The sequence below is a fragment of the Sceloporus occidentalis genome, unplaced genomic scaffold (assembly GCF_023333645.1).
Source record: "Sceloporus occidentalis isolate IW3139 unplaced genomic scaffold, rSceOcc1.0.p SCAF_40, whole genome shotgun sequence".
Taxonomy (NCBI): domain Eukaryota; kingdom Metazoa; phylum Chordata; class Lepidosauria; order Squamata; family Phrynosomatidae; genus Sceloporus; species Sceloporus occidentalis.
This window is the reverse complement of record NW_028317020.1, coordinates 8,831,408-9,119,765: the sequence shown is the minus strand read 5'-3', so window position 1 is coordinate 9,119,765 and position 288,358 is coordinate 8,831,408. Positions and strand designations below refer to the sequence as shown.

The window sequence follows — 288,358 nt, the reverse complement described above, 5'->3', positions numbered from 1 at the left end:
TACTGTGTGTTATACAATATGGATTTTTATGTTTATATTGTTGCATTCACAAAGAAAATGGATATAATGGACCCATCAACTAGGGTTTCCAAATGGTAGATCCCAGCAACTTCTTGGGGAGAAATCAGATAAATCAAAAATAGTACATATGTTTATTAAAATGTAGTAAAGTTAATTTGTTTACTGAATATGGAATCAATATACAACAAATGGAATAAACATATGTACTATTTTTGATTTCTCTGAAAATTAGTTTTCTCCTATTCCTGAGGTCAAAGTTTATGAGATCTGCCTTTTGGAGACACTATTTGATGGGTCCATTATATCAATTTTCCTTGTGAATGGAACAATGTAAACAAAAAAAAACATACTCTATAATACAGTGTACACTTGATATGTTTCTCTTTTTTCTTATATGTCTTTGGATATAAAAAAAAGACAAAGTGGGTTTTTTAAATATAATCAGGTTACTATTTATTTTTTAATTGCATTTGTTGGACTTGTTGGAATCATTGTCTTAATGGAACCAAAATAAATATTTGACCAGTCTGTTTTGCAATCAAGATTTCTCCATTAATTATATGAAAGCAATCATAGCAAGTTTGTACATCATTGGTCCAGGGAAAATCTTATGGATCCTCGTGGTAGTAGTGCAGCAGCTTGCATGGAGATAGGCTCCACACATGGTAATAGAATAAGTTCATTTTAGCATATGGTGTTAGAGGGTAGGTGCTACCATATGGAATATGGTGTTAGAGAGTGTTGGTGTATAGTGTGTGAGGAAATGATTAATAATTCTTGTTTGAGTAACAGATGTATATGTATATATTGTGCGTTTTCTATTGCAGTTTAACTCCGGGAGCCATGTTAAAAGGCCTAATCTGAACAAAAGGTGTTTAATATGTTTTAAGGAGTTAAATAGCCTGGACAGTTGCACACTTATTTTGCTAGTTATCCTTGAAATTATATTTGGAAATATAGACTACAGTTCAAAGGTTTTGGGTCACTTATCTGTTTTCAAAAGAAACATGGACATTTCTAGCTGTGCTTACATAGTAGCAAAAGGGTTTTATAATGATCAATTAGCCTTTTCAACTTAAGCCTGCTGATAAAAGGCCTCTGTACGCCTACAAAGATATTCCATTAAACCATTTTCAACTACAATAGTCATTTACAACGTTAACAACGTCTGTACTGTATTTCTGATCTATTTGATGCCATTTTAATGGACAAAATTTGCTTTCCTTTTCAAAAACAATGAAATTCCTAAGTGACCCCAAACTTTTGAACAGTAGTATATACCATAGTTATATTCTTTTTTGGATTGTAAAAGCTTTTAAGCGCAAAACTGTTATGTGTAATAATTGTTTGTTGAAGGTGATTATGAAGTTTAAGAGTGTTTGAAATGTACGATGTGAGAGAGAATGAGTGCACCCTAGCTCCCTAGGCTCCCCTGTGCCATTGACACATAATGAAATAACTTTGAGAACAATGTTTTGGAAAAAATATACCAATTATATACTGGCTTATAAAAGTCTATTTTTAACAATCTTCTGAAAAGATATTGGCTATGATAAATAGAGTGTGAGTTTCCACTTTTAGTTCCCTTCTTAAGAAAAGACAGCAGAACAGTGGTTTACCTAAGTTTATTAAGTAACTTCTGTTAAGCGGAATGTCATTAAACTAAAGATTAAATTGGTAGCTATAAGTGAAATATTCTCCTTGTCAAGTGACACTGGCAGCCTACATTTTACTGCTGGTGTCCAAGATTTGAAAGCGTTTAACTAGATCTCTGGATCAATCTCAATTCTTATAGTTCAGGTACGTCATGTAGGAACAGCTTACCGACTACTGATTTCTGTATAGTTGTGTCCTTTTTGGAGCACTTCACACTAACCTATAGATCTCCACCTTCCATGTCATTTTAAAAGTCCTATATTTACAGGCTTCTATCTTGCATAGTTTTTTTTTACCTTGTCTGTAACGGAAAATCAAATAATGAGAGGCTTGTTCAGCTGTCTTAAGTGTCAGGATGTTCACAAAGACGCTTCTTTTCAGCCTTGTTACGGTTGTCTGCTTTATTTCATATTTACAAGCGAGAACCCTAACCTTATATCATCGTTCTGTAACACTCCATTTCTTCTCTACGTATGAATGTTTCTACAGGGCTCCTGTTAAAAAAGCAATAATTATTACTCTTATTTTTTTATATATATATATATATACCCTGGCATGGTACTCGAGGCTACAGACAACCTGGGTAGTCAGAGCCATGCCGGAGAGGGGTGATTTGTATGTGTTTTACGAGGTTGGAAAGTTGATCTTAACGACATGCAGGTAAACTGACAGTTGATTTATTCTTCACAATAGGTTCCTACTATAAAATTATTTTGCAGTTGGGGGGATAAATCTCTTATGTGCCACAGCTTGAGTATGTGAAGCATAGCCTGTGTCAGCCGTGTGTTTTTTATATCAGGAAAACAGACTGTTATTCCTGACCTTGTATTGATCTGAGGACTGGAAAAACAGCACAACATTGGTTCTCTTTTTTGTTATTTTCTGTTAGGGTATTTCATCAAAAACGTTGAAAAAAAAATCACTTAGTAGTCTATGCTTTCTTACATAAGTATAGGAGATGTCAATGTAGTGTCTTTTATGATCCGTTCTACTTCTAAGGTACTATGTTTTAAGCACATGGTTTTAAATGTATTGCTATTTACACTATTTTGCAATTTAGGAGATGTGACTGTACGAACATATCTCCTACCACTTTTTTACTTACCACCAGTTAGCGCCAGAGCTGGCTCAGCAAATATTGCAGGGTAGCCCCTCTCTAAGGTAAGCATTTTTTTTAACCTTTTTATAGAATTCATATTAAAGTACTCATAAAGTACTTTAATGTGTATTATTCTTTGGTGAGGCTGCCAGGGTCATTAAACTGTCCCTTTAAATGATATTTAATTTAAAATGTTACTCTTGGTGTGAGTCTGAACTATAAACTAAGCATTTCGCTCTGTAGCATTGCTTCTGTTTCCCAGGCTTTTTTTGCATGTTTTTGCCTTTATATGCCATTAAACCTGCCGTAATTAGATTAGTTATTCGAACAAGGTGCACCCTGGTGAATTTGCACATCTGCTTCTTAGCTGTGACCTAGGCACTGCCTGGATTCAGTAACTAATATCTTGTGCTTGTGTCATTCCCTAACGACTCGTGACATTTAAAGACTCCAATGCATTTTTAGATATGACATTTGAAAAAGCCATAGTGTGTTCTTCTCGAGGTGTCAGATAGACCGATGCATGTTTTCCCCCCACTCCTTATGGAATATTTATATACACATTTATAACTGCCTTTCCTTTCAAGAGCTTATTTTCATAGCAAAGAGTACCAAATGGTTGGCAAAGGCTTCTATAAGAAGTGGTGGCCTTTACAAATAATTACAACCACTTACAGTGAAGCAACTGAACATTAAACTTGGTCTGCATTAGCCAATAAATACATGGTTCAGCCTAATATATAAACAAATGAAATGGAGCAGATCGGTGATATAATGCTTAAGAACTACTGGAAGAACAGTGCATCAAATTCCCCCTGTATACATTAGGCTGTCACTCTCCCATAGTAAAGGATGTTTATTTCTAAGATGATTGACATACATAATCATATGTTTGTAAATGGTTATCACATAAGAAATGTCTGCTTATCTTGACATTATGCTAAAACTGACACCTTAGAGATGCATAGAGGGAATCATCAAAATCCATGCATTTGTTTCCCCAAACTAGACACTTTCCCATTAGTGATCAGCTGTTCTAGGCAGCAAAAACAGTGGATGGAGGTGGTAAGTTTAACCAAGGATCATGGGAAATAATAATATTAATGAAAATAACACAACTTAGATGTTTTTCAGTGCTCCAAGATACCTCGTTTCTGAAGCTGGTTACAGATGACTATAATTAGACTGAGCTACTATAATGTTATCCTACTTCTGGTACTTCACCCAGTCAGCAAGTAGACTTAACCAAACAGGACAGGAGGATTGTGCTTCCAGGGAACTCGATAATTACAATCCTCTGTGGAGCACTATGATCCAGTGACATGGATAATTATAACTTTTCTACATACCATGATGTATAAGCTCCATACAGGCCATAACACACCAATTGTACAACCTAGAATTGTGAATCACACTACTAATACACTAGGTTTTAAAAAATAACATCTTTGCAGGCCTAAGATATTTACACAACAGCTCCGATTAAACGGTTAATAATTTCACGCTCATTCCCCTTAGTTAATACGCCCAGGGCTTTAGAAGAATCTGTGCCAGCTAATCAGTGGTAACCTGTGAAATGGAATGTGGCATTTGCCCTTCAGACAGATCACATCAGTATACTAGCTGGATTAAACAATAAGAAGCCTTAACTATTTCATACATCCGCCAATACAACCAGAGAGTGGCCGAAGCCACATTCTTTACTGAAACAAAATCAGGATGCTAACCCTAATCCCATGAAAAAAGTATTTTTAATAACAGATGTTTCTGTAGGGACCTAATGCAGAGCAATTGTGGACTGGCTGGCCACTTCCTATGGTAGAAGTCGCATTGGATTCCATGCAGAATGTGGTTTGTGACCTCTAGTCACTGTCACTCCTGGTGTCCCTACCGAGGCAGTATGGCTGGCGCTCTTCTATGCTATTATAAAGTCCTTTCTAGGTGTTATAATGTCATACAGTTGACAGGGCATCCATATCTGCATATTTAACTGAGCCGCTAAAGTGATTCTTGAAATAAGAATGTATCTTTCCATTCACTGGAACCAAAGTCTAAAAATCCATAACTTGACAGAAAATATGATATTTGAAATTGCCATGTACTGGAAGAGCTGATTTTTCTGTGTACTGACTGTCTTGGGTACATCTGACTTTCTGAGCAGACGGCTGCTGTGAGACTCAGCAGGAAGTTTTGAGACCAAAGAAAATTGCTTCCCCTAGTCTGTGGCAAGACAACAAATGTGTCATTTCTTTGAGTATAGGAATGGCTGGCTATACATGAAGACTGAAAAAAAAACTGCTGTTTGTTGCGGCATAAACTGATGTGTTTTAATTTGGCCTTTCAGTTATTGCTCAAAAAGAATTCGTTATTCAAGCAGCTACATAATGACTGAGAATGCAGAAAACTGTAGTCAGTGTTGCCCAAGTAAATCTATGGTTTGCAGACGCCAAGTGGTTCATCGATTCATATTTTCAACGCAAACGTTCTCATTTCTTAACAAGATGCCCATATTCTTTGGAAAACTCAGACTAAAGAAGAATTTAAATTATTACACTCTATACTAAAAAATGCTAATCAGATCTTGCTGTAGCTCACTTTTCGGCTGTTGCCTGGTATAAACCAGAGTCCAGTGGCGGCCTGCTTTACACCACTCGATACAACGCTTGGCATTGTACTTGGGGATGTGAGGCTTGCATGCAGCTGCTTAGCCATGAAAACCCATTCCATGAAGTTCCTGCTGCACAGTTTTTTATTAACACCTTCAACCCTTCACTGTGACTTTACGTGGTCTTCCACTTTGTGGCTGCTGTTCCTGAATCCTTCCGCTGAATACCACCTACAGTTGACTGTAAAATATCTAGCAGGGATGAAATTTCACGAACTGACTTATTGCAAAGATGGTATCTTATCGCAGTACCATGCTCAAATTCAACGGGCTCTTCAGAACAACCTATTTTGTTCACTAATGTTTGTAAATGCAGACTACATGGCTATTTGCTTGATTTTATACACCTATGGCAATGGATCTTATTGAAACCCCTGAATTCAATAATTAAGAGGTGTATCCCAATACTTTTGTCCATATAGTGTACATTTGGTACGGTGCTGACTAGCACATGTAAACTAATACCATGCTGTATGTGGCCTTTCCTTTAAAGTGAACTTATGCCTCACCCTCATTTTGCTGTATATCAAAAGCAGCATTTTTAGAGGCTGATTCCTTTAAATATGCTCGTATGTCATTGAACTGATGTTCCTGTAAATCCTGAGCAGTAAGATATTTTTGGTACTGGGAATGCGGTACTTCGTAAAGAGTTGTGGCATAGCTAGCAATGATTAATAAGTGCCTAATGTGTTTACCCAGCATCGTTTTATTTATATACACATCTAAGGGACAAGAAAAATAGTTCATAAACAGAAATATATTTGTGATGATTACTGGGCACTGGACTAGTTAAATACTTGCTGTGCAACTAATTGCTTCACATAGTCATTTGAGTTAAGAGAACATTAGAAGGATTTCACTTGTGCGAGAAATTGATTGTGGTAATTAGCTACGAGTGAGAAAGATCAGGCAATTAGATCGGCCATTTCAGATATGTATTTTGATTATTTGTGCTTTGTAAACCTCATGCTGCACTTCATTTGATTAAATTCTGCTAACACAAGCAATAGTCTTTTCAATGGTAATTTCATTTTATTTTTTGAGGGGCAGGGGGTTGTTTTAACCTATGGCTTATCCTCAAGTTTTACTTATTTTAGAGAAATTCTAGTCAGGGGTTTTAGTCATGACTCACTGTGTGATATCTCTCTACTATGGGGTGCAGGTCACTAAACTTCCCTTGTTTTACCTTACTCTACTTTGGGGGTTAGTTATAAACAGTGATGCAAACACCACAGTAACCAGTGGAATGGTGCTGCTGATTAAAACTTTTAAAACGTTGCACTAACATTGCTCCTTATCCTTTTGTTTCCTAAAACTGGCTTATCACCTTATCTGGGATTTCGAAGGGTGAGACTATAAATCTGTGACTTGTGGCAAATGGACAAATTCTCACAGTCTGGAGCTTACTCTTCCTTATTCTTCCTTGACTTAATATATGAGCATCCTACTAATATGAATGCAAGAAACTCAATTCAAATATCTGTTTTCTTGCAAGTTACAATGGTCATGAGGACCGTTATTAGACCAATTTGGTTGTCACCATTTGTAGTTACAATATCATCTATTTTATTGCAGTATTCAACAATTATTAGAAGAGTCTTGGAGTTATGTAGATAATCAAAAAAGCAACAAACCCACAACTACAGGCACTCATGAAGATTCAACATTGACATTAAGTCTTCATGTGTGCCTGTTAAAGTGGGTATCTTGGATCTGGGACCAAGCACTGCCTGTGTGGATAGTGGTAGACAATGTTTTGTTTTGGTGCATTACTGTGGTTTTGACACTGAGTTCTGTGTACTTCTGTTATATATATATATATATTGTTTATAATACAATGGTATACTTTAGTATACATGTGCTAATGGGGATGGGGAAGGTCACATGACCCATATATCCCATTTACTCCTTGGTACAATTTATTAGACCTTATGGGTAGAATTTCTATTTACGTGCTGCTTCTCCAGGTCACTTTCTCTTTTCTCTGGGCAAGAGAGTGATGCCCACTTAAGACTGTCTTAAGGCTAGCCTTGACCCACACATGGCTAGCTCTGCCTCCACAAAGCCACTAGCTCAGAAGAGGGAGAAGTTCTGGTAGCTTACCTTGGCAAGTTCCCAGGTATAGTTATCACTTCCAAGATTATTATTATTTGTTTTATATAGCTCCATCATATTCTGTAGCTCTGTACAACAGGTACAATTTGACTTGCAGAAATAACAGGTGAGAAGGGCCCTGCTCGAATGAACTTATTATAGATGCTCAGGCTCAGACAGCCACTGGTTGCCTATACTCACCTGGCAGATTTATTCTAGTGACCCAGACACTTTAGCAGCCTCTGCTGACATTTTTTTCAATTTATTTAAGACTTTGTTTACTCTTTGTTTTATTTTGTTGACTTTGTTAGAGTGACTACACCAGATATAGATATAAATTCCAGAAAGCGGTTGGAAACGGGGTTTTGTACGCTGGATGTTGTATATGGATGTAGTGATGCAGGAGTTTCCCACATATTTAATTTTATGTACCATAAAAGCTTCTCCTACACTGACCTATGCCAAGAGACATTTCGCTAGAGACATTCCTCTTTAGTTATACTTTTTATATATTTTTTATTGGAATTCATTCAGCTGGTAGAGGAATAATGTCATTGACTAGACTGGGTAATGTAAAAAATGACTTTTGAATCGTAATGTGAATTTTAGATACTTGTGTTCCAATTCTTACGGTATCGTTTTACCCCCTCCTTGCGAAGTTATAGGTGGATATTTTTACAATAGCACACAAATATTATAGTATGTGAGACTGATATAGAAGAAATTATCTCAATATTTTCAATGGTTTTGTCAAAGTATATGGATTTCTCTTCAAAATCTGTCCCAGTCACTGAAGCTGACTTCTGGCCACGATAACTTGATATCGCGTTGCCCTGTGGTAAAAGTAAGTCTGCTTGCTTGTGAATGTGCAAGCAGCTATTTAAAAGAAGGGAGTGAGGGATGCAATAAGGGAGTAAGAGTTAGAGAGTGAGTATGTTAAAATGAGTTTATGTGTGTAAGTGTTTATGTTAGCATAAGTGTGTAAGTGTTTGTATATACCTGGGTATACCTCTTGTTATGGCGTGTAGCGTTTCACTCCCTCTACTTCAGGGGTTTCCTCTCTCTCTCTTTTTTCAGTGGATTTCTGCTTCACATATGTTATATTGACTAAAGGATGGATCAATAAGTAATCTCTGCAGACGTTACTGTTCTCAGCGTATAAGGAGCCTAACTCACCTCTTTGTGTTTTTGTTTTTTGTGTACGTGAATAGAAAGTAGTGGGAAAGTTAGCCTTAAGTGGTTTATTCCAGGGCGCTTCCTGTCTGGATTATCTGTGGGATGCCCCTTTTGTATGTGCAAATCCATGTGCGTACATCAGGGCTATTTACTAGGCTTACATTTGGAATTGTTAATATTGATAATACCTATCCTGTTTGTGATGGTCACAGTACAAAGCAAGTAAAAGTGTTTAATTATTTCAATTTGTAAATAACAACAATCTATCTAAATATAAAGCTTTAATTTCTATGGGGAAAGAGGGGCAGCTGTAGCATGGGGTAAGAGGGATGCAGATCCCTTTGTCTACTAGGGGGACCATGTGTCTCAGATAGCTCGGGACTGTCCCAGGCATCTTCATTCCGGGACAATGTAGTACCCCGGAATGAGCTCTGTCAGTATGCTGATCTACAGATCTCCGTACATGGCAAGGTCTGATGGGGACAATACAGGGGCTGAAAGGGACATGGCAGGGACTGTTGGGGACATGACAGATACAGAAGGAAAAGAGGAGTCGTGTCAGTGCAAATCTATATATTGTTCATATGTTCCAAAGAGGTGTTGTGGTGTTTTATTGTTCTCTATTTAATATTACCCTCGTTACAACATTTCTCTTTAAATCAAGACTATTCAAAAACATTTCTTTAGTATAAAATTGCTTTTCATTACTAATTAACAACATTAAGACTGCATGATGCATGTCTGTAAACAACAAAACAAAGCACTCTTTTGGTGGATGGATGAGTAAGCGGATGTCTTTGTGACATCATCGGATGTATGTTGCATCAGCGTATAATGGAGAATGAATTACACTGCACAGGAAGTGACACTCATAATTCCTAGTCAAGTGATACTATCTATGGTAGTTCAGCCTCTAGTTGGCTGGATGTCAGTTAGCAGCTCAGCCTCTGGTTGGCTGGATGGCAGGTAGCAGCTTAGCCTCTGGTTGGCTGGATGGCACCTAGCAGTTCAGCCTCTAGTTAGCTGGATGTCAGGTAGCAGGTTAGACTCTGGTTGGCTGGTAGTAGCTCAGCCTCTGGTTGGCTGGATGGCAGGTAGCAGCTTAGCCTCTGGTTGGCTGGTTGGCACCTAGCAGCTCAGCCTCTGGCTGGCTGGATTGCATGTAGCAGCTCAGCCTCTGGTTGGCTTTACATCTTTGTTGACTGCTGCACTGAACCACCCAAACTGAGTCAGCCCTTTTGTATTGGAGCCAAAGTGTTATTCCAGTAAGTGTCCCAGTATACCAGTAAGCGTCTAACAATACAAATATTGACAAGCTTGTCTTTGGAATCAAATTTTGCTTTTAGTATACCTGCCAAATTACCTGTTTTTGTCCAATAATAAGGCACTGTAAGCCAAATAAATGTCCACAACATGTCATTTAGTGGACTTTAATAATTACTACTGTCATAATAATAATAAAAATAAAATGTTTATTAAATCAAAAAAGTGTATTTGCTAAAATATAAGTTTAATACCTTTTTTCTCAACCAATATGGACAAGCCAGTTGTTTAACATGTATAGAGGTATTAACTTTTTAAGTAGCCAGTGATTATTATGAAAAATACACTTGCAGATAAGTTGTCACCGGTCTCTAGCATCCATTTGTGAATGCCCTTGTAAAAGCAAGTAAAAAAGTAAGTGTCCAAGAATGGCAGCTAGGAAATGTGGTCACCCTACTGTTTACCAATTTTGCTGGAAAGCTGTTCCACTTTTTAATAAAGTCTACAGAGGCTGTGCTGAGCTTGCACAACCTCCATAGTGTAAATAGCCCATTGTGCAGCCGAAAGGGTGATCTGCAGGGGCGGACTGGGCCGGGGGGCAGGAGGGCAATTGCCCCCCAGGCCGCCGTAAATGTTAATAAAATGGCTAGCCGAGTGGCCAATGCGGCCGCACGACCGCCATGGCAAAAGCCTGCATTAATCGTGATTGTGATCACTTCCACAGAGGCCCTGCCACTTACCTGTGCGTTGCCCGCTCTGCGAGCAGCGTCTCTTGTTCCACCCAGGACAAGCAGGAAATCACACGACTTTACATCATGTCACATGACTCCGCTCCGTTCCTGCTTTCCCAGGTGGTACAAGAGAAGAACACAGAGGGATGCAGCAGCTCCTGCAGAAGTCTGCAAGTAGCACAGAGTGGTCTGCAGTTAAGGTAAGGGGGTGGGGGAGTTGGTATGAATGAGTATGTGTGATTGAGGAAATGAATGAGTATATGTAAGTGATTAGTATCTGTAAATGAGGAAATGAATATATGAATGAGTGAATTAATGTTTGTGAATCATGAATGAATGAATATGTGTCTGATTGCATGGATGTGTAAGTGGGGGGAAAGCATTGCACAAGGAGGCTGTTTGAGGATACCACAGACAGGTTGTTTGGAGGCAAAGGTGGGAAGTCCTACGCTTCCATTCTGGGTGTTGGGCAGATCCTGTGAGTGAAATCTGGGTGCCAAGGGTGGGGGCATTAATTCACAAGAGGGCGCTGGCTGGGGGCATCACATAAATCAATACTAAAGGGCGGCTGGTCGGTGGGTAGCTGGGGGCAATACACAAGTGTGTGGGTGCATTAGGGTGACTGCATTGGCCATGTTTTCCAGGACACATATAGCTTTTACATTCTGCTGACCAGCCCAGATAAAATGCTGCCCTGCAGTATGGGGATTTATAGACTCATGGAAGAAACAGACTAGTCAGATATACATCCCCCATACTGCAGGGCAGTGTTTTATCTATGCTGGCGGCATCAATACACAAGGGTAGCAACTGGGGCCATTACACAAAAGGGGGCAAAAACACTAAAAGGGGGGTCAACGACAAAGCAGTGTGGAAAATACTTTTTTTTATTATTGTTGTGGCTTAGCCCCTCTGGTGAGGGTCAGAGCCTGTCCTGGTGTGTGTGTCTGTGTCAGTGTGACAGGGCATGTCCTGGTGTGCATGTGTTTGGGTGTTGGTGTGGCAGAGCTTGTACTGGTGTGTGTGTTTGGGTGTCAATGTGGCAGAGCCTGTCCTGGTGTGTGTGTTTGGCTGTTGGTGTGGCAGAGCCTGTCCTGGTGTGTGGGTTTGGGTGTCGGTGTGGCAGAGCCTATCCTAGTGTGTGTGTGTTTGGGTGTTGGTGGGACAGAGCGTGTCCTGGTGTGTATTTGATCATCTGTTTCCTGGCACTTTACTTTCTGTAGGAATAAATTGAACTATAGTCACTTTAAAGGACAACATTTTCTTGGCCCAGAAATCAGTGAGCAGAAAAGAGAAGGTTTTGCATTATTTAATGTATTTCAATCTGCATATTTTATTAAAAAGGATTAGTTGTGTTCAATTGTGGCTTCAGGTGTCCCATGTAAGATGACCTTTTTTTAGTGTACTGACTTACTCCCAGTCCCATCACATTACATCAACATGTGTTAGAAAATCAGGAAAAGATGGGCATGGATGGTGGGCTGATTTGGTGGCACAATGGGCCACTTGACTAGACTTGCCCCCCCCCCAGGCCGTAGGCAGCCAGCCCTCCCCTGGTGATCTGTACCCCTGTTTTGTACCAGATGAACTGCCACCCCCCCCCCAGTTGGCCTAGGCCAAGATACGTCACTGCCTCGAGTAGTCTTATACATTTATTACGTTTCGTAAAACAGCCTTCTTTGTAAAGCCTTTAGATTGTTTTCATTATGATGAGATCCCCTCTTCCTTTTGGTTTTATCCTTCAATGGATATTGATTTGGTGATCCATGTGGGTGATCAAACACTTCCTGCAACAGAGGGTATGTTCAGCGTATACGAACCCAATCAACTCCTGCCAAAATAGAAGTAATTCTTACCAATCCGGGAAGCAACCATAACATAATATAAAAATGATAATAATGCAACTAGATAAAATACAAACATAACATTTCTAATGCGAACATGCAAACATGAAATAATCCATATTAATATTAGATACATGATTGGGTTTCTTACATACTGTTACAATCTCATAAATACATGCGAGACAGCATTGGTGTCAGGACTCGGGTGATCAGGTCGGGTAGGAGCCCATGCGCAGGGGATACTTGGGGTTCAGTATGTAACCCACGGTGCATGATTATGCAAACAAAGACACCACAAACAGAAATCCAGGTAATGCAGTGTATTTCATGTATATAACAGGACCAGCAAATAAGGGTAATATAGTCTAAGCAAGTAACCGGACGTATGGCAAAATAAAATACAGGTAATAAGTCTTTTGGCAGGGAGCCCGCTTGGAAGGGCGCGACAGACAGAGAGCCCGCTTGGAAGGGCACGACAGACAGAGAGCCCGCTTGGAAGGGTACGACAGACAGAGAGCCCGCTTGGAAGGGCACGACAGACAGAGAGCCCGCTTGGAAGGGCACGACAGACAGAGAGCCCGCTTGGAAGGGCACGACAGACAGAGAGCCCGCTTGGAAGGGCACGACAGACAGAGAGCCCGCTTGGAAGGGTACGAAAGGCACACAGCCCGCTTGGAAGGGTACGAAAGGCACACAGCCCGCTTGGAAGGGTACAAAAGGCACACAGCCCGCTTGGAAGGGTACAAAAGGCACACAGCCCGCTTGGAAGGGTACAAAAGGCACACAGCCCGCTTGGAAGGACACAAAGCAGGGAGTCCACTTGGAAGGACACAAAGCAGGGAGTCCACTTGGAAGGACACAAAGCAGGGAGTCCACTTGGAAGGACACAAAGCAGGGAGTCCACTTGGAAGGACACAAAGCAGGGAGTCCACTTGGAAGGACACAAAGCAGGGAGTCCACTTGGAAGGACACAAAGCAGGGAGTCCACTTGGAAGGACACAAAGCAGGGAGTCCACTTGGAAGGACACAAAGCAGGGAACCAGGAACAGTACAGGTGCAGAGCCACAGCAGGAAAGTCCATAGACTTCAATACAAAGGCCCTGACTGAAGGGCAGGGCAGGTTCATAAAGGCAGGGTAATCCAGGTAACAAGGCCCAGCTGGATGTAGACTAGGGCTCAACCCAGGTAACAAGGCACACCTGAGTTCTGAGTGCTCCAGAGGGCGGAGGGTGGCCACTAGTGGTCGCAGATGTAAACGCCACAGGTATAAAAAAGCCATGGTTCAGGTAGCGAAAAATTGGTTCCTGACAATTGGCAAGTACTTATCTCAGATGTAGGTTGTCATGGAGATAAATAAAGTAATCTACAGACATGGGAGCGAGCTGAACATTACAAAAATAATAAAATATGAATACACAAATAAAGGCATGCAATATAACAGGGGTGTCCAAGTTTTTTCTGCAGTGGGCCACTTCATCAGAATTGTATACGTGCGTGGGCCGCACTCATTTTTCACTGTGACAAAAAATATGGCCTTTAATAAAATATGCAGATTAAAATAAAGTAAAATGACACAAAACCTTTACTCTTCCTCTCACTGATTTCTGGGCCTTGAAAGTTTTGCAACTACAAATTCAGGATTCCCTAGATTTATTCTAGGGATGAACTAAAATGAAAATTCTGGACCAAAACATTCAGGGTTCACTTAGCCAAAACCGAAAATGACCCCCACCTTTAAAAATAATAATAAAAACTCACGTTTAATACAAGTAGGTAACACACAATTGGACAACATTAGCAATATGACTTGGCATGATAGGAGTGTGATTGCTAACAGCAATCACACTCCTATCATACCCAGGCAACCAGTAAATACTGGAACCTAGGCATGATGGGACTGTGATTGCTGTTATCAATCACACTCCTATCATGCCAAGTCAGCCAATACACGCTGGTACAGGGTGGCTGTAAGTGATGTGCAGACCCCATACTGCTGGCAGCATCAATACACAAGGGGGGCAGCTAGCCAGGTTTCAGCATGTACTGGCTGACTTGGCATGATAGGAGTGTGATTGCTAACAGCAATCACAGTCCCATCATGCCTAGGTTCCAGCACTTACACATCCATCCAGTAAATGCTGGAACCTAGGCATTATGGGACTGTGATTGCTGTTAGCAATCACACTCCTATCATGCCAAGTCAGCCAGTACATGCTGGTACAGGGTGGCTGTAAGTGCAGACCCCATACTGCTGGCAGCATCACTACACAAGGGGGGCAGCTGGCCAGGTTTCAGCATGTACTGGCTGACTTGGCATGATAGGAGTGTGATTGCTAACAGCAATCACAGTCCCATCATGCCTAGGTTCCAGCACTTACACATCCATGCTATCACACACACACACACTCATTTATTCATATAATCATTCATTCACAGATTCATTCCCTCAATCACACACACTCATTCAAACACCCTCCCCACCCCCTTACCTGCACTGCAGCTCCTCGATGCCGCTCACAGACTTCAGCAGGGGGCGTGGCCTCCCTCTGCCTTCTCTGCTAAAGCACAGAGGAAGTAGGATGTCACGTGAACTCCGCTTCCTCTGTGCAGTCCAGAAGACCCTCCCACAAGTAAGTAGCAGGGCTTGAGGTGCGGCTCGCGTAAGATCGGTTGCCCTGGCTGCCGATCTTACGCGGGAAGCACCTCGAGGTCTCGCGGGCCGCATTTGGCCCGCGGGCCGCATGTTGGACGCCCCTGCAATATAACATTCTGAAAAGAGGCAAATGGGGTCTAGCAGTGGCCAAGGTAATGCTACCCAGCAACATTAAATTGATATTGTTAAGCTGTTTGGTGGCTCAGCTTACGCAGTTTTAGCATTTGCAGGTCCCTCACAAGAAAGTTAATAATTATGACACATTTCTGTGAGCCAGCTTTTGGAGCGACAGGTCCTTTTACGAAAATATCTAGGTATAGGTCATTACAACTTAAAGGGACATTCCAGCCATTATATATATATATATATATATATATATATGTATATATAGATATATATATTAATTCATATGATAGCAGTGTTATCCCTGCATTCTGCAGAATCCCCCGAATGCATTTTCCAGTAACCTCCAAAGCTAGCTTGGGAAACACTGCATACCAGGCTCTGTGCAGACTTCTTTGTGTAAGTATGGAGAGCACTCCAATTGATTTTAAACTCACAGTTACATTCCTACATACTTACTTACATATATTAACATAATTACATATCCCTGCACATACTTAGACATACAAACACAGTAACATACATACACACACTAACATACCCTCACATATTTACACACAGTAACATACATACTTTCACGATTACTAACATTCTATTATACTTACACACAGTACTGTAGTTTGGGGTAGCCGTATTAGTCCAGTGTATAAGAATGCAAAAAAACAGAATGTTGCAGAATCTTGTAATACCTTTTTTATTGGACTAACAGTATTAAAATAATAGACGAGCTTTCGGGAGTCCTCCCTTTATCAAGTCAAAAGCATTTCTGACCAAGCAAGTGAAAAACACAGTTTAAAACTGACCAGTACATGTTCTGATACAGGGTTAAAACAGGGGTTAAAACAACACGGTAGAGAATTTGCAGACAAAAAACTAAGAGGGTCGTAAATAGTAAATAGTGGCATATACTGCACAGATAAGGCTAGGGGGGGAGCAGGGGTAAGCGTGTAGGAGAGAGAGAGAAGAAGAGAAAAAAAAAAAACACAGGTTATAGGAAGTTTTGATAGTATGCTAAGAAGTTCAAATCCACATTAAGTCCTCTGTTTTTACAATCATAAAAATGTATCATTTTGGCTTCAAATGTCTTTCTTTCTTGGGTGTTTTTGAAATTACCTCTCAGTGTTTTGATTTTAAGGTCATATATGGAGTGACCTGTTTGGGTGAAGTGGTGCCCAACTGGAGTGCAAAGGTTTTCTTCATCATGATGGTTGATGGAGTATCTGTGCAGATTCATCCTTTTATTGAGTTGCTGGCAGGTTTCACCGATGTAACACCCTATAGTACATTTGGTGCATTGAATCATGTATACAACATTTTGTGAAGTGCATGAGTATGATCCTTTAATATTGTATGTCTTGTTGTGGGTGGCTGTGTTGCTGGTACAGATGTGTTGGCAAAGTTTGCATCTGGCTTTGTTGCATGGTTTGCTTCCATTATCTGTGTGTGTTGTTTCAGTATGTAGTTTGCTACTCACCAGCTTTTGTTTGAGATTAGCTGGTTGTCTGAAGGCCATGATGGGGGGTTCAGGGAAAATTTCTTTTAACACCACATCCTCTGCTAGCATTGGCTGCAGATCCTTGATGATTTTTCGGATTTCTTCTAGGGCAGGATTGTATGTGGCTACTAGAGGTATGCGTGAGGATGTTTGTTTGTCTGTGTATTGCAACAGGTGTTCACGTGGTGTTTGTAGAGCAGAGTTAATTTTCTTATTGATGATCCTAGGTTTGTATCCCTTTTGTTTGAGTGTCTCAGACAGTGTTTTTAGATGCATGTCTCTGTCATTAGTGTTGGAGCAGATGCGGTGGTACCTGGTGGCTTGGTTATGGATGATGCCTTGCTTTGTGTTGGATGGATGGAAGCTGGATTTGTGCAGGTAGTTGGATCGGTCTGTGGGTTTTCTGTATAGGGATGTATGTAGTGTGTCCTTGTTTATTGTGACAGTTGTATCCAAGAAGTTTACACTTTCTGTGGAGAAGTCCATTTTGAGTTTAATAGATGGGTGAAATGTATTAAATGCGTTATGGAACTCTCTGAGGTTTTCTTTAGCGATAATATTTGTAGGGTTTGTGAAGTTGTGTTTCCAAGAATCGTTGTTCCAGGTCAGCCATAAATAGATTGGCATATTGTGGTGCCATTCTCGTCCCCATGGCAGTGCCCATGGTTTGCAGATATATATTGTTGTTGAAACTGAAGTAGTTGTGTGTGAGGATGAATTCTATGAGTTTAGTAATGGTTTGAGGACTGTATTTCTGGTGATGAGTATGTTCTGAGAGGAACAGAGAGCAGGCCTCCATTCCATCTACGTGTGGGATGTTGGTGTATAGAGATTCCACATCCATGGTTACAAGTATAGAATTGGCAGGCAAGTTTGTAATTTTACTGAGTTTGTTAAGGAAGTCAGTGGTGTCTTGTATGAAGCTCTTGGTGTTTTTAACAAAGGGTTTTAAAATATTTTCCACTAAGCCTGAAATTGGTTCGGTTAGTGTGTCCATACCTGTTATTATAGGTCTGCCTGGGTTCCCTGGTTTGTGGATTTTCGGAAGCATGTAGAATGTCCCTATGTTAGGATTGGTAGGTATGCATGTTTCCAATCCTTTTTGCTGTTCCTCTGGGACAGATCTGATCAGCTTCCTCAGTTTACTTACACACACTATGCCAAGCTGCCTATGTCTTAATCTAAAACAAGATTAAGGATTTATTTAATATATAAGACATACATCGTTAAAAATGGGCAGACTAGATGTGCTGAATGGTTCTTATCTGCTGTCAAATTTTATGTTTCTCAGTTTCTATACAATACAAACCTGTTACTTTACCCACTGGGGCTATATTTTGGAAGGGTAATCGATGCACTTGCTGTCAGCATATAGATTTGCTGTGAGCATAAGGTCAGCGTTTAGTATACAGTAAAGCAATAAGGGGGGGTACAATTTAAACATATTTCATAGGTGGTGCTCATAGTAAAAACCAGATCTTACAGTTTGTCAAGAAAACAGGTGCTCTGAGGAAAGTAAAGCGTTATACAGACAGGATAATTCTAACACTAAGAAAACAGTCAGGAAAACAGGTTATAAAAAAAGGGCAGTGGATCAGGGAGAAAACAAAGAAGTAAGAAAAAAAACAAGAATATTTCAGCTTGTCCATTAGTCTCCTATTCCCACAAAGCTATTCGTATGCAAGAGTACAAACATGTAATGTAGTCTTACATGTTTGAGAAAAGGTTGCCAACCACAAACACTATATTTTGTAGGGGTCTTTGTCGGAATGTCATAAATGTCTTCTTCGTTTTAATAATGAACCATTCTCTTATATCTATTGGGTTGATAGTGAGGGGACTATTGCCTTAAGTTATTTTTTGAGGCAGCTTTATATCAAACATCACATACAAACTGAACAAAAAAAAATACTGAACCATTTCCAGCCTTCAACAATCAGCCATGTCGCTCTATCTCATCCTGGTTTCAGATATAGCGAGAAAACTTTAATAGACAAAGTAGTCTATTTAAAACTTCTGTGTTAGTCTGCAGAGTGTTGCAGGAATGTGTATATATACATATAACTCATTTCTTTTTTTGCAGGAAAAAGGGAATTACAATTATTTGATCCACATAATATGTGTAATAAACATTCTTGCAAAGGGAACACAGTATAAATACCATACTAGAAAAAGTAAATGGAGTTCATTCATTAAAATAAGGGTTGTCAGGAGGGTTTGCATGAAAACTGTTTTTCAGCTCCTTGACTCACTTTACATTATAAAGGGCCAACCTGAGTGAGCTTCTGCTACAGAAAGAGTTTGGCTAGCCCTGTATAATGTATACTCAAATCAGTCAAGGGTCCAAGAAGTCTTTTAACACATTAAATTATGCTGGACAGACATGTTGATGATGGCCTTTCATAATGAACAGTGAAGCGTTCATTAGTGGCTATACCCCCATGACTTATGATGTACCAAGTTCTCTAGAGGCAACTAGGAGCCAGCAGCCACTAACTGAGTGGGACACAAGATAAGACATGTACCATCAATGCCCTGAGATGCCTCATCACCCATGCGCAGGTCACATGACCTTATGCAATGCTGCGTGGACCTATGCACAGCGCAAACGTAAATAGGTCCTCAGCCACCAGCATAAGTTAAGCACATTGCTGGGATAAAATCAGAGGACATTTTCTGTTTTTTTACATTGGTTATCATTTATCTACTTTATTTTGTTTTTCTGTTCTATTCCGTACTTATGTCTTACACTAATCTAATAGGGCTTTCTGGAACAGCAATATGCCTCAGCTATAATACCTAACTCTTTTGGAAGCAGAATTTCAGTTTGCCTACACATTGTATTGACATGTTTACGATTGTTCGCATTTTAGTGTATATGATGTCTATTGCAAATACATTCCTCTGACACAATAAAAAAATTAAATAGACTACCATTTATGTTTTAAAGGTTGTTTAGAAAAATGAAACTGAATAGTAAACACATTAACAACATTTCCTCAGATAAAATGTATCCAAGGACAGAGCCCTAAATCAAGGGACATTTGTAGAGAAAAAAAGTGTCCAGCAACACAGTAATAAGTAACTGAAGGGGCATTTTCAGAGATAAAATATGTCCAGGGATAAATCAGATGAGTAAATGAGACTGTTCCTTGAAATCGGGGGTACCTGGTCATCATAGACTAACGCCCTCCTCCTTTAAGTGAATTTCCACCACCATTGTGGTGCATGTATGGTAAGAAGAATTAACAGTAATCGGTTGCTTTTAACGCTTTAGGTTGCAAAAATAAACACCATAAATCTTCTGTGTCTTAGATCTGCACCTGTTATGATTCATACAGCATTCTATTGACATTGTAATTTGTTAAATATATACAGTATATGTATATAAACCGAAACTGCATTTATTATGAAAAATATAGTTAAAATTCCAATTAATCTAATACTACAAAATCTGAAACCGTTTAGCATAAAAGGGCATAGAACGCACTACAAAAAGACCCTAATTAGATAAATCCTACCTGATTAATAAAGTAAAAAATGGTGAAAGGCATCTGTTAGATCATGTAGAACCTGGCAAAATTGCGAAAATTACTTAAAGTACTAAAAGTGGTAAACAAATTATTCTCAATAATTATTCCTATTAAAGTAGCTAAACCAGAAAAGTACTAAGTGGGTTTATGACATACTCTATCTTTTGTTAATATGAAGAAAACCTTAGCAATACATTAATTTGTGGAATATAAGCAAAGTAAATTATTTAAAAGATTCATTATCATTACACGTTCGATTCTATAAAATATTAACCTTTAGATTAAATGCAGTAATTAATTTATTTAACATTCAACTTCCTCAGTATTTGCTATAAGTAGTATATAGCTTGCTTGCCCATCCAATTGCACTACAACTCCTAGGATCCAGATGCTTGCAATGCCACTACCGGTAATTCTATCACCATAGCAACCAGTGCAATGTCCTTGCTGATTGGACTGTTACTGCCGTTGCTATGATGATAAGACCTCTTTTTAACACTTTTCATGAAAATCACTTTTTATATGTAACTGCAGGAGGGGTACAACAACCTTACTTATCTTTTTTTAAATGGAACATGCAAGTATTAAAATTGTAGGTTTTGTCTGTAGAAGGATCTCTCTAAAGGTTACCTGTAAAAGCAGCAAAGCATGCCACAAAATACTTTCAATAACATTAATATAAATCACATTATAGATTTTCCATGCCTTTTCATCATTATATAGTCAATCTGTATACAAAGCAAACAAGTTGGAAAAACTGCAAAATTGTTATTTTGTTATTTGATTTTTTTTTTTATGAGAGGGTGCACAGTGCTTTGGTGCACGAAAAATTAATTAGCTAAACTCATTGGATAAATACTTATCACAAAGATATTCATTCCTGCCTTCCTTCATAACTTCTTGGCAATATTTATAAATTTAATTTATTTTTTGTTCCCTTAATAATAATTGCTGCTCAGTTTCAGATTAAAATGTATTGAATTCACAAAAATCACCAAGCTAATGGCTTCTTAAAAACACGAAGGAAATTAATACTGGAGCAATAAATGTATTAAAGGATAGGTCCGGATATGAACCGTCACTCCCAAAAAATGCTGCATAGTCCTTTGTTACCCTAATAATTTATGACTTCACTGACAGAAATTGGGGACCTTAAAGAACCATGAGAACTAGGAACCGTTAATATGAAAAGCTGAATATATAAATTATATATCATCTATCAAATTCTAATATATATGTAGGATATGGAGCATATATACTCAACTGCACATTAATTTAACCCTTCTTTAAACTAGTGTGATGCATTTCTCTATACATCTATGTCACTTAAAAAGGTTAAGCAGTTTTGACAGAGGATGGTAATTAAATACCAGATTTATTCAAGACACAGAGGAAGGTACAGGACACAAACAGGATTGGTATCTACTTACTTTAAATTACCGGTAATGTGTGCTATCAAATCCTGTGTGCAGGTAGCTATATACCTATATACAGGCCCGGACTGGGACAAAAAATAGGCCCAGGCATTTCAGACTGAGCAGCCCATTTTTATGAAAAAACATATATCTACATACATATACATAATACTTGGTCATTCAACATGGGAAGCCTGAAGCCACAATTTAGTGCGACTAATCCTTGAAATAAATATTATAGAGTAAATAACACAATACCTTATCTTTTCCACTATTTCAGGGTGATTTCAGGGCCTTGAATGTTTTGTCCCCTGAAGTCACTACAAATTCAGGAGGGCATTTTATCTCTGGATAAGTTAAAATGAAAAAGTTCCCACTGTAAATTAAGGAAACAGATAACCAAACACACACACCAGGACAGGCTTTTCCCACACCGATGCCCAGACACACACACCAGGACAGGCTCTGCCACACCGACACCCAAACACACACCAGAACAGGCTCTGCCACAGCGACATCCAAACACACACACCAGGACAGGCTCTGCCACACCGACATCCAAACACACACACACACCAGGACAGTTAAAGAAAGAAGAAATGTTTCAGCACTCAACTCCCAGGAAGCTGGGAGCTAGCAGGAAAAAGGGCAAAACAAAAACAGAAAGCATAACAAAAATAGCAACGTTTCGGCCAAACAGGGCCGTTTGAGCTTGACAAACACCCTGTTTGGCCGGAATGTTGCTTTTTTGTTTTGCTTTCTTTGACCCAAACACACGCACACACACTAGGACAGGCTCTGCCACACTGACACCCGAACACACACACATCAGGACAGGCTCTGCCACACTGACACCCAGACACACACTTCAGGACAGGCTCTGCCACACTGACACCCAGACACACACACCAGGACAGGCTCTGGACAGGCACACCGACACCCAAACACACACACACCAGGACAGGCTCTGTCACACCGACACCCATACACAAACACACACCAGGACAGGCTCTGCCACACCGACACCCACACACACACCAGGACAGGCTCTGCCACACCGACACACACACATACACACACACACACACCAGGACAGGCTCTGCCACACCGACACCCAAACACACACACAACAGGACAGGCTCTGCCACACTGACACCCAATCACAAACACCAGGACAGGCTTTGCCACACTGACACCCGCATCCGGAGGGTTTCCACAGACAGTTTCACTCAGCCTGCCTGTGGCAACTTTGCCACCAAAACAGCCTGTCTGTGGCAACTTTGCCACCAAAACAGCCTGCCTGTGGCAACTTTGCCACCAAAACAGCCTGCCTGTGGCAACTTTGCCACCAAAACAGCCTGCCTGTGGCAACTTTGCCACCATAACAGCCTGCCTGTGGCAACTTTGCCACCAAAACAGCCTGCCTGTGGCAACTTTGCCACCAAAACAACCTGCCTATGGCAACTTTGTCACCAAAACAGCCTGCCTGTGGCAACTTTGTCACCAAAACAGCCTGCCTGTGGCAACTTTGCCACCAAAACAGCCTGCCTGTGGCATCTTTGCCCCCCCCCTTACACATCCATGCTATCACACACACATATTCATTCACTTGTTCACAAATATTTATTCACTAATTCACAGATAATTATTCACTCATTCAGATATTCATTCATACATTGATACTCATTAATTCCCTCATTCAGATACTCATTAATTCCCTCATTCAGATACTGATTTACATATACTCATTCACAAACATTCATTCACTCACTCCTTCACAGATATTTATTAATTCACTCTTTCATTCAATCTCACATACACCATACAGCCTTCCTCACCCCCCTTACCTGAACCGATGATGCACGCGCCGCTCGCAGACTTCCGCGGATCTGCACAGGGGAAGCAGACGCACAGCAGGGTCATGTGACGTACGTCACATACGTCACATGGCTCTGTTGGATTCCTGCGTCCCCCTGGCCGTGGAAGGGATGCTGCTTGCGCGCGTCTGCCGGTAAGTAGCGGGCCCGGTCGTAGTTTCTGCAGGCTTAAGGGACTGCGTTAAGGACGACCGCATAGGCCCAGTCAGTCCGGTCCTGACTGGGCCTATTTTAAGGTAGGGGCCTGGAGCTGCAGCTCCATTAGCCCCTAAGTCAATTCGGCCCTGGCTGGCCCGGCCGCGGCCTTGCTCCGGCCCGGCCCACCGGGCAAATGCCCCGTGTGCCCGATGGCCAGTCCGGGTCTGCCTATATATCCAAATTCCTGGTCTCCCACCCACTTTTATACCAATTTATATCACTATTTCTAAGGTGATTGTCTACCAACCAGCACGTCCCACCTACCACAAATCTACCTACCTGTAGAATCAGTTGCTCAATCTCTACATACAAATACGATAACCTCTCTCAGGCTTATGGAGTGTGATTTGACCCACAGAGTGCCTATGCTTCCCAATATCATTGCAAGTGTTACTGTGCCACATTGCTGAAACTTGCAAATAATGATATCTGATATGTCCCTACTATCAATGAGAGATTCCCTAGACAGCACAGTTCCCTCAGCTACTTATTGGAAACTCGAGTATAGGAGGAAGTATAAACAAGTACTCACTGGAACTACTTGTGGTTACCGGTATACCTTATCAGATATTCTTTAGAATTAATTGATTGTACAGACATTAAACAAATAAGCATTTTTAAATTAATCGAAACAGTCATGATGGAATAATCCTTTTGTGAAAATCCATTCTGTGTGGAGAGAATACTGGAAATATCATATATTGGATGATGTGAGATAACGTTTTTATGCAGTAACTAGGGCTGCAACAACTAATCGATAAAATCGATAATAATCGATAATAAAAATCGTTGCCAACGAATTTCATTATCGATTAGTTGAATCGATTTTTATCGATTATAAAATGAGGGTTTTTTCAGAGCAAACGCTCTGAAAAATACCCCTCATTATATAAACCGTTTCAGTGACTCACAGCAGCAGCTCCTACTTACCAGTCCCTCCCTGTAATCACTGTGACAACTGGCCCCGCCCCCTTCCTTCTCCCAGAAGGCCAGAACCACATGGCTGTGACACTCATCTAACTGTAAGTATAAAATATATTTGGGCTGCTGAAAGTTAGGGGAGGTGGGGGTTAATTTAGGGGCAGTTATGGTTAATGGGTGTTTAGGGTTAATTTAGGGGCAGCTATGGTTAATGGGGTGTTTAGGGTTAATTTAGGGGCAGTTATGGTTAATGGGGTGTTTAGGGTTAATATAGGAGCAGCTGTGGTTAATGGGGTGTTTGGGGTTAATTTGAGGCATTTGTGGTTAATGGGGTCTTTAGGGTTAATTTAGGGGATGCTGTGGTTAATGGGGTGTTTAGGGTTAATTTAGGGTAGTTGTGTTTGATGAGGTATTTAGAGTTAATTTAGGGGTAGTTATGGTTAATGGGGTGTTTAGTGTTAATTTAATGATGAGGACTGAGGGTTAATTTAATAAAGTTAACTTAAGGTGCAGTTAGAGATAAAGGGGGGCAGACTAAGGGGAATCTAAATCCTGGGGGAAGTGAAGATTAACCCAGTACTTATTTATAAAAGTATGGTGTCAGTGTGATGCGAACAGGTCTGTGACTCTGAGGGGACTATGAGATATCTGGGGGTATAAGGCATATCTGGGGAGGATGGAGTGACATATCTGGGGTATAAGGCATATACGATATATAAGGCATATGTGGGGAGGCAGTGTGGCATGTCTGGGGAGGATGGAGTGGTGTATCAGGGGGTATAAGGCGTATCAGGCACAGTGGCATATGTGGGGGTAGAGTGGAATGGAATATGTGAGAGGCAGCGTGGAGTGGAATATGTAGGAGGCAGCGTGGAGTGGCACATGTGGGAGGCAGCGTGGCATATGTGGGAGGCAGCATGGAGTGGAATATGTAGGAGGCAGCATGGAGTGGCACATGTGGGAGGCAGCGTGGCATATGTGGGAGGCAGCGTGGCAAGCCTGGGCTCAAATGTGCATGTGGGAGGCAGCGTGGCATATGTGGGAGGCAGCGTGGAGTGGTATATGTGGGAGGCAGCATGGAGTGGTATATGTGGGAGGCAGCGTGGAGTGGCATATGTGGGAGGCAGCGTGGAGTGGCATGTCTGGGAGGCAGCGTGGCAAGCCTGTGCTCAAACGTGCATAAATTGGGGGGGCTGGTTGGGAAATAAAGACAAGAAATGCATTTTATCAGTTTTTTTTTTTATTCTGCGTTTGTATTTAACATCATTTGTTTATTAAATTATTTTAAATAAATGAAAAATGTACATTCATTTTTTTATCCGATTAATCGATTAATCGAAAAAATAATCGGCCAACTAATCGATTATGAAAATAATCGTTAGTTGCAGCCCTAGCAGTAACTAATGTCTTTCTACACAATTAGGAATGTCGCCTCATCAATTTTATATTGATGCTTAAAGAGATGAAAGTCTAGGATGGCTGTCACAGCTCATGTTTGTATTTTGACGTACCAGAGGCCTCAAGAATAATAGAATTTATGATAACTCAAAAGCCAACATACCAGTATGAACCAAGCTGGGAGATTGCATGTGTAAAGCCATACATTAGCACTGGGCTCATGTAGCCTCTACCGACTCCTAGCAGTATCTTACCCTGATTAGTGCTCTATTTATTTGTGGCTAGTTCATCTTTTCGGATTCTCATTTCTCATTCTAAAAGGATCAAGGGGATAAGCTGTTCTTCCTATAAAAAAAAAGCCCACTGAGATTTGTGTCTTCTCATTTGCGATTCACCCAGATGCTCTTCGACCGTTCACTTCTTTCCCTCAAAGGTAACATCAGCACAGAGACGAAACTGCTTACAGAAAATTCGCCTTTTTCAAGTTAATTAAACAAGAGAAGGACAATAAGCGAGTTTTAGCTAAGTTGTTACCAAGTCAAAGTCAATCTGTGCTGGAACAGGAAACCTTGAAGTGCTAAGATTAAGTCCCTAGTGCTGACACGAAAGAAAAGAAATGGTCCTAAGATACTAACATTATGCATCCCGAATCCTTATTACTTTGCCGAAGTGTAAAGCAAAAAAGACACAAGATGAGAAGGGCAAACTTATGTATCTTGTTTGAGAACCTCATGAGACATACATTTACCTACCTCTTGAAAATGTAGAAAAATAGTATTTTTGTGGGAAAAACCCTAGAAAAACATTAACTAAAAAAATGTGCACAGAACAGGCTTAATGATGGTTTTAAAATGTTGGTGCTGGATATTTTTGAAAGAACAACTGGGTAAATTATTTTGTTCAATACATTTTTGTAATTAAATCCCAGATAATAACACACAGATGGATATTGCTTTATTGGTTCTGGAAAAGAGTTCCGTATTTAGAAGTTATGCTTATAGCGATGTCTTTTTTAGTGAGCCAACATATTCATAGCCAAAACGTGGAGTATTTAATGTAAATAATATCCACATGAAGTGGAACTGTGGATGATAATTGCAATATGCAAGACGTGTATAACATTTAATGGAATCTGATAGGATTCACCAGGAAGAGATTTACATTTTTTTATGTTTTGTTTTTGCTTAAAGTAGGTAAAATGGATAAATGACCACTGTTTGTTAACAACTTTTACTTAGGTTGACTTTAATAAAAAATGTAATGGGATATGTCACAGAAATGTTGTGGTCCTATTAGTAAGAGTCTTGTGTGGCTGCTTTACTGTCTGTTCCCACTAAGTACCATAACTACTTCTGATAGGGGCCAATAACACAGAATAACATTTGAGTAAATGCATAGCATATTTGAATATAAGGTAATACTATGCCAAATGTTACCGGATATTCTAGCTGCTGTGATCAAGGGATCAAATGCTGTATTTAAAGTCCATATGTTCTGGGTTTTTTCACTTATAAAAAAGTAACAATTCTACTGTATTTATCATCCATTCTTAGCTTAGATGATACTAACTCTAACTTTTGTGCGAGGTGGAAAATTAATCAATCGTTACTGCCTTTCCACTAGTTTACTGCTAATGGTGATGTAAAAATAAATGCATCCTTTAATATGTGTATTTCTACATAATAAAGTTGGCGGGTGACTTGAGTTAAACTGATTTTTTTGAGGGGGCGGGGGATACATTGGAATGGAGAGACATTCATCCTCTTCCGCGCTGAATGGCACCGTTGCATTATATACTTTGTGTTTATATTCATTATATGAATCTAATTAGCCCAGCATAGTAATTTGTGTCTTGGCACTGTTTCACATTCCTTGCAGAACAATAAACAATAAAGTTTTTGTGTCACGCAGGGAAAGGTGAGAATTCTCTTTACCGCAGGCTGTTCACCAGGCACTGCTGGCTCCATAGAGAGCTGTCTTGCCAATAACAACTAATAAGCATTCCTCACTTTCCAGATTAGCAAGTGCTCCCTTGATTGTAGTGAATTCAATCTAAAAAAAGTGACTTTAAACAACACAGTGAATGTATATAGTGTATATATATATCATCTGCTAGGCGGTTATTAACTTTTTCATGCCATAGAAACCAGCGCTGTAACTTCCGTGGGGAAAGACGGCCATCTTCCCCAGGCACCACAAGGAAAGGGGCATATTTGAGTCGCTAGACGGGAATGCCCCTGCACCCAACTCCAATTCCTTTAACTTCTGGGACCTTTGGCTGTGCCCCAGGTGCCAAGAAGCCCTGGTTACAGCTGTGATAAGGGCAGAATTTTTTTTTTTCATTCTTTCGCAGTCTACTTTTGAAACATGCATAGTTTAGAAAACAACTAGGGCAGGAAAAGGAATATATCAAAACTAGAATTTCCTGTAGACACACGACATGTCTATTTTCCTTACCTATGCCATTCACATTGTGTTCATTTCTTGGGGGTCTCTTGTTGTATTTATGGCTAAATGTGCCTGGAAAAAAAGTCTTGTAATATATTTCTATCTGATTTTAGCCTTGAGTTAGAAAATGATCCATTATACATTATATCACATCACATTTCTGCTCATGATGTGTACAACTAACATATGTTTACTTTACTGATAACAGCTATTACAAGCTCTGTGTGGAAATGATACATTTTGAAATCAATCTATCATAGCTTAACAGAAAGCATATGTTTTTCTTTCTTTTGCATCAGCAACTCAATCCAATGTCTACTTTGTAAATGCTTGAAGACGTGAAAATAAAAAATGTTGAAACACTAACATATTCTATCATATTTTACCTATATTGTGCAATCAGATTCTGTAGGGTTGTTACAATAGTGGAGAGTGAAAATTAACAATGAGATTAAAAGTGCCATTTTACAAAATAGTAGATGGTACATGGAGTTTTAGCTGTATAGTGGTCAAAATAATGGAAGGAAACTAATGATTTCTACTTACTGTGTTTTTCCACCTTTGGTAATCACACCTCTGACACCCTATATTTTTGATAGTTGTACCCCCTTATATAATTGGAGTTTTAGTATTGCCTTGAGGAGCGGCTATTGAACATTAGTTTAGTGGCGGCAGATGTAGCTTTCTCCTGATCTCGTTCTTGTCTGGCAAAGAACTACGTGGTATAGTATCATATCTTAGAAAATGTATTGATGCTTGGGGACATGGCAAGGTACATTGGCTAGTGGACTGTATCGTCCTTAAATATCCAGGACCACAAATGGGTTACCAATTAAATAAATACAATTAACTTGATGAAACCATTTGAAAGAATAAAATTATATACAATGGAAAACCAGCATAACTTGGGACTAAAATTTGCAGTGATAGTGCTTGGCCAAAGTATTATGCCATAACAAATTTTGTTTGTGTGATATTTACAATTAACATTTTTTTCTTAATGTTGCTGCTCTCAAAATAATAATTGCAATGCTGGTTAAAAAATGAATTTGAAGCTTGCTGCAGTAAGAGTTTCAGATTCACAGCCCATATTTACTTGCCGCAGGAAAGGTTTATTATAGTGTAAGCCCATTATAGCAGAAGGTTTAATTTCGAGTATTTACATTTATGATGTTTCATAATGTGCATATATTTCATATTGTGATGCAATATCTGTTCTCTTGCTTGATAGGTATCGGTGCCTGTGAGATGGAAAGCTAAGAACTTGGACAACATAAAAATAAAATAAGGTACGCTATAAGATCTACAAGTGCACTTACTTGCTCAGGTCAAGTTGTACCTCATTTCTTAAAGGATGTACTAAATAGTATTATTATCTTAATATTTGGAATGGATGTCTACGGCATCGGTATCCTGAGTTCACTGTTGTCAGGAGTGCTGTTGTGAGTTCGGTCTTGTTTCACTCCGTTAAAACTTTTCATGGTAAATTTTATATTAAATCACCCCCCCCCATACAAGGAAAAGTCCATACATGCACACTAAACAAATCTGCAAACCGGTTGCTTGGCTCTATTCCTCCTTGTACATTGCGGAAGCTTCTGCGCTGGTAGTATACTAAGCACCTAACATCCAGATACATTAAATCCTGATTACCCATTAAAGCAGTGGGAGCCCCCATCGCAAAGGGTCCCTTAGGTACTTGAGCAGAGCATTCCAGTTGGTTATCACAGCTTAAATCCTTGTTTGAAGGCAGGTGACTTAATTAAGAATATATTTGTACCTTTACTAGAACTGTGATTAGAACCATTTAGTTGCCATCAACAAATGGCAACAATAGAATCTTTGTGATGTCCTATGAATAATAATAATAATAAATAATAATAATATCTGAAGAATCTTAGAGTCGGCTCATATGTGGTAGAAAGCTTCCAGGCATAAGAGATTACTTTAATTGTTGGAGCAGAAAGTTATTTTCGTAGACCCGCATACACAACTCAGCTGTTGTGTTTTAGATTCTAGAACATAATTTTCTGTATAAGGCATGTTTCATAAAGACAGATTTCCAGAGCCTGGTGCAGCTTGAATGAACAGACCCAGCTGGGTTTCTTGCAGATATATGAATTGGGTCTGATTTAGTGCATTTAGCTGTATTAATTATGCTGTTACTGATATTTTTGTGATTTGCTAATGAGTGCTGATTTATAAAATTGTAAGCTAGTTATAAGTTTCTTTGTAAGTTCTAAGCTTCTTGGTCAGGAGCAGTTAGAAGTGTAGTATCACTACATTAAAGTGCACTAATCACATAGCTTTTACTCTCCATTCTCCAATGAACTATGCTTTCTAACATGACATAAGGTGATGCCATCTTCCACAATGTTATGCATTTGAGAAACAAGTATACAGAGTATCAGAACACAGACACTCCCTGTATCATAAATGTGGAATCACATGGGCATCATATTGGAAATGGACCATACATATTTGCAGCCATTTGTCCTCCTCTGCCTTAGAGTTACGTGTCAAACGTGGCTTTTGAGGGAAGGGGCAAACAGGCTACATGACCCATGTTCCCTCCAGGCTTAAAGTATATGCAAGGACAACTGTTTCCCCATACTTTCAATCATGATGCCATTCACAACTGAGAACTAGCATGTACTTTTACTGGTGACGCATATCTATCTAGTGTGCTTCAATGCAGCCCAACTTTGGGCCTTTACATCATATGCTATAGTTTGCCTCTTTAAACTGAGACTAGGACCATTGGGATTCATCCTGTACGGATCTGTGTTTGATGGGGCACAGATGAATGCCCAGGCTACACTACCAGAGAACCCTACCACCATCACACATATGGTCAAATTAGCAAAATAGACAGAGCTGGGCTTGCAGATATTATGAAAAAGGTTTAGAAACAAATATATAGAGGAAGAGGTAATTATTTAAGTGCTAGATAAAGCCAGATAAAAGAGTTTGAGGAAATGGGGAGTGCTGTTGTAAGGGTAAGGGGGATACGAGAGAAAGTGGATTAACTTGGCAGACAGAAATAACATTAATGCAGCCAGACAAAGCTGGTTTTACAAAAAAATCTCCCAGGTCATTTTTTGAATTTTTTTACGAATGACACCAAAGCTACATACTTTTATTTGGCTTATTGTAACCTATGTATCTTTATTATATGAGATCACATTTTAACAGTTCTTGAGGTTGCATTGAATCATTCAGCTCTCTACAGTCTGCCAGCCAGTGCAGAAATGGCTTCTAATTTATTGTCTCATTAACAAACGCTGTTGAGCACGGGATACGAGCCAACAAGTCGAGATACGTCTCTGCCTTCATTGCCACTATTTTTGGTACACAGTGATCCAGCGCTGCCAGAGAACAGCAACATTATTGCTAAATTTAAATTAGGAAAAACACAACCAAAGCTTCCTATGAAATGTGAGCCAGATGAGAAATGTATACTGCAAATTAGTTATTTGGTTATTTATATTAAAGGACAATTGATTTAATTCATCTTGAGTAGTTGAGAGTGATAGTAACAAGATGCTCTCTTTGGGAGTTTCACCTCCAGACAGAGTTTGCGGCACTGGAACATAACACTGTTACACATATGTCTTCAGTTATAAAGTGTTCCAATACACCTTGTTATCAGCATATTGAAGCAATACACCTGACAATTTTGAATTATCTTCCCTTAAGGTATATGTTCACAAGGGCCAGTTAAGAGGGCAGTGATCTAGGGGTGTATAGGGTATTTTGTCAAGGGCAGATGGGCAAGGTATGATTATCCCTTAAGTTAACTAGGCAACTGACTAGAATACATTAATAGCACTGGTAAAGCAGTGGGCAGGTGTAGACACAAAGGTGGCATAGGGCTTTTCACAGGACATGTGATACAAATATGTGAATTATTAGACTGAATGAGGCATTCAGAAGACAAATAGTGTATTTTATTTGTGTGATTTGCATTGTCCTGTAGAACAATGTGAAGCACACGAGTAAGTCCACCTCTGAATGGCTCAAAAGAAACAAAATGAAGGCTTTAGAGTGACTTAGTCAAAGCCCTGACTTGAACCTCTGGCATGACCTTAAAATGAAGGTTCAGGCTGAAAAACCCTCCAGTGTGGCTTAATTAAAACCATGCTGCCAAGAAGAGTGGGCCAAAATGCCTCATTGCCAGCTATTGCAAATGTTTGACTGCATTTGTTGGCGCCAATGGTGGCACAACCAGTTATTGTTTTGGGGCAATTGCTTTTTCACGTGTCTGACATAGGTTTTGATTAGCTCTTCACTATCAATAAATGAAATGATGATTTAAAACCTACATATTGTGTTTACTCAAATTGTATTGTCTTCTCTTAAAATTAGTTGGATGACCTGAAATATATAAATGTGACATTAGAAAGGGGCAAATACGTTTCACAGCACTGTAAATACAAAAAAACAACATAATCTAAAAACAGAAGAAAACAAGGTGACATAATATTATTGTAGCCCCCAGTAGGCGTTAGAAGTGTCTTCTGTTCTTAGAGTATGTTGTGCAATTCATTTCCCTACCTTTGTGTTTCTTTGCTTATATAGGTTGTATGTATGTATGTATGTATGTATGTATGTCTTTTAGAGAGGCAATTTTTATCTTCTCCAGTTAATATAAAGCAGGATTATCATATTAACTCAAACTTTAATTAAATATATGCATTGAACCTGGTGAAATCTATAAATCAATTAATTAGTTCTATCCTTATCCTCAGTGTACAGTAAGTGCTTGGGTTTCTATTCTAAGGGACTAAAAGACATTTACTATTACAAAGGTCTAAAGGTCAGCGACAGCTTTCAACCACAGCAATGTGCTGTGTTGCTAGAAAGCATTAAGTTAATAGAAAGAGCTTAACTCCTCACCACGGCACCCAGCAGACCTACGTGCAAAACATGTACACTGCACATTCAATCCCAGTTGCTTAGTGTCTCAGAATGTATTTCTGAAAATCAATATCCATTTACAATATATAAATCCAGTAATGTAACTATCAAGTTCTTACCTAGTCTGAGCACCATTAGTCAAATTAGTTGGGATTTGTGTGTGCTGTCTCTTGAAATCAGGCTGAAACATGTTTTCTTTAAGGCATCCTAAATCATTTGGGAGAACAAGAAACAGGACAAAAAACATAACTAATCATACAATGGGTCTGGGGCGGAATAACATCAGTGGGAGGAATAATCATCAAAACAGGAAGATGGCTCCCTCTAAGGGTGTACACCTCAAGTAAAGTTTTAATACACACATAATGTTGGAGTCCTGTTTAAATCAAACCCACTTTCAAGAGTCCAGCTTGTTTCCCAATTTGAGCACTGAATGTTCAACCTAAGTCTAAGAAAAGAATTCCACGTTTCTCATTAAGCATGCTTTGTAGATGTGTAGGTAATAGTCCTTTCTTGACAGAGGCAGATACTCTTTTGTCTGTCGGAGCATCTTAGAAAAGTAGGTAACAATTGTAAACTGTAGTGCCTTGCATCCAATGGGAAAATGGATTTCTTGTAAGGCAATGATTTAATGTCACCAGGCCAGCTGGTGACCCATGAGACCAGCGCTGCTCTAAATAGGCCTTGTCGTAATGGATTTTAGTCATTAGGTAACCCATAGTTTAGTATGCGCTTGTTTGCTTACAGAGAAAATGGCATCATGGTGGCGCCACTTACCAGTTCATTGCCATAGGCAGGTGCTTAGTATGCCTATAGTAGGGAGGCCCTGTCTTTAGGCACTTTGATTGGATTCATTCTGCCTATCATAGTTGGCAACATTTGAAAACATTTCAGGGACACTTTGCTGCACAGCTATCACATACGTTAAGTTCTCATTTAACTTCTTTCCAGTTCAATGTTTCGTTATACGATTGATATCCATTCACTTACTGACAATGTCAGTGTCTCCCAACCTTCTATGCTGACCACTTTCCTGCCACTCTCTCCTTTTCTATCAACTTTCGTCTGCCTTCGTCCGCTTTTCATAGTGTTTTCTTTCTTGGTCCATGTGTCCGTGAATCAGGCCTCCCTGTGCACTTCCACAAAAAACACACAGATTTTTGGAAGGGACCAGCCTCAAGCGTATGTGTTGACATCCACCCACTACCAGTTCTACTATAAATTGATATACTGTTTGACTTCCTTATCAAGCATGTTATTTTACCAAAGTGACTTTAAAACCTTAGTAAGGGTTACAAATGTTGGCTCAGATAATATCACATAAAGTTTAATATGCTGCTTCTTTACCCAGTGATAAGTAGTAACCCAATGGCCGTCGTCCTAGTGACAAATGCTTGCCTGAGGGAGCTGAAGCATGTCTTGAATTTTGAACAATAGTGAACTTCTCCCAAACCATTGTGTTTAGATGGGTGGCATTAAAGTGATTGGGGCAAATGGGCAATATTCTTTCTAGAATCTACCCGTGCTCAATGTGGCCATGATGACTAGGTGCTGGTTTGTATTGTATCTGATTTTTAAGCAGTTCTACCCAAATCAGAATGTTTATATTATTTAATGGCACCTACCTATACCCTGATGGCAATTCACTTACCTTTCGTTGCCACCCAATAATTTATTTCCATGTATCTTTGCTTTGGTGTTCGTGAATGCTTTCTCAACATTACACTTTGTCTCCTTTTGCAGTACAAAATGCGTGAATCAAATGTTGTGCATTCCCAGAATAATAGAATGTGCATGTTTGTACAATGCATTCACTAATTACCCAGGAAGGTTATACAAAAAGTGAAAAAATAGATTTTCTACAATCACAAAGCATCTGTCAAATTAATTTGGGTTTCCCTAAGGATTTTTTAAGATAAAGATGTAAAGGCAGATCGGCTGTGTGCATCTACACATTTCAATCTCACGTATTCCTAGCCAAGAAGTGTGTCACTCAGGATAATTATAGAATTTTTTTTATTTTTTTTCAGCTGTCAAATGTGTTTTGATTAAACACTCATGGTATACATTCCTAATTATCTTAACTGTTGATGACTCTACTTTTGGATCCAAACTGAAACGTAGATCTTACAGCTGTACTGCCCTAAATAACAAGGTTGTAATGCCTTTTAATCAAATGCTTCATGCATAGGCAAAAAAAGTATGCACCACTACAGTGTTGTAGGACAACTTCAAATAGACTTTTATAGTTCTGATCAACCTCAAGGAACAAGGGTCTGCCAAATTTACTCTTCTTGCTTTTCTGTTTATCTTTTGTAGACTGGTACTTTTAGAAACAAAAAACAAATTGTATTTTGATTATTACTATATTGTACTTAGTATTATTATTACAATAAGTAGAATATTTTTCTCAAGCACTGCTGTTGTGTTTTTTTTTTTTGCTTTGTGAACCCTAGAATGGAGCTCTCTCTTTCCTGTACTATTGTGATCTCGCCAGATTTCTGAGATAAACAGAATGCTGGAGTATGACATCATATGTGGACAGGGTAGGGTTGACAACATTCAACCTGGGTAATAACAGCACAGTAATAAGAGGTGCACAACTTGGTATTAGAATAGGACCACTATTTGGATGTTTTTTTTCATCAGCAAGATAGTTATCAGCATACTGTGTTAGGTGGGGTAGTCAGTTAAAATGCCTTTTAAAATCATTTTCTTGTTGTTTTTTTTTCTTAATACATGTGAAATATGTACTTTAAATAGCAGTAGCTGTGTGAAAAAATGTGCAGTTGTTTCATAATATATTCAATGGCAAAACCATAAGCTACCTGCTTAGCTTCTGTCTGGGGACATTGCAGGCGCTCTATAAATAAAAATTCAACACTATACATACAAAGTGCAGTGAATCACTATATAAAGGGAATGTTTCATAAGTACATGGCATAGCATTAAACATATCCTAATTAGTGCTCTGTAGTATTCTGTTTCAGTTCTCCGTTTTCATAAAATATTACATTTTTAGATTTTTTTAGGCTAGGCGCAGAAATATTTCCAGGGGAAGGAACGTAAAGCCCAAATCACTCCAATAACTATTTCCTTCTCCCCACTTCAATTCACTCCATCATGCATGATTACTTGTTAGTAATTCCATAACACTGTATACCACTCCGTAACCTCATAAATAGAAATAGTATTTGTATGTGTATCTCCAGAATAGACATCTCAGTGTGACTGTGCTTGGAATCTATATTTTCTCAAGATTTTTCAATATACCGGTATCAATTATTTAGCAGTTCTTTAGGCACATAGGAAGATCTGATATAAGTTTGATATTACTGTTTAATGTTTTAGTGTGAGAATTTCAAGGTGCCAGAAACATTGGCCACTGACACATTGGACACTCAACTGAAAGTAAAGAGCTAACCAAGCAGGTTGTTACATAGCATGATCTCTCTAAAATGTAACTCTTTGGTGGTTTAGAGGCTATAGCAGACAAAAAGGTATAATACAGTTTTATAACAATTTCTAGGACCTGAAGGATTGATAACATTTTGTCCGGAAGTATAAACAGTAGAGTCAGAAAAATGTAAGCCCATATTGTGTCCCAGGCCAACTAGGCTTAGGATGGGAGGTACTGGGTGCAGCAGCATCTAGACCACTTTACTAGAAGCCAATCAACGTGTTGGGTGATCGGTGTGTATAGGGCACAGCAACTTTCTATGGTCCATTGGGGAGGTTCAAAATCTCCCCATGAATTCAGCTCTGTTATACTGCGGAGGTCTGTGTGTACCACCATAATAGCTCTGCAGTGTTAACTAGCGTGATGCATCAAGATATATCCTGGCACTCTCCACCAACCCCCAAGAAGGTGGACAGAAAACACTATGCAGACCTTTTGGCATGGTAGGTCTAGGGGCACTTCCTCAAGCCAGGCATAGGTCAGTGACCCCCATAAATACATCAGTTGTCTTGAGCTTCCTTTATAGAAATGCAACCTAAACAGATTTTGACTGTAGTGTTTTCCAAGGGTTAACTTAAAACAATGCACTGCATCACTGTTGCAAAGAAGAAGCCCCCTTGATTTTAGGTGACATAATTATGGAAAGCTAGGATTATGGATATTTAAAAGTTAAAATTTCTATGAGGAGGAAGCTAAGTTTTTGTGGTGATAAAATTTATAATTGCCTCATTTATATCTGATTAGAAGCAATAAAAAAACACTTCTGCATAAATGTGGAACACAATATTTCTAATACATTTTCAAGAAAATACAGTTATTTGTATGAATAATCGGTGTCACATTTGCATATGTCTTTACTTCTACCTTCTAAGTGACCTGAAACCACCTAATTAATTTTTTATATGGTAGAACCAACCACCGCTGTCTATGAGGTACCATTTGGGTATTGCAGCTGATAAATTGTGATCTTGATATTGGGCTGTTTGAAGGATTAATACATGAAAGGGTCTTTGTAACAGCTCAATACAAAGTTTGCAGGAACGCATAAAAAAATTCCATCACAACTAACTGGGGTTAGGAATTGGTCCGGAGATGTCCGAAGGACAGAAGCTAGGTAATGTCCTTTTCTGTTAATGGAATTCCAGTAGTTTGGAGTAGTTAAGTGGATTGTTAATACATGTTATTATGGCGCTGTTTCTGCTTAGCTTTTACAGATACTAAAAGTGTTTCTTCCGAGATACTCTTGATTAAATCCATGTTTTGTTTCCTTAATGTAGTGTAATCCATCTTTTTCACCCCCTAACAATGCTAGGACCTTAATGGAATTCTATTCCTTAGGAACACATGACAAATTTGACACATCGTGTTTCTGCTGGTACACAAAATTCCTAAACTGACAGATTAAATATAACAAACACTGAAAGTTACCACTGTTAGAAATGCCTGAAATTATGTCAGCAGTGGTTGCCTGGCTTTGTTAGCAGTGAGGGAAACCAGCAGGGTCTGTGAAGCCGCAAGGTGCATCACCTGTGGGTCTCCCTGCAATCTGAGCACATTGGAGCGTGAACAGGAGTGCAAGGACACACACCTCTGCACCCTCATCAGACTGCTCTGGGTTGCTGAAAGAAAAGAACAGCGAGAGAAAATGTTTGAAATACAAAAATAAGTGCGCAGAGCTGACATAGGAAGCCTGATCCAAGTTTTTCTGTTGGAATCTCTCATCATAATATACACCTCTATGGAGACTCTGTCCTTCACCCAAAACAAACATTTGAAGATGAAAATCAATGTAGTTAATAATGGCTTTATTTAGAAGACAGAGAGACCAAGATTTAGATTAGTAGTAGTCTGTAAAGCAAGTAACATTGAATATGTTACAGACATCTATTATTGGTAAGCTATCATTGTATGTAAATAGGATAATTGAAAAACACATGGTTATGTCTAGTGGTTTTGTAAGAGATCCACTGAGGTACACTGCGGTCATGAAAGTAGGTCTGTAGATGGACAGCCTGACCTTACATAGTCAGCAGAGGACACTTTGACTGTGTATGGCAGCTCTGAATGACAGGACTTGTTATGGAGTTATTTCAAGGGTGAAGTAAATGTATTCCCTATATACTTTCTGCTTTAAAATTGGATTCATATAAATGTATTTATCCTTAATTATATTTCTAGGTAGTTTGGTTTTATGTTTCCCAATAATACCAGATTCTGACCTGCTGTATTAGGAGCATGCTTTGTAAAACAATCTGTATTATTCATGGCATGCTAACGAATGAGGAGCATTTCAGAATTATGTATGTGAGCAGTTTTATATAATGCCAGGAAATAATTTGGTTTGTTACTTTGTTTTTGTTTGTCAGGGCTTTGATCCATGCAGAACTTTCCTGGAGTGTTTCAAATACTGACATATATAAGCATGTGTTGTTCACAGAGGAAAGCATTGGGAGTTGGCATCCTGAGGCTGCAGTCAGGGTTTTGCACCAAGCTGTTTGCTCACAATACACTGGACCAAACTGCCACTAGATGGCAGACTACATTGCAGGACAGTTAGGGAAATCAGACATCTCTTTCTGACCAGCCACAAATGGAAGAGCATGATGGAGTGAAGTATGTACCTCCATTGGCTCAAACCTCTACAGTATACTTTGTTAACGGTGCGTGCTGCTCATGGATAAAAAGGTCCGGGAGAAGTTGAAAATTGTCATTACCTACAACCCTTTCCAACTTTTTCATAAACTTTCTATTTCTTTGACCAGCTGATGTGACTTTCCATAAGTCCTTATCTTAAAGACCACTGAGCAGTGCACAGTATGACTGGCCCCTACAGATGCCTAGGGTCTGTACCTCAAGTACGTCACTGCCTACAATAAATGGTATCGTAGCAGAGAAAATGATTACCTCTTAAAAGACAAGTTGTTTGGACGGGTAAATTATTCATTCATAGCCTGGTTTCCAAAATCCCTCAAAACCCTAAAATTCAAGTAAAAATAAAATTGTGCCTAGTAGTCAGTGTATGAAAAACATTTTATATTAGTTACAGTACATTTTTGCTTCATACGTTCATCTGTGATCCTTCCCCTTTTTGTGGTTTATCCACAGCAAGAAAAATCACTTATCATCTGACCACTGCATGATGCCACAACTCGCTAAGGCTTGGGTTGCTGTAAATAAAATATGTTGAATTTGTTTTTTGCAGCTTTGAAGGACTGGTTCTAGAATGTATTTATATCTGGGGAGCTCTGTATTTTTGAAATTTGCTGACAAACATTTTGGTGCAGGATATAATCTGAGTAATAATTTATATGACATTTGCTAAGAGTGCCTCGAGACGGAAAATTGTGTTTGTGTTATTTATGGCAGTGATAAGGTCTTCATTGCTGTGTTGTGGCAAATATGTGATAAATATTTGATTAAATTAACTAGGTCCCCAAAGTACATAATATCCCCATTATATAATACAGAAAGTATTTTTGCAGGAAAGTTTTCGTCTAAATCCATTTCTGTTATTATACGGTGAAAAAGCTGCTATTTCTGCACTTTAAAAAGTGAGAATTGTTAACAAATAACTAGGTTATTATATACATAACATTATATATTATTGATTAGATTATATTTTGGTTTCAACTGCAACTGTACACCTATATTACAAATAGTAGTTTATAGCTTAGTATAGAAAACTAAATTGTAATTGCTTGATACTCACAAATTACTTGTTTTTAGATCTCGTTCCTTACAAAGTTCTTTCAAACGTATCTACTATATTACTGTAACATGGTTTTACTACGGAGCTACAATTTCACCAGTAGACTGATAAGATTTGAGTTACAATATTATAATAAAAACACATTTTGCAACTATATTTCTTATGTGCAACACAAAAATTATTTTGGGTGATTTGGGGATTGTTCATAAACAGATGAAGCAATGGAGTTCTGTGACTTAAAGGGAATTGGCCATGGGAAAAATTTGCTAGTGTGAGATGTTTGTTTGGGATTTGTAGAAAAAATAGGCATGAGGGTATTTTCTTATTTTAAGAACTGGATATGTGCATGATATATGCTATCACCACAAAATGATCAAATCTAGAAACTACTACATGAGATCCAGTTCCAGTACAGTCAGAGAAAACTTTATAAGGTTTATAACCTGGGATCTTATTTAAGGGATGCAGCTGCATACATTTTTAGGCATAATGATTTTAAATTGATTTTAGGTGTAATTTCACATAAAATATAATTTGTAGGAGACAAGTTTAGACAGAGAGCTTTGCTATGACACTAACAACGTAATATTAGAACTGGGTGGGCCAGTGTGAGTAAGAACCAGATACCTGGCCTTCTCATAGAAGGATGAGTAAGAGCAGATCTGAAGGCAGTAAAGATTCCTTTCGCTTCAAGAGACAAACCTCCTATGTGGAGTTGGGGGATCTCTGGAAGGCACTTCTCTCATTTGCCAGGTTCTGGATGGTCTCCATATGGAATTTTCTGCATGCAAATCGGTACATGTATTCTTTTGCTCTTGGAATTAATAAATGAGACGTGTCTCTGTTACATCTCCTTGTGCCTGTCTCTACTGAAAGCAGTCTTTTTTTTGCACATGCTTAATAGCACTGACATTCAACACGATGTGAGTAGCATTCATTTAGCATACATGATAACTTTCTAACACTAATACCAAGACAATATGTGTGTCGGTTTTAATGCATTAGTATATGTGCAAAATACTCCATGATGAAGCATCATGGTGGCATTTAGTTCTAACCAGGGCATGATAGCATCAGCTGCTAAATAATATACTTTAATCAGCCATAACATTATGGCCACTGACAGGTTAGTGAATAACACTGATAATCTTGTCAAAGTTGATGTGTTAGAAGTAGGAAAAGGGGCAAACATAAGGATCTTTGACAAGGGCCAAATTGTGAGGGCTGGACGACCGGTTCAGAGCATCTCCAAAACGGCAGCTCTTGTGGGGTGTTCCCCGTCTGCAGTGGTCAGTACCTATCAAAAGTAGTACAAGGAAGGAAAAGTGGTGAACGGGCAGCCAAGGCTCATTGATGCACATAGGGGGCAAGACACCATGTGGTCAAATCCAGCAGACGAGCTACTGTAGCGCAAATTGCCGAAAAAGCTAATGCTGTTTCTGATAGAAGCGTGTCAGAACACACAGTGCATCGCAGTTTGTCGTGTATGGGGCTGTGTAGCCGCAGGCCAGTCAGGGTGCCCAAAAGTGCCTACAATGGGCACATGACCAAGACCACGGAGCAATGGAAGAAGGTGGCCTGGTCCAATGAATCATGTTTTCTTTCACATTACATGGATGGGAAGAAGCGAAGCCGGAGGAGGCAGTTTGATGCTTTGGGCAATATTCTCCTGGAAAACCTTGGATTTGCCATTTCATGTGGATGTTACTTTGACACGTACCATGTACATTCTTTCATGGACATTGTATTCCCTGATGGCATTGCCCTCTTTCAGCAGGATAATGCACCCTGCCACAAACCAAAAATTGTCCAGGAATGGTTTGAGCAACACAACAAAAGTTAAACGTGTTGACTTGGCCTCCAAATTCCCCAGATCTCAAACCAAATCGAGCATCTGTGGGATGTGCTGGACAAACAAGGGCGATCCATGGTGGCCTGACCTCGCAATTTACAGGACTTAAACGATCTGGTGCTAACAACTTGGTGCCAGATACCACAGCACACATGCAGAGGTCTAGTGGAGCCTATGCTTTGACTGGTCAGGGCTGTTTTAGCGGCAAAAGGGGGACCTACACAATATTAGGCTGATCGGTCTATGTGCGCATGGTGCAGTACCCAATCTGCCACCGCTGAAACAATAAAGGTAATTATAGGGTGCTATTGGCCAGTGTCCACTGGGCATTTGCCCGATGAGCTAGATAGCCAGTTCGGGCCTGGTCCTGATGCTGTTCCACACATAATTGATTTATTACACTACTAGGATATATATATATATATTGTAGGGGACAGCTCACCCATGGGGCGGCAATGACAGTTTCACACAGGTTTCCAACGTAAAAGCGTGTTTATTTAGATGTTGTAATCACAGAGCACCTTGTAATTAAACAAACTATAAGCCTGTCCGGCTCTAACTAAACAGCAGGATACCTCTCTAGCAGCCTAAGGTCTGACGCAAAGCAAAGTAACCAGTTTTGTATGGGGTAAAGCTTCATACCTGGTGGGCTGCAGTGCTGGCTGTAGCTGCTCCTTCATTCAGTGTCTCCCTCCCTCTGAAAACCTAACAGCCCTTTCTTTTAAGGCCTCCTCCCCAGTAACGAGCTTAGGAAGCCTCACCTGAGAGCACCTGGGTTTGCTACCAGGCCTGGCTGAGGTAACCAGGTGAGACATATATCCCATCAACCACTCTCCCATACACTTTACCACAATATATATATATACATATATATATATATATATATATATAACTGCATAGCTGATGAAAATAACCTATTAAAATGTATAGTAAACCACAAAAAAACACATATACTATAAATATTGCCACCAAGATCATTAGTTCCCCTGACAAAGAAAGGCAATGTCCAAAATAAAGAATTCATATTTTATCAAAGTTTACATGTGCAAGCCCAAATTATATACCTAACGTTTTGACTCTTAGGCAAATATGGGTCTTCATCAGAGCAGCATATAAGCTGTGTTAAATAAAAACTTTAATAAATATTTTGGAGTGTGCTGGACATTATCTTTGTACATTCATGGGCTACTGTGGGTTACTCCACTTCCCCTGTGCATCTCTAGCTACAATTTTTGAAATTATTATTATCTGTGCATATCTTATTGGTTTTTTTTCATCAAATCCACTGGGCTGCTAGCCTGCCAGCCTACTTAAAAGTCTTACATGCCATTACAGTAAACTGAGTGGTCAGGGTGTTCTGTTGACCATTTCATGCAGAAACACTTCAAAGGAAGGGGAAGGCTGAGTAGCTTCTACGTTGACTGAATGGAACAATCATGACGAAGTATCTTTTTCTCATAATAAGTTTGTTTTCTTTCCTAATGCCCATTGTAGAAGTGGTAAAGAAGGTTGTATTAAAAAATGCTGTATAACTGTTGTGTATAAGAATAGGAAAAATTCAGAGTGCTTAGTTTTGTATATAATAAAGATGGATGAGAGATTGTAACAACAGATGTCTTTAAATGGGACATGGTTCTCAGTCTTGTACTTTGGATCAACATTAAATTTTTACTTTGTTGTAGCTTAATTTCAAATGGCAATAGTTAAAATAAACAGGCCAGAAGAGATTGGAAAGCCTCAAGTCTGAAGTAGATTTGGAGAATGAGACTAAGTCAGGCTGGCATTCGCCTGCTGTACATAAACCTGCATGGACACATTAATGGATCTGCCACTACATATTACATGCATAGGAATGGAAAATTAAGATATCATAAGGAGTATGGACAGAGATGTTTTCAGAAAGAGTAACTTTTGAAAGTTAGGGAAGTGGCTGATCCACAGCAATAGAGAACTCTGCTAATACATGGTTCTCAGAGCTGGCACAGTCCCTCCTAGACAGATTTACTGTTTTTCTTGTGCAGGATTTATTGTGTGCCAGTCTTGCACTGTGCTTAGCATGGTTAGCTTTGACTGAGTCCCAGCTAAACACTGGATCCAATGATAATTTGGCTGTCCATCGTGCACATCATTCTTCTTTACTTTAAACGTTCTCTCTGACTTGATTGTCCTGCCTTTCCCTCTCTTGACTGTATAAATCAACAGTGCTCTTCTGTACGTGAGCCAAATCATTTTGAAGTTCTTCACCTCATTTGAGTTCACCAAGTCAGCCCCATACATCTGCCAACCAGTCTGTTGTATTTTTCTTTATTCACATTGTTTATACATGCAATTCATGTAGGAAAAAATAGACTTTTAGACATGTCAAAGAAAATACAGATAATCTATGCTGTGTGGGTTTATTTTGCCTAGTAAGTGCCTAGTAACCCATGTCAATACAGCTTGTAGCACTTGTTTTAGCCTCTTGGCTAGTGCTAGGCTCCTAGCAAGGCACAGGATACTTAAAATATCTCATTCTGTTTGGCTAATTTGTAAAATTATTGGCCATGGCAGTGATGGAGATATAATGGTCATACAGTATTCAAAGAAGAAATCTGGTGGCATTATTGATTGTTAACAGCTAATTGCTTCTCTACTGGCTTATTAAAACTCTTAATTCTAAATAAAATGCCCCTCTTGTATTCCCTGGTTTCTCTAGAATACAGGTAAAAAGCAATTAAAGTTGGAAATGCCACTCTTTTGAAGGGCACTCTTAAAGACTTGCATAGGTCTTATTCAAGTGGCGCAGGGATTAGCAACACAGGACACTCACAAACAGAAATCTCTATATTTTATCCTAAAATAACGCATTTGGAGCTGTTAACATTCTACTGATTGTACCTTTGGTACATCCCAATCATCTTCTCCCCAGGGAATCCTGCTCAAGCATCCTCTGCGGATCAAAAACAGAAATAATGGCACAGCAAGGGATGGTTTGAAGAAATATATTTAACACATTACACTTTTTTGATATTACAAACCAAACCATAAATGCCAGTTTAGATGACATTAACATATTAACACACTTATCAAAAGAACAGTAAGTAAGCCTGAAACAAATATTAACAATATGAATAAAATACTTTTTGTTTGTTCAGTGGGGTAAACATCAAAGATTAACAGACAAGAAACAACCCAAAACACTTAGGGCATAGCCATCATATTCACATTAATCCATATGATGACTGGTGCCAATAGCAGATAACAGAGGTTGTGCACTGTAGCTCTGGAGCTGCAGTTACTTCTAAAGGTAGGTATGGTTCCTTAATTTTATTTCTTACAGCTAACCAATGCATATCAAAGTTGAGTGAATGCTATTTCATTAGTCATAAACTCATCGAGGTCTCTTGATCCAAGGCTAGTGAGAAGCTACCATGGCATTGGTTCCTTTTTATGCTATTGATAGCGTACTTTGGTGTGCATCTATGCTATATGCTTTTCCATATTAAAAAAGGAATTTAAAACCCCAACATATATCTCCAGTTCTTAGCATGGTCCCTTGCATAGGTCCCTTGCCACACAAACAATAGTGTCCTCTTTCCCATTGAATCCACATAGCCTGACTCCCCTATGTTTGATTCCACTATCTTTTGTGAAGGGATATAGAGACGAACAAACATACATAACTATAACTTATATGAAACTGGTAGCTTTAAAGGTGCACCATGGCATTAAGTTCCAAACATTGATGTCCTATAAGTCTACTTATGCGTTGCAGGTTTTTTCTATTAAAGGCACTCTGCCGGATTGACTGGCACCATTCCTTCATTGTTTTCAATGGGTTTAGGGACCGCCCATTGTCCTTAAGGGGTTAAGAGATATCATTATTATTATCTTTTATTTATATAGCGCAAAGAATTTAAGCAGCACTTCAGACAATACATATATTCAAGGGGTATGTGACAAGACTAGAATTGACAGACTAAGACAAACCGATACATTAGGTGGAGAGAGCTTGCATGTTAGTATCCCAATTGTTAGTTCTGATCCAAGCTGCTTGGTGAGAATGTATGAAATATATGTAAGCAAAAGTAAAAAAGCAGCATCTCTGCAAAAAACTGGCCATGGCCCAAGTATCTTCAGGGGTCGAAACACAGCTGCCCATTTCCTTATTAGTTGTCTTTCAGTGACCAGGATTAAAACTTTAGAGGTTTAGAGAAACTGCAAAGAATTAATCATCCCCTTCATTGCTTCAAGTGGTTTGTTTCGTGGTCGCTTCTTACGGAGCTTGTGGTTAGTGCTTCTTCTGCCAGGGTCTGTGTCAAGCATGACATCGATTACCTAGTTTGTGGAATGTCCCTTTTGCAGTATACATTTTATTAATGTGGTATTCCTGGGTTGTCATTGTTAGTGATGAAAATATTGTTTTTGGGATGGTCGCAATAATTGTTGAAGTGTATTAATTTCTTAATAACTAAAATACCTCTTAATATATTTAAAGTTATATAACAACTGTTTTCTGTGGTTGAGAAAGCATTAGTCTGAGTATGGTAAGTTTTGTGTCTTGTATATTTTAGAACCAAAAAACACTTTGCATATGGACACACAAATATACTGTATACATATAATTATACATTCATGTGAGTATTCCATGTATACGCAATATATGTATTGGGCCCATCAACAGATGATTGGCAAGGGCTTCATTAAAATTAAAGATGACTTGATTATTCATTATTCCTTACAAAGTCTACAGTGGAACATTGGGGGGAAAGGAAATCTTGGAACAAATTCTACAAATTCTGAACAGATTGAACACATGGTTAATATTCTGATTGAAACTTACATTCGGAGCTACCTGAAGCGCCCATAGCTTTGTATCATTTCAAAGCTATTCCTGTAGACCATGAGTGGCATGAGAAATTCATGAAGCAAATTACACACAATCAGGTGCTGAAGAAATAGTTTTCAAAGATGGCTGAGGAATGTTTCTAAAGTAATCACTGATTTCATGTGTGCATTTTCGTACCCTCTCTGTCAACTTCGGCAAAACTTTAGAAAGGTCCTTGTGCCATGCAACAGCAAGTTTAAAAAAAAAGTAGAAGGAAATATGACAAAGCGAAGGAAAAGACAGGCTGTTTCTTTTGACACCTGCATCTTTCAGCCAGGGCCTTTGGAACAATATTGAAATTTCCGTCTTGTGAAATGCATATTTCCCATCACTGGCCATTGGTAGGATTGTTGCTGTAGGGTCGGATTAGAGCTTGTTCAAGCAGAGCTGTGACAGGCAGTCCACTGCCCTCCAGGCCTGTGATTTATAAAAATCTTTTGCTTTATTCTCAATTTTTTTTTCTTCAGTGAGTTTGGCAGAAAATGTGGAGAACGGGTCTTTATTGAACAGTCAATCAAAACTAGGTAATTCTTATTTCTTTGGTTTTCATACATAAGGCTTAGACAGTGGAATATGTCCACCCTGATTACCACAAGTCTACTGGAGACATGCAAGCAAGCAGACATGGAAGATGTTACGGACTTCTGCGTTTCCACAAGTAAAACTAAAGAATTCAAAGCAAGTGGGCCCATAATAACATTCTGATGCTGCTGGTGGGTGTTTAGAAAGCTTCCTTAAGTTCTGTTAATAGGATAAATCTGTTCTTATAATCAGTCATTTCTTGGAAGGTCTTTGTAGTTTTTCCTGCCAGATCCCTGCACCTTTTGTCAGGTCTCGATTTGTTGGTCTGTACAGTGACAATGTTACATATCAGATTGTAAGATTCCTCAGGAGTCAGTGGTCGGCATTAATGGGAGTAATGGTATTATGAGCGTATACAACAGACAGAAACCACCAGTCCTGGGGGTGTAATCTATAACCAAGAGCAAATCCATTGCAATAAAAAGTCTATAATGCAGCAGATGGAGCACCCAGTAAGAACAAAAGGTTTTATTTTCATTTCGGACAGGAAAAAAGAGGCACAGGCCTGGACCTGGCATCTAGCACATTAACAGTGGCCGATAGGGGCAAAACACTTGCTGATACTACTGATCCAATGGCAGATTGGATCCAGTAGTGTGTGACTACTGGCTGGATACCTGTGACTGCACTGTGTGTGACTGCACTGTGTATACTGCAGATGACCGCACATATGTCTTTTGGTGACCACTGGTTTCAAAACACGCCAGGGCTGTTTACACTTCCCCAGTCAGTCTCTGAATGCAATACATACTTGAGTAGCCATTCTCTTAATATGTAAGTGGTGAGCATTGGCAGCATCCTCAGAACATTTTTCAGCAGTGTTACAAAAGAGATTTCAGATGAGAAGTGTTACATGTCACTAATGTAGCCTAAAGAATTATGACTTCACATAACATTTTCTTGATCTGTGTTTTCTTCAGAAAATGGTTTCTGGTTCTCTGTCTACAAAACAAACCTCACATCAGAAATGAGGTTAAAGCATTATACTCTCGACTCTGTCGCTTTACATCTGCAGTGGGAGACATTGAACTCATCACATGCTTTGTAGTTCTGATTTTTCCTGGCTTTGGGTGTAAGCTGGGATTTTTCTGTTCAAGGCCTTTACTGAATGTCAGTATGATGTTTTTGATTGTTTCATTTTTTCCCCAGTCTTTTGGCATCCTATTAATGAAATCATTTAGACAATCAGTCTTTTTGTTAGATGTTTGAGTATGAGAATTCATTACATGGGTCATGCAGTATATGAATTTCTTCCAGGTTGGTAATGTTTTCGGCTTTGAAACAGTATGGGGGTTATGTAAAAATAATGGATTTTGTTGCAAACTTTTGAAAACAGTCTTATTACCATAGCAACCAATAGAATGTTCCTGCTGACTGGACTAGTCCAATGGTTGATTTGGTGATAACACAGCTTTTCAGTCTTAGCTCTAGACTCATTTGTGATACATAACCACCTATATGTGTAAAGTTTCTAAACAATGTCACCTTAACAAAAAGGATTCTTTTTTAAATAATAATGATGTTCATGCATTAAGCATTGACTTTCCTCTGGTGCATTAGTAAGCAGGGATATACATCTACCTCCCTTATACCAGTGATTCCCTTACTACCATATGCTCATTTAGCGTAATGTGTTAACCCTTCTAATGTCATTTATTTTTCTTCAGTGAACCAAAAAATGTATGGTATTGTTTTTTGTTGAAGGGAACACATTTATTATGAAACGCGGTTTATGGGCCTTTTTCTAAAGGCAGGATGATGTGCATTGCATGGTGACGATGTTTGGGGGTAACCACAGACCATTCACGATTAAAATTAGTAGTACTCCAGGAGAACATATATTTTTAAGTTTCACAATTTTTTCCCCTAGACATACAATTGCTTTCTTCAAACAATAAATGTAAACTATAAATATTTTTGATAATAAATATACTGTGTATATGTATATATATATATATATATATCTGTATATATATATATATATATATATATATATATCGTAATAGCAAGCTTTTTATTAAAAAAAAAACAAAATCACAGGTAACATTTGAAATATAAGAGGTGAATACCCAGGCATCAGAAAGAAGGCTGTAATTTTACTGACTAACCTTTCTTGTCCTTCCTCTCTCCGTTGTAGCTGATTCTGCTTCAGGCGGCCGGTGTTCTTTCTGTAAACCTTACTAGTCCTAGTGGGTGATGTCCGCGCATCTCTAAAAGACCCTAGTATTTCGCTAGGTGTGTATTGCTTTTTTCTTCTTCTGCATGCGTTTACTATATCACTTGTCAGAATCTGTCTACTTTCTGTACTTCTGATTCTATGTTCTCTTCGGCTGTATCCATGTCCCTACAAGATATAACTGTCAATTGTTTCATTAGCTATTGAGATTTGCTGTCCTCACTAATGCTTTAATGTGTTTAAAGCATTGGGCATGTGATATTGCTTAATTTTGTATCCTACGGAGATGTTCTGTAGCACGCACTGGAAATTGTTATTCATATTTTGAAATACAGAACTTGTTTTTTGTGTTTTTGTGTTGTCTGTATCATGTTGACATCTCCCCATTCATATCATGGTAGGCTTGTTACTGCAAGCTCCAGCCTGAAAATCTTTCAAATACTTACAATGCTTGTGGAAAATCCAGCAAATCCACTATTACATGTTCTGGAGAAAAGGTCTTGGGTGTCTTTTGTTAATTCATACGGAGGCCATTCATTTGTATGACTACTGGGTGTGTATGTGCGTGTCAGCTTCCACATAACCCCCCCTCCAAATACCACGCATGCAAATACCAAGATGCTATCTTGTTCTCAGTTATTTTATTGCACCTTTTGCATCTTCATCTTAATGTTTTACTCCTTATTAGTTCTTTGATAGAAAAGTGCCAGCATATACGTGCTCATTTCGTGCTAGTGGATCACAATCTCTCAAGCGTTTCAGCTACATTGCAGAGATTGAGAGATCACCCTGATGATGTCAAACAAATAGAAAGTGCTTAAAAACCCCTATTATTTTTATGTTCTTTAACTTTACATTGTTATTTGCACAATGAAAATGATTTTGGAATTATGCATGAAAATGTAATGTTCAATATAAGCTTATTTGCTCCTTATGGGCATATTTCCCCAAGAGATATCCCTTTAGCGTGTCTGTGGTTTTTTAATGCAAACATGTACGCGTGCTTTTTTTGTATTGATAGCTGCCGTTTTATCATTTCTATATAACCTAGGGAAAGAAAATAAAGACAATTTATTTAAAAAAGCTAACAGGTTAAATTGGTCATTGTTATGCAAATGTGTACTTGCATATTTAAAAAGAACTTGAAGAAAGTGTTTATAATGTTGCTCCAAAGAATTTTGAATGGTTCTCCCCCCTTCTGTTGCCGCCCACCAATACTGAGGCACAGAAACGCTCATTTTGTATTTTCTTACCAATTCGTTCGTGCTTCATAATGTACTAATTGTGTGTCTAACATTTGTTGTTAAAATAAATTGTGTTGTCATGTATTGGTAACAGGCATTTGGTACCCAAACAAATCACAATTTAAAGTCCTCCATTCTCACAGTTTCTTTCTTATGTGGTGTCCTGGTTTTAACCCCTAACCTTTCAAACTTAACCTCCGTGTTTACCTGTCAGTTACCAGGAAGACGTCTTTCACAGCAGCTATGGATGACTATGACATAAGGTCTGCTGCCAGTATTTTGGCCTCTGTAAAAGAGCAAGAAGCTCGGTTTGAGAGGCTTACCCGTGCTTTAGAAGAGGAACGCCGCAATGTTTCACTCCAACTTGAGCGAGCCAACGTGCCCTCTGATCGAATGAGCATGTGCAACATTGGCAATGGCCAGCCTCTAGCCACTGCGTGGCAGCAACTAGTCCTGCAGGTAACGGCCTGCTTTATATGATCTTGTCCATCATATCACTCACATCCCTTAAAGTCTCATTCTACACATTACACCGAGGGGTTTTTTCACTAAAGTGAGAGTTTGCTGGGGAGTTGCAGTTTCATCTCACTGACTTTACTATGCACCATGAAAGCACATACCCTGTTGGCTTTACTTTCAAGAGAAGCCTTTCTGGCCTTGTATATTCAGAGACTTATCTTGGCTAGTCACTGCTCACAACTTGACCAACACCTACCACTTACCTCTGAGGCTGCCATCCTGTTTGCTGAGCATTAAGATATGATGTTATATCATGGCGTGCTGCATGTGTGTCACAGAGTGTGTTCACTATGGAGCCTGTGACAGCTTTGCACATTGCTCCATAGTCTGTATGGGGTGGTTACAAGGGAGATCTCTGCTCTTCCCAATTGGCCCATAGAGCAGTGCTGCACTGGGAAGCCTGATCACCCAATAAGGCATAGTCAACCTAGGCCACAACCCACCACTGTGTATAATGCATAATAAAATTAGTGTGAGAGCTCAAAACTAAAACCCATTCGTAGAAGGTTGTCAGAGTTGGTCCTGTATAATCCATAATGAAGTGAAACTCTGACTTGCCAGCAAACTCCCACTTTATGCCTGACTTTAGACAAGCAGGTATATAACAGGGCAGTGGGCATTTGTAGATTGAAGAACATAGTATCTGTTCTCATCTAGTTTGGAACATCATATCCATGTAGACCCCCCTTGCTTGTTCAATCTCCACCATATGGAACATACCACAAATTGTGTTTTGCATTGTCAAATTAAAACTAAAAAGACCAAATGCACAGTAATTTAGCTGTGATTTTACATATTATGTCATTTTACATATTAAAATCCACTGGGAAAGATGGTCTTAAAAGCATTGTAGGGGTATGCAAGGGGATGTATATTTTAACATAACTGTTATTATTTCTGTTTTTTGTGGCACTGGCAATGTTTTGTGAATGCTCTAATACAAATGTAAAAAATATAGGTTTCATATAGCAATAAAAAAAATCTATATGTAGCTCTGTAAGGGAATACATGCAATTAGCATATGACAAATGGTGAAGAAAAACAACATTTTTTACTAACAAATTTCTGCTGACCCTGGATTGAAGAAGGTGCTGCTCGGGGGCAGCTGGGTGATTTCAAATAGGCCCTAAGCAACTACTTGCCTTTATAGTTGTTACAAGTCTGGCAATTTAGATTTTTTTAAATCACCCATTATTACTGAAAAGATAGTCATACCCACTAACACCCCAAACTCTAATATAATTGTTAATAATGAGAATGTAATAAGTGGGGAAGCATTACATTGACTTTCTAAAGAGAGTTAGGACCCTAACAGGTGTTTTGTAGAAACTCAAAATACTCAACTTGTATGCAAAGATGCACCTTTAGACTCCTTTCTACTGTTGAAGCTGGAAATGTTTCTTCTTATCTTAAATAGTGGCCTCCTGTAATTTTCTATGTCTGTGCCTGGTTTACTAGAGAATTTATGTCTGACCTTGTATGTAGCAATGAGATGTCCTTATGGCACCACCTTAAAATAAAAATAAATAAACCTTGTATGGCTTATTGACACTTTTCAAAATCAAATTCTTTAATTCTTTGTATTCATTTTAAATCTAACATTTGTGTTTTATTAATTCCATAATATACTCGCTTTACACTATTTACAACCCAAACTGTACTGTATATTTATATTTACATAATATCTTTGGTAGAAACCATTCACAGCACAAACTGTACTGCATATTAATACTTTGTATGTTAGCAATATAACACCTTGCTCTAGTATCTAGTAATTAATACACTAATTCCTTGGCTACTAATGTGAAAGAGAATCTATCACTTTCCAACTTTGTAAGTGAACTCTGAGGCAGGTGCTGCATGTGCACAGCACGAGGAGTGCAGCAGGGTCATGTTGTGATCCCACTGTAGTAGATTGTAAGAAAACAGGTTAGAAAGAGAGGGGTACGAAGGGACAAGGAGGGAGATGTTTTTGAGCTGCATGAGGGAGTGAGTGTCTGTGTGTAGGTGTAGTGTTAGCGCGAGTGTGTAAGTATGTGCAAGTATATATTTTGGGAGAGAGTTTGTCTTATTATATGGTGTTAGCATGTGTGTTAGTATATAGTGTTAGTGTGTGTGCATGTTACTATATGATGTTAAAGTATGTGTATGTAAGTGCATGCTGTTAACATTAGTGTGTGTACTAGGGCCTACAATAAAGCAACAAACATGGTAAAAATTTAGATTTACAAAAAAAGTGATGGAGAGAAATGGTGGGCAGAAAAAACACTATTTTCAAAAATTGACAGAGAGGGGCAGAAACTATAAGAGTTTACAAAGAATCAGTGTATGTAAGAAAAAAATCTAATGTGAATCTCCATAAGCTACTCCAAAATTAAACCCTGACCTCCAAAACGATGTATAGCACTGATGAATAGCACTGCAGAATGTGGTGGCACTTTATAAATCAATACATATCGATAAACAATAATAATTAGGTTAAGGATTCCTCAAAGCCATAAGTTGGATCTTGGCGCCTGGGGCAAGTTCAGAGGTTGCTACCTGTGATGATGTCACTGGTGCTGACAGAAGCTTAAGCATAAAAGAGGCCCGGGGCATTGCCTTTGGAGAGCTCAAGAGTGCCATTCACGTTGTCGCTCCTTGGGCAGCTGCCCACCTTGCCCCAAGCTATTATACTGGACAAAAGAATACCTTTAAAATAGGACAGCTTAGGACATGAAAAAAGTATAAAAATAAAATGTGTTTTTGTTATGGAAAATGCCTTGTGCAATACCTGTTTTAAATCAGTGTATTGCCACTGCCTAAAATTATGGACCATCAAAGAGACCATCATAAAGTGAAAAGGTTCATATAGATTTACATATTTTAGCCTGGATCTCTAACATCCCTAAAATATGTCAAAAATGTATATTGTCTGGAAACGTGTTGCCAGTGATGCTTGACCGTTTGATCTTTTTCGTTATCCAAGTTTATAATGAGAGTTAAGAATAATATATGCAATCATTGTGGTGAACTGGCAATCAGGAGATAAATGCCTCTGAAAATTAAAACAAGGCTCTGTCAAAGCAGTTAACTACCTTTTTTCTTTGCCTTGTTTTAACCAATGCCAACCTAAGTAATGCTCTCTGGATTTTTTGAGGGTTTCTATACTAACCCTCTCCTCTTCGTGTACCGGAACCTTAGCCTGTCTAGGAGACCATTGTACGAATTCCATGTACGGGTCGCAGTAGGGTTAATCCCGAATCCAACTGCTAGGGTGCAGATTGAACCCTCCTAAAACTAAGGGCTTAATGACTGCTGTTGGGAGGCAGCCACTGCGAGAGTAAACATTTTACGGATAGCTGGCTGTACATATAACTGACTAAAAGCTTTTTGTTTTCTGCCCTTTAATTCAGTAGGATTCACGCAATATAAACTGGGGTATTATGCTGCTTGTCTGGGGCATTAGTTACTTTGCTTGGGTTATTAGATTTATTACATTAGTGCAAATAGTCTCTGTCTGCTCCAGTGACAACGTTTCTATGTGTATTATGTTCTTTTCCATGTAGTCAGTTTTCAGTGATCTGAACTAATGGCAAGTAACAGTGAATACAAATTAGAGTAGTATTTTTGAAAGATTGACAATCTGTGCCCCTTGATTAGATTTTAATCAACAGGAAAGCATTAAGAGCCTATTGTGCTGAGCTCTTTAACAGCCTCACTAATGATATCAGGTTATCATATTGATAAGTTCATTGTTCGCCGAGTGTGTGTAGAATAGATTTTGTGTTGCTGTGCAGATGCCTCTGGTCTTGGCAGTGTTCTATGGCAAGTGTCCAAGCTGACAGTTCTGGGGCTTTCTGTGATGAGCTCAGAGTTTGAGTCTCTGTGGCCTCTCTGTACCCATATCCATTCTAAAGAATGAAATACTCGTCATTCTAAATTTGTGGATTGATTCTAGTTAGCAGGTGCTCACTTGAAATAAAATTGGGAGTATATCTGCCATTATGTTATTCTGAACACTATTCTGTGGTAACATAGTAATTTAAGTTGAAAACAATCCATCAAATTCAACCCCAATGTTGATCCAAAAGGTAACAAACCCACTTTGAAACAATTTCCCATTGTGTCTTAAAAATGGGGAAATTTCTTCTTGACTCCAAAATGGCAAACAGATTTCTCCCTGCATCAAAAAGCTATAAATAAGCATGATTATTCCAGAAATTACAAATGAACTTCATCGAATTACCTGGCGCTATTATTCTGAAGAGGGCATTACAGTTTTGTTAGAATGTTTTTTTAATGGTCATACATCGATGACCGTATGTGGGAGCTTCCAAGTTGTCCTGATCTAAAGCTTTGTGAACATAGGAGTCAGAAGGGGTAACATATGGATCAGGCTATTCAGAACAAGAGGTGTGGCCATGGGGCAATTGTCCCCTGGACCGGCCCAGAGACAGGAACTCAGTCCCACAACACAATGTTATGTGATTCTAGAAAAAGTGCTCTGGTGAAGGTAAGGGTGTTATTTGTGTGATAGAGTGAGTGTTTGAATGTAAGTGTATGCTAACAAGTGTGTTAGTGTGAGTGCATATGTTGGCATGAGTTTGTATGTGTCAGTGTGTGTAAGCATTTGTGTATGTCTAAATGTGTGTGTTGGTGTGTCTGTTAGTGAGTGAATGTGTGTGTGTAAGCTTGAGTGTGTATGTTTAAGTGTGTGAATATGTATGTGTGAGAGTGTATAAAGCTATATGCTAGAGTTACCAGGGTGTGTTTCAAGGGGCTGGGGGGCACTCTGTTTTATTGCCTTCTCGGCCAGAATGTGGCAGCCCTCCCCTGCGTGTAGCTGACCCCTATTATATTAAATAAGGTGTAGAGAGTAGGTAGATAAAGAAAGGAAACGGGCAGAGCCAAATGCGCCCCTAACACACAGTAAAGGCTCTAGTTATCACATTTGATTACCAGGCTTTGGCCTAAAACCAGGGAGTTCCTCAATATTTTGATGACCTAAATAAAGAACCTGCTCTATTTTTAAACAATAAAAGATCTATCACATGGTGTGACACAAAATATCTAAATATATAAAATGTATACCTGTTATAGGAAATTAAAAAAACACTAGCCTTATATTCTGGAAAGTATATACATATATATTTTAGTGGGGCTGATTTTATGATGTGGCTTACAATAGGAATACATAGAGCCATTAACAAAAAATGTCTAAGAACAACAATGTTACATAAGATGTTTTTAGTTCTTTAGAAAAAAAGGCATTTTCAGAAATATTTTGCTACAGAAACATTTTCTGTTGACAGTCATCGTAATTTTAGAATTTTACTGAGCTAGTAGAGAATGTATCTTTAACGCCTTCATTGCTATTGCTGCCATCCATTGCCCTTAAAGTCAACCTCCCTTGTCTCCAGAGGTGACAGTTTTTCACAGACATGGCAGATTATTACGTTCTGGACACAGGCGCGGTATAATGAGCCTGTCTGAAATCAGACCTTTATTTTAAGCGCCTGGCACAGGCTCTCTATGGGTCTGGCAGGGAACAGCCAGGGCTTGTAAATGAGATTCAGAGCTGCGTACTTTTGCCGTAGTCTGATTAAATAATGGCACTTTTACGATGGCCACAGTTCAGGATGACTTCTGTGCAGACAGAATTTACCACCAGACGCACGTTAGCATGCGTTTTTTGGATTGCCAACATAAAGGTTTAGTGGTCTTCGCTACAAATGCACAAATCCTTCCTCCTCTCTCATAAAGCTGTGGCCATCAAAATACTACTCTGAAGGTGACATACAACCAGTTTTATAACCCAGTGAAAACTTTCAATGCAGGATAATCCAAACGTAGAGTTTGGTTATCAAAACGTTGTTTTCCGTATGTACCGGATAGCATACATCATACAATTACAGAGAGAAATAGCGTAAGATTCCTCGGTAATACAGCATTGGCTATTACTATACACCATTGATTATGTCTGTGGTTTTATTTTTCACTCGTTTAGCTTCCTAGAACATCACGTTATCCACCTGTCGTGTTTCTGCTATCTCTTATTTTTAACACAAATCTTAGGCCTGCTTAACAATGTTTTTTAAGTAAAAAAAAAATACATACATCAAAGACACATCCTGCATCTTTGTCACTTCTTTGTTGCAGTTGATTCATCGCGCTTACCTGTTTACAATATGGATCCTCTGTGTGTTACGTTGTAGATAACGACATCCATAATGTTTTCCCTTTCATCCTTTAACATCAGTGACATCCGCTCACAGTTCTGCGTTTCTTTCTTTGAAATGATAAGTACTGCTGCAAATCTAGTACAGAGAAAAAGTGGTCACTGGGTAACAATGGTGACCTAAACAGTCACTAGAACCTGAATATTTTCATATTTTCTAACTGCAGAAATATAAAATGCATAATATTACAAACACGTATTAACATTTTATTCTATTATATCATGCTGGTAGCATGGTCATATCATACTCATGTTTTAAATGAAGAGACTGCAGTTTTCCCAGTTTACAAAGGGGAATAGACCTTTAAAGAATGAGCCAAGAGACAGAGATGCATTTTAATTTAATTCCCTTCTAGATAGAGGACCTCTAGAGCCCACTGAATATTTATTGCACCCATAAAGAAACCCCATATTAAACGTGATTGTGCAAACTCATTTCAGTTATGTAACACTGCAGTCGTTTTCAGCATTTTACAGCTGGTAGAAACATGGGAAGACTGGATTAGCCAAATAGTACTTATCTGCCATTAAGTTCTGGGTTTCTATGTCCATGCATCACTAGAGAAATAGTATAAATGTAATGCATTATTTTGGAACACCCAATGGTAAATCCAGTCCTTTATCTCTGATTGTGTTCATAAAATGCAACTGGGAAATTCTTTTTTACCTCCTAATATGCCCAGTGGATGTTGCAGGAAACTTTTGGGTATGGTCTTTGAATAGAGGGTGTTAGACAGCTATGCAAATGCACTTCAGCTAACATGAGATGTTTCAGCATCTGGTTAATTAACTATAAAGTATATGCCATGAACGTGCGGTTTCCCTTTTTTCTTCAAGTGTCCAGATTTGACAAAGGCAACGCAACATGCTACTCAGTTTGAAATCAGGCCATACATATTCTATGTAAAATATTCAATATTGTACTTATTCCATTTGTTATATATCTTACAGTAGACTTGTGCAAATGGACCAAGCCTTTGAGGGCTTATTACATTCTGAAACGAAATTCATTGTCACTCACCGTCATTCACTCTCTCATGCTCATTCACACACTTATTCACATTCTGTTAGGACTATCATTCACTCTCTTACGCTCTTTCTGAATCTATCCCTACCTTCTCTTTAGTGTCTTTTCTTGCATTTTTTGTTCTTTTGTCCTCTTTCTTTGTCCGCAAAAGGGCACCACCTCTTACACCAATCGGAGGAGAGGGTGTGCCCAGAGGCTTCCCTTTTTCGGGAGTCTTTCGGGACAGATTTGCGGAGAAAAGGAGGTGCAGAAACGCTTTTCTTTCTCAGCGAATCTGTCTTCGTTATTCTATCCTCCTGTTGAACCCCGGACAAATTTGTTTGCCATAACTAGTTTATTTGGAAGATGGTTTATTTTTATATTTTTTAGTATAAGACAAAGGATGTATAGATTTTGCGGTTAGCACTAGCATCTGTGATGATTTTGTAAAGGAAAAAGGTCTTATTTATGGGCAGTCACTCATTGTTGATCTCTTATGCACACCGTGGTCATTTTATAAAGGGAATATAACTAATATAACTGACAATTTGCAAAAGGGCAGATGCCCTGGGCCCACCCCCTTCCCGTTCCTCTAATCAGTGGACAGGGGGTTCCTGGAGGCTCTGGCCTTCTCAGATGCAGAATTGGCAATGTAACATGCCGCATAGAAATGGTTAAAAATAAAAGAATTCATTGGTTTATATGCTCTCTACAAGCAAACGCCAGAAAAACTGGAATCTGCAAAAGGGCGAGGCTTTGCCGAATAATGAAGACAGATTCGCTGTGAAAGAGAAATGTTCCTGTACCCCTCCTTCTCAGCGGATCTATTTATATAATTCTGGTCTCTGTATGGACTTCTGCAAAATGGTGAAGACATTGGGACAGCATCTTCGCTTTTCTTCCAATCAGGGGAGAAAGTGTACCTGAGGCCACACCTTTTTGCGTAGTTCACCGGGAATCCATGTCCAGTTTTCGTTAGAGGAAGCATAACATTTTGAGCTCTTTGCTTAGTTTTCGTTTGTTTCGTTAGGGGGCCCTCCTAATTTTTGGAGAATCTGACAAATTTTGTTGTGTTCTAATGCAAGACAGCATATTTCAAGTGGTCCAAAAGGAGTAGGTAACAGCAGAGATTTATTTATGGTGGCCTTTATTGCCCTTCGCCTAATAACACCTACCTCTGCGTCAGGTGTCCCTATACTGGCACCTCACTTCAAAAGAATGCATGGAGCTGGGCGCAGCTAGGCATGGTCCCCCAAAGTGTAAATGAGCTTTCCCTTGAATCAAGCTTCCCAGAGCAGTTGCGTACCAGGAAGCTTGATCGTGGATTAGGGTGATCTGCCCCCTGTTTTGCGGCAGAGAGGTTGCCCTGCCCAAGGAGCTGCCACCCTAAGACTAGTTACCACAGTTTATGCATTGCTGAATATACGTGTCACATGAGTTAGAAACCATAAATAAAGGTATGCTTTTAAAGGAGAGTTCTCGATTTACAGAATTCACTCACTCCCAGAGCAAAACGCTGCCTGTTCAAGATGAGAACAGAAACAATAGTGTAATTATTTTCTTTTTGGAGATAAGAATCAATTCTCTACATCCCTGTAGAGAAACAGTTTCTCAGCACTGGGCTTGTTAGGTCTTGTCACGTTTTCTTTTGTCTCTTCCTCAAAGTAAATGCCTGCCTTTGCTTTGGCTGCGCCTGATTTCCGCCCTGACAAGTAACCTGCCGTTTAGAATAGGCATGGGGTGGAGGCTCTACCATAGTAATTATAATATATATACGAAAGAGACACACAGAAGACAACATTCCTATCCATCCGCTAGGCAATGTCTTTTCAATCATGGCAAGAATTCTATTTCAGATTTCACCTGCCAACCCTTTCTGTGCCAGAGTGCCTATTGTTACAGTGGAAGGCATTGCTCATCCCTCGACTCACGGGGAGTTACCTTACAAGGGCACCTGTTATTTTAACAGGTTGTCTCATCAGCAGAATAGGGCACAACACATGTAGTGGATAATTTAATGATGTTCTTTGGACCGTCACAATCCTTGCCATGGACACTGGGTTCCTTGTACGGACACTTTACCTATCCTTGCTCACTGGTACCCATATGATTAAGCCTGACTTTCTTCATCCGAGAGCTGGGTATTTGTAAAAGCTGAGTAAGCTTCTCCTGTAGCATTAATCATATATCAATGTTACATAATGAATGGTATATGATTATTAATAATACATTGTAATGCTTTGAGGTATCACAGCGGATGTTTTTTAACTCTATAATGTGGCCTAAATATGAAGTCATACTTTTGTATTAACCTTTATGCCTTTCCCTTACATACCATTATTTGAGTGGTTGAGCACTGTGATACATTGACTACAAGGTGTAAGCTGTTTAAAACGAATACATATCATTTATTAACGTAAGGCCATCAAAGGTCCACAAGTTTAATGTGTCCATCAAGGGTGTCAACTCCTTTGTGTTGGATCATTAATAGTGTCCTCGATGACCAGCTTTTGAACAGCATTTGAACCTCTACTTCCTCTAGGACCCTGCCAGCAGAAGATACACAATACTCTAAAGTTTCTCTAAAAATATATTACAATTGGAAGTATTGAAAAGACAATGCCCTTAATAACAACCTAAACATCCTACTAGGTAGGATAGTAACTTTATATAATACAGTATTTTTCATAAGCAGTACTGAAGAAAACTCCAAAACTTGGGATCGCCAAGACTTGTCCTTTGTCAGCCATCAAACAGTGACTGTTAGGCTACTAGATGTTTGTATATTTTTTTTAAGTGCAGGGGAATGGGGGGTGTAGGGTTCAATTTAGTTATTGTATTTATAACAATTATGTATTTGAAAGAACTTTCTAAACACATATTAAGATGGATCTCTCACCTGGACATTAATGTTAATGACAGTATTTTGTGCATCTGTCTATAACATGTTAAAATTACAAATGCATTCAAGTGGTAGTAATGTAACTACCTCTGACGTGATTAAAGAAAACATGACATGTGTTATACATCTGCAGTGTGGTACTAAGCAATCCGTTGCAGACCCACCGGCAGTGAAGGGGGCAAGTCATCTGTGGTCAAAGCCCTCTTAGTTATCAGTAGCACTAAAGCTACTTCCTCTGGTAGCCTTATAAGGGAAACTTTGGAATTCCTGAGCTTTGTGTAATGTAGCCGAGGGTCCACAGTCCACCTTCCTTACTGTACAGTCTTAACAGGAAACATACCATGAAAGACTCTCGGGAATGCAGCAACCTGTCTGCTTTACTCCTACAGGCTGTTTATTTAACTCAACCTTATGTGGGCACAGAGTACACAACGACCAGCGTTGGAACAGCAGTGGAATAAGCAAATGGTATTCACTCAAGCTACCATGTGGATAAAAATAACCCTCTATGTATTCACATTTCCTCAGGCGCTACTTTGCCTTATCTCAGTAAATAGTTACTAACTGCAGAAAAGTTGGAGGCATTCAGCAGGTAGACTATAGCTCCCATCACCGTTAGCAAACTGTTGGGGGACACACCGATTGACAATCCTTGATATGGTCTATATGTAACGTGAACTGGTGACAGGCAGTGAAATAAGTGTTCTGTTCCTTAGATTTGGCCCCAAGTTTTAAACGCACCTCATATTAGAGGAAATGGATAAAAACTCTCCAGTGAGAGAAGTAAGCCAATTCTTGCAACATTAGCATCTGCATATAAGTAACAACTGCGTAATGCTAAAAATAAAGGAAAAAAACACTGCCCCAACCCCTAATGAGTAAAGGATTAATTTACAGTGTCTCACTTTGTAGCGAAAGAATTCTAACGCTGACATCACGGACTGTGTGTGAAAAAATGTCAGTTTCAGAATGAAACGACTTAGTTGTGTATATTCTGAAGCTCAGTGGCAAAATAAATGGGTCTCGTAGGATTTTTTTTTATTCCTTTGCCCCTTGTATGCTGAAAGGGATTTGTCATGTAAAGAAATGAGATTTTTATCTGTGCATAATGTGTCAGTACAATATTTTAGCAAACCTAGAAGCTATTTACATTGGAACCATTTTAAAATTAAGTAGTTGTGGATTAATGGGGAGTAAATTAAGTAATTGTGGATAAATGTGGAGACTAATTTTAGAAAGGTTATGTTGCGTGTTGTGTTCCCGGTCCACCAGAAGCCAGAATTGAGGCTGAAGAAGCCATTGAATATTTACTGGTCCTCCCCACAGACATGTAGTCTCCAAAAGCACCAGTACTATGGCCATGAGCACTGGTGTTCTGCCCCCTAAAAAACCGTGTGAGTAGTGTTAGGAGTGGCGGATAGTTCTGTCTGCTACGCACACAGTTATGTCTGGACTGGGTTTTCAGATTCCTATGGTGCTGGGAGGCAAAATGGGGGGACCTTGTTGGTAGTTCCACCCATGTAATTTACACTCTACTTACTAGTGCTTATTGTAATCCTATTATCAAGCATTTCATACCAGTTTCTGCTCAGCTTTCTATTTGCCCACAAGGCTTTTGAAAATTTTATTATTTTTTAAGATTACAAGCAGTACCTTGGGACCCACCCTAATCCTAAATAAAATGACCAGGAGCCTACATTACCCACATACACTTTCTGTACATTTTCCAAAAATGCCTGTCGATTAAAGGGGAAATCTGGTCACCCTACCATTGCTCTCTACAAATAGGAAGATGAAGGGGTGGGCCTCTGGGCCACTGATTACTTTGAAATGCTAAGGGTGCTGGCACGTTCTGGTCTAGGCTGACTAGGCCTCAGTCAGCAGATCTGTTGGAGTTGAGGCAAGAGACAGCTGACGTGCGACATTAGTGATGTCATTTTATCAGAGGCCTCCCTGATGGATTTATACCAGAAGATCTGTGCCTAGCCAGCACAGCCTCTGTAGTATTCCTCCCCTTCCCCATGTGCCCCTCTGAGTTTTAGTGAAAAGATCCTTCTAGAGGTAGGGCCTTGTGGGTGCTGGCCTGAGCCAAGCGTTAGGCAGCTCTTCGCTTAATTGCACCACTACTCAGGGATGGAAAGAATGTAGCATTTTGGTGTGATAATATTTACAGTGGTAGCTCTTTATTAGACTTCATGGTAGTCATGTTGCCTTGTAAGGCTTTGGCATCCATAGATTATGATGAAGAACATATTTTTTTTTATTATGGTAGATTTATGCCATCTGAAATGGGCATTTTATAATTATGAGTAAAATGCACTCAGTTTTAAAGGACGGTTCAGAAGAGCTCCTTCAGAATTCTTAAATTCATGTGACACATACTTGCCTTCCCTCAGCAGCGTATGGAATGTTTCACATCTCCTTCATCTGCTTCTAAGGCATGCATTCACCCTGTGAAGCTGAGGTCTCAGGGACCTTGTAAATGTAAGAGTTTTTGTTTGAATTTCTTTGCATTCCAACTGAATCAAATAACATGCATGTTTATAACCTGCTTAAATGTTTTATATTCTCAGGACATGGCATGATCGTGAAGCTATAGCCCTTGTTATGCTTAACTTTCTAGACTATTTGGAAGTTTCTTCTTTCCAGAAGGCCACACCATACATTTTAAGTTTATCATATAATGTACAGGATTGCATATTGCCCAGATATATGCAGTATAAAGAATACATAATAATTCAAGAACTGTGGGTCTTATTACTGGTGCAGAAGATCCCTCCAAACCAGTACAAAGGTCATTAGTCCCCCAGGTGAAGGAGTGATTTCTTGCACCATCAACCTAACTGTAAGGAGCATGGGACAATGCCAATTGTGATTAGCTTTTGCGGACAGTTGGGATCCTCTGATCTTCCGAGACCAGCCCACTGATCTGTGAAATCTGTGAGACAGCTCCCGTGTGGCCTCTTCACTATGCGACGGAGCTGCGCTCAGGGACATGATATCATATCCTGGTGTTTGGCTTCCCTACCTCATGAGCAGTGGCGTCGCTACAGGGGGGCAATTGCCCCCCCTAGGATATTCCTTGCCCCCCCTGTTGCCCCCCCGCCGATTTTGGAGCCACCCAGGACAGTCCCCTTGACAGCTAACGACGGCATGGTGCCGTCGCTAGCAGTATCTTACCTTGATGGAGGTCTGTGGACCCCCATTACCACAAGCCCCGGCGATCTGCCCCTCACACTGAAGGGCATCACCGGGGCCACCCGATCCGGCCGGTGACGGCACGCGCAACTTTATTAATAACTGACAATTGTCAGTTAATGCGGTATGGGGGCATGCTGCTTAGATGCCTGTATCTCAGGCATCTAAGCAGCTACAGACCCCCAACATATACCGTTGGAAAGGTAATTACCTCACCTTTACATTGGTATATAGCTTGTAAAAGAATAAAAAAATCTTAAGTTAAAAAAATAAAAATGTAAAAAAAAATGATTTGGGGGTCTCTAAAGGCAGATAAAAAAAGATCAAAATTGCCTAGAGACCCCCAAATGAAATTATTTAAGCATAAAGTAGTTTAATTTAAAAAAAAATAAATAAAGTTTAAGTATTCTAGCTAAATGATCACTGTGGTAGCCAATGTTACCACAGTGATCATATAGCTATAAAAAGTCACATTCCCTTTCTAAAAATGGCCGATACAAATTTTTAATCCCATGATCCCTTTGATCATGGGGTTAAATTTAGTCAACGGTAGAGGGAGGCAATTTTTGAAATCCTGATGAACTGCAAATATTATTAAAATCAGCCATTTAGCCTGTGCGGTACGTGAGTAACCAATTCATCCCTGGAGCGCCTTGCATTTTTACTGCAAAACTTATTTTTGCTGTAAAAGTGATTTTTTTTCTCCCTTTACCATCGTTTCTTTGGGATTGTAAGGGGAAAGAATGGTGTGTGCTTCTGTGAGTGAATGTATGTAAAGTATGGTATGTGCTTCTGCGAGTGAATGGAGATATGAAAGGCGTGTGAATGATCAGTAATTAGGGTTGAAGCCTTGATGTGGCATTACTGCTCACGTAGGAAGTTAAATTATGGCACAAAAAGTACACATTTACAAGAACTACACCCCTTGGCGCATCAAATGAGGGGCTGTATGTGTTTCTAGTACAAACCTGGTGTGCGCAAGACACAAATGAACATGTCGCTATGGTTAGAAAAAACATATTTTCTAGCCAAAGCGACATATTCCATCATTATTTGTGCACTCAACTTTTGTCCTAGAAATACATGTAGCCCCTCATTTGAAGCTCCAAGGGGTGTAGTTTCTCAAAATGGATGAATTGTCCGAATGAGGGAGAGCATGAGTTAATATGTGGATGAATTGTCTGAATGAGGGAGAGCATGAGTTAATGTGTGGATGAATTGTCTGAATGAGGGAGAGCATGAGTTAATGTGTGGATGAATTGTCTGAATGAGGGAGAGCATGAGTTAATGTGTTTGTGTGTATCATAGATGTATAATTGTGGAAGGGAAAAGATGGCACTAGCAGGATGTTTGAGATGGCACAGGCCGGGTGTATATGGGACAAAGATGCCAAATCTTATGTGTGTTATCTGGGTGCTGGTCAGGTTCTATGTGGGCAGTGTGGACGCCAGGGCTGACTTTGGGGTGTGCAACCTGTGATCTATCCCTGTAAATTAGGTAGTTTTAAATATACCTTTAATGCCATGTTTTTATGTTAATTCCAATTGATCTGCACCTACAAAGCTGGGTTTCTGTGTTTCTGTGTTGTAGATCCATATCTGCTATGCTATGTTTCCATACATTATTTATGTATACCTGCAAATACAGGGTTTGTATGTCTTGTTCGGTTGATTAATACCTGCAATGCTGTTTCCATGTATTTATTTAATCTATACCTGCAATGCTACGTTTCATATATTATTATTGTATACCTGCAAATACAGGATTTGTATGTCTGATTCTGTTTATTTGATATATACCTTCAGTGCTGAGATCACAAGTGAATTTCAGTTGATCTATACATGCAAAGCTGGGTTTGTGTGTTAATGTGTTGATCTATACCTGCTATCGGCAGCAGGGACTAATATTAATATATATATCGGCAACTGGAGCTAATATTAATATATATGGGCAGCAGGGGCTAATATATATATATATATCAGCAGCAGGATCTAATATTTATATATATATCGGCAGCGGGGTCTAATATTAGGCCCTGAAATAATTTAGTGCAAAAGTTAAGGTATTGTGTTGTTTAAAGGATTTCAAGGATTAGTCGTACTAAATTGTGGCTTCAGGCTTCCCATGTTGAATGATCAAGTATTGTATTGTCCAGTAACAAAAGTATCATTCCATAGCACATTACTTTTGGCAATATATATATATATATGTTTTTTCAGTGGTATGATTTAATGGTGGAAATTATTAATGCCCCCCCAGTTTGACTGTGGTATCTTGTGTGCCCCCCCTATATATTGTTTCTAGAGTCGCCACTGCTCATGAGGGTTAAGGTATCTCTGCTCCCAATGAAAGTGCACCGACTTGGACACCTGAAATATTGGAGGGGTATGACACACCTTAAATATAAGTTCTTGCCCTTTATCTTTAAAAGAAAGTAAATATGTGAATATTAAGGAGGTTTAACATACCCTATCCCCCTACTAGCCCATTTTTGTGTTACACCATGCTTTGCTTCCCTTTCCGCTAACCTGTCAGCCACATATGCTTTATGTGATAAGTCTGTATTGCGTTTGGGTCAATACAATAATTTGTGTATTCTTATGCTATGTTTTATTTATGTGAAATCTGTATCTTGCTTGCTGTTCAATGGCTTTTTACTTTGACTGTTATCGCCACCAGATTCAAAAAAGAAAAAAAAAAAGCCTTTATTCATTAAATGCTAGAAGACTTCAGGCTATGTTTATGGTGATCGGTACACAATAGGTTGGAAGCTTATACTTGCCTATAATTAATGGTCAATAAAATACGTTTTAGTTCTACATTCCTTTTGAACAAATATATTATAATTTATTCAGGATGCAAAACAAGTGAAGGTGGTTTGCAAAGTGATGAAAACCAGTCTTTCTACAAATCACATGAATAATAACACATCATAACTTACATCTCACAGACCAGTGCAACTACTGTGCTACAAAAGCACTACTGCGATCCTCCCGTGATTTATATACATGCAAGCAATTGTTCTTCTACATTAAATATAAGCAAATTATACTGTACTGTGAGCGTGAACATTTGCATGTCAGTAGCCAGAAGCCCTTACCACAGCCCAGACATTACACACTATACAAATATATAGTACAGTAGTAGGAACGACTTAAGACATATTAATATGTACACTTTAGAAGAGCGAAGGCGCAATAGAAACATTTAAGGATTTCAGAGGATTAAATAATGCTGAAAAGGGAAGATTTTTAATAAAATGTGAAGTATAAGAACCAAAAAATTATTATTTAAAGTAAGGGACTGACTGAGGAGTAATGCACAAATATTCTACTTAGCACAAAGGGTAGTAGATACCTGAAATAAACATCCAGTGGAAGCAGTACAGGCAGACACAGTAAGGAAGTCACAAAAAGCGTGGGTTGTGCATAAAGGTACTCAAATAAAAGAGTAAAAAAATGGGTCGTCACTCTGTATCTGTGTAGAGAAGGCCATGGACTTTGGACATGACAGAAATACTGGTTTGAGCTTGTGTACTTGTATACCTACCAGTAGCCAAAATGTGACGTGTTTTAGGATGGGGGGGGGTCATTAGACTGAAACCTAACCTATTTCTAGAAATGTGGCATGTAGTTTGGATATATTGCTGTGTATATCTGTAACAGTGCTAATGTGTTACAAAAATGATGCGTTATGATGGAACACAAAATACTTGAAATATACATTACATTTTAGTGATATTGAAATAGTAGGGCACATACGGTATAAAAGAGAACAAAATATGCAGTTTCTTGAGAGCAACATAAAAAACACTATACATTGGCAAGTAATTATTTCAAGTCAAGAGACTCTCTTCCACCTTGTAATGTGTAGCAGAGGACATCAGAATGTCTCCACTGCTTTGACTGTCTAATTGAACCTTTGGACGCTGATCTGGACCAAACTGGGAGGACTTTGTTCTGTTGCTGCAGTGGGGCATCGTGTTTTAGGATATGCGTGGAGCTTTTGCACTACTGCCATTTATTCAATAGTGTGGGGACTGGTATGTGTTTATTAAAGAGCCTCTTCCAGTCACTCCCTGTGTGCATAGCATGGGCGTCCTTTATGTTGTTATCAAGACTATTACACTATAGTATATGCACTCTACCAAGTGGATCTCATTGTTGGTTACATACTGAATTAGTGTGTTGAAGTGGCTGTATTCACTAACGTATGTTTTATCATGTTGCATTGCACACTTGAGTGTTCTGGTGTACTGTTGTTTTAACTCTTTTGTAGAATATAGGGTAAAGAATTGAGACAAGTAGTCTAAAGATCGGTATGCATGGATACCAATACACAACATATAGATTGTTTTTCTTTACTAAAATTAAGATAAAAGCACATTTACAGCTGCTTTTCTCATTCATTTGGGAGGCTGAATCGTGTATAAGTCTCCCTGGAAATAGAATCCTGCCGTGTGTTTTTTTTAATAAGTGACTTTTGTTTGGCACACCTACTAGTTTCTGTAATTTTTTTAGTGCAAGTTATTCACAACTTATTCCACAAATCTTGTAAATGAATCAAAATCTTGTTTTCTTGCTGACGGCCAACATTCTTTACTTACCTTCCCTTTCAAACTCTATTACAGTCTGGTGTACATGTTTTTTTTTAAATATTGTTCAGCGTTACGTGATTGTTCGCTTGGTGAAAGACTGGCCTTGTGGGGTATTGGTGGGCTTGGCTTCCTCTGCATGCCTTTAGCCTGACATCACTGTATATTTAGGAGCAGCGACATCCAACCTAGAGGACTATATTCTGTTTGGAATCTTAGGTCAGGACTGGATGACATTAATAATGATGAGATACAATAGAGGTTTTGAAGGTGGCAATTCAAAAAACTTTTCAGTGTAACGTTTGGCCTTCATCTGGACAATAGCATTTAAGGGCACCCTGTATTATCACCCATCACCTCTCTATTCTTTTTTCCTTTTGATGTAAGATTACTATTACAACAGAGTCCACTGATTTGTTGATACTGTCACCAAATAAATTGGAAGGCAAAGTCGCCTGTTAACGTTGTTAGGTTAGCTCGAGGCTGGCAAGTTTCTGTGCTGCAACATTTACAAACCTGTGTGATCTGTAAACCGTGCCAGCACTCACGTCACCAGTTTGGGAAACAAGTGTAACATTAGATGGTGCACCAGTCTCCATAACCTGTTCTTTCAATTTCCTGCAGAAATGTTGTAACAGGTGATAGAAACTGTTCTCCAGCATCGGAAACTAGGTTCTATCCTAAAACGCATTCAACACAGGCTGTTTTGAGAGGAGAGTTTCCCATTTATAACGCATCTCATTTAAGGTGCCCACAGGACATGCTTAGCAAATAAAGAGTTAAACAATTGCACTATTCAGTTTATAGCATGTTAGCAGCTGCTTACTGCATTGGATTAACTGTAGCTCAGTTCTGCTATTGGGAATTCAGTCTTCTGAATTTTGTCAGTTTTGTAGAGACTGTGGGTGGACTGACTACACAGTCAGCCCCAACTCTCAGCCATAGAACAGTGGTAGTCGTAGCTCGCTAACATCTGAAGATCCTCAGTTGACCTGATGGATGAACCTTGTATTCTTTCCAAGCCTTTATCCATCCCCTGCTCCCTCTCCATCCCCTGCTCCCTCTCCATTCCTTTCTACTTTCTCCACTCTTCTCTTTATTCCCTGCTCCTTTCTCCACTCTTCTCTCCATTCCCAGCTCCTTTCTCCACTCTTCTCTCCATTCCCAGCTCAGTTCTCCCCTCTCCATTCCCAGCTCAGTTCTCCCCTCTCCATTCCCTGCTCCTTTCTCCCCTCTCCATTCCCTGCTCCTTTCTCCCCTCTCCATTCCCTGCTCCTTTCTCCCCTCCCCATTGCCTGCTTCTTTCTCCATTCTTCTCTACAATCCCTGCACCTTTCTCCACTCTTCTCTCCATTCTGTGCTCCTTTCCCCACTTTCCCCGCTGCCCTCTCCATTCCCTGCTCCTTTCCCCACTATTCTCTCCATGCCTGCTCCCTCTCCTGTCCCCCTCTTGCAGTGGATGCTCGTGGCTGTGCAGTGTTGGGACCGAGCTGCTGCCTGTCTGCTGGGTGTGGCCTGAGAGTGCTTTATTTGAGCTCCCAGCTGTGACCGTCTATCTACTCCCACCCTCAGAGGAGGGGGATAGACTTCTTTGCTCGTTGTAGGGAGGCAGTCTGGCTGGGAGAAGCAGAGGGAGAGAGGTGATGTGAATACGCGCAAAGGATCCCTGCTTTCCTGGAGCTTTTCAATCGGGATCCCCTTGCACTGGGTCTGGAGATCGCAGGGCTTCTCCATTTGCTCCCTCCTTTAGTGAAAGAAGGAAAAAGAGAACAGGATTCGATTACAAAAATCACATTGGTGGAAGGATAAAAAGAGATCAGAAGCTGGATCTGAGCTCTGTCAGGCTGTGAGCTTGTGCCCATACAGAGAGCTTGGACCGAAGTGCTCTGTACTGGACTTGAGACCTGCATAAATGCCCGCAGAACTCCAACAGGTCAGTGCAATTCTGCATAGGGTATTGGACTGCAGAATGGGGGGGTGGAGGGGGGTATTTATTCCAGAGCTGGAAGTTCAGCCATGAGCAGACACTGAGTTCATAGAAAGGAGGATGCATGTTAAGTTGTCTTCTGCAGTAATGCATGCTGTCTTCTGCCCTTAACATGTACCTGGAACTCTAAGCACTGCAAGCACTTTGCTGCCTGGATGTGGAACTGCTGCATCTGGCTTTACCTTCTCTGCATTCACACTACTTTAGTAAGGTTACCATCCACACTCCTGGCTCCAATGAAAGGGGTTCATTTACGTCAAGATCCATCCTATCCCCCTGCATATCACATAGCATGCAGATACACTAGTATATGGAGAGAAAAAAAATCACCTTTAACTGGCAAGTGATCAACAAAGTGTACAACATATTATCCTTGTGTTTTAACCCTTATAGAACATGTCATCTCACTGGATACATTATCAATATATTTAGTATGAAAATATTGTCACCATCAAGCTGATACTTCTACAAATATTGACATTAGCTTTGGCAATCTGTAGTGGTGCCACCATGTTATGTTACCTGATTAGCACATGCCAGGGAGAAGTGGGAGTGAATTTGACATTGTGCTTTATTTTTCAGATTTGCTTAATGTTTCTTATTGTTTCCGTATTCATTAACCATTTGCAGTTTAAACGTCTTGTCCCGGTGCATTTCGGCTGTTGTATGGGTGGCACTATCCCTTGGGGTTTTGTTGGAGACCCCATGGAACAGATAAAAGCATTCCTGCATGGCTGATAGTTTCTTAGGAATCTCAATAGAAGGCGGACTGAATTTGCCTGCATTTTTTTTTAGATATTCTTGAGGGGGGGAATTAAAAGCAGATAGTCTGATCTGCCTCAGGTTTCGAACCGCTGTTCAATTCTTTTGAAAATTATGTGATTTATAATCTGAAGGACAATACGTTTTTGTTTGTGTATGGATGAATGTTCTTTATAAATGTATCAGTATATGGTTTTTTTTCCCCTGTATTTTTTCGTATCACTTTTGATCACTTCTTCAGTTTTGTTTCCAAGGGCTTCCTAGCTTTTCAATTTCTCCAGTGATATTTATGATGAGCACACTTAGTTGCCAAGTAAAAAAAATAAAATAAAGGTTTCCCCCCCCCCCCAAAAATCCATTCATGTGGACGCATCTCCTGATAAAAGACTAGGCTTGTGGGCTTATCCCTTGTAATTTAATATTTTGAAAGCAAGGAAGGATACTATGATGTTAGTCCAAGAATCAATACCTACTTCCTTGAGATTGTATTTCATGATTAGCTGGTATTTTAAAACAGGCAGCACTGTTAAACCCCATTCTCTCGCACTTCACCCTCATCCCCATGTTTTTGGCCAGCATGTTGGTGCCTTGTTGCTTTGGGAGTTGCCATTGATGCATCATTTTCAGAGACCACAGGGCTTTTCGTTCAGTTGTGAATGACAAAGTATTGCATATGTTAGCGGCACTATCTTTACCAAGGTTGAGAGTGCTTCAGATGCACTTACCCTAAATCAGTAAACTTGACAGCCATGTTTCTTTTCCTGAGTGTCTGGGAACTTTGTCACTGTACAAAAGCTACACCTGGTGAAGACACCTCAGTTCAAGGAACACCCACTAAACCTCATGGTATATGAAGGTAGCTTGCAGTCACATGTTTAATTTCTGCTTGGGTGTTGCCACTGTCTTAAATGTATATCTAGTCTTCAAGCTACGTTATTGCTGGAGCATTCTAATATTTAAAGTAGCATTCTGCTGGTACACTGACAAATGGTTCATGATTGTTTTGGTACATTAAAAGAAAACTTCAGGTGCCCAATACCTATTTAATACCTATGTATTTCATGTTTGTTTTATAAAGTGTGTGTCTTGCAGATGGGGCTGGGATATTAAAGCAACAGCATCATCATCTGTATAACTGGCACACAATGTACTTGCTGTAAGTTTAAGTTGGCAGTGGCATCGCTAATAAGCCCGGCGGTGGCTAGAACTTTACAAGTTTGCAAAGATCTTTCAAGAGAAAACAAATGTATTATTTTTACGTAACATTATTGTAATCAACATGTTGTGTTTTTTTGTAGATGCATGTTGTACTACAACATCATATGCCCAGTGCCTCAAAAATGGCTTATTACACATTTAGCTGATTGGGCAGTTCTCTTGTTTGTTTATGGCTATAGGACCGCTTTTTGAAACTTTTTCACAAAATCTCTATATTTTATTTTTTTTACATAAACTCTTTGCTTTTGTTCATTTCCATATCAATACACATTTATTTTTTTTCCAGCGCTATGTATTCTTCCAGTACCACCTTTGGTATTTTAGGCAGTGTGACAAATTTACGACTGAAAGCATACATTTTGTGAACTCATATGCTCGAACAAAGTAAAAATGTTGTACTCCAAGAGAGTGACGTCTATAATTAAAACTGTTCCCAGCCACCTTTTAAAACGTACAATCCTATTCTGTTTCTTACAGTAAAGGTTGTTTTCTACTCTTTATATTTTTTAGAATAACATTTTGCATGTTGTGTCTGTCGTTCTTGGTCATCAGTTAATCTATCTGAAGATTCTTTGTGCTTCTTTATGTCACTGGTAGATGGATAGTGTTGAGAGAGGCCTATTTCATTGATCTTTGTATGTCGTAAAATGACCTATAAGTGCATAAGAGCAAAGTATACTTTTGGGCAGATTGTGTGTGTGATATGATGCCCTCCTGAGAGAAGAGCAGAGAGATGACTATTGAAAGAGACAAAATGAATCCATACAAGCAAGATTTCCAGATCCATAAAACATGTAAAAGTAATAAACTTGTCAGTTTGTGGATTACATGCCTCTTCTATACATTTAATAGTATTTATCCAAATCTCTGGAGCCAGGAAGCTCTGGAGGCTTTTGGTGCTGCTGTCTAATGTTTAGGAGTATTATATATCACTGTGGAGTTAAGGATATTTTATCATGAGACTGTGATCATGAAATGGTAAAACATTTTTGTTGCCCAAAGTTTTATATATATAAATTGTGGGTTGAACAATTAAACTTTCTGATATCACTGTGCATTATGAAGGGCCAGCTCTAGTGTACTTCTCCTGCAAGGAGGGCCACATAGGCCCTGCAAGCTTCAAGGGTAGTTATCCTACTGATTTAACTGATGTTGGGCCAGCTTAGCCCATCTTGCCTGCGGACCCGTAGCTGAGACCCTTAGAGCCAGAGCTTGACCAGCAGCTTTATCCTTGTGGGAGCTGTCATAATAAGCTCCCGTTGTCCGAATGTGCTGGTTACTTGTATCCTGTGTCAAACCAAAGTTTGTGTTTTCCTTTATTGTTTATTGTGTGCCTCGTTTTAATTTTTTTTTATACACAAAGGGACATATATCATGGACAGGGCATATTTTTGCACAGGGTTTTTGCAGTTGCCCTGGATGGACACAAAAGGAAATATTTACTAACTGGTGAGGTGTAACATACCATATTGCCGATTTTTTTTTTCCTATGCATTAATCCTTTCCGCTCCCGACTCTCCATAATGTTAGGATGGCAAGATACATTTTTCAAAGTACTACAACTCAATGTTTATTGAATAAACTTCTTAAGTAGTTACAATATCACACCTGCCGCCATCTCTCTTTAGCGTTTGACATGTTGGGCAGAACTCCCTGACTTCAACACACAGCATAAAAGCAAGTTAGCGAAGAAAAAAAGGCAGCTCACTATATTTGTTTGACGAGTATAAAAGATTTATTAATATTGTTCTTCCTGCCTTTTCCTTTTGTATTGTCTATTGTCCAGCTGAGATGTAATGTCTTCCAGTCTCTTGAATTGAGGAAAGTAATTGTCAGTTCCAATCAAAGTCTGCAAGCTGTGTGATGTCTGGGAGTGTCTCCGATCTGCGTGCTGTCCGCGTCTATGGCGTGCACAGTATTAGTCACACATAAGCCTTAATTGAAACTCTTCATCACATTACTGTTCTTGCACTTTTCACGGTGTGCTCTTAGAATCTTTAGGCCATGCGAACACATGATCCCATTACACTGCAGTACTGTTTGTTACCTGTGTGCTTTAATAACATAGGCAGTTTCTGTGTGTGTGTTTTTTTTTTTCTTCAATCAACAGGGTGTGTCGGCTGAACGATCCTCTATTGTATGTATTTCCATTCAGCTCTATTTGTAAGGACCTAGCAGTAAAAAAAAAAATCAAAAAAAAAAATCTTATTGATGATGGCATAATACGCTAGACTCATATTTCTGTCTTCCATCCCAGATGAAAATTATTGATCTGTTTAAATGTAGTTTATGTCCCTGATGTATTCCTGTGAAGAATTGGTACTTTATCTAGGCAGACGAGATGTGTTTCTCAGCAATTTGCTTTTGGTGTCTCATTCTCCCACTGTCTTGTTATGATCCCGTAAGTATATATCATAGAGATCAGGTCTGGTCGTATAGCCCCTTTGCCTAAGCGGGGTATGCTTTCGTCTAGTAATATTGTTTTTTTCTAGTATTTTTAAAAGTGGTCAGGATTTGGTTTGATCTTAAAGTTATTATTTGGTGTCAGTATATCTCCATTGTAGAGGAAAATCCATTCTCTCTAAATTCTGTATTAAGTGTGCTTACCTTTAGCTATAAATGTGTTAATACATTGATTTTGACCACGAAGGTGTGTCTCGACTACTTTTTAAAATAATTTAAACTGAAATGCTTGAACTCATATATAACAACATACTACATGGTGGCCGGTATGTAAGTTGATATAGCTGCTGGATGGAAGATTAAACCCGGGGTAGTAGTTTTTTGCTGCCCCCTTCTCTCCATCCCTGTTCTGTATACATGGACACTCCATACTCAATGTGGCGTGCTTCTGGCTAGCAGATGCGTTTTTGGAGTATTGATTTTGGATGTCTAGTGGCCTCTCTATTCTTAATGTTCTTCATGTTTCCAATCTGTTCTGTCTTAATAAACCCCAGAATTTTACATGACGGTAGAGTTTGCAAAGAAGGTCTTTATGTTATTTACAGTCAGTGATAAGTAGTTTCATATTTTTAATGGAAAAAAATATTGTCTATGAATGATTTGCAACTTTGGACCTGTCAGTTGAAATCCAATAGTAGGTAAATTGTCTATCCAAGTAGTTAGTATCCAGTGTATTTTTTTTTTTTAAGAGCCAGAGACGACATTAAGATTTGAGCTCCCCTGGCCAAGTGTAGCAGAATCTCAACTATTTGTCTAGAGAGTGCATAGAACCAGAGCAAAAAAGTATAAAAAGAGGAAGCAGGGAAATCCTAAATGTGCCAAAATATAGATTTCTTTTTAAAATGTATTTATTATTTCTTTAGGCTATTAAGTAATCAGAATTTGTAATGTGTTTCAGACTTAGATAACTAAAACATGAAATATACCAAAAATTATTTTTATTCAAATATTAAATTCCAGTTTTGGGTATAACTAAAATCAATGTCAGCCAGAGCAGAAAAGTGCAGACAATCCACATGTGACGGGTACGCAAATTAATACATTTAAATCCACAATAACTACAACATCTAAGGAGATATCATTTTCCTCAAACCCCATGTTTTACCATTCTAGACACTAAACCTAGACAATGTTTAAATTACAAAAATATATATATTTTTTAAAAACATCCTATATATCTATATGACAAGAACAGTTATCTTATTGTTCTGTTCTCAGGATTTTGCAAGATTATCCCCCCCCCCATTGAGTTATCTCTCCCCTGGTGAGGCATCTTTGTAATGGCGGGGTGAAGAAAACTTTAGGTCAGCAGATCGATGGCATAATGCTGGCCCTGCCACCACGAGACACAGATCTTGGCTTCCATGAGGTTAATGTTTATATTAAATATTTCTAACTGATTGACAAAAAACACAAGGTATTGCTGTCAGTGAATTAACTTAGTTGTGCTCTAAGCTGTGACTTTAAGAAAGTGGGAAAAGGAACAATCATCAGGCAACTTCCGATCTAATACTGCCATGGAATTGACTGGATTTAGTTTCGATATTTGTGAAAAAAAATAGCTATATCTGAGAAGATGGGACAAGCGAATTTCATCATATTTATATATTTTAAAATGAGACATTAAGTTGTTGGGCAGTATGACCCTTGCATACTTCCCAACAAATAATACCATTTGGCTCCATTGATGACATCTTTTTGTCATTCTTGTTAGAGTGCCTGAAACTTTCCTGCACAGATAGGCTTACACAGTTTGTTCATTTATGTGAATACACTTTGCTATCTGTCTGAACATATTTGATTCTAGGTAGGTTTACTTTTGTTGGAGAATTGCAATTCCGAGGATGTTCACTTAGAATCTACAAAGACCCCACAAATGCATCATGGGAATTGTAGTTTTCACAAAACCTGCTTTCTGCCCCTGGTTTAGGGCATTATTCTCATGGCTAGTGATTTAGCACCGAATAAAGGGAGTTTTTGTAGTTTATCAAGAAATAAAAATGAAATAGTCAAAATGTGTTTTTAAAAACACATTAAGGAGGAAAGGCAGAACAGTCACATTTAAGCAGAGGAAAATATGCATTTATTCAGATCGCTACCAAATGTGCAAACCTATTGTGACATTTTTTCCTTTCATTGTAAGATTAGGCAGTTTTTGCTGTCATTCTGATTTTTGTTCGGCCGTGGATTGCTTGCTTTTTATTTATTTATTTTTGAAACGCTTTATTTATTTTCTATATATTTATATAGCGGGCTTCATCAACAGAATTTTAAAATTCTTTTATTTTTTTATTATTGGTATTTTAATACAGATTGTAGCAATTTCTTTCTTTTATTGGAACATTCCGGTATGGAGAAATCGCAATGACAACTTCTTTTAGTTTGGATACTACACTTTATTTATAGAGTTCTGCATTGTATGTGGAAGTCATTATGTCATAAAACGCCTGATTTTATTAGACTGCTGCAGAATAGTATATACAGAACAAATAAAAGTCTCCGTGAATAGAAAAGTGGCTTTTATCACTTTAATGCCACTCATTAGAATTTTTGCATTGGCTGGGAGTGTCACATATTTACGTGAATTTCTTGCCTTTCATTTTTATGTGCTGGGGTTATTGTGCATGGCTAAGGGAAGTAATCCCTCTTAATTGCTTGCCTGGCACTGTGTAACATATACGGGTTGCTTTATGTTGAAGCAAACGTTTTAGACATTTTGAATGCAGAGAATTTCATTTAACTGGTTCCTTGTTTATTGCCTTTCATAAATGCAATTACTGTACTCTTGAGTCCTATAATGAGGTGTCTTAAAGTTGTCTCAGATGTGCCTGGAAGATTGTCATTCCAGGACGTTTTGATTAAAGAGGAATTTCCAACAAATGTTGTTAATAATAGTATCAAAATAAAATTTCTTAGATGTTTCCAGGCAGCTACATACTAGTCACTTGTGTGTTGTGTTAGTCATCTTAGTCCAATCTACTAGACAAACATCAAGACTCCTTATCATACTGCCTATGGTAAACCATACAATGGCGCAGTCATACTCTGACTAATGACGGTCTATGGAGGAAGTCTGTAAGCACAGAAAGTTACCCCAAATATGACATGACTGACAACAACGGCAGCCTCCGGGTCTGCGGATAAAGGATATTTATTGGAATAATAAAATAAAATCTAGATTGTATCGGTACCAACATACATTATTGTATACAGCACTCTCCTTTATAATCAAGGAGAAAATCATTTTCCATGGAACTTTAATGATGTTGACAGTATTGTTATCTAAAGTAGCCCGCCACAGTGTCAATGACTTTTCAGAGTTCTGAAGGTGTTTGTGGTGGGCTGACCATTCTGACATACCTGGTCAAAGAAGCCTAATGAAGCTACTTAACTCCAGCCAAATGGAAAGTGGTGGTATATTAAAATTCTACACCACTGGGAATGAACTACACAGAATCAGGTATGTCCCCTGAACTTGAAATGGTGAAAAAAATTTGAATAGACATGTGCATATTTTTTTATTTTATTTTTTTTTTAATAAATGAGTTTATATTCTCACCGTTGCTTGCAATATGAGCAGCTAATGCAGTGGCACCTGAGGCACAAAGCCATGGACATTTCTGATAGATTGTGATTACAATGTACTATAACAGTAACAAGTGACAAGTTTTTGTAATGCACTTTTAGCAAGTTGAGTTGTCTGTAACATAAGCTGACCGAGCTAATTCTGCTATTCATTCAAATTACAATGTCTTATGATGAGAGTTTAGAAATCAGCTGCTGGGGTAGCAATGTTTTCACAGTGTATAGAGAGATGACATCACTACTGCTCAGGTTTTGTTTCGTTGCCCTGGGTTTGTCATTAGCGCTGATAACTAAAGGTGGTTCCAAAAAAATGCTGCTGTTGTAGCAATTGACATAAAAAAATCAGTTTGTAGATATGGAATTTGGACCCTCTCTTTGCTTGCCCTGTTGTGTGTCTACAGCACTGAAGGAAGGTGTAAACAGATCTGTCCTTTCATGCAGGAATGTGCTCACATCGTGATGGCTTTATCAAGCTTTGTTATGTGCTAAGCGTTGCGGACATAATTTGCCCTCTGACTTTCGGCATTTGACCAAGTATTGGAAGACAATAACTTTGTTTTACTGCATGCGGCAATAAAGAATAAGAGTTACCTTTTTTGTTATAACAATTGCAGCATTCGCCAAGCCAGCGCTGGAGCTGACTGGGGTAAACCTGTCACAGGCATCGAGACGTGTTCAGCCGAACACATCTCCTGCATGGCATATAGCTGAGCCGTGTGCAAAGTGGCAAATGCTTATGGCGGGGTTCTGTGGGATCCCCCATTCATTTGCAAGGGTGACGTCACAAAAAAATTAAAAGAACCATACAGCTATAATATGCATTAAAGTGAATATGATTGCAGGAGCGTCTGCTGTGTTACGTAAATAAACCTTTGGCAACATACAATGCTTTGTGTGACACTTAACAGATAACCTAAAAGTTAGGTTGGTATTGCTTAAAGAATGCACCCTCCGCTCTTATTCCTTACTACACTACGTGATATCATTGTACATTTAAAGGCTCTGTTAGCACAATGGTATAAATAGTGCCTGGAATGTGTATGAAGAGCTTAATAGCGGATTTGGCTCACCCCAAGACTGCGTTGAAAGGTAGATAAGATTATAAAAAGATATGTCTTTCCCCGTAAGTGGATAGAAATGCTTTTGATACACAGAAATAGCTCAGCTAAAATGAAAGTGTTGCTTTAATACACTACCAAGGTTATTTGTGCGGATTTTATGGTTGCAGCATTGCTTTGATTAAAATAAAATATCAAAGAGGAGTTCCTTCTGTCCCCCCCCCCCTTTGTAGCATATTAGTATTGTCAGTAGGGTGCTTGGCATTATGTGTCCAATAGGTTTTTGTTTCTGATTTCCAGTTGTGATATACGGTTTGTCCAGTGTGCATTTCCCAACTGGACTTAAGACACTAAGAGGTGGTAACAACCTGAACTGGCCGAAGAAGCGGCGTATGCGAAGTCTTGTTTGCGACAAAAATACTTCCACAATCATGTTACACACTGCTTCATGTGTGATCCACTTGGTGCCATGGTCTGATCCCCTTAGGATTGCAGGTCGTGAGACCTAGTTTCATACATAGCAGAAATGAGAGTGTGTGTGTGTGTGTGTATATATATATCTAGATCTAGATATAGATATATATATATATATATATATATATTCCTTACGATTGGACATAAAAAAGCATGGAAATATATTCTTGAGAAAGCGTCTTTATATGTGAACCTCTATATATCGGGCAGCCTAGATACTGTGGAGACCGCAGCATATCCTGGTCTTTGTCATTATGAGATTCTTTTCAGGCCTTGCTTAGTAAGCTTAAAAGTAATGGATTTCTGTCTCGGCAGCATCTTCGCTTTTATGGAGCACATCAGAATTAATTCTCACGATGGTTAGTTGAGATGCCAGGGCTAGTTAGCAGCTGCCTTGTGGTTTGTAAAACATGCTAATGGATAGACAGAGAGATACAAAATCACATTTCTGTAATTGCAAAGCCACAGCAGGCTGGGTTTAAAACCCTTTTTAAAATAATGAGATGGAGTCGTAAAGTGATAAAGGTCTCAAAGACCACGGCGATACAAGGTACGAGATGTAAAATGCCATAATTATTGTAACTTTTTGGCTGTCACAGTATTCCTTATGCTTTCGCTGTATGAGAAATTATAGAACAATTCTGCCGCTTTTCTTGTACGAACACTTCTTCAAACATTTTTCCTTTATTTTGTAACTTTTCGTTACCTCAAGCTTAGCCTTACCTGAACCATGTATTTCTGCTTGACCCTTCAGATTTAAAGAAACATCTTAGTGCTTCAGACGTCATAAATAGTCACTAGATATGTTATTCCTTGTCTGGGAAGTTCTGCTCTATAACACCAGCCGGAAGAAAGAACTCGTACCTTGAGATGCAGAATTTTCAATAATTATATCAAAGAAAATATTTTTTTCTTTGACATCATTTTGCTTATATATTTTTTTTTTTTGACATGTTGTTCAACTTTTACATTGGACTTCTTGAGTCTTCTTTCTCTTTCTGTCGTAGCTGATCTGCCATCCATGTAGAATATCTCTTCTCACCTTGTCATGCCTATTTTTTTTCCCACTTATTAACGGTATTTGGTAATTTGATTTCTCAGAAGAGCAGAAATGTTAAGTTCATAAAAGTGCAGTCCAATTGTTGGATTATTCCTCTAGAATGATGGCTTTTATTGTCGTCTAATGTAAAGAACACTTCTTCTGGTCCTGTTAGTTGAAATCAGTAAGATCCATTTGCTGTAAGACCTGGTAAGTTAACTGGAAATCTGTTGCATATAACTGGCACATGAAGCTTCTGGGTTGGCCTCCAAGTTCTTAACAAGTCTCCAAAAGAAATGTCATTTAAAATCTTATGGCATCTCTGTATAAATTGAGTGTTCATACTTGACCCGGGCTGCCCAGAGTTTCAATTAATTAATATTAAACCATTTTTTTTCTTCCCACTAGTTATGTTATATAACAAATCATTATATGAGTTGCATGTTCTAAGCACATAATACTTCTTTGACTTTGCAGATGGCTCTCTGTTTTAGAAATGCCAACGTTTAATATAAATTTGTCACAATCGGTAGACTTCTGTTTGCATTTTTTAACGGTCCAAAGAAGGAAATTGTGTTTCATAATGACTTTGCCGTGTTGAACACTCACAAACTCTAATTTTATTTAAATTGTATCCTTTTTAGTCCAGAACAAAATGTCATTTTGGCAAGTGACTTTCTGCATGTTCCAGTGGACCTGCAGTCCCTCTCCTCCTTTGTAGCTAATCTGGCAGTAAACTGATTTTCAGTTATAGCAAGGAGTGCTTTTTACTTTTGGTAAATGGAGCGGCTGCTGTTTGTGTAGAGCTTAAAAAACACACAAAGAGCTCCCTAAATTCTTTATTTCATTTTGTGTACTGCCAGGCACAAGTCTCTGTGATGTTATCCTACATGTTAACTTTCGAGATGGGTAGATCGGGTATAATTATTAATATAAACAACCGCTAAAAGTTGCCGTCAATATATTTGTTACACCAGGGGTAACCGTATTTAAAAGTATTCTATACCCTAGACCAGGGGTGGGCAATTAATTTTCCCATGGGGCCACATGAGAAATTGGAATGGTTTTAGAGGGCCAGACCTCTACAAACTACAAACTCCGAAGCCTTGTCCATTTTGTTAACTTATGTGCTGTTTAATAAAGTTATTCAAGCCTACGTCATTGGTAGAGGTGCTTGAATAAGTAAGGCCTGAATAACTATTAGCACAGCACAGAAGTGAACAAAATGAACAAGGCTTCGGAGTGCATACCGTATTTTTCGCTCTATAAGACGCACCTGCTGATAAGACGCACCTAGATTTTAGAGGAGAAAAAAAAGGAAAAAATATTTTGAGCTAAAAAATGGGCTAAAATATTTATTACAATAACTGAATAAGCTATGAACACAGTAAGACACACGCAGTAAGACACACACAGACACAGTAAGACACACACAGACACAGTGAGACACACACAGACACAGTGAGACACACACAGACACAGTAAGACACACACAGACACAGTGAGACACACACAGACACAGTGAGACACACACAGACACAGTAAGATACACACAGACACAGTGAGACACACACAGACACAGTGAGACACACACAGACACAGTAAGACACACACAGACACAGTGAGACACACACAGACACAGTAAGACACACACAGACACAGTAAGACACACACAGACACAGTAAGACACACACAGACACAGTGAGACACACACAGACACAGTAAGACACACACAGACACAGTGAGACACACACAGACACAGTGAGACACACACAGACACAGTAAGACACACACAGACACAGTAAGACACACACAGACACAGTGAGACACACACAGACACAGTAAGACACACAGACACAGTGAGACACACACAGACACAGTAAGATACACACACACACAGTAAGACACACAAACACAGTAAGACACACACACACAGTAAGACCTCCCTCCCTAACCCCCCTTCTCAGTATCTCCCCTCTAACTCCCTAACCCCCCCTTCTCAGTATCTCCCCTCTAACTCCCTAACCCCCCCTTCTCAGGATCTCCCCCCCCGCCCCGGTCACTTACCTTAAACTCCTGTGTTGGAAGCGTGAGGCGTTTGTCTCGGGTGCCGGCGCTTCACTGCTGATCGCCGGCGTCTGACGTCATATGCCGGCGCCCAGCGTAAAGCGCCGGCACCCGAGACAAACGCTTCCAACACAGGAGTTTAAGGTAAGTGACCGGGGCGGGGGGGGACACCGGACTCATTGGTGAGTCACCAGGACACTCTTTGCGGGCCGGTCCGAGCTATTCAGCGGGCCGGATGTGGCCCGCGGGCCGTGCTTTGCCCAGGTCTGCCCTAGACACATAGGAGCCAATAGTCTGAGTTTAAAGGCCTTAAATACCAGTCTCTGCAGATATTTTTAGGACCATTTGCTGATGATGTTGCATACATGTCATATGACTTTAGGAGGAGGTGTTTTAATTAACCTATAGGTGGCTTCATATATGGTATTTTCAGGGTTCTCTGCCTTCCATTAGATATCTTAACAAGATGTCTTAAGTAAGTTAGATTCTGTTTCTACTGCAACTCCTTGAAATCCTTGATAAGGAGAGGTCAACTGAGCGTTTGAAGCCATGTGCTTCTTTTCCATGGGACTGTTGTGTAGTAGGCCTTTTTGTCATACTTCTAATCCTACGCAATTTCTGGTGGCAAAATGATTGCCTTTAATATCTTTCATAAAATGCTTCTAGTTTTATCCAATAAATTCAGCAGGCTTCTATCTCACGTGCGCAGCAGCCAGGTGTTATATATATATATCCAAATTCTGGAAATTACTGTAAGAGTTATCATCCCTATCGCTCAAATGAAGTATCTTGATATGTTACAGTTTGTTGAAGAAAGCAGATAAACATGAGATCTTACACTTTTTTCTACCCACTCTGAAATTTCAGGGTGTACATTGTGGTTTTGAGAGCCCAGAACTTAATCATAGAGTGGATAGTAAATTCCACACAGTGCTTTTGTCTTCCTTTCGAGTATTCTGGATTTATAATGTGGAAAAGGAAATAAACCATGTGATACCTCGGTAATTACATTCACTGGCCCTTTTTGGTGTCATTTAACCATGGGACAACAAGGAGCCGAGTCAAGCCATTACCTGTCCTGTCCACATTCCACCTCTTTGAGGAGTATAGTACAATATGATTGAGGAGAATTACCTGCAGAATCACAGAGCAGGTGCTGGTCTTCAAGGCCCTTTGACCTCAGTTGGACAGATGTTTGATTTCACACAGTAAGCCAAAACATGCTTTACCTAGGCTTTATTAAGTGTATGTTTTACTCCTGCATAGAGCCAGTGTTTTTTTATGCCCTTCCCATTTCAGTTTGGTTTTATACAAGTTATCAGATGCTAATCTTTATGAAAATGTGTTTACTTCAGGAACTCCAGCATCTCTGGGGTTTGAAACCATTCTGTATGGGTAAAGTGTATGGATATCTGCCACAGAATCTTTGGGGTCTTTTTCTTTTGTATGAATACAAATGAACATTTCTGTGTCAGACCCCCTTTTTGCTCTCTTCTGCCCTCCACACCAAGCGCTTCTTTTAACAATGTGTACGCTTGAATAGCTAGTCTTCATCACCAAAAGGAGCCGTAACTGGGTTTTTTTTTTTTTTGGGATGGGTGAATGACAGATTTATGGGGGAAGGGCTGGCCTTGATGTTTTGCTGTAACAAAAGACAAAAACATAATGAAGCTTTGTTAAAACTTGGAGAGAAGCTGGTTGAAGTTGTGTACTGGAAAAAAAAATCACATTAACGCTTCTCAACTTTTGCGCTGCTATGTCTGCAAAGTGTAAAGAATGTTTCCAAAAGCATCAAGGTTTGAATGGGGACACTTGCATCGGCCATGTAATAGGTTGGGGCTGTGTATGGTTATTTATACCGCGTGCTGGCTCGCTTTGCTATGAGAATTTTTATGCGGCTGTTGACAGAAATATTTTTCTCCTTTTACTGGAAGGATGTTTTTCCAGTCTGTACAATGACAGAGCCGCTGAATCTGTTGTGAGAATTTTACTGTTACCATTTATTTGCAAAGCACCAACATAATGACCTGCTTTTCAACATTGTGAAGGAGAAAAGGGGAAATAAAACAGTAAAAGGAGCGGGAGAGCTGGAGACAGACATTTTACCGATGTCTCAAAACGTCTCTGGCTGTCTAATGCAGACATGGATACGTAGATATAGAGAAGCTCACAAGAGCAGGACCTTCTTCTCCTTCGGCAACAGTATGTTTAACATCTTTTAATGATATTTGAGTTGTGCTTTCATTGTACCCTATTGTAACATTGCTATGGAATCTGCTGGCGCTATATAAATAAATGTAGTGCAGTGGCGTCGCTACAGGGGGGCAAGGGGGGGCAATTGCCCCCCCTAGGTTATTACTTGCCCCCCCTGTGGCCCCCCCGCCGAATTTGTAATCACCCAGGACAGTCCTTGACTGCTAACGACGGCATGGTGCCGTCGCTAGCAGTCCCAGTCAGGTGCTAACGACGGCACCATGCCGTCACTAGCACTATCTTACCTTGATGGAGGTCTGTGGACCTCCATCACCACCTACCACGGCGATCTGCCCCTCACACAGAAGGGCATCACCAGGGCCACCCGATCTGCCCGGTGACGTCTCGCGCAATGACGCGATGACATCACTGCGCAACTTTATTAACAACTGACAATTGTCAGTTAAAGAGGTATGGGGGCATGCTGCTTAGATGCCTGTATCTCAGGCATCTAAGCAGCTACATACCCCCAACGGTATACTTTCCAACGGTATATAGATTGTAAAAAAAGAATACAAAATATTAAGTTAAAAAAAAAAAAAAATTTTAAAAAATGATTTGGGGGTCTCTAAAGGCAGATAAAAAAAGATCAAAATTGCCTAGAGACCCCCAAATTAAATTATTTAAACATAAACTACTTTAACTTTAAAAAAAAAAAAAAAAAGTTTAAGTATTCTAGCTAAATGATCACTGTGGTAGCCAATGTTACCACAGCGATCATATAGCTATAAAAAGTCACATTCCCTTTTTAAAAATGGCCGATACTAATTTTTAATCCTATGATCCCTTTGATCATGGGGTTAAATTTAGCCAACGGTAGAGGGAGGCAATTTTTGAAATCCTGATGAACTGCAAATATTATTAAAATCAGCCATTTAGCCTGTGCGGTACGTGAGTAACCATCTCATCCCTGGAGCGCCTTGCATTTTTACTGCAAAACTTATTTTTGCTGTAAAAGTGATTTTTTTTTTCTCCCTTTACCATCATTTCTTTGGGATTGTAAGGGAAAAGAATGGTGTGTGCTACTGTGAGTAAATGTATGGAAAGAATGGCGTGTGCTTCTGTGAGTGAATGGAGATATGAAAGGCGTGTGAATGATCAGTAATTAGGGTTGAAGCCTTGACGTGGCATTACTGCTCACGTAGGAAGTTAAATTATGGCACAAAAAGTACGCATTTGCAAAAACGACATCCCTTGGCGCATCAAATGAGGGGCTGCATGTGTTTCTAGTACAAACCCGGAGTGCGCAAGACAAAAATGAACATGTCGCTATGGTTAGAAAAAACATATTTTCTAGCCAAAGCGACTTATTCCATCATTATTTGTGCACTCAACTTTTGTCCTAGAAATACATGTAGCCCCTCATTTGAAGCTCCAAGGGGTGGTTTCTTAAAATGGATGAATTGCCTGAATGAGGGAGAGCATGAGTTAATGTGTGGATGAATTGTCTGAATGAGGGAGAGCATGAGTTAATGTGATTGTGTGTATCATAGATGTATAATTGTGGAAGGGCAAAGATGGCACTAGCAGGATGTTTGAGCCTTGGGGAACAAGATGGCACAGGCAGTGTGTATATGGGACAAAGATGGCAAATCTTATGCGTGTTATCTGGGTGCTGGCCAGGTTCTATGTGGGCAGCGTGGTTGGGGTGTGCAACCTGTGATCTATCCCTGTAATTTAGGGGGTTTTAAATATACCTTTAATGCCATGTTTTTATGTGAATTCCAATTAATCTGTACCTGCAAAGTAGGGCTGCAACAACTAATCGATAAAATCGATAATAATCGATAATGAAAATCGTTGCCAACGAATTTCATTATCGATTAGTTGAATCGATTTTTATCGATTATAAAATGAGGGTTTTTTCAGAGCAAACGCTCTGAAAAATACCCCTCATTATATAAACCGTTTCAGTGACTCACAGCAGCAGCTCCTACTTACCAGTCCCTCCCTGTAATCACTGTGACAACTGGCCCCGCCCCCTTCCTTCTCCCAGAAGGCCAGAACCACATGGCTGTGACACTCATCTAACTGTAAGTATAAAATTAATATTTGGGCTCCTGAAAGTTAGGGGAGGTGGGGTTTAATTTAGGGGCAGTTATGGTTAATGGGGTGTTTAGGGTTAATTTAGGGGAAGTTATGGTTAATGAGGTGTTTAGGGGCAGCTATGGTTAATGGGGTGTTTAGGGGCAGCTATGGTTAATGGGGTGTTTAGGGGCAGCTATGGTTAATGGGGTGTTTAGGGTTAATTTAGGGGCAGCTATGGTTAATGGGGTGTTTAGGGTTAATTTAGGGGCAGTTATGGTTAATGGGGTGTTTAGGGTTAATATAGGAGCAGCTGTGGTTAATGGGGTGTTTGGGGTTAATTTGAGGCAGTTGTGGTTAATGGGGTGTTTAGGGTTAATTTAGGGGCTGTTGTGGTTGATTGGGGGTCTTTAGGGTTAATTTAGGGGATGCTGTGGTTAATGGGGTGTTTAGGGTTAATTTAGGGTAGTTGTGTTTGATGGGGTATTTAGAGTTAATTTAGGGGTAGTTATGGTTAATGGGGTGTTTAGTGTTAATTTAATGATGAGGACTGAGGGTTAATTTAATAAAGTTAACTTAAGGCGCAGTTAGAGGTAAAGGGGGGGCACACTAAGGGGAATCTAAATCCTGGGGGCAGTGAAGATTAACCCAGTACTTATTTATAAAAGTATGGTGTCAGTGTGATGCGAACAGGTCTGTGACTCTGAGGGGACTATGAGATATCTGGGGGTATAAGGCATATCTGGGGAGGATGGAGTGACATATCTGGGGGTATAAGGCATATACGATATATAAGGCATATGTGGGGAGGGCAGTGTGGCATGTCTGGGAGACAGTGTGGCATGTCTGGGGAGGATGGAGTGGTGTATCAGGGGGTATAAGGCGTATCAGGCACAGTGGCATATGGGGGTAGAGTGGAGTGGAATATGTGGGAGGCAGCGTGGCATATGTGGGAGGCAGCGTGGTATATGTGGGAGGCAGCGTGGAGTGGTATATGTGGGAGGCAGCGTGGCATGTCTGGGAGGCAGCGTGGCATGTCTGGGAGGCAGCGTGGCATGTCTGGGAGGCAGCGTGGCAAGCCTGGGCTCAAATGTGCATGTGGGAGGCAGCGTGGCATATGTGGGAGGCAGCGTGGAGTGGAATATGTGGGAGGCAGCGTGGCATATGTGGGAGGCAGCGTGGAGTGGTATATGTGGGAGGCAGCGTGGAGTGGTATATGTGGGAGGCAGCGTGGAGTGGTATATGTGGGAGGCAGCGTGGAGTGGCATATGTGGGAGGCAGCGTGGAGTGGCATATGTGGGAGGCAGCGTGGAGTGGCATATGTGGGAGGCAGCGTGGCAAGCCTGTGCTCAAATGTGCATAAATTGGGGGGCTGGTTGGGAAATAAAGACAAGAAATGCATTTTATCAGTTTTTTTTTTATTCTGCGTTTGTATTTAACATCATTTGTTTATTAAATTATTTTAAATAAATGAAAAATGTACATTCATTTTTTTATCCGATTAATCGATTAATCGAAAAAATAATCGGCCAACTAATCGATTATGAAAATAATCGTTAGTTGCAGCCCTACTGCAAAGCTTGGTTTGTGTTTCCATACATTATTTATGTATACCTGCAAATACAGGGTTTGTCTTGTCTTGTTCAGTTGATTAATACCTGCAATGCTGTTTCCATGTATTGATTTGATCTATACCTGCAATGCTACATTTCATATATTATTATTGTATACCTGCAAATACAGGATGTGTATGTCTGATTCAGTTTATTTGATATATACCTTCAGTGCTGAGATCACAAGTGAATTTCAATTGATCTATACATGCAAAGCTGGGTTTGTGTGTTAATGTGTTGATCTATACCTGCTATCGGCAGCAGGGTCTAATATTTATATATATATTTATATATATATCGGCAGCAGGGACTAATATTAGGCCCTGAAATCATTTAGTGGAAAAGGTAAGGTATTGTGTTGTTTAAAGGATTTGAAGGATTAGTCGTACTAAGCTTCAGGCTTCCCATGTTGAATGATCAAGTATTGTATTGTCCAATAACAAAAGTATCATTCCATAGCACATTACTTTTGGCAATATATATATAGTAATGTGCTATGGAATGATATATATATATATATATATATATGGAATGATATATATATATATATATATATGTGTGTTTTTTCAGTGGTATGATTTAATGGTGGAAATTATTAATGCCCCCCCCAGTTTGACTGTGGTATCTTGTGTGCCCCCCTATATATTGTTTCTAGAGTCGCCACTGATGTAGTGTAATGTAGATGTTGCACAAACTATATGGCTTGGAATAGTGGTAGTCAATCAACTACAGTACACCAGACTGGATTGTCCAAAAAACCCCTTGCACCATCGGCTGTATTTGTTGCAGGCAAAGAGATATAGAAGTTGTAGTTCTATAGCAGCTGCAGGTCTACCTTTTGGCTACCACAATGTTTTTTGCCGGATTTCATTGGTAGTTCTTCTTTAAGCAGCTCACTCATTGACATGTTTCATGGGCAAGCCAGAGAAGCAACTGCACGGGCTTTCAGCAATTGTGTTGTCTTGGGAAAACGTCTTAGTGGTGGCATTCACCATTAATCAGTGCTTACCGTGAATCCCTTCCATTCTCTTTGCATATTGCCCCTTTTGTATGTTCCTTAGTGATGCTCGAAGAAAGCCCGTACCCCGCCTCCTTTTGATTTATGTTTACATTAGCTTAGCATTACTTGGGTGATCTCCAGCTCTGTCTGTTGCCTTAGGAAGGTTCATACAATGGGGCTGGCATATTTTGACTGAGAACGCTGCAGATGGGCATCAAGTGATCAAAATGACCAGGTCAGCAAGACCTAGATTTCTCTGAAGCTTATTTTTCTACAGGCAGGCATGGCTCTTCAGCGACACATTAAGTTGGAAATGGTTTAGAATTTCTCAGTCATTACCACCAGCCCTCACGAAAAAAACGAATACGGAGCAAGACAAAGACTTGGCGAGAAGAAAAAAACTTAGAGCTTGAATGATTTTATCTGCTGAGGTGGCGAGAAAATCATGCCACATTTATTTAAATAGCAGACAAGTCATTTATTAATAAGCCTCTGTAAAGTTTCATGGTGACTGCAGATTTTGTTATTTTTTTTTTACTTACTATAATAAATGATTACTTGGTATAAAATTTTCGAAATCACATATTTCTTCCTTTCCTACCCAGCCCTTGCACAAACTTCTAGGCAGAAGGTGTTTGTAATCTCAAACATACTGGCTTCCCTATGAATTATAAAGGGCCAACGCTGGAAAATTTACCCTGAGTTTGGTCGGTCCTTTATAATGAATATAGCTGCATAGGCCTAAGAGATAATTGAGCCTTTAGTTTATATGCAGTGTTGGCGGTTTTGAGGCCTGCAACTTGGTTTCATGCAGACAATTAACAGAAATACAGAAATTGTACAACTATGGCATAAACCGCAAGCTTCCATTTTATTTGTATACGTTCAGGGATTTTGTTATTATTTGAGTTAATCGCACACTAAACCACTTCACTGACTCTTCCATGTTACTGAACAAGTTAACCCATTGAGTGCTGAGAGGCAAAGGAGCGCTCTTCTGAACATACAGTACATTTTTTGTCCTGTTGCTGTGTGCTGTAGAATATGCCTTTCAATTATTTATTTAGTTACATTCAGTTAAAGCAGCACATACTCGGTTGTTTAATGACTTTTTGTTTTTTTTACTTTTAGTCAGTAGCCGGAGGGATGCTGATTTCTCCTCCAGCCTTTGTTCAACCAGAGCGTGTGAAGCTATAAACTCAAACAGGCCTTGAAATTTGTCAGCTTTGCGAGATATTAAGTTCCCAACAAACACAGGGCTATGAATGTAACTCTTTGTACCCATGAAATTTCTGGAAGTTTGACGTACTGTGAGAATATTTTCCCTTCGTGACCGCTGACGAGTTCATGGTTGCTGTTAACCGAAGGCTGGTATTTTTATATGTAGGTTAGTGTTTGAATGTTTCGCAGCACAGGTGTTAATATATGTGCCTCCCTTAAAGATCCAAAATATCAATAGGACCATCAACCATAGAGCATTGTTTTATAGTCTATACGTATTATGTGTCAGTCATAATTTATGTATATTGTAAGATGTATACTGTAAGTTAGCCCAACTTACTTGTTTGTAATCTATTTGTTAACTGTTTGTCATAACCATTTTAAAAGACTTAATAAAGAATAATAAAAAAAATAAAAATATATATATATATATATATATATATGTGCTTTCCTTACATAGGCTGTAATAATTTTCTTCTTTTCAGTGCTATAAGGCACTACCCCTAAGAACCCCCTAAAATCGCATAGGGGTATCACTCATTGTAAGCAGTATTAAATAAGTTGCATATAAAATAATCATTTGACTAAGATGCGTTCAATTTGGAAGTGGCAAATGGCACCGCTTTAAAATCCAAAGCTTGCCAGATAGTAGGATTTGGGGAATATGTGTGTGTTTGTATGATGTGTAGGTATAGTAAGAGTTGTTGAAGTTGCTGATTAAACCCCAGGGTTGGTATAAATCCAGCTAGGCACCTGTTTTTGGCTTACAATATCTAATATCGTTTACAAAGTATCCTTTTTCAGTGTTGGCGTACAATATATTTATAGATTGAGTTTATGCTTTATGCGATGCTGCCTTTGCAATGGAATGCATATGCGAGCTGAATGACCCTATAAGTTGTCATGTCCCTTTTACAAATGCATGGGGGGGTTCTGCAGAACCCCTCCCCAAATGTATCCTGCCTCCCAATTAGTTGTCATAGCGGAGGTCTCTTTGGCAGAACACTTCTCACTGCATTCCATATACTGACCTCGAGTCAGCTCCAGCACTGACCTTGAGAACACTGTGGGCGGGGCTCTGTTCAGACTCCCGTGTGTGTGTGTGTGTGTGTGAACCATGGAGGCGGAGGGTAGCTGCAGGGCTAGAGTTTCTACTCCAGGTAAGTACGTTTTTTGGGGGTTTTTTTCTTTTGTTTTTTTGAGAGAGAAAATTAGCTAAAATTATGCATTCTTCTTTAGCAGTCATTAGTCAGGGACAGTAAAGTGTCACCTTAAGTTGAATCAGTTCCTGACAAACAAATTTGATCTAAAATCATGTGATTTCCCTCCTTTGTATGCTCTGCGGTTTTGTGTATACTGCGTTGTATTGAATCTGTTGTCTCTACAGATTCTATTTATATTTATTTTCAATGGGCTGGGAGAAGCCTATTCTTTGCCATTCAAACCGGAAATGAGAGATGTAAGGGAAATGCTATCCCCAGCTACAAGACTGAAACACCAATAGTATGAATGTATTTACTGTGCATATATAAAATGCCTTGGTGCAATCCAACTGGCTGATAATATAATCCAAATTGCAAAAAAAATCCATTAACATTTATTGTGCCAAATTATCAGGGCTTTGGTCACATATGAAAACATTTTATCAAACATTATATATATATATACATAATATAATGTGCACAGAGAAATCAGCTCTCTAAGAAGACAATATTTATGTTGTTGTGTTGCGAGAAGTCATTTCTTTATATCAAATTGTCAGGTTTCATAAAGGGACTAGAAGTATCTCCATTCCATAGTGGAGAGAAATGCAGCTTTAAATCAAGTTGCATCTCTGTCGTTATTGCCCTTCAATTAGGCTTGACGTCATCTGTGTGCTCAGCAGTTTTATTATTTTGCGCACACAGGGACGGTTTTTCGCACTCCGCAGTAAATGAGAGAAGTCCCCCTACTAAACATTTTTTAATTAGCATTCCACCCTGGTGGAGATCGTCTCACGGATAGCATCCCTGGGTTCATGAAATGATGTTTAAAAACCGAGGTCCGTGCGCATAAAAAAAACAAACAACTCAGATGTTTCTCTGCCTTGAATGTATCCGACATACCAGACATAGTAATTGCACAACAGGCAGCCCCACTCGGCGCAGCCCACATTATTTGGCGTCCCGTTGCATAATTGCTGCATCCAACTCTTTAAACTTGGCTGCTCTACTCTGCCGAGAGAATCCCACATTGGCAAGGTTGTATGGTTTTATGTAGGCATTTTTAAAACTCTTGAACGTACTTCTGTTGTCCTGGGCCTCTAATGCTAATGTTTCACTCAGCTTGGCCAGATCGGTAATAGACAGCAAATTTATATCAGGTGCATGTTTTTGGTCTTCAGATTTGTTGGTTAAATACAATCGGTAACATTGAGAAAATTCTGTTCTGTAAAGTCCGTTTTTTTCCCCCCCCTCTTAATTATTACTTTTCAGTCCATCAGCAAAATTGATCTTTCTCCTAACATGCCACAATATTCATGCAAGCAGTGAACAGAGAGTATATACCTCAAGTCATAAAGTGTCTGGAAAACCCACAAGGTTAATGACTGTGGAGAAGGCATTTTTGTATTATTTATATGTGGATATTCCAGCAAAACTGTGGGGGCAATTTAACAGACCTTGCAACAGAACGAACGTTACTGTCATTTGTCAGAGAAATAATTGTTTTGGCTTAAGTAGCTGTCTACAGCTGACATATTTTAAGACTCTAGAACTGAGAGAATTGGATCCATTGTCTCTGCTTTGTTGTATATTACTGGTTTATTTCAGGTTGAGATTAGCTATATATGATAAGTAAAACCTGTGTGGGCATGTTTAAAGATTACATATCAAAAACCCACCCAATCTTCATATCCTGGATGAAGAAGAACAACTTTTTCTCGGGATCTGTACTTTATCTCTCTATTGCTAAATTGCTGATTGTTGTTGATTGCTTCAAGCAACCTTAGAGAGAACCTTAGGACAGGTAATTGATTACATAATGCTGGCTGTGCCGCAGACTGCCACCAATCTCAGCTTCCATTAGATGAACTTTTAAATCTCATACTTCCAAAAAAGTTACACTGACAAACAAAAAGCACACGGTAATAGGTCATTTTAGCTATGAATACCTTACACCGCAGAATACTGATATCGTACATAATTTAACGTATATGTGAACTCTTTTCATTTGCATTCATTTAACAGAAATGTCTGAGTTTTACCTTTCTCTTAATGTTAGGCGTGAAGATTATTTTCTCACCATACTACTTATTATTTTTCATTTTTTTTTACAACAAAGTGCCAACATCTAAGGAAAAAAATTTAGCTTATCCTTTTTTTATTATGTAAAATGAGGCTTGTAGTGTGTGGGTTTTTTTAATTATTGCTAGGAACGTTTTGATTTTTTAGTTTTTATACCTAATTTCTTACCATCACTGTCCATAGAATAACTCCACTCTCAATGAGACCATTTGTCTCTAATCTATATGTTTATATACATATATTTCCATAGGTATATAAGTAGGTAGATATATGGGTGTAATTTGATTTCCACATCTGGAGTAACAAAGCTTCATTTGTGTTTACTGTATGAATACAGTTCTAAGGTTCTTTCAAGTTAAAGAGCAGTCTCTAAATTGTCAAGTCCTTTCAGTGGCTCAGATATTGTGAACTTCTAAAAATTACAGTTCTTTATTTGAAGTTCATGTCACTCTTTGACTGTAGATGAAACATACAATCCCTTCTAGTAAATAGTTCTCAAGGTTGACAGGTAACAAAGTAACATGCTAGCATTGTCCATATAAATATTGTTTTGCTGTCACATTTCAGCAACCTGGGACCACTTGCACGAGCAAAAGGTCACATTAATCTTTCCTTGGAATATTCTCACTTGTTAACATTTTCTTTTTTTTATGCTTTAAAAAGGTGACAAATTGAGGGGTAGAGTAACATTTATACGTTGAACAAAATGGTAATCTGTGCTTTGGTTTGTACAATTTGAACAGGTTTCCAGATTTTCATTCATAGTTAGACAAAAGCCTAGTTGCACCAATATCTCAAAATGTCATCGGTGCTAAAAGCCTCATGTGATCTTCTACGAACTTGGTCTATTAAAGGGTTTTAAATAGATTATCAAATTTCTTCACTTTTTTTTCTCGAGCCTGTTTTCTATATATATATATATATATATATATATATATATTATATAAGGAGGCTGAAATACTGATAACACTGCTTATATTTACAATACTACCGATAAATGTCACTAAAACCACCTAAGAACAAAACAGAAACTAATTCAGTAAGAAAATGTCAGTTTTGATGGTCCCTGTTTGTAGTTGTAGATACAAAGGAGTGTTTTAAGATTGCTGTGTGGTCTACATCCAAGCTAAGCATGACGAGTCGGTCTTCACAGAGAGGGAAATACTCTTCAGTAACAAATGTTCAGCATCAAACTGTACCAGCATTAGGTATCTTTGGCATCTTTGGCATCATTAGGCATGTTTGATACAACCCTGGAGTTTTTAGTCAAAATGAATTCATTTTATTGGAATGTAACATGAATCAGATAAAAGAACAGACCTCTGAGGTCCTGAAATTCTATGCAACTTTACATGTTTTTTTTTCTGTTTGCCCAATAAAAGGCATCACCTTTGACTAAAGACCAAAGGTCTTGGCCAAGATGCACTGTACCAACCGTCTTTAGGGAGAGAAACCATTTCAGCTAATGTTAGGGACTGAGGTCTCTACGTCGGTTCAGAAGTTTACGGAGTAAAACATTCAAATAGTAGAGAGGATGGGCAAGTATGACGCTCAGAATTAAGGTGCAAGATGAAGAGACATTAGTGTAGAGGACTGCATTGGGTCCCACAAGGCTGCCTTACCATTGCTCCTCTTGTTCTGCCCAGGAACCCAGCGGAGTCACGTGATTTGACGTCAGCGGGCGGTAATGGTCACAAAATCAGCGGGAGCGGGATTCAAAAAAACAGTCCCGCGCAGGGCTGTTCATTAGTGCTTTAAATTTGTGTCAAACAGCACAAGAAGCGAACGTTTCCTCTTGGAGCCTTCACTCACTTTTGTGACGCATGACTCACAAAGTCACTTTATAATAAAAAGTTAAAGGGTATAAATAAATGCAGGTTCAGAGTTCTTGGTCACAACATAGGCACTTTTGAAAGCTGCTGTTTGTGTTTATATTTCTGCATTCCTTGCACTTTTGTCTAATTGTGGAATGTAAAGTTGCCTTTTTGTGTTCACCCATGCAAAAGCACTTATATGTTATCGGTGCATTCATCTGTCACAGACTTTGCTTCACTGTACTTCCCCTTATATTTTTCTTATTTCCTGAGCCTGCACACTTGTGTTGTCCAACACTTAAGTTTTATGGGCTGTTTATCACTTGGAAGTGCAGCCTTTAAAGCAGATCCTGTTAAGTCAGCAATAAAATAATATAGAATCTATGGATTTTTCTATTAGACTGTGAGCTGTCTGTTAACCCCTGTTGGGGTATCACATATATGAATCATCTGTAGTGTTGCAAATACATGGAGCACAGAAACATTTTTTGTGTACTTCAGAATGCCTGGGAAGTCTTGATTACTTTGTGTTTTTTCATCTGAGTCCCCGGTGCTTAGTCCGGGCAAAGTGTAGAGCTCTATTTGAATCGTGTAGATAAGTGAGCGGAAGTTGTCTATGCGAATCGCGTAGAGCTCTACACGCTGCCCGTACTAAGCACCGGGGACTCAGAAGCACCGGTAAGTCGGGGGGGGGGCATAACACAGGAGGATCCAGGTCCCCTGCATCTGAGTCCCCGGTGCTTAGTCCGGGCAGCGTGTAGAACTCTACGCGATTCGCGTAGATAACTGAGCGGAAGTTGTCTACGCGAATCGTGTAGAGATCTACACGCTGCCCGGACTAAGCACCGGGGACTCAGAAGCACCGGTAAGTTGCTTACCGCATAACACAGGAGGATCCAGGTCCCCTGCATCTGAGTCCCCGGTGCTTAGTCCGGGCAGCGTGTAGAGCTCTATGCGAATCGCGTAGAGCTCTACACGCTGTCTGGACTAAGCACCGGGGACTCAGAAGCACCGGTAAGTTGGGGGGGGGCATAACACAGGAGGATCCAGGTCCCCTGCATCGCTGTGGGGGATCTGGATCTTAGTCTCATACTCAGACCTATTTGAGGTCTGATTATAAGACGACCCCGATTATAAGACGAGGGGTATTTTTCAGAGCATTTGCTCTGGAAAAAACCTTGTCTTATAATCGAGCAAATACGATAATTAACCCTTTTCATTTATGAAAGTATGGACAATTTTTCTCCCGCTGTGAAGCTGAACTTGTGTTTTATGTGTTCAGTACATCCCCAGGAATACCCAGACTGGGGTGATTTTTAGGTACTTTCTAAAGTATGAAGATATTTGTGGCATATGACCTCTACATATCTCATATTGTTGCGGTGATAAAGTGCTATTACCTCATACCTGGCAGATGGCCCTCAGGATACAACTCCACCCAAGTGATGCAAGAATCAGTCGTTCTCTTGAGTCTAGATATAAGATGTGTACCTGTGCCTCCTAGTTCCCAGAGAGAAACATGTTTGGCATCAGGCACATGTGAGCCTGCACACTGGTTGTTCTGTCTATGAGTCTTCCTGACCTGAGGCTGTTTCTATAGTAGAGAAACTGGGTTTGTAGCTATGCACAAGTTTCATTCAATGGCATCCTTGTGTCTACTTTAATAACTCTTTGTGAAAGTTTAGCCAAGAAGCGCTCTTTGATATTGTAAGTTTGATATTGAATGTCCCTTACCCACTCTCTCTTGCCAAGGACATAGAATTACAAGTTAATGCAGATCTTTTCCAAGTAGATTAGTAGTTATTGGCAAATCACACATGTATTCTCCAAGAACGGGCTAGCAAGATGGGCAGATGGCAATTTCTTTATTTTTTCCTTTCTGTGAATATGTCTTAGACAGGACAGCATTGTGCCGTTTCAAGTCTTGGACTGTTTTATTATTTATTGGGTAACTTAGATGGATTTTTGCCCTGAGCCAAATTTTACTAGTCCTCCCTTGGTTTTACACAAGAATCACCTGGCCTACTTTTTTCCAGTACACTGAATACTGTCTCATGACCCACTACAGCCTTGAAACTACACTAACTAAATGCTCCTCTCTCCTCCCCTGATAGCTCTCTTTTCTGGAAGTCCAGTATGTTTTCTGGGAATTAATGTGTCACGTGTTCTACAGCCCTTGAAGTCACATTTATAAAAACAGCAAAAAAATATGTTTTAAAATTTTAATAGTTAAACAGGGTACTCAGTTCCATACATGGATTAAAAAGCCCTAAAAACAACCCTTCTGTATATGCCCTTACAACAAAATTGACCCTCGCTGTGACACTTAGATGAGTAGTGATGATTGAAGTGGTTCATTTTACGATCCGATCACACTCCATGTTGTACCAGAATTGTTTTAAGAACCCATGAACTGATTCAGTAAGCAAAACACAGGCAATTTGTCAATCCACATTTTCCCCACTAACATTCTAGTTGCTTTTATGGAAAGGGAGCAGTCACATTGCAGCGGCTGACCTAACTATGGATGGTTCCAGACCGTGTTGGAATGGCAGGGAGCTGTTCAGCCATGCGTGGGGAGAGCATTGTTTTTAAAAGTGAATATTCCAGACACTAAACAAATATATACTGTACTTGCTGTAATCCGATTAATGGCTTCTCTAACAGTGAGGTATTTCTGCTTGCTAATGGCTCCAGTCAAAAAGCAGTTCTCGTGTGGGAGACATCCTTGAGAAAACTGTAAGTGACAAGGAAACTAGGACTATTTTCTTGGAGCGTGTTTCTCAGAATACGTCACATAAATGGCAGAATTTCCAGCTGGCGTTTCTCCATGGGCTCTTCACCGTTCAGTGTCTTTCCATTAGATTTGCTTTATCTATAGCAATAAACAAATCGTTGTTATTCAGTTCCTAAAAAATTACTGATTTACTCCAACACAACATAAACAGTTGAGAAAAACAACCATTTTAGCTAGAATGGTTTTCACAGCCATATGGCACTTGAGTCGAGGGTTATTTATTTTTTTGAGGAATGTATTTGCGTAGATGTTGACCAACTAGCAGAAGGGACAGGATAAAATTTGAAGTGATGACGGGATACTGTTTGGGGCTCTGGTGTTTGCCATTTATCTGCTGTGTTTCCCACGGAGTGATCTGCTATGAGTAAATGGAGTCTTTACTAAAGAGGGAGTTTGCAGAGAGTCAAACATTTCAACCTGTTATCACTATACATTATAAAGGGCAAACTGATGAGAATGATTGAGCCAACCCTGTTTGATGCATGTATAATTTTGGAGATTTCATAACAGCTCTTTTCTCTTATTTGGCCATGAATTATACAGGGCCAGCTTATCCCTTCTTACAGACAAAGCTCACCTGGGTTTTCCTTTTATAATATATAAGGTGTAGTAGTATCAGGGAGTTGAAATGTTAAACTCTCCCCTCTGGGTAGACCCCTTTGACAAACACCCGACCACCAAAGTTTTGGGCTTGAAATAAGCATTGTGTGTTACATATAGAAATATTGTAGTCTGAAGCTTGATTAAAACAAACTTTTTTTTTTTTTTGAAACAAAGTGGCGATAGGTAGTTACGTGAAGTCGGCTTTAGTGTCAGCTGCATTCTATTAAAAAAACAAGTATGAATGTAAAATTGGAATAAAATTGCATTGAATTAGAGAGGGTAATTAAAAAATTAAGTCCCTTTCCTTCCCATTGCCCAGTGCATCTGTCGTGATCAGTAGACCTTAAAGAGTTAACTATGCTAAAGTGACATTTCCCATTTTGTTTGTACCTACTCATCCTAGAGGTAATGCAAACATTACAAAAATGACACAGTCAACAAAAAAGAAGTGAATAATTCAGACATTGCCTGAGGACATCGTAAAGGGACGATGGACGGATAAATAAAGTGGGCCAGGCCTCAGGCAGACACATCTATGTTTTTTAGCTGATTTGCTTTGCTCAACAATCATCTCCTTGTTCCAGAACAGCCCAGACTTTTGCAGCAGTGACATTACATTGGTAGATACAAGATAATATAACAGGTACGAAACCTAAATGAATATGCGCATATTAAAAAATTGGGTCTCTGGTTTCTAGCTGCATGTAGACCGTCTCTCCCAGCCCAGCTGACGGAGGCAAGCAAATCAAGTTACTTTTCATTGAATCATTGGATTAATGCGAGGACATGATGATTTGTGCAGGCTAGAGACGTCTAAGGGCAGCAGGCGGTGAAAAAACGCAGATCCAGAATTTTGAAACGTCTGAGAATAAATGTACAGGAAGCATGGCAGGTGGAAAATGAGGGACATGGTAAAAACCAGTATGTGTCAGCAGTACTGGTGAAAAATCGGCTGCACTGCTTCATTATCAGACACATCTCCTCAGACTGAGCCTTCTTTTCTGACCTAATGGCTTTCCTGTCACTGTGCTACAGGATTCTGTCATTTACACAGATACACAAGTAGACAGTGTCATAAATACTATGAAAAATACATCTCTCTGCAGATTTCCATTCACATGGTCCTCGGGCTTCCGCAGATTTTGGAAAAAAATGAATTAACAAGTACTGGAGTGATAAAAAGTGAGCTTTACTTGTCATGTCTTTGTCTTTTAACTAGGGGGTCTACTATTTGATGACACCACTCCTTTCTCTTTAGGGCTGGGCCTTGTTGATCTCTGATTTAGTTTAATATGTGTCACATTTTGTTAATGGCCTTAACCTGGGGCTTCAGTTTCAGTCCCAAGTGACAACGAGGCACCTGAATTCAGGTTAATAAATGACATGTTGAATGATAGGAAAGTCTAAAATGCCTTGAAGAATTATGACTGTTGACTGCTTTAAGAGGAACCCCTACTACAGAATAACCTCTTTAATATAAGTATTACTTGAAAATATTGCTTTTTATTTGTATTTACTTTGCAATGCATTTCAACATCTTGTATTGCGTTTATTAAATAGATCACAGTAATTGTGTTGGGAAAAGCCACAGGCTCAATTTTCTGTGCTCCATAACAAATTATTTGCTCCACTTGGTGCTAGAGCTTCCCACTCACCTTGAAATTAGTATTTGTCTTCCACATTGTATAAGTGTGAAGTTGTGACAGTTACATCGCTGTGTTTGTCCGATCCCACACTCCCTGGTATTCTGGTTCCTTGGGATTATTGATGCCATGGGCTTCCAACAAACTAGCTTGTGTCAAACAAGATTGGAATTCAAGGGACATAGAAATGACTTATTTTCTACTATGCCTTTCTGGATCATGTTCTTTCTGTGGGTCACATTCAGGTTGTCATGGGCTTACGCCATGCTAGACATTCAGCAGCCTATGTCTTATCAAATTCTGACAGCAGAAGTATTATGTAAAGGATCAGTATGTAAAATTAATAATTTGTGGCGGCCTTTCATGTCTTTCGGGCTTTTGTAAAGCACCACTGATAATATTTTGAAATCATTGTCAAGGTTTAATGTCTGGCATTGAAGGGTTTATTGTCTCTTCCATTCATTTTGACCTAAAATGTCTGGTCCTCTTTTGGTGAATTGATTTATGTAGTTTTGAAAGCTTTATTATAGAAGTAAAATGCTTCTGTTGCGAAAAGACCCACCCACCGCCTTTGGTAAGCGGTAATAACATCTTTCCCGGGGCAGGGTCGACCGGGAGAGACATAACAACATTAATTCAGAGAAATGGGATAGGTTTTCATAGCCCGTACAGAGTAGTTGCGGTGTGTCAGGTGCATGTAGTTACACTGGGATAAGGAACTGGAAATAAAAGTGAAAGTCATACTGTATTTACCCATTTGGTGGATGGAGAATGTCGTACATCAGGAGGGTCACCTTTATGATTTTGAGGTCTGGCTCTATACTTGCTTACTTCCAGCAGTTTGTCAAATGTAATCTGTTGTAGGACATCTGCTGTGTCGCACCTCTTGTTCCTCCACTGACGGTGCTGTCATGGAACGTTCAGGTGACGTTATGTTAGTTCATAGAAGTTTGCATGTCTTCATGTGTTTATGATATGTACTTTCATGTTGTAATGGGGTTATTTCTATCAAGCTTACTTGGGGCTTTACAAAAACACTACAGTGAAAAACTGAGAGATAGGGTGAGTGCAGCAAGACATATGGATGGGGTCTAAAGGAAGTGCACAGGGGGGCGCATACAGCTAGAATGAAAACAAGATATGAAGAGCTTACAGCCTACATAGTAGCTGTCTACAAGGGTGACCTGAGTCTTCCCCATTGTCTCCCCATTCTGAGTTGGCTTTAGTCCAGCTTTAGATAGTGAACCGGTCCACCTCTGAAGACTGGATTTGCAGTCTGCTGGGTGCTATTGAGAAGTCTTTACCTTCATGTATATTTATGTTTTTTCCCTTTAATACGTAGCCACACAGAAACCGTGTTTAGAGGCCAGTAGGTTCATAATGTAATGCAACTTCCAAGGGCAAAACCATAAAAGGTTTATAAATGTTTAGCAGCATTTACATGGATGAACAGCACTTCATTAGTACTTTCAGCGTAGATAGGAAGTTTATTTACTGTGTGAGAATGTCCAGACTAAAAATAAGCTAAAATAACTGTTCTTTGCCAAGAATCCTGCTTGGACACGAAGAGGATTAAACATTTTTAAGTGTCAGCCTCATGCTCAACATCTAACAAAAACTCTTATCTCAATAACTAGTATTATAATCTAATGATTTTTTTAAGACAATGGTGTAGAATTCCTCAGACACCCTAGGCTTTGAGGAAAGTATTTTTGTCTGCAGTGAGTTTAGGTATTTAATTATTTGCTCGTGTCTCGTTTAAGTAGCTTGGAGGGAAGAAGAGACGTTATAGAAACATTTAAATACTTAAAGGTAAAGAGAAGAAATCTTCGAGAGGTCATAGTCTGAAGCTGGCAGGTCAGAGGTTGAGATGGAATGTAAGGAAGATTTACCTAACCAAGAGGGCGATGGTTAAGCCTCCTATCAGATGTGAGGCTAATAGAGTAGAGTTTAAACATACATAGGATAGGCATGACTGATAAAGGTCGGAGTCTCTACAACGGCAAAAATGGGCATTCCACATGGGCTGGAAGGTTCTTGTTTCTATGTATAAAAGTTAAAGCAGTATTCCCTTTTCAAATAAGGTGTCAAAACATGTGTAATTACCTACTGTGTCTGTCTCCCAGAATGTTTAGCTTTCCTGTAGGACATGTATAGATTTTAATGCTGCAACTCCCCTTTTTTTTCCATCACGCAACAAGCATAATTGAAGAACTAGTTTAGGGAACGTTTGGGACATTCTACGATACTAGGAATAATATTTGTAGTGTTACATTCTCCAAAGAATGGTCTAGTATATTTCAACTTGTCCCAGCAGAGTCCTGCAAATTCTTTGTAGAATCGGATGTTACAGTATATTTATGTGCTAGTGGAACTGTGATGACTCTTTTCCCATGTCATCGGACTCTCCCGCCCTTCAATACCTTAGACACAACTGAGTTTCTGTTAAAATTGCTAAATAAATAATTACAACAATCCTATAATCTTATGTTAATCTGTTTAATGTGGGATGCCTTGATTTTACCGCATTATTACACCAATAAAACTACTGGATTAGACCCTTCGACTAAAAAAGGTTTGTTGTAAAGGAGCTCCAAATAACCAGATATCAGGACAGTGTAAAATTATTTAGCATATTGCACTGAAAGTATTATATTTCTGAATATAGTGCAATTATAACAATCTTCAGCGTTTTTCCCCATTTGTTCCTAAAGGTTTGCATCTTTAGCAGACAACGCTTAAATAGCTTGTGATGTTGAGTTTAAAACACCAGAAGAAAATAATCCTCGGCTTCTAAGATTAGGGTTTGAATGAAGCCACATTCTTACCTTGAGGTTTTTATAGAGCAATGCAGGTTAATTTTAAGTTTCACAAACATTTAAAGAGATAGGAAATCCAATTTAGAGAACAGATGCGTCTTTCTCTTTTGCTCTCCAACATGCTCCGGGGCACAGAGTAATGCCAGTTAACACCCATCCTTTCACAACCTATTAGTCGATGGGTAGTACACCCAATAGAGGTCTGGTGTGCCTGCTCTTCAAGTTTAGTATTCACCTGTGAAATATGATATAATTCGTAGGAAAACAGACATGTTTGTGACTGATATTTAAATATTTTGGCATTCTACACCTAGAGTAAGAACAGTACTTTTCACAATGAGTTTAGCCTTGTCATTGAAGATCAGGAATCCCACCACATATTGAGTAACTTGAGAAAATGAGACTTTGTGGTAAGGTAGCGCACTGAGTTTCTCTATTTGGTATTTTTCGAATTAAATAGGTTTCTTGGTTCTAATTTCAGTGGAATGACACTGAACAGAACTTGAATTAAGAGCAGCCACCAACTTGACACATGTGGCCTGTATGTAAATCATTTTATCTACTGCTGGTCCCAGGGATCGCCAGTCCAGCCCTGACTGTAGTCGGTAAAACATCATTTTTGAATTATATGATAATGTAAATTTGGACAGCATGAAGCTGGTTGGCCACAAATCATTGCTTGAGTGATACCCTATGGATAAAAATGTCTTGCCCAGCTGAATTTGAATAATGATCTGTGAAAATGTGATGTTTTGTTAGTGAGGTTCTGTGAAAATGTGATGTTTTGTTAGTGAGGTAAATATCTCAAATCCCTCTGTCATATTCTGGCTCCAAATATTCCCAAGAATAGTCTGGATATTAATTATTCAGGACAGTTCTTTCAATTCCAAAGCTCGTTTGAACCAAGCAGTAAGAACAGTGTACTTCTATGTAGAAAGAAAGCAAAAACACACAACTGATAGTTGTTATCATTCATCTTACTCAGAGTAACTTGTCAGGTCTAAAATGCTATGGAAACTTTTTCAAGGCATTAAGTGGACACATTTGCAGCCACATCCGTTAAGTGCACATGCTTTATTCCTAATTCTGCATTACAGAGACCAGATCCTTGATGCCTGGATGTTAATGTACTCTGGCAGACCGCTGGTGTTAGTGAAGGTTGCAAATGAAACTGATGGTGGTTTTCTATGTGGAATAGTGCTGCTTATCTCCATTTTCGACATGCGTATAACACAAGTTTAATGTATTCAAATAGCACGAGCCTCTTGTAGGCGCAGCAAAGCTCTCGGTCGGCAGCTTCCTAAACAGATAAGCAATGTAGGGGTTGTTGCCTCATGGTTTTCCTATTGTTTCCTTTTTCTGTGGTTGAGCCCATATATCTCCCTGGTTATATGTGTGGCCTGAAGGACAATTGTTTGGTTTTGGAAGGAGATGAGACTTTTTCTTCCACAGTATGAGCGTTGGAATCATGCCTTGAAAGTGTCTCCGGAAAGAACACTTAGTTGATTTAGCTGGTGTGTCAGAACGATCTTTTTGCTTTGCAATCTGACAATTTTTTATTTTTTTTTATAGATTATAAATATACATTTAGATCATTATTTTAACATGGTTTATTATGATTTTGTGCCTAAATTTTGCAATCTTGACATTCACTACATTTTGCTTTCAATCACAGGAAACAAATACAGTCCTTAGGAACATCCTTAGGGCATCCTTGTTTGACAGCAAATACCATCTACAAAATGTGAGATGTTTATTTTGGTGTCAGGAAATGTTGGAGCCAGAGGTTTGGGAATTATAAAATCTAACTGAAGCTGCATTCCTGATAGATTCGCAACAAAGATCCTATATGATATTCTCTTAGCATTCTTCCTTTTCAAACTCAGTTGATAAGGGAGGTCAGATAGTCTCAGGGGTCACAGACTACTTGACCTTGTGGAGATTGCTTTTGTGACCCAAAAGAGCTCTGTCTGGTAAAAAGAAATGGCTAGAAATATGACACTTATAGTGAGATTGATATGTTTGTTTCAAGCAAGTAAGCAGTAATGATAATATGTGGAAAGGACCCCTCTTTGAATTATAATAATTATTGTAATCATATATAATTATTATTTATTTTATTTATATGGCACAAACAATTTACACAAAACTTCTTACAATACACAAATTCAAGGGGAATAACGAGACTAGATTTAACAGGCTAAGATACATTAGGTAAAGAGGAGACTGCTACAATCGACTGCAGGAAAGCAATGACTTTGATCCTTTACAATACAATATTGGTATATTACTACCTTTTGATTTGGAAGTAAATTGGTGCTGCACCAATATTGTTTAGTAATGCAGCAGATTATAAATTAATGATGGGTACATTGTCTGCGATGATAGATTGTATGTATGGTTTCCCTTCATGAATATTAATATCTGTCTTCAGTTGGGGAAGCCTGGTGCCTAACATAGACTTTGGACTCGGATGACTGTAGACTTATTGCTTTGTTCATTAAAGTGAAAGTGTGCAGGTAAAACTTTCAACTGGACAACTTCGCTATGTTTTATGACAGGTCATCCCCAGTGAGTGCTGCAAGAAAGACATCGGTGACCTGTATAATTGAAGACAAGTAGTATGGTTGACTTCATAATCCAGACAGTGTATGTTTATATGTATATATACATATGTTTATACAGTATATTGTCTGGATTATAAAGTATGTGACTATATATGTTTGTTTGAAATTATATGGGAGTGGGCCACTTGTAGTCTTGCCCTAGGGCCCCACTTGAGCTCTACCGAAAAACCATATCTCTGAGCATCACCAAGCTAATTCTTCACCTACCCACCATCACGAACCATCATGTAGTGTTTCCGAAACAAAAAATGTTAATCCTTATGCATTCATGTAAATTATGTTTAATGCAACACAAACATACGACACACAGCGATACTCTTATAAAGACATATTCGGCAGGGATATACAGGTGAGGTTAAATCTACAAGAACTCTGGCTTCATTCCTTTTTATTAGTAGATTTAATAAGAACACAAATAATTGTTGCTACCTGCAAGGTAAATTAAAATCACTTTTAGTCACGGCTGACGTTGACCATTTGTGCATTGACCTTTGTCCATAGGAAGCCGGATCCTATATGACTCCTTACTGGTTGCAGTTGGGTAACCCTTGCTGATTTAGTATGTAATTGTACTGGTAATGTACCTATTAAAGCAGGGAATGGAAGCATTTCATTGAAGGCTTTGGTCTCCGTGTAATTACACCTATTCTTAATATCCCCGTACCTTCTGTTTCTTTTGGAGTTTGGCAGGAAACCCAGTTCTAGGTAAATAATCTGCACGTGAATGTGTGTTTCCATATTTCTGTAACCAGGCCAAATTCCAGCTTCAGACATATTTTGTTAATGATGTGTTAAAAATAGAATAGGTTCAGCACTTTTTTGTGAGAACAAAGAGTAGCACAAATGTTTGCCATTTCGTATGCCAATTAACCCATCTAATCACATGATGTGATAAAATATATAAACACTTTCATTCAGGAAACATTCCTGCCACTTGTCTAGACTGCAGCAAAACAGCACTTTACACTTACATACACTAGCTTTGTGTGTTATGAAGCAGAAACAATATCTGATACCCTGTATCTATTGATTCTCACCTCTGTCTCTATTCATCATTGGTAGTTGAAACCGGGACTGTTGAGGGCACCAAATACCCACAATTAGAGGAACAAGTAGCTGCGTTACAACCATCTGCTGTACATAGTTTTGAGACCAGGGGCAAACCTGCCCTCTTGCTCCATGTTTTGATTCCTTCATGTTGCTAATGCCTTTCATCTGTCACTCTGTATGAACCTTCACTTTCAAGGAACCAAAGATGTATGGGGCGCAGGTATATATGCAGGGAAGAAAAAATAACACAATATAGTGTAGATTGTATGTTCAAAATAAATGAAAAGTGATGTGTTGCACTCACAAATGAAAAAGGTGATTCTGACCCATCAGCATGGAATAAGGTAAATTCTTTAATTCTCTTCGTATAAAATCTAAAAAGACAAACTAAAATAGTGCAGTATCTTCAAGTAAAATGCAAATTTTGCCGGTAAAAATGCACTCACAATTTTTCATATACAGGCGGATTGACTTACCGTTTGATCTCCTGAGGAAGCCCAAGGGGCGAAACGCGTCGAGAAGGATCAAAATTGGACTTCATTGTATTCTACCTTTGGTGGACTTTTATACAAAACACCTGCATATGCACTTTCGTGCATGAAAAATTGTGAGTGCATTTTTACCGGCAAAATTTGCATTTTACTTGAAGATACTGCACTATTTTAGTTTGTCTTTTTAGATTTTATACGAAGAGAATTAAAGAATTTACCTTATTCCATGCTGATGGGTCAGAATCACCTTTTTCATTTGTGAGTGCAACACATCACTTTTCATTTATTTTGAACATACAATCTACACTATATTGTGTTATTTTTTTCTTCCCTGCATATATACCTGCGCCCCATACATCTTTGGTTCGTTTATATTTCTACACTTTGAGGAAGAGTGTTGTTTGGGCAGCTGCGATCTGTTTAGGAAGTATTACTATTTTACCTATTTCATTATTTATTTCACTTCTCCACAGTAGCACGTATTTTTAGGTTTATTCATGGTGGTATACATTGTAAATCTTCACTTTACCCTTGTCTCTCGTGCCCTCATCCATCCGAATTATCAGTTCGCCTTATAAGCAGACTTGTCGTAAGCTTGATGAAGTGAGAGGAGCCTCGTCTGGCCAGGGACCTCTGACTGCATACTGATGTTTAGATACTCTTTAAAGCCACAGTGGACATTACATGGGTTGATAAAACAGCAGGACACTAGTATGATAAGGATTCAAAGGTATTCTAGATTGTGAGCTCCCAGGCAGGATTGTCTTGACCTCATGGAAAGATTTTTTCAAAAACAAAGGGGGCGCTATAGCCTCTTAAAAGTCAATCCCGGTTAAGTTTACATCACTTAATTATAGGTAAATAAATTAATAAAAATAAGTTCCATAAATATGATACGAACACATGATGTATGTATTTATGTGTTGGTACAATCATGGAGATACATTTATTAATGTATTTACTTATAAATAAGTTTATGTGAGTGCTTGAGTGTGATCTACTTTAAAGAGGCTATAGTGCCCCTTTATTTTTTGTACCAAGGGTTTTTTTGGGGGGGGGGTTTTTAGCTCCCAGCACTCAATCAGTTTGGTTGATGATAGAAACTATAGGGCTTAATACTGCAGTGGTTAATTATATGGACTGGATGTTTAAATTATTTCACATAAGGATTTCGCCTTTGTCTTTAAATTTGCCTCATCCCCGTTATCCTGCGGAAATGAATTGTGTCAAATAAATAACTGTCGATCCACTTGATATCAGGCAAAAGCTCACTAGGACTTGAGCGCTGATTAGAATGAACATGAAACAAAATGTATAGATTTTCTCTGAATTAGGTGATACTTCCCCTTTAATCGTAGTATCAGATCAGACCCATTATGTCAACACTGATGTACTTTTCTGCAAAAAATGAGTAAACATTTTGTGTGCATATATCATAAGCTCATTTCTAAACCTGTCCCCAACTTCCTTTTGACAAGTAATTGGTTCTGATATGAATTGCTCTCTTGTAATAACCGGATGCAAACAATTTACAAAAGCTATTTGTGGTCGGACAGCCTTATTTGCCCGCCGTCTACAACTGCAGCAGAAACTGTGCAGATCCAGCCACAGGAAGAAATAAAGCAAACGCTGGTAAGAATCCATTATTCCTGCCATTGGAGCGGTCAATATATCATATTCCTCTCTGCCTCCAGCTCTCTTGTTTAGGTATTCATTTCAATTATGTAGGTGGTTTACTAAAAAAAAAAAAAAGTTTGATTAGGTAACCTAATATTTTAACATTTTGTGAGTTGCGGCAAAATAAATCCTATATTAATATTCATGTAAACTGGTAGACAGCAATAAACACAAAACGCAGACAAGCCACCGCGAATGTGAGACACATAAGACAACTCTATATATCGCTCAGATACTTAGCCTGTTGTACATGTAGATAATTTGCCAAAGGTGAAACAGAATAACATGTTATTTGAAACAGGAATTATAGCCAGCAAATAAGTGGATCTTAATTACATTAAAAAAACGTAACCTTTTCTACTTTCTCACTTTGCGGTAGCTTAGTGATTCGTGTTAATGAAGCTACAGAAGCAGCCATTTTTCTTTTAGCGTAAGCATCGGCGGAGAAAGTTATAAGCAGCGTTTGTAGATGGATGCAGAATTATGTATAGCAGATGGCCTCAAATTTACAACACACAGAAATTATTCTTGGGTAAACTTTGAAAAGTGTGCATATCTCTATGGACCCATTCGAATGTCTCTGCAGAACAGACCTGTCTACGGGCTGCTATGCTGATTAGTTTACATTCATAGAAAATGCTCGTCGGCAGGTAACTATTTGGCCCATCTACTCTGCCTCCATTATATATTTTAGATAAATGAATACAAATATAGATCACTACAAGACCACCCCCTGCCACCCAGTCCTAGCATCTAATTATGTTCCAAATCATGTTATGAACAGTCACGTGTCTCTAAAACATACATTAAAAAAAAACAACATTGTAATTTGCCAATAAAATAGCCGGTAAGTGATATGGATTCCGAATTTCACCTAAACCAGCGCCGCAACCACCACCACCTCTCTGACACCATTTCCATCTTTCATGTGTTTTCCTTTAAAACGTCTCTAGTTTTACCATTCAATGACCGTCGTCTTGCTTTCATTTCTCTCATTTAATATTAAGACCAAGAAAAATACAAACAAGCCAATCATGGCAATGGTTTCATAGCTGAATACTTGTGCCTTTCTATATTTCACTGGGTGATATATTAAAACTAATAAATGTGCCAGTCTTGGACCTTTCTCTGAAAAGGAAATTGTAAAAGTGTAGTTGGGATGTAGGCACATAATAACTAAATGGAAAGACTTATTTGTATTCTTAGTAGGTTTTCCCAGCAAGTTACACATGTATGTGATGCAACCTGAGAACAGAATAAATGTGTGTGTGATCTCATGCATGATGTGGGGGCCTTTTCAGTAGAACATTATAGCCAGTTTTCTCTAGACAGGTGCTGTTGGCCCATCTGTTTGTCTAATTAGGTATCTATATAGCTCTATAACAATAGTCAAACACAACGTTGCAAGTTGGCCTGCCTTTTGCATGTTCTTAGCGCGTTTCCTCAAGGTGCCTTTTCTGGTATAATTATAGGTAAAAAAATGTATGTCCTTTTCTGAGGTTTTTTTGGCATTATGTTAAATGTAACTTTATATTTTGGTACTGATGTGTAGTAGATTGGAATTTTTCTGTTGCTCATGCATGTAGGCTTTTTTTATATACAATGTATTTACGGTAAGCTATTCAGCTACGTTCTAATGTCGGCTGCCCCCGGCACCCATTTTAAAATATGGGCATCGCCTTTTCCCAATGATGAGGAGCCTCTCAACAGGTTCACGATGAGGTTTTTAGGGAAAACATGTCAAGGGCCCTGTTGTGGCAATTGTGACTTTCCCTGCAGCCCTCTTAGAGATTCATGCTTGCATAAAACGTTGTGTTAGCTGCTTGATCGCTGGTGAACCGAAGCTATGTACATTGTGCGATGGCTCAAAAGTAGGTGACTTGTCACCTTCCACTTCCACAAATCTAAAAACTCCATCCCTGTCTGGTCCTTTCTGTGGTTTTCACTTTAGAAGTAATAAGCTATAAGAATAGGGATATTCAGTCCTTAAAAGTTGATTTTACAAAAGTTAATGTTGAATAATAAAACTTTTGTGAATGCAGTGTTCAGTTAATCAACTTTGATCCTCAAAGGGTTAAACCGCCAGTCTATACCTTATTTTAGAGTTCCCTTTAGCCAGACACTGTTCCTCAAATGAATTTGCCTTATACGAGAAATAAAATGACTGTAGTAACATCGTTTATAAGTTCCCTACAGACAGAGCGGAGCTTATTACTGTGCACTAATGATCCCAGTGCTTTTCTCCCCCTTCTTCTGGGTGTGCGATAATCTCTTCCTCCTAAGGGACTGGCCTGGGCTGTCTGCTCTGGAATGTCCGCACACACAGTAGCCTTTTCAAGCACGTCTAACACCACATTGTTTTGATGGTCCGAGGAATAATGGACCTCTGGCTGAACAATATGCTTCGGCTCATTGTCGAAAAAAAACAAAACCGGGTGTTTGTGTCGCATTCCTGTTCCTAACTGAACTTCCACTAGATCGATTACCCGAGGGGAAAAGGCTGGATTTGACTCTGACCCAACAAATCTGTAAGTGAGTTATCATTGCCTTTAAAAAATATTTTTTAAATGTATCTGATATGTAGGTTTTTGGATGATAGGAACTTTTTTTTATGTTTGTGTTACTAATTTAGTTGATTTTTTCCATTTTTGACTTGGCTTATAGCAGGGACAGGACTCTAGAAAAACAGAAAATGGACTAATTTAGTCACTTGCTTCCTATACCGCAGGAAGGGTAGGTAGAGTGACTTTATTTTTGGGCAGTTTTCAAACATACATATGCCTACATTATCACACTCTAGTGGTTAATTAACATTTGCCTTTAATAAAGTTACCTTTAATAAATTCAGAGTCGTGATGATGTGTTTTTCCAACTTAATAAGGAGTAGTTGGGAGAGATACATTTCACAAAATAAAATAGAATTTGTGATGTGCAGTGATTCCTAAGGAAACAAGAAACCAAAGATTCCAGAGCTTTGTTTTCTTGAATAATATAAGTCTGTAAATGTAAAGTGGAACTGAAACGAGAGACGAAAGAATGATAAAAATGTTCTAGAAAACCCCAAGTTCCAGAAGACGTGCCAAAGGAAGCCTGTCTGAATTCTAATGCTGAAGCATTCTCGCAGTGGCTCGGAGGCTGCATTAGCAACAGGCTAGGACAATATGATTTTAAAACAGCATGTCAATCCTTGACTTTTCTTGAAGGTGTTTTGGGGGATGATGTGCTTAGGGAAGTCCCTGGCAGTTGATTTTTTTTTTTCCACGCTGTAGTTTGAAGCTCTCTAGGGCAGCATAATATTGGCAGCCAGGGTTACTTAAAACAGTAGTTTAAATGTTCACTTTCCAGTCTGTTTGGAATCTCACTTGGGTTGCTGGAAGCAAAACTCTCTATAGCTCTCTCATCTCTTATTGAGTGAACTGGATTTACACTGGGATCTAAATGCTCGTTCGTTGTGCTTGTATCTCTTATATACACAGAGTCATATGCATGCTGGATGAGAGGTCCCTTTAAAACCCTGTGGTGCCTCCCTTGCAAATGCATGGGGAGATTCTGCAGCTAAATTGTGTTTATTTATTCACTTTCTTTTCAAGAATGCATATTAAATTACTCACAAGGCGCTTTAATATGCATTCTTCTTTAGCGGGGCTGCCAATGTGCACTGCTCTACAAGAAACAGAAACCGAATCATACGTTGTAACCCATTTTTACCCCTCGCGTTTACTTTATTCTCCTATATTTGTACTGTTTTTTCATATTTCATACATTTTCAGAAATTAAAACAGACCTGTCACAAAAATATAAATGAGACTGCAAAAATGTTGTTTTAAGATTCTTTAAAAAAATTTAAGAAATCTTTTTAGCCAGGAGTATGCAAGTTAATATTTTCTAAGCACCTGAGCTTAAGCTTAAATGTGCTATTACAATTTTTGTTCTGTAACCTGTTTGTATTTAAATTGGTTTTATACATGTGTATCCTACTTGCTTCTTTATTGTGTAGGAAATATGTTATAACTACCTGTCACCCCCTGTATCTAAAACCCATCCCTAATTATACTTGGAGGGTCATTTGTCCACCCTCGTTCATCACAGTAGCAAGGCATCACCTTTTAATGCTCCCATTTAACATATTCCTGTGACATTTTTCTCTTTGTAACTGTCACATGCCTCTTCTTGTCCGGCCAAGTGTAAAGGTTAGACATCGAGAAGGGGGGGGGGATACAAAGGTCTGGTACAATTCTTCTGAGTTTGTTAACCTTGAGAGGTGGTGGAAGCAACCTTGCACTTTAATTCATATGTAGCTGAAAGGTTTGCAGATTCTAATTAAAATAGATGACATGCTTCACAAATAGTAAAAAAAGTCAACTTGCCCACGCATTGCTGCAGTGTCTACCCCCATACACCTACAATTCAATCCTGGTCGTTAATGCCACTTTAATATACCGTATTTGCTCGATTATAAGACAAGGTTTTTTTCAGATGCTCTGAAAAATACCCCTCGTCTTATAATCGGGGTCGTCTTATAATCAGACCTCAAATAGGTCTGACTATGAGACGACTAAGATCCAGATCCCCGCAGCTGCAGGGGACCTGGATCCTCCTGTCTCCCCCCCCCCCCCCACTTACCGGTACTTCTGAGTCCCCGGTGTGAAGCTGGGGCAGCGTGTAGATGTCTACGCGATTCGCGTAGACAACTTCCGCTGCAGCAGGAAGGAGGCGTGGCTAGCAGCGGGGGTTGTCTGCGTCCATCGCGCAGACCTTCCCCGGCTGTACGAGATCAGAGTTCCCCGCACCGGTGCCGGCTGCAGCGTAAGTGCGTGGGATCTACACACAGCACCGGCTACATGACAGGGAAGTCAGAAGCACCGGTAAGTTGGGGGGGGGCGGGGGAGTGTTAAATGGGGGGCATAAGGCATTTCTGGAGGCAGAGTGCTCTGTGAAATGCCTTTTTACCCCCTTAATGCCACTCTGCTTCCAGAAATGCCTTTTTAACCCTCTATACGCCACTCTGCCTCCTGAATGCCTTAAACCTCCCTATATGCCACTCTTCCCCATAATATGCCTTTTAACCCTCTAAATGCCAGAGTGGCATATAGGGGTATAAGGCATTTCTGGAGGCAGAGTGGCACATAGGGGGTCAAAAGGCATATCATGGGGCACAGTGGCATATAGGGTTAAAAGGCATATCATGGGGCACAGTGGTATATAGGGGGTATAAGGCATTTCTGGGGCAGATGTGCATAACTGGGGGGCAGGTTGGAAAATAGAAGGAAATAAAACCAAAATATTTTTCTCAATCATAGCTTTTATTAAAAAAAAATAGTTTAGATGAATTAACATTTACTGGTAAAACTCTTTTCCTATAGAGTCGTCTTATATTCAGGCTTTTTCTTTTTTTCCTAAATTAATATTCAGGTTTGGGGGGTCGTCTTATAATCAGAGTCGTCTTATAATCGAGCAAATACGGTGTGTGTGTGTGTGTATATATATATATATATATATATATATATTAGTTTTTGTTGTTTCCTCGTTGTTGTTTCCTTTCTGCAATAAAGTGGCATTAGGGTTTAATCATTAACATGGACATTGGCGGGTAAGTTGTTTCTACTGTCCTTCATTACTGTGTGTTATGAAGGTCCACCCCATTGACCTTCTTCCACGATGATGGGAACCTGTCTAGTGCACGATTAAAAGAAATAACTTTTGCCTCACTCAGATTATAATGAGTATAATGTGGGCCAATGTAGACGTTAGAATATACGTTATAATGGATTCCCCCTCCGTAATGCAGTTGATATGATGAAACTACTTTAGTTCATGAACCCCTTGTTTCATAACATAAATTATATATAGCGAGTAAATGACTTTCACAAATATGAGATCCATTTAAAATACTTTAACATATAAACATATCTTAACCTCCCCATTATCTTTATTAATCCATTGGCAATGTTAAGGATAGATAACCATGCGGGACAAGACAGCACGCCCAATGCTTTTCATGCCTAGTGGCAGTATTTGGATCAAACTGTGTTTGCTGTCTTGTCCCTTGTGATATTTTGAGACTTGATGCTGACTGCCACTTGCTCATAACCGAGTGACGGGCCTGAGGAGAGCACTGCGCAAGTCTCATGTTCCAAACTGAGAGGTGTTTGGATATTTACATGAGAAAAATTACAGTAAAAGTAAAACATGGCTGAAACATTGGTTTCCATGTCAAAGTGCCAGATTTTACCGTATTTTTGCAAATTTACTGTAAGTAGAATATGTAGGGTCTCTTCAGATGGCCTGGAGCTCCAGCGCTGGCTGGAAGAGAGTACCTTGAGCATGTCTGTTGCTGACCAGGAGATGTGTTGGCAAAATTCATTTTCTGCAAGGCAAAGAAGCTAGGGGTTGGGGGTTTGTCCAAAATGTAACGGTAGAAATTTGATGAACCCCTCGATGCATGTTAATGGAAAAAAAAAGTTAATTATAAGGTAATAGCAACAATTCCAATGCGTATTTCAACGTTCTCTGCAAAGATGGTATTAAGCGTGGAGGTAGTTTGTGTGTTTTTTTCCATGCTGTTTAACTGCAAAACACATATCTCCAAAGTTACATCCGCATAGACTTCTGTTACTATGGCAATAAGCAAACCATAAAAGCTTCTGACTGCATATCGATGGCATTACATCTTCACACTTATAATGCAACAGCTCCGTAGAGGAATCACGAGTCTGTTTATAGTTATCCAAATTATTCCCCTGATTACACCAGGTAAGTTTAATGTATTGTTTAATTTTGTTTTATCTATTTATTTTGCTTTCCTGAAATCGTATATCAGCAAATGATAACTTCATCAAAATGTGCCAGCGTTACGCTATTGTGTTTCATCAGCCGTATGGGAAGCTAAAGGTGTCGGTGTCTTGATAAGGTGTTACCATCACTTCCGTACAAACGTGTTCTTTCAGGGCCAGATATAGCTGTACTCCAGAGCGTGGGATGTAGGTGTTTGTTTTTAATTTACTCGGTTTGGAAATATGGAATTTATGAAGATATTAGGAAAAAGGGCATTGATAATGACTTTGTGAATGCAGAGAAAACACAGGACTTTCCTTGGTTTGTATGGGTAGGGTGTTTGATGTGCACTGAGCAGTTTGCAGTAATAACATTGAAGGGTTTGGGCAAAAGCGTACATGTCTTTCACAGCCCCCCTTGTCTGTAGAACTGCTTCACAGATCCAAGATAAACTTCACATTTTTTGCTAAGCTTCCACTATTGTAACATGTTTTTGTTTGCTGCTGACTTGAGCTTCAGATGTGTGGTATTTAGTAGTCACTTAGAAGCCACCAAAGGCAGGTGACACCTTTGAGACTGTACTGTAAAGTCTTAATCACAAACGCAGATGATAACCCTGTTTGGACACTAACCTGGCTGTCTTATAGCTGGCCAGCTTATTTATAGAGTAAAATATAGTTACAAGAATGTGAGATTTCAGACATCACTTCAGAGGTTTTCAAGTTGGCTAGCCCTCTAAGGCATCACAGACAACTAAAAACCCTATCATTTCTCCGATATTTGACCGCAGTATCCATTTTAGTGTCTTTTGTATGAAATATATTGGTACGGTTTGCAAAACCCCAACTGTGACCAGCCATTTCCAAACCAGCTCAGAAACTTTAGTAGCTAATGCCGGTCTTGCCTTGCTAGAGATAATACGCTAAAAGGAAATGTAAGATCTCACATAACTTCCCACCCATACATTTCGTAGTCTATTGGCAAACACAATGACCCTAAAAACATATGAAAGTGTGGAACAATAAAAAATTTGCTTTTCTTTACCAAGTTGAAAAGTGCTTTTACCTCTGGAATAATTAGATGTTCACCAGCATATCCTTCTGCTGCTTTGTTTATGCAGGGATGGCAAACCCATAATTTTGGCACTGGCGGCAGAAGCTTAACAAGTAACAAGTTCTCCCTTTTTTGTTTAAGGTCAAAAAATAACTGCGTATCTGTTTGAAGAAAAAAAATGCATAATTTACAATAATGCCTGTTGTTAAACCTCGCACACCAAAAATAGATTGTAACCTCATGATTCCTGCCACTTACTTAAAAAAAAACCAAAAAAAACGCAGTTCATCAGTGCTGTTGCAGGAGCCGAGGATGATGTATTGACCGAGGAGAGGCAGACACTTTTCATTCTTTTGTGCAAAATAGCTCTCATTCGGAATTTATGGGTCAATGTTGGCAAACAAAATTTTTCATTCAAAAAGCGCAGGGAAAATGTCATGCCACGTTGGAGAGAGGGATAAAATCAAAGTTTGTGTGCACTGAAAGTGAGCACGATGGGGGTTTGAGTTCCCTTACATGTAGAAGAAGTTTGAGTTCCCTTACACCACTCTGTTTATCAAAGCCAAGCTCAATTTTGTTTTCACTAGTGTTGTGTTATTTGGCAAATTGATCTGTCAGGTTTGAAAAAAATAGTTTCATATAAAATTAGTGTTTACCTAGGATAATGTGGATGAATGTAATGCCTGCATGTGATGTCTGATACATAATATAACCCCTGTGCTCTTATATATTTCAAATATGACACAAAGTATCACTTTACTAGCGAGCACAATTTATTTGCTGGGAGGGCAGAAAACGAATAATTTGAATGGAGCCTGGCTATTGGGTTACTCAGTAAAAATGTGCATGACTGTGGTGGTCTCGCATCATTACATGAACTGCATGTTGGGAAGCAGAACTATGTTTGGGGAAATGTGTGAGTTGGCAGTCTTTGTTTTGAGAAGTGAAAATGTCAATGCTTGATGTTCTGCAAGATGTGGACCTAACAAAGGGACCAAAAACAGAACTGCTCCAGACATCATGGTTCTTGGAGACTTTAACACGTTGTTAGTTACTGATGGATCCTTGGCAGAACTTTGGATTTCCCCTTCTTTAACATCAACATTTTTTTGGAACATGTCACTAAAGCAGAGCACGAAGTAACTAGTCTAACTACTGTATGAATGAACAGAAGCTCTGTCTGGAACTTAAAATGGAATTGTTGCCATGACGTCATTTAGAATATATATAAATTCATTTATTAAAAATACCTACAGCTTGTGCTTTTTTGTTTGACAAACAGGATAGTTGCTTTAGAGATGGTTCGTTTCTGTGTCTCAGAGTGCTATGGCCAGCATTCTCTAACCAATTTTCTGTTCTGAAGCTCTCTCCATTCTTCTCACCCACCCCTGCAAAGGCTACTTGACCAATGAACAACTTAATAATAAGGCAGAGATAAGATGATGGCAGGAAGAATCACGCAGACCCTGAAAACAGAATGTTATACTTTTTCCCACTGTACACACATAAGGTGGATTTTTTAACACACACACGCTTTATATTATATATTATACAGACGAACCTACTTCATCCAGCTGTTTGGTTCATCCAACCCAGTAACGAAACTGGCAATGAGGACATTAGATGGTTACAAAGCCTGTTTTATTGGGTTATCCTAATTGTATTTGATTAAATGCCCTTAAAGATGTCATTAAAGCTGAAATTTCCATTAGGATTTAATTTCCCTAAAATGGAATTCCAAGCAGGAGCAATACGGTTGTTTTTTTCCATTGGCCTCCGACCAAATCTGGCATCAGGCGGTTGAATTTAGCCAAATGTCCTTCTGTTTTTAAAGTATAATTTACCAGGTATTCTCACATGTATTACCTACCTAGAGCTGACTTTCTACTTCATCTAACATCACCTATTTAATATTATATGTATAAATGGAAATTCAGATACCACGTGATATAGTGGTACAACCACAATGGTATCCACCCTTTGTAGATCGTAGATAGATTTGCACTTTATAAGTAACTTCCATTGCACTGATCTACATATGCGACCAGGTAGATAGGAAATGGATGATTTGAAGGGTTACATGTATAAAATGTGTTACCCTCTTCATAGTTACTCCAGTGTGTCGGGACTCTTTCTGGTGCCGTAGGGTCAAAAGGAGGGCAGCTAGTTACTGGTTGACTGCATTGCTGGTATCCATGTTGAGGGCTTCAGACATCCCTACACACATCTACAGTGATCTATTCAATCTTCTACGCTATGAAGATTTGGGGCTGTGAATCACGTGCTCCTGAAATAATGTGCATATAATTAAGGAGACTCCTATAAAGCCCAGGACAAGGTCTAGTACAAACTGAAAGCCCTTGGCACTGTCCCACTGTCAGCAGTTCAGACGGCTTCCAAACGGTTTCTTTAGCTGAGTGGACTGTAGTATAGATTATAAAAGAAAAAAAACTTTTTTTTTTATCTCCTGATCTGATTCTGGCAAATAAAGGTGGGAATTTTCAGTATTAATCAGTAAAAGCAGCTTGGCCCGAAGCCTTTAAATCAGCCCTGCCATGTCTGAACAAATGACTGTTGAATATAGAGTGCAATGAATTTTAAGTGTATGGATATTTCAATCAGTGAATACAGAGAAAAGTACTCATCCGATTTTTAAATTCAAGAAATATTCTCTTCTCCGGAACCTGACAATAAATGCTAATTCCACACAATGAGTGTAAGCGATGTTCACTGGTAAAGCTACTTAACTAGACCCAGAAGCTTTCTGGGGTTAAGACAGGTCAGTATGCTCTTCAGTGTAAATCTTACAGCCTGAAGTCATATATATTTAGAACACTGTATAAGTAGTTATGGTTTGGACAGTTAGGGTTATAGCCAAGTAGTCTAGCACAAGGCATTACTATCATTATTAAATGCATATAAACCCGTGTTGAACCATACTTTCCATATATTGTCAACAATTAATTAAGACATGAATTGAATATTGACTAATTTGCAGGGTCTAAAATCCCAGTTCTTCTTCCTTAGTGTGTCATAGGAGGAAACTAGCAAATTATGCAGATTATATCTTGGGTTTGATGGCTATACAAATAAGTATTCACCTGCTGGACACATGAAGCTGCTCTGTACAGTGCTGGCTTTTTGTTTGTACGATCTGTTGGCAGGCAGAAGCTCTGCTATGGCTTCATATGACCTCACCTGACCCTTCACTTGTGGCACAGGGGAAGGCATCAACATAGCGGACATTTACTGGGGTCTGTGGTGGACAATTCGGGCTGGCTCCTGCATGTAAATCGAATTTATCGAGTCATGTTGTAAAGTCTCCAGCGCACATGATCCCAAGATACATTTGGCACACTAACACCGTTCAGTCATTTCAGTACACTTTAGCACTTTACAAATAAAAATGGATGTAGTCCTGTAAGGATTGTGTGAGACAGAAAGGCCACCTCTGATATAACAATGTAGTAACAAGGTTGCATATAATATGGATGGAGTTTCTTTTTAAGGAATAGATGATATTCTCCAACTTTGGCACCCAGAATGTAGATTGCTTTCCATGCTGAGGGGAGACAGAGAGCCACTTGGGTGCTCTGATTTGGAGACTACTAGTTTCTTTGTATGTGTGTCTAGAGTAACAAGGAGTTAAGGTTTCTTTCGTTACTATACTGTAATTTTTAAGCATTCCTTTTTGGCGAATGAGTGTTGTACAGAACTGGAAAATCCACTCTTGAAGATTGTGCCTTCTAATATGTTTTTAGGGACAAAATTATTGATCCATGTAGACGAGTTAGCTCACTGGGCTCAAAGTTAACAGTGTTTCCCTAGTTTTCTGCTTGAAACCAGCTGGCAGGCAGAATAAGCTTGGACAGGGGTGTACACAGTCATAATTTGTTGATTTTATATGGCACCATCATATTCCATAACAATGCTTAACAGACACATCAATGCTATGCATAAACACAGAAGCTGTTTTACTGAGTGATCTATTTAATTCAATATACCCATAGGATTAGGAGGAAAGCATGACTTGCTTCACGTAGGTACATTAGTTAAAAGTATTGCATTTTATGTCAGTGGGCCTAACACAAAGTTGTGATTAATTTTATATATATATTATATAGATTTTCCGTGACACCACGTCACTTTCTCTTTTTTGTATCTGTCACTTTACAGCAAGTTCCTGTGCATGTATTTTTGCTACATCTGCTGTTCCTTCCATGAATCCTAAAACCACATCCATTTACAAAAAAAAAACATGTGTTTTGAATTTTCTTCTTTTAGGGTGTGTTCCTACTATAAAATTATATTTATGATATTGTAAATAAGAAGACAACTGTTTATAGTAATCGTAAAAGGGCAGTCAAACCTAGAAATAAAGAGATATTTTTAATTTCAGCTTCTTTCTCAAGGAGGCGCTCGGCTAAAAAGCATTTATAGCCCTATATACGCTATAGTTCCTTATAGTGTCCTTTAAAACAGAGATACTGATAATAAAATTGCTTATACATAATATACTGTAATTTCCAATATGTAACCATTATTTTATACTTAAAATATATCACTTTTGGAAGTAAAATGGACTTGGTACAATCTCTATTTTAAGGAATGTCTTTGTTGTGTTTGCCTACTTGATATCAAAATTGTGTCTGATTCTGCATTATGAAGTTGAATGTCTGTCTATAGATATCAGAGTTGGGTTTTTTTTGTTTGATGAGCACATAGCGGAAGGAGAAGACCTTTTGATTCTCATTTCAAGAATAAACAACTAAGCAACCTTTAGTTCTCCTTTACACATGAAAGACTCAAGTGTTTGCGTTATCAGTAGAAAGGGTTTATTTCATTTTATGGTTCTTTTTTATTTAATTCATTTTTTCCCTCTTTTTTCAGGAGCAAAGTCCCAGTAACCAAACCTCCATCGCTATGATGCAGGAACCTCCTGAGATGCTGGAAGAAACTGTTACTGTGGAGGAAGACCCTGGAACTCCCACTTCCCATGTGTCCATAGTGACATCAGAGGATGGAACCACAAGACGAACAGAAACAAAGGTACCACAATGCCCTATAAGCAAATAAAGCTCATTATTACATGTTCCATTTCAAGGGCTATCACCATCAAATATGTTTTTTAAAAGAAAACTATTGAACAAGTACAAATGTTTGGAATTTTAAAATGTCTAAAAACTATACAATAAAGTAACACATAGAATTACAAATATTTGCATTTTCTTAAAAACTCTATGTGAAAATGAAGTACTCACCAACATCTACTTAGACCCTTGGTGTCTGGGTACATCAAACTGAAGGCTGAGGACAAGAAAGCCAACATCAGTGATGAACTCTTTCCCCTACATGTGCAGGCACAGAAACATCTGGTTACTAGTTACTGTGGGGTTATAAGAGATTTCTTAGACTCCCTTTATTCATTTCTGAGCCATCTTACATATAGAACAAATAAAGAGGTGTAGGAACTTAGCAGGAGCCTTGATGGCCATTTTTTAAAGTCTTAAGAAAAAGTACTTCACTTTACTTGTAGCAATGTGTGAAAAAACACACTTTTATAGTTTCCTGTTTTTTTCTACAAAATTCTACTGTTCTTTCAAGTATAAAATTTAGGTTTATCCTCCTATTACTTTGACCATTTATTGTATTTGAGACTTACTCTCCTGAGGGGTGCATAATTATTCAGCCAAGTGATTGGTCTTGACAAATCTCCTTTGCTCTTCTATGTTGGAAATAAGGCTCTTCTGAACAGCTTTTCAGAGCTTTGTCTTCAACCTGGTAATTTTAAATCTGCAGACAGAGCAGGAACGATCCCCTTATGTATTCCAAACACAAAAGGGAGTTTAGCCTTCCCCTCTATCCTCACGCAGTATCACTGATAGGAATCAAACACTTTGCATGTTAAACCAGTGAAGGTCACCTTGCAGATACTTCAGACAACATGAAAATTTGAGTTCATCTGATAGAAATGTTTCAGAATAACTTACAGAAGTGTACAACAAATGCTTTTGTATTTATTTTTTTTCTTTGCTTTTTGTGTCTTTATGTTGGATTTTTTATTTAAGTCATTTTGGACAGATTGTACTCACAATGATTAATCATCATGATTAATATATAGACTCAGGTCTGTAGTGGAGAAATTTAATCAACAACTTTTCACATTGTGCGCTTTGGACCAAGTAAAGGTTGAGTTGATTTTAGCGCATCCAACATGATTATCTAGTTATTCTTGTTATACATGTAGCAGGTTGTGGCCTCGTACATCCTTGCAGGAATATTTTATTTTCTGAAAACCTAATAAGATGTATTGCATTATTTAACTAAATAGTGTCTGGTGTTACTCCTAATAGTAACAGGCCACCAACAAAATAAAACATAAACCACAATACATACCTTACAAAACCTCACATGGCCAAAGTAGTGCTTAGTGTGGTTAAATATACCCTCAACCCTGATGATAAACGTTTGTTTTCAATAAATAAAATTATTCAAATTGGAAACATCTTCCAAAGTTACGTACTGGATATAAAGTAAGAATAGACAGCAAGTGGAAATAATAAACACAGCTTAAGGAAATCAGATCATGGTCTGCAGGTCAGTATAGAATACACGATGCTGGATTCTTCATTAAGAGGCTGCATTGGTTGTCTGTGAAAAAGACAGATTTGCCTTCATTTAAAAATTAACAAATCTGGCATTAGTAATTTGTGACTGGATTGCAGAACAGAGTACATTAAATGGCACCAATATTTTTACGTAGCTAAGGGAATATCATGTTTACCTATTTGTTTTCACAGGTGACAAAGATGGTGAAAACAGTCACCACTAGAACTGTGCGCCAGGTTCCACTTGGTCCAGATGGAATGCCAGTGCTTGATGCCTCCTCTCCACTCAGTGGTTACACAGATTCTATTGATAGAAGATACATGAAAAATGGGGAGCGTTTTATCACACCACAAGCATCCTCCACCTTGACTAGATCCTACAACAACAGCTACAATGACTCCTATGGTGACCCCCATGACACCCAATACAGACCATTTATGGGGCATGAAGGCTATGGAGATATAACTGACAATTATGGCAGTTTATCCCGTGGAGTTAACTACCGCCCCCGATATGCCTACACTCCAGGAAACAGCTACCGGCCTGAGGATGGCAGTTATACTTTACCTACCCGCCGGGAAAACTATGTTCCTATTGCTCAGCCACAGGTGCCCATTGGTAGCAATGTTGATCTTAACCGATCCCAGCCTGAGCGTTTTCAGCCTGAGCCATATGGTCTGGAGGATGATAACCGCAGTCTTGGGGCAGATGATGAAGGCTACGAACTAGATCCTGATTATTCCACAATCAACAGAAGAGTACTTCCTGGCATGCCTCTCACTGCTAGACCTCATAAGGGAAGGTATGCTATTATAAACCTTAAAGTTAACATTTAACAGTACCATTGCAAAGTAGCACATGTTCATCTTTGGATGTTATAGGGCATTTGTGTTGCATTCTGTTTCTCAAAGCACTAAATGTGAACTATACTGTAATGTATTTACTAAAGCATAAGTTACAGTAATATAAAAAAGTCTCACTGCATTAACTATGTATTATGAAGAGCCTTTTCTGCCACACTTCATAATTATTGAGGTTAGAGTTTTCACTACAACTCACCTTTGAATTAGATAATCTAATTTATTCAGCATCCACATGTTCCTTAGAGCTGTGCATTCTGTATAATGAGTGCTCGCATACATGTTTCAAACTGAGTGAAAAGGATGCAGCCTTGGCTGCAGTGAGATTTTCTGTTTTTTGGTGTTCTTATTTTTTGTTCAAAGCATCTGTTGTCTATATTATCTTCACAGCTGGTAATGTTCTTAATCAATGGAGTTCTGATTCTTTTATTATTAAGTTGCTTCACTGGCCTTATTAAGAACAGCATAAAGACATGTCTAATTGTGAAAGAACATCTTTCAACTTAGAAGAAATTAACTGGAAACTTTTACATCTGTTCGCACACCACAACAGGAGAGCCTAATTCCTGCCTCTCCCTTTGTCCTTTCCCTGAAATGTTTGGTCCCACACTACACTCCTTGTTCTACACTGCAAAAACATGAGGGAAAAGTGTGCAGGCCTTTTTGTTTTGTTTTTCTTCTGAGTTACACCACAATCCATGCCCCTTAGCAGTGGATAAAGGGATGTTATTCACAAAACCATGACTTTATTTAACACCCTGTACAGTCAACACCAATCCTCACCATAACACAAGATGACTAGACTTTAATAGCAGGACCTGCTCTGAATATTCAAAGTAATTATTTTGGAGGCTTTCGGCTTTCGAGGCTTAGAGCCCTACATGCTCATGTTAAAATTTACACATACTTATGCATGCACGTTCATTCTCACACATACTTACGCATGCACGTTCATGCTCGCACACCAACATTTACACATACACATCCATACTGACACATTTACGCATACACATTCATGCCCATATGCACACCTATGCATACACATTCATGCCCATACACACACTTATGTATACGCATTTATGCTCACACACGCATACAAACCCATGGTCATACACACATACAGATCCATGCTTACGCACAAGCATTTACACATATACGTCCATGCTGACACATTTACCATACACATTCATGCTCATACGCAAACACTATGCTTGCACACACTTTCATGCTCACATACACAGCCATGCACACAAAAATGTACACATACACATCCATGCCCACACACACAAACTTACACATACACATTCATGCTCACACACTTGCACATACACATGCATGTTGACAGAATTACATATACACATACATGCCTTCACTTCCGCACACATACACACACATACACATACGTGCATACTCCTTCACTCCCTTACCTCAACCACTCTGTAAACAGCATTGTGGTTAACCACTGGGTCACCTAAGCTCACATTACATGACCCAACTACATTCCTGCCTCCCTATTCTCACCCCCCCCCCCGTACGATGCCACTGCTCCCGATGCACTTCTGCAAGAGGGTAGAGCTTTCAGGGACATCCTAATCCCCAATTGTAGGTAAAGGCTGTACCTGTGGCTCCCCCTTTTTTGTGAACCTGCATGAAAGGCCAGATAGATTCACAGAGAAAGAGAAGTGCAGAAATGCTTCTTCTCCGCAACTCTATCTACCGGGACCCATGTAAGTGCCAGTTCTGCCTTGGGTTCATGCATACCCCAAGTGGATTGCTTTGAAGTTTATGGAAAAGTCAACAATGGGCAAAGCCTCCCCTTGAATGCCATCAATGTAAGTTATGTGATGGTTGGTTGTTTTAGTGTTTTGGTTTACCTTTTATTGTATGGTTTTTTTTCTCAAAAAGTATTTCCCCTGCCAGATCTTTCTGTAAGCTGGACTCTGTTTGCAACCTGGCTTTGTTTTGCTGAGAACAGCAGCTTCTCTTTTGTGTGTTCAGTGACACGAGAGAGGGAGATGCTTTGCCACACTATATCACTCCCCAGTCCAGTTCCTCTGAAGAAAAAACTAATTTTACAGTTGCCATATACTAGAATTAATTGTAAAGAAATCTGAAGATGAAGTAAAACAGCAGTGGCTGTTATATGATTCATCTTCATGTTTAGCACAAAGAGAATTTGCTGTATTGATGTTTTTAAAATAATTATCATACCCCTGTATGTCTAATTTCTTGTTTGCCAAATGTGAAGTATTTTTGAAGTTGTTGTGAAACCACCACTTCCATGATATTTATTAGTTTGTTTTAACTGTCCTAAGACTCATTTAAAAATCCAAATAGTTTTGTTTATTGACATCTGAGTAACATATGATAAAGCCAAACCTCACAGCGGTACTTTGGTTTACCCCCTCAGACCCTATGATGATCCCTTGGAGGCGGAACTGATTGAGGAGAGAATACCTTATCTACATGGTGGATATGCAGCTCCATTGGCCCAACCAGAAAGAGGAAGTCTGGCCAGCATAGACAGGTTGGGCAAACGTTCTCCATCTATTGACAGTATCCGTAAGGACCCAAGGTGGAGGGATCCCGACCTTCCAGAAGTGATTGCCATGCTGAACCATCCGATTGACCCAGTCAAATCCAATGCTGCAGCTTACCTGCAACACCTTTGCTATGAAAATGATAAAATAAAAAAGGAGGTGAGGCAGCTGAAGGGTATCCCCATATTAGTTGGCTTGTTGGATCATGTCAAACCCGAGGTCCATCGCAAGGCTTGTGGAGCCCTCAGAAACATCTCATATGGGAAAGATAATGAGAATAAGGTGGCTATAAAGAATTGCGATGGCATTCCGGCACTGATCAGATTGCTACGGAAGACAGATGACATGGAAGTCAGGGAGCTTATAACAGGTAAGGCTTATGATTCTCTTAATGGCTAGGTTTCCTGCTGTGTTATTGAATTTGAATGGGACTCCATTATGAAGCCTGAAAAGTATGAGTAATTTCTGGTAAAGTAAACCCAGTATTCTATGGCTCAAACATGATGACTGACCTGGAATGTTTGGTGCTTTTAGAGTCTGAATTCTGGAATTTTGCTTCAAGCTATTTTAATACAGACACTAAGCTATGTGATTATAAGTCTGTGGTTCTTTTTTAAATTCAGGTTCCTTGATTCAGGCAAATTCAAGATGCATGAATGTTCTGCTCATCTCTTTTTTTTATGTTTTCTGGACTTTTGTGGAGCCTGTCATTGTTTAGAGCCTGTTACAGCAGCAGCGCTAAATGCCTCCCAATCCACTTATGTGTCTCACGCCTGAAAGCTCCCTTTCTGACTGGTTGTATCATTTGCTGGCATGGTTTTAGCAAGCTGCTATCGTTGAATAGCAGTCCCAGAGCACGTTAAGAAATTTGGCACTCACTTTATTTTTTTTTTCTTTTCATGAGCTGGAGAAAAAAAACTCTCTAATTTTGTAAGGAGGGCCAAAGAGTCTGGGTGAAAATGACAGACATCCCTCCCAGACACTTAAGAAAACAAACACCGCTCTGCCTTTTCTTCTTTAACATAGTCTAGTATGGGACTAGAAAAGTTAGTCCCGTACTTCGGGTCCTAGGGGTTAGAAGATTGCAGAAACATGTATGAAACAGGTATTTCGTGTTTACTGCTTTCTTCCCAATCCAAACCACATAGTGTCTTTCTTTAGTACTGTGAGGCAAAATGGTTTTTGAATTGGTGATAATCAAAGCTCGATTAAGATGACATAGACATTATCTAGGTTGCCATGTGGCTATCGTAATAGTGTGATATGCTATTATGCTTTTAAGCCTCATCTTGATGGTACTGCAGTCTTGGGAACACTATGCCCTTAAATTTATTTTCTTGGAAATTCTTCCTTTCCGGGGCATTTGCTGAACACTCCAAGATATGGCAAAGTTTTCCCTCCTGAGCAGTTTTTAAAAAAATACACAGTACCACTGGCCAACAGAAAACCACTTCAGCCAAATTTTAACCCATTTTTATAAAGTCTAATGTTTGTGCAGACAGATCAATTATCTGTGAGTAATATTAGAAAGCCTTTCGTCCACACAGATCTTTATAGGTTATGAAGAAACCCTGAAGACTAATGGTGCATGAGTTGTCAGAGGTAGGATTTCAGGGATATTTATATTAACGATTATACATAAGAGACAGTCAGTCTAACTAAATTCCACCTGTAATCTGCTTCCTTTGTTTTTTGTTTTTTTTTGGCTGGTATACATAAATAGAGTTTAATAGACATAGCAATCGTCATCCTGTTGAGATTGACCATCCTACCAAGGAACTTCCCAGAGTAGGCTACTCAGTCTTGAATGGGAGAGAAGTAGGTAGAGGTGGTGAGTGGACTTCGGCAAACTCCCTGTCCAGAGAAAGAAGAAACTGACCCAGGGAAGCAGGGCTGAGTACCAGATCTTTAGGGACACCGTCTTGGACATTTCTTCCTTGGTTATTTTGAGCTTAAATGTAAACTAATTAAAAAAAATAAGCAAACTGTATTTTCCTTTAAATGTTATCATTTGTAAGTACCCCCATCTATTTTATTATAAACATCCTCACTAAGTTCATTTAATTGAATATCACATTAACTGACAGGCTGGAATGTAAGAAAACTAATATTTACACATAGCTGCTATTTTTGTTTTGTTTACTTAATCTGTACTCACTTCATCCAAATTAGACCAATACGTTTTTTTTGATCACGAGTAAATGAAAATATTCTGAACCTGTTTGTACCTGATACTGAGAATACGTATTAGGTATAGTAGAATATGTTCCCACTAAGGCATCGACGTGTCCTACATGAGAGCTAGTTGTCTTGAGTACTTGTGATTGCTGGTTTTCCAAGGAGCCCTTTTTAATATTTACGTAGAACTATTTTGTAGTAAGGAGTGATAGTAAGCATTTCTTGAACTAGCTGTATCCTGACAGAAATATGCTAACCCAGGTATTAGTAAGGGACTATGTTCTGCACTTTGCATCACTTTGGTTGTCTTTCTTCCAAATAATTATGTTCTTGTATTAACAACAATCAGGCCTTGAAATTCCATAACACTCAGGACGCGTGCATAGAAGCATTGAGATTCCTGCACATTTCTGTACTTTTCCATTGCCCTGTTAGCTCTGTAGACACTAAGTCAATAAGAAATTAGGCAAATGTAATTTCTGCTGTTTCGCTGTTGTGTTGGTCAGTGTGGTACTGAAATTTCATTTGTGTAATGATGATCATTGTAACCCTTTTTTGCTTTTTTCCTTGTCACTTGCACCTTTAGAAATCGGAGTCTGGTTAACTGCAAATACTGTATATATGGTGCTTTAGACTCATCCTATATACGCTATGTTAATGTACGATTTTATTAGCCTTATGCTCTGTGGAAGAGCCAAACATTGTATTCATAACTTGCACTTTAAATTTTTTATAGACAGTGCAAGATTATTATATGCCCCGGATCTCATTGCCTTTAAAACCAATATTGCAGTTATGGAAGTTCCTTTCGCATTGGAATCTATTTATCCTAAGAAATCTACCATATATCTACATTATAACAGGGTTAGGGTGACCGGATATCATTGTTTCCAGGGGACAATTCCCTACTTTCATTGAATACTACTCTAAAACGTAATATCGATGATATGAAAGTTAATTATGGATACATCAAATATAATTATAGTTTTTATACTACCAAATACAATGTCTGCTTCCTGCTCTTTTGCCTGTAACTTATTGGAATTGAAATAAAACTTTAAAAAAAAAATGTCCCTGGATATCATTTTACAGATCAAGTCAGATTCCCCTTGGCAACGTAGCAGTTTAGGCCTTTTAAAACGGATCTGTCAGTTCCCTATGCTAAAGAGACCTGGGCAACGGCGCCTTTTTAAAATAAGAAGTGTGTATGAAAGAGATCCTCCTATCTGTATTCCATGAACACAACTGGCTGTTCTCAGGGTTGGCATCATTATTGATTACAATTTTTTTCCGATTGCTGTCGGTCAGATGGCTTTTGCAATGGTAAGGGAGAAGGGAAATTGATTAGGGAATGCTAGCTTGAGCCATAGATCCTAGCTTTCCTGTGTAAATTTGATGGGCTATGGTCTTCTTTTTGCAACTTTAACTATGTTACTATGTGGTTACCATGTAATTATTTACATTTACATTTACACTGATTGACATACAACAAGTTATAGTTAGTTTTTAGAAATTAGCTGTAAGGGAGGGGCACCCGTTTAACTGTCTCCGGATCTGCGTGATCGTTCCTCTCCACTGAGGAATTCCTCATCTGTAAATCTGACTGCTTTAGAAATCTGGATTGAGAAAGAGGAACGTTATTAGGTAGGCAGGTTATGCCATCAACTACTTTTCTGGGTGAAAATCCAGTGTACTGGAGGGGGCACTGGTTCTTTTAATGAATTATTTTTATAATTCTAAAAGCTTTGCAGTGACGTGTGCTTGGGGTATTGATGTCTGCTGCAATGGTGCTTAAGGATCCTGGGTTGTAAGGTCCCATCTTAAGCCATGCACTGCTGTTTCACACTAATGTCCAGGCACTGTTTACTGGTCCCAGTAGCCACTGTGTGTACAAGTTTGCTTAGCTTATTGCTAACAAAGAAAAAGAATACCTTGTAGCGCAAGTCAGTTAAGTGAATTGGTTATTAATTAAATTCAAACTGGTAGATTTATGGGAATTTCAGGCTGGGGACTTCTTTGTAAGCTTCAGAATTGAATTTTCTTTTTAATTCTCCCTCCTTTCTCAATCCCTAGGCACCCTGTGGAATCTGAGTTCCTATGAACCTTTAAAGATGGTGATCATCAACCATGGTCTCCAGACGCTTACCAATGAAGTTATCATCCCTCACTCTGGGTGGGAGAATGAGCCCAATGAAGACTCCAAGCCCCGTGATGCAGAGTGGACAACTGTTTTCAAGAACACTTCTGGTTGCCTAAGGTATTTGATGTTGGTTATCAGGTGATCCCATTATGTTGTAATGTTTGAGAACAACATCCGCTGTCCTGTCTTTATGTTTTCAAGGGAGGATAGTATTTTAAAGCAGTCGTTTAAGAGAACTGCCAGGGAAAACCCATTGCAGAAGCACAGAAATAATCCATTGCGATTCTTTTGCCCAGTACCCAACGTCAACTTATTTCCTTAGAAAAGAGTTCTCTGAGGGATTGTTTCTAAGACTCAGAGAAACCCTATTTCCGCTTTATAAAATTGCAATTATTGACTTACTGGTCAGTTTGGGTCTGTTAACTCCCAAAAAAACTTTTCAGAAGAATGTGCACCCTTTGTTATGTGTGAACAAGTAATATGGATAGTTGCGTAGGATTGTAATACTTCAGATTAGGGCTGCAACTAACGATTATTTTCATAATCGATTAGTTGGCCGATTATTTTTTCGATTAATCGATTAATCGGATAAAAAAATGAATGTACATTTTTCATTTATTTAAAATAATTTAATAAACAAATGATGTTAAATAAAAACAGCAGAATAAAAAAAAAAAACTGATAAAATGCATTTCTTGTCTTTATTTCCCAACCAGCCCCCCCAATTTATGCACATTTGAGCACAGGCTTGCCACGCTGCCTCCCAGACATGCCACTCCACGCTGCCTCCCACATATGCCACGCTGCCCCCCACATATACCACTCCACGCTGCCTCCCACATATACCACTCCACGCTGCCTCCCACATATACCGCTCCACGCTGCCTCCCACATATACCGCTCCACGCTGCCTCCCACATATGCCACTCCACGCTGCCTCCCACGTATGCCACTCCACGCTGCCTCCCACGTATGCCACTCCACGCTGCCTTCCACGTATGCCACTCCACGCTGCCTTCCACGTATGCCACTCCACGCTGCCTCCCACATATGCCACTCCACGCTGCCTCCCACATATGCCACTCCACGCTGCCTCCCACATATGCCGCTCCACGCTGCCTCCCACATATACCGCTCCACGCTGCCTCCCACATATGCCACTCCACGCTGCCTCCCACGTATGCCACTCCACGCTGCCTTCCACGTATGCCACTCCACGCTGCCTCCCACATATGCCACTCCACGCTGCCTCCCACATATACCGCTCCACGCTGCCTCCCACATATGCCGCTCCACGCTGCCTCCCACATATGCCACTCCACGCTGCCTCCCACATATGCCACGCTGCCTCCCACATATGCCACACTGCCTCCCACATGTGCCACTCCACGCTGCCTCCCACATATGCCACGCTGCCTCCCACATGTGCCACTCCACGCTGCCTCCCACATATTCCACTCCACTCTACCCCAACATATGCCACTGTGCCTGATACGCCTTATACCCCCTGATACACCACTCCATCCTCCCCAGACATGCCACACTGCCTCCCAGACATGCCACGCTGCCCTCCCCACATATGCCTTATATATCGTATATGCCTTATACCCCCAGATATGTCACTCCATCCTCCCCAGATATGCCTTATACCCCCAGATATCTCATAGTCCCCTCAGAGTCACAGACCTGTTCACAGCACACTGACACCATACTTTTATAAATAAGTACTGGGTTAATCTTCACTGCCCCCAGGATTTAGATTCCCCTTAGTCTGCCCCCCTTTACCTCTAACTGCACCTTAAGTTAACTTTATTAAATTAACCCTCAGTCCTCATCATTAAATTAACACTAAACACCCCATTAACCATAACTACCCCTAAATTAACTCTAAATACCCCATCAAACACAACTACCCTAAATTAACCCTAAACACCCCATTAACCACAGCATCCCCTAAATTAACCCTAAAGACCCCCATCAACCACAACAGCCCCTAAATTAACCCTAAACACCCCATTAACCACAACTGCCTCAAATTAACCCCAAACACCCCATTAACCACAGCTGCTCCTATATTAACCCTAAACACCCCGTTAACCATAACTGCCCCTAAATTAACCCTAAACACCCCATTAACCATAGCTGCCCCTAAATTAACCCTAAACACCCCATTAACCATAGCTGCCCCTAAACACCCCATTAACCATAACTTACCATAACTTCCCCTAAATTAACCCTAAACACCCCATTAACCATAACTGCCCCTAAATTAAACCCCACCTCCCCTAACTTTCAGCAGCCCAAATATTAATATTACTTAATTATTAATAGTAATATTACTTACATAGGACATATAACAAAATAACATGGATGAAGAAACCGTTAAGAATTATATATGGGAAAGAGATTGTGGGCATTTTTATATATAGTAATGAGATATTGGTAAAATTGTGATTTGGTGTCAGAGTAACTGAATTTGCCAGTAGGTTTTCACATATAAAGCGTGTGTAGTTCTGTTTACAGAGTGGGGGAACTAATATTATTTGACGCGCCTGCACTAAATGCCTCAATAGCCAGCCTTGGTTAGATGGTATTTAAAGTTACTGTTCCACTTAGACAAACCAGTTAATCAAATAAACCTTAGCTGATCTACCATTGTATTCTTTGCACTTAAGATTTAGTTAGACAAAAACAACACAGATGCTTTGAAGAAGCCTTTTCAGTTTCTGGTAAGTTAGTTTCAACCTATGAGTGTCTGTTTTAATTAAATGATTATAGGATTGTTTATTGGAAGGTCTTGGCAATTCAGCAGTACTTGGAATGATGTTTCTACTGCTGTGTTTAGTAGAGCAGGTGGAACAGCACCCCCTTGAACCAGTGCTGGGCTAGGGATAATGAGGCAGCCCTGGCACTTGGTGACCCCAAAGCTGGTGCAGCCAATGGTTTTATATGACAGGCTGCGTATTACAATTTATGCTCACGTAGAATGCAGTTGGGTATGTCCAGCCGGTGGCTGCAGCACAGGTAACAGCTGTGCACCATGGATTTGTTTTTTGTGCCAAATGGCTAGTCCATGCCTGCCTAGACCAATGAATCCATGTCTGTAATTTTTACTGAACTACTACTAATCCAAGGGTCTTACTTGTGTTTCTCATTTCTGTTCTTGATTTTGTGTGCCATCTGTTTAGTCTATTATTTTGATTATTGATCTATTTTCTAAGAGACTTAACTTGTTTCTACTTCCCCTATGGAAATAAGATTATTCACAGATCGATGTGTTTTCTAAGTTATTTAACATGTTTTTCGGCAGGAGAAAAATACAGTACTTATTACCAATTTGGTACATTATGCTTTGGCAAGCAAGTCACTGCTTGCCACATAGTAAATGAGACAGAAAACTGTGGAAGAGGACCATCATTCATACTCTCTGCATCATGGGATAGGATCACTACTTCACAATAGAGGGTCCCAATATTGGGACAGTCATCTGTTATAAGTTCAAACTCATACTTTGCCTTTGCAAGGGTGGGGCGAGAAGAAGGGCCCACGAAATTAAGTAGACAATGCTGACTTGTGGATTACAAGCACTAAAATAGTCCTTTTTAATGGAAGATTCATGCTTTTTTGTGGAACCCGTGGAGTTTGATGACGCGGTAACCTGTTTAGCAAGGTTACCATTGGCATAAATGGGTGTATGTAGTATGTTCGGTAACACTCGATACTAAACAAATTATGTTTCTTAGGAAAAACCCACTCGTTTACAAGAAAAAAAAAAAAAAACAAGCCATAGCCAGTAAAAAAAACAACAAAAAAAACTACATAGCCCCTGTAAACATTTGTTTATAATAATGAACCATTCAATGGTGATCTTGTCTATGATCTTATGACAAATTAAACAGGGAAGGTACAATGCAACAGTTTATGGTTTTGCTTTCCAAATCTTCTATCTATTAAATTATAGAAAATCATGTGAACTTCAAAGTACATTTCATTTTTACCGTTAAAAGTACTTCATACTGCTCAACATTATCCATCTTTCATCAACAAGAAGGTTATATTGGTAACGCTGTATCTCTGTACTCCCTGTAGAGCTTCTTACTTTCATGGCAAATTTAAATAGCCTAAACAATTTTATTTTTCCTTTTTAGAACGATTGAGTTGCCGGGTTCCATTCCAGACCCCCTGGAATGTTCACATCAAACACTATTTCACATGCCCCGTGCATTTATAAGGAATTGGTTTGCATAGAACATGAGAAGAGAAAGTTATGTTCATTTCCTGTTAAAGTGATTTAAATCCCCTGCTGGTATCTGGCCATAATATTTCTTTAGCTTTACTGAGACCACAACTTAACTTATCAGAAGATTAAGCACAGAGTAACATATCAAAGCAAACATAGTCAAGGTTTCTCCATCGTGGAATCTCAGTTATCAGGTTACAGGTATTGATAACTAGTTGTGTACATGTTTGAAGTTTTTGTTTACAACATTTCAGAAAGCCTTCTTTACACAAAAAAACATATTCAGAGAGATGGGTTATCCTATCCCCAATATCACATTAACATATGATCAGCCAGCATATCTTTTTTACTGAAATATTAAATTAGTCAGTATATTAATGCCTGGCAAGCTTTTAACCAAAATTACTGAATCCTGTTGCTTTCTGATGATTAATAGGAACGGAGAACATGATTTACTGATGAGCCATCCATAGCAGCAGCTATTCCATTAAAAAAACTACTACATAGTGTCTAGATTGGAAAGATAACAATTACCAAATTTATTACTAATCCATGATTTGATGCTGCATTTTTGTGTATTTCTCGAAACCAACAAGCAAATAATGATTCAAGGATGACACAAGGGACATGCCGGAAGTAATTTCATTATCTAAGTAGTCATTAGAGTTATTCCGCATGCTGGCACACATTGGAACAAGTCTAAGACCCTTGTTCACTGAGCACAAAGGATTTTTTAAAAACATTTTGGAGATGTGCTCATGGAATGGCATTCAATTGAACCAAAAATTATCTACAAATAAATATTTTATAGAAGATACATACCTACCAACATTTTAGGTGTCCAAATCATGACACTTTTTTGGGGCTTGCAGCTGAAGCCAGGAATGGGTATGAACAGAAGTGGTGGGCCAGGGCAGAACTGCCAACCTACTTTATTCAAATTGCCACCTCATGGCTTACGGCTTCAGAGAAGGCCACATGGGGGGTGCAGTGGAGGTCTATGCAACATCAACACATATATTCATCGATTTTACAGGTGAAATCAGGGTAAACAATAGAATGGCTTGGTCTCAGTCTCCCAGCCTGACAGTCTGCTATATGTACCAAAGCATTTCATTGAATCAGGACTTAATTACCATTGCCGTAAAGAATCGTCTCAATATGGTGTTTGAGCAGTGATAGTCATCCAAAATATCATATGACTGATGAACAATGGCAGTCTCTAGACCTTCAGCAAAAGGATGTTTATTGGAGCAAAATAAAATGAAACAAAGTTTTTCTTAAAGTTCACCTACATTTCTGCATGGAGACCTGCATTTCATGCTCCAGGAGAAGACTTTTTTTCCCATGCAGAATGATCATGTTACCATAATGTGGCACATTAGTAATTAGAGAAGTCCTGAAATGATGGCAGGATAGTAACCCTAAGGTATAGTTGCTTGTCAGCACTCATAAAGCACTAGCTAAAGGGAGTTTCAACAAATGAAATTACTGAAAACCGCGGCAACAACTGCCCTTTAAAGCTATTTATTTGGTAGCGTCTCGCATGGCGGTCCTCAAGAATTCGTTTGGCTAAAGCCTTGCTTTTTTATAATCACGTGATGGACTTGAATGGAATTGGGGAATGCTATTACTGTTATAAACTGAGTGTCAAGTTTTTTTTTATCATACTATGAAAAAATGCTATAATATTTCACAAATGTATTTTTATAATACATTTTAGCCATGACTTTGTTTTTAAAAGTTCTACAACACAGAATATGCAGATCGCTGTATATATTATGTCACATTTGTGTTGTATTACTGGAAATCAGCCGCAGCAAGTTTACTGACATCAGGTCAATGGCTGTTTTGTGTGTGTATGTGGGGTTTTTTGTGTTTTTTTTTTTGAAGGATAGATCATTTCAGCTATCGGTGTTGCGACAGATAACTGTTAAGTGTACAATGCTATAGTGTGAGAGCAATCAGGCTTTTATGAGCCGCAGATACACAGAGCGAAGAAATTCTGTGTGGGAATGTTTCAGTGACCCACCTCCCGCTATTAATAGTGATTAATGCAGAGCTTGTCTCTCAAGGAAAGTGGCTGGGAATTAGAGCTTTCACAATGAATTACACTCAAGTCTTATCTGCCCTGAGATCTGGATAACAATGCATCTCCCAGGAATTTGGATGAGTTTTCTCCTCTCCACCTATGTGGCCTTGGAACAATTATGGTGACCCAAATAAAGCTTGCCGTAAATAGTAGTTTAACAGCCTCAAGGTCAAAGGTTATACTTGCACAGTGACTTCCAGACACAATACAGTGACAGTTTGATAAACTAGGGGCTATTGTTCACTCATTTAACACATGCCTGGTAATAGCAGTGATGGTGGCTGTGTGTTTTGTTGCCATGTAACTGCATGTCGGCAGTGTAGTGGGTGTATGTACGCACGCATGTGGAGCTTAATTACAGTTCTTGCTTACAATTCTTATACCATTGATGTATATTTGGATCACTGCTGTGAAAACTCAGATCATGGGCTGTACTGGTCCTGGGGGATACATCCGTCAAATAAGCATATGGTTAAAAGGGACACTCCAGCCGTCATATGTGCTTTAATGCATATGAGAGCTGCCCATGTGGTCCCTCTTGCAAATGCATTTTCCTCTTTCCGCCTGAGCTAGGCTTGTAGGAGATGTAGCCTTTGCATCGGAAGAAAGAGAATGAAGAAGAGTGAATGACCATTTGTCCTAATACGGTATATGCTACGATGTATGGTGGTGATTGTTCAACAGGTTTTTCTGAAGTCAAATAGACCCATTCGTTTAAACCAAATAGTGAAAACAGAAGGACGACATGTTAGTTTTCGCAGGATGTTAGTGTGTTGTTGACCGAGTATTTCTTGAAGTTAATATGGGCTTCATGGGCCTCTGTAGGGCAGGTAGCTGATTAACAAAGGTGGAGACATAGTATAGAGTGGGGGTGCTTGGTTGCTCCGTTTATGTTTTGGTTTTTTTTTTTTAATTTTAGCACAATTTTTTTTTTTTTTTCTTTCTTTGTATGTTATATGCAGTTTATAGGTATAGATCATTGATTAATATAAGCACCAATTGGAGGTGAAAATCTGGATCTAAAATATTTGTAAACAAGGCATTCCATTGAGAATGTATGTATTTTCATTGAAGTTGGGTAGGGTAAAATATAAGTGGAATCAAATGGACTGCCTTATAACTTGTGTGGACCTGGAACATGATTGCAATTTTAAATTATTCCATACTTATAAGCTATGATCCAATAAAAATAATGGTACCAAAAAACCAGTAGTTTTGATAAACTCATTTAATAACGATAAAAGCTTTGGGGTTCACCTTTATGCAGGTCATGGTGTATTTGCTAAAATCCAGACACATTATTTCTGTGCTGCTTCTTTGGGCTAATATGCAGTCCTGTTTCGTGATGTATTAGGTAGGACTGCTAAGTATGCAAGTTAGATCCTGCATGTCAGAAGTGTTAATGGGAAACCACCAGGTTGGCCTGGGCTGAAAGTAACAGATGACCCAATCCTCCCCACCATTTTACATATCCATTGAAGCAAAAAGGTCCCCTAGCTTACTCTGGATGAAAGTTTAATTTCTACTCTTCATTGATGTTTCTTGGTTCTTAGGAATGTGAGTTCAGATGGTGCAGAAGCCCGTCGGAGGCTGCGGGAGTGTGACGGCTTGGTGGACGCTTTGCTTCATGCACTTCAGTCTGCCGTCAGCAAAAAGGACACAGACAACAAGGTCAGGTTTCTCTGCTTTGTTATGATTTCGGTTCCTGTTATATCAGGTGCTATAAGGAATCAAATTCCACATGCAAAGTGCCTTCTACAGAGAAAATAATTATCACTTACTTACGTGAATACAAAGCTAGGCTAGAGGAAATCTTATGTGAAAAGTAAGAAGCCGCCGTATAATGCCAAGTATTCTGATGAATTTTATTACCCTCTATACAAGGTCTTTTAGTCTCTGTTTCCACACTGTTATATTGTTTCCATCAAATATTGTATACTTTAAAGTGTCTTTGAACTGTCCTCACCCCATTCTCTCAAGATTGTAAGCTTGCAAGCAGGGCCCTCTCTACCTAATGTATCGGTATATGTATATTGTAAGAAGCACTGTGTAAATTGTTGGCGGTATAGTCTGCCTTTTTATTTCTGTCGTGTGGTAAAATGGACACACGGGTGTGATTTGAAAATATGACTATTTGGAGAGGAGGAGGATAATTAGAGTTTCCCTTAGGAAGGAGCTTTTATCCATAGCCACTGCTAACAAAATCCTACTTTACTTTCTGCCATCTAGTCAGTGGAAAACTGTGTGTGTATCATGCGCAACCTTTCCTACCATGTACACAAGGAGGTGCCAGGAGCAGACAGGTTCCAAGACATCGACGCAAACCACCACAGTGGCATTGGGGGGCAACACAAGAAGAAGAAGGATGATGCAGGCTGCTTTGGAGGTAAAAAAGCTAAAGGTAGGAAACCGAGATCATGTTTCCAGTTGGCATGCCCGTCTGGACACACGCGTCCAAAGCCTGTATGCAGATTTATCCCATACTAATATATCGTCTGGTGCGTGTTTTTGTTATGAAGGACACAATGTGCTTTGCGAAGTAACATTACTGTCCCCGGTGTAGCAAATGTAATGAAGACCTGTAGGCACACTTTTCTCGTTACATTGCAAAGCATTTTAGCAGCAAAGGAGTTAGTCATAGAGGTTTATTGACTTGATAATGGTCTATTAACTCCCTGGGTAAACAACCCTGCTAAACTGCCTCATTGTCTGCCACCATTCCTTCACTCATTATCACCTCCACTCAGGCACAGTCTGGCTTGCACAGACCTGCGAGGCTATATTTATAAAGGCAGGATTCCAGGCCAATTAGCTGCCATACCCTGCCACATGTAAAAGCGGGGCTTCCATAAACGCATATCATTTACCTTCTGTGACACCAGTACAATTTTGAGGGAGTCGTCTGGAACGAAACCATTTTATTTTTTTTAAATAAAAAAATATATAATGTATGAATTTTATAAGTGATACATTATTCGGCTTCTTAACTCCTTCAGGGCTAGGTTGAACACCCCTCTAAAAGTAGCATGGGTTATCAGTGTTAGGTGTTCCACAACAATTTTTCAATTTCCCTTACTGTTCTAACGGTCATCGTATTAACCCTTTTAGTGTCATTCAGAGAGGGTTATAGTACATTGTAATGACTTAGTCTCCTTACCAGTGACATCATTTGATATCTAGTGCTTTCTCTTAGATAAAAGGGGAATTATATTTCTAAATCACTGTTGTGGTCTGGTGTTTGGTAGGTCACATAAACATCTTGGGTCTCACGTTGCATTAGCAGGATAATATCACCATTTGTTCCCTTCAAGGTGAATTCTGCACCCTATGGGGACTGGATAGTTGATCCCTTATGCATGGTGCTGTATTATATTGTCTGAGGATCAGAGGTGTGGATTAGTAAATGTTTCATACCTACAAAGCTTCAGGAGAACATCCATAAACACCTTGGTGTAAAGCCTTGGATCTTAGGAGTGCCACCAGCCATACCACCCAAAGCAAATGTTTCTGGGGCTATTAGAAATATTAGGAGGTGTATCTTGTTATTATTAGTTTTACTTTACATTAATTAGATACTTGCATACCCCCTAAACACTGTGCACACTGCAATTCTTCTGCTTTCTCCCTTTTCTATGTGACCAGTTGAGGTACAGCAATATGTAGATGTAAACCTGCAGTCACAGTCAATGCAGTAAATTGCCGAGCTATTACTGAGAAATGTACTGAAATGTTTACAACCACACACGACCATTTCACTGGAAACTATATCATTACTACATATATGAGCACAAATTATGCTGTTTCCCCATCCCTCCTGGATGATATGTAACATATATTCTTGCCATTGCAGCAGTACAGTTCCTACAGCAGGGAAGTAGTTTAATGCTGAGCATTGTTTAGGGACTGGGGCTGGGCGTTGGAAACAATTGAAGTTGTTTAAGCTCTGTTGTTACTGGAAGTGACCCAATATGTGTTTCAGTTTAAAAATGTTAACGATTATAACACCTGGCAGTGCAATAACAGTGCTGGATGTTAGCACACCTCATTCACTTCCTATCCCACTATAGTACCAAGCAGAACACCAGTACTATAAGCCCGATGCAGAAACACTTCCAGTCTAAGATACATTGGATCCAGGACTTCTCACAATCTCTGCAACTTCAGTCCAATCACTCAAGAGAATCCATTATTGTATTCTCCACTTTCCATGTTCCCTCCGCCTTCTGCTGATCTATAAAGTCATTTAATATACGCATTTAGACAAACCGCTGTCAACTACTGCATATATTTTAGACATTCTGTGCTAAAAGACGGTGATCCTACTATCCAGTCTGCTGCTGAAATGTAAAAAACATTTTCTTTTGGTCCATCCAACCAGTGAATAATAAAAACTACTTACTATGGCCACTTATCAACAATGTCAGTCCCAACAAATAGAGAATGCTCTGTAGGTTTGCTCTGGAAACTCGTCCCGCTTACTCACATTACTCTACTCACTGTCCCTTGATCTAACTGTTGCCTTTTCTCTTTCTCTAACTCGCCTTTTTTCCTTACCTTTCTGCTTATTAGAGGAGTGGTTTAACCAAGGTGAGTGATTAGATACTGCGGCTTGTCTTTTTTCTGTCTTTTTTAGAGCAGACACACATGGTGCTGTTGTTAAATACACAAAGTGACTCTGAACAGGTATTAGTTTTGTTTTATAGGGGGAAAGTACACAACATTGCATTAACGGGGGGGGGTACATGAATTCTTGTAGCGACACTGACTGTAAAGAAACTGCTTTTAAATATGAAACACACAATTACAGTAAGTAGTACAAGAGTATATGGTAACATAGGGAACTCTGTTCAAATTTGCCACTACTTGCTGACTTGGTAGACATGGAACTTAAATTAATAGGACATACATGACCATCTTGATCAGAATAGAGGAAACCGTATTTAAAAAGCAAATCTTAGTTGAACTCTGTCACGTAATATTATTGACCAGAACAAAATGTACTTATGTGCTTTTATTTGTTTTACTAAATCTGAGAACCGTGCAAAAAATGTTAGTCTTTTTTTTTATATCCAATTAGTAGATGACTAATGAAAATTAATGGACTATGGCGTGTATTGGCTAATACATAAACACACAATCAATGGTGCACAATTGTTAAGAATCTGTTTTATTATAAACATTTTCTTTCCTGCTATTAGTGTCAATTATAGGGCCTTGAATAGGGCTTGAAAACTCAGCTAAAATCTGTATTCAGATCTAGTTATTAAATACACTATCAGTAGCCTTAATAGGTTTTGCATTGCCTGGGATTATAATAGCTTTCTCCAGAGCACTAGTTATGAAATCCTCCTATCTTGCTCCCTGCAACAGCCTTTACATCACCTTTAATTACTTGCCTGGCTAATATTGCACTGCGGAGTATTCAACTCAAAATCCCTTACTCTGCTATAACCCACTGATTTAATAACGGCCTCCTAGTTCCTCCTCTCCCCACAGTGTTCAATTAATTCCCATTTATAGCTCGTTGCACTTAAAACAGCAAATACAACAGAGCAAATGCATGTAAATTGGGGTCTATTCACTAAACTATGAGTGCATGCAGGTTGGCTAAAAACATGCAACAGTAAACTTGCACAAATGTAATTTAAGACTATTGGATGAGGTTTGAATTGATTCATTAACGTTGGAGTTGCTTGCGTGTTGCAAATGTGAATAAGAAATTTAGTTCCAGATTAAGATTTCACCTCTTTTTCCCCAGAGGATCAACTCCTTAACTAGACCTAGCTGTTTCAGTGAATACATCCATGTGCAGGTACTCTGGGCACTTGTCTAAAGACCTCTGTTTTCTTTTAGGGAAAAAGAATGGGGACCCTGACAAGAACTTTGATACTCTTGACTTGCCCAAACGATTGGAATCTGCCAAAGGTACAGTGCATTTAATCCACAAGTGTAACAGAATGGTACTTTTCTTGCTCAGATTGATTTGTAAAGGACTAAAAAAAGGAAAGTCAAAAACATTTAAAATATTTCATAGAAAAATGGTCTTTGGTTGAAACCCATAGGGGGGGCAACATAGAAAAGGATGTGAAGTTATATTCTTCCATCTTTATGTATTTTCTATGTTGGTCTAATAAAAAGTATCAATTTCTTCAACTAAAGCTACTATATTAAAAAAAAAAAACACTCCTTCATTCTGGCGTAATCACTGAAGAGTAGTCTAGAGATTCTGCCAAAGAAGAAAACAATGCAGTTACAGTGACATAATTTTAGTGTTTTAGGTTTCATTATTTTAGGATATTTAGATATACATCTTAATTTTTGGATGTTGCAATATCATTAAAAAGAGATGCATACTTTACAGCTGGTTGTAAAATGATCCCTTTTTTTTGCAGTTACCCTAATAAGTATGAAGTTAACCCATTAACTTGTATTAGTGGACATTATTTTAACTGGTATTCTGGAAAGCTAAAGCTTCTGTAGTCCTTGACGACAATCTTTTTTTCCAGATCTGACCCAACAGACCAAATATAAACATGACTTGAACACCATTCTTATAAATGGCTTGACCCATTCGTTGTCATCAAGTTAGGACAGCCCAAAATGTTTGGGGTAATCTATTAAAAAGTGATTTCTGGTGCTAAGTTTGAAATGTGTTATTACCATAGCAGCAAATGAACCGTTCTTCTGATTGAACCATACCATATCGATTGCTATAGCAGTAAAACCACTTTTCCAACTTTGTACTAGAATCACCTTTTATACATAATCATCAATGTGTCTAAATCCAAATCCTAAAAAAGAGGGCCTTCCTTGCATATTAGATGACCCATTTTATATTCTTGGCTCAAATGAACATATACATTAAGTAAAATTACATGTTATGTGGTGTTTGCTGTTTTTATTTGTTTATTTTTGCATATTCTGGCAAACGTCTTGTGGCCTGTATTCTGCTAGACTCCTTGTGGTCTGCTAAGAAGACTGGAAACTTGGTCACAAGTTGATTCCAGGAATCAGCAGGCAAAACAGATTACTTGGCTTTTTTCTATGGAGGAAGTTACATTATTCACTGAAGACTATGTATAATATCAATATGATACGCAGGTCTTTGGCTTATAGACGCCTTTAAAATTCTTATCTTTATATAAGAATGGCTTCCGCTATGTATCTCCGCGTATGGTGATTGCGATCACTTGTTAATACGTCAATATCAATACCCCGTCAGTGAGTACAATGTAGAAAGAGTGTGGAGATGGAGGCATTCAATGTGATTGGGACCTGTGCAGCTGTTTGAACTCAATTCAGTAGTTGGTGTATGCCTGATACCCAGTAACCAAACATATTCTCTTAGACCTCCTGTTAAAGCATCATTGCCTCAGGTATTCACCATCTCTGTAATTAGATAGCTGAAATGATCTAATGTTGCTGTGCTCACCCCACAACCTGAATTCTGTCTGGGGTTGTTTTCGCTATGATTTTTGTGTTCTGTCTGCGTGCCTCCTCTCTGATATGTACCAGCTTTCTGTGTATTGTACCCATTCTGCAATCGATCAACCTCCATGCAAACGGTGAGTGCAAGATGACCTTTGAATCCTCAATATTGATTATATCTGAGGCTAAGGAGAAAAGATCGCCTGCAGCAGATGCCACACAGAGAGATCTCTTGTATCACAACAGAGTTTTATGGATTAGTGCAGCCCCTGAGATGTTTTGGGTGCATCTTTAACAGGAAGAGTCCTGTACACCACACGTTCCAGCTTGGAGCACCAGATATTACCGAATAGTCTCAATTACCTGCATAACCTCTCTTATTTACTCATATCCACAGTAGCTCTCAATATAGAGTGCATAGGAGCTAAATGTTCTGTTATATATTCTTTGTAAAAAAAAAATGAAACAGTTGCACTGAATCATCCATTCAGATATATAGTTAAACACACACAGCTTTAAATAATGTTTTTGTGATCTCAGTCTGTAAAAAATCTCTTTTTGTCTGGTGTGTTAAAATAACCAGATTTTCCCTGTGATAAAAGCTCTAGATTTACTAGGAACCAATAATGACAAATAGGGTTATTTGGGTAAAATAACTAATTCTCAGTCAGCACCCCATTTAGCTGCTTGTCTCACTTGTAGGTGTCAATAGAGGTTGTCCTCTTTAACTAAATACCAGATAAGGCATTTGCATTCCAATCGGCCAACCTGAAGCTTTTTTTTTTACAGTTAACATGATCCTCAGACCACTTATGGGCATACTGTGGAACTTTCTAAAAGAGCTGACCCTGAAGCTCGTCAAAAAGTCCCACCTAAATGAATATATTGCAGTCATTATTTATGATGTAGATGCCCTAATATTATGAAATGAGGGCTCAATATTAAATAGCCCTGTATTGTGTGACCCTGATAATATGCCCTTGAGCCCTGAGACTCTATGATTGGGGTCCAAACCCTACACACTTGGTGAAGCTCTGAGAGGTCTCATCTCTACTTTTGGATGCTGTTGTTCATCCATAGCTTAGAAACACAGAGTTCATGCTTCTGGAAATCTATTTGTATCATCTGTAGAATCATGCAAGAATATGCTTTACTACTTTTTAATACAATGCATTTTAAGGGGAAAATGTATGTTTGGTGTGCATTTCAGTAATGAATAAAAGAAAACGTAATATTATATTTGTGGTTTTAGAAAAAAAATGGATGTTTGTTGATAAACCAAAATGCTAAGCATGCACAGCCTTGGATCGGAAATGATATTAAACCCTTATTTACTTGTGGAGAGTAAATATTCTTTTCACTTGCAAGACTGCTCACGGTTAATTCCTTCCGCTTAATAGTGTTTGTGAAGGTGTGTTGCCATCAATAAGATCGTGCATTGTTACAGGATATGGAGGCTGTGACAGCAGTGCTGTCTGCGGCAGGGAGGCTGCACCTCTGGCAGTTAGTATGCAGGGGTGAATGATTGGGAGGAATCTAATGCGCAAAGACATAGAGACTAAGTTCCCATCTAATAAGCTCTTTCAGACTGAGGTGACTCAGGGCATCATTACCGCTTCTGACTTTCCTGCGAGAATGACAGTGCTGCCTCCTCTCTGCCATCCTGATGAGATCTGAGAGCCCATTCTCTCACACCTCATTCCCATCATTAAGACAAAGTGGAGGCTTTAATAACCAAAGACATTTCATAGGTCCGATCATCATTGCAGACAGTTTAAAACTAATATGCCGGGGCCCAGCTGTTAAGATTTTTTTCTGAAATGTTTTCCCCTTTCTCTTTTTATCACAAATATTTTTCAAAGCTTTATTGTGAAAGTACCCTTAAGAATGATTTTGCCCTTTTGAAAGTCAAATAGTTTCTCTTTCCCTTATAGGGGTAGTTTCCATAAACATAAATGCACTTATTTATAAGAGGTGGCACCTGATGTGAGCTGTTGGGAGGACGCAAGAGAAATTTGGAAAACTGGCACTTTTTTTGTCCCTTCCCCTTGTAAACTGTAACCTTATTGGTGCAATCAAAGCAACATGGGCATATACATCTTTGTGTATGAGTAACTACTGTTTAGCACATTTTCTCCCTGAAGTAGAAAGATTCCTCCCTGCTTGTTCTGGAACCGTTGTCCTCCAGTGGCTATTTATATATGACCTCTGTTAAAAAGGAAGTTGCTAATTGTCATCCTTCCAGACCTGCAACTTTTTTTTTTTTTTTTAAAGAGCAAACATATATTTATTGTTATAGCTTAATGGAATAATGTCCCATACAACTATGAATTGGGTATTCTTTATGCTCTGGTCAAAAAGGTGATTTCCTTTACGGTCCTTAAAACAACTTTTCATGCATAACACCACTTAATTTGACGGTTTGTGCCCAGTCCTCCTTATTGCCAAATGCATTTAGAGGACAGAGATGCTTTCCGTTAATGTTCAGAACGGTCTGCTTGCTGACTGTTATTGCTCATTCCTTTCTGAATGATTTCAGCCACAAGAATTTCCTTCTAAAAATAATCCCTAAATCACAGAGGGGCTACTTTAGGGACAGCAAAAATCCTGCAATCCGCAGTTGCTATTAATCTTGACTGTTGGGATTCATGAAGTTTAGAACAGATTTGAAACATTTTAATGTTACTAAGCTGGCATCTCCTTACTTAGCTTATTAAGATGCTCGAACACTTTATGACTTTAGAAATCGGCTATTATTCCTGGTGCAGCGTGAACATAAAGTTCTATAGAATATCTTAATTAGTAGAGATTCATCAAGTGAACAGCTGTACATTTTTGAGCCACTTCAGACGTGATAAATATGTAAGCTTGTAAATACAGTGCTAAATGAGAGAAGACCGATATTCCTTTTTATGATGTTTAATTGTTAACTTTTAACAATTTCAAGTGCAATACACACTTGCATGTCAGTCTGTCGGTTATTTATCCATGGAAAATGATAAGCACTAATTATAATGAACAGATAGGGAAACTAGGAAGCTGCATATTATTGAATTAATTTTACAAGGATGTATATGTATTTCCTTTTGCTTACATTTAAACGGTTAGATGTTATATGGATGCCAAAGTGTTTTTTTTTTGGTTTTTTTTTAATTATTTGCTGTGTGGGTGGTCAGTCCACATGGCAAAGTAAATACAATAGGCAGTTTATGAAAGAAAGAAAAAAAAAAGATTTAATGTAACACAAGACAAGTTGTTTGTAGATTTTACAGGCTGGGGGTTTCCTAGTTAGTGTGGTTTCTCTTTAGGCTACTGAAGGTTCCGTTGATAAATAAATACCTCTGACATGTTAAAAACGTGCAAATTCTTAGCTTTCCTAAACTAAATCTTCTCTTGATGTATGCAACTTTCAGGCATGCTTTTTCAATACTGCAAATTGTCTGATGCAACCCGACACTGGTGGAGGTACCTGTAATTGTGAGGCACTCTCCATAAAAACATCCATTTTAACCCCTTAACTACAAATGACAGACATTTCACAGTAAAACGCACAAAAATGACTACCACAAACTTTAACAAAGGCTGGTGGTAGTATTAGTGCATGGAAAGTGTTAGTTTTCAAAAATATATGGTTTGATCAGAGTGACTTGAATTGGCTGGCTTCAAAGATGCCCCAAATAGGATATAGAGGCAGGATGACCAGATGTCAAAATTCTGAGTTGAAAAGCTGAATTGCACATGCCCCAAATATGGCCTTTTAGCTCCCAAATAACCTGACAAACCCATGTATGGGTGGTACTCAGGATATGTTGCTGGGGTGTTGTTTTAAAGTGACTTGTACCAGAAGCTGTAAATTTATAACTGAAGTACAATTTGTGTGGAAGAAAAAAAATTGCTACCACAAAGCATGACAAAGGCTGGTAAGTAAAACTAGTGTATGGAAAGTGTGAAATACCAGCATTTGAAATACCTTGGGGTGTCTAGTTCTCAGAAATATATGGTTTGATTGGTAAATTGAATGGACTGGCTTCAAAGATAGGCTCACAAATAGGATTATTTCAAAACCATTTTTTTTTTATCTAAAGAAAGCCCAACAAAAGAGAAGAAAATTACAGCTAAACACAAGCACCGGAAAAAAATGTTAAAATGGACACAAAGGGTACAAAAAGAAAAAACAGCCTGGTCCTAAGAGGTTAAAAGACACAATGAGATACTGAGGCGTGTAGTCACCTTTGTCATATGCATTGCCAGAACGATCTCCCCTTTTGGCTCCTCACATACCTTTAATGGAATAATCTCTCATTTATATAATTTTGGCTTCAGGGATTGTCCCATCAGAGTGACTGTAATGTATTATGATATTAGAATTCAAAGTGCAGAGGTAACCTGACCCATTCAGGATTGGGTGAAGAAGGAATCCCTGAAGTAGTTTTAGGCCCCAGAAACGAAATGAATTTGAACGTAAAGCCTCATGATTGGTGTGTAAGCTTAGAAAAAGCTTTTTTAAGCATTGCCTAGATTAACATGCCAAAGTTATATTGAAATCTGTGAGGCATTTTGCTCTCTCCAAACTGGGCACAGCTATTCACTAGGTATATTTGGCTTCACTGTTTGAAAAGTTATTTTGCGTGTGTCGCATCTCAAAATGCCAAGTTGCCTGTGGCCACCACAAAGCAGCTGATTTATTCTATAAAATATTTTTTTCTGAATACTCTCTACAAAACACAAATTAAATTACAGATAGATTTGTAAACTCTCCGAATCTCAAGGCAACACCTTGTTTTTCTACCGTATGCTTGGAGCCTGTTCTACCAAGTTACTGAGGATATAAACATGCACATATTATATCATGATGGCGAATTCCCCTGAGAACCCTTAAGAGCAGTATATCAAGAATACAAAGTTCATCTCCCTTTCAGTTATTTATAATTTAGAACAGCACGGCAACCACATCTAATCTGCTTTTAAGCATTTTGAATTTTAGATGAGCAGTTACCCGAGTTCAGATATTCCCAGTGGACCTTGCCTCCCTAAACTATGATTTTAAATGTTGACTATCATACTCTACTTGGCTGGTTTGTGGTTTTCCTAGATATTGATGTTTCCCTAGGCCTGCTGTTTGCGATTTATGTTTATTGTATGGTAATGGTATATTCTGTCTCGCTTTGCATTGTGCATTAGGGGACAACAGCTAACCCAAGTGAACTTTTGTGTATAGTATTAATGTTAGTTGTGCTAAACACCTACACACCTGTCTATTTGGTCCATTTTGAACATCTGTGCCCAACTAATTTTCTGATCACATTGCTCCTTATCTTCACACCTGGTACAGGTTTAAACATGTTTCATTTGTTAAAACTACCTATAATTTGTGCTTTTTGGGGCTTAAGTACAGGTGTTTTGGATTTGTTTACTCTATTTCTGAGATCCACAGCCAGCATTATATATTTGATTTCCTCTCATAAAGTTCTTTTCCCCATTCCACCCATACAAAAGCTACCTGAACCAATCAACGACAATCAGCAACTTAACCTTAGGGCATAGATAACATAATGGAAGGAGTAATCATGCAAATGATACACTGATAACGGCACATTCATAATAAGTGAGGCTATAGATATATACATATATCTATGTGTGTACATGGTACATTGGTACAATACACTTAAATTAATCATCTCTTCTCACTGTAAGGCATCTATTCACTGTTCTAGTTATTCTCGTTACTTCTGACTTTGGGTGATGTACATACCTCATTGCCTCGCCTGCGTCTTGCAGAGTCTTGTAATAGTTTCCGGGGTGAGAAATGGGGCTCTCGCTTGATCTCTATTGGTCTTTTGAGCGGGCAGTAAAGTAAGAATGGCATGTTGGCGGTGGTAACTCACATCCTGGTCAGGCCATTAAAATGCAATGCTGTACAGATGTTCAATCAAGCTGGCATTAGCATGATTTAACAACCACCTAGGGGAACCAGAGCATTAAACTTTTGCATATATTAAGCGCAGAAAATGTCGCCTTTGAAGTCGCTTGCTGGAAGCCTATTGACGCAGGCGGCCGTATACAAATTTCATCACCATCTTCATGGCAATACGACATTGTTATAATTACCATATTTTCCATTATTTAGTTTTTTCCCTGTGTTGTGTATTTCATTGGGACAGTGTTGTATATTATGTATATGGGCAATGTGTGCTGTATATGTCCTTGTTAAATCCCTTAACATTTTTCTATAGGGGTTTATATAAAGTGCAGGGGGGTATTTTAAAGAAGTGTAATGTTAGAACAAGAGGTCGTTCAGAAACATAAATGTGATGTAAGAAAGCTTTACTTCGTTGAGAGCTTGGTAAATAAGCAGAACATCCTCCAAGCAGAGGTGGTTGAGGGAATACATTGAGGAAATGTAAACATGTGTGGGATAACATATTGTTATTCTACATTGACAGACCAAGGACTCATTAAGGTCCAAGTCTTAAATACAGGAAGCAATGGATAGTCTAGATGAGCTGATATATATACGGATTACGTATCTTCATTACCAGACAGACAAATAATTATGTGTGAAATCCTGTAAAATAAACTAGCGGAACATTGCAACATCTAATGAAGGGGCGAATGAAATAACCATGACAACAGTGTGTTTGGGCCGGTGCTGACAGGTGTTGGCAGAGTCCTGCTCGTCATAAGGATCTTTTTCTGTTCAAAATTTTCCGAGTTCTCTGATGGTTCTAATGAAAGGCTTACGTTTGTGTCCACATTACCCTTCCCTCACTGTGCTTTCCTATGTCAGCGTTCCAGACTTATTTATCTTTTCTCAGGTTATTTAAAAAAAAAAACAACCTAAGCACATTAATAACATTCTCCAAGTCACATTCCTGCAGCTATACAGTAGATTGTATTGTGTACAGTGCAGCTGTGAAGTACAGACTGCGTGGATGTATATGTACGTATGTAGGTTATACCGAGCTTGCTACGGGCAATTTCAATTTGATCAAATCTCCTACGATGTTTATCATTTAGAATTTAAAAGTTGGGCTCACTGTGCAGTTATAATAACCCAAGTGCTTGTGCTGCTGCTCCACGGCAATGGCACAATCAGACACTCAGACCGCCTCCTCTTCAGCTCAAAGGAGTTTGCCCTCCTGCCCATCTGCTCTATTTATTTTCATTAAAGTAGGTCTTCTAATGATGGCAAAATCTAGTGATTAAATTGATACTTTTTAATAAAAATAGCTTTGCTAAGCCAGCCGACTGAGAAGGGATTAACTGTAGAAGTGCTTCTGCGGACTGAAGGTTTGTTCCTAAAATGCAATGCTCGGTGTAAAAGCTTACATTCGCTTTGGTGGTCATGTTACTAGACCGGCTTTTCACCATTTTTTTACTTTTTCCAATGTGGTAAATCAAACATTCTACTGCCTGGGCATGAATTCTGAACAGCGTCTTCTCATTATGAAATAATGTATACAATGTAGAAGGTAGACTAGGTAGATCCATCCTAAATCCTAGTTCTTAGTTGCTCCCAACTGCTTGTCTCTTTGGTCCTTAATTGTATTGTTGTACGGTTGTCTTCGTTTGGCACGCTCTGGATAGACTACACCCCCCACAGGCTCATACTCGATTGTCTGGGTCATTGAGACCTGAGCTGTATTCTCTATGACATACAAAGAAGTTCAAACCATTCCTCTGTGTCTACAGACCATTCTGCAGTTACAGAAACCCATATGTGGAAGTAGTTGGATAGCACATAAAGCTGCGTTCTCATGGTCCCTCAAACTGTCCTTAATACCTCTTCTGTATGAAGGTCCCAATTGGCGTTTACTATTTGTTCAATGCAATCATAGTAAAAATCCCTTGAGGATTGGACCACCGATGAAGATTAATGTCCTGATTTGGCAAGGTTTCAGCTGTTACCTTATTTGGATATTTAGTTACTTTTCAAATAAAAAAAAATTTGTTTCTCTTTTTTTTTTTTTTTTTTTTTTTTTATAGATCGTATACAGTGCTATGTTGAAATGTGGATTAGTGTTTTGACACAATATATGCAAATGACAGAAATACAAAAAAAACCCCTGAACGGCAATCTCAATGATCACATTAAGTTAGGTATTAAATAAGTATCATAGACTTATCAGGCATCATATTTCGTCATACTTTAGTTTGGATTGTTCTGGGTAATGACCTGAAATGGTGATTTGGTTTTCAAACATTTTTCACCATTTCTACTATATTTTGGAAATTGGCATATATATATATATATATATATATCCATTTTAGTTTTTCATTTTCCTTTCTGTATGCTGTACCTTTATACTCAAACTGGCAAGCCTACATATTACATGCTGCTTTTTATTTTGGTTTTATAGCATATGTTTAGAATTGCTCATACTTAGATGCACCTGCCTGTAGAATAATACATTAAGCAGATAAGGAAAATTTAGATTATAGTAATTTTGTTTGCCGTGTAATTTCCTTAATTCGGGGTTTCAATATTGGATTATGGACCTCGTGGCTACAGAGCAAATTCAGATCACTACATTATCTCTGTGTTATGAAAGACCAAGTTTGGCACATTTCTCCTGAAAGATATAACATAGTTTAGTGACCTAACTCAAAAACCACTACACAAATGATGTTGTCTGTAAGATTGCTACTAGGTGATTGCTGTACACAGATAAATCCATGCAAGGAGTCCAGTAATGTGTCTAATGGGTGATTAGCACGAGTGTTGATTATGATGACCACATGTTCTCATATTATACATGGATTTCAGAAAACAGAGGATGAAAGACCACCTAGAACACTTATTTGAATAAAGAGAATATGAGAATTGAGTAATGACCCATCTTTCATGCAGTGGATTAATCTGGGGCCCTGTTTGAGGAACTGGTATTTCTGTTTCTCTGTGATATATTAATTAATGTTACTGTGGATAAGTTTGCAAATCAAATGCCTAACATATATTGGATTACCCATTAATAATTAAATGCAATATTACATGCCTAACACATTTAAAATGTGGTTCTGTTTTAACCTTTTGAATACGTGGTCATCTGTTTGTAAATCAAGAGACATTCGAAAATTCTGTGTCATCAAGGCCGATTGTTTACTCATAGGCATAGGTGATGCAGAAATACAAGATCATTCTTAAATTGGCCCATGGTTTCCTAATGGTTTACATGTAGGTGCAACCGCCCCTTTTTTCTGGACTGACACATTTTATTGGTAGACCGGGGCTTCTTGGGGTTGAATCAAGGGCAGGCAATCTCCTGTACTCCTCGAGCTCCTCACTTGTCTCGAAGCCTAGATAAATGACTCCCATTAGTGTCTGAATGCTGTTGCTTTTAGCTTTAGCAAACCTTTCTCCACTCGCTCAGAGGTCTTTGCTTTTTTCTATTAACCTGTTCAGATCATGGTGTCTGGATGCAAAAAGGAACAGTTGAGGTTCTTCTACAGTGTTGTCGAGTTCCACGTGAAGGATGAGAGCAATAAAACATTTTGATCCTTCATCTGGCTTTATGTGATGCTGATAGAGATATTGTAATGCTTTATTCAAGTGTTCGAGGTGACTGGCTACATGCATTTCCTTGGCTTTGACCTTCAGGCAAGTTATAAGAGTGTTTCTACTGCCATCATGTGGTGGAAGAGCTGTGGTTCTCCATTTGTTGCTTAATACATAGACAGGGCAGGTCTTTTTGTTCTGTATACTGTCCACCATGATGAGTTATAGTCAAATGTACTTTTCACATAAACTTCTAATCATCAAGAATACTGCTTTACTTGTCTAAGCGAAGACAGTGTCTTAAGATGTTTATAATACCCATTAGTTTGCCAGTATTAATATTATCAATTATATATATTAATTATATGTTACAAAGAAAAAAATTGCACAGTTAGAATAACATCAATGGGTTTAATTAAGCTTCCAGATCTGAAATCTGAATGAACCGCTTAGGTCTTGAAAGCTTATGCGACTAACTTAGAACTATGGTATTTGATGGTTCTTTATAAAGTAAGCTTTGAATGACATTCTACCTTATTTAAAAAGTACCAACAAATTCCATCGCTCTTAGTCGCACACACTTTCAAAACCTCAGAGGTCCATTCAGATTTTAGATCTTAAGCTTAATTAAATCTATTGATGTTATTCTGACTATGCAATTTCTTTAACATCTTGTTATAAATGTGCATAATTATCGGACGGGTGATTTTTTTTTTGCGATCTAATTTCTGAGAAAATTGTCCAGTTATATAGGGGTTACTGTTACATTTGCTATATTAGACTATAGCATTAATAAGACAGTACTGATCTTCAGATCCACTACATATGTAATGCACGCAGCTTTGTTAATATAGGAAAGTTTTGAACTGGTATGTACAGAAAAACTGTAGTCGTCTCTGTGAAGCGTTTGCGTTCCCCACCCTCTGATTGTCCTGCTCCTTCTTAATAGAATAATTGCACAGTTTTATGGTGTCAATGGAGAAATGCGTCGGGTGTTTGTCTCAGGTTTAGAGCTGTTGAGACTATAAATTGTGCAGCTTAAAACATAATGTTAGAGGGAACACTGAAATTTCACAGTCGCCCTGCTAAGGAGATCTCAAATAATTACAATGAAGCAACTTCTACTTCAGATGCATGGAGAAGAGCACAGGACAATGAGTGATAAACTGGCGCTAAAGAGTCAATTAGTTCAATAGTAATTTATCAACCTGTTCTGTTTGTATCTATAGGTTTTGAACTCCTGTATCAACCAGAAGTTGTCCGGCTCTATTTATCCATTCTGACGGAGAGTCAAAACTTCAACACATTAGAGGCAGCCGCGGGGGCCCTGCAGAACCTGAGTGCCGGGAATTGGACTGTGAGTGAGATGATGTTTGGCTTTGTGCTGATAGTATGAGGGGATCTCTGCAGTTTGTATGCCTATTAAAAACAATTAATTTTCTAACACAAATCAGATGTCTATTTTATGTACTCCACCAAATGATTCCAGCACATTTATGTCATCACTATTCTGTGTCAGATAGGCCCCTCAACTCCCCGTATGGTGAATAAAACATTATGGTTGTGTTCCATTTATTTAAAGACCACCAGCATATTCTTTATTGGCAGTGACTTTAAAAAATGTTGACATAGTGGCATAACGGAGAAGAAGGCTCTTGCAAGTCAGTCTGCTAGGGGGTTTAGGGGGTATGAGACTGAAGGTGGGAACTGCTTGGGTGAGGAGCAAGAGGTGATGTAGCTAAACCGGTGGCTTTATATCTCGCTGGCAGCAGGAACAGATTTTATTTCGTTTAAATAGGTGCCAGAGATTCTGACAGAACCAGGTAAAGAATCGGATAGTAGAAGCTACATGGATGGAATCTTGGGGGCACAAATTAAAATTATTAATAATGGTTGTTGCAAGTGAAGGGGGGGATTTGGAGAGTATTTGGAGATAAGTGTAGAGATGGGGGAGGACACAGAGTTGTTAAGGGCTTTCTAGGTGAGATTGCAGTGTGTCTGACAAACAACTTTTCATATTCTAAACCAATATGGTGAATGTTTTGCATTTAAATATATGTATTTTAACATATGGATGGTGTGAGAGAAGAGAATGGAAGTTTGTGAAATGTGTCTTTGTTTAACCTTTAGTGGTCAACCTATATACGTGCGACAGTGCGTAAAGAGAGAGGGCTACCAGTGCTTGTGGAACTACTGCAGTCCGACTCAGACAAAGTGGTAAGAGCCGTGGCCATCGCTCTGAGGAACCTCTCCATGGATCGGCGCAACAAGGACCTCATAGGTATCTCACGCTTTATATGATGAACAATTACTGAAAAAGCTGCTACACGCATTGGTCCTGGAAACCCGCACCCCCTCTTTGAGTGTACAATAGTCATCTTTTTTGTCACGTCAACAGTGTCAGCTTGGCAGTGAATTTAAAATGAAAGAACTTCGGCATGTGTTAACAAGAGTTAATAATGAAATCAAACTTCATATAAAATTGAGCTGCAGTCTTAAACATTAATATGACAAAGCTTATTGAGATACGTTTTATCCAGCTTACAAAGCCTTCAAAAGGGAAACTGAGGTTGTGCTTTATTGTGTTCATTCATTGGATACTTATTGCAGCATAACATCACTAGGTAACAAGCTGAATACATTCAAGTAAACTAAGTGCCGCGCTTTAACAACGGTTACCAGGCAACAGTATGCAATCCAATATCGAACAGGGTACTTTATATATATATATATATATATATATATATATATATATATATATATATATATATATATATATATATAAATGTATTGTCCATTTGCAGCAGCATGCCTTTTTCTGGTGCTTCTTTTGAATGCTACATCAGACTACCACAATATGTATGTTTATTGTGTGTTTTTTTGAGTGTCACTGGGATTCACACGTTCTTAAAGGTAATGTTTAAGTTACTCTCCTCCAGGGAACTATGCTATGGGGCAGTTGGTGCGAAACTTGCCTGGAGGGCAGCAACGTCCGGCTAAAAACCTGGAAGAAGACACAGTGGTTGCCGTGCTGAATACAATTCACGAAATTATCACGGACAGCTTAGAGAATGCCCGCTCCCTGATACAGACACAGGGAATTGAAAAACTCATCACCATAAACAAATCCAGGTAACCAGGCACATATCACAGCAGCTATTAAACCGAATTAGCTGGGGTTGGTGAGACAAGCTAATATTACAGCTAATGTTGACCTGGGCTCTACAAGTGCCTCACGACTGCATTAATTTTATATCACATGATATCAGAATTGTACTTTAAAAACTCTAATTTATGTTTCGGGTGATTGTGGATCTGCCGTGTGATTTATGATAGATATGCTGATAACAGGAGTAAATCTTTCTCCATTCCTACTGATATCAAAGAGACAAGGAAGCCTAATAGTTTTATTAGATGTGATGATGCACTTCTGAACGTGAGTGGTCATGAAAAGGTAACATGCATCTCTTCCGCTTCTCCAGCCAGTCTCCCCGAGAGGTGAAAGCCGCATCTCATGTTCTGCAGATGATATGGAGCTACAAAGAGCTGCGGAGCTCACTCCAGAAAGAAGGATGGAATAAAGCTAATTTCCAGGTAATGTGGGCATAGGCCAAGCTGGTGTATTTCTGTAAATGGTTAAGCAAGAAAAAATAATTAAGTAGCCATTAAAGTCATTCATACTTTTTATGTGTTTTTCTGTTAAATTTGACATTTGTCAGTGAATATAGAACCCTTTTAGCTATATGTAATTATTGTAATTCTTATCCAACTGTAGCTGTCGTTTATAGTGATTTAATACTGATATTCATTCATGAAAATGGCTGTCACCGCTTTGCATGATCACAAGAACTATGGGACGGGAATGATGAACCAATTTCATAAAGGGAAATGTTACTGAAACAAACTGTTAGGTCACGTTAATTTCATGCAAAGTTAATTTATTGTTAAGCTGGAATGGACAGATTTTGCAAACCACTGTCCCTACAGATCTGTTACCTTCCCACAGCAGGTGGCTGAATATTCTTAATATCTTGTTTCAAATATTAGTCAGCTGTGTCTACATTGCCAAAAGGATCCAAAGGCAATGGGAAGTCAGGCTTTGATGACAGCACACTTCCACTGGTGGATAAAAGCCAAGGTAAGATGCTTGACCTAGTGTCAGCTTCTTAGTACATCAGCAGTAAATATAATACATGCTATATTTAATTCTATATATAAAAACATATTGTTTTCTCTTGCTTTAACATTCATGAGGAAACCAAGCGTGGTTCAACATTTGTAATGAAAGATCTGTTAATTTTGTTCTTTACATACATTATCAGCCCATATGTGCCTTGAGTGATACCAACCGTTCCCCACTGACGAGGTCAGTGAAGGCCAAAACGTACATTTGGGGTTGTTGGCTCTCTCGTGCAGGAGAAATTTGCCTGACATTTCAGTTGTGGACCGGACTGTATTCTTTTTAATGGCACAGATGAGCTAAAAGTTGAGATACTCCCAATTGGGGACAGGCTATGAAGTAGCTGTCTGTTCTTGGTTGAATGTCTGAAATTTATACATTGTAGGCCAACTTTTGGACATGGATGTGACAAACCACATGGCTATTTTTAGAATACTATGTAGACACTTGCTCTCCAGAGTCATTCCAGAACAAGAATTGAGCAAACGCATACCTAGTTGTGGTGATATCAGATAATGTGTGTTATACATTTCATTTTGACTCAAGTAGATGATAAAGCTAAGGCATTGTATTATCAAGGTGTTATTATTATGGTTCACATTAATCAAATGATGATATAGTACCGATTATTATTTTGAAGTATTTTGTGTGTGTATATATATATATATATATATATATATATATATATATATATATACACACACACACATAAACCCCTGACCTGCCCTAAGGTTAAAGAAGCTCGCCCAGAACGTTCCTGGTCAAACCTGGCAAGTTCCCAGGTATGCAGACAAAACTGGACAACTCTGAGTAAAGTTGCAAAACAGAACTTAGTTAATATTTATTCACTTCATGTCTGTGTATTCAACGGTTATTACAAAGGAAATGTCTGGGGTTTAATATGTGAGCCCCAAGCCATTTAAATACAATCATGATCAACACTATTATCTCACACTTTTATACCTCGTAGTCTCTCATTTCGAGGAGGAACAATTTGCATGTGAAGTAGTGACTGAAATGTCTCTCTTTTGTTTAGTAAACAAGAAATCTGCAAGCCGTGACATGATACCCATGGGGGAGCTTGGCCCTGGTAAGCAAAAGGCTAAATTAATTATAAAAATTGAGCCACGCTTTTGTTGTAAAGGCTCTGGTGGAATTCCTACCTCCTCATCTTCAGGATAAGTCGCTGTTAAGCAAATCCCCTGCCATCTCTTTCGAAATAAAGGTCAGAAACCAAACCTCTATCAATTTTATCAGGACGTCTGTACTGTAACACGGTTATACAAATATTTGCACAATTAAGCCAAGTCAGCGCAAGCGGTTTTTGTGAATCTAATTAATGCCTCAATTTATATTTAACTAATTGAAGTTCCTAACCATTCAAGTGCTTTTTAGGGACAACACTTGGCTAAGCAGCGAGTTCCTTATATAGGTGGTCCTCAAGTCCAAATATTTCTTCCTCCTTGGGTTTTACCTCATTTTTGTATTAATTGTATATGAAATACCATATTGGCCTGCGCTAGCATGTGCTTCAGCAGAGCCATTAGATGAAAAAACTGCGATACTGCACTTTTACTGCAGTATTACTGCACTTTTTTTTTATATTGCAAACCTACCGTTGTACTTCAATGCACTGCAGCTTTATTGCATTTGTACTTCCTTACAAAAATAACTGCAGTAAAACTGCAGTACAGTGAAGTGCAAATGCAGTAAAACTGCAGTAAATGTGCAGTAAAAGTGCATTATTGCAGTTTTTTCATGTCCAAAAAACTGCAGTATTACTTCAGAAAAACTGCAGTAATTTTTCGTAAGGGAGTGACCAGAGTTGCTTTTACATCAGAAGTCTGAATTATGCAAATAATGATCATAAACATTATATTTAATGGTGGATACGGAACATTTACCTTTCACTGTATTAATATAGGAAAAACAATAATTTGCCTTAGCATACAAAAAATAAAACTAATCACAGATGTGAAGGTCCACGGCCGTTATTTATTAGATAGTACAAAATTTGGTTTTGTAGTAAAATATTAATTTCTAGATATTGATCTTCATATTTGCCTGAATTATCTACATCAGTGTAGTATTTGTTAATCTGGATGGCTTCTTTAACTGGGAAGATGTATGATGATCTGTGCAGGGTAGCATGGAGTACTGTATTGTGTATTTATGGCCTTTTATGTCCCCAGTTATTGGGAAACTCTGGGCAAGTGGCCCTTGTTGTCATATTGTTAGTACCACAAATTGTTGCTAAGGGCCCGTGCGTGAGGGAATGTAGAATATAATGGGTATGTTTCAATGCGTACCTGTAAGCTACTGTATCTGTCTTACCTGCTAAAATACACCTTTTTTTCCTTGTAGCAGTGGAAGATTTCCATGTTTTCACAATATAATGAATGTTCAGCTGAATCTGCCGAATTTGAACGTTTAATAAATGTTTGCATTGGTTATATTCAACAACTCCTTTTCCTTTGCTAATCAGATGGGTATTCAACCATTGATCACCGGGATAAGGAACGTAAATATAGATCCAATGAGAACATGGGAGATCTGTCCGAGAAGGAACCGTTGAAGGTAAACTTCTGTACATGTCTGGCTAATGCGGTAGGTTTGTATATGAGCGAAGGGCTCGAAGTGCAGGCAAACAGTCAAAGTATCAAATAAAGCAGATAGCACTGCTTGTTTTTGTTCCACACATTATGTTTGAAGATATGCTGCACAAAACATGATTTTGGAAGTTGGTATTTTGTAATAAGAGAAAGCAACCACATGTTATTTTTAGCTTAAATGGGATGATGATCAACAAACCTTACCCACCCGCAAGCTGAAGCACAGGGTACCGTGTGTGGGTCCAGAGAGCGAGTCCTGTGTTTATTGCTACTGCGTGTAACCTCAAGATTCCACAAATCTCTCTGTCTCTGTTCCAGTGGAAGGCCTCTGCTGGGTTACAGATCCCTTCTGGTTGTGTTAGGGGGAACATCTGGAAATACTTAGAGCTGGTTGTTTATGTTAAATTATTTAGCAATTTCTATTTTTCTGCCGTTTGTTGCTTTATGTGCTTGGGTGACGACACTCCTCTAACCCCCTCACCGTATGAACTAATTTCTCTCAGTGTGGTTCTGAGCCGATCTATCACCTCTCCTTGCATTAATCTCTATTTTGCTCTCTCTCCTTTCCTTTTCTGCTGCCGCTGCAGAATGACTCAAATAAGAAACACATTACCCGGAGTAACAGGCCTACTGTGAATCTGGTGGACGCACGAGACACTAAACCGCAGCCTGTTGACTCCTGGGTCTAATTTTGCATGCATGGTAGGTCCTTCTAATAATTCTGTGGGATTTTGGCAGTTTAACCCCTTGGCACTGGGTGGGTAGTTTAGGGGTGATGCCACAGTCACACCTAGGTGCATGAACGGTCTGCCTTTAGTCAATAAGAAGGAAACTTACTTAATATGGAATTGTTCTGTATACAACCCCCACTATCTCCTAATGCACTGTAGAAAGTTGTATGCCTTCATTAGATACTACTAACTGCTTTGTCTACCAGTGATATTCTGTTCTGCATGGGGCCATGGATATGACTAATTTATTATTACGTATAATAATAATATGTAATAATAATTACATATGATTAATGTTATGTACAAATCACTGCTGCTACAGAAGCAGATTTATATCCAACATCAGTTTCAAGATATTCAAGATAAAAAAAGTATTGTTTACTCACAATATCCTTCAAATAAGAAAAAAAGATTATACCCACACAATCCAGATAGATTAAGGTGATGTCTACAGAAATATATTTAAAAGTAAGCTCCTTGTGTGGGTGGGAGGGGGGTTCAGGGAAACCATTGTCCTGAAATCTCTGTTTAATATCCTTTCAAGTCTTACGCGTGTTGTAGTTGTCTTCTCTCTTTTTCATTGTCTAGCTTTTTTTATGGTTTTTGTTATACCATGTACAGAATTTTCACCCATCCTGCCAGCTACTCTCTATCTTTAATGCCACTCTCCTCCTCTTTTCTTTTTCAGGGTTAAACGTGTAATAAATATTACTGGGAAGACATTTTTTTTATTTTATCTTAAACCAAGAATTACATATTTGACAGAATATAAGGGGTGTCATTACCTACCACTGCCATGTTGTTTTACACGGAAGGACCATTGAACCTTTTGGGGAAAAAGGAACGAGGGTTAAAACTGCCATCTGCTGTGTCTGAGAACCAAACTACATGAATCATCGCCAAAAACCGCTGTTACTTAATTTTTCTTCAGAACTGATACTTTTTTAAAACATAATGTATAGTATATATTCATAAACAACATTCCCTTTGAAGTTCCCTGCACCTTTCTCCAGTGGAAAGAAACTTTTATTGATTGATTCCAGGAATGGTGCTAGTCTTGAGGCTGAGAGGTAACAAGAAGGGAAATGTTTTTATTGGACAGCTTTCCGGCAAGAAATACAAAGCCGCAAAACTTTAAAAACAGACATCGAGGAAAATATGAGCACTTTTTTTTTTCTTGTTTGCTTTATAGGATTTTTTTTTCTTTATTTCATCTTGAATTGTGAAAATGGTAATGAAGTTTTATAGACTGAGATTAATTTACTTTGGTTCTTTCGCTGCCAAAAGTAGAGAAAACTTTTGTTGTGTTTGTGGTTTTTAGGAACAAGAAGAGTAGTGAAAGTTGACTTGTGGAAAGGAAAAGTTGGAAAACAAATTGTTACCAAATTTTTGTAGGGGAAACAGCTACATCGTGCTGGTCTCTTCGTAGCAGAAAGGGTTGGAATGTGATTCATGAGGCCTCTGACGCTCGGCAACTATGAAACATGTTGAGAAGAACTAAAATATTTCTGGTTTTGTTCTCAAATTTAATAGAACTTCTGTCTGAATTTAATAGAACTTCTGTCTGAGTGTGCATGCCATATTGAATGCTATTTGAGATCATATATGTACAGATTTCATATTGTGAAACCCCAAGGTGTGTGTGTAAGTACATATGTATGTAACGCACATGCACAAGACCTTTATAAGATTGAGACCTAGAACTGGAATATCAGGTCTACAACATCAGAGAGATACAGTGGGTTTTTAACTGGTTGCAACATGTGTACAGACACTTCTGCTGTATGATAATTTTGCCTTTTAACATCTGCTTACATTGTAAACATTTCCAAGGAATAACCACAATCTGATGCTTCAACTTTGCTTGTTAGGAATTTCTCTGATCATCACATACTGTTATAGTCGCGTAGACAAGACCTTACGCCATAAAGCCATTGCATTCAATCTAACCTTTTGATTAAAATAACAAATCACAGTTACTGTTTAATGTACTTTCAGTAGGTGCTCTAAAAACTCTTTATTATAAAGGGGTTGGTTTGAGTTGTGTCCTTGGAATTTGTGATGGGCAGGGTTTTGTATAAATTCAAATGTTTTCTGTTATAACACGCTAAACTTTGTGTGCTAAGATCTGTTCTTGGATGTACAAACCTTGTTCGCGTAAAAGGATCACTTATGAACCATCTACTGCTGATTGAGATTGGAGTCTGTTTTTTGGTGCCCATTAATCTCCTCTTTATGGTAAGGATACAACAGATATCAAATCCTTCTTTCTGACATTTTACAGTGTAAAAGGCACAAACTATTGTGTTCTCAACACCGAAGTGTGGGAATGACCTATTAAGGGGCATATTAAACGTATGTGTGCATAGCCACTGTATTAAAGACACAAACAATAGAGTTTAAACCTTACAATGCACAAGAATGTTTGATATAAGTATCAAGTGCTAACTATCGTGTCTGCTATTTTAAATTACTGGTGGGCTTCTGGTGATAATATCCAATATATCCTGCTTGTGGAGTATTAAATATACTTTTTGGTGCCCTTGGACTGAAATTGTTTTGGTAATGGGTTTAAGGCTGTGGAATATGAAAATGTGGTCCCGCTGAAGTTGATATATTGAGAGCATGGTGATAAAACAATATTGTGTGTTTTTCAAGCATTGCCACTTCTGAAAACTAGTGTTGGAACTTTGTTTTAGTGGCTTTCCAAGAAGTACTGTGAAATAGGTAGTAAGAAGAAAAAAATGTCTGTCCTGCAACCAAAAGCTGCCTATGACCAATCCAACAAGAGGTTAAACATTAACATTGTCTACCGTGACCTGTAATTTCACCAAACCATTCACTAGGGTCATTATTTCTGTGTCTGATAAAATAATCTTTTCCTTTAATCACAGAACCTGTATTTTATTGGTAAAGTCAAACCTACTACTGTGAAAACAGTATTCAGAATTCAGGGGACGAGTCATTTCCTGATCGATAAATGGAATGCCTTTTATTCTCATAATGGCCAAACCAGCTCTGAATGTAAAACCAAATCTAAGACATTGCTGTTTTTGCTGACAATGGAAATCAAGTTATTAAATGCAGATTTTTATGGGCTGGTTTGAGGATGAAATCCTGCTCTCCCACTACCAAGCCAGGCCCACCAAAACTGCACCGGCATCCATTATGCTATATGATTATTAATAAAATCACTCTTGCATGCTCTCTCACACTCTCTATCACCCTCTCTCTCAGTGTATTCTTTCTTTGTGCGCTTATCCGTAAACCTGACCTCCCAGTGCAGTTCCGCAAAAGGGTGGAAGTGCACCGAGAGACCAGATTAATGCAGATTAATGCAGGCTTTTCTTCCTCCACGAATCAATCCCAAAAGATTGCCACCCGGACCGACCTGGACCCATGTAAGGGCCAGCTCTGGCTGGTCGTTGCACTTAGAGAACAATGCTGGATACAAAGGGTGCCAACATGCAACATATATAAGGGAGCCAATTAATTTGATTTCAATCACTTATAATGCTGGCAGGCAATACTTGCTCCTCACCTACCCCACCCATTTCACTCCCCACACAATAAAGGCTGTCTATCCCTATACCATGTGAGGCTAGCCCCAACCCCATAATAATGCCCCTGGCAAATGAGTAGATATTGCTGGGAAGTTCCACAATATTGTGAGTGGCTGCCGCTAAACCCAGTGATTTTAATGGGAGCTCCATTGAGCATGTGCAAGAAGAATATACAGGGTGCGCTCACTGCTTTCAGTAGAGGCAGCTGGAGTAGGAGTTACATGAGACAGAAGTCTAATTTTCTCACTCCAATGACTAAAGAATACCTGCACCAATTTGTATGCAGTAAAAAGCAGTGGAGTCCACTGAATGCTCCAAATTGTAGAAACCCAAAATGACCTTACAGGTCTGTTGGGACACTGGTATCTGGCCAACAGTTTGCTGCTCGCCTATTGAGTCCCCAAAGAGATAGACCTTGCATTGTCACAATCAAATTCCTTTCACTTATTTCTGGAATATATATTTTAGGTTTTGTTTACCTGGTGTTTATATAAGTATTCTTATAAGTATAATGCAAGGTTTTGGGAAGCCATGGGTCAAGTCTAAGACCTATCTATTAAATCTGTATAAATATGCTATCCTGCTTCCTATCATTCCATTCTTTTTCTTTCATTGTGGATATCTATTTAATTTAAAAAAAAAATCCCATCCTGGAAATCTAGAATTTGAAAATACATATTTGGGCAGAATTCTTTCAGTGTCAAAATTACCAAAAATGATTGAGGACTATCTTCAGTACTTTAACGAGAGATGGTTTTGCTGATCCAGTGATATCACAGAAAGGGTGTGCTGCCCAGTGACAAACTTTGGGCAGCACATTTGCCACCACTTAGAACCTATATGCCATCTTCCTTGCGCCTTGCATCTTTTGTGCTGAGCACTAGGACATGATTTCCCAAGATTGTGAGCTTGTAACAAGGGCATTGGTACAGTGCAACTGTCTTAAAAAAGAACAAAAAACACAACACCTGGCACAAACTACTGTGGAAGCTATGCCGGCTAGGTAAATAGTTACAAGTGAGACTTCATTTATTTCCCATTACTCACTGAGTAACCTGCTGTATATGTTCTTGGGTCTGTTCACAATTGTCTTAACTAAGACAAGTGATCTATACTCCTGAGTTGAGCCATATTAGAATCATGGCAATTTGGAGATAAACTGCAAATGGTGAATTTACATAGCATTCCGACTTGTGGCATCTCCAAGTTGTGGCCTTTGCAACCCACCTTTCAGAATATGCCACCCTGAGTTTAGCATAAAGTGCTTTGACTCCTGTGGAGCATGGAACTGTTATAAGATGTAGTTAGTGAAGACGACAATCAAAAATGACTCCCCCGCCTGCACAAAGACTGTACACGCGTGTGACATACATACCCGTATATCTGACAATGTTTAAAGGCTGCCATGCATTGTGGCATCTTGCATTTTTGCTAGATCTGCTACAGGGGTTTGTACTAGTTGAGTAGGGCAATAGGTTACCAAATCTATTTGTAGTAAAAGATCATACTGCCCAGCAGTTAAAATATAAAATCATTTATATGTAACCAAACAAAAAAACTAAAGTAGACATTTTACAGATACTTACAAAAACGCATGAAGTATAAATACACAATAAAACTCTTTCACAGACCTCCCCTTAACCCATTGAATACAAGAAAATGTGGTACTCAGACTTATCATGTTCTTGGTACTACTTTACAAGCATCTTACATTTTCACGGGTTTATTTTTAAGACATTTTGCTGCATTTATTGAAATGTTGGTATATTGAAAATTGACGTTTTTATACATATTCCATTTTTATACTCTAGATTTTGTACATGTTGTTTATCTTTGCTGTGAATCTTCCCTTTGTGGTGCAGAATAATTTTTAGCAGAGGGTGTACATCATTCCAATTCTGACATTTATGACCAACGCCGGGAGTCCAATCTGTAACAGCACGATAGGCAAGCTTGAGATTTTACAGTAGATGACACATAAATATTCCTCTGCTAACAGCACGATAGGCAAGCTTGAGATTTTACAGTAGATGACACATAAATAAATATTCCTCTGCTCTGTCATTATTTCCAGAGGTACACCCAACTGCATTATCAGTGGAATAGAAGTAATTAGGGTTTTAATTTTCTTACATCTAATGCGCTCTTACGCCAAAAAATAAACTTACCCTGCACCAATGGCTTTACCATTCCTATAAATCTGTGTGTGCAGAAAAAGAACAAGTCTACTCTCACTCATCACTCAACTGTAAATATTTTATTTTTCCATTTATAGAGTTCAAATGTATAATGAAGTATAACCCATTCTTTGTCAAACAGGTCATTTAAACTATTTTTTCCCATATTTCTGTGGTTCTTGGTTGCAGCTTAGCTTCTGGTATTCACAGTGTTCTAGGACAACAGCAACTTTTTAAATGAACTATAAAAGCAGTAACTAGTTGTAAGTCTTATTTGTTACTATCATGTGCCTTAAGAATTTTCATGATAGATCAAAGCAAAATAGAAAAAAATCAAACGGAAATATTGGTTTCCTTCCCTTTACATTCTGCTACATCCTGTACTTAGATTAGGTCAATGGGATATTTGCATTGTATGTAGACTGTAATATAGCAATTCTTTAAAAAAGGAAAAATAAAGTGATGGATGTTGATGTGAACATTAGGAGAAAATATTGAGTGTTTTGTTTTATCCCTAAGTGATATGTTAACATTGTATTATATGCTAATGTTTTACTAATCTCAATAGGTTGAATGGCTGTTAAGTACCAGGTGTGAAAATTACAAATTTGACATGTTTTCAATAAACCATGCCTGGAACAAACACTATGCATTCACCTTGGTCTTACCGCTTTTGCATTATATCCTTTAGAAAAGTAAAGGTAAAAGAAGGTTGCAGAACATTTGCATTCGCCATGGCTTGGGTATTTGTCAAGTGATTTAGGTATGTAGTAGACAACCAGGATAATAGGTATATCCAAAGTTTCATGAGCAGTGCTGGATCTGAAACAAAAGGCTCCTTGGATGGTAGTTGAATTCCAAGCCATCACAATCATGCCAGACATCGGTCTTGATATGCATTAAGGGTCTGACGTTTATTTGGAAGAAGAAATGGGTAAAGAAGGTGGGACAAATGGTCCTTTTCTGTTATAAAGTGGTATGTTTCCCACCCAGACTGGTGACTGTCTCTTATTAGCTCCTTGAGTCCTCCTGCTTGGGTTCACACCAGTAATATAACACACAGAGAACCCCCCCCCAAAAAAAAACCTGCCAATTGCTCAGACACATGAATGCATTATATCCCTATCCCCATATCCTAACTACTGCACTTCTTATAAATTCCAAAGAAAACTTCAACTTTTTAGGATGATATTAGGAAGCATCGTTGCCACAGCCAATGTGGTAAAGCCACTAATCAATATAACTATAGTATACACTATCACTATATTGCTTTTTGTGCATTGTTATAGTCACATTTGTGTTTCAGGTATTGAGAAGAAAGCGCAAATATGATTGAATAACAAACCATGCCTATTAAAGTGGCAGTGAATGTGGTATATTACTAAATAAAAGTCTATGTAACTGATTTTGCAGTTCCACATAAATTAGCATAGTGGTTTTCTTTGTATGCTACACATGTGTATTGTTTTTCAACTTGTGTCTATTTTAGCTTTCTACAACTTGTAGGTGGTCTGTTTATGTGTCTTGTGGATTCTAGATGGAGTTTTTTTAGGATCTGAAATATAATTATAAAACTATCCAATTAAGGAACACAGATACCTTTCAGCAGGTGCCTTTTATGTTGCAAAGAGTTAACACGTATACAACAAGCAGCAGGGGTAATACAATATGCTACCAGTTTATAGCAAGTAATTCATGCGGTTTACAGATGTTGTGAAGTCTGTTCGCACCTTGTCTGTGACAGTGGGGATTAATGAATGCTGCAATACTCTCATATAGGAGGTTAATTACACACAGTGTGTTAGTCAAAGCGTATTTGACTAACCATAACAATGGATATGTTGCAGGATGCTGATGCTATTATTGTCATGTTATCCCTTTTTCTTATGTGACTCCAGTATGTACACCTCCTAATTCTTCCCAGAATGTATAGCTGTGTGTAACAACTAAATGAGGCCTCAATTACTGTGTCCTGGAACATAAGTGCTAAAGTTAGTGTTTTTCAGTAAAGCATAGAATACTTGTTAACCGCTTAACCTTTGGACATACTGTTACGTCCTAAAAGACTCAAAGACCCATAGAATGCAATAGTAATTTTTTTAGCACATTTGGGGAACTTTTCCCACCCATGCACAAGAGATCATGCTGTATAATGATAGCCATCTGGCTCTGAGTAATCATGTATAACCAGTCCTGATGAACCGCTCTTTGAAAGTTCAAACTCCTGTTCAGGCATTCTTTTCCAGCATTAAGAGATTGTGTAGAAATCTCTGATGGGTCCCCCGCTGGCTGTTTGCATCCAGAGAAGAGACAGTGTTTTTCCATTTTTAACAACACGAAGAAAAAACCTACACTATATGACCAAACATATGTGGACACCAGACCTTCACACATGCACTGATGTTGGATTACCACCAGTAAACTAAAACGTCCTTAATTTAGATCTAAACCTGTAATTGCTACAGCGGACAGCCAATGTTTACATGCTGCTTGCTTCAACCATGTCTTTATGGACACCTCACCTTTTTTTGAGGCCGCAGTCGTTGAAGGGACTACTCGAGGACACTTCTGACAGCAGAAACGGTGCTCCAAGACTCCATTTCCTCTATGTTCTGCCACATCTAAGATGATTGCCCAATACAGTCAGCCCCTTACTGTACATGTGTGTGCCACTTCCAAGATGGCTGCCTGGCTTAATCAACTTTTTCAACAAATTAATGGAATATACTCCATTTTCTTTCTTCGCCCCTTAATTGTAGTTAATTGTAGGACAAGGTTTCTTTAGCTATTTAAAGACTCGGTAGCTGTTCATTCTTTGCCTGTGAAAGAGTTGCTTCGCTGTTCTCTGGGCTTATAGTAATTGTTCTGGTGTATCTACGTGTATGGATCCCTGACTTAACCTTGACTATTCTGCTTGCTCCTGACCTTGACCTAGGCTTTAATTTTGACCACGCTTCTGTGTATTTGAGGCTGGCTAGTCTACCCACCCTGTTGTGTCATATTCTACTTGGAGCTGCTATCTGGTCCTGCAGTCATACCCGAGTTCTGCACTGTGGATTCGCCTCCCAGTTACTACCAACCCTACAAACGGTTTTTGAACAAGGGCATGGTCATGCTGGAGCCGAAAAGGGCCTTTCCCAAAGTGATGCCACAAAGTTCCAAGCATACAATTTTCTAAAATGACGTTATCCCTCCTCCACTAAACCTTGGTACTATTCATTTATGTAGGTAGAGTTCTCCTGGAACCTGCCAAACCCAGATTCATCAATCAAACTTCCAGAGAATGTGTTTCTACTGTTCCGGAGTGCAGTGGCAGTGTGCTTTACACAACTCCAGCCAACATTTGGCATTGTGCATAGCGATCTTCAGTTTGTGTGCAGCTGCTCGGCCATGGAAACCCATTTCATGAAGCTCCCGACGCACAGTGTTTTTGCTTCCAGAAGCAGTTTAGAACTCTAGTGAGTGATTCTTACATTCTACACGCTTTAGCTCTTGGTGTCCCCACTCTGTAAATATACATGGTTTACTGCTTTGTGGCTGAGCTGTTCTAAAAGGCCAGAAATTTCATGGACTTACTTGTGGCAATCTATGACAGTGCCTGAGTTACTGAGCTCTTCAGTACAGCCCATTCTACTACCAATGTCCCTGTAGGTAATAGAAAATATCCCTAGGGTGGTTTACTTCAATCTTATCAAAATGTAACCTTATGTAGATTGAGTAGTAAGCACTACTACCCAACTGGCTTGCAGCCCAAACCAAAAGCTCTTTGATTTTGCAGTAACCCAAAACATATATAGCAAATATTTTTTATTTGCTTTGCAGCACTATAAGAAAAATATATATTTTTAATCGATGAGACTGTAATAGTAACAAAAAAACAATATTTATAACAAAGAGTAAATGATTCAAATTTTAATTAACAGACTACTTGAATTTTTGTTTTCCAGCATGGTGAAATTTGTAGTAAAAAGCTGTACTAGTGCATGTTTTTGACATTGATTTTCTTATTACATACACATGTAAAACATGTTTTTTTGTTGTTAAACATTAAAAACCTGTTTTAATGTTCTAAACATTTACACTATCCTCTGAACACAGCCTTCTCCATTGCATCAGGCTTGTCTGTGTATTCCACATGGGCAGGATAATTGGTGCAATCATAGCGATAACTCGTCCTGATGTACTCAACAAAATCCTTGGAGCTAGGAAACAAAGCATTGTCTGCCAAAAGCACAGAACCCTTTCTCAACAATCCACAGTCCTGTGGAGAACAGAGAGAGAAGGACATAAGTTAGACCTTCCTATATGAACATGTACATCTCCAGCATGCAATACATAACAGGATGCATGAAAACAAGTTTAGTCTGCATATTTGCATTTAAAATAGAAGTATGAAACACAGGACCCAATACTAATAAAATCTGTATTCCTTGTAAGTATGTTTTTTCTGGCATGGGGGTTGCAGTTGCAACCTGGCTTCAGAAGCCAGATGTGTTACAATAGTAGGCCCTCCACACATTACTTCCATTATTGTTAATGGAGTTGATTAATTATTTCACAAGTTGGGAAGAGAAAGTACTTGATAAAACCCATACTGATCTTTCTGCATAGTACCTGTATTCAGTAAATGCAAAACTAGAACTTACATTATATTACGGTCAAGCTGTCTCTTCTGAAAGATGATATGGTTTTTTCACTACAGCATATTTGCCTTTCAACCACCCCATACCATACATCTTGATAATACCTCTTCCGGTCAATTGTAAGCAGCACGTACACCTACAAGCAGCTTGCCATCTTTAATTAACATGATTGGGTGGTTGTGCCTCAGTCATAATATAAATCTGACTCTGCAAAAAATATTACATTTTGGGACATCATAAACACATGGTTGGATGATGTTGGTGTGGAAGAACTTGACTGGCCCACACGTAGCCCTGACCTTAACCCCATCAAACACCTTTGGGATGAACTGGAACAGAGATTGCGAGCCAGGCCTTGTTGTCCAACATCAGTGCCTAACCTCACAAATGCTCTACTGGATGAATGGGCTAAATTTCCCACAGAAACACTCCAAAATCTTGTGGAAAGCTTTTCCAGAAGAGTGGAAGCTGTCAGCTGCAAAGGGGAGACCAACTTCATATTAATGTCTATGGATTTAGAATGCAATGTTATAAAAACCCCTGTTGGTGTAATGGTCAGGTGTCCCCATACTTTTGTCCATATAGTGTATCACACTACTTAATTGGGAGGTGAAAGGGACTGCCACCTTTTATGGAAAAAAAAATATTGACCGTGCTATTGCTTCTGTTATTATTAAAGGCTTCAAGATAATTTTAATGCTGGCACAGAAGTAAAACACAAGCTAGGTGGCAATCCTGTGGGGATGAATGATGCTGCAGGTAGGGTAAATCAATATAATGGGGTTAGACAGAATAAGATCATTATATATACATTTTAACATTAGCAGAATGCTATAATAGTTACCATAGAAACAGTCTGGGAATTTTCCCAAGAGTTTTTCGTTCATCATACCTGTATATAAATTGTACATTAGACAATGTTTAATAGGCTCCCACCAAAGGAACACCTCAATACATTTGTAGCTTTCGGCATTATTAGTGGAAAATTGTCAAGTTTTAGAAACCGCTACCATGGCTGAAATGGAAAATATGCTACTTTTATGAATACATTAATCTTACACTCCAGCACTTTAATGCTCACAATATTTCTCATGCAAATCAGGACTTCATCAGAATCTCTTCCCCTTCTATGCATTTGCCTTAAGGGTGAGTTATTTTTTAAAAGCTCGATAACAGAAAACACAAGGACAGCTGTATCCTTTGGTTTCCGTTATTATGAAAGAAACTTATTACAGAAAATTATTATGTAGAATTTAATTTTGAATTAAAATATACTCATTGCATATATTTTTTGGCACTTACATTAGGATTTTTTGTGTTCGAGACAAAATGTGGTAGTATAATCAGAAAAGTTAAGTCCAGTGTTCTACTTACCTCCAGTAACTTTGTGTCAGGTTTATATCTTTGGCCAAAATGATCGATAAACACGAAGTCAAAGTGCTGTAAACCATGCTCAGTCTTCAGTTTCGGAAGGATATCTTCTGTTGAACCCTCTAGTATCTGTACCTGCAGATGCACAAAATATTATCATCTTGTCGATCATCATCTTTTTACAGCTCCAAACAATGGGAAATACTAGATGTACGCTGACCAGGGAGGGTGGTACACTGTGAAAATAAATACATAATTGTATTAGCTATATTCTTATCTCACAAGCTCAACACAAATTGAGTTTCATTGTGTAGCAACACTACCACTAACACAAAATGTACTATCGTTGCTGTAAATCCTTGTGCTCCTGATGCATGTTAGGGTCCTTTCTTCAAAGTGGCCCTACACAATTAATATGTACCAAGATACTTCTATTGCTAGGATGTACCTTGTCCTGCACTCCAGCAAACTCAATCATCTGCTTGGCAATAGCGACATGGGCCGGGTTCATCTCCACAGTGAGAAGCCGAGCCCCAGGCTTCAGCAGCCGGGCTATGCGGATAGCAGAGTACCCACAGTATGTTCCCAGTTCAAGCAACGTGGACGGCTCGGTCTCCTCCACCACTTGATCCAAGATCAGGCCTGAAACATCAACCAGTTAATAGAAAGAAGCTGACAATTAATCTATTATGATTATGTATTTATACTTGATTCATAAAATGCAACTCTACCTAATTTCATACAGGCTTCCCTTTAATACAATAGATTTGCACTATGAAGAGCCAACTGCATCATGCATATCTCACTACAAAAAAATACCAAAAACATATATAACTTGCATGAGAATTAGTTCTGATTTTTTTTATTATACATGAATGTATCTCTTTATTCTTAAGGACAGCTCAATGCCGTGTCTGTCTGCACTGACTTCAGCTTCAAGCAACGAATTGTGAGGGATCATTGGGAACCACTAGGGAGGAGGAGATGGTCAGATTGGCAATGTTTATACCTCCTGGAATTTATGGGGTTTCTACACCTTTGTGAAGGTTACTTGCATAAACGTCTATGAAGTAATTTCAGTGGGAAGAGAAAAGGGCTGCCTGATGTCCTGATTCTTAGGAGATGATTCACTAAAGCAGACAGGCAAGTTTGCAGGATGGTTACAGTTTCTACTCACTAACTTCCAATTTAGCTACTTCTGCAACAGAGGCAAAGCGTGCTCAATGCACACTCAATGTGGTGTGAGGACTCAACGTTTCTGATTTTGCTGTATTCCTTACAATGGAGGTAAATGCTCTACTGGAAGAAATGGGCCGAACTTCCCATAGAAATACTCAAAAATCTTTTGGAAAGTATTCCCAGAAGAGTGAAAGCTGTTAAAAAAGGAGGACCCAACTACATAATAATGTCTATATATATATATATAGAATGCAATTTCATCAAAGTCCCAAAGTGCCAACGCTGAACTGCTGGACATCTTCCAATTCCGAAGGGAAGTAAGCATATATTTTTCATCTGCTGCACTAAGTTTCCTTGGCCAACCACTGTGTCTACGGTCCTCAACATTGCTAGTTTCTTTGTGCTTCTTCCAAAGAGCTTGGAGGAAACACATGGAAACCGCTGTCTAACTAGAAATTTCTGGCTGGGACAGACCGTGCGGATCCAGTATAACTACCTTGTGTCTTGTTGCTGTGCTCAGTCTTGCCATGGTGTATGACCTTTGACATTCAGCAACCTTACCTTGTTAGTAAGTTTGGCTGTTGCTCACCCTGTTTTATTCCTCCTACACAGCTGTTATATTGATTTGATTATATATATATATATAGTTATATACGTAGATTCAGGCCACCAATATGAAATATCAATACTGATTACAGTCCATTTCTTTTTTCTGGGCTTCTTCTTGGGCACACCTGACAGCCCCGAGAGACAGCAAAAAAGTTTAGAACAATAAGTCATGCAGAAGCTTCTTTCGATGCACACTTAAAAGAGTAGAGTAGGTAAGTGCTTCTGACTGGGGAATGCTGGGTATAATCATACGTGTTCTACTTTATTTCTAGTTCACAAGACAAAAGTAAATAATTCTCATTGACACTCATGACATCGTTTATTCTTTACACTGGTTCGGGGACTTAATCCTGCAAGACATATTAAGCTAATACATAGCAAATCATCACAAGAAGGGTATTAGTATTAGTATAATGACTTCTTGTTAGTATGCAGCCTCCTTTTGTTCCAATAAATATTTTTTCAGGTTTAACAGTTTTCCTGCTAAATTTACTTTAAAACATTAGAGTAATAGATCTCTGCCAGGAATAAAGAATTCAGCGAATCAGTCCCATGAGCCACAAACACTGTCCAGAAGTCACGTTAAGTCTTCATTCTGGGTACTGCACTAATTGAGCTGCAGGTTTGTGATTTCTTCTCTGGGTTAGATCATAGGTAACCCTTAAAGACAGCTTTCTCTAGAGCATCCTCTTCATTAATGTACTGAACATGAGATGGAAAATTGGTGCAGTCATACCGGCCACAGGTTCTCACATATTCTAAGAAATCTGGAATTCCTGGGTAAACAACATTATCAGCCAACAAAACCGAGCCTTTCCTCAGCAATTGACATTCCTGCATAAAGGAAAGAGGGTATAGAAAAATAGAATTCATTATTATTAATAATGACTGCTTATCATGCCTAAGTTAGAATCAGATGTAACTTCTTTGTCACCCACCTACAGGTTTACCATTTATGTGCTCATGCATTAAACAGTGCATTCATGATCCCCTGCTCCATGCTGTCACGGATGGTACAACTCTACTGAACCATTTAGGCTAAGGACTTGGCAGGGGCATCATTTCTATGGGTCTAGAGGGGCAGCTTTCCCAGGCAATGCAAGGTAAGGGGCATAGTTGAGCCACCCAGTGGTGATGACCCTGCAACAACCCTGTGCTTCTCTCCACTTCTGAATGGGGATGTGACATGAGCCTGGGGTGCAATCAATATCCTTGCCCCTTGCTAATTATGGCTCTGGGACTTGGGCACAGCTGCATTCCCTGGAACTCATGTAGGTATGTAATTGAGGGTAACAATAGTTGATTTTATTTCCAGGTATGAGATCTCACCTCCAGCAGTTTGGTATCTATAAGATATCTGTCTTTCCAGTGATCCACAAACACAAAGTCTAAAGTGTCCACTTGGTATTTTTCCTTCAGCGCGGGGATGATGTCTGCAGTGGAGCCTTCTATGACTTGCACCTGAAACCACAAGGCTTGCATTGGTCTATGTATTTTCTATTTACAGAATTTCCAGTTACAGGTAAAGAGAACACACATGCAGATTGCTGGTTCACGGAGGAAACATTAAAAACCTCTTTGTAACATTTTGAGAAATTTAAAAACATAAAACATCATGTATTTCTTATTATCTTTATTTTTCCTCTCCTGGTCTTTAGTAAAGTAATGAGTCTGTTTACACATATTCCGCACCTGGCACTTCAGTTCACTGATCAAGCCCTAGGCTATGGCTACCGACTAAAGGGGACTATGAATGATGCTTCTAGATTGATACTTCCTTTTTAGGCAGTAATGGCACAGAATGAAGAGACTAATTGTCAGTGCAAATCCCTAAAAGGGAATATTCAGCTAATTAGTGGATAGTAAGTTAACTGGGAAAATTAATGATTGTTGGACGCTAATCTTAATTAAGATTGGCAGTAGGTATACTTTCGACCACTCATACAGTTACTGTCTTATTAAAAGTAATCCCCTGACAGTAAGTAGAAGATACTAACTAAATCAGACACCGACTGAAATTCATTGAATATGCGCTTTACGTTCTGATTCAACTGCTTATCCAGCCTAAAACAGAGAGATGTTTATACCATGTCCTGGACTCCAGCAAATTCAATTATCTGCTTGGCCACAGCAGCGTGAATAGGGTTCATCTCTGCAGTAAAAAGACGAGCTCCTGGCTTCAAAAGGCGAGCTATTCGGACCGCAGAGTATCCACAATATGTTCCCAACTCCAGTACAACTGATGGCTCTGCTTCTATCACCACTTTATCCAGGATCAGCCCTAAAAAAAGGGATATGTTATAATCATACAGGCAGCACCTCATATATTTGGTTTTACAGCAACATCGACTAGTGAAATATAAAAAATATATTATCCTAAATGCATCACACTAAAATGTATTTTCCTTAAAAAATATATTTTACATTTTAAATATTTAGGAAACATGGAGAATGTGTAATATCATGGATAAAGGATATTCTGTATTTACAATCAGCTCATTTAAATCTTTTTCATTAAAGGTAGAGAGGTAGGTTGGGCCTTTAGTTCTACTGAACCTCGTATAAAACTCAAATAAGAGTGTAAGAAGTAAGACTGAAAAGGAATCTGCTTACCTTTCTCATCTCCCACATTCATGGCCCATTCCTTATGCGTACAGTATTCATCTATCGTATCCACAACGTTTTGGGGGTCACCACGGACAGCATTCTGCAGCACGAAATCCAAGATCCTCTGTTCCTTTGATTGGTCCATGGTAGAGTATGAGATACAGTGGATGTCTCAGTTGTTCATGCAGCGATGCACTAAGGTAGCATAAACATGTAAGAATTGTGCATTTATTATTTAGTTATTAAACAAAATACAAATATTAAAAACCAAGCAGGCAATATGGATGAGGGGGAATTTGATAAGAACCATTTGGTCTATCCAGTCCGCCCATGCTTTCACAGCGGTAAAAACTATATGCGGTTCTTGGTGAGGGGCTGGCTGGTCCCATATTCTTAAAAAAGAGCCGGTCCGCTCATGGAAGCAGGAAGAAAGCAGGGTCACGTAACACAACGTTACTCAGTGGGGGAGGGAAACTTGCTTTACCTGCCCCCCCCAGCCCCTGGGCCAGAGGATGCCAGCCCTTACCTGTTCTTGGTCGCAGTCAGAATAGACTTATGCCTTAGAGGGATACTGCAACCAGAAATGTATCACCAAAAATGACTTGCTATTGAATACTGTACCATAGCCCTTTATATGTGCTGGTAGGAAACGGGTGATGCATTGTATATGCGCCCACGAAATGGGTCTGTTTCGTCTTGGTAGTTCAGTACATACATATGCATCTGTATTGTTTTTGTGCCAAAAGATGTCTTTTACAAAATAGAGTAGAATAAAGGAGCGGTATAACTGTGATATGAAGAGGTCAAGTAGTCATAGTTTCTGAAATTTACTTCTGTCCTTATTTACCAGACAAGACCAGTGTCATGTACTTCTATAAAATGTATAAACATAAACCATAACATGTTTGGTCCTTTTGTGCATCCTGAATGTAGTGAAGATACTGTTGTTTTATACAGAATGGGGCCTGGAGCAGATGCCCCTCTATGGGCCTTCCCCCTAACCCAATGGTACCCAAGTGCAAGGGAGAAGGGGGTCTTTGCACCTGCTGGTACATATCTCTGTACTAACGTTGCCACCTTCATGGACTACACATTGTATGCTGCTGGGCTATGGAATATGATATCATCATGGTGCCCCAGACTATGGTAGCTTTTAAAGGAGCCAATGGGACAGCCATCATGGGCCCCTAAGGTAAGCCTGAGCGCAGAGCAATTACCCTATTTAACCCAGTGCATGAGAGCCTAGATTAGCGGAGAAGAGGTAAACATAGATGTATCACCAATGCTGACACCATGTACATTTTTAGGTGAGGTCAGTTCTTCACCATATTGGCTTTCAACACATGTATTACAAAATCAGAAACTCCAAAGTACTTAAAAAAAAAAAGAGTTCTTAAACATTTAGTTACAAAGACACCCTAAACATTGCTTGCAATTCAGTTAAATGTCAAAAACACAAAATTGCATAAACTCACCGCCACGTGAATGATAAGCTCAGGCAAAGTGATCCACGTTCCAGGTGAGCTGGAAATGTATGATATAACACCTAGACCAGGGGGTCGGGATAAATACCAAGACAGTGTCCTATTTCACACACCTCACTGGGTGTGACTTTAAAAGAAAGAATTACTCTTGCTTTTGGGCCTGGGGAAATAGGAAAGCCCCACCTCTCCTTACACTGTTACGAAGGTTTGTCAAGGAGAAAAATACAGAAATACAATGTAGACTGATTTATATCGGCCATTTTTCCAAGACATGTATACGTTTTGACCTGTGTGTGTGTGGAGTATATGGAACGTATAAACTCACAGAAGGCAGTTACTCCACAGGTATAGATTGATTGAGTTTATTTAAGAACAGAGCATGCATTATATACAAGATGAACTGCGATGCAGAGCACGAACATCAGCGGCTTAACCAAGTACATGCTGCGATAGCTTCTGTATACTGTAAAAAAACAAAGCAAAAGTGATGCAAGATACAGAGAAGTGATCACATCACACAATACAGGAAAAAAAGGATTTAACGGTTCCAGGGGTGCAGAAATAAGGGCTTTGCATAAGGAATAACACCTGAGAATTGGGGGAGGAGCAGGGTATGTCAAAAGTCCAAGGGATGGGGTATCAGGAGAGAGCCTGTCAATGATGGAGTAGTCTCTGAGCAAGCAGAGGATCAGCCTGCGACAGTCTCGGACAGTGATCTGTTCCCAAGGATGAGGTCACCAAGAATCCTCTGTACTACATCCATTTCTTTAGACTAGACCAGGTGGGATGGTGTCCAATAATGTCTCCCACTCACCGTTAAGGCTGCTCAGGCATCTGATCTTACGCTTTATTGTGCCGCCCCATGATTCTGATTTATCGGACGCTGGTATTAAATGGCAAAAGCCCTTCCTAATTCCTAGTCCAGTCCTGCTTAATTTTTTTAAGCTCTGTAAGCTTTCACGATCTTCATGTTTTTTTTTTAACTCTAAATGCCTAAGGATTGTACACATTCTACAGGCACTGATTACTCCAAAAGTTAATTAAATGTTAGCTGCTATGTGGGTTTCTTCAGCAAGAATGTCTGGCTGAACTCGAGAATCCTGTAATTCTACCCGGTATGTGAATTACTAGAGGTCTTTAAAAGAGGTCAGAAGAATTTGAGATTTTATCTAAACGCCCAAGGTGTTTTTTTTCAAATGTGCCCAGTCATTCCTCAATGTTCCGAGTAATGTTAGAGTCCTATTTGTATGGATGGAGTATATTTTTAGCACTTGTCTCTCAGTGTTAAAATTGATGCTGTAAGCAAAAATACTTTTTTTTAATTAGATATTTGCTTACACTTACTTTCCGTTCTATATAGGCATTCATTTCAGAATGCAAAAAAAAACCCAAAAACATTTTTTCTACTTGGTTAGATTAAAGATTTTTTTATCCTTCTAAAAACATGGAATTTTATTTTTGCGGATGATTATTTAAGGAGGTGGTATGATGGACACACTGACCATTATTTAAAGGACAGGTACAGTATATTTTTCAAAAGTGATGACCTGTAGTATGTGGGATGTATAACCCCATAATAAATGCCTTCTGCAAGTTTATACTTGCCATGTACTGCAGGGTAGTCCTTTCAGCAACATGTAAAATGTATATGTGTCCTGAAAAAAAAAATAGAAAGACCATCCCTTCTTTATAATGACTATTCTGAGAACTTTGTAAAGGTGAAATATTCAGCAGTTCATGATATGCATGGCCACATCAGCCATTTTCTCCAGGACACCCTGCAGTATGTGGAATGTATAAACCCACAAAAGGCAGTTAGTTATACACATTGCAGGATAGCTCTCCGTGTTTGCTGGTGAGCAACACGTGAAAACCAATGCATGGACTGCATGGGTATTATGCTTGTATAGGCTTGAAGAATTGCAGTATTATCCAATCATCTCAACCATCACTTACATATTTTTTGATTGGCACAAGAAAAACTCTTTGTGCCAATTTATTCCCACACATCCTCAATAAAAACATATTTAGGATGATTTTACAAAAAGCCCCTAAAAAAATCCTCATACCCAGGCTGAATAATGGAGGACATTTGCTCTTTATCCATCTGTTTGCAGACCTCAGTTGGTTGCTTCAGTCTCTCGAGTACTAGAAGCCTACACGGAATGATAGCATCCTTATCATTCTCTCCAGAGCCTGTTTATAATAACCATACTGTCCACAATTTTAACACAGCAAATTAACCTTATATTCTCATAAAAGTTACAGTACAAATCAATACACCTTTGCTTCTTAACTTTTGTCCCCAAGGCTTTGTCTCCCACCCACTGCTCCAGGGAATGCAGGGGGAGGGCAGATGAAAATCTATAAAAAGCCAGTTTTGCTTGACTGGATTTACAGACAATTATTGTATCTACTGGGACACTCAGCCTGCCCCTTGATGACACATTTGCCTGCTGAGCATAGATGGGTGTCTGCAGGGTTCAAATTCAGAAAACAGAAAACTAGAACCTACATCTGCTAGCAACTCCCCTAAAACTGAAAAAAAATCAGAACCAGCATTAACTTTTTCAGAAATTTGAGTTAAAGTAGCTGTTGGATTTGACCACATGGGCCAGTCTTCATCCCTCACGTGCATCAATGAGCCTTGGGTGCTCTTGACCCTGTCGTCAGTTCACTGCTTTTCCTTGCTGCAGTTTTGGGGATGCTCTGACCCATCATCTAACCATCACAATGTGGCCCTTGTCTAAGTCGCTCAGATCCTTACACTTGCCCATTTTTCCTGCTTCTAATAAATCAACTTTGAGGATGAAATGTTCACTTGCTGCCTATCTGCCACCCACTGACAGGTGCCAAAGATTTTTCAGTGTTATTCATTTCACGTGTCAGTGTTATGGCTGATCGGTGTAAATACATACTATATGGACAACAGTATTGGGACACCTGACCATTACACCAATAGGGACTTTTATGACATTGCATTCTAACAACATAGACATTAATATGAAGTGGTCCCTCCTTTGCAGCTATAACAGCTTTCACTCTTCTGGGAAGGCTTTCCACAAGATTCTGGCGTGTTTCTGTGGGAATTCCAGATGGTGAAGCTTGATTGATCCCTCCAGAGAACACATTTCCACTGCTCCAGAGTCCATTTGTGGTGTGTTACACCCCTCCAGACAATGCTTGGTATTGCACATAGCGATGTTTGGCTTGAGTGCAGCTGCTCAGTCATTGAAACCCATTTCATGAAGATCCTGATGCACAGTGCTTGTACTGATATTGCTTCCAGTGGCAGATTGGAACTCTGTAGTAAGCGATGCTACAGATGACAGATCATTTATATGCACTACGCTCTTTAGCTCTCAGCAGTCCTGCTCTCCATGGTCTACCACTTTGTGGCTGAGCTGTTGCTACTACTAGACATTTTATCTGGGCTGGTCAGCAATATGTAAAAGTTATGTGTCCTGGAAAATATTGCGGATGTGCTTCCCCTAATGCCCCCACACCCTTCTGTATTGCCCCTAGCTAGCCCCACATTGTATATTTATCCCACCACCGAGTCCTTCCTGTAGTATTGATTTATGTGATGCCCCCAGCCAGCACCGCTTTATGAATTAATGCTCCCCCATTTAGTATCATGTCAGCCCTGGCACCCCGATTACATCCACAGGATCTGCCCAAACACCCAGATTGGAAGCAAAGGACTTGCCACCTTTGCCCCACAAACAGCCTGCCTGTGGCATCCCAGCCTCAAAAAGCCTCCTTGTGTCATGCTCCCCCTCCCTCACTTACACATCCATGCTATCACACATATATTCATTCACAAACATTTATATACTCATTCACAGATACTCATTCCCTCATACTTGTTCATATAACCTTACCCACCCCCTTACCTGAACCGCAAAGCTCTCGGTGCTGCTCGCAGACTCTCAGAGGCCGCTGCTTCCCTCTGCATTGCTTGCACTCTGTGCGAACTTCCTTTGGACCGCCCAGGGGGAAACAGGAACGCAGCAGGGTCATGTGACTCCACTGGGTAGCTGCTTCCCCTGGGCGGACCGAGACGTTGCTCGACAGTGTGTGTGCGAGCAACGCACAGGTAAGCAGCAGGGCCCCTGTGGAAGTCATAGTTGCCCATGCCCACTAGAGTGACAAGCCGGGTCACAGTTGCAATCCCTGCGGTTGCTGCAGGCAGGGCCGGCTTTGGGGTGTGTGACCTGTGCGACTGCACAGGGCGCCACACTCCAGGGGGCGCCGCCGTGCGGTCCGCCGACGCCACGGGGTCCGACGCCACCGTAGCGTACCGCTGCCACCAGCAGCGTACCTAGCGGGGGGGGGGGGGTCCGCACCCCTCCAGAGACGGACAGTGATGTCCGCTGCTGGAGGAGCAGGCTTGCAAGGGAGCGGTATCGGAGGTCTTTAACAGACCGCCGGCTCCCTTGAGTGATTTTAAGTGGGTTCAAGGGTGTTATGCTGTACCATTTCCAATGTCTTTTTCATGATCTAATTATGCTCTAAAAGTACATCATAACTCCCATCATTCTATACTGTTCCATACAGTGGCAGAGCTGGGAGGCAGAGGCCTTGCACCCCCACCGCAGGACTCCTGAAAGATAAGTGAACTTCAAAGAGGGAAAGGGTAGATAGTTAGGAAGGGGTAGATAGGGAGAACGGAGTGAGACAGGGGAAAGGGGGTAGATAGGGAGAAGGGAGTGAGAATGGGTAGATAGGGCAGAAGAGAGTGAGAAGGGGTAGATAGGGCAATCATACTCCTATCATGCCAAGTCTGCGAGTACATCCTGGAATCTGGGTATGCCTGGGCATGATAGGTTTTGCTGTCAATCATATATATATATATATATATAATATTGTTATTTAATTGTTTTGTCCTATTTTGGTGTGTTACTTACTTTAAATAAAAGTGTTAGATTTTTTTATGGTGTGGAGGGGGTCATATATTCGGTTTTGGCCAGGTAAATGCTGCACTTTCGGTTTCAGTCCAGAATTCGTTTCGGTGCATCCCTACTACTAAGCCAGACAATTAAGTGGTAGGCCTACACCACATCAATGTTTGGCGTAGTATATAGTGATTGGGGTTTTGTTACAAGTTTTTATTCCTTTCTTTTTTGGGGATGGGGGGGGCGTCAGAGGAGTAGTCCGCACAGGGCGCCAGAACACCTAAGGCCGGCTCTGGCTGCAGGCTCTTGCCCCACATCAAACATGGCCCTGGTGGTCACACGGCCATTTAGTTTAAATTGAGGGCAATTGCTCCTCAGCCCAGCAAGCCCCTGGAAGGGTTTTAGGCAAGATTGAGCTTGATGGACTTGTCTTTTTCAATCTAAATTGGAGCGACAGAGGAAGTGAGAGCGAGAGAAAAAACTTTAAGGGAGGAAAGAAAAGGGTAAAGGGGCAAACAGAGGAAGAAAGCTCTGAAGAGTAACTGACCCCTTTCACAGATTTTAGCATAACAAATTTAGTAAAACATACTACAACTTGGGCTATCCTCTACAGCTGCTCTAAGGCCAACATTTTTGGATAACTCCAAAAACACTTTATTTAAAAATGAATTTACCTACTTGTTTTCAGGCAAGAATGCACAGAAGTCATGGCCTGTTTGTAACTCTCAATGACTGGAGTTGCATACCCCTGGCTTAACCCCTTGATGACAATTGCCGGTCCGGGCACGTCACGGAAAAACAAGTCATTTTCAACAAAAGACGTGCCAGGACCGTCATTTGTTAAAACGGGCCCCTCCTGGGGGCGTCAACATCCGCCATACAGTGTATGGCGGCGGACGCCCGTTTTAAAAGCGTTTAGGAGGCAATCAACGATCACCTCCTAAACTGAAATGGTGTCGCTGGAATGCCTCTGACACCAAACACTTACTCCAGGATGGACTGTGACCGCTCCGGAGAGCGGTCACAGCCGCAGCTGCAGGCAGTCTTCACCATCCGCAAGATGGCGGCAGCCCGGGAAAAAAAACAATAAAGAAGCAAAAGTTCGCTACAAGGTCTCCAGACCCTCTAGAGAACTCTGGCTCCACTTGCAGGTTGAATACAGGTACTGCATTCCACCATGCAAGTCAATGGAGCCCAGCTTTCTAATCACAGTGTGATTAGTAAAAATAAATTAAAAAATAAAATAAAATTAATAATAATTAGAAAAAAATAGTTAAAAAAAAACCCAGTAAAATGGCCTGGCTCAAAGATGTACCAAATAGGGCATGGGCAGTGGATCCCCAAATGCCAAAGTTCAACGTTGAAAAATTGCTCATGCCCCAAATGTGGCCCTTTTGCCCCCAAACAGCCAGGCAAAATCATTCATGTGAGGTATCGCTGTACTCAGGAGATGTTGCTGAACACATATTGGGGTGTTTTGTGATAGTGACATATACGAGAACCTTTTAATTCATACCTGAAGTAAAATGTGTGTGACAAAACAAATGCAAAAAAATGACTACCACAAAGTTTGACAAAGACTGGTGGTAGATATGTTGCATAGAAAAAGTTAAAATACTAGCATTTGAAATACCCTGGGGTGTCTAGTTTTCAAAAATATATGGCTTTATTGGGCATACTGAAATGGCCCGGCTCAAAGATGTACCAAATAGGGCATGGGCAGTGGATCCCCAAATGCCAAAGTTCAACATTGAAAATGCGCATGCCCCAAATGTGGCCCTTTTGCCCCAAACAGCCAGGCAAAATCATTCATGTGAGGTATCGCTGTACTCAGGAGATGTTGCTAAACACATATTGGGGTGTTTTATGATAGTGACATATACCAGAACCTGTTTATTCATACCTAAAGTAAAATGTGTGTGAAAAAACAAATGCAAAAAAAATTACTACCATAAAGTTTGACAAAGGCTGATGGTAGAATTAGTGCTTGGAAAGGGTTAAAATACCAGCATTTGGAATACCCTGGGCTGTCTAGTTTTCAAAAATATATGACTTGATGGGGTAAATTGCATTGGCCGGCTTCAAAGATACCCGAAATGGCACATGGGGGGGAAGAATGACCAGATTTGGAAAAAATGGCTTTGAAATAGCAAAACGCTACCTGTACTTATTGCCCCATAATGTGTAGAAAAAAAGCAAAAAAACATAAAAACATTGGGTATTTCTAAACTCAGGACAAATAGTAGAATCTACTTAGCAGGTTTTTTCATTACCTTTTATAGATGAGTAAAAGATTTTTCAACTAAAAGTTAGAAACAGTCATTTTTTTCTAAATTTTTCACCATATGTTATACTTTTTCTAATAGTAAATAATATGATACAATCAAAACAATGTCATCTAAAGAAAGCCCTTCTTGTCCTGAAAAAAACAATATCTAATGTGTGTGGGTTCAGTAAACGGGAAAGAAGAAAATTACAGCTAAACACAAGCAGCGCAGAAATTTTAAAACGGCCATTGTCACGAAGGGTACAAAAAGTAAAATCAGCCTTTGTCACGAAGGGGTTAAACATGTTTATTTTTATTTATTGTTTTATACAGCATCATCATGTTCCACAGACCTGTACAATGGGAATGTTATTGTCAATTTTAATATTGGCCATTTTCCAGGACACACACATATAATTCTTGTGTTCCTAACCTGCTTGTCTTAAAAACTAACCTTCGTATAAACAAAATGCAGTAATAATTAATCCCTACAAGGGAATGTGATGGTACATATAGCAGAGATAATCTAATTTAATTAAGGTTGGTAAACATTATAGTGTACTTTACTACATTCATAGAGTTGCTGTCTTAGTATCTTCTGCTTACTGGGAACAGATTGCTAACAACAGAATAGGACACTGATTCAACTGTTGATATAGTGTGCCCTGAACTCAGAACTAATTATCTGCTAGGCGATAACATGGACTGCGTTAATCTCTGAGGTGAACTTGTGGGTTTAGCTTTGGAGAAGTACTCCAGTATGTCCTTAGTGCCTGTTCTACAGACTTGGTTTCCATATTTGCAGTCTTGTAGGGTGTTTCTTGTAAAAATCACTTAACATTTCCCCCAAGAAAATCCTCTTTTTGCAGGTTTATAAATGCAGTCTTCATGTTAAACCCATTTTTCTTATAAGGGTAGAAGGATATATCTTATACCACTAGCTGGACATCATTTAAAATTGTAAGAGGGGGAGAAGTAGCGTGACTAGATTTATTCAATGGTTTGTATCTGCTGTCAGCTTCTATGTTTCTACAGTACCTTGTAAAAGTATTCAAACCCCTTGGCATTTTTCCTATTTTGTTGCTTTACAACCTGGAATTAAAATGGATTTGTATCATTTGATTTACACAACATGCCTACCACTTTGAAGACGCAAAATATTTTTTATTGTGAAACAAATAAGACAAAGTAAGTCATACCACACATTCTCAATTGGATTGAGATCTCCATCCCAGTCTCAAATCTCTGGATGAGAGAATTTCCCTGTATTTAGCGCCATCCATCATTCCTTCAATCCTGACCTTTCAGGTCTTTCACCTGGTCCCTGCTGATGAAAAAACATCTCCACAACATGATGCTGCCATCACCATGCTTGGGGATGGTGCTCTCTTGGGTATGTGCTAGACATAACATTTTCCTTGATGGCCAAAAAACTTAATTTTAGTGATTATTATATTTTAAAAAAAGATTTTCGTTGGTCTACTTAGAGCCCATTTAACACATCATACACGACAGTCTACTAACCCCCACAAACTTTTGTGCTACAGTACCATGCACTCTGCAAGGTCCACCATGCAATACTGAGGGTAGCAATGTAATGTGCTAGAATTTATAATCTGTACATAAATACATGTACATTAAGATGTGGGTATTCCCTTATTTACCATCATGAAAATGTCAACAATGCAGAAAACAAGTATATTTACTGATTAATGGAGAAACACAAAAGATCAGTTTTATCCACTGTAGTAACAGAAGTAATTACTTAGAGCTCCTAATACTGGCAGAGTAAAACACTATTTATCCCCTAAACACTGCCTTTTCTAAGGCATCTTTTTCATTCATGTACTCCAAATACGATGGATAATGTGTGCAGTCGTAACGGCCACAGGTCCGAACATATTCAAGAAAATCTGGAGCTCCGGGGACAATTACATTATCTGCAAGGACGACTGAGCCTTTTCTAAGCAGGCCACAACTCTGAAAAGAAGGAAAGTGTGTATTAGGTATAAGCAGCCTTCAAGCAAGAATAAAAAATACATTTTAGTAGTGTTCCATCTAGTACTGTGCTACTGCTGAACAGCAAAACTACACCCAGAAATCATACTTTAGTCAAGCAGTAATTTTTGTCTGGAACACTTTATTATCACGTGAGCCAAATGAATGTAGCTTCCTAAAGATTGTGTATTTTTGAAGCAAGTACACCTTCAGAGGTGAGTGTGTAATGAGACATGCAAAGAAACATTGGCCTGACACACTAGATACTAACAAACCTTTAATAAAAATATTCTAACTATATATAATTTATATGGGTGCAATTAAAGTTTACTAAGACGACAGCACTGGAAAACAGAACAGACCATGAAGCTTTGTATATTATTTCTCAGAGAAAATATAAATAGGTTATTGATTCAGAAGTCAGGTTACATCCTGGTGGTAAACATGAGACCCCTAGACAGACTGCTCTGTTTCAGAAGGATTTATAAAAATAAAACGAAGAACATGCAATGTATTACAATACATTGCAATAGCTTTTTAGAATGTTTAATGAACCATAAGCATTTCTCATTAAGGTAAGGCTTGGAGACCACATATCTAGAAATATAGAAAGCAAAGGGGTGCATTAGGTGTATGTGTGTGGTAGGTTATGCTTTTAATTCTACAATACACAGAAACCTACACAATAAAGCAAATGGCATGTTTTTTGACACTCACTTCCAAAAGCTTTGTATCCGATGTGTATTTATCTTTCCAATGATCAACAAACACAAAATCCAAGGTGTCCACTTCATACTTCTTTTTCAGCTGAGGGATAATGTCACCTGTGGCACCTTCTAATATCTGCACCTAAAAAACCCAGAGAACAGATTTGAAGCATACATAAAATATTAATTTCTTTGTGACTGGAATACGTATATAATGAATAATCTGCGACAATGCTGAAATAGTAACGCAAAACATATTTTCTGCAACACCCAGGTGTAATCTGCTGTGAAATTAGGTTTGTTTCTTTTGTTTTAAAGCAGGAAAGTTGAAGTAAGAACCCTACAATGTTAAGTATTACATCAGCAGCCTCCTTGCCTGCGGGTAAGGCTGGGATTTAAACTGTATCTCTGTATGAGTGGTTTCCACATTCCTACTTTGAAACCTATGCCAACATCTGGCAGACAGCAAACCACTCGTTATTCTAGCTTAACACCCTAAGCCCTAAAAACACACAAAACAAACAAAAAAGACTGCTAACATTTTCTTACTGAATGTAAAAGAATGCTTTTTAACGAGCAAAAATTATTTTAGTTCCTAAAACAATCATATAAAGTGGTTATACTGTAAAGCTAAGAGTAAGAGGAGCATACTGATCAAGTGAAAAATGCCTTTTTGGAGTCGAGAAGGAATTTCTCCACTTTTTTGAGGCACAACAACTGGAAAATTGCGTGGGGTTTTTTTTGTCTTTCACATAATGTTTTTTATGTTCCTATGTTAGATTTAATTAGTAAAGCCAACCAGTTTTATCTCAAAGCATGGATCTACCTTGTCCTGAAGGCCGGCAAACTCAATCATCTGCTTGGCCACAGCGGCAAAAGCTGGGTTCATCTCCACAGTGTAGAAGCGGGCACCAGGCTTTAATAAACGAGCTATCCGGATGGCAGAATATCCACAATATGTACCTAGCTCGAGCAGGACAGATGGATCAGTCGCCTTCACTATTTCATCTAGGATCAGACCTAAAATTAAATCCACACAGTTGATAAGAAAAAAAACCTCTTTTTGAAAGTGAAAACTTGAGTGATTTCCATGCAATAATACATTAGAAAACTTGCTTTATGTATATAACATGAGAGCAGCCATCTTCATAGCATTTGGAAGATTACTGCTCTTAATGAGGTTATTTCTCCTCTTTTGTTAATTGACTGCTTCTCTTTAGTTAAAAGCTGTCTTGCTAATCATATGATGCACAATAAAGTGCATATGATGGTGGGAGTACCCCTTTATAAGCTTAAGAGCATCAGTTGCTACATAGCATGCTTTCTTGGGTTCATTAGTGAAGGTAGCAGGTAAACATTAAACCATCTTACCCTTCTGATCGCCTACGTTCATGGCCCACTCCTTCTGGCTGCAGTATTTGTCGACATTATCCACAACGCTTTGGGGGTCGCCACGTACTGCGTTCTTGAGAACAAATTCCAAAACTCGTTGTTCCTTTGTCTGAGCCATGAATAAATCTTTGATTCGGTTTACAGTCTCATGAAAATAAATCTTGGCGAGGGTGCGTCTTTTACTTTGAAGTACAATTAGCAAAGTTATGATAAGAAGGATGCCAAAAACAAACAGAACTGTGGTCAAATCCAGCATCTGAAAATAAAAATAATATTCATAGCAAGTCACAATATATTAAGTCACAAATCTGACGCACAGTACCACAGCAAAGCATTGTACCAAACATCTTAGTTCATAATCCCACGCCACATGCAAATGTGTCCACCGCTTGTGGGACATTCCACGTTTCCCATAGAATACTGTATTTCGTCAGGTGCTGCCACCTTCTTTAAAGCTGCTGCTCCACCTAGGGGGGGGGGCTCTTAAAATATCTCCAGATAAGGGCTGCATCATGTAGAGTGAAGTAAAAGAAACCTGTCATTTTGGTTTTTCCTTAATGCTCCGTCACTTAAAAACTGTTTAAAAGTTTATAGAAATACCATATATTACATGAGAGCAGTCTGAACGCTTACAGTCACCCCCACTTGCCATTTCAAGCATGTAAAACAGAAAAGCCTTACAGACCCCAATACACAGCGACGGGAGTGAGTTATGGTGCGATAGGCGCTGCTGTTAGCACGTTTTCCAAGTCTTTATTCAACTAACTTCCCACTAACTGGTTTAGTTTGCTCGACAAATTATATTTTGATTTATTCAGGACAAGTAGGGCTTTTGCTTTCAAATCATAAATATACGCACACACCTACATTTAGTATGAGAGAAAAAGAAAATGAAGAATAATTAATGGCTTCACTGTAAACAATCAGCCATTTGTGCTGATTTTGGAAAAACCTTATATGCCTGGTACTGTCATCTATTTCAGGTGTTACAAGGGTTCATTAGCATTTCATTCACAGGATATTTGTAAGTACAGAAACAACTCATGATTTGTATTCAGAACCCCCCCCCCCCCCCAACATGTATGGGTAAGGCATTTTTGAATATCATGAGATAAAAATGAGAACACATTCACCTGAGCACATAGATACTGCGTACGTGTGGTATGTCACAGACGAGAGACCCCCATCAGAGCGCAAAGAGGTGTCACTTTGTTTCAGTGAACTGTGAAGGAGCACTTCTTGCTTTTGGGGGTGAAACTACCAAGTGATTAAGTCACTCGCTATTGATAGGTGAGACTGATGATAAAAAAAAAAAAGGCTAAAAATATACATTGTACAATTAAGAAACTGACACGTTTAGGTCACTAACATTGATCAGTGAGACAGATGAATAATCAGTGAGCTAAAGGGAAAATTACGTATTAAAAATGTTTGTTATATTTATATTTAGCCTTTTCCTATGAGCACTGTGCAAAGGGTCATTAAGTGTCAAATATGAGATCACATTTTGCCACTTTGGATAAGGCACAACAGGAAAAAAAAGTAGGACAAATTGGGGAAAGAAAAGGAAGATGAAGATCTGTATCAGAATACAACCAGGTGGCAATTAAAAATCTTCTCTGTACCCATGTACCCTGTTACAATTCTAACGCCGGATTTCAGTACTAATATATATATATATCTATATATGAGAGAGTGTGAGACAGAGTGTGTGACTTAATAGATATCTCCCATATGGCAGGGGCATCCAACCTGCGGCCCTCCAGCTGCTACAGGACTACATCTCCCATCCTCCTCAGCCAGCCCCTTAGCCGAAATAGCATTATGGGAGATGTAGTCCTGCAGCAGCTGGAGGGCAGCGGGTTGGACGCCCCTGCCATATGGGATAGGAAAAGCAGAACTGCTCTGTAGAAAACATTATGAATAATCACATGAACAAAGCAGGCAGTGAAAAGAAAAGAAAAAAAACCCCTGAAGCCCAGGGGGCACTAACATGTAGATCACAAGCTAGGGGTGGTTTTCAGGCTACAAAAGAGCAGCTCTCAATCTGTCTAAAGGGCAATAAATTAGTAAACTGTTTAAAATACACCCCAATTGCTAAAAAGCCACATCTTAGTCCCCAATATTTTTGTAGCCCCTTTCAAAATGGTTTACTAACCATAAGTACCGGTAGTTAAGCGATGGAGTCCGTTGTTTATATTCCTTAAGAAGCACAAAACTGTGGTCATACTTTCACAAAGCGAGGCATGTGACATGAGGAAATGTGCAATTTTAAATGTTATACGTGAACTTTTGATATATAACTGTAGTTTCTTTACATTTTGTTTTACATGTTGAGACCAGGCATTACACCTTCTTAGATATATGAAGCATATCCTTGAAACTGGGACCCTTAAATACTTTTTTAAAGCAAAAATAAAATAAAGCTATGACTTTTTTTTGGAGGGCAGAAAGCACCAAGACTATTTGACAGAATCCAGGCCATTATGTATTGAATTCTTGCACGCCATATCCAATTGTGTGAATTCTGAATATTCTACATGCATATTATAATAAGCCGGTTCGGCTTTGTGGATACAGTTGCTGGCATTTAAAAACAGATTGCATCACAAGGTAACTATTGCGAAAATCTAATGCAATTGTTTGGATATTGAATACAAAGATGTGTTTGTATTGCAGAAGCCAACGTAATTATTATATGAAGACGTTCACTAACAACCAGCCTGGTTCCCATAGTTTATTAAACACCGACATCTTTTAAGATGCAGATTACGTTGAGCGATACGAGCTGAATGATGGGAGTTATCATGCACACTCCTTACATGGATGTAACCAGACATTCACTTTCACTTGATAATACCGATGAGTATTTTATTTTCCTGAGGTAGTGAGTGTGACACTGCCACTCCTCCTGAGGTGGTGAGTGTGACACTGCCACTCCATAAAAGCAAAGCATGGCAAGTCACTTATATATATCAATGCTTTCTCTGGAAAAACCCAGACTCTGCCCCAACAACTCATACAAGTACAGCTTCTGTACACAGAAATTAAGCTATTTATGAAAGTAATGCCCTTACTTACTCAAAGAAGAGACGGTGGCGACTGCAGCCCTTTCAGCGACACTTCTCACACACGTCAGCTCTCCCAGTTTGACACATTATGAACATCATCCCACATCACTGTCCCGCCTGAAAATCATTTAAACTCTGCTATTGGTCATTCCGCGGGGACCTAAAAGCCACGCCCTCAAGCTTTCCGACAGCCAATGGGTGTGACGGGTCGCTGGTGGCGCTGCTCGCAGATCGCTCATCAGCTTGCATCATACTTTACAGTGCCGTAGGGACAAGCTCGGCACTGTAAAGTATGGAAGGGTTAAACTATAAAGCGCCATCACGTGGTTTCTACGCTTGATAAAATGATGACTCATCATGTATATGCAGACTTTCTAACAGAGAAACAGATCGCGCTCCCGTACGGTAACACTGTAGAAAATCGATTCTATAACTCGTTTCAACAGCCAATGCACTGGCCATGAAAGGCGTGTATTTCAAATTCTGGGCCCTTATATATACACACACAGGCATATATACATATACATAGCACATGCATAAGAGACGTGCGAAAACACAAAGATGCATACGCACTTAAATGCGTACATAGAGTTCACTAGTATTTCGTCACGGGAATGGTATGGTCCATTTTCCAACAATTAGGCTCCCCTGTGATTATAGGCTGTGCCAGTGCCCTCAATACATAGAAAGGTTGTGCACGTATAATGGCCTGGGAAAAACGGCACCCAAGTATTGTGTTTAAGCACTTCCAGAAAACTGACACTTATCGCTGGGTGAGTAACATATCTGCAAAACCAGCACTTGAAGGGTAGCTTCTTCAAGATATGTTATGCTTTTTTTTTTTCAATATGAAGCAGTAAGCTTGAGGAATGCATATGATCACTTACTTACCTTTCTGGTTCAGATGTCACGTCGTTACACCGCACAGATTACGTTACACGCAGCGCACTGTGCACAATAACGCTGTACGTATAGTGCAAACAAATGCTGCCCAACGTTCATTTTCAACAATGAGTGGCTTCAGGTATGGGGCATCTGACATCACCTTGAGCTAGCGCTGCGTACAAAGTCCATCGCGGACAGGTGATACAACTTGTTATTGACACAGAGAACTTGTGCAAAACATTCGTCTTTCCTGCTTTTCTGTTTCAGAATAACTGCCTACTTTACGCATTACTAGGTAAAATACAAAAAAAAAATGTATGACGCAACAAATAGAGACTTCCTCTTTAATGCCAAGGGCATAATATATCATGTGCTACATCACTTTAATATTGATGGCTGGTTGCAACAACTTAAACCACTCACACCAATCATGGTTACATTGAAGGAACACTTAGGCATTCAGGCTGGGTTAGCACAGATACAACAGAAGGAATCCCACAGCGAGAGAGACCCTGCTGGGGCCTCTGATGAACCCCTTGTGTATGAGAAAGAAAGGAGATCATAGTGAAAAAAGGGGGAAAAAATAAAGCGTCTGCCTCAAAATGTTCAAATAAAATTATATTTAAAGGGATCCCTGCTATCATTGCTACGATGGAGGCTCACTCTAGTTTCAATAGAGATTCCTATGATCTAAATAATAAAATAAGTAAAAAATAAAATAGTGAAAAAGAAATGAAATTTCCAGCATATTAAATTGGAAAATTACAGCAAACATTTTTCGGAATTGAAAACATTTCATGCCAACACCACATTACATCTGAAAAATAATCTTTAGGCCTAATAGGGGCCCAGGAGATCTGGTAAATCTGGGATTCTGCAGTCAAATGAGAGGGCTGGCTGTTCACTGGGACAACCCAGGATTGAAGAGGTGCCTGCCAGACAGGGCTGGTGCAAGGATTTTTGCCACGCTAGGCAAAACATAATTTTGCTGCCCCCCTGGCTCCACCCCACAAGCCACCTCTCCTTTTACCACACCCACTTATACCCCACCTCTTTTAATGCTTGTGATGCTGGGCCACCACCAACCAAGTCTCAGCAGACAGCAGCTCAGCATGAGCCTCCCCCTCCCACCAACATCTATGCGCAGGAGCGCAATTACAATAGGGGCGCCGCGCAAGCGTGCTGCGGCGCTCCCATAAGATCCTCCTAACTGGCTGACTCGCTCCCACGCATCCCCATAGTGACTGCGGCTGCCTACCTGCCATCAAGTGACCGCGGCCGCGCTTCTAATGAATGACTGCGGCCAGCCCTCCTGCCAGAGTATGTGTTTGTGTGTTTTAAGTCTCAAGTGCATTTCCTAGTGTGGGTTAGTGGCATAAGTCTGACCACTGTTTTAGGTGAAAAATAGACTTGTTCATTCTGATGCACATGAATTGGAAATTTTTAATCTTGGCAAATTCTGCATCTCTGCGGACATAACCTGGCACAAATTTCCTCCAAGAAGGTGGAGAACATCACCAAAAGTGCCACCATTTTGGCAGAAGTTCAGCAAGGTTATGTCCGTGGCGATGTGGATGAAGATAGTATATAATTACGAGATGAAAGAAGATAAACAAGAAGACAAGGAAGTGGAAGCAGAAGTGGTTGGCAGAGAAGGCAGGGAAACATTTAGAGAGTGGGAGAGAGTGAACGAGAAAGAATGTGAGTGAATGTGGGCACTGGGCAACAAATTTCATCTGAACCCAATGGGCAGGGTATAGGTAACTCATTGAACAAAATTGTCTCCGTTGTTTTTGGCCCATTAGCGCATATCTAATTGAAAATATACTGATTCATAACTGAAAGCTTTGTCTTTGCACAGTTTTTAAAGAGGTGCGTTTGGACTGTAACCGATCCTGGATTAGGGTTTCGTTAATGTGGATGTGGGGGGTGCTTGGACTTGATTGGGCCTAGCTCAGCACAAAACCTAAATACACCACTTGGTGCTTCAATATATTGTCATTTGCATGCTCTATTTAAAGGGTCAGAAGTGACAAAAGCAACAAGTAGTAAAAACCAGGGAATAAATATAAGTGCAGCAGTGATCAATCCCCATGGTAAAGCGAGTGTTTGTGGAAGTGGCACAGGAGGGAGAGAAGTGTATGTCACATTGTTGATCATCAGAGCACACTCCTTCCCACTGCATGGTCGATAAATACAGGGATAGGATAACCAGTAGTGAGATTTTTCTCACTGTGGGACACAACTCACTAGATTTTGTTTCAGAAGTTTTGAATCGCCCCATAAACACACGGTTGGTTCATTGGGACAAAAACATGTAGAACAATAGGTTGTCCAAGCACATCATGACCGCCCAATTAACAGCTATGCAGAGAGTTTTAGCAGCCTGTGTGATGTTTCTATCTATGAAACATTAAATGCAAGACATGATTAGACTAAAAAGTGCCATCTGTAAATGTTTAGGGCCCAAGGTTACCGGCTGCATTTTTCCAGCCCCAGTTTGGTTATAGAAAGACATTTAAATGCACACAGGAAAGGGAGCAAAAGTTGCAATTTCTACTATACCTTAGAAATCGACAAATAGTTTCTCATTGACAAATTATCCATTAGCCTGAGATCCTTGGTTTAATTATTTCTATAGCTTTTATAGAATCTACGTAATAAACTCTAGCGATCAAGAGCTTTGCCTTCAGGTACCAAGACAGGAGATTTCAACCAGGAAACAGGAACAGCACAGTTAAGAAATGTAATACGCATAACAGTTAAAGGTTATACAAACGGAAAAGTATTCTTTACTGAAAAGACTTCCAGAATTTTAAAATGTTCTATAAATGCAAACAACCTTTCAAATAAATACTACAGATGTAAGCCAAAAGCAGCCGCCCTCTTGCACACATAGCCTCTTTACATTATGTATTGGCCAGTTCTAGTTTTGTCCTACCATTTAAATATATAGATAAGGGTTATTAAAACCAAGCAACCAGAGAAGCAAACCAGCAGCTAGAAAGACAGAGTGTGAAATTCACCTAAACATGCTTAAAATTCCAAACAGCAAAAAAAAATAAAAAATGTACAAGTATATAATGACCTGATTTTCCAATTCATCCAATATTCCTCCCTATGTGGAAAATAAATATTCATAGTTTTGCATTTCTTTTGAAACATTTCTTTCAATTCTTGCGGGTTAACCTGCTGCTACACCAAGAACTGGGATTATATTTGAAAAGCCTTAATTGCTACGAGTGCAATAATACGAAATAACAAACTTTTGATACACAGTATACGCCATTATCTTTTTTTTTCTTTTTTTTGCACAGTACTAACCATTACTTGTAAGGAGGAATATTGGATCAACTGGAAAATCAGGTCATTAGTTACTTGTAGATTTTGATACACTAAGCGCACAGATAATTTTTTTTGCCCTTTGTATGTAAGGAGCCGTGCGTAAATTGTTGGTGCTACATAAATAAAAAATACTGCTTTATACTAAATCCCATGCATCTTGCGATGATTAGGTGCAACCAGCCACGTGGAGGCTTGCAATGAGTGCAGGGTACAGTAGCTAAAATAAACTCACATGGATTAACAAAGACTAACAAAGAATGCATTAATGTTTCTAATTCAAGAAGCAGCTTTATATAGTGACATACTATATATATATATATAATTGTGATTTATATAGCGGCATGATATTCCGCAGTGCTGTGCAGTGGGTAAACAGGACATAGCAAGTAGTACATAACATAACAATTGGACAGAAACAAAAACAACATCTATATAAATGTATGCCGTGCAGCCATGTCTGAGCACACAAATACATACTGTGCACCTCCCAGCTCAACAGAAATCAGTACCTTGCTGATCTTAAGCAGGGAGCTCTCGTCTTGTCCGTGGCAATGTACTGGGGCGCTGTGGACTTTATACTGGGTGCAGGCAGCTGCTTCCTATCACATTACATCACATCTCTCAATATGCTGTGGGCGCCTCTTTGTGCATACATTCTGAGCAGAAGGTTCGGGCTCTGTGACCCCCACTCCCCTCCCACTAGCTGATGCTCCTGCTGCAGTAACCCTGTAAATACCAGAGCATAATGAAACATTCCTATAGGTACTAGGATGACCTTTGGCTCAGTAGCATTCTAAGAGTTAAATCAACACTTGTGTTTCTAAAGTCTGAGGAAAAGTAAACCAAGAATGAATGTTCAGTGGCGGACTATAATTTCCAGATCTCTATATAATAAGTAATCCATCATCTACAGCGTCACATGCATTTTATATGTAAATTGTGGATTATCTGATATTGTATTCCCATGGAAACAGTAATAAATCCACTGTTTTCTTTTGTGTGCTTCAGTACAATGGCATGTCTGTGCATGGGGGATGCACTGAAAGAGTGGGGAGGGTCCTACATGCTCCACTGCAGCTAAGGCTTTGTGGCACACAGGAGGGCCCAGTTGAGCTCACAATACACAGATTATGGATGAGGGTTCTCCAAATTCCAAATTGAGCAAGAATAGAACTTTGCCACCCAGTTGTCTACTATGGCTTGGAGACATAGAAGACAACATAGAACCAGTTATGGTACTGGAGGCCATTCCCTCTATTGTAAACTCGTTTGAGCAGGGCCCTCCTCACCTGTTGTCTCTGTTAGTCAATATGTTATGTTACATACTACTTGTATGTCCTGTCTACCCATTGTACAGTGCTATGGAATTTGATGGCGCTATATAAAACAATAAATGATAATAATAATAAACAGTTCATCACAATAAGGAAATAGTAAAATTGTCCTAAAATGCCACACGGGAAGGCAATATTAAACAAAAAAATTCTTCTGGATATTTTCACATAGCATTTTTGAAAAAAAAACCATACTGTATCAGCATTGACTGATACCATTCCTTTTTACGAGACAGAGCTGTCTTTCACTTAGATAAACACATGGTCGGATGTGAGGCCCCACATTTGTCCTGCATAAGCAGTCTCAACCGCTCACAAATTCCCACCCCTTCTGAAACACTTCCATCCCTCATCTGCAAGGTTTCAGCACAGAATAGAAGGAGATCTCAAGTTGTATCCTTTATTGAAACTAGAAGCCAGTAACCATTATTTCTCCCTGAATAAAGTTATGGAACCCATTGTATTTCTCCTAATTCTGGGGAGCTGCCCTTTTTTCTTCTATGCCTACACTGGATCAAGGTTGAGACATGGAGAAGACGGGGAACTTTGCTGCCTCTTTCCACCACTGATCCTCTCACTTGCTGTAGTTATTTATAGCACCATCATATTCTGTAGAGCTGTACAATGGGTAGACATTACATGTAACAAGTAGTATATAGCATAACACGTTGACTTATAGAAACAGGTGAGAAGGGCCCTGCTCAAATGAGCTTACAATCTTGTAAGAGATACTATATTTCATGTTTCACAATTAAATAACAGATGTTTCTCATAATATGAGATTCATCTTCAGAGATAAAAAAAACATTTCCTGTGTGTGTTCTAGAGACACACAAACTGCTGGAGACCACATTTTTTTCCTTAGTTTTTGCTTTTCAACTTTGGTATGCTAATCTGTTTTGTCTATGGATGTTTGCTATGGTTAACATAATGATATCCTTTAGCACAGTAAGTTTGAAGATAAGTGTGATGGGAACGACCTGTACCCCAACTGGGTACACCCGCTGGACGTTGCTTCCTCCTCCCCATGGCCGGGACACCAGAGATTAACCCCTTCACCGCCAGACAGAACCAGCGTTGCAGAGAGAAGGGTTGCCTTACCACTGTGGCTAGCCGAAGCTGAGCTACACCGTGGGGCTATTGTCCTGAAAAGATCAAGAAGTGATCATAGCAGAGGACACAGTTCTTCAGGAATCTCGTCGGCACTGTAGTATACGGAAGTATAGCAATACAGCGCTCTACAGCCCTGATAAGGGCAGCACTGAGGCTTACCTTAATAACAAGACAGGACTCCTAGTGAGGTAAAACAGGGACTGTTTATTTGTGAAACACACAGGCTTATATACAGGTTAGATGAGAAACAAACCATAAATCATGTCCACATCTTCCCCCCTCAAGACAGTCCGATGCCATACTCTGGCCTCCGAGTCCCGCAATATCTGTACAACCTTAAATCGTAATTTACGGGGTGATTCTGAAGGAGTGGAGGCGATCCCGGGGTACCGATAGATAGCTCACAGTCCTGAGGATATCCTGTCCAAAAAGCAACGTGATCGGTCAAAGGGACCCTGAGCGGCAGCAGTTCAAAGATCCTGTCGGACGGGAATCTACAGGCGGCTCCCTCCCGGCTAACCCCGCCACACGTGGGGTATCTCCATACAACAGTGCTGTAGTCGGGCCGATGGTGTCCGGGCTACGAGGGGTTAAAGTCCGTGGGCAGGACATGTGGCACATGAACAGGATAACACATGAGGGAAGAACAAAAGCATAACAATAATCACACATATATTGGGACATACAGAATTCAGACAATAACTACCACAGACAGCACCGATTTACCCGGGCCGTCGCAATAGGAATCTTGCTGACTCCTTTGGTTTCTGTTGTACAAAACTTTCCATATACTATCACCAGTATATATCACCCAACTGCAAGTAGAATGAGGCATAAAAAAACACATGTCAAATTCCCCATGACTAAGCACATCGACCAGGTTACTATTCCCAGCATGTAAACAAGAACAGGTATTTCAACAACCCTATAGTAGCCTTTAGAATTCACGGCCCTTCTTCAGGTTAATTAAATCCAATAAAACAGTAAAATCCACTATGTTTTCTGTATAGCAATAGCAATTTGTAGGACTACAGTTCCAGGCAGAAACCCATTGTCTTCTTGTGATAAGAAAGAGCTATTATGGTTTTCTATTTCTATCTGCCTTGCTTTACAAGGAGCAGGATAAGCTAATCAGGACCCTCTTCTCCCCACATTAACATGTGTTAATGTTATTGCAAGTTTTCAATATTTTCAATTTTAATGGGATTTGTTATTTTAAATGCCATAGCGATTTCCTTTACATTTATTGTTACTGATTAATTTTTGTTGGTCTGCAGCACATGAAATATATAGGTGTCTTGGCAAAAAATGACTATTCCACATTATCAAGATATGCAAGCTTGGCATTTACCTGCTTTGATTTAACTCTACTCTTGTGTCCCACTTCTCCCATCTTGCCCTGCTAACCTCTTTTAGAGGGACGCTGGAGCCATCATATGAGGTTTAATGCAGAGTATGTGACAGCTGTGATGACCATTTAAATTTACGGCGTGTCCATATTGCATATCCATTTGCCCGTTCGTATCTGCATATGCGAGTTTGGGGAGGTGGCTTGACATGGCTCATTACCATGCTATGGTTGACAATGTCTGCAAAGGTTTACAATAAACAGACCAGCCAGGTTCATAAACATTATAAACAACATGTGGAGAATAAGTAAAGTCAAGACTCCCTGTAAGAGGAAATCTTAACCAATTTGGAATGAATACAGAATGTAACTAGTGAGGCAACAACTTACTGAACAGACAGGTGAAATACATAAGAGAAAAGAGTGAAGATCATGTTTTGGCAGCCAAGGAGTGTTACTTTCAAGGAACATTGTCCCTTTTTGACAGGGCTCAGTAATTACCGTATTTCCCCATGTATAAAATGCACCTTTTTTAGAAAAATTTGGGGTCTAAAAATTGGGTGCATCTTATACAGTGGTGGTAGAGTTTTTTAGAAATTGTTTTTTACTGGAAAGGGGACCGGAAAGGGGACCTGCTGCTTACCTGTGTTGCTCAGCAGAGTTTCTTGAACCGTCGCAGCGACACAGGAACTCAGTGGAGTCACGTGAATGCACATCGCATCACATGACTCCGCTCAGTTCCTGTTCGAGCAACGCAGAGGGAAACAGCGGCCCCCAAGGAAGTCTGCGAGCAGCACCAGAAGATCTGCAGTTCAGGTAAGGTGTGGGAGTAAATGAATGTGTGTGTGTGTGTGTGTGTGTGTGTGTGTGATAGCATGGATCCGTGTATAGGGGCACAGGGAGGGGGCAAAGGGAGGCTGAAAGTGATGTGCATGTACTGGCTGGCTGAGCATGATAGTAGTGCGATTGCTAACAATTGCTAGCAGCTAACATCAATCACACTCATATCATGCCCAGGCAGCCAGTACAATAACTTTAAAAATAAAAAAAATTATACTTGGGGTAATGCTGACCTCTGTTCTTGTCAATGGAACTCTAGAAGGCTATTAAAATGCAAAGGGAAAAACCCATGCATAACAGAGGGAGGACTAAATATATTTTATACAAAATATACATTTCTTAATGATTTGGTTTCTGAGTCTGCACACACTTGCTGACAGTGCTACTTTAAATGAACTTGATTTGGTATCTACAGGAGCCAGCTTTAGAATACAATGTTAGCAGTGTGTAGAGACTGTAGTGACATGCATTCTAGCATCTGCTTGGATGGAATCCAGTATAAACACGGAGCGGAGGAAAATAAATACCCGTAAAAGCACATTTTCACATAGTAATGTCTTTTAGGGGCACAGAAAGGGCTTGATTTCAATGACCCACCCAGTGGTGTATTTACTAGACTTGGGCACCAGGGGGCTCTTCGTGTTCGTCTTTGTGCTCGTCTTCGGGGGGAAAAAAACCTTCGTATTCCGCGAATATTCGCCCGTTCCTGTCTTCTCTTCGGGCGAATATTCGCGGACATTCTTCGTGCTCGTTTGATCTTCGTTTCCTTCCCGGTTGCCTAGCAGGGGTTAATACGGGGTTAACAACACATCGGAGCAGCAGCAGCTGCCGTGAAGGAACGTGTGTGCAACTCTATTGGTCGTTTCGGCAGGGGGCTGGTCTGGCATCAACAAGTGAATTGCAGAACGCACTTCATTCGTTGATGGCAGGCCAGCCCCCTGCCGAAACGACCAATAGAGTTGCACACACGTACTGAGGTGTACTGTACACAAAATGACCTAGAGACAAATGCTCCAAGGAACTTGGCCTCCGTTTATCATACACAGTCACACATCCATAGATGTTTAATAAAAGAATAGGGATTATTTTACATTTTTAAATTGATTTTGGACCACTTGTAATACATGCCTAACATTTGCTACCTATTCACAATGGCATACTTTGCAACAACCCAACTTTTACTGGACAGGACTGGAAAAAAGCAGGACTGTCCACCAAAATCTTGGGTGTGTTGGCAGGTATGCGGATGGAAAAATGTTGGACAAGAACTAAAAAATAGCTTAGGGTTAATGTACGGTTATGTTTAAGATTAGTAGCAGTGCACTGGTTTGGTTAAAGATGTATTATGTCTAAATAATAATTTAATTTTAATGAGTTTTAAAAAATTAAGGGGTTTATTTAAATGTATTTTAAAGTTAGATTTATTATTTAGTACTTTATTATATTTATTTAATGTTTATACTAGTGCTACCTACCGAGCTATAACTACCAACGTGTATTTGCATACCTAGATAGCTAAATTAGATGGGACAGGACTGGAAAAAAGCAGGACTGTCCCTGAAAAAGTTGGGTCTGTTGGCAGGTATGTGGATGGAAAAATTTTATAGTATGAAGTGTGAGTTATAGCGTTAATGCTAGTGAGTGTAGAAGTGAAGGCCAGGACAAATAACAAGAGGAAAGGTCCTTGTGATTTGTGCATTGTACGTGTATGTGTTATGTGTGTTGTCACTGTGTGTTATATGTGTTATGTATTATGTCACTGTGTTATTTGTGTTATTGTGTGTGTTATGTTTGGTTGGTTGGTTGTGTATCAGAAGGAAAATAATGAAATGGAAATGGAAAAGGAAATGGAAAAGGCGAATGAGTGGGCAATTGGCGACCCACTCACCTGTTTCACCCCAGAGCAAAGCATCCAAACACTGTCAGTCCTAGACGTTTGGCAGCGGACTTCCAGAGCTCAGACACAAGGCCCTAGCGTAAGCTGGCCACTCCGGCGGAGGTAGCAGGCGTTGCCACACCGCAAACAGACGCAGCCAGGGGGGAGAAACTGCCCTTACCATTAGGGACATTTTGGGCATGACTCTAGCCAGGAAGCGAACTGGCACAGAAGAGATGCTGGCACCACCACAACCACCACCAGCAGCAGCAGCATTGAAAAATGGGAAAGGCGAATGAGTGGGCAATTGGCGACCCACTCACCTGTTTCACCCCAGGGCAAAGCACCCAAACACTGTCAGTCTTAGACGTTTGGCAGCAGACTTCCAGAGCTCAGACACTAGGCCCTAGCGTAAGCTGGCCACTCCGGCGGAGGTAGCAGGCGTTGCCACACCGCAAACAGACGCAGCCAGGGGGGAGAAACTGCCCTTATCGTTAGGGACATTTTGGGCATGACTCTAGCCAGGAAGCAAACTGGCACGGAAGAGATGCTGGCACCACCACCACCAGCAGCAGCAGTGAAAAATGGGAAAGGCGAATGAGTGGGCAATTGGCGACCCACTCACCTGTTTCACCCCAGGGCAAAGCACCCAAACACTGTCAGTCTTAGACGTTTGGCAGCAGACTTCCAGAGCTCAGACACTAGGCCCTAGCGTAAGCTGGCCACTCCGGCGGAGGTAGCAGGCGTTGCCACACCGCAAACAGACGCAGCCAGGGGGGAGAAACTGCCCTTACCATTAGGGACATTTTGGGCATGACTCTAGCCAGGAAGCGAACTGGCATTGAAGAGACGCTGGCACCACCAGCAGCAGCAGCAGAATTGGGAAAGGCGAATGAGTGGGCAATTGGCGACCCACTCACCTGTTTCACCCCAGGGCAAAGCATCCAAACACTGTCAGTCCTTGGCGTTTGGGAGCGGACTTCCAGAACTCAGACACAAGGCCCTAGCGTAAGCTGGCTACACCGGCAGAGGTAGCAGGCGTTGCCACACCGCAAACAGACGCAGCCAGGGGGGAGAAACTACCCTCTCCATTAGGGACATTTAAGGCATGACACTAGCCAGGAAGTGAACTGGCAGAGAAGAGACGCTGGCACCACCACCACCAGCAGCAGCAGCAGCATTGGAAAAGGCGAATGAGTGGGCAATTGACGACCCGCTCACCTGTTTCACCCCAGGGCAAAGCATCCAAACACTGTCAGTCCTTGGCGTTTGGGAGCGGACTTCCAGAACTCAGACACAAGGCCCTAGCGTAAGCTGGCTACACCGGCGGAGGTAGCAGGCGTTGCCACACCGCAAACAGACGCAGCCAGGGGGGAGAAACTACCCTCTCCATTAGGGACATTTAAGGCATGACACTAGCCAGGAAGCGAACTGGCAGAGAAGAGACGCTGGCACCACCACCACCAGCAGCAGTAGCAGCATTAGAAAAGGTGAATGAGTGGGCAATTGACGACCCGCTCACCTGTTTCACCCCAGGGCAAAGCATCCAAAGACTGTCAGTCCTTGGCGTTTGGGAGCAGACTTCCAGAACTCAGACACTAGGCCCTAGCGTAAATTGGCTACACCGGCGGAGGTAGCAGGCATTGCCACACCGCAGCAAGTGCAACCAGGGGGGGAAACTACCCTCTCCATTAGGGACATTTGAGGCATGATTTCAGCCAGGAAGCGAACTGGCAAAAGATACTGGCACCACCACCAGCAGCAGCGTTGGAAACGGAAAAAGGTGAATGAGTGGGCAATTGACGACCCGCTCACCTGTTTCACCCCAGGGCAAAGCATCCGAAGACTGTCAGTCCTTGGCGTTTGGGAGCGGACTTCCAGAACTCAGACACTAGGCCCTAGCGTAAATTGGCTACACCGGCAGAGGTAGCAGACATTGCCACACCACAAACACGTGCAACCAGGGGGAGAAACTACCTTAAACATTACAGAGAAAAAAAATTAACTTTCCAAGCTAAGAGCTGGGTAACCCAACTTGGGCAGATTGAATTTAAGAAAGGCAATCTGCTCCATCAGATGAGGTGCCATGCGTGAGCGCTGTGGACTCAGTATGTTTCCAGTCATAGAAAACACGCGCTCACTTTGAACAGTGGTTGGCGGACATGATAGTAGCTGCTGCGCAACCCCATGAGAGTGCAGGCCACACACTCTTCTTTTCATCCCAGTAGCTAAGAGGATCAACATTAGGCGCAGAAGGAACTTCACAGAGGTAAAGTTTGACCATTTCAGCAGCACTACTCTCCTTTCTGCTGCTAGCTCTGTCAGATGGTCCAACTATACTCCCAAGTGCCTCTTCCCAAAACGCAGCTGCTCCATTCAGCTGTGTTGTGCTGCTTGTGGCACTGCTGCTGATGCTGCTGCTAGGAGTAGCAGACCACATCATCTCTTCCTCCTCCTGCACCTCTCCCTCCTCGGACAGCATTCCCATTTTACGCTGCCAGTCACGCACCTTGTTGACCAATTGCTCCCGGTAGCTACTGAGAACATTAAATTTCAAAGCTAGCTTTCCCTTAATTCTTGGATCGCAAAGGCACGCTAGCATCATTTCGGGACTCTCTTCCATTCGTTTGCGAAGGTGTACTTTTAGCAGATCCTTCAGCTTCCTGGCTATGGCTGCTACGTCAGGATGTAGAGTGCCACCTTGAACAGCCTCACGGTTTCCAAGGAACACATCCATCTTGCTGCCTAGATGGGAGAACACTGGGATTACCTGGGCCAGACTGGCAGTGTTTGAGCTTAAATTTTCTGTGGCATCCCTGAATGGTTTAAGGACTGCCACTAGCTGGGCGATCACTGTCCAATCCTCCCTATTCAATGGAGAGGTAATCCCAATATTGTGCTCTGAGGCAAGATTATGGATTGCCCTCTGCTGCTCCAAAATCCTCTCCAGCATGTCTAACGTGGAGTTCCACCGTGTACTGACATCCTGGCGTAGGCAGTGTATGGGAAGACCTGACCTCTCTTGCTCTTCCCGCAAAAGTTGGCTAGCCTTAACACTATGGTGAAAGTGCCCAGCGATCTTTCTGCAGCGGGACAGAACTACTGCTGCCACATTAGTTCCTTCTGACATTGCTGCCTTCACTACAAGATGGATGATGTGGGCTGCACAGCGCACACCAACAATATGACCATCTCGCAGCGCTTTCACCATATTGGCACCTCCGTCAGTTACCACAAAACCAACTTCAACATTGGTGCCCGCCTCTGCTCCCACCCAAAGGCTAACCATTTTCCTCATTGCATGCAGAATATTTTGGGAAGTGTGCTTTTCATCCATCACTTCTGCATGGAGAAGGAATGATCGGTAGCCTGCTGCAGCAGCTTCCTTAGACACACCGGGCTGCCACCAGTGTGCTGTCAAAGAAAGAAAGGCATGCTGGCCGCTAGGTGCACTCCACAAATCTGTAGTGAAATGAACACACTGACCAGCAGCCTTGGAAAGCTCCTCTTTCACTGCTGCAACACAGGACCGATACAATGAGGGGACAATGTTCCTGCTGAAAGTGGAACGTGACGGAACTGTATATTGTGGAGCCACAGCCGCCATCAATTGTTTGAAAGGCTCCCCTTCAATCATAGAGAAGGATGCCCCTCCAACAGCAATGAACTGACCAATCAGTCGCGTTACTTTATTGGCCTGCTGTTTGGGCATTGACCTTTTGGATTGGAATGCCACAAATTGTTCCAGGGTGGGCTGGACATGCAGTGCTCCAACCTGCCTTGGTCTCTGGCTGCCAGCACTAGCTGCTGCTGCTATTGACTCAGAAGAAGAAGCTGTTGGGGTTTTTCCACGGCCACCAGCTATGCTGCCTGCACTAAGTTTTACTTCTGCATCTTTCCCCAATAGCACAGCGTTGTGTTGAGTGCTGAGGTGATGCTTCATGCTAGCACTGGTAAAATGGCCAGACACTTTCCCTCTGCTTATTAGCTTCCCACAATGTTTGCACTTTCCCGACAAAGGAATGAGATCGCTTTTGTTTGGGACCCCTCTGAGTCTTGCTGCTAATGTGGCTCTGCTTGGTACCTTGCATGCTGCTTGTGGATGGGGAAGATGCTGCTTGGGGCAAAAGGCACTTCTTTTTAGTCACTGGGCTGGTACTACTTGTGCTACCCTTTAACTTTGAACGTGCTTCTGGTGCTTTAGGCTTTCCGTAAAAAACCATAGAGCTTGTGGGCCTAGCCGCACTACTACTGCCTGCTTTTGGTGCCTTTCCTTTACTTGATGATCCTTCAAGCAATGCTTCCCCAAATGATAAGCGAGAGCTTGGCCTACTTGGCCGACTAGACTGACGCAAAGGCTGCATCTTAGAACTGGTGGTGGTGCTGGTGGTGGTGGTGGTGGTAGATGGAGCTTGTCCCTCCTTAGTCCCAAAAGGAGGATCCATTTCAAATTTTGTGTTGTGTGTGTAGTGTAGTGTAGTGTTTAAAAAACTATAAAAAAAAAATAAAAAAAAAAAAGGAAAAATGAATTAAAGACAAAAAAATTAGAGGAAGTTCTCTTCAGTGCTACTGCTTAAAAAGTAAAACTATGTACTACTGCACTGTGCTGTTGTGTGCAATCTGGCAAAGTGCTAAAGTTATTTAAATTATTAACTATTTAATAACTAGCAGTATTTTATTTTTAATTTGAATTTACACGGGCCTAAGAGCTTAGCCTACTACTATGCTAGCCTAAAGCTATATTTCCTTACTATAAGTCTACCTCTAGGCAGACGCTCTCAAACCCACTAAGCTAAAGTGAGGTTAAATCAGATTCAGTATGATTTATTAATTAATATTAAATTATATAATATTAATAGATTAGAAATAATTTACTTATATATTATGTATTATAGATAGAAGAATATAGATTATGAATTAGAATTAGAATTACTTATATTATAGATTATGAATTAGAATTTATATTGTTATATATTATTTATAATATATTATAGATTAAGATTAAAGAAGATTAGAATTATGTTAGTACTACAGCTAGTAGCTTGAAGCTTTGCTTAGTACAGCTCGTCACAGTCAATTTTTCTTGAAAAGAATTAGAAATAAAATAAAATGTCACAGCAAAACAGTTAGCTTCACTGCTTGCTGAACAAAAACACACAGCACTTATGCGGCTGCACTCACTAGCCCAACAAGTTCACTTCACTGATGGACTGAGGTGAGCAAAACACTAAGGGTACTTTTAATAAAATTGAAATAAAATGTAAAATAAATGAGAAAATCTTTGCAAAACAGTTAACGTCACTGCTTGCTGATAAAAAAAAAACACAGCACTTATGCGGCTGCACTCACTAGCCCAACAAGTTCACTTCACTGATGGACTGAGGTGAGCAAAACAAATGAAATAAAATGAAAGATTATTAAGAAAAATTGACTTGGTCTCTTGCTGTTGCTAAAACAAAGCACAAACTATAGAGCTGCAGCACCAGTACTAATAAGATTAGCTGAACTATACGCTAGTAGTAATTAATTAATATTATTACTTTTATTTATAGCTAATTTAATTAACTATTAAGATAAGAAAGAATTATAGAATTATTGATATTACTGATTTTAGATTAGACACTAGTAGATGTCTTGAATGTCTACAGTACACTCTACACTAGTATACTATTACTAACTATAACTGACAAATATATATATAATTTTATAATGAATTCAATTATTAATTATATTAATTAATATTACTGATTTTAAATTAGACACTAGTAGATGAATGTCTACAGTACACTCTACACTAGTATACTATAGTATATATATATATGACTGACAAATATATATATATATATATAATATTATAATGAACTATTAAATTATAGACTATTAAATTAATATTTATAAATTCTATTTAATTTATTTAAGCAGGACAGGCAGTAGGCACTAGTGCCAGCCCAGGGCAAGGGCACCCCAGTGCCACTGAGACACTGGGTGCACTGTCAACTCAACAGCACTTACACTACAGTTGATGACAAATTAAATAAAAAAAAATTAAATTAATCAAATTATTATTATTAATTATATTAAGTAGCACTGAAGTGAGGATGAAGTACACTGTGAGAAATGGCAGGCTAAGGCTTACCAGTCTCATACAGAACAGAACAATCTCTCTGTAACGCTCGGATGCAGCACAGCAGTGTTGCCAAAGCAGTCACAGCGAAAAATGAATGGATCTCTCAGGCAAGCTCTGGTCTTATAAAGGCGCCTTCAGAATTCAAAAAACAGCAGCACAGGCATTGGACGAGACCCTTAGCGTGACGTCACAAGAGTGAGCTGTTTGAAATTTTGGCGGCTGCGCGGCAAAAACGAAGACGATCACGAAGAATCTTTCATTCTTCGTGGTTGTGAGTCTTCGTCTTCTCCTACGTTTTGCCGGCACTGTATTCTCTTTGGCGTGTCTTCGGAACGAACAAAAAAACGGCCTCTTCGTGCTCGTTTTCATGTTCGCCCGAAGACGAATGCGCAAGTCTAGTATTTACCTTCAGAGGTCCCCCAGCCATCCCCTCCAACATTGTGGTAGTAGATACTAAACTGTGGACACAAGCAGTGAGTGAGCCTGCATTTCTCTCCCAAAAGGTTTGCTGAGAAGACAAAGGTCTGTGCTTTGATTTGTTTTTGCTGGCAGCGGATAACCCGCCCAACTATCGCCAGTTGAACCTGTTAGCGCAAGGATTTTCTTTTGTTTTCTTTATTTAAATAGTTTTATTTGCCAGACCTACCAATAAGTGATGAGATTTCATCAGAAATACGAATGTGTGGTGTTTCAAACATAAGACTGTGTGGTTATATGGTCCCATGTCACAAAATGTACAACTCACAAACATTTTGGGTCTATCCACTAAATTGTCGAATGGTCAGTCGAGATAACCGCTTTCTCGACAGACCAGACTGCTGTCCAAATACACCTCCTCACCCCTTCAGAGGGGCATCCTTACCCCTACCTCATGCTGACTGTGGTGAGTGGGTTTAACCTGTGAAGAATTTGGAGAGGCATAAAACCCATCATCGTACATGCTTGCTACATTAGTTTTTGGGATTTTCCCCCTTAGAGTTGAATTACTCACTTAACTTTCAGCAAGAATGGATCATGGAATTACTTAAAAAGAATACCTAGTAAGGTATTGCTTAATTGCTTTGCAAAAGTATAACAGACTGACCAAAGAATATATGCAGATTAGAATGGATTGTCCTGCATGGTGCTTGGCCACACTCAGGCTTTCACATCAATATGAAGGTCCTAGATGTAATGAAAATTCTCGTGGCCCAAAGTCTCTAATGTCTTTTGTATTATTATTTATTTGATTTTCGTATTACAATATAAAATTTAAACACAATAAACAAATTTACAGATCATAGTCTTCCTGTTTATAACTTCACTATTTCATCGATCTGTAATAAGATAATTTCAATAACAATAAAATATAAAATACATCCTTACTAACATTCTGGAAAAATATAAACAAAAACATTTGTTTTTTTAAATGATTCTATAGATAGGTGTGTAAATGGCTTTAGCAATACTCTTTGCCACAAATTCATCTTTGTGAACACAAAAAACTGTGTAATTTATCACTTGTTCCCATGGAATTATGTTATCTTTCATTAATATATGTTAGATTACTTTAACCAGGTAATACTTAGATCCAGAACCATAACCCATCACCTTTTACCTGCATACATTACAAACACTTCCCTGAAAAACTACCACATTACCTGACCAGAAGGCTCAGCCCATCTCCATGCTTCCTATAACATTTGATCAACTTCCAGAAATGTTCTTATGTGTAACAGTGTCAGAGGAAAACTACGTTATATGGATTTTCTTATCCATCTTGGAATAATCTTCCAGGTTATTCCTGTAAAACACCTTCTAAATTAACTCAGTTTATTATTTCTACTTAATTTGATCTCATCCTTTTTCTGTGTTGGCCATATGATATGACATGTTTGCATTTAAAGTTTTTAAGCAAACAAAGTTAGTTTGAAACATGCTATTTATTTATTGTCAGTGGATAAACAGCAAGAAAATATATCAAGGAATATGGAACACAGGATATTTATCCTTATATCATGTAATGAAATTCTGTGTTCCCCAGGATATAGGGATGTGATAAAAGTGATATTGCTTTGATTTTATCTTTGCTGAATCCTGCTTATGCACTGCTGTCAGCTTTTAAACAGGAAAACGTGCAGAGACAGCCGACATGAAAAATGGTTTTAGGCTTAGCAAGTGAACTGTGAATTAATAATTTTGTAGATTCAATCCAAGGAAGGCCCTGAGCATTATGGTCTGCAAGGACTGCCAAAAGCTGGCCCTAGCAAGTCTTAGAGTAATTGGAAAAAAACATACAGTACACTGATTTTGCTACATATTTAGAGTATGCTCTATTTGGAGAAAGGAAGATATTCAATCATGTAACTGATTCACATCAACAATGTCCCAACTTGTTGAGCAAGTAGAGGCAAATGCACGATGTCCATCTAGAGCACACATTGCACCATGTTCGAGCAGTGAAGGATTCGTGATAACATTGCAATATGTTGGATCTGGGGAGTAGATGGCATAGCTTCATCTTGGAGGAATGTCAGCCTAAGTAGACACCTCAGCACAAGGGCAGAACTATAGTTGTGTGAGCAAAACTGGATTTGAACCCAACACCTGGTATGAATCCCTCCCCTTTGTACTCTGACCTTCTTGAGCATCTGTATGGATTTTTGTCTTACAGACATGTCGCTTCTGCTTCTCTGAATGGAGCCTCAGTGTTTAAGTAAAAGTGCAAGGCTACACAAATGGCATACTTCTGCCAGTGAAGGCATGAGAAGGCTTCTGATGAGTTTAGAAATGTTTTTTCCACGTTTAATTTTAGTGATCACAGATAGTGCCACCATGTATTGGATAAGTGGTCTACTTTGCCAACCACCTCTTCATTTTTGACATTGCCATTGGTTCTGCTGCTGACTCCATACAATATATTTACATGTGCGCAGACAACTGCTTTCTAGTTTCCATGGGTTACTCAGTGACGGGTATCAATAGTGTAGAGTATGTAACTGAGGAGACTATCACAATAAAATGCTTCCATTTTCCAAGACATGTATAACTGGGTAAATGATTCTGTGAGTTTTTACATACCACATATCCCAGGATATTACTTTATACGTGATGGCCAGCACCATATGAAATCTATATTACGTCTGTCACGAACGCACCCTTCTCCAAGCGTGCACGTCACTTGGTTCTGGTGGTAAAAGGGTTAAAATTCACTGTCTGCCCTAGACCGAAAATAGCGATAAAAAAAAAAATACCCACCCTTAATACCACCCACAATTAACTATGATATAACCAATAACATAACACTGCCACCTCCAAGACAATGTATAAATGGGATGCCTTGGTCCCCCAAGTGAATTAGACTAAATGCCACACAATATACTTTAACCCCTTAACGTCCATTGCCGGGTCAGGCACGTCATGCAAAACGGTCACTTAACAACCTATGACGTGCCTGACACGTCATGAGACTTCAACAAGCTTAGAAAGTGATCAACGATCACTTTCTAAGCTTAAACGGTGTTGCTTTAATGCCTCGATGTCGAGGCATTCAGCAACACCGAGATCGGCATGATGGGCCATGTCTGGCCCCTCCCCGGGGCGTCAACATCCGCCATACATTGTATGGCGGCGGACGCCTGTTTTAAAAGCGTTCACCTCCTAAACTTCAATGGTGTCGCTGGAATGCCTCGATCAGGAGGCATCTAGCGACACCAAATACTTACCCCAGGGCGGGCTGTGACCACTCTGGAGAGCGGTCACAACCGCAGCTGCACGCAGTCTTCGCCATCCGCAAGATGGCGGCGCCCCGGGAAAAAAAATAATAACGTTGAAAAAGTTCGCTAGACGGTCTCCAGACGCTCTAGAGAACTCTGGCTCCACTTGCAGGTTGAATACAGGTACTGCATTCAACCATACAAGTCAATGGAGCCCAGCTTTCTAATGACTTTGTGATTAGTAAAATATTAAAAAAAAAAAAAAATTAAAAAAAAAAAAGGAAAAAAAGAAAAAGCTTAAAAAAAATATGGTAACATTTAAAAATTATTATGCTTTAGAGGAACTATCCAGTTCCATCAAAATGTAAAAAAATAAGTCCAAAAAGAGTAAAATAAATAAAATAAAAAAATAAAGTTTATTATTATGAGCAAGTGCTAAAATTAGCGCTGTATCTTCCCAAAAATCCTGACATGGAAAAATTTGAATAAAAGCATTTCAAATACCCAAGGGGTGTCTAATTTAAAAAAATGAATGGTTTGATGGGGTAAATTGGAGTGGCCGGGCTCAAAGATAGGGCATAGGCACAGACTGACCGAAATGGGGGGAAAAAAAGCGCACTTCCAAAATGTGGCATTTTAACCCCAAACACCAGTCAAACCCATGCATGGTGGTATCACTGTACTCGAGAGATGTTCCTGAACACATATTAGGGTGTTGTTTGATAGTGACGTATACCTGGAGCTATAAATTTATACCCAAAGTACAATTTGTGTGAAAAAAATAAAAAAATAAATACTACCACAAAGTGTGGCAAAGGCTGGTGGTAGAATCTGATGCATGGAAAGGGTTAAATACTACCATTTTAAGTACCTTGGGGTGTCTAGTTTTCAAAAATATATGGTTTTATGAGGTAAATTGTAGTGGCCAGGCTCAAAGATAGGGCATAGGCACAGACTGACCAAAATAGGGGAAAAAAGCACACTTCCCAAATGTGGCCTTTTAACCCCAAACAGCAGTCAAACCCATGCATGGGTGGTATCACTGTACTCGAGAGATGTTGTTGAACACATATTAGGGTGTTGCTTGATAGTGACGTATACCTGGAGCTATAAATGTATACCCAAAGTACAATTTGTGTAAAAAAAAATACCAAAAAAATACTAACACAAAGTGTGGCAAAGGCTGGTGGTAGAATCTCATGCATGGAAAGGGTTAAAATACTAGCATTTGAGGTACCTTGGGGTGTCTAGTTTTCAAAAATATATGGTTTGATGGGGTAAATTGAATTAGCCGGCTTCAAAGATGGTCCTATTAGGACCATGGGGCAGAATGACCAGATGTAAAAGTTCCAAGTTAAAAAATGTGCACTTCCTAAATGTGGCGTTTTACCTCCCAAACAACCAGACAAACCCATGCATGGGGGGCATGACTGTACTCGGGAGATGTTGCTGAACACATATTGGGGTGTTGTTTGAAAGTGATGTATACCAGGAGCTGTAAATCCATACCTGAAGAGCAATTTTAGCGATAAAAAACACAAAATAAATAACTACCACAAAGTTTGACAAAGACTGGTGGTAGAATTAGTGCATGGAAAGAGTTAAAATTCTAGCATTTGAAATACCTTGGGGTGTCTAGTTTTCAAAAATATATGATTTGATGGGGTAAATTGCATTGGCCGGCATCAAAGATACCCGAAATGGCACATGGGGGGAAGAATTACCAGATTTGGAAAAAATGGTTTTGAAATAGCAAAACGCTACTTGTACTTAATGCTCCATAACGTGCAGAAAAAAGCAAAAAACATAAAAACATTGGGTATTTCTAAACTCAGGCCAAATAGTAGAATATATTTAGTAGGTTTTTTCATTAGCTTTTGTGGATGAGTAAACGATTTTTGGGGTAAAAGTCAGAAAATGTGTTTTTTTTTACATTTTTCATCATATTTTATTATTTTTTTTATGGGAAATTAGATAATATGATTAAAACAATGGTATCTGAAGAAAGCCCTTCTTGTCCTGAAAAAAACCAACATATAATTTGTGTGGGTTCACTAAATGAGTGAAGAGAAAATTACATCTAAACACGAACACCGCCAAAGTATTAAAACAGCCTCGGTCCCAATGGTACAAAAGGTAAAACACAGCCTGGTCCTTAAGGGGTTAAACAATAATTATATGATTTCAAATTACCAATAAATTGGTCTAATCAGGTAACGTGAGTCTTTACCAGACAAAGGCAGAACTAAAGGAATATTTGTTATGAACAAAAAATAGTCACAGTGCATACAAAAAACAGATTTACACCAAACAGATCAAAATAAAAAGGAGAAATTACAGAAAACCTAACTACTCACTTGAATGGTCAAGTAACAGTTTTTCTGTCCGTAGGGCTCCGGCAAGGAAAGATGGCGACTTACTCAAAATTAGATCATGGCCCCTAGTAAGCACACCGACCAATTTCCTCTCATTAACTTTATACCTTTTCCAGTTTATCTTGAGTTTCCAAGCCGGCCCAGAGGTGGTATAAGCGGAGGGAAGGTGTACCTATAGTAACCATAAGTGACCTCCCCCTTGTGTTATGGAAACATATCAGTCAAAAAAAATAATTTTCATGTTATTCTTCCTCCTGTGCTCGCCACAGCAATAGTTCTTGCAGTTATGAATTTCTTGTAAATTATGAAGTCCATAGATATGTCACACTTGCTGGTATGACTGAATATCACAGACTTCACAATGTCTTCCAAACAGCTTAAATTGCACTAGCCATATTTGTATTCTTTTTGTAGGGTGCGCTTTCCCGTTGATGATTATGAATCTATGGGTTATCTATGGGTTATCTATGACCTTTTGGCACCACATGCCTATACAATTGAATTAACCCCTCTCATGCTGAAATTGGCCATACCATCTCTACTGGGTAGCAAGTCCGTGTATACACTACACAAGGTGGCGTGACAATGTCCTGGACAAAAAGGTTGATGTGGCAACTCTACCTGTGGGCAAGGGTCAGTTAATATTTTGTTAAATAATGTGGGTACACAGTAAATCCACACCAAACAGATTTCTCCATGGCCAAGGTTTAGACAATTATACTATACACAATGGGATAATAATTATGAATATAAGCATGGCACCTAAATATTTGACTAAGAAGCACTTTTATTTATGCCCAGCCTACAACCAGGATTTGTTTTACTAACTAGGCAGTCATCCAAATGTTTTAGTTGATTCAATGAGTAAATTGTTTCACAAGGTAAAGGGGAATCAATAGCTGTGTTACCTTATAATTAATGTTTGTTTATTTTTCCCCTGTATGCAAATATATACAAGCATTTAACAAAATCTATGGATTTACCCTTTTTCTCAATCCCAAACTACCAAACTATCGATTATAAGACGACCCTGATTATAAGACGACCCCCCAAATCTGAATATTAATTTAGGAAAAAAAGAAAAAGCCTGAATATAAGACGACCCTATAGGAAAAAAGTTTTACCGGTAAATGTTAATTCACCTAACCTATTTTTTTTTAATAAAAGCTATGATTGAGAAAAATATTTTGGTTTTATTTCCTTCTATTTTCCAACCTGCCCCCCAGTTATGCACATCTGCCCCAGAAATGCCTTATACCCCCTATATGCCACTGTGCCCCATGATATGCCTTTTAACCCTCTAAATGCCACTGTGCCCCATGATATGCCTTTTAACCCTATATGCCACTGTGCCCCATGATATGCCTTTTGACCCCCTATGTGCCACTCTGCCTCCAGAAATGCCTTATGCCCCTATATGCCACTCTGGCATCTAGAGGGTTAAAAGGCATATTATGGGGAAGAATGGCATATAGGGAGGTTTAAGGCATTCAGGAGGCAGAGTGGCGTATAGAGGGTTAAAAAGGCATTTCTTAGAAATGCCTTATGCCCCTTATGACTCAGAAGTACCGGTAAGTGGGGCGGGGGAGACAGGAGGATCCAGGTCCCCTGCAGCTGCGGGGGATCTGGATCTTAGTCGTCTCATAGTCAGACCTATTTGAGGTCTGATTATAAGTTGACCCCGATTATAAGACGAGGGGTATTTTTCAGAGCATTTGCTCTGAAAAAAACCTCGTCTTATAATCGAGCAAATACGGTATTTGCCTTGCAGGAGATGGTTTCCATCAAACCGCACAGCAATGCACATATGTGAGATACCGGTTGGCAGCAATGCTGGAGTTCCAGTAGCACTATAGAGACCCCCAGCACGCATGTACAGAAAGCACTCTTATTTCTTTGGGAGTCCATTCCTGACAGTGACTGGCATGAAACACAGACCGTGGAGGGGATGGTATGCAGCAGCTCTGGAGCCACAGTATTTTACCAGTTGGTAAGTATTTTGGTTCTCCTTCCACGTAAAAGAATGCACACTAAAGAGCACACAATTTACTGCTATATGCATCCATCGGTGGTAGGGCAATAAAATTACCCATATCTGTTTTTTCTTCGTCAGTTTAGTTGTTTTTGGACTATATATATATATATATATATATATATATATATACACAGTATTACAAAGCACTTACAAACCACCCCACAGAAGTATGTTTCTGAAAGCAGATAACCTAAGCTATTTCACAAGATTTATTCTACTACTTTTCAAACCGCCATTTCTCCACCAACCTCTTCTAAAATATGCGGCATGTTTTGGCAGAGATTTACATTTCTAAATTATTTCTACAAGGATTGGTATGTGTTCACATTTTCTTGCTATATCTTATACCCCATATCCACAAATGTGTTTAAAAACTAAATTGAATACATATTTTTCCATGACTAAAGTAACAAACAGCCCTATAATTAGGCCTTAAAACACCCCATAAAACAATGGTCATTCAGTATTGGGATGTATGCATGAATATTGTCAAAACTTTGTAATTTTGCTTGCGATCAAAATTGCTTACAGTGCTGCCTGTCTAGATGCCGCAGAAGGATTTTCTAGATGAGCCATATTGATATAAGATGCTGTATATTCACGGAGGGCTCTTATCCTGAAAGACCCCTCTCCGGGCCGTGGGAGCGGGGTCTTGACACGCCCTGATCCCCGCCCATTTTTTCCTTTACATGGGGGTGACGCCCACCAATGTCAGCAGGACCGCCCACCGACGTCAGCGGGACCGCCCACCAGTGTGCAGTCCTGGAAGCGTAGCCGGAGCCGAGAAGTTCCCAGATATGGCCATCAGGATTGTGTGGCCACATACCAGGTCGCTGAAATAGCAGCAGGAGGTATCAGGTACAGATAACAGGATATAGAGATGTCTGGAGCTAAGGACAGAAAAGGCAGGACAGAGAAAAGGAAGTAGGAACAAGATCCGGGGCACAGGACAGGACACAAGACAGAACACCCCCTCTGCCGATCTAAACACATATCAGAGAAAACCTACATCTGTTGATAAAAACAAGCCATATAGAGGTGCACATCTTGTTTATAAATATTGCAAAAAAAACCAAACAAAAAACACTTAACTGCCACATCTGAAATGGCTATATAGCATCAGCAATACCTATAAATGTTTTTTTTTAATACCATTTATAGATGTTATTTTTGGCACTGTCCCTTCCACTTGAGAAACATTTATGCATCGCTCCCAAGTTTATACAACAAGGCTCAACAGTTCTCTTGATTTTAATTAGTGAGTCAGTGAACTGGTAACTATGGGCAGCTGTTGCTATGGCCAAAACAAAAAGGAGAAGCAAAATAAGGGATTTCACATACACTATACAAACAAAAGTACTGGGACACCTGATCATTACATCAACAGGGACTTTGATGACATCATATTGTACATAACTACTAGACATTTTGCGCCGGCCAACTCTTCGTGGGGCAAAAAATCTTTGTATTCCTGTGTTCTGTTTGGACGAATATTCATGTACATTCTTCGTGTTCGTTTTTGCCATTTTTTGTAGAAGGGGTTAATATGGGGTTAACGCGGTACGGACTACGCAGCACCTGTACTTCATTGGTTGATGCCAGACATGCCAGGTGAAGCACTGCTTCTCCGGGTCAAGACCCATTTTCCCTTTAAATGGGGGTGCTTCCCGCTGCTGTCAGGGGACCTCCTGACGTCAGTGTGCAGTCCTGGCCACGTCCCGCAAGGGAAGGCTCTGGGTAGCCAGAGCCCAGAAGTTCCCAGGTATGCTCATCATGCTATAGACTCTGCCCATATAATTTATGGCGCTATGGAATCTACTGGTGCTATATAAAAAATGTAATAACCATAAGGGTAAAGGATATGGTGTTTTAAGACGATCATATCATAACATGATTACTGACGATGAAGTTAGTTACTTGGTAATAATGGCTAACCATACCGGATTGGCAATAATAGCAGATCACATGTCCAATGGAAAACTACAAAAGCGCACCTTGTGGTCAGTATGGGGCATTTCCATAAAACCTCCCATATGACCAAGTATACCCCTTAAATCTATAAAAAAGGCAGAAGTAACTATGGCTAGGGAGACTTCATTCATGGGTTGACCATTCAAGTGGAATGAGAATGTGTGACAAAAATGATCTAGAACTCTTGTAGATACCCAGGGCAAAGATGGCCGCAGAATCAAGTATTTGTAAATTTATAAAGACACGGAGGCTCATATTATGCATAACTCTTTCTTTAATTCCCTCAGCAGCAAGAAGGAAAAAACAACATTTTTTTTTTTTTTTTCAAACCAATCACAACACACTCCTCAGTAAACACTCCTCCCATTATCAACAACACTGATTGCAACAATACACTCCTCCTCTTTCTTGCTGCTTCCCTCAGTTAAGTACCACGTAATTTTTGTGTCTTACTGTGCCATTGTATTTACTAAGTATTTTCTTAGTCTATTGATTTATTGATTTAGGATTATTCTATCTCTCTGACCTTTACTGTCAGACTATATTATTTCTTTTCATTTTCCTTGTGACTCACCCCTTTTTGGTCTGTCCTGGCCTGTTTTACACCTGGGGTCGGTTGTGTCCCCTTCTAGGCATCTTTTGTTATGGTTATTGCTTCTTTGTGGTTTGTTTTTCTGATGATATTTTAGCCCCCTGTTTCCATGCTGCCCTTTTTTTCGCGGGGTTTCTCGGCCTTTGCACATGCCCAGTAGTGTGCGGCGGCCATTTTGTTGGAGACCAACAATGGCGGCGGCCATTTTGTTGGAGACCAACAATGGCAGCGGCCATTTTGTTGGAGCTCATTTTTTGATTCCTGCTTATTTACAGTGCAGATCCACTGTTTAAATGCGTGAAACAGTTGTTCACAGTGCAGGCGTTTTTTCCTTTCACTGTCCTTGTGCTTGGCAACCCTTTTTAGTGTGTTCTCCACTGTTTAAACTATTTGTGCTATAAGTAATTGCTTCCCCCTTACTTTACACCTACAGGTTTTTTCTTTACAGTTCCCATCTACTATATGTGCTAATATGCCTCATAGGGATTCTCTTCACCCTGCTGCCTCTGCTTCCTCAGGGTCTGCCCATGAGGCCAGACAACCTCCATCACTAGGCATTATAGATCAACCTGCTGACTTAATGAACTCTGAGGAGTTCCACAGCCTTTTAGATAACACAATGTCCAGGTCTGTCACACAGGCAATTGAGACTGCTATGGGGCTCATGTCATCTAATATTGCTGACTCCATCACATCTGCCCTGAGAGCTGCTCATGATTCTGCCTCAGGGGAAGGTATTGATGCTACCGATATGGCGAACCTGACCGGTGCAACCGGCCGCAAGGTCTCCTGTAAAGCCAGACATGCTATACCCCCTGCCTCCAAAAAATGTTTAACTGACATGCATGGTCACGTCAAAGATGGCGCGCTACCACCGCGCAAGAGAGCCCAGTACCGGGCAAAAACGGTTCGGAAGTGGAAGAAGGCGAGAGCCTTACTTGATGACTCTGATTCCGAGTATGATTCTGAGGAGGCTTCAGTGGGGTCAGAGGAGTCCGTCCCAGACGTAAGGTCGGAGGAGGACACCTCGGAGTTTTGTCCACGAACTATGACCGGGGCTACCCCGCTTACAGATGAGCTTACCCTGCTCGATCCACAGGGCGAACCCCTGTTTGACCCGGACAACCTCCAACACCCACGTTCGGCAGACTGGTTCCCAACAGAACACGTTGCCAGATATTTGGCTACCAGGGTGCGTAAGCCCCTGGATAAAGCTACTCGTAGCAAACTGAGGGCTGAATGCCCAAGGCCTACCGTCCCGGATCTGGTGTGTAGCACACCGGAGGTTGATCCCAAGATCAGCCAATTCCTGGGGAAGTCGGGGTGGAAACCCAGGAAGGGTTTGGAATACTCTCTAAAAAACTGTCAGGATAAGGTGCTGGACGTATTAGGACCCTGTACAAAGATTTTTGAGATGGTTGAGAACGCCATCTCGGGTGACACCCCAGTGGACCTTATGTCAGTTCGGGGCTGGATCCAAAGAGCTATCTGCCTCATAGGCAACGCCAATACGGCCCTGGCTACAGAAAGGCGTAAAGCCATCCTCCTTAAGATCGAGCCCAAGCTGGTGGCAATGGCTACCTCCGAGCCTGGGCCTCAGGCAAATGGCATGCTATTCGGTGATAGCTTTGTGAAGGAGCTGGGCTCCTTCGTACAAACATTCACTGCCTTGGACAAGGCCCAGGCAAATATGAAGCGAGTCTTCCAGCCCAAGGTTTTCGATAGGGCCGGCAGAGGTAGGGGCCGTCTGGCCGGCCGTTATCAACGTGGACCAGTCCATGGTTCCCGAGGTCCCAGTTTTTTCCAGAGGGTCCTTTCAAGAGACTCGGACTCCAGTCACCCCCTTCTTCCCACAGAGGAGTCGTCCTTGGCAGAACCGAGGGGCCAGAGGCTCTTATCAGTCAAGACGCTCTTACGGTAAGTCTACACTCAGTACCTCAGGGATCTCAGGTAAAGGTTGGGGGGAGACTGAGGTATTTTCAAAATTCATGGACCATGCTGACCTCAGACGCATGGATCCTACGGACAGTGGCAGGCTACCACATAGAGTTTACATCCCTACCTCGACAGGTAGTGTTGCCAGGTACCATTCAGTTCTCCCTTCAGGACCAACTTTTAGTTTCACAAGAGGTTCAGGCCCTGGCAAGCAAAGGTGCGATAATTCGCGTCCCTATGTGCTCTCCGGGGTTTCTGAGCAACCTGTTTCTGGTCCCCAAGAAGGGAGGGGGAACTCGTCCTGTTATCAACCTCCGGCCGTTGAACGCGTTTGTTGTGTATCGACACTTCAAAATGGAGGGGATTCACTCCCTGCGGGATTTACTGCGAGTAGGAGATTGGATGGTCAAGCTCGACCTACAGGATGCCTACCTCACTGTTCCTATAGCAGAATCACATCAGAATTTCCTTCAGTTCAAGTGGAACGGCCAGAAATGGCGCTTCACTTGTCTACCATTTGGTCTATCCTCAGCCCCTTGGTGCTTCACCAAGTTGTTAAAGCCAGTAGTCGGATACTTACGCAGGAAAGGCGTCCGCCTCATCATATATTTAGACGACTTGTTGATTATGTCGCAAGACATGTCGTCCATATATCTCCACCTACAGTGGACCACTTCAGTCCTTCAGGAACTGGGCTTTCTCATAAATTGGGACAAGTCAGTACTCCTACCTTCTCAGTCAATGGAGTTCTTAGGCTTCACAATAGACTCGGTCCAGGGTTCTTTGCACCTTCCTGCGACCAAAGTGAAGATGATAAAGAAGGAAGTCAGAAAGGTGTTAAATCGACCAAAGATTACTGTCCGCCATCTTGCTCGGGTGATAGGCTTACTGTCGGCTTCTATCCAGGCAATTTTCCCCGGTCCGCTCCATTATCGGGCGCTTCAGCGGTTAAAGACACACTATCTAAACCAGGGTCTGTCTTACGATCATGTTGTTCCGATAGATTGCGAGGCGTCGGAGGAACTCATCTGGTGGCTCCAGCACATCGACGGGTGGAATGGCAGAGCAATCTTTGGCACCACTCCAGACATGATCATAGACTCAGATGCCAGCCTGTTCGGTTGGGGAGCACAATGCGGGGGCCTCTCCACCGGAGGGAGATGGTCACTACAGGAACAAGGGTTACACATAAACTGCTTAGAGCTACTGGCAGGCGCTTTTGCTATTCGCAGTTTCGCTCAGCATTCATTCAAATGTTCCGTAATTTTGCGCATGGACAACGTGTCGGCAGTGAGATATATAAATCACCTGGGAGGTACGAAATCACGAGACCTGTCGCATCTAGCGTCGGAATTCTGGCAATTCTGCCTAGCCTCCAACATCTCCATTCAAGCAGTTCATATCCCAGAAGCTCCAATATGGATGCAGACTGGAATTCCCGCTTTCTACGGGACACAAGCGATTGGCGACTCCATCCCAATGTTTTCCGCAGTATTCTGGAAATATGGGGTCCCCTAGACATGGACTTGTTTGCAACACGCCTGAATACCCAGCTTCCCCGTTTCTTCAGCTGGAGACCAGACCCGGATGCGATAGCGACAGATGCATTCCTTCATCCATGGCCCCTGTCCAGACATTATGCGTTTCCACCGTTTTGCCTCATCCCTCGCACGCTACTCCATCTGTGTCGGCACCAGTCGGAATTGGTGCTTCTCACCCCATGGTGGGACACACAATCCTGGTTCCCTACGCTCCTGGAAATGTCTATAGACATTCCTCGGATTCTCCCATCCTATCCAGACCTCCTTACGAATGTGGAGGGTCTTCCTCATCCATTGTTAGTCGGGGGACAACTACTTTTGGTCGCGTGGCGGCTTTCAGGGGACCTTGGGAAATCGCGAATGTTCCGCAATCAACTCTTGACTTACTGGCAGGAGCCTGGGCTCCAGGTACCAGACGATCGTATCATTATGCGTGGCTGGCCTGGGCTCATTGGTGCATGGGACAAAGTGTGGATCCCGTATCAGCACCTGTGACTTGCGTGTTGCGTTTCCTTACTCAACTTTTTGAGGAGGGTAAAGCTTATCGAACGGTTAATGTTTATCGATCTGCCATTTCGGCAGGTCATACCGGTTTCGGCGGTTTGGCCATTGGTAAACAGCCTCTGGTTTGTCGCCTCTTGAAGGGCATTAGATTATCTAGACCTCCACGTCCTAAATATTCCTCGGTGTGGGATGTTAATTTGCTTCTCCGCCTATTTAACACTTGGCCTGCCAATGAAGATCTTTCATTGCAGCAGTTATCTGCTAAATTGGTGGCTTTGTGCTGTCTTGTGTCCTGCAAGAGAGTGTCAGACGTGCGAGCATTGGATATTTCTACTCGCTCTTTTACACCGAATGGTGTATTATTCGATATCTCCAGGCGGACGAAAACATCAATCAAATCGGTGTTCTACCCGACTTTTCCAGAGCATCCAAATCTGTGTCCTGTAGCCTGCTTACAAGCATATGAACTACGGACAGCGAGTTTCCGGGACACATCTTGCCCCGAACTTTTCCTTGCACTCCGCAAACCTCATTTACCGGTTGCTACCGCCTCTTTGGCCAGGTGGGTTAAATGGGTTCTAGCGAAAGCGGGGGTAGATATTTCCATTTTTGGCCCTCATTCCATTAGAGGGGCTATGGCGTCAAAGGCTGCTATCTCCGGTTGTAGATTAGAAGACCTCTTTAGAGCAGCTGACTGGTCTAGAGAGTCTACATTTAAAGAATTTTATTTTCGACCAGATATTCATTTTTCCGCTACCGTTATGGCTCAACTTTGAATTTGCATAATATGAGCCTCCGTGTCTTTATAAATTACTAGATTTTGCTAATTACATGACGTAAAGTCATGATTTATAAAGACACGGAGGCGAGTATTATTCCCACCCTTGTATGTTTATTTATACTATTTACCCGCCCGGAATTTAAATGAATATTGTATACATGATTTTATTACCATACTGGTTGTGTGTATCAGTTATCAGTTTTGTTGGAAATTATTTGTCTATACCTGTATTACCATATTTATTTTGTCTCCTTTCAGTATGAAGACATGTTTCCAGATCTTCGTTTGCAATGTTATCGCATCATCGTCTGGATATCTGACTTGCTGATGTTTTGTGTTTTTTTGAGGAATTCCTTTTCTGTATTTTTACCTTGTTGATATTTTGACTTACATTTGTTGGACTTTTATACCTTGTTCTTACCAAGAAAGAGGAGGAGTGTATTGTTGCAATCAGTGTTGTTGATAATGGGAGGAGTGTTTACTGAGGAGTGTGTTGTGATTGGTTTGAAAAAAAAAAAAAAAAAAAATGTTGTTTTTTCCTTCTTGCTGCTGAGGGAATTAAAGAAAGAGTTATGCATAATACTCGCCTCCGTGTCTTTATAAATCATGACTTTACGTCATGTAATTAGCAAAATCTAGTAATTGTGAATGAGGTGTTTTCAGAATAAAAACATGCTATATAATTACACTGTGATGTGTTTTGTCAACTTTTTTTGTGAAAAATTACATAGGTAAAACTATTAACATTTTGGGTTTATTAAATTTTTATGAATATATTTTTATATAAGGATGCGTAAGGATCTGTTGGTTCTTATATGTTTGTTCCCTAAAGTTTGGCCACCTGGTGAACCACATACTGAGAATATCTCCAAATCTGTTAAAAAAAATAAATAAATAATAACATTTTGGGTCTGCTCTATAAGTGTACTTTACACTTTCAGGGCTCCTTTCTACTGGCGTGAGGCAGGCAAAGTATAAAGGAAAAAGATACACAACTTTTTATACCCAGTCTAGTAGGGATAGAAATCACACATCATGCAACGCTGCAGCACCACACCTATAATGCTAACGAGACCCTCCCTTAAGAGATGATGCTTGTTATACTAGAGAAAAAAGGAACATGTGGCATGACGATCACAGCCCCCCCTCCCTATATTGAACGTATATAATGCTGATATATATATATTGTAAAAGCGTAATCGTACTCACTCCATAGCGACAGCTGGATGGAAGGCGTGGCTACAAGTGACACATGGGCGTTGTTGTCAATTATACATGGGCGTGGCTATGTGCGCCACAAAATAGTGCGTGTATTGTGTTACCCCTCGTATACAAGATGTGTATAGTCCGGTGGAAAGCTTTGCAGTAAACAACGAGGGGAGGGGGGGTGCTGGGCCATGCGCTAGTAACAAAGATACTTTTACGGGGGTTGTGTAACTTGACTTTTTGTGACAGGCGTATTATGGGCAGCCCGCGGGGTCCTTGATCTCATGGCGGCCCGGTGTCTGTGTACTGGCAGGAGTGCTGTCCCCCTGGTAAAGGGTACACGGGGACTGTCAGGTATGTGGGGGCTAGACAGTAGAGGAAGGCAGACGTTAATTAGTGGGATACAGAGTATGTGCGACGCCTGCAATGTGTGCGGCTGGATGGTCTCGCTTTTAGTCATGGAGGGACAGGACAAATACACCTGACTCGGCCCGGCTCGTAAAGTTTAGAACAAGAGGTTAAAATCTAAAACTAGAGGGTCAGTGGCTTAGATATAACGTAAGAAAGTTTTACTTTACCGAGAGGCGGTAGAGGCTAATACAGTGAGAGGATTTAAGCATACATTAGACAGGCATGAAGCTCTCCTGAATCTAAGACGAGACCAAGGGCTGTCAGACGCTATAATTCTCTTCCAGCTGTTGACCAGTTTGTGTAAAGTCCTGCCTAGCAGTATGGAGGACGTATAGCTAAGTCATTATGTTCTGCCAGTTCATGCTTGACACACAAGATAATGTGTGTGTATATATACTGGACTGATAAAAATGGCTGACAAGGTTGAGTCAGGATTGGAGAAGTGCACTATTGACAGGGTACCAGGGCAATAAGTATGTTTGAGGTAATTAGATTTCACTGAACAGGCTTGGGTAACGTGAATTTGTGTAAATAAAGAGAAGTCGCCTGCTTTGTAACGTAGTTTGTAAGGCCAGTCTGTTTTATTGGTTAGTCGAGCCTATTTACCTTGTCAATTCATGTAGGAAAAGAATAATATTCTACTTTATTTAAGCTATTGAATTTTGAATATATTTCCAGTTTTTTTTGGGGGGTATATTATTGTCAGTAAAGGCTTTAGAACATGGAGATATTCTGAGATCACAGAAATATACTGTTTACAGAACATAGATATTTAGCCCCAAACAAGGGCTGTCCCTCCTAAAAATATACAGCGGTATGCTATGTGGCGTTATGGATGGACTTCAATACACCCCATCCCTCTTTTTACATAGTCCGTTGTTTCTATTTACAGGTATTCATTATGACTATGATTTGTTGGTCATTGGCGGTGGATCTGGAGGTCTGGCGTGTGCCAAAGAAGGTAGGACCAATTGCTTTGCAACGTTCAAATAAAGGAAATATATTTTGAAGAATATTTATTAGAAAACATGTCAGAAAGAATGATTACTGAGATGGCGCATGGCTGTAATTACATTAATATTAGTATTCACTATGTACTTTAAAGGTCTTGATTATGGTAGTTTACATGTGTATATATCCTTAAAATAGACAAATCGGGTGAAATGAGGATATACCAGTGGCTCTTGTATCCGTTTGCATTAGGATTCTATCAAAAACCCAGCAGGTAGGGGGTAAAGCACTGAGAGTATTTGATATTAATGGTATGTGGTAGTTTTATGTTCTCAAACAGTTTGCCCATGTGTGTTGATTCCCCCCCAATAATGTCGTGATTTTCATCATTTCTCTCTTTTTTTTTTTTTTTGTTTTTTTTTTTTTTTTTTTATACAGCTTCACAATTTGGAAAGAAGGTTGCCGTCTTTGACTATGTTGATCCATCCCCAAGAGGTAATGGAGAAACCAGTTTTACCCACGGGTCATTAGTTATAAGAAAAATTACCCACCAATAAAGGGGATATCTCTTTGATGGTGGGTAATAGATTTTGTGTGGAGGTGTGGGTTAAAGCACTGGTTCATTTTTTTACTTGTTTTTATGGTTTATGCTAGTTGGTGCAGTATACATGCAATCCTTTGTTTTTGTTTTACATTAATTATAAGGCCAATCGTAATGGACAAGTGGATAGATCAGATATTCAAGTGATCTTTTATTGATAACACACATGATGACCGGTCTCAACAATATTGTTTGATTACTTACATGAAAGTTATACCAAAGTCTGGACCAATTCATGTCTGAAAGCCATTGCTTATGAATATTTCCCTCTTGGAAGTATGTAATACAGAATTTTTTTTTATTGAAAAGAGATACTAAATTATTAAGAAAAGGTAAAAACTATTATGGAAGCTTTCATTTAAAGGGACAGTCTGGAGTTCCACACAACCCCACCAATGAACAGTGCATATTAAAGTATTGAATACATCATGATATGGTATTATGTCATGTGTTGTACGCCTCCATGAGGTTAAACTGCAGTTCTATATTCTTGTTACACCTCTTGAAATGTGTGTTGTTTTTTTTCTTTCTTTCTGCTAGGCACCAAATGGGGTATTGGAGGTACATGTGTCAACGTTGGCTGCATTCCCAAAAAGCTAATGCATCAAGCAGCACTCTTGGGCAGTGCCCTGAAAGATGCCCCTCACTATGGCTGGCATGTACAACAGCCAACAACACACGACTGGTAATATGGCACACTTCAGTCTATATGCCTCTGATTGGGCGAGTGACACCCTTATGGGGCTGCCAATGGAAAAGTTTAGTACCCCATAGCACATTTTTATAGCACATTTTTTACACACCTTGCTATGACATAAACATATTTCTTATGCAACCTTTTTAATGTGTAGCCTCAAACTTTCATGGGATTTTCCAATTTACGGAACTTAAAAAGGAGCGCACGGGTGCTTTTGAGACAATTAAACTTGCCTATGTACAGTGTGGTGCAACAGCGCCCCCTTGTGTATTGTTTTCCACAAGAACCATATTGATAAAATATTTTGGTCACCCTTCTGCATTTATCAAAAACCATTAAAACTTTAATTTGCAAAAACTAATCTCTTCCTGCTCCAGGTCCAAAATGTCTCAAGCAGTCCAGAATTATGTGAAATCGTTAAATTGGGGACATCGAGTACAACTACAGGACAAGTAAATGCCATTCTTTTAAAAGCTTATAGGTGTATTTACACTGTTTTATGAAGTTACCTTTCAAGAAATAGGGGAACCGTAACAAAAGGGTATAGTACACATATTTCTTCAAATGTTCCCAGTGTAAAAAAGTATTATTATTAATATATAATTTATAATAATACTATTATGTTATTGCTATTATTATTAACAATAGTGTTATTATTAAATTGCCACTGATTTTGGAGGCGTAACTTGTGACATACGATTAGTGTGACATCTTGTGCAAATAATTTATGAATATTTTCTGACTGCAAAATAATAGTTAATAGCTGAAATGTTAGTTATTTAAAAAACAAACATATGCTTAAATGTACTGCTTAGTAACGTTATTCAGTTAGTTTCTGTAGTTTTATATTATATGTTTAACCAAAATTAAAAATAAAACACCTTTTTTTGTATATACAATAGTAACTTTTATTAACCCATTCAGTCCGGGGGGATTTTCATAACCAAAGGACAAAATATTTTTTTTTACATTTCTGCCATATAAGCGTGATTTCCCTTTTCTGTATTTGTTGAACTCATTCAGAAGAAATTGGGCCTTCTTTTAAAAAATAAATACACACAACATAATCCATTATTAGTGATAATACATTCAAAAATATACTAAAACAGGAAAGCAATTATATTTCATATTTGGATTAAAAGATTAAAAACCCAATGGCTTAATTATATGATCAAAGAATAAGTTCCACAAGAGAGGTTGGAATGTTTTGACAAGTACCCCAAAAATTTTGGGTTTTAGCTATTTTAGATTAAAATGTCAGTAAGTCATAACTATAGTAACCTTGTTTTACTGCTTGAAATATGTACTCGTGTGCAGAAAGCATTAAGCATAATATGAAAATAAAGACCATGTAAATGCGAATTTGGTTTTTTTTTTTAAACCTCAAAACAAGTTCCACGCTACCCTACTATTACACAGATTATGTAGTGCAGAGAATAACAAAAATGTGATATGTACAGGAACACTGGGTGTCAAGCAAGAAAGGTTTTCTTTATTAACTGTTCCGTGACAACTTGTGGCATTTATTTGGTCTTTTGTTGCAATAGGAAAGTGAAGTATTATAACATGAAGGCCACCTTCTTAGACGAGCACAGTGTTCGTGGACAAACAAAAGTCGGGAAAGAGGTGAGTAGCTGTACGCATGTATGGTGTTCTAAGTGAGCAGTGTCTATGATCTATGGCACCCTGCATCTTAAAAATATATACATGGACCCACGTGACCCTCTTTCTACACTCCTCTTGTTCGTGTGGTCCATTTTCCACCCCCCAAAAAAAACAAAACAAGAATGTTCATAGCGTAAGCCCATGTTCATTGACACTGCTAGATAAGGTATAACAAATATAATGCTTACAAAGCATTGTACTTGACTTAAATTGGGGCGCTGAATATTTCGGGGCATTTTAATATCTCAAATGTGCATCAAAACAGTATCAGGTTTGGGCAATAGTTTCATTAAACCGTTAACTCTTAAAACGACTGGGGTGACAGGACTTTCACCTGGAGCCAGCATTGCAGTGTAACATAACTTAGCATACGCGCTACGTAAAGTACTACTCCGCAGTCAGAATGTTTGATAGCATGAGTGTGCGTTTCCTTCTGGCAGTTGTCACTGTTGACGCTAGGAAAGACCTAAGTAGAGGAGCAGTAATCCTGCTGGGACCTCACTCCCACTTGCTGGCTGATCACATAATGTTGCACTCACACAGGAAGATCAGAGTAAGAAAAAGGGGAGGGGCCACAATGATGGAATTATGACCTCAAAGTCTCTCGTCTTGAAGTTTTACATTTTAAAAATAAAAAATAATAATGAAAGCACAAAAAGGCTCTAGAAATAATAATAAAAAACCTTCTAAAAGTACTAAAAAAAAATAAATATATATATATATATATATATTATATATATATAATTAGTGTGTAAGGTAGCCAAACTTAAACACACATGACCTATAAGTAGCAGTCTGTTGCCCTCCTTCTCTGTGGTCTGACATTTCTTGCCACTGATTGGCTGCTTAGGACTGGAAAATGTATTCTTATCTATGAATATTTCAGCTTGTCTTTAATAATTATATATATAATATATATATATATATATATATATATATATATAGTAAAGGCCATAAGATAGCTGGAGTGTCCCTTTAAAATCCATTGGCTCCATCTAGCAGTAGTAGCTTTAGTTGTGTAAGATTGGTCTGTTCTTTGTGAGCATACACATATGACCCCTATGGTCTTGCAGGATTATTTATGTCGGTAGGAGTGAGAATTGAATAACATGAAGTGCCAAAGTGAGGCAAATGCTGTTTTGGGACATCACCTATGGTTTGAACTTTTTTTTTAATTTTTTTTTACAATATACAGTAAATGATATTGCTGTTCATTTGTAAAATCCTTAACATATGCTGCAGTGGTCACTGACACTAATTATTATTTTACAGACCGTTGTCACCGCACAAAACATAGTAATAGCTACAGGAGGAAGGCCGAAGTATCCTACACATGTGAGTGACATTTTCACTCCTAAACCTTTCGTTGCTGAACCTGTCTATAATTTCACAACCAGCAAGCTACTTTCTCGTGTTTTATATAATATATAGTGAAGATGTATTTGTATATATGGATCTATATGGAATACTCGGTGACGCTTCTTAAAAAAGTAAGGGATTTCAATATGTATAGCTTGGTGGAAAGATGAGAGCATAGACGTAATAGAATCCTTTAAACACATAAAGGCATTTAACAAAGTACATAAGGGAATTTTGTATTTGAGGAGAAACGTTAGAACAAGGGGTGATAATTTAAAACTAGTGCTTCGGTGGCTTAGACTTCTGTAAGGAGGTAGCGGCAGTCCCTGCAAGAAGGGCGGGACATACCGGTACGTCCATAGGGATGCATTTTTTGGATGTACCGCTACGTCCATAGGGGACTGAAGGGGTTAACTCCTAAACAATATTTGATCCGTGATCAAGCTCAGGGAAGCTACAATAAAATGTAAACATTAAGTATTCAATTTTTTTATTTATTTTTTTTTTGCTTTTTGGAGAGAAAGTTTCTACAAATTATAATACAATTATGGAATTCCATGTGACAAAACATTAAATTGGGTTAATCCTATATATTGCATGTTTTCAGATTCCTGGTGCAGTGGAACATGGTATTACGAGCGATGACCTCTTCTGGCTAAAAGAATCTCCTGGAAAAACGTAAATAATTTTGATTTAAGTAGTCTTTTCTCTACCTGAAAGAGAAGTAGTTATGTTTTATTGCATACACTAGTTTACATTTTGATTTCATCCTATAAATGTTTGCGCAATGTTGGAAGAACAAGGTCATGCTCAGGACTTGTTGGAGATGGGCATTCTCACTGAGCCAGGTCATCTATACATTATGCATTTATTTATTTTTCTCGTGCATTCTCTTGAAAAAATAATGCTTATTACTTTAATATGGGTTCTTTAAACCTGCAAATACATCAGTAACTAAGCCACTTACCTTAAGGAGAAGCTGCAGTGAAGTGCCTCCATTCGTTGGCTGCTTGAAGCAGGTAGTCACTGGCAAGAAATTGCTCCCATTGAAATAAGTGGGACCACTCTCTAAGCATGTGCACAGAGGGTTACTTGATGGACCCCCTTCCCTTAGAAACGTTTGTCGAGCCAGCACTATAGCTGAGAATATCACTTATCAGGGTATATGTTTGGCCGAAAAAATCTCCTTCACCAAATAGCTGGGAAAGGAGCAAATCATGACAAAATGTAAAGGCGCAGCTAGCTAATGCTGTAAGGTATATAAAGAAATGGAGGAGCTACCCAGTTGTGCCACGTTTTGTTGATGTTGAAGTAACCTAATGCTTTACACACACCGTTTTTACTTTTCGTGTTCTCTGTTTTGCAAATGCATGGGGGTAGTTAAGCACCAAAATAAATGAAAATACCAGGCATTCGAGGTGTTTCCAAAACAGGACAAATACCAATTGTCCCCATTCCCCTCTTTGCACTGACTTTCTTAATTCTTAACAGTCTTAACTTAATTAACAGTCTTCATATTAAATGATAGATCTGTAGATAGATATAATCATAATCAATTGATTTCAAGAAAAAGCCCTACTTGTTCTGAAAAAAAAATAAAATATGTGGGGACACACTTAATGAGTTCCGTGGGGAATCCACAGTTGAATAAAGACTAGATCATTTTAAACAGGAGACAGCTGTATATGCATTATGATGGCACTAGTGCCTATTTACATAAAACACAGAAGGTGCTATTTATATGTAACACCAGCAGAGGGTAGCAGATACTGGGGTATATGTGTCTAGCTCAAGGCTGAAACTTTGCTATGTGCTTTTGTTGAACTGCTGGTAAGCTAACGCAACCACAGGAACAATCTTAAGCACATATATAAATGTGTGTGTATATGTATGTTGTTAAAATGATTTTGAATGTATGTAGCGCTTACAATCTACAGGTGTGTATGTATGAACAGGTGCATAAGCTCAAGCACATAGGCAGCCATAGACAAACATTGAAGTACAATGGTTTGTACTGAAGAGCTGTGACTTTAAACATCTCAATTCCACCTTTGTCACAAGTCAGTTTGTGAAATTTCTTCCCTGCTAGATCTGCTCACTTTAAGTGCTATTATTGTGAAGTAGAAGCTGCTAGGTTCTGAAGTGTGTAGTGCATAACAATTGCCTGTCCTCTGTAGCATCACTTTAGCAACATTTATGAAAAGGGGTTCTATGGCCGAGCAACTTCACACAAGCCAAAGAGCATTGTGTGGAATGCCAAATGTCTGATGGAGTAGTGTAAAACATCACCACAACTGAACTATGGAGAAGTGGAAACGTGCTCTTTGGAGTCATGAATAATTATGTGGAAGGCTGGACAAATCTGTGTTTTTCAGATACCGGCAGAATGCTATATACTGGAATGCATAGTACCCACTGTAAAGTTTGGTGGAAGGATAATGTTCTGGGGCTGTTTTTCCAAGTTTGGGTTAGGCCACTTACTACCAGTGAAGGGTAATTTTAATGCTACAGCATGCAAAGACATTTTAAACACTTGTATGCATCCAACTTTGCAGCAGCAGTTTGGAGAAGGCCATTTCCTGTTCCAGCTTGACTGCCCCTGTGCACAAAGCAAGGCCCCTAAAAACCATGGTTTGATGAGCTTGGTGTTGGAGGAACTCGAGTGGACTGCATGAATTGTAATGTTGATTGGAAGCCAGACCTTCTCATCCAACATCAGTGTCTGACCTTTAGAAATGTTCTTTTGAATAGACACACTTCAAAATCTTGTGGCAAGAGGAATGGAGGCTGTTTATAACCGGAAAGGGGGGGGGTGCTAACTCATGCCAATAGTTTTGGGATGTCAAACAAGGTCATATGGGTGTGTTGGTCAAGTATCCACATACTTTTGGTCATATGGGGCTTGTATATGTGTGTGTATGCATATCGGAAGATGTCCAGCAGTCCCATCAGCTCAACATTGAAAACAATGGGGCCCTGGTACACCCATCTACTGTCAGGAGAGGTCTAGTCGGAAGTGGTCTTTATAGAAGACTTTTGGCTAAAAAGCCATACCGCCGATGGAAACCAGGCCAAGCGACTCAACTATTCGCAAACATGGGTGCAGAAAAATGGCAGCAGGTTCTCGGCACTTAAATATTATTTGGCTGAAGCAGAAAGCAGTTCGTCCACTGAAGGGTTGGAGAGCGTTACAAGAATGAGTGTTTGCAGGCAACAAGCATGGTGGAGGTTCATTGCACGTTTGGGGCAGCTTTTCTGCAAATAGAGTTGAGGATTTGTTCAGAATTAATGTTCTCAATGCTGAGAAGTATGGGCAGATACTTAACCGTCAAGCAATACCATCAGGGAGGCATCTAATTGGCCCCAAATTTATTCTATGGCCTATGACATTGACCACAAACATACAGCAAAATTCCTTAGGCGCTATCTTTAGCATAAATATCAACAAAGAGTTCTGGAAGTGATGGTTTGGCCCCCAAAGAGCCATGATCTCAACATCATTGATTTTGTCTGTGATTACATGAAGAGAGAGCAGCAACTGAGCCTGCCTAAATTCACAGAAGAACTTAGGTCGTTCCAAACATCTTGGTGAACTAACCAATCTGCCGAGTTCCCCATACTATGCGCTAGCATACCAAAAAGAATTGGTGCTAATATGAAGGTAAGGGTGGTTACACCAATTATTGATTTAGTTTAGCTTTTTCTTCTCGTCAATACTATGGAAAAATACTTTATACGCTATTTAATACTGAAAATAATGCTAATGTACAATAAATATAGCTCACATAGGCACCCTTACCTTTGCTGCCTAGAGACTTGTCTTAAATTGTGTATCATCTCTGAAACCCTCAAAAACATTTCTACAGATTTTTTGTGTATCTGAGAGATTTAAATGCTCTAAATCCAGGCCTTTGCACGTAAACTGAGCCTTTTGCCAGTCATTTTTTTTATTTATTTTTGTGTGCAAGAAGTATTGAGCTGATCCTGTATAATGCATAGTTGACCTTTTTTGCAAACTGTCCCCACATTAAACATGCATTAATATGAGCAGCTGCCGCCTCATATTCTCTATGTATAGCGTAGTGATTAGCTGTCCTATATCAGTCTTTTTTTCCAAATGTTACACTTTACATTTCAATGCACTAAATAAATATATGTAAGGCTGCAACTAACGATTATTTTAATAATCGATTAGTTGGCCGATTATTTTTTCGATTAATCGGATAAAAAAATGCAATTTTTTTTTCAATTTAAAATAATGTAATAAAAAACGTACAATTTACACTTTCATCTCTTTATTGCAATGGCCTCTCTCTCTCTATTCACCTTCTTATTTTACTGACATAATAATAAAAGCTACAAGAACCCAAACACTGTTTCTCAAACTAGGTTTTAATGCAAAGTTATTAGTAAATATTAATTCATATGTTAACTATTTTTCATATTTAATAAAAACTATGAGAAGAAAGCCTTGTTTAAATTTTTTTTTATTTACCAAACTGCCCCCGGTTATGCACATCTGACCCCCAGCTTGCCACTCTGCCACCATATATGCCTTATACCTCTTATATGCCAGATTCCACTGTGCCCCTGATATGCCTTATACTCCTTATATGCCAGTGATATGCAACTGAGCCCCCTGATATACCTTTTACCCCCAGATATGTTTTATGCCCCCCTGATATGCCTAATATCGATATGCCTTATACCCCCTATATGCCCTGAAATTCATAATACCCCCCATACACCACTCTGGCTCCTCCCCCTCCCATACACCACTCTGGCTCCTCCCCCCTCCCATACACCACTCTGGCTCCTCCCCCTCCCATACACCACTCTGGCTCCTCCCCCCTCCCGTACTCCACTCTGCCTCCTCCCCCCTCCCGTACTCCACTCTGCCTCCTGTCAGCAACGGAGGTTCACAAGACACCAGGGAGCCGGGTAGAGAGGCAGAGTGGTGTATGGGAGGGGGAGGAGCCAGAGTGGTGTGTGGGAGGGTGGCTCCCATACACCACTCTGCCTCCTCCCCCCTCCCATACTCCACCCTGCCTCCTCCCCCCTCCCATACACCACTTTGCCTCCTCCCCCTCCCATACACCACTTTGCCTCCTCCCCCTCCCATATATCACTTTGCCTCCTCCCCCCTCCCATATACCACTTTGCCTCCTCCCCCCTCCCATAATCCACTCTGGCTCCTCCCCCCTCCCATAATCCACTCTGCCTCCTCCCCCCTCCCATACTCCACTCTGCCTCCTGTCAGTAACGGAGGTTCACAAGACACCAGGGAGCCGGGTAGAGAGGCAGAGTGGTGTATGGGAGGGGGAGGAGCCAGAGTGGTGTGTGGGAGGGTGGCTCCCATACACCCCTCTGACTCCTCCCCCCTCCCATACACCGCTCTGCCTCTCTACCCGGCTCCGTTACCGACAGGCACTTTCACTGCAGCTTCATAGAAGCCTCAGCGTAAGTGAAGGTGAGTAACGGAGGCTGTCTGTGCGATGCAGACCCCCACCGGCTGCCAGGATGATTCTCTGTCAGCCGGTGGGGGTCTGCACGATGCCCACAGCCAGCCTCCGTTACTGCCCTTCACTTACGCTGAGGCTGCAGTGAAAGTGCCTGTCAGTAACGAGTCGGGAGAGAGGCAGAGTGATGTATGGGAGGGGGGAGGAGTCAGAGGGGTGTATGGGAGGGGGGAGAGAGACGGAAGTGAGAGACCGGCCGACAGTGAGGGGAATCCAGGTCCCCTGCAGCGTTGCGGGGGATCTGGATTCTAGTATTATAATCCGATCTCTGTTTGAGGTCGGATTATATAAGGAGAGGAGTTTTTCAGAGCATTTGCTCAGTATCGATTGTTATCGATTTTATCGATTAGTTGTATCAGCCCTAAATATATGTAATTATTTATAAACCCTTGCGTCTATACCATGAGTGCAGTCATCTTGACATCCTTATATCAGGATCAGGGTACTTTTTGCCCCACAGTCCAGCTTCCTATAACCCAGTGGTTCTCAACTCATGGGTCGCGACCCAAAAGTGGTTCACGACCCTGTCTTCAGTGGGTCGCGGAGGGTCAGGGCCGGACTGGAGGCATACCGGGAAAATGTCACTTTCCTTGGTCTGCCTTACACATTCTAGTAGCAATCCGCGAGCAGCAGGCTGTCAGGATCGCGGCCGCAACAATCAGGGCCATCAGACAGCTTCCGGTCCGGCATGTACTTTAGTATTACTCCCCGACCGCAAAGCAAGTTGCTTGATTGGTTTGCGGTCGATGTCTGTTCCTAGTGGGAGCTGAATAAAGTTTTTCTCTTATCGCTCCTCCCCTCTTCCTGCTGCAGCCCCCGGACAGCCTTTCCACTCCCTCATCTTTTCTGAGGTTATTTTTGGGTCGCGACTTAATGACCAAAGACAAATTTGGGTCCTGAGGATACACGGGTTGAGAACCACTGCTATAACCAATCCTTTACAAAAATCTCTACAAAAAATATCTCTCTAAAAAAGTAAATTCTATAGGAAGTTTAAGTATAAAATGTAGCTATAAGAAACATGTTAGTGTCCGTTACCTTATACAATCTAAATGAACCCAGTGTAGAATTGGGGTATGTTCTGTGATGTTGAACTGCATATTCTGTGGTTGGCTATACACACTCACTGGACACTTTATTTGGTACACCTGTTCAATTGCTTGTTAACACAAATAGCTAATCAGCCGATCACATGGCAGCAACTCAATGCATTTAGGCATGTAGACGTGGTCAAGACAACTTGCCAAAGTTCAAACCGAGCATCAGAATGGGGAAGAAAGGGGATTTAAATGGCTTTGAACGTGGCATGGTTGTTGTGCCAGACCGGCTGTGTAATGGTGCGGGGGACATTTTGTTGGCACACTTTGGACTCCTTAGTACCAATTGAGCGTTTTTTAAACCCCTTCATGACAAACCCTGTACGGGGTCACGATGCAATGCATTGGTGACAAAGCCCCTACATGTGCGGGCTGCTGTTTATAAGTGATTAGTGAAATAATAGAAAAATAATAAAATAAAAAAAAATTGGTAACATCCAAAAATAATCCCCCACTGTCACAAAAATATTCCAAATATATATATAACAATTTTTATGAGCAAGTCCGACAATTAGCGCTATTTCTTCACAAAACTTGTCGCATGGAAAGAGTTAAAATATTGGCATTTTAAATACCCATGGGGTGCCTAGTTAACAAAAAAAAAATGTGATTTGAGGGGGTAAATTGGCCAGCTTCAAAGATGACCCAAATACCACATGAGGCAGAATGACCATATTTCAGGAAAAATGGTTTTGAAATAGCAAAACACTACAAATTTTTGCCCAATAACGTGCAGAAAAAAGCAAAAAAACATAAAAACATTGGGTATTTCTAAACTCAGAACAAATAGTAGAATCTATTTAACAGGTTTTTTATTAGTTTTTGCAGATGAGTAAAATATTTTTTTCAAATAAAAGTTAGAAAAAAATTCCTATATAGATTTTTTTTTTTGTTGTTTAATAGTAAATTAGATGATGTGATAGAAATAATGGTATCTAAAGAAAGCCCTGCTTGTCCTGGGAAAAAAACAACATATAATCTGCGCGGGTACACAAAATGATAGAAAAGAAAAATACAGCTAAACAACACTAAAAAATGTTAAGAGCCTTTGTCCCAAAGTGTACTAGGAGTAAGAAATAGTCTTGTCGTTAAGGGGTCAAACGCGACCGTCTAACTGAGTATTGTTGCTGACCACGGCTGTCCCTTTATGAACACAGTGTCCATATGGACCAAAATCTCTGAGGAATGTTTCCAGCACCTTGTGGAAAGTATGCCACGAGGAATGAAGGCAAAAGGGGGTCCAACACAGTACTAGCAAGGTGTACCAAATAGTGGCCAGTGAGTGTATATTATATATGCTGTCATTCGAACGTTTGGGGTCATTTTGAAATGTTTTTGAAACAAAATCAAATCTTTTCCATTAAAATAACATGACATAGATCAGTAATACAGTGTAGACATTGCTAGTGTTGCTGGAAATGGCTTATTTGAATGGAATATCTTGAGGCGTGCAGAGGTCTTCTGTAAGCAACCATCAATTCTGTATTCCAATGGCGCATTGTGCTCGCTAATTCTAAGATTTTACTAGTCTCATGACGTAAAGTCATGATTTTATTAAGCATACACAAAAAGAAAGGTTGGAATGCAGCACTCAGCATTTATTTATGATTTTATTAAGGACACGGAGGCTCCTATTATTGCATTTTCTTTTCTTTATTACTACTCCCACAGCAGCAAAAAATACAGGAAGTAGTTAACTGAAGAGAAAAAACATCTATAAACAGATATAACAAGTCAGCCAATCAGCAACAGCTCCAGGTACATCAAAAGGCGCGATACACTGCTGCACTTCCTCTTTTCTTGCGTATCACATCAGACCGGGATCAACAAAACCCGAACAGGAACAGGTATCTCAAAACATGGACAACTCTCCGGAAGCATCCAGAAGACGTCAAGCTGAAACAGAGAGAAAACAAAACACCGGTAGAAACCATGGAAAAAATCAACCAAATCAGGAGCTCATGATGTAAGACAATACAACCGGAACAAAATGCATGACTTGGCATAGACACAGCGACAAAACAGCATGATGAAGGAACCAAGTAAAAAAAAAAAATGCATGGACAACAAAATAGATGACCATCCACAGACAGAGGCAATATACTCACCCAACCAGCTAAGGGAGGGAAAGAAGAAGGGGGGGGAATAATACTCGCCTCCGTGTCCTTAATAAAATCATGACTTTACGTCATGAGACTAGTAACATCTTAGAATTTTATGGAGGCTCCTATTATTGCAATTTTAAAGCTGATCAACCAAACGCTCAGAAAAATGATGGATAGGGCGAAGATAGAATTCCCGAAACGTAGAATCAGAAGACCAGTCTGCAGCTTTAAAAATATCCTCCATACGACAACCAAGGACCGTGGCTTTAGAAGCTGAAGCACTCCTAATAGAGTGAGGAGAAAAAATGGAAGTGTCGATGCCTGCCCGATGCAAGATCCACTTCAACCATCTGGAAAGAGTGGAAGAAGAAACAGAAGCATGAGGTCGTCTAAAAGAAATGAATAATGGAAGAGATGAGGGACTCCGAAGACCCCGAGTGCGAGTCTCATACTCCCGAAGGCAAAGCACGGGACAAAGGAGGGGACGAAGAGGAAAGGACGGATAAAAAAACCGATTTAAGATTGGTCTTAGTCCTCCTAGAGATATCGAACAAAACACCATCTGGATGGTAGACCTTAGCCGAAAAATCCAAGGCTCTGACATCCGAAACTCTTTTACAGGAGAGAACACAGAGCAAAAGTAGGAGCTTAGCAGATAACTCCTTAAGCGACAGCTCAGGATTAGGAGACCAAGACTCCAGATCCAAGACTCCTCCTCCTGGCCCATGCATCGGCCAGGAGGAGGAGAGTTCGCTGTGAAACACCCTCGACAGACCAGGGTCCCCGGAAACACGCCACGCCAACAACTGAAACGCCCTTCAGAAGAATCAGGTCGTGCGGATGAAGGTCCGGGTCGAGGAGCAGAGGGAAGAAGTCTGGGAAAATCCGTCGACGTTTCCAATAGTCTGGGAAACCAAGGCTGAGATTTCCACAACGGAGTTATTAGGATGAGAGACGTCCGGAATCGAATCATATGTAAAATAGTCCGCGCGATCATGCTCAAAGGAGGAAACGCGTAAAGGAGAGTCCGTGGCCACTGCTGGAGAAATGCATCCGTGGCAAGTGCCTCTGGATCCGGTCTCCAACTGAAGAACGTTGGCAGTTGTGAATTCAGGCGAGACGCGAACAAGTCGATCTCCATCGGACCCCAAAGACGGTGGAGCTTGGCGAAGACAGAAGGATGAAGGCACCAATCTCTGGAATCTCTGAGAAACCGCGAGTTCCAATCCGCCGTGAGGTTGGAGAGACCGGGGATGTGGACGGCGGTCACCGAGATTCCATGAAGAAGACAATACCTCCAGAAATCTCTTGCGAGACATGCCAACGGTCTGGATTTGGTGCCCCCAAGATGGTTGATATACCGAACCGCTGCTACGTTGTCCATCTTGAGAAGGACGGAACAGGAGGCTTTGGGAGGTGCTAGGCTTCGGATGGCAAAAGAGCCGGCTAACAGTTCCAGGCAATTGATGTGAAGAAGGGACTCTTCTGAGGACCACCTGCCGCCTGTAGATATAGTCCCGTAGCGCGCTCCCCAGCCATGTAAGTTGGCGTCCGATTCTATAACCACGTCTGGAGTGGTGCCGAAGATGGCTCTGCCATTCCAAGCTTCCATGTGGGACAACCACCACATCAGCTCGTCTCTGGATTCGGCGTCGAGAGAGACACAATTTTCGTAAGAGTGCACCGAAGATAGCGAAGAAGTCCGTAGCCTTTGTAGCGCCCGGTAGTGGAGCGGACCCGGGAATATGGCCTGAATGGAAGAGGACAACAGCCCGATCATCCTCGCAATCTGGCGCACGGTCACCGTCTCCAGACGCAGCAAGCGCCTGATCTCCTTCATGATGGACACGATCTTTGACTGAGGAAGAAAAAGAGACTACTGAACGGAGTCTATCCGAAAACCCAGAAATTCCATAGTCTGTGACGGCACGAAACAAGATTTGTCTCCATTTATGAGAAACCCCAGTGACTGAAGGAGATGAAGGGCCCAATCGAGGTGCGACCGGAGGAGCGAAGGAGATTGAGACAGGATGAGGATGTCGTTCAGATAGATTATGAGACCTACACCCCGAGAACGAAGAAACGCCACTACCGGTTTCATGACCTTCGTGAAACACCACGGGCCGATGAAAGGCCGAAAGGAAGACATGTAAACCTCCACTTGTGACCTGCCCAAAGAAACTGAAGGAAATTCTGGTGAGAGGCCGCGATCGGGATCGTGAAATACGCGTCCTGAAGATCCAATTTCACCATCCAATCTCCTGGCAACAACAGATCCCGGAGACAATGGATCCCTTCCATTTTGAAGTGGTGATACACCACATACGCATTGAGGGGCCGGAGGTTGATGACCGGACGGGAACCCCCTCCTTTCTTGGGAACCAGGAAGAGAGAACTGACAAAACCTGGGGTGAGCATGGGAGTTGGTAAAATAGCCCTCTCGTGATAGAGTGACCTTACCTCGTCTGAAATCAGGCGCCTCTGAAGAAGCGGAAACCTTGGGGAAGGAGGAATTCGAGCCTGTCGAGGAGAAACGATTAGTTCCAACTGATAGCCCTTGACCGTATTTAACACCCAAGCATCTGAGGTTATCAACTCCCAAACGTGAGCAAAAGCCGCTAGGCGACCGCCCACCGCCGAGGGATCGAGAGACGTGGGGAAGGGACTTACCGTAAGGACGTCTAGATGAAAAATATCCTCTGGAACCTCTGGAGGATGTAGGGCGACCTCTGGAGGGGAAGAAGGGAGTCGATCTCTGTTCCGGGAGAGCTGGGCGTTGAGAAAAGGAGCCTCTGTAGGTTCCGTGGAATCGGGAACTCCGGCCAGACGAACGGCCCCTGCTTCGCCCGGCCCCTGCAAAAACTCTTGGGGCAAACACCCGTTTCATAGACGACTGAGCCTTATCGAGGGCAGAAAGGTCTTAACGAAAGAGCCAACGTTTTTAACAAACGAGTCGCCAAATAACAGACCCTTGGCCGAAGGACCCGGCTCCTGAGTAGCCATATTGACTAGTTTGGGTTCTATTTTAATCAGAATGGACTTGCGCCTCTCAGCGCAAAGGGCTGCATTAGCATTGCCCATCAGACACACTAGCCGTTGAAGCCAACCTAGAGCTTCATCAAAATCAAAGGTGTCAGGAGAAGCCTTTCCCGCTTCTAGCGATTCGAACAGCTTTGTAATGGGACCCAAGCTGTCAAGGAGTTTATCCTGACAATGGCGAAGAGAAAACTCCAAGCCTCTCCTGGGCTTCCAGCCCGTTTTAGACAGGAATTGTATAATTTGAGGATCAACCTCAGGGGTCTTACACACCTCGTCAGGAACAATGGGTCTTGGGCATTCAGCTTTAAGCTTACGTCTGCTCTCTTTAGTGAGGGGTTTACGCACCCTGAGAGCAAGGTATTGGGCAATATGCGCCGGGGGATCCCATTCGGCGGACCGCGGGTGGCGCAGGCTATCTGGGTCAAAAAGCGGATTGCCTTGGGGATCTCTAACATTGGCATCAGCCTCACCAGAAGGGGCCAGAGTCTGGACCGTATCCTCCCCAGAAGGAAACATAGTAACCTCAGGGGGATCATCCTCATCAGAGATATCAGAAGGATCTTTATAGGAGGCAAAGTCATCCCCACTTTCATCAGATTCCGATGAATCAATTTGAACTTTAGCTCTCTTCCAATGTCTGACCGTTTTTGTCCGGTCAGGGACTCTTTTGCGTGGTACACCAGCGCTCTCTGGGACAGGAATAATAGCTTTGTCCATCACAACATCAGCATGGCTGTCAGTCTGGGGTGGGGAAGTGTGTTTAGCCTTAAACAGTGCCTTTTTGCCTAATGGGGCAGAAGTGGATGCAGGGGCAGGAACAGACACCACAGGCGCCTGGAGCAAAGCCTGCTGAATAGACTGGGTGATAGAGTGAGACATAGCACCCATAGCAGAGGAAAGGGCCTTGGTAATGGAGTGTGTCATTGTGGCATCAAGCAGAGATTGGAAATCCTCTGAAGACAGAGGCTGAGCATCATCAGTATGATCCCTAATGGAGGGGCCTGCAACTCCAGAAGGAGCAGATTGGTCCCCAAAATGATCCATAAAGGAAACAAAAAACTGAGGCAGAACGAGAAAACCACTATAAAATGGCTGAGAAATTTAGACTAAGGGTTGATTAACCCGAGAGGAAGAACACCTGGATAAAACGAAGCAGTTGAGGCGTCTGCCGACGAAGAACACGCAGCTGGAATCGCGGGAAAAACCAGATGAAGCGCGCAAACAAAGATGGCTGCCGCACGGGTCAGTGCGCATGCGCGCACCGGACTCGCTAGCTTAGAAACAAATCCAGCCGCCGCACGAGCCAGGGCGCATGCGCGCACCGGGCTCGCTGGCTAAGAACGAAGCCGGAGACACAGGAGCTCCACAGATGAACACCGCGTCGCGGGCGGAGAAGACAAGAACAGGAAAGGTAAGAGACGAGGGGGGAAGCGCCGAAAACGGCAGAAACCGCGGCGCACACAACCCGCAACACCACAACAAGGTCGGAATATGTCGGGGAAGCACAAGACACGGGAGATAATAACGGTATAAAATAATAGGGTAAAATAGTCAAATCACAATAATAATGACAAGAAATTGGAGAGCAACGAAATACTTAACTGTCCGCTGAGGGAGCAGCAAGAAAAGAGGAAGTGCAGCAGTGTATCGCGCCTTTTGGTGTACCTGGAGCTGTTGCTGATTGGCTGACTTGTTATATCTGTTTATAGATGTTTTTTCTCTTCAGTTAACTACTTCCTGTATTTTTTGCTGCTGTGGGAGTAGTAATAAAGAAAAGAGAATGCAATAATAGGAGCCTCCGTGTCCTTCATAAAATCCAAGTTTAACAGGCTAATTGGAAAAACCCTTTTGCTATTATGTTATCACAGCTAAAAAGTTTGTTTTCCATGAAAAAAGCTGTGACAAAAAACTTTTAAATGGTAGAGTGTGTGTATATATATATATAATATACACGAGTATAAAATAATGTGTTTTATACCAAAGTTGATAAACCATATTGCTGAAAACGCCAATTAGCAGAAACGTGTAATTATTTTTCAGAGCACAGTACGTATCTCATCACCCATATTCTATATAATCAATCAGTTGTATACCTGTTGCGTCTCAAGGCTAAAATGTTTACCGTAGCACAGCAGCCTGTTGCTGTTTCTCCAGGCTCTAAATGCGACGTTTGTCCTACAGGCCACATATTATGTATTTTTCATGTTTACAAAATGTCAGACTCCTTAGAAATTCTCTTGGTATGATTAATGTGAGGAAGCTGCTTAAAAAAACCGTATCCTTCTAATACATATCAACCAAAAGGCTGCTTTTGTCCACTTACTGTTAATGCAAGTTGTAACAGTGTAATATAGGAGGCTAATGTTTACATGTTGCATTCCAGAGCCTTAGTCAAAATAAGCCTTGAGGGCTACTGTAGCATTTCTGTACATTATCAGCCTCTATTTCAACAGCTGGAAGAGAGCTGCTCAGATGCAGTAGGTCTGAAACCTGACTCGCTGATTTCAGAAATAGATACACGTGTGTGTGTTCCTTGGCTTTATTTAAATGCACTCTGGTCTCCGATCACAAATGTACCATGGTACTTCAGAAATAGATATACGCTCTTCTCTTTCAACCAGAGCTGGAAGATTTTCATCCATGTTAGTCGTCTTCCAGTTTTTAGTCTCTGAAAATTGCTGTTTAATATCTGCATGTAGCTTAATTAAATATTTTTTTTCATTTTTGATTAACTTTTCTTTTTTAAGCATAAAACATCACAGCCGTCTATAGCACACCTAATGAATACTTACCCACTTTCTTGAAAGGGCCAAAATGTGCCTTGCGACTTTACATATGGGTAGTGTTGTGACATCACGTTGTATCAGTGCATAAAGTATGCAGAACTTTTTGTCTGTAATGTTAAAAACCAAAAGGTAGCGTAGAATGTGACGACTGATAAGAAACATTTGCCCATCTAGTCTGCCTGTTTTTTCCTGCTGCAACGACCATAATCAGTCGTTGTTCTTGTCTTAGATTCAGGAAAGCCTTGTATCTATCCCATGAATGTTTGGTTCTCACTTTATTAGGCTTTAGAATCTTTGGTTGGAGAGTGTTGTGCATCTCTACCACTCTCTCACATTACGTCTTTCTTACATTACATCTAAGCCTCTATCCCCCTAGTTTTAGATTATGACCTCCTTGTTCTAAACTGCCCCCCCCCCCTGGACTTTGTTGTATCCCTGTATGTATTTGAATGGCTTTATCATATCTCCCCTCTCTTCTTTAGGCTATATGCACATTTCCAAACTCACATCTTGAGCTGCAATTTTGGGAGATTTGTCTTATTATCATGCAATTAAATGGTGGATGTTATGGGTAGTCCTAAAATCATAATCACCGTATGTCCCTTCAGAACAAGAATTAGACTCCCTTTCCAAACTTTTATAAGTGTCCCTTTTGGCATTGGAACTGGTATTTGAGGCATAATCAACGAAAACCTTGTTATAATTAAGAAAAATTCCTTGGTCCTAGGGAGCTTGCCAGCCAGATGCTTCCTACAAAGGCACTTGTGATGTTGTTGTATTGGTTTGTCTCTTAACTTTGCAATTTTGTTAACCTCTGCCAGATGGAAGAAATTCTCCATACAGAATACCAGCAGGCTTTTTATGTATAATCTTTACATTTAGCATGTTTAAAACAGCATGCGTCCAATATTTTTAGATTTATGCACAGCCTTCAATTCGTTAATCAATACATGTATTATTGCTAAGTGTGCTTGCTCCTGGAAGCATGGCGGTAATGGTTTGCAAAGCACACTATTACTATATGTCAGGACACACAGCAGTAGACAAAGGAACAGGGAGCCAGCTGGAGTTTAAGAAGTCCAGCTACTGTTTACATTTCTCTAGTTAATTACAAATCAAGAATCAAGAAAATCACCACTTATAACTGGGACCTCCTTACTCCAGAACAGATCTTAACCCTATTTATTACATTTGGTTTTATTTTTATTTTTTTCTCTTGTTCCCTGTTAGTCATGGGTATATGTATTTTTTGAGAAGTTGCAAACAGTACAACTTCTCAAAAAAGTGAGCAATGATTTGTTTTATCATAAATGGAATACTTCTGTCATGAAGAATCAACTAATGCAAATGGGGCAGGTAAGGCAGACCGTTGCATTGAATGTGTCTGATGGCCTCGAGCTTGTTGGAAACGACAATTGTTTGAACAAGGTTATTTCAAGATGTAGGAAAATGTTTGTTTTTTTCTCTGGTTTCACGTATGTTGCACAAGAAACTTGTAGCTTCACCACCATAATTGAATAACAATAAAATCAGGCCAACTGTAATATGTCTATAGTTAAGCTGTTCCTGTTCAAATGCCCTTTGTTCCCTTTAAAAAACAAAAAGTGTGTGTGTGTGTGTATATATATATATATATATATATAATATAATGTGTGTGTGTATATTATTACTTCTTCTAAGCAAAAATGTTTATTAGGGGTGTATAGAAAGGTTAATTTGATAACAGAATGACATGATTAAATACATTTTTTCTACTGTTCATTAAAAGTGCGATGGTTACAATAAAGGTTTAAATACAGAGAGCACTTTACCCTTATGCTCATGAACCAAGTACATTGCCATTGTTCTGAACTGGTTAATGAGATTTCCAGCCCACAAGTGCCCCAGTCCCACAGTTTAATGGTGGATAAAACAAGTCTCTGACTGCATGTTTCTCACTTCTATATATGAGATATCCAAGTCTGATCCCCTGAGCCATACTGGGATACAAAGTAAACCTTACCATACAGTAGCAGAGCGGCTGTAAATCTGGAGCTTTCTGCATGAGCTTCACTTGTACTTCAGACAATTACCCCAGGCACATTCCTGTCACCTGCAACTCACATGGAATCCGCCAACTAACCACTGGCCCCGGCAGCTTCCTCAAACTCATTTAATACTTGTTTTGTTAAAAAGGAATTATATTATTATTAGCAACAAGGATTACCAGTGACGTTGGAATCAAACATTCGAGCGCCGTTCTGATGCTTCCCAAAAGCACAGGGAGGCCACCCACGTCTCATGCCCTTGGTGGCTGATACAGCCTTAATACTTGTCACACAAAAAAGAGTAACCATGCACAATACACATGAGGGAATGTTTGAAGAGTGAAAGCTCCTTACAACCCTTAAACTCAAACCTTTAACAGCTGGGAGGGGTAGGTTTATGGCTGTGCAAACATGTTGGTTAGAGTCAAACATGTGTTCTGAGGTTTTGGAAAGTAGGCATTTTATGTGAGAGCGCTAATTAAAATGATAGGCGGTTAGCAAACACTTCATGCCTCTCATGTTAAATAGAAGTGCGCACCTTTGTCAGAAACTTGGAAGATATTTTCCCCAGTGTCATCTATACTCGGAGATTTGGACAAATCCTCTGCTCGTCTAATTCCATTCCACTGTTTGCTCAGAATTGTCGATATTTTACGTCTATTTATTCACAAAAAGGAACATTAGAACACATAGGTTCAGGCGACGAACTGTTCAAGGACGTATTCCACCAAAAATGTGGTCTTTCTCAATTAAGGTCAAAATGTTAAGTGTTTAAGTGGTACACTTGACATCAAGAATAGTGGATAATAGGTTATTTATCCACAAAAATAAAAAAAGGTCTTACCCTTTAACTGCATGAGCTGGTGCCCACTCTTCAAGTCACTCCCAATGGGGTCTATGCATTAGGAAGGTTCAACCCCAGTGCAATTCTATTGCAGGTAGCGCTTGGCAAGCCCTGTATAATGCATGGTTAAAACTGTGATTTCTTCAACATCTCCTCACCCATTGAGTTATGAATTATACTGGGCCATCTTAAAAATTACCATTTTATTAGTCTGTTTGTACAGAGTATTACATTTCATGAAGGTCAGATCAAATTTATTGGCCAATAAATGCAGAAATCCGTTCTTAAAGGGTTCACATACTTTGGTTATTACATTTGCTCACAGTGAACAGGTTTGAAAACCAGCTTGGAAATAATTATAATGCACAAATGAATGCAAACGATGGCAGTACTTAGAGGACCACAACTACAGAAGTACTGATAGAACTGAATCCAAAAGAGCTGATGGAGTTGGGGACAAAAATGGCTTGCTGTCTTTCTCATCATCACTGTAGGGAAATTAGCCCACGTGATTAGGTTTTTGAGAGTTGTGTATAAAATTGATTCTGGTGCTGTGATCAAGCAATTATGTCACCACATTATGACGGGCCATTCCATGGCCACTTCTCAAACTTTGCATCTAAAGTACATACAAGAGAGATCCTGTGCCTTGCTCTGCTCTGGAATGTATGCAGAATTTTCCATTGAATTTTCTCAGAACGTTTTACTATAGATCCCAGCACCGTGGAGGATTCTTGTATACTAGGCTCTGATTTTATGAGCTTGGTAGGCGTTCTGTTTACCGTTTGCTCTGAATGATGAGCAGATTACACTTCTAATCTTGTAATTAGGATATTACTGAGGTGTGGTGTTTATGTGACAGCATGCAGTAATGAGCATTTTCTGTTTACTGTCTTGACAGATTGGTGGTTGGAGCCAGCTGTATCCTTTTTACACCAGACTTGCTCATTCTCTCTTGCCTCCTGCCAGTTTATGTACAATTTTTATTTATTTATTTATTTTTTACACACCAAATGTTTTGTACCATTCCTGTTATGAATGTTAATCTGTCCTCTAATGTTTCAGATATAAATAATCTAGGAATTTATATTAGTCTTAATAATGCACAACTACCTGCCTGTAAACATATGTTAGTGGCATAACAGGCATCTGTACTCGTGCAGGAGTTGTAAAACATGGAATATATACAAAAGTAGGTTGCAAAACGCATGTTGGTTAGATGATACCAAGAGCAGAGTCTGATCTAGCAGGCATTTCAAGGCAGATTATTGGGTTATTAGCATATGTTTAGACCCCAAATATGTGTTGTGTAGAGCGTTAACCAGTGTGTACCCCCTAAACTGATTTGTTATGGGTTTTCACTAGCATGTACGTAATGTTAACATTGGTTAAAAGAATATTTGAAACAGTTTGTTTTTATACTGTTCTGGTTTGTGTTCTCCATAACTGCCTTTCTATAGATGTTTCTTTGGAGTGTGCCGGGTTTTTAACTGGTATTGGCCTGGACACTACAGCTATGGTACGCAGTATACCTCTCCGAGGATTTGATCAGGTATGTTTAAGTCCTTGTTCAAGGTGAAATATTAACACGGGGAAATAGTTCTCTTGTAGGCTATTCCTAATTATATAATAAAACTTTTTTTTCCCCTTCTAAGCATTGTTTTAACAGCCTTCCATTTCTCTTCCCTATAGCAAATGGCTGCCCTAGTTACAGATTATATGGAGTCTTACGGAACAAAATTTCTGTGGAAAAGCACACCTTTGAGGGTAGAGAAGTTGCAGGATGGAAAACTTCAGGTTACTTGGGAGGACACAAGTATGGGCAAAGAGGGAAAGGATGTATTTGACACAGTCATGTGGGCTGTAGGTAAGATGAATCTTACTTTTTATCTCCTATAAGAAGGTTCAAACAATAAAAAATCAAAATTATTAGTTAGACACGCAAACTGTTAAATCTGGCTAATTGCCGTGCAGTTGGGTATGATTCATTGTTTTTTCTTTTCTCTGTATCAGCACACCCACACCAGGTGTCTGAGATAATGCACTGGGAACTAGAATACTGTTTAGGATTTCCTGCCTACAGATGTGCCACTTACTCTGCTGATTGAGAACAAAACCATATAATTAGTGGGATACAGCTTGCATGCTTAGTATATCAATGTAAAAGATATGTATAGATAATTATTCTAGAGACAAAACTGTTTGTTTTATAGATAAACTTAACTATTCAAGTCTTTCTGGTATAGTATTGTCGATTGAATGCACACGCACACGCACACGCACACGCACTTTCAAAAGATGGTCAGCACTCCAGGTCTTTAAATTAACAATGTCTCTTTATTCAAAGTCAAGTCGACGTTTCAGTCATTCCTGAGGAAAGTCAGCAATGACTGAAACGTCAACTTGACTTTGAATAAAGAGATGTATGGGGCGCAGGTACATATATAGGGAAAAAAACAAAAAACAACACAATATAGTGTAGATGGTATGTTCAGTACTAATTACTAAGTGATATATTGCACTCACAAGTGAAAGAGGCAAATCCAACCCATCAATATGGACTTTAAAAAACTTTAATGTTCTTCAAGGTGAATCTAAAAAACAAACTAAAATGTGAGTATATGTGTGTGTGTGTATATGTATGTGTGTATATATATGTATGTATGTATGTATGTATGTGTACATATATATATATACACACACACAGACCTTCCCTGGCTGTCAGAGATCGGAGTTCCCCGCACCGGTGGGGGGAATTCTCTCTGACAGTTGGGGAAGGTCTGCGGGATGGACGCAGACAACCCCCGCTGCTAGCCACACCTCCTTCCGGCTGCAGCGTAAGTTGTCTACGCGAATCACGTAGACATCTACACGCTGCCCCGGCTGCACACCGGGGACTCAGAAGCATCGGTAAGTTTTTGCGGGGGAGTGTTAAATGGGGGGCATAAGGCATTTCTGCAGGCAGAGTGTTCTATGAAATGCTTTTTAACCCCCTTAATGCCACTCTGCCTCCAGAAATGCCTTTTTAACTCTCTATACGCCACTCTGCGTCCTGAAACGCCTTAAACCTCCCTATATGCCAATCTGCCTCATAATATCCCTTTTAACCCCCTTAATGCCAGAGTGACATATAGGGGTATAAGGCATTTCTGGAGGCAGAGTGGCATATAGGGGTCAAAAGGCATATCATGGGGCACAGTGGCATATAGGGTTAAAAGGCAAATCATGGGGCACAGTGGCATATAGGGGGTATAAGGCATTTTTTGGGGCAGATGTGCATAACTGGGGGAGGCAGGTTGGAAAATAAAAGGAAATAAAACCAAAATATTTTACTGGTAAAACTTTTTTCCTATAGGGTCGTCTTATATTCAGGCTTTTTCTTTTTTTTTCCTAAATTAATATTCAGATTTTGGGGGTCGTCTTATAATCGAGCAAATACGGTATATATCTATCTAAATTGTGGTGATCAACACATTTATCAAGGTCATACATCTAAATATCGAACAGTCCACAGTAATACTTTTTCTTTGTCTTCTGATCATCCACGTAACGAGAAAAAAAAAAAGGTTGTTGAAATCCTCCAGAAATAATTTGAAATTCTTACTGACCTAAACATATCTGCGACATCTGTTCGTTTTGGTCCAAGGCTGGACCACAGCTTTAGTTGTAACAGTTTTCTGTAAACTTTATCGCCTCATTAATTAAACAGGAAAGCAGAGACTTGATCTAAAAGCCGCGCTTTGATAAGTCCCACATGCTGCAGGATCCATTGGTACTCCCACGGGGATAGACATTCTGAGTGTTTTATCTGGAGAGCTCTTAACTCTTAGACCAGAGAAAGCACTCATGATGCTTGGGCTAGTAAGGAAACTGCTCATTGTAAGCTTTTATATATCTTTTTATTGCCAATGATGTCATTTCTTGTACAATAACAATACATTGGAAAACATTGTTTCAAAAAATTTAGAGTAAATCACATACCAATTCTCCGTTGGTATTCCTGTTGGGTTATTGACAGTCACAGGAAATTATTATGCACCCCCCCCCATGGAGAGACATAACCCATAGAGAGTATTTAGTGAGTTGCAGTAGAGTTTAACAGTCCAACTCCCTGTTATCACAATTAATTTTATAAAGGGCCGGGCATGGAGCGCCTCTCCTGTATGAAGGGGGGAGCTGGCCATGTATAATACATAGTGATATGAGAGAGTTGAACCCTCTCCCCATTCCTCCAGTTGCTCTTAGGCTTTGCCATGTTGCGGAAGTATTATACCAGGCCAGAATAATGCAGACAGAGTCGCAGCTTCTCTCTCAATTGAGGCAGAAGTTGTGTGCAGATTCCCTGGCATTTTTTACAAAAACGCTTCTAGAGGCCAGGGTAATGAAGTGGATAGAGAGGAAAAGCAGACCAAGAAAGACAGAAGAACAAGAAGAGGCAAGACAAAAAGAGTTGCCGGAATGGAAGACTGGAACACAGAAGCGTTTGGGGGAGAAGGTTGGAAGACGTTGAGAGGATGCGCAAAACTGAGTAATAGGGAGGGTGAGTGATGGTGAACAACCCAACGAAATGCAAGCAAAAATTCACAGCTGTCTTCTGTAGAATACTCTGGTGTTTATGTACTGCCTGATAAATTATTCAGCAGCAGGGTTTTCATAGGGGAACAGTTCACAGGTGGAAGCTAACGGGTAAGGTAATTGTGACTTCATTACGCTAGTCTCATCTGTATAAATTGCTGATCAGAGGCTAAATACAAGTAACATTTTATTCATTTTTGAAATAACGTTTTGCAAAAATTAATCCAGTGCTACCTTACAATAATTGATTTTGAGTTTATATCATACAGAATGACATTTCAAAGTCCCATTTGTAATTCAGTAATATGAGAGAATTGTTGAGGTGTGTACCAAAGTAAGGTTGCTGAAGGCAGTTTAATGTCAAAAGAGTCTGAACACGGCAACAAGACATGCTGCATCAGCAAGAGCTCTCCCAGGCAGAAATTTCAAGGTAGATAGGGGTTTCCAACAGTGGGACCGCAATCTACACCCATCTGCTATCCGACATGGAAACAAGGCCAAGTGACTCAACTATTCACAAAAACACACCGAAGGGATGGAGAGTGGTACAAGAATGAGTGTTTGCAGACAACAGTGAAGCATGGTGGAGGCTACTTGCTGCATTTCTGCATGGAGTTGGGATTTTGTTAGCGTTAATGGTCTCCTCAATGCAGAGAAGCACAGGCAGATATTTATCCATCATGCGATACCATCAGGGAGGTATCTGATTGGCTGTATGTTTGGGGCCAAAGTCATTTAAAGAACAACAAGGAGTCCTGGAAGCGATGGAATGGCCACCACAGAGCCCTGATCTCAACACCATCGAGTCTGTCTGGGATTACTTGAAAAGACACAAGCAACTGACGCTGCTTAAATCCACCGAACTGTGGTTAATTCTCAAAGATGTTTGGAACAACCTACTTGTCGACTTCTTTAAAGCTGTGTGCAAGTGTACCTAGAAGAATTGATACTATTTTGAAGGCAAAGGGCAGTCACACCAAATGTTGATTTGATTTAGATTTTCCTTCAATCCTCTGACTGATTGCATGTTGTAAAAGGATTAAAATGAAACTATTAACATCCATATAATAGATCGACCATTAGTTAGTGATATTTCTACCATATGGTGTAAATGTCACCAACCTGAAGACTTCACATAACCCGCTCACTGCCCTTAAGTAATCCATATGTAGTCACACTGTTCTAATTGAGTTAATTACATTTTAAAGCATCTAAAAAAATAGCTTTATCAAAATTCACAATGAAACCCACACAAAGAAAATTTCAATTTACATTGGTTTCTTCACAGTGCCCAGCCAGCAATTTGAAAGCAACTCTAGTCTAGAAGAACCTATTCTAGAACACCTTTATTACTAAATGCATCATTCCTAGTACTGATGAATATCCAGACGCTTCCCAGAAATAATTTGTACGTGAAATTTTTGCCAAGAACACTTTTAGGTTATCATAGCAACTGAAGCGTATTCTGCAGAATCCCTCAAATGCATTTGCCCTTTTTCTCAGCCCCCAGCTATTTACGTCAGAAGAGGTATTTGGCTCGAACATATCTCCTAATGTGATATACCTAACTCTAGCCCGCTCCAGTCATTTTTATTCTTTTCTCTTATTTGGTTAACATACTAGAACAAATAATGTGGAAGAGCTTTTATTCAAATGCTTTTCTGGGATGCTGTCAGCAAGCATAGTTTTGATGGATGCCACCTAGTGGTGAGCACAGGTATCCTTGCTTTTAATGGACATATTTTATTTTCTCTTTTGTGAAATTGTTAAACAATATTATATTTCGTGTGACTAAAAACCAAAGATATATACATTTTCTTTTCATAGTCTGCGGGTGCAACTTTAAAGTTATAAATAATATAGTGATTAAAAGCATCTGTGCTGATTCCCCCCCCCCCCCCCAAAAGTGATTCTGATGTTTTTTGAATATTGGTTCCATATTTCAATAAATGGCACTGGAGAGGTTTAAACATATACACACTACCATTCAAAAGTTTGGGGTCACTTTATTTTTTTTATTTTTTTTTTAAGAAAAGCTAATTTTGGCCATTAAAATATCAGATGGATCAAAAATACAGTGTACATTATTAATGTTCTAAATGACTATTGTAGCTGGAAACAGCTGATTTTTAATGAAATGACAGTTTGTGTTAGCTAGTCCTATTTTATAATTTTTGTAGTTTGTGTGTGTGTGTGTGTGTGTGTGTGTGTATATATATATATATATATATATATATATATATATATATATATATATATATATATCTTTTAAACATGTTTAAGAAACCTAGTGGTTTTCTGATGTCGGCTCCAGAACTTTATAAAAGCTTGGAACTCTCGATCTTGGGGGAAAATTGATTTACGTGGGGTGGGGGAAAAAAAGCCAGACCAAGGAGTCAGGGGATTAGAGTTGCATGTGAAAATGCTGGAGCATTTTAAAACCTTAACTACTTGAGTAATGGCTTTGGAGTCTCATTTACCAAACACTAACAAATCTGATACAAAATCCAAATGCCAAATGTAATCCTATCTGAAGAACATGAGCTTGCGTGGCTGACTGCCAGATAAAGTCCAGAACGGGGGCATTGATCTTGATGGGTTAAAAAAAAAAAAAAAAGGCAGACAATACCACTATAGAGTGTTAGTGTGTGTGTGTGTATATATATATATATATATATATATATATATATATGTGTGTATATAGATAGATGGATATATAAATGGGGGATTTTATCTAAAGGTGGATACCTTAAATCGGGAACTGAACTGCGTTTTGATAAGCTCAGCTGTTGTTTTTGTCAGGGAAAGCTGGGTTTGGTCGTTAAGCAGAAAATGGAGTTCATCCCTGCCCTTGCGTGCTAAGCTGGCTTTTGGCTCTATACAGACAGGAAAAGAGGGAAACTGGGATACCCCATTAGATATCCATTTGCAGAACGTACAGACCTTAACTCTCAATGCACAAAGAGCTACAACAGTAGGAAGTTGTTTCACATCCGAGCCAAGATAAGGTCCTGTAGGTTTATTATTTTTGTTGCTTGATAGCATCAGCCGGCAGAACAGCGGGCAGAGAGGGGAACAGCAGATCTCCTTCCCAAGAGGATGACAGGAGGAAAGACAGACAGATAGCCAAGTGCCGACAACTTGAGTCACGGCTCCCAGAGGAAGCATTGGCTTCAGCAGATGAAATGTATATGCAGGATCCCTTACCAAGGTATGCAGAGGTGGCATTGTTATTTTCAGTGGGAAGGAGGAAGGTGTGAGAGTCTCTGCATTCCTGGGCCATTTCTGTTATTGGTGTATTTCGGTCGGCATTGACAAACGTTTTTCCACTTGTTTGCTCCAGTTTGGCCTGGCCTCTACATCAAAGGGCTTGATCCACTGCCAACTAAATATCGTTTTTTTATTTTTTTTTATTTTATTTCTTGTGTTTGAATGTATATTCGGAGTATCTGAAGTATCCAGGTGAAGCTGTTTTAAGTTGCTTTGAAGGTAAAAAGCACAAGAGTAAAATGAGTAACAATAACTTTTTTTCTGTAACTTGGCCAGCTAGATCAATTTTTTTTTTCTTTGTTTTTGTTTTTAAATTTAATATCCTCTGGGCACATCCTTGTGGTTTTTCCCATTATGCTTGCAAAGTATTCCAGGCCCTATTGTACTTGAAGAACAAACAGGTCCCATCAGGATAATTGACTTAATCCAGTACAAACACTTCACCTCCTTGGTTATACATCTTTAAAGTATTAAAGCCTTTATGAAGTTAACAAAATAGACCCATAGCATATTCAGCAGTATGTACTGAGACATCTGTACCCTGTATTTGGAACATCCTTTTACTGAAATAACTAATATTATGCTTAAATGAACCACTTCAAATAAAGTTGACAAGTACTTGCATGGTAGCATAAGCTACTATGGGTTCAGTATTTTTCTTAGGAGTTTAATGATTGACCCCAGGTAAGCAGACAACCTCATTGATGTATATTTTTGAGATTTTCAGCATGTAAAAATCAAGATAATCAGTGAAAATTTAAATGGGAAGAATTTGAAAACCAGTCCTAAAAACAGTGGTCATAAAAAAAAATAAAAAATTCCTGGTATGCTTTGGTGGGCAGAAAATGTAAATATGGTCTAATTCTAGGTACACTCGCACAAAGTCAGGGATTTTGTAGGCATATAGTTAGGTGGATGATTAAACAATTATACCAAACAGGTGCTAATGATCGTCAATTGAATATGTAGGTTGGAACACAATCATTAACTGAAACAGAAACAACTGTGTAAGAGGAATAAAACTGGGGGAGCAACAGCCAAACTTGCTAACAAAGCAAGGTTCCTGAGCGCATTTTAATGCCAGAAGTCATACACCATGGCAAGACGGCACAGCAACAAGATATAAGGTAGTTTTACTGGATCCACATTCTCTCCCAGGCAGAAATTTCAGGGTAGATTGGGGTTTCCAGGTGTTCTTTTGAAGAACCACAAAGAAATGGACTATGTTGAGGACCGTAGATGCAGTGCTCGGCCAAGGAAGTTTAGTGCAGTATTTGGCTGAAGCAGAAGGCATGGAGAGCTGTATCAAAATGAGTGTTTGCAGGCAACTGTGAAGCATGGTGGAGGTTCCGTGCAAGTGTGGGGCCGCGTTCCTGCAAATGGATTTGGTAATTTGGTAAGAATTTAATGGTCTCCTCAATGATTAGAAGTACAGGCAGATATTTATCCGTCATGCAATACCTTCAGGGAGGGATCTGATTGGCCCCAAAATAATTATGCGGCGTGCCAATCACCCTAAACTCATTGAGAACTATTTTCAGCATAAAGAACAAGGAGTCCTGGAAGTGATGTATGGCCCCCACAGAGCCCTGATCTCAATTACATGAAGAGAGAAAAGCAACTGAGGCCACAGAAGAACTGTGGTTAGTTTTCCAAGATGTTTGGAAAAACCTACCTGCCGAGTTCATTTGAAAACTGTGTGCAAATGTACCTAGATGAATTGGTGCTGTTTTAAAGGCAGTGGGTGGTCCCACCAAATATTAATTTGTGTTAGATTGTCCTTCTATTCACTCAGTTTGCATTGTGTTAAATTATAAAAAAAATAAAAACTTTATCAACATGAATTTTCACTTTACTGCATTTTTTCCATAACTTGCTTAAAACTTTTTTGCTCAGTACTGTGTGTGTGTGTGTGTGTATATGTATAATAAAACCAGTGACTTATTTGCTGGAAAACCAATACACTGCAGTATTCAGCCTTCTCAACAAGATTATGTCTCTCAAAAAAAACACCAGATGAGAAAATGCATATAGAACATTCAAAAAAATAATCACAAGGATGTTATTTTAGAAGAAAAGGCAGTGTAAAATATTTATTATCTTTTTTGATAAATGTGTCTGTGTTCAGGTCGTGCCCCTGAAACCAAATTACTGAACTTGGAGAAGGTGGGAGTGAATATTAAGCCGGATACAGGAAAGATTATTGTAGACGTTGCCGAAGCCACATCAGTACCAAATATATTTGCCATTGGAGACATAACAGAGGTATGATTTTGCATTCCAATGATATTGTAAGCTAGATATTTGTTGCGGTATTCTCTTGAATGGCATTTGAGTGGACCAAAAGAAATTAGCCCATCGTAAAATCTATATATATATACACACACACACTACTATGTAAATGTTTTATGCAGGTGTCAAAAAATGCTGTACAGTAAGAATGCTTTCAAAAATAGACATGTTAATAAATAGTATTTTTGTCATTTAATAAAATGCAAAGTGAGGAAAAATCTAAATCAAATCAATATTTGGTGTGACCAACGGTTGCCTTTAAAACAGCAATTCTTTTAGGTACACTTGCACAGATAGGGATTTTGTTGCATATACAGTCGTGTGAAAAAGAAAGTACACCCTCTTTGAATGCTATGGTTTTACATATCGGGACAAAACAATCATCTGTTGTTTAGCAGGTTTAAAAATAGACAGCACCAAGAGTTTGGGATTTCTTTATGAAAAGACTTAACCTTAAATTTTCTGTACCTTAATGGCATTAATCTTCTTTGTGTTAGAAGACTATGTACCGCTATGAAGTATGGGCTGAGGGGCCAAACACTATTTAATTAAACACGTAATGAAACAGAACAGATGGGTTTTCCGAACTTGCTTATGGTTACATAAATCAAACCCAGAGCTCTGCCAGTTGGACAACGCCTTAATATAGACCATAGATGTATGGGATTTGTGGTGCTTGAATAACAATAAGAGATTTCATCATCATGCATACAGAACTGATGACAAATGTTTGGAAACTGAATCTAACGTCAATGCTGTTTGTCTTTCTGGTTGAACAACAATTGGAAAAATGTTCCAATATTCTTTGTTTCAGGGTCGTCCAGAGCTGACACCGACAGCTATTGCTGCCGGGAAGCTTTTGGCTCAACGTTTATTTAACAACTCAACCAAGCTGATGGACTATGACAGTGTGAGTAACGTGCAGGGAACCATCCCTTTCTTCCTGACAAAAATATATCTTTTGGGAATTAAAGTTGAAATCTTTCTTCACTGTATAGATCCTATGTGCCGGTGCAGTTTCCCAGTTTACGGAATTCCACAGCTCTATAGTAGTTGTTTTAAAGCCCACCTTGGTTTCAAATAATACTTTCTTAATAGTGTAAATGATAACTCTTTGTGATACTGATCACCTTGTGTGTTAAAATGCACAACTAATTTATTATTTTACTAATTTCTTAGACATTATTGAATTATCTGGCCATTTTTTCCTGCTGTAAAACTTTGTTTGGTCCTTGGTCTTGTATTATATTTAGGATAGCCGTATCCTGTCCTATACATGCTTAAATTCTCGCATTATTAACATCTACCACTTTTCTTGTAATGCTGTCTATCTACCACCCTCTCAGTGAAGTAAATTTCCTATAACATTACATTTAGCCCCCAGACCCTCTAGTTTTAGGCTATGGGCTCTTGTCCTAATATTTTAAAATGTACTTCTGTCTTGAACTTTATTGAATCCCTTTATGTATTTAAAGGGACACCCCAGTCATCATATACACTCTTATGTATGTCTGTTTCATTTCCGCATTCACATCCCCTCGCTTTTTTCGGTCTTCCTGTCGGTAGACTAACATGACCAAGTTTGCCTTCATGCATGCTTTTGTCTTTAGTTCTACAAAATCCATGTGTATTTTTCTATATGTAAATTCCATTTTTATTTAGTGTTAGAATATTTGTTTTATTTGATGAACTTGTTGCTGCATGAATTTAAATGACTATTAACATTTTTGTTACTAGTTAAAAAATAATATTGTGCTTTAGCAAGCACACATTTCTTTCTATTTTTTTTTTTGCGGTTTAGTTTTTGTACAGCTTCATATTAGTCATCTTATGTGTTATAGCTCTTTTACTAGACAACCCCCCCCTTAAACATTTTATACTACTTCATGGTAAACAATAGAATGGTTCAGTCTTAATCATCCAGACAATGACTCTCTGACTAATCCATGTCTGTGGCGGAATGGAGCAAGCAGGTCTCCATAAGCGTTGCCATATAGGTTCAGCTTAGTGTAGTGTTAGAGCAGGTTAGAGTAACCAAAAACAATGGCAGCTTCCAGGTTTATAGATAAAGGAACAAAATGAAATAAAACCCAGATTTTCTTAAATCGTAACGTGCATTACTGTGTACAACACTGCATCAGTCCTCAATGAAAACATTATTTCTGCATTTTTTTCTACAACTGAGTCATTTTACCGCATTATATATTTTCTCAGGTTCCTACTACCGTCTTCACACCGCTAGAATATGGCTGTGTAGGGGTGTCAGAAGAAGAGGCATTGGAACGCTATGGAGAGGACGCCATCGAGGTACTAATGTTTCTTTCCCTATTTTCTCTCCACGTTCCAATTGCTAGTACAAACATTAACAACCCACTCTCCTACTGTTTGCGAGTGCAGGGCCCTCTTCTCCTTTTGTACCAGTGTGTTGTTGATTGTGGTTTTAAATGTATCCTACCAACTCTAGGGAATCTGCTGGCGCTACATAAATGTAATGTAACCCACTACAGGAACATTGAAAGATGACGGCTCTGTTGGTGTGGCTGAGACCCATGATGTTTAGTGCAGAAAACAAAATAATACATTCCAAGAAAAATCCAAAGATGAAATTCAGATGATTTAAGGTTGAACAAAAAAAAACAACAATATACTTGGTTATACAGGAAAAGAGCTCAGTAGCTGATTAAATGCCACTAGCACTTGGGTCACACAGATAAGTAATGATTCACAGTGTTCCTTTATAACAGTGTTTCTGTGTGGAGTTGATGCAGTGGGCTAAACATTCCAAAAATTAGAAACCGGCTCCAAGTGAAAAGTAAAATACAGCGTTTGCAGCTATTATCATTTAAACCCCCCACTTGTGTTATGAATTGTCCATTAATCTTTAAGTGTGTTAACACCACCTGCAAAGCTACACATGACAAAAATGTCATCTATCCTGCCTCCCCCACTTACGCATGATTGACACATGGATATAGCCTGTGACGGAGCCATGGCTGAAGGGGATCTGTGATGTTTCCCTGAAACAGATAGGAGACTAACCAGGACTGCTAAGAACCCTCGGGCTAAGTGTTGAGGACACCAGTACAAAATGTTGAGTCGAAGGTTGGTGAAGAATTATGCTGCCTTCAGCTGCGCTGCGCTCCTAGCTATCCGCAGGTTAATTCCTGCAGTGTCTTATTTTCTCAATGAACCTGAAATCGCCTGTTCGCGTTTGAGTTGGCTTCAAAGAACATCTAATGTGGTTTTCATATTCCAAAAAAAAAACAAACAACTGGTTAAGTGAGGAGTGATTGACTCCTTACTGTCCCACACAAAGTCCATGGTGCAGCTCTTAAATATTGTCTTTCAGCTCTTCTTTTAGGAATGCAATTGTAGTTGCTCTTCAGAGATGGAGCGGTCCACAAAAAGGATAATAAAATGAGAAATGTCTTTTATGCTATTAGGGTCTCACTTTCATGTATGATCTACATTCTTAGCTGACTAGATAATTCAGATCTAAAACACCTTACATTTTTCACCAATTATTGATACGTCATGTGTCCCATAATATGTATCCTGCTCAAAATATTGTCTGTGTCTGCACCTTTTTTTTTTTTTTAATAATGTCTGTTTGATTTATGTTTTACATCACAGGGAGCATAACAAAAATGTAAAGTATATAAGTATCCACTTGTTCCAAAAACCTATATATCATTTACACAATAACATACAGTTCTCACGTTACAGGCCAAGATATGCAGTATTGGCATGCAGATCCTTTTTAACAGGAATGGCCCGGGGCATTTATCTGCTGCATATACAGCAGTCTTTGTGGCTGGGTGCTTTGGATAAGGGTACCCCATAAGATATCCTGGCACCTATGATGGACTCAACAATAACCTTGCCGTGGTGTTGGATCTAAACTTAAATATCCTGTATGTCTATATAAAACATTTTTGATGCAGTCGGCATGTGTCACTTATTTTGCACAAGAGAGCGCTTACTCGTGGCCCATAATTAAGGGTCTTCTTCCATGTAACGTGTAAGAACCATTGTACCCAGCCAACTGCAGTATATTGTTATGTGGCTTTAAATACATGATGGGTTTCTGTCTGGTTTTCTTCATTATTGAAGAATGGGGATGCAGGACCCTATGGGGGTGGAAACATGTTCTGAGTAAAATAAGTTCTGTAAGCTCCACTTTGTTTTCCATTAGTGTTAGATCTACATGTGTTTGGGTTATTTTGGCACTTGAGCCATGCGCAGGGCCGGCCCTACAATGGAGCCGACTGGGGCAATTGCCCCAGGCGGCACTTCAGAAGGGGCGGCACTTTGCCGCCCCAAGCGGTTTTTTGGGGGGTTTTTTTGAAGCGGAGGAGAGAGAGAGGGGCACCGAGTGGTTTTCGCTTACCCGCTCGGCGCCCCTCTCTCCTCTGCGCCGAGTTTCCCTGTTCGGTCTCTGTGCCGGCTTATAATGCAGAGCATTACAAGCCGGCACCGTGGCAGCACAGGGAGACTCGCCGCAGGACTGTTTAAGGGTAAGTACCGGCGGGGGGCGGCATTTTAAACTTCGCCCCAGGCGGCGTTAAGTCTTCGGCCGGCCCTGGCCATGCGCATCTTGAATTGTGCAGACGTAAAAGAGAATTGCATGAGAACTGTAATGACTTTAAGTAACGTATTATAACTTTTACACATGAAATGACAAATGACTTACCAGCGGAAAGATACTTCCTGCCACATTGTCCTAATGCGCAATTGGAGGGGGTGTCATTCTAGATTTCCATAAAAAAATTTCATATCCTAACTCTTAATGTTGGTTTGTGATTCAGGTGGATAGCAGTTAATAATGTAGCAATATGTGATTGTGGATCAGCCAAAAGGAAGCATTTTCTGTCTCTTAGTAATGTTTGGGCTTCTTTTGATAATAAAACATACAGTCCACTAATATATACACCAATCTCTGCTAATTCTCATCCCTAGGTCTTTCATGCTTTCTATAAACCTCTGGAGTTTACAGTGGCTGAAAGAGGTTCCTCGCAGTGTTATATTAAGGTGAGTACCTTTTTTAAAAGTATAATTTTTTTAAATACCTTTTCAATATTCATGTTTTAATGACATCAATAAACCGCATTCCTGTGCAGAAAACTACTGGTTAATGAAATACTTAAAGGATAAGGCAAAAGCATTACTAATCTGTGAAAATAAAAAATATTTTGCACAATATATAGAGATTCACTTACGGGTCTTTTATGACTTAAGGGATGTCTCTTATCAGAGGAAAACCCCTGTGATGTCACTTGTCTGGGTTCCCCTGCACAGCAATCTGGGGGTTTCACTCTGCATTACAGGGTTCCCCTGGGGGTTTCCTCTCTACAGCAATTGAGTAGCCCCCTGATTGCTGTTTCCAGCCCCTTGACAGGTCTGTTATAGGGCCTGCAGGATACCCGCGCGCGCACACAATACTGCATCACAAGGATTCCCCTGCAACTTCAGAGATCATGTCACCGGAAGCAAATGAGTAAACCTCTGGGACAAGTTTTGGGCCCAGCTGTCAAAGTGGTGACCAGGCTGTCCTTTGACAGCCTGATCTCCCCATTCACCTCCAGAACTTTAACCCTTCTGGTGACAAAAATAAGGGATACGTCCTTGGTCCTCGAGAACTATTTTTTTGTGTATCCCCCAAGGTCCTGGAGGGTTTTATTTGAGTGCAGCAAGTCATTCATTTTACAGTCATGCATGATTTTCTGCTTCCCCACAGGTGATATGTCTCCGGAAACAAGGTCTGAGAATTGTGGGCCTACACTTCACAGGGCCAAATGCTGGCGAAGTTATACAAGGATTTGCTCTTGGAATCAAGTATGTTGAAAAATATTATAGTTTGCAAATTGAAGATTGAGTTTAAAAGCACCATTGTTTTATATAATTCAAAAAAATAAAATGGCCTAAGCATTTAGATTGTGTAAATGAAATGATTAGAAAATGCTATTTAGTCTTTCAATTACCATAAAAACAGTATTTAGATAAAGAAATAAAAAAAAGATTGAGTTTTCATTTTAAACTGAATATACCGTATGTATATATAATATACGGTATATAAGATAGAGACAAATCTGTGAATGAAAGAGTCAGAGTAAACTGCATTTGACTCTGATTTCCAGATTTCCTTATGAAGGGCCTATATTTGTGTCCGTGAATGACTAGGCTGGCCCTGTATAATGTATAATTAAATTGGAACATGATTGACGAAATCACCTCACATTACTATGCATTATACAAGACTAATAACTTATTTTTAGATTACAACAAAATATTTTGTATGTACCATCATATTTTCATGTTTATGATATACTTTAGAAATTGTGCGGAGTATCTTTTTTTTGTCACAGCAAGCCTCCTTTCCAAGGCACTAAGCAAAGCCTTCTGGAGCCAATTCCTGACATGAAGTGACAGGCGGGTTGAGTATAGGAGTAAGGGACACAGAAAAGGGGTAATTGCTGGTAGTATGAGGCTAGACGGATCAGATGTTCAGAACATGGTGTCATTTTACTTCTGTCTGATCAGCCTCCAGCTATAAACCGACATAACGGAGTAATCAATCACTAGTTAAAGCCAATACAACAGTAATCGAGCTTCCATATACCGCTAGGCCACTTTGTTCCTCTGTGTGTTAAAATGAAGGACTGTGTGCGTGAAATAAATGACACGTTGTGGCAGGATATTTAAAAAAAAAATGAATATACCAGATCCCACCTGGACGACAAATGGCTTTGGATTGGGATCTTGACTAGCCTCTCATAAATATTTATTTTCAATGTTCTCACAGAAACTACCAACTTCAGCCGATAATACCTTTGGTCCAGAATTTCTGTTATGGGACATACAAGCTGGACTCATGCTTGTAGCATTGTACCCTTTCCCACTAAAACCTCTAAGTTTTTGTTCTAGTCCTAAAATATTACCTTAACCTGAAACTGTGGCATTTCGGGTAATTTTTTTGTGCTGTGCAACAAGCTAATTTAATTTTGTGACTAATGGCTTCCTAGACCAAAGGTTAGGCTGGGTGCTTTAACAGTAGATTTATTGTTGTTTTTTTTTGTCAGATGCTCTCGTGACATTGAGGTTTGTGCTTTGCAGGGTTTAATATTTAAACGTATATTTATAATGAGACTGCTGGAACTGCTTGTGGAGAAAATTCCAATTTAAAGGGTGTTCCTACCCCTTTACATACATTTGCCAGTTTACACTTTTTTCAGATGTGTTTTTAGTGTTTAGTATAGTTGGCACAGGGGTTCATTACTTTAGTAAAACAGGAGTGGGCATTCGAGTTCATACTACAGCTGCAGTTTCTGACTTCGCTATACACTATGAAGTTCCCTTCCTAGTAAGATTCTCCAGCAAGAAGAATTCTACTGGCCTGGTATAATAGAAAATTAAAATCATTGAGATTTCTCCGAAGTTGCCTTACTGATTTAACTATATGCTATCCAGGGCCAGTTCAGCAGGGGGGACTTTGAGAGATGGATATTCATAATGCAGCATTAATGAGTTGAAACCACAACCAAATCCTAGCTTGGCAAATAATCAAACTGATTTTATATATGTCTTATATGGTCCTATCATTAATAACCTCTGTGATTCTCATGCCAGATGTGGAGCTTCCTATCCTCAGCTGATGAGCACGGTGGGCATACACCCTACATGCACAGAAGAAGTAACCAAACTGCACATCACCAAACGTTCTGGGCTGGACCCCACTGTCACCGGCTGCTGAGGTTAATTGCCATCCCTGAATGTAAGGTCATGCCATCCGTCTGTCTTCCACAAAAGGGGAGAGAGAGAGACACACTGCCATGTATGATTTCTAATTCATTTTAAAACTCTTCTGCCAGCAGTAAATTACATGTGAAATGCAGAGCACATTTCAAACCAAACTCAAAGCATTCGTGACATGTCTGAGGTTAAATCAGGTGGAAAGGAGTTGATAAGACAGAACATTAGTTTGCCAAACTCATATACTACAAACATCCAGGAGGTGGAAGTGCAGGCAAGCAGATGTGAAAGCAGCAGGTACTCCAAGTAAATTTCTTCAGGTTTCCATCAACTACAATGCCCAGGGGATAAACATTAGAGGAGCACCAAATTACAGTGAACATAATTTATCACTACGAGGCAAAAGCACCAAATTAAAATATATCGTCTTTGGAACCATCAGTTGACGAGTTGCATGCTGCTTTCTCAATGCCAGTCATTTGATGTGTCATGTCATGCAAGCCCACTCATCTTTCCGTGTCTATATATTTGCTATCTTCTGATCTCTGTCTTTAAGAATTTTGAGATGTTTTTCTGTTTGTTTTCCTAAAGTGCAGAAATATTTGATCTTTTATCTTCAGCTGCCAATGTACTTTCATCTACTTACCCCTACTTTGGGATCAACTTCTAAGTTTTAATGGGTGAGGATTTATCTGACGTGACAACTTAATGTTCCTTATCCCTTAACTAGTCCAGCCTTTGGCCCGAAACATGAAATCTGGATTCATAATATAATACTGGTGATCGAGATTCTTTGGTTATTGTAATACATTTAATTATCACCTGCCAAGCTTTCATATAAAATCTCTGCATTTATTTTCCCAGAAATTAAGTGCTATTTGTACCGTTTCATATAATGTACACCGTATATAATATGCAGAGATATCCGCAATGATTCTGTTATTTATTGTACTCTTCTAAAGGTTTTCGTTTAAATTGTTCTGGAAACTCCAAAATGAAAAGGATTGTAGAGCACGTACAATGCAAGGTCACTAAGGACAGAACCTCACGTGTCCCTGTAACAGAGGCTACCTCTTTTCCTGTTCTGAAGCGGTAGTTATATTCGGGGCTCCAGCTGCTTTGAAGATTTAGGGTTAAAAATAGGTTTACGATGAACCAGAAAACAGCAGTCCTGTTTCCTATTGGGTATGTGACTTACTTCAAATTAAACATCCCTTGTGGACCATGAATTTCCTTTAAGTAAGAACACTCTAGTTGGCAATGAACCCAATCTTCTAGGCATAGAAAGCTGTGAGAACACCTTTCCAATATAATCTCAAATGAGCCTATAGTATTATGAAGCACAGATGTTTGGACCGCATGTCTCAGTGCTGGATAAGTGTATGGATGTATATTAATGCAAGGTTTGGAGAGATTTTATTAAAGGCTTGATACACTTAGTCCAGAATATCTGCTTTTAATATCCTATTGTTGATATTAGCTTTGAGATTTAAAACCAATTTATCTATTTCTATGCAATCTGATTATTTTACAGCACAGCGTAGAAGAGTCCACCTCCCTATATTTCTACATAATCATTAGAATGATTCTGAATCTGGCATACAGTCCTTAATACTGTCTGTACGAGACTTGAATGACTGTAAAAGGAGCTAATAATTTTATTTCACGTGAAACCTAATGGAATAAGATCATCTGTGTTAAAATTTACTATGGTATATAAGTGTCGCAGGTTAGCCATCTCTATGATTGGAGACTCTGGACACAATTAAAAGTAATATCGTGCAGCCAGATTATTTTCTGACATTCTCCAGATTAATATCCATGTCTGCAGCTCAAGAGAGAGGTTCGCATCGCTGGAATTACTTTACTGGAGGAAGCAGGCTGGGAACAAAAATACTTTTGGATCCGTGCCTGTAATTTGCGGCTGTTCTCCCAAATATTCCTGAAAACCACATCACGCTCCAAGCCTCCATCAAAGGCTTACTGCCTCTTTTAATACAATAAAAAATAACAGAGGACATCCTGAGGAAACGGTGTCCTAATATCGCTAGCCTGGCATGTCTTCTCCACAAGGAGATCTGAAAAATTGAATCCGACACCAACGTTCCATGAGGCCAAGAAACATGTACAACACTTTTTACAGTGCGCTGATTATGGGAGCTGAGGATCTGTGCGTGTGAATCCCAGGTGGGCTTTCAGACTGGCAGCCGCTTGCTGTTATTGAAATGAAACAAAAGCTTGCTGTTTGCAGCATGTGCTATTTAAAGCTAAGAGTTAAGACAATACAGCCATGTATATTAAGTACCACAAATTGCCGTGAGCACTCATTCTGACATCCTAAAGAACTATATATGGGCCAAAGTCTATGCTTTCTTTTGCCAGCCTGGCCACAGCTATAATAGCCCATAAGTCTCTGCAGTCTTAGAAAGATACAATAAAAGTGTGTTCCAAGCTATCACGTTGAAGAAAATCACTAAATAATTGTTATTGCACATTATACTTCTTCTTTAGGAAATATTGTACCAGTTACGTGATGATTTCCACTGTGGCCTCATGACAGGGCCATGTGGTCATTTCAGGGGCAAGTTACTGGGACAGAGTACTTGTTAGAAAATGGCCATAAAGATTTAAAATCCTATTCTTATACATGATTTTAGAGCATCAAAAAACTAGTGGGTTTATGAATGAGAAACTCACAGGCCACTATACACATTTTTTGCCATTTCTTGCACAGTTCCCCCTAATTATACTGACTTTTCACACCTTGCGACTGCAGACACGTTTATATATATATATATATATATATATATATAATGTATTCTTTATAATAACATGAGTAAAGCCATTCTAATGTTCCTAATCATATGAATGTGGGATAAGACCATGTGTTTAATGTTTTGAGCTTCAAACTAAAGGTATAATGTACACTTATATATTTCTCGCTCTCTAGAAGACAGACCGATGGCAGACCTTTTTAGGGATGGTGACTATGCTCAGGTGGATGTTGAAACTGAATGCATTCACACATCGGGTGTACACATTTGGTGCCGACCAATGATGGCTTGTATGTAAACCCACGCCGTGGGCAGGACAAGCCTGAATATTACTGGTTTCCTTCTAATTTGTGACACTGTGTTATGTGAAACAAAATAAATGTTTACTTTTTTACCTGAATTAATCTGGTTTCGTGATTCTTTCCTGTGTAAACATTCGTAATATCTAAGCATGAGAATAGTGTAGTAGATAAGCAGGTAATGCTGCAAAGTGTAAGAAAAACCAAGCAGTGTACTGGGTTTTATCACTAGAGACGTTAGTAGCTAAAATAGGGAGCCCTAAACAGGTCTCTGATCGGACCTCACCTGTATTGGGGATAGTTGTAGAACCGTTTCTAGAAGGAAAATCTGGAGAGTTCAGCCGAGGTCTACTAAAATGGTGAATGGTTTGCAGGATAAAAATTACGGGGAAAGACTAAAGCATCTCAATATTTATAGCCTTGAGGTGAAGAGTGGGTGGATGTGCTGGAAACAAAGAGTTTGAACAAAGTACATGTAGGAAATTTATTTCAAAGGAGGAAAAATATAACAAAAGGTCATAACCTAAAAGGAGAGGGTCAGTGGCTTAGATGTAATGAGGTTTTATTTTACAGAGAGGGTTGTAGATAAGAACAACAGCTTGCCAGCAGAAGTGGTACAGGTAATACAGTGATGGAATTTAAACATGGGATAAGCATATGGCTGTCATGAATCTAACACAAGAGCAAGGACTGGAAAAATGGGAAGGCTAGATGGGCTGAGTGGTTTTTATCTGCCGTCAAATACTATGTTTCTATTTGCTCCTGCAGAAGTTATACGTGCTGGATAATTTATATGGTAAGGTTTTTAATTTGTCAGGCACCAGTTGGCTACCCTACCTACTGTGCTTTGTGATTTTAGTACTTCTGAACAAAAGTAGCCGTCTTCTTTTACTACTTGTAACCTCGACAAAATGTTAACAATTTAAGAGATGTTTGTTTCTGGGTGCTTTAACGTTTATTTTTTTGGCCTGGTAAATTTCAGCATTATATTACTTACTCTCTCCACCGAATGTATCGATTTGTCTTAGTCTGTCAATTCTTGTCTTGTCATATCCCTTGAATTTATGTATTGTATTAAACTGTTGGCGCTATATAAATAAAAGATGATAATAATAATAATAATAATAATATTGCTGTTGTAATTTAGATTGCTCTCTACTACAGGCCTTGTAGTAGCTGCAGAAGATGGCATTACCATTCTTTTCTCTAATAATGAAGAATAATCAAAATAATAATTAATGAAAACCCCAGTACCCCATATTTTGTCTGTTTTGTTCTTTTATGCTTTTACCATTAATACTTGTGATGAACATGAGAAATAGTGGTATGTTTTGAGAAATATGCTCCATTGAAATGAATGACTGGCCAGATTGTAGCTGCGGATATTTTTTTGAAACGCGTTGTGTGATTCTGGTGAAAGGGTTAAAGTGGTCTTATTGCCATATGGAACCAATGTAACATTCCTGATGAGTGGATGATTTCTGTGCTTGCTCTAATGGTCAGGGCCACCATCAAAAATCTTCACCTAGACCACAGGCCCTTGGGCTGCCCCAGAATTACTATTTAAAGAAAGCTATGGGTTTAGTACACCATTGTGAGTGGCTTAGCGTCTCTCCAGAGGCTGGACTCTATACAACTGTACTGGCTATACCCCCTGATGGTGATGAGGCTCGTTTCCAAACTTTGCACCAGATTCGTCTTTTATACATAATACCCTGTACGTAAATGAGGTGTAATTTTTTGTGACTTTAGTCCCAATTAAACAAGGTGTGGAAAATATATTATAATTATTATTGTGCTTATCCTAACCTCAACGAGTCTCTCGATAATCAGCAGTATAAGAGGTGGTAATTATTAACCATGTAACAGGAAGCAATTTGACAACATTTGGGAGACTGAATATAATTCAGTTTCACTCCCCTTAGGCTCGTGTCATATTTTTTCTAGCTACTGGAAAGTTGAATATAAAGCAGTTTTCCCAGCTTTTGCATGTGTTAACCTCAAGAATGCTGGATAAATTAAGATGACGCAACAAAAACCACGTGGTTTTGGCAAACAGGAACCAATGGGCAGTTGAACTGATGACCTGGATTCTCACACCACGTCTTAGAGTTGAGTGGGTGGATTTCCATATTGTAGTAATGCTGGTTTTAATGCTACCACATTCCATGATTTAAAGAAATATGTTAATTAACTGAACAGAAAACAATCCTAATTCTAATCCCCCCCCCCTTTAAATTGAGCAGAAGTGGATTTACTGCACCATTGATAATCCTGTTTGTGTTTAGGCAAGGATTTTCCTAAATAATTACAAAAATAATTCAAGTTTACAACTACAAAAATGGCAACAATCTTTTTTTAAGCTATGAGTTTGGGTTGAAAATGAATCCAACATAATTAAATAAAGGGTAAACACTTATATTGTAAGCTTTACCTAATGTATGGGTTTGTCTTAGTCTATTCTAATTTTGTCATACCCCTTGAACATATGTATTGAATGAAGCACTGCATAAATTGTTGGCGCCATATAAATACATGATGATATTGACTTATTTTTATAAAAAAGGTCTACAATCGCATTGTGTATTTTTTGGTGGGTTTTTAGAGGCCTCTAATTGAGACTCATCTTTTGCTGTGATGTGCCAGAGGCTAATATCAGAAATGTGAGATAAGTGGAAACGTGCTTGATTTAGGATTTCCCTTTAACCTGATAACAAAAGTTGTACATGTGACCTGCACTGTGTTGCAGATACTGAATGCGGAACAACTTGTTAATGGTGGTCCTGTCATCGCTTTTTATTTTTATTTTCTTCACACACTCTAGCTAATGGTGCATTTCCTATTTCAACTCTCAGGGGTACTCTGTGGCTCAATTGCTGTGTCACTCCTCACGTGAAGGCCTTGCTTTTCCCTGATCTATCCTCTTCCTAAATGTGAAACTCAGTCCTGGAAAACACCAACAGATCCATAATGTCTATCACTCGCCAGTTTTTTTATTTTTTTATTTCTTTCTTTCAAAGCCACTTCCCACACAGTGTGTCCTTGAAGTGAAGAAGCAGTTCCTCTAGAAAGCTTGAATGCCTCCTTTCTATGTCAATCTGCCAGGATTGATAGATAGTTCTTTGTCCTCTTTTTAATTAACTGTGGAATATCAGAATAACATCTCTACTTTTGTCACCAGACCCTTCACGTTTCTTCTTATTTTTCACTTTTTAATGGTCGATGCTTCAAATAAGGAAGTCTTCGTTGGTGAGATAAAATTGTTAGGTAATTAAAAATAATCAAATAAATTAAATCTTTCATGGACATAGAATATTATGTTCTCCTCCCTAAGAATAACGATCAGACTGTCTGTCTTTAAAGCAGCTTAACTCCTCTAAGCATTTGATAAAAATAGCTAAAAGTAATAATGAATAGAATGGGAACAAATTGGTGGATAGGTGGTTTGAATTATTTCATGTAAAAAATAAGTTACTTCTGTGGAATGAAATGCACACACCGTTGTCTAAGTTTGAGAGCTGGGAAACAATTTTCTAGATTTGCTATATTTTGCTATAGTTCGGTGTCAACCTTATTACCCATTCACACTTTACCTAGGGAAACTTTTTTTTCTTTTACGGCAAGTTAAATTATTCATACATGCCTTATTTACAGAAATTATCATTTAATGGTAAAAACACAAATAAGTGTTGTTTTCTCATTTTATTTCCCTATATAGCCAATAATATAACACTTTTCATAAAAGCCTCCACTCCCTTAGTTAATGTATCCAATATATCTGGTTATATACAATCATCTAGCTTGCACCTACAGCCCATGTAGGTGACTGTATACAACATTTTGCAAGGCAGGCACATATAAAAAGTGGTTAGATTCCAAAATCTTGCTAAAAAAGTATAGGTAATAAGTACACATTTCTACATGTATGGCACCATTTTTAAACTGCTACTTTTGAGAGTAATGGTGCTTATTTAGAGTTGACAAGAAAGTTGTGTCCCTGAACTTCACAATACTTTATAATGGGCCAACCCCAGTGAGCCTCTTTTGGAAGAGCTAGCCATGTGAAATGTATAATTACATTTCTTCAAAGTCTCATCCATTAAATTATGCATTATATAGTGCCTGCTCAGTCTTTCACAATGGAGAGAGTGGGCAATCTCTATCCTCTGGTCCATAACCACCACTGTAAATAACACACTCACTGTAGGCACACACAATCACTCACCTTGAGCTTCTCTGTTACCGTGTGTTGACGAAACACTATAATGCTGCTAAGCCCCACTTCTACGGGCCATCTTAGAATTGGGTACAATCAACCCCCCTACCCAACTAGTGTTGGGCCTTCATAACAAATATTGAAGTGAGAGTGCTAAAACCACAACTCCTCTATAAACTCTCCAGTCAACTCTTCCTTTAGTGAATAAACCACCACAAGTCTTCATCCTCATTTTTCCCACTAAGCTCTGCTGTCCTGGTGAAGAATGCTTACCATCTCATCAGGCACATAACACAGCAAATGTTAGATGGACCATTGGGCTTAAGCTCCAGTCTATGTCCCATGTGCTTAATTTTTTTTTTTTTTTTTTTAACCTTAATGTCAAGTTTGAGAAGGATAGTAAGCCAATGGTGCGCAGCTCCAGGCCTTGAGGGCAGCACCTGAAAACAAGCAGTTTAATAAATATTCGAGATGCCTGTGCTCAAACATGGATACCCAAAAATTGGGTAAGTAACGATTTTATATATGGCTCCAGATACCCGATGTCCAAACAACTGTAGACCATTTTTACAATATGTTATTCTGTTTGAAAATAAAATAAAAATCTGAGTTACAATCAGAGATTTAATTTTTGAAGGTCCCTTCTATGAGTGGATCTGCCTTGTAAGTTAAATATGTAGAAACTGATAAAAGTGGATCCTGATGGACATTTTTTTTTTGTTTTATTTTTTAAGAAGGTATTTTAAATCCTTATAGGCTTCTAACTGAAAAAACAATTAACAAAATTAAACTACCGGTATGTATTGCTATTAATTTAACCATTGTTATTAAGCCATTATATAACTGTTGTTCCTTAATATTGTGAATTTTTTTTCTACATGTTCTAAAAATAAGTAAAATGTATATATTTAGATTCCAATAGATTTTCTTTGCCAAAATCAACGTTTCTAAACAGAAGCTATAGCATACAAATGAGTGAAAGTGATTTATTGTGGGTTTTGGTGTCTTATTGTCCCTGGGGAATTATAAATCTGTTTTTGCAACCTGTAGGCACATTGCAGTTCTTTGCCAATGAATAAGACAGATACAAATAAAGAGCTAACAATTTGTTGCACCACTCCCATTGCCATATGTCAATCTCTTGTAAAAGAACTGCATTCGCCTATGTTCCTACATGCCAATACTAGAAGATGTTTTAATAAATGTAATTATGGAATTGGCAGTATCATCTCTATCTAGATATTATTTTTATTTAATTGCCTTTATATTTCATCATAAGAACACGGTATAAAACTAAGATGGCTAGGTTTTTCGGAAGTTACTGACATTTAGTTATTTTAAAGGCCAGATGTATGGGTTGACAAGTGCTTCAGACTTTGAAGGAAAAAAATGGTCACTACTGCCCCTTTGAAAAGTGAAAGCAGTAGGAAGATGAAACAAACTGATAATTCATAGCTTAAAAGTTGTCATTTGTACGAATGTCTAAAACTGAGGCAGGAGCCCCAATGAAACAAACGAAAACAAAGCAGAGAGCTCAGAATGTTCGTACGCATTTTGTTGCTTTGACACTCACTCTCTCTCACCTTTTTAATGACTTTCTTATACTCTCTCACACTTACGCTCAATGTCTCTCTACCTTCTCTGCCAACCACATCTGTGTTCCGCAGCTCTGCTTCTTGTCTTGCCTCTTGTTCTTTCTTTGCCTGCTTCTCCCTGGTATCAGCTCTGTTAAACAGGCCTTCTGGAGTGCTTTTTCAAAAGGCTGGAGCCTCCACACACACCCTCTCCCCAATTAGAGGAATGGGGGATAGGCTGTCCTTTTGTGGCGCGCAGAGTCTCTGCCTTTTGCGGAAGTACCCCAGGAGGCCAGAATATTTCAGATGGATTCGCAGAGAAAGAGAAACATTTCACACCTCTCTTTCAACACAAATCAACATTATTCTGGCTGCTTGAAGTACTTCTGCAAAAGGGCAGAGCCACAGGACACATGTGCGTAGAGCCTCTGCCCTTTTGACAAGTGGATGAAGAAAAAAGACACAACAATAAGAACAGGCAAGACAAGAAGTGGAGCTGTGGAAAAAGACATGGACACAGAAGTAGTCAATGGAGCAGGTAGGGAGACATTGAGAATTAATGAGTGGCAATGAAACTCTGCCAAAATGTGTTTTCTTGCACAAGTCTAGCTTAAATGTAAACTAAGTAGTCTGCAAGATTAGTAATTGCATGCGAGTTCAATTTAACTTTACTTACAATATATGATCAAAAGTATTGTAATCAAGCACATCCATGTCCATAGACAAACATTGGCAGTAGAATGGGTCGTACCGAAGAGCTCATTGACTTTAAATGTATCGCTGTCATAGGATGTACCTTAGCCACATGTCAGTTCATGAAATGGTCCATGAAGTGGTTAATTAGAGAGCACACTCAGAGAGTGGGGCTGTGGAGAGCTGAAGAGGGTAGCAAATAAAAACCACCTGTAGCATCACTCACTGCAGAGTTCCAAACTACCTCTGGAAGCAACATCAGCCCAAGCACTCTGCGTCAGGAGATTCATGAAATTGGTTTCCGTGGCCAAGCAGCTGCAGGCAAGTCAAAGTCAGTATGCACAATACACACACCGCCACTGGACTCTGGAACAGTATAAACGTGTTCTCTGGGGTGATGCATAGGATAGAAGTAATGGTCTGGAGCTGTTTTCCAGACACCTGAGTTCCAGTGAAGGCTAATGGTAACGAGACAGCGTACAAAGGTATTTTAGACAGTTGTTTGCATCCAACTTTGTGGCCTTTTCGTGTTCCTGTGTGATTGTGCCCCTGTACACAAAGCAAATCCCATAAAGACAAGATTTGATGAGTTTGGTGTGGAGGAACTCGGGTGGCCTGTGCAGAGCCTTGAGCTTAATCCCATCAAAGATCTTTGGGATGAATTGGAAAATAGATTGCAGGCAGGATTGTATTGATACAATTTCACATATGGCTTACTGGGAAACATGCATAGACTGGCCATCAGCCATTGGACTGTTTAAAGCAGATGACTTTGTCCTATGCATGTGCTAATCTACTCAGGTGTGATGTGTAGTTTGTTGGAGTGTGAGAAATATTACTCCCCCCCCCCCCCAACCTGACCTTGTTTTGTTAGTATTGAAGAATAATCTGCATAGATATAAAAAGCATGTGACTGTGGGAATTGTTGAGGGTGGTCTTAACAATAAACTCCAAATGTACTTACTGCACTATGATTGGATATTGTCCCACTCAGCGATTGAGTTCCCAAAATATTTTGTTGATTGGTATGGAAAAGACAGCATCAGTGGTAAGGGGTCTTCGTACAGTCATAATACATTGTAAAAATAAGCTCTGGAGAACCTTTTTAATGGTGGGATTTTAGAGGCTAATTGAGATGTTTGCAAAGCATCCAGTACAAGTAATTCAAGGATGTGAACTGAAATACTTAGAGATGTTGGACCATGTTGTAAGGTCAAGAGAGAAACCTAAAAATCTTTATTGGACACATGCTAGAGAACAGTCCTGAGTTTTTATGCACCCAACGCTTTTTATATACATACTGTATTTTCATCTACATTACTAAACAATGGAAAAAATATTAAACAAGTGTCATGGGACATTTGTTTAACCTTTTTAAAAACTACAATTTACGATTAACTATTCCTCATACAAGAGGCAATTTAAGTCTAATTCCTGCATGTGTCCTAAATGTGCTTGCATCCTGTCTGTCTCCACCTATGACCTATTTATTTAGATCATTTAGGTGTGGGTATAATTACAATTAAATAATTAAAATGAAGATCATCTTATATATTTATCTGTAGATCTAAATCTGATAAGATGCTTATGCACTTGCCAAATAATGATCTATTATTCTAGAGTGAATGCTTACCATTTTGTATTTTTTCATTAGCGAGTGCATCTGCCTTTATCAGATCTTGGCGCAAGGCATACACCTGAAATTGATGAGCAGGTTTTTAATTGCTACTCGACAGGAAACTTGCCTAAGTAGAAAAAAGTTGAAAAAAATGGGGCCTGAAAAGTACATTTGTGGAAACTCTTAACACCCTGTCTGTTAAATTTGTTCCGGATACACCAGATGATAAAATCACATAACATAATGAAGCTTGTTTATTACCTAAATGGCACTCCTAAGGCATCTGTCTGTCAGATACAGTATAAATAATCTATATGAATTCATTCATGCCAGAATTTTATATTTCAATTTTATACAGCTTTGGGTAAGATATGTCATTATGAGGAACAAATGTATTCTGTTCTCTGTCGGAACACGTCAAGTTCCTGTCAATTGATCTGACGAGTAGTTGTTTTCTGTTCCACATGATTTTGTAAGCTTGTTTCACAGCTTCTATTGTTGCTGAAAACCAGTAGCGTAGGACGCCACAGCAGTAAGCTTAGGGCCGCATAGACGTCTGCAAGAGGGTACAGGAGAGTGAATAGGTGAATGAATGTTAGTGGGTGATTGAATGAATTAAGTTAGTAAGTTAGTAGTGAGTAAGTTAGTGTTTAGAGGCAGAAATGGCACAGGCAGGCTGTTTCAAGGGAAGAGGTAACCCAGGCAGGCTGTTTTAAGGGAAGAGGTGACACAGGGAGGCAGGCTGCTTCAGGGGCAGCGGCGGCACAGGCAGACTGCTTCAGGGGCAGAGGTGGCACAGGCAGGCTATTTTAGGGTCAGAGGCCTACCACATCAATGTCTGGCTTAGTATATAGTAATAGGGGTTATGCTGCACTACCGGCAATGTACTATTTATTTCCTGTTGATATACAGTGAAAATTAGTGAAATAAATATTCCTGCCAACATAATTTTTTTGTGTGGGGGTGCCACATACAGGATCCGCCCTGGGTGCCAAATACTCTTGGTACTCCCCTGGCCCCAAGAAATGCTTTTAGATGCTGCAGTTTTAACTATCATGATATAACATAATGGATGTGGGCCGTTTTTTGCGGCAATTTTTTTTCCGGGGGGGCCTTTGCACTAACGTTTCACGTTTCACCCAGGCAGCAATGTCTTGGGCCGGCTCTGGTGGGGAGGATATTTTGCAAACTCAAGAAAAACCCTAGCAAAAATACTGCTGACCCCCCATGGTAAGGAGTTTGTGGGAAACTAGGTGTCTCGAAACACTAGGACCAGCCCTGCAAATATCTGGCACTGTTGTCTGAAGTTAGAGTAAATGAATAAGCAGTCTTTTACAGTAAAATTCTGCTTAGACTGCAGCGTGTCCCCTTATAATGCTCTCTTCCTGCACCCACCCTGTCTAAAACCTGAACTCAAATGCATATAATACACAAGGCATTCCACAAACAAGGGTTGCCCAGGCGCCCTTAATTCTAGGGGCCCCATGCTGAATCACATTGTTGCCTGGTCCTTTCCCCTCATACAAGTCACTGCCTCTAGCCTACATTGTCTATGTAGCATTGCATTTGTTAATGGGAAAGGGAATATGTAGGATCGCACCAGTAGTTAAAGGTCCTTTAGAGTGACTAATGGTCGCCGGCAGGGGCCTCCTCTGGCATCAACCAATGAAGGGAAGCTGGCGCCAAAGCCATTGGACAAAGCTGCTCTGAGGTATCCCTTGTCCTGCCATATGCCCACGCCAAGTTGCTCAGAGCGCTTGTCTCAGACTCTATTGGTCACCATCAAGGGACTCCTCTGGCATCAAACAATGAAGGACAGGTTTCATTTTATATGTAGACAATTAAATCAAGTAATTGATTGCTGTACTACAGCATGTTTTTAGACAACATAACCAGAAGGAGTAAAATTTGGGAGTCATTTAAAATTATGCTCAAAGTCACACAATCAAGCTGGTGTAACTGATTATTGTAGCTGAAACGGCTGATTTTAATAGAATATCTTTATAGGTGTACAGAGGCCCTTTATCACTCCCATCACTCCTGTGTTCCAATGGCACGTTATGTTTGCTGATCCAAGTTTAAGTTTAAAAGGCTAATTGATCATTAGAAACCCTTATGTTACAGCCAGAAATGTCCTTGTTTTCCATAACCCCAAACTTTTGAATTTTTAATTTTTTTAATAAATATTCCTGCCAACATTTTTTGTCTGTGTGTGGGGGGGTGTGTGCCACATACAGGATCCGACCCGGGTGCCAAATACTCTAGGTATGTCCCTGCTGAAAACTTATTTTGGGACTGATATGGATGTTAAAATGAACCACCATGACTTACCAGAGATCTGATATTCATTAACAGACTCATTACCTGGATTATGATGTAAAAGTGAGTGGGGAAACACTATGATAAGCCACACAAAATGAGTTAATGTTATGCTGTGGTCTTCACCAAGGCTTTAAAATGCTAGTTGATGAAGTTGGTTTGTGAAGTGCTCATATTTCCCTATTAAAAGATAGTTAGGCCCGGAAATATTTGGACAGACACAATTTCCATAATTTTGTTCAACCCCTTGAATTGAAGCAGAATGTGCTGTATGCCACCACAATGGATATGAAATGAAACAACAAAGATGCAATTGAAGTGCAGACCTTCAGCCTTAATTCAAGGGGTTTAACAAAAATATTGTATGAAACATTTAGGAATTGCAACCATTTTCATACACAGTCCCCTTATTTCAGGGGCTCAAATGTTATGTAATGTGATGTTGGACAAATAAACACAATCATAAATAAAATGTCTTCTCTATATGGTAGACTTGGCCAGTAATATGCCCCACTCCTAGAGAGTGTTCTTCAACAGGCTGAATGTTGTGAAGATTTTTTTCTTTACTATGGAGAGGATCCTACAATCATCTACCGCTGTTGTCTTCCGTGGACATCCAGGCCTTTTTGGGTTGCAGAGCTAAACCGTGCATAATTTTTTCCTCAGAATGTACCAAACTGTTGATTTGGCCGCTCCTAATGTTCCTGCTATCTCTGATGGATTTTTTCTTTTTTGCTGCCTAAGGATGGTCTGTTTCACTTGCATTGATACCTCCTTTGACTGTATGTTGTGGGTTCACAGCAACAGCTTCCAAATGCAAATGCATCAACACCAGACCTTTTACCTGCTTAATTGATGAGGAAATAATGAAGAAATAGCACCTGTCCACACCTGTCCATGAAACAGCTTTTGAGTCAATTGTCGAATCAGTTTAGGTTCCTTGAAAATTAAAGAGCTGTAATTCCCAAACTATTCCTCCAATTGGATGTGAATACCCTCAAATTAAAGCTGAGAGACTGCACTTTACACCTATATTCATTATTTAACTGTAACTTAAATATATTTTGGTAAACAGCCAAAATAACAAAACTTGTGTCAGTGTCCAAATTATTTCCGGACCTAACTGTATGTCACTGTGGCCTGATACTTAATGTATATGTGTTAGCAATATATGTTATTATCTGAACACCTCATGAGAAGCACCTTATAACTCTAGTGACACAAATGTTATCATTCACCCATAACTCTGATCTGGCCATTAGGAGTAATGGGAGGCAGGCAATGATGGGGCCATAGTCCCATGTCTACTAGGGAGAGACCCAAGTATATATGACATACATATGAACATACCTGGGAACGCTCTGGGTTTGGCCTGGGGAACTCCTGGCGAAGCGATGCTTCAACACCTGAATCCTCTGGGTCATAGGAGTGGGGTCCTGACACACCTGCTCCCCACCCATTTCCCCTTTAAATGAGGGCTTTTTTGTGATGTCAGAGCTTTCCAGCTCACTGACATCAGCAGGAATGCCCCCAACATGAGCATACCTCCCAGTCATGACTACTGGTGGTTGATGACCCTTGCACTTGATTCTCTCATCATCATCATCTTGGCAGACATAAATACAAAATACAATAAAGATTATTGAATGTCCAAAAGTCTACTTGAATGAAAGGCTGCCAAGACTAACTCAATGGATACTTAAGTCACTAATCTTTTTATACTGGAGTTCCCTTGTCCATTATAATACAAATAAACTCTGAACACGCTACAGGGTTTCCCATCAATTTAAAGAGGCTATGTTTTGATACGTGTTATTATATGAGGAATGGTGTGTGAGAAACAGCTGTAATATCTGAAGGCCAATACCATGATGCCTTGTGCTATCACAGAAGCCCAGGATACTTAAGCTCCAGCTGTGTGTTATGTGTGTGACCAGTTTTATATGTGTACAATTGGTATTCTGGTAAAACCAATCTCTGGACCTCTCGAAGCGTTTTACGAGATTATCTCAGCTTAAATACGTAAAAATAAAGCCTCCAAAAGAATTTATTTTGCTCAATTGGGCAGCAAAATTTATTATGGTAAATACAGAAAAAAAAAGCTTCACCAGGAATGATATTACAATGTACTTACTTTGTTCGATAATGCAATCTGGTAAATGTTACCATATTGAAATCACTGAATATGTTATGGTCTCAGAATTATTTTTTGTAATAGTTTCATTGATGATCTTAATTGGTTATATTACCTATGACGCAATAGTTTGTTTTTCAAATGATAAATAATAGTAGTATCAATATCACTAGTATAATAATAGTATCACTGTACAGTAGACAACAATATATTTGGAATAATTAACTACTACTTCTACTACTACTTATTAAGCTATATTTATTAATTCATTCCAGTTCATACTTCAATACAGTTTATATCACAGGCCATATTGGTATTGATGTATAGAACAGTGTTGTAAATAAAGGAACTTGAGGGGCAGCACCAATAGCCATAACATGCATTTTTTACTTTTCAATTACTGTAACAGTTTTGGAGATATTAGTTTTAAACTCCAGAAAGCTAAGTGACTAGATGTGGTACATCTAGCCTATCTGATAGATTTCCTTTCCTGATGTTCTCTCCCTTCTGCTAATCTATCGTTACAATGGTTACCTGCAGTGGCGACTCTAGAAACAATATATAGGGGGGGCACACAAGATACCACAGTCAAACTGGGGGGCATTAATAATTTCCACCATTAAATCATAACACTGAAAAAACACATATATATATATATATATATATATATATATATATATATATATATATATATATATTGCCAAAAGTAATGTGCTATGGAATGATACTTTTGTTATTGGACAATACAATACTTGATCATTCAATATGGGAAGCCTGAAGCCACAATTTAGTACGACTAATCCTTGAAATCCTTTAAACAACACAATACCTTAACTTTTGCACTAAATGATTTCAGGGCCTAATATTAGATCCTGCTGCTGATATATATATATATTAGCCCCTGCTGCCCATATATATTATTAGTCCCTGCTGCCGATATATATATATATATATATATATATAATTATATCCTGCTGCTGATAGGAGGTATAGATCAACACATTAACACACAAACCCAGCTTTGCATGTATAGATCAATTGAAATTCACTTGTGATCTCAGCACTGAAGGTATATATCAAATAAACAGAATCAGACATACAAATCCTGTATTTGCAGGTATACAATAATAATATATGAAATGTAGCATTACAGGTATAGATCAAATAAATACATGGAAACAGCATTGCAGGTATTAATCAACTGAACAAGACATACAAACCCTGTATTTGCAGGTATACATAAATAATGTATGGAAACATAGCATAGCAGATATGGATCTACAGAATGACACAGAAACCCAGCTTTGCAGGTATAGGTCAATTGGAATTCACATAAAAACACAGTATTAAAGGTATATTTTAAACTCCCTAAATTACATAGAAACATAGAAAGTGACGGCAGATAAGAACCAGTAGGCCCATCCAGTCTGCCCAACCTCTGAGTACTTTCCTTTTCTACCTGCCCTTATCCTTTATCTAGCTTGGCCTTATGCCTATCCCATGCTTGCTTAAATGACTTTATTGTATTAACATCTACCACTTCTGCTGGGAGGCTATTCCATGCGTCCACTACCCTTTCCGTAAAGTAATATTTTCTGATGTTACCATTAAACCTTTGCCCCTCTAGTTTATGCTTGTGTCCTCTTGTTGTGGTAGTATTTCTCCTTTTAAATAAACTCTCTTCCTTTACCTTGTTGATTCCCTTTAAGTATTTAAATGTTTCTATCATATCCCCCCTGTCCCGTCTTTTTTCCAGGCTATATAGGTTAAGATCCTTTAACCTGTCCTGGTAAGGTTTATCTTGTAATCCATAAACCATTTTAGTAGCCCTTCTCTGCACTTTCTCCAACATTTCTATATCCTTCTGGAGATCCGGTCTCCAGTGCTGTACACAATACTCCAAGTGAGGTCTCA

The 288,358-nt window shown here is 39.6% G+C and overlaps 4 protein-coding genes and 1 pseudogene across 5 annotated transcripts; 2 read left to right on the top strand and 3 right to left on the bottom strand.

Annotated features, from left to right (window-relative positions):
* Positions 1 to 51,663: 51,663 nt before the first annotated feature.
* LOC149290363 (splicing regulator ARVCF-like) lies at positions 51,664 to 164,320 on the top strand. 2 transcript variants are annotated; one of them, XM_089489674.1, is made up of 17 exons: positions 51,664 to 51,879; positions 124,147 to 124,305; positions 126,057 to 126,667; positions 129,136 to 129,635; positions 133,517 to 133,700; positions 141,469 to 141,586; positions 142,145 to 142,316; positions 144,485 to 144,502; positions 145,769 to 145,840; positions 158,069 to 158,196; positions 158,970 to 159,120; positions 159,779 to 159,971; positions 160,322 to 160,433; positions 160,887 to 160,977; positions 162,056 to 162,109; positions 163,505 to 163,596; positions 164,219 to 164,320. In XM_089489674.1, exons 1-17 carry the CDS (start codon positions 51,664 to 51,666, stop codon positions 164,318 to 164,320), a joined length of 2,973 nt encoding a protein of 990 aa, XP_089345800.1. The 2 variants fall into 2 exon arrangements, with proteins under 2 accessions (XP_089345800.1, XP_089345801.1); XM_089489675.1 differs by lacking the exon at positions 144,485 to 144,502.
* Positions 164,321 to 174,183: 9,863 nt separating this feature from the next.
* LOC149290362 (catechol O-methyltransferase A-like) lies at positions 174,184 to 177,998 on the bottom strand. Its single transcript, XM_089489506.1, has 4 exons — positions 177,992 to 177,998; positions 176,565 to 176,758; positions 176,120 to 176,251; positions 174,184 to 174,363 (listed from the first exon to the last, which is right to left on the bottom strand). The coding sequence occupies exons 1-4, from the start codon at positions 177,996 to 177,998 to the stop codon at positions 174,184 to 174,186; spliced, it is 513 nt and encodes a 170-aa protein (XP_089345632.1).
* A 554-nt stretch (positions 177,999 to 178,552) lies between these two features.
* LOC149290361 (catechol O-methyltransferase-like) lies at positions 178,553 to 180,656 on the bottom strand. Its single transcript, XM_089489663.1, has 4 exons — positions 180,518 to 180,656; positions 179,992 to 180,185; positions 179,234 to 179,365; positions 178,553 to 178,738 (listed from the first exon to the last, which is right to left on the bottom strand). Exons 1-4 carry the CDS (start codon positions 180,654 to 180,656, stop codon positions 178,553 to 178,555), a joined length of 651 nt encoding a protein of 216 aa, XP_089345789.1.
* A 10,303-nt stretch (positions 180,657 to 190,959) lies between these two features.
* LOC149290360 (catechol O-methyltransferase-like) lies at positions 190,960 to 193,374 on the bottom strand. The gene is made up of 4 exons (XM_089489657.1): positions 193,236 to 193,374; positions 192,691 to 192,884; positions 191,875 to 192,006; positions 190,960 to 191,139 (listed from the first exon to the last, which is right to left on the bottom strand). Exons 1-4 carry the CDS (start codon positions 193,372 to 193,374, stop codon positions 190,960 to 190,962), a joined length of 645 nt encoding a protein of 214 aa, XP_089345783.1.
* Positions 193,375 to 231,138: 37,764 nt separating this feature from the next.
* Positions 231,139 to 271,913, top strand: LOC149290359 (thioredoxin reductase 2, mitochondrial-like; annotated as a pseudogene).
* Positions 271,914 to 288,358: the final 16,445 nt, after the last annotated feature.

What these genes read in the sequence shown, in the direction of transcription:
- LOC149290363 (XM_089489674.1), top strand. Translation starts at nt 51,664, where the DNA reads ATGGATGACTATGACATAAGGTCTGCTGCCAGTATTTTGGCCTCTGTA. An exon ending in GGAATAAAGCTAATTTCCAG is followed by an intron (nt 160,434 to 160,886) that starts GTAATGTGGGCA and finishes TTCAAATATTAG; the next exon opens with TCAGCTGTGTCTACATTGCC. An exon ending in CATGGGGGAGCTTGGCCCTG is followed by an intron (nt 162,110 to 163,504) that starts GTAAGCAAAAGG and finishes TTTGCTAATCAG; the next exon opens with ATGGGTATTCAACCATTGAT.
- LOC149290362 (XM_089489506.1), bottom strand. An exon ending in TTGCTGGAGTGCAGGACAAG is followed by an intron (nt 176,252 to 176,564) that starts GTACATCCTAGC and finishes GTGCATCTGCAG; the next exon opens with GTACAGATACTAGAGGGTTC. An exon ending in CTGACACAAAGTTACTGGAG is followed by an intron (nt 174,364 to 176,119) that starts GTAAGTAGAACA and finishes TGTTCTCCACAG; the next exon opens with GACTGTGGATTGTTGAGAAA.
- LOC149290361 (XM_089489663.1), bottom strand. Translation starts at nt 180,656, where the DNA reads ATGGACCAATCAAAGGAACAGAGGATCTTGGATTTCGTGCTGCAGAAT. An exon ending in GAATGTGGGAGATGAGAAAG is followed by an intron (nt 180,186 to 180,517) that starts GTAAGCAGATTC and finishes CCCTTTTTTTAG; the next exon opens with GGCTGATCCTGGATAAAGTG. An exon ending in TTGCTGGAGTCCAGGACATG is followed by an intron (nt 179,366 to 179,991) that starts GTATAAACATCT and finishes TTGTGGTTTCAG; the next exon opens with GTGCAAGTCATAGAAGGCTC.
- LOC149290360 (XM_089489657.1), bottom strand. Translation starts at nt 193,374, where the DNA reads ATGGCTCAGACAAAGGAACAACGAGTTTTGGAATTTGTTCTCAAGAAC. An exon ending in TTGCCGGCCTTCAGGACAAG is followed by an intron (nt 192,007 to 192,690) that starts GTAGATCCATGC and finishes TGGGTTTTTTAG; the next exon opens with GTGCAGATATTAGAAGGTGC. An exon ending in CGGATACAAAGCTTTTGGAA is followed by an intron (nt 191,140 to 191,874) that starts GTGAGTGTCAAA and finishes CCTTCTTTTCAG; the next exon opens with AGTTGTGGCCTGCTTAGAAA.